Below are 288,358 nucleotides of genomic sequence, written 5' to 3'. Positions count from 1 at the left end.
ACAGAAAAACTGATACCAACACTCTGTGTGTGTGTGTGTGTGTGTGTGTATTGCAATTCCTTACTACTGTACTGCCAAACTCAATGTAATATGAGTGCCATGAATAATTTAAATAAAGCATATTTAAAAAGGAAAGCAGGACATGGGTTTAAAATGTATTTCGAAACTTAATTGTTGTAAATATTGTAGGATGGCATTTTGTACCCACACTTTCTCTCCATAATAAGGACACACGCTCTTACACCAAATGGTAGGGCTGTAACGATTACAAATATAAGTTTATGATTAATTGTCACACATAATTGGGTGCTTGGACATGACTATGAACCCACGCGTCACGCATCACTAACATGTCCTACACATACAAGACAAAGGAAGTGTCCCTCTCTCACACAGCAGTCATCAGTGCTGCTGTACGGTACCTTCTGTATGGGGCCGAGACATGGACACACAGGACAAGGGCCCTGGATGGAGTCAGTCTGCACAAGAATGTACTAACTAGGTGTCACATGGACGGACCACACGAGAAATGTGAACCTCTGTCTACTCTACAGGGACCTACAGTATACCAGGGGTCGGGTCGTGAGGCTACATGCTTGGCAGGACTTAAGAAAAGGCCTACATTGACAGAGGTGTTGACACAAGCCAGCGTCATATGAACCAACCAGAGAGCGAGAGCAAGAAAAGAAAGAAAGGAAGAAAGAATTATGTCCACGGCGGGCTATGAGGAATTGACCAGTACATAGAGATAAGTTTTGCCGTCAAGCCAGTCATTAAACAATAGCCGTCACAACACACAATCTTCAACACACCCACAACACAGCAGCCGCACACTTAGTAACAATAACTAACTATCTACTGTAGTGTAGATGAACATCAGTCTTCATTTTTAAATATTGGCTGTCGTCATGTGAAAGCCCAAAACCTCTAGCTTGAACTTAAAAGGCTAATTGAAGTGGCCAAGATCCACATGATAATACTATTCTCTGTTACAACAACTCAGTTTGTTCAGTGGCACAACACAACACAACACAACACAGACTGCAGCATCCACCCAATCCCAGAGCAGACACAACACAGACTGCAGCATCCACCCAATCCCAGAGCAGACACAACACAGACTGCAGCATCCACCCAATCCCAGAGCAGACACAACACAGACTGCAGCATCCACCCAATCCCAGAGCAGACGCAACACAGACTGCAGTGTCCAATCCCAGAGCAGAAACACAACACAACACAGACTGCAGCATCCAATCCCAGAGACACAAACAGTCACTGACTGAACATGTTTCATTAATTGCCACCCAATCATTGCGTCCTAAAATGACAGCAACAGCTTGAAGTGTACACACAGCTTAATTTGCTTACAACACAAGCAAGCAAAGATGGGGAAAAGGGTTCGTACCTTGAGCGGTCTTCTACTTCAGTTGTAGAAGAAGGGATGGCGGCAAGCAGGGTCAAAGTTTGGAACCCACCAATGGATAGAGAGAGATAAAGCAGTCCTCTTTTAGTTGGTCCTCAGATGAGCCCTCCAGCGGGGTCTCCAGTCTTCTCCATCCTCCATACATCCCGACTGTGGCGACTGTGGCTCAGGAGGTAGAGCAGGTCCTTGGGCAAAATTGCTCCCGATGTACAGGTTGGTACCTTGCATGGCTTCCGCCGCAATCAGTGTATGAATGTGTGTGTGTGTGTGTGTGTGTGAATGTAATGCATATGTAAAGCGCCTTGGATAAAGGCGCTATATAAATGGCACCGTTTACCATTTAATCCCAGTGTCAATGGCACCGACCAGCCTCATTCTCCTCCTCCTGGAGGCCATCTTCTCTCACCCACCCTCGGTATCACTCCATACAGATGCATGTTGGTAACGTGTTCATCCTGGTTGATGTTTAGCACTGCACGTAGCATTCTGGTGTACCACAGTGGGGCCAGGGACGATAGAGCAGGCTTCAGGGTCCAGCATTCACAGCTATATAGGAGAGCGGACATCATGAATGGTAAATGGTGCATTTATATAGCGCCTTTATCCAAGGCGCCTTACATAGATTGTGCATTACATTCACCCATTCACACATACATTCATACACAGATGGCGGCGGAAACCATGCAAGGCACCAACCTGCACATCAGGAGCAATTAGGGGTTCATAAATCATAAATAATAATAACTTGAATTTATATAGCACCTTAAAAAAACAAGGACACTTTACATGAATATAGTAGAGTATATATTTTTTTACATTGTATGGTTTTATTACTGTAAATTGTTTGACATTGACTTATAATAATAATTATAGTTGAAATACTTGTTATTTTAGTATTTAAAGAAAAACATTTGCACATAGCTTGTAGAAATGCCTATTCTCATACTTTAGTGTGACAGTCTTGTATGAAGTATAGGGCATTAAGCCATTTTATAGCAGATCTACAAGCTCATAGCGCGCTATGAACTTGTAAGGCTGCTATTTTTTAAAAAATAGTGAAGATTTGCCTCAAATCTTTGAATATATTCTTTCAGAGTTTCAGTTCAAATCTTTCCTTCTGGGGGGTCCCTGGAACAACATATTTTTAATGGGGGTCGTGGCATATTACATATCATTTTTTGGGGTCCTTGACATGAAATATTGAGAACCACTGATATAGAAACATGAGGTTTTTCAGAAGAAAATAATATTTTTTAAATTTCAGGCCTAAATGGGGGATATGACACAATATTATTCACTTCACAGGCACAGCACACAAACAATGCTTTATATCCTGACTAGTTCTTTCATTTTACTTGTAAATATAATTAGTGACATGACATTACACACAAACAAACAATTCACCTCTATTAACCATGAATGCTAAAGCAGCTAAATAACTGTAGGTAGTAGCTAGGTAAGCTAACGCACCTGGTCTCTTGGGGCATGGTCTGGACTGCCTGGTCTGGATGATAATTAAACTTCTCCTCCTGCTGTCACCTTCATGTCTCTGGGCAGTTTCCACTCCCTGACAACACTGACAACTCTCCTCATCTTCCATGAGGTGGAAGTTGGTACGTTTTAACTTGTTTATTTATTTCACTGTTTTACTAACAAACACGAAGGAGTTGTCAGACAAACACTCGTCAGTGACAGTTTATTTAGAGCGTGTGTGTGTGTGTGTGTGGGGGGGGGGGGGGGGGGGGGCGGGATAACCAAAGCCCTTTAAAGAGCCCGCGCGTGAAGCCTGCTTAGGGAGTGTCTGCCAATAACCTGCATCACAGAATAGAGTGAGCGTCTGCCTTATTACGTTTTTAACTCAAATCTATGCTTCTGGGCCGGGGGTCCCTTGAACAACATATTTTCAGATGGGGGTCGGTGGCCAATTAGTAATTACATATAATTTTTGGGGTTCCTTGACATGAAAATGTTTGAGAACCACTGACATAGAAGGGTTTTTCAGAAAACTGTCATGATTTAGAAGACATTTTGTAGAATCATTCTCACGTCTAAATGGGTTAAGACATTTAGGACTGAGGCTGCCGGTTCTACAAGATGTCTTCTAAATCCTGACACTGGTGCTCAAACTATAGTTCATGTCAAGGACCCCCAAAAAATTATAATGTAAAAATGATCCGCCGACCCCCATCTCAAAATATGTTGTTCCTGACCTGCAGGGACCCTCTTCACCCCAGAAGCAAAGATTTGAGTTAAAAACATTCGCTGTGAAAGAATATAAAATTCAAAGATTTGCGGCACATATTCACAAAAAAAGCTAAAGTTTAAAATAATTGGTTAAAGTGGTTAAGAGCTATAAAGGTGACACAGATGCGTTCCAGGTCTCAATGGGTTAAAGTTCTTCAGCAACATGTAGCTGGATCCAGTCTTGACCACTCCTGTCTCTCTTCATACAGAGTCTTGACCACTCCTGTGTCTCTTCATACAGTCTTGGCCACTCCTGTGTCTCTTCATACAGAGTCTTGACCACTCCTGTGTCTCTTCATACAGTCTTGGCCACTCCTGTGTCTCTTCATACGATTCTGAATCCATCTCGTCCATCTTCCACACCGTCACACTCCCTGTATTTTCCTATTTCCCAAGTGGCCATGTCACTCACCTCATCCTAGTGTATTGGGGGGGGGGGGGGGGGGATCAATGTCTGCCCCACTCCCTCTGCCTGCCAATAAGACATCTGTGTTCATTGAAGGATGGCAGGTGAGGCGAGGGGAGACTGGAGACTGATGTCTCAGACAACGCCCTCACTCCTGTCTGATTGCACCCGCTGGCAGAGACAGAATGGTCTGGTTAATCACTGTAGACTAACTCCCATGCCCGAGACACGATTGCATTTAAGTTGAGCTAATTCTGAGGGACTGTGTGTGTGTGTGCGCGCGCGTGTTCATTTGTAGTCAATAGATACGGTTGGTTGGTTACCTCAGTGCATGTGGGACTCAATTTGGCTCTTAGAGGCACATATAGTGGCTGACCAAAGCTGTTCTCATCTAACCATGCACACATTAAAATGCAATTTATTTGTTGTGGTCCCAAGGGCAAGAACATGTTTGTATTATTATTTTTGGACAGGACTTATCTCGTGGACAGGGATGTTGCCTTTGCCTCATTCAGTTTGTTTTGTTTGTCTGTTAGCAACATAATGATAATGTATGCAAATATTCATTAACATGGTGGGACTGATCAGTAGGTTGCCCTCAAGAGATTAACTTTTGGTTTAACAAGCTCAGACAAAAGGTGAAGGTCACAATCAACAAGAAAATCGAATGGCGAATGAAGAATCGGTGGACTGTCATGAAAATCGGTGGGAATGAGCAGTCCCAAAGTCATGATTAACTTTTGTCTCTGGTGGAAACAGCATATCCTCACAGTTGTATAATGTTGGAGTGCAGTCTTTCAATTTGTGGTAAATGATTTTACACGTCATAAAGGTTCAAGAAACAATTAAATGGATATTCATGAGCCAACTGTGGCATTCTGTCTGACAGACAGAGCAGATGGATGGCCGTTCCTCTCCTAATATTTAACAAGGGCAAGCCTCTCTGACCTGCAGCTAGATCCATTCTAAATTAAAGGAGGAGGAATAGAAATGTCAAGCCCGGAAGCCAGTGAGACAAGAAAATACCAGGGGAATAAAACCAGAACTGATATTCGGGAGCCAATGAAAACAACTTTAAACAGAGCCTTGACAGCTCACTGGGAACAAGAGCAGCGCTCCGAAATTGGTCTAAATTGCAGGTAGATTGATGGCCTCACTTGCAGCAGTGAAAATCAATGTTAGGACATATGAGATAGTGGTTAGCAGAGAAAAATACAGACATCTTTCTGCTCATGGACATAGCGGTTAGCATCACAGAGAAATAGACTGAATTCTACTATAAACCCACCTACATTAATTAGTTCGACAGGACCTCAGCTCATCCAAGGATGGCATTAAACATTCAATATATGCCATTGCCAACATTTGCACAAACCATGTTGAAACAAGGCCCAAGTTCTCAACACACGGTTTTGCACATGAGTTTCTTTTCACACCTTTTAAACCTATCCCTCCCTAAAAAAGATATTTTTTTCCAATTAGTGGGAAGGTCAGGATTGTCAGAGGGAAGCAAATGAAACACAGGCAGGCATGGGTTTGAATGAGGAGCCCCACTATGGAGTCACACTTTAAAACCCAGCGTCTGATTAAACTTTGTTAATGTGCTCAAATTAACTTCAACAGTTGGGGAAAGAATGATTGGAAGTACAGAATGGCAGAGAGGGGAGTCATGCAAGACTCACATGACGGAAGTCAGGTTCAAAGTTTGGTCCTCGACAACATTTAAAATAACCTAATATGGCATGCGCATTTTGCACTAACTGGCAGATACAAACCAGACACAAACCAGACACAACCAGACAACTGGCAGATACAAACCAGACATAGTGTGCTGGTATGTCATAGCTTAATTGAAGCAAGCATGTCAATTTTAGGGTATGTGTACGTAGCTGAAACACCTGAGGTGGCCTGTAGAGAACATACACAGAGGCCAGGGAGGAGTATACAGTACAGTACCACTCATTTCAGACGGGTTCAACCTCTGTCACGCGCGCATTTGCACCGTATGCTATTGCTGCCAACAAGTGGCCATGCGGTCTTGATTCACTGCAGGGAAATGCGTGAATCCCTTGTATGTAGGAGTTAGAGAATTTAAGAGAGGTCCTTAAACTGTAAGATCGTGTTACATTTAACACGGAGGGTGTACAAATGGACCCGTGTACCTTCGTATACCTTTAACAGATTTAACTTCTTCAGGCAAACAGTATACTGTGTTTTTCACTAGTGTTCGAGATCCTTACAATTCCTGAGTAAGCACAACAGGATGCTCTACAGTTGTAAATGTCTCTGCCAGACCTCTTGACACCAATATAAACATCCCAACCATCTGTGGGAATAGGCACATGATAAGGACTCAGCACAGCTTTCATAATGCATCTACAAATCAATAGAGGGCTTAGTGGTCCCTGGCCAGCTGCCAGTGCTCTCTCACAAGGGCTGCATCTGCTGAAGCCTCTAGGAATGTGTGCTTCTGCACCATCTCACTACTAGATAAATTCAGTGAGCAATTCAGCAACACACCGGGAAAAAACTCCTCTACGTACTGTACTGTACGTGTTTTACTTACTTATTTGATTACATGAATAATTGACCTTGCTTTTCATTATTATTTTGGACTTTGGAGGTGGTTACATAATTCTAGCTAGGAAATAAACCTTTTGGGGGAGGAATTAGGCTCTGATGTTTAAGACTTTGTGGACAACATCTGGGAACTCATCAGATTATTATCTCATTAATTAATTAAGTTAATTTAGGAAACAGGATCTTGGCAGAGACAGAGCTCTTCCCGTTTTACTAAACTAATTTATGCTACACTGCACGCCAAAAATAGCAGACCTACAGGCTTACAACGCATCAACAAAGCATGAATTGGGCTTTATAAGCCAGCAGAGACCATGCACCTCCTGTTTGGTCTTCCTCTCAGGCAAGCGTGTCCGGCAGTCAGCAGATTGTGTGGGGATAAGCCACAAGCAGCATCGGGACACAGAGTTGCAAGGGCACGGAAGCAAGAAGAAGCAGAAAACATTAGGAACATGAGGGAAATACAATCCGGCTTTCGCTACAGGCATCTGATGAGTTTATGGAAATTAAAGTTTTATGTAAATCACTGTTGAGTTGACTGCCTGGTCCTGTGCTGTATGTATTTCAGAGGCGGCAACATGCTGCATTCCAATTAGTTGCCTCGGAGGGCTCAGCTGCAACTATACTCAACAGCTCAAAAACGAGTGTGCAGCATTAGTGATTAATAGTCTATTGAAGAAAGAAATAACATTTTCTATTAATTATATCCACACACTTATGAGTCAAACTAAGCCATACACAGTGGCAATCATCACATTCGCTTTATAATGGCAAATTTAGAAGTTACTCTCTCGCATTGATTGCACTGACTGCAATGACACGGTCACATAAATATCAAGTTCAAACATTTATTTCACTTTTACAATGCTTTGAGTACACCTGAAGGTTTGACAAAGTTAAAGAGTAAAAACCCTATGAAGCCGACTGCAGACCACTTACAGTAGTATGGGTGAACTTTCATTCATATCACACACTGACATCTTGTGGCGAACAACAACCATTTCAACAAGAGGGCTGTGTGTGGGATTCTAGTATTGCACGAAAATAAATAACATAATTGTGTTAGTCTTCAACTTTATCCCGCCATTCTCAAATAAATGGATAATGGACAGAAACAAGCCATTTTCCGCTTGAAGATATAGCCCTCTGTACTGTAATAACCAAGGTATTTGCTGGAGTGTTTGTAACACTTTTCCGTTTGCATTTAACTCCCCCACCCCTCGTCTAGTCACATATAAATTCATACAAGCATATAATTTATCACTACAAATAAACACAATCAGAGGTGGCAGTGTGGCTTAGGTGGTAAAGAGGCCGTCTTAGTCATTGAGCAAGACACGTAACCCCTACCTAACACATTAAGCACTTTGTGTGGCAGACTATGTTGTGAAGGTGTGTGTGGTTAATGCTTAATGTGAATTACAATGTAAAACGTTTAGCATGGCCTACGGTTGATGTCTAGAAAGGCACTATATTAATGCAGTCCATTTAATCATGGGCACAGAAACAGAATTTCAAATGCTTCAAAGGCCTGACAGAAACTTCACTCCGATGGCAGTCTGGGCAATAATAACTTAAGTCAGGCCTCTCACATTGTCAGGTAATCAGTAAAGAAGAAAAGGCACAGTAGATGCTGTCCGAAAGTCAGCTTGAGTTCAAATGCTAGCACTTACAGTAAAGGAACACGCCACTGTCAAAGTTGTGGATCGTTTGGTCACCTCATGATATCAACCGTGTCCATTTATGATTAATGACCTAGATTGGCACGCAGATATGCTGCATGGGAAACAAAACAGCTACGGCTCATTCAAAGAGGAATCCACCCGGTCCAAGTACAAGCGGTAGGCTTCTGGCCCTGAGGCAGGCCTAGTCGGCTACAAATACATGCACCATCACCTGAAAACCCATTAGCACTCTGTCCTAGTACGAATGTGGAGCTACCTACCGATTACTCCTACCAAGAAAGACATAGAGATAAGGTCGATAAAACAGTGGAGTATTCCTTTAACCTCCCCAGGGGTGGAAACTATGGCCGCGTCCTATTGGCTGGATGCTATCTTGAGACAGTTGAGCTGGACTGTGATTGGTTAGAGGAGGTGGTGGCAGCACTGAGCATGGAGAAGCCACTGTGACTAGACTCCAGGCTGGTCATGGATCCCCTGGAAGAGAAAGACACAACAACTAGTTATTATGATCCTGTTATCCACAATAAAGTAACAGTTTAAATAAATAAACCCTACAAGCGGATCTACAAGCTCACAGCATGTCACAAATTTGCAACGCAACACCATTGTGAGCCATTTGCCACATTTTCGGCATATGTTCCCCCCATGATGCTAGGCTAAGAAATGCTCGTTCAAGGAAAGGTAGCCAATGACTCACTGTGTAACCAGTCTCTCTAAACAGAAAATGAAAGAAATTATATCTCGCAAACTCCAGCGAGGGACACGGAGTAGAAGTTAAATGTAGGGTAAGTGATTTTCTTTGGTTAAAAATAAGTGTTAAAAAGCTGTATATGGTGATAGTACTCATTGCTATAGAGTGTTCAGTAACAGGAGTCTCCATGTCTCTCCAGCTTTTTATGAAACAGAAAATGCATTGAGGTCGGGATACCAATTTTATCCAATCAGGATAGAGAACACAGTCAGGATACAGATTAAACGTGTGGAATTGTAAGTGATGATACAAAGAAATGAGAACTGGAACACTATAAAAAATTAAGCTGATAAATGCCTACTCTCTCCTGATTGGCTGAAATTTGGTCACCTAACTGAAAATGTATTTTCCGCTTATTAAAGAGCTGGAGAGACAGGGAGACCCCTGTTACTGAATATAGAGATTTAACCCTTTAACAAAAAAAACGTTTTAACCAAAACTTATCCTTTAAGCATAAAGGCCCAATGTATCATGTACTGTATGTGAGAGACCATGCTACACAACACAGTCCAAGACCAGATGCAGGCTGCGGCAGTGAAAGAACTGACCTGAAGTCGTGAGAGGCCAGCACCTCGGTGTAGTACATGACCTTGCACTTATGAGAGGAGACCTGCAAAGAGGCCAACACGTCGTCCACGCGAGGCAGACTGGATGCCGAGCAGGCCGGCAGGTTGTGAAAACGCCACTGGAGGATATAAAAGCCGGGCCAGCGTGTTATGTGAGAGCCCTAGAGAGAGGAGTGTTAAAAGACCATACTGGTGTGTCAATACAACTCACTGACCGTCTATCCACAGCTGCAGCCATGCAGCATACAAAATGGAACATTGATAGCTTTACTTATTTTTTACATTTAAACAACAAGTTCAACAATGTCTTTAATTACGCAGCAGCATCAAAATAATGATGCTGCTGATGTTGCTGCATAATTAAAGACTTCATTTTGTGTGCATAACCTTTGAAGTGAGTTGCCTTTATTTTTAAACTTATTAAAGTTATTACAATGTCACTGAACTCATACATAATTGCATGGTTAATCATTAAGTCATGGTACTTTTTAATTTAGTTAAATAAATTAACCTTCTCCAGGGAGAGAAAATTACTTTTCAACTCACACTTTGTGTGCCATAATGCCACAATACAGTTCACTCTGTTGATTCACCTAGACAATTTCAAGTGGTATGTATAGACATGTGTTGCAACTTAAAAAGGCCTTAAAACAGGAGCAATAAATATGCATATCAAAACAGCTCATATTGGGAAGTTAACTCTTCAATCTATTCCCTCTTGTCCTTACCTGCACACTCTCCCCTTCCTTGCAAGTGAGTGCAGTCTCCACCATGCTGTAGTCCTGTCCCAGCACCCAGCTCTTGTCTATCAGCTGGACATTACTGGTGCCCGGGGACGCGATACCGTGCGCCCCAATGGAGTCTTTCTTCGGTAGCTGGGGGGCCCGCTTGGAGTGGTAGATGTGGTAGATCACGTCTCCCTTGCACACGTCAAAGTCCCAGGTGATGACGGACGAGGCCTCCGTAATCTCTATTAGCAGCTAGAGGAATGTGGCGAACACAGAACAGACCGCCAACCATTAATCATTCCGTTTCAGACAGCTTGTTGCTGTGCTGCCGGCATGCAGTATGGATTTGTACCAGCAGATGGCACCCTAATCCACAGAACAAAGAAACAAGACATACTTGAATGCAGAGTAGGAGTTTGAATAGGGGGGCGGGGCAGTGAAAACCCCAAGGTTCAAAGGTTAATAGAACTTACAGCAATGTACGATATCTGGACAGGTTTTCACTTTTCACACACTCAGCAGAGCCCACCTCAGGGAATACTTGTGGTTAAGACGGTCTGCTAAATCAGGGGTTTTCAACCTTTTTATACTGAATTATACCATGGTAATGTCCCTACCAGGGGGGCAGTCAGACAGATATTTTGTGAAGCCACTAAGGAAATCGGGATTTCCTGAAAATTCATATAATGGCCTGTTGTGGCGCTGTCAACTTCACCTAGACTGCATTACCTTAATAAACATGGTCATGAATACTTTCTGCTTCCAGTCACTAGTTTAAAGTCTCATTTCTAATGTCATAATATTCTTTTTGGAAATTATGGTCCCATTTATTAAAATAATTACCATAAAGTTGCGTATGTTCTGAGGGGGTGGCTACCGTTACAGTCTATGATCGGGATTCCCCACCCACTCGAATCAAAATAAAAACCAACTAAGAAGAAGGGGGGAAGTCCCGCCTCGTTGTCTGGCCAGCTGGGCCAAAACGGATCTAGAAAGATGGCGATTTACAATTCAAGGACTGACAGGCTTCATTTTACGTTCATGTTAGACCCGAAAAACGCTTTGTCCATATTTTTTACAGTCTATGGTCCCTACTCACATCAGTTATTCAAGTTATTCAAAGTATCAATCAGCTGTTTATTCTGAGCAACAGAAATATTGCGATTGATACGTTTATAATCAGTTAAGTTGGTCCTGCGTTCGATTCCCGCTCGGGACGCTGTGGGTGCTGGCGGCGTGTTTCCTCCTCCGCGTCATCAGTGCCCATACCCGAAGGCGGGGTTGGCGAAAGGGCCTTTCTGTGTGGAGTTTGCATGTTCTCCCCGTGTCCCCTAGGGTAGGTACCCTCACAAAAAACATGCAGTAATCCTGGTCACTAAACTGCCTCCCCCTGGCCAGCCGGGGCGCCTGATGGAGGGGAAAGGAACTGGTTGGAATAACGTGTAGGTATTGCCTACAATACCCACATAATTAAGTACATTCAGAATTCTCGCTTTCTCATTAACACTGCAACACTAATCAAACACCATAAGACACACAAAATTAAAAAGGCAGTCATGAACGGATGGCCTGGAAACAACGGTACATCTGTTGTTGTAGCCTGCAATTATGGCTTAGTTTTCTCATTCAGACTATACTTTGGTTGAAATGCTATAATTCATATTTGGGGTCTGCGGTTACAACATGGTAACACGTACACAAGCAGTAATTTCCATTCTGGAGTGTATTGATCTTTTTGTCGTTTGCTTTGTATTCTATCTAGGACTGGGGCGGTATGGATTTTTTATTATCGCGGTAATAAATCACTGTTTACAGATGTATGGCGGTTTCGAATGAAATAAAAAAGTATATATGATAATCATTATAATAATAATATAAGGAGCACAGTGGCGCAGTAAGCAGCATGCTCACTCCTCATGCATCGAAGGAAGCATGAGCTCAGTTCGGAACTCACCCCAGGTTGGCAGAGGAAGAGTAGCACCCAGGATTACAGCTTAAGCAATTGCCACCGAGTGCAAACGAGTTGATACATTTTTTATTTTTCAGCTAATCTCACTTAGTTACACCAACATGTGTCTTGTCAACAATGTCCACATAGTTTTGTTGTCATTGGGGACATTTCAAAACACTGCAACGACGTCTCTTCCACCCACAGTGCAATAGTACTGACGCATACATGGAGAAAGCAACAGAGAGAGAAATGCAGTTTGTTTGATGTTTCGTCATCAGACGGTATTATTTGGGCAGCCAGTCTGGCAGACCAGACCTGCACTCTCTTCAGCACGTAGACCTGAACACTGCACAATCATACTCACCAGCTATTTGCGTACTTTAGAAGGACAAATCATACGAGCGTACTTTGATGTTGACAACATTACCAAGCAGCAGGTTAATAGCATACTAGCTAACAGATACGAGCCAAGATTATGATGAGGTAGAACATCAGACAAACATCCATTCTGACGAGTTGTGCGAGTTGTCTCCACATTCTGAGCAGTGGTGAAACATACCTCATATGGAGCTCCTTTGAAGATACTGGCACTCTTGTAGATGGATTCGGTCCACAGGCGGTTCTCGTCACTCTCCTGCTCCTCGGCTGTCCTGTACAGAGACTTGGGGACAGTGCCGCCTTCGGGGACCTCACACTGAACGGAGACAAACCGTGAGCTCATCAGCAACATTGCACTGACATTTATGACACAAGTAAAACTGCTGAGGGGAAAGGAACTGGTTGGAATAACGTGTTCCTTCCACGCACTACGTCCAACCAGGGAAACTCCCCACTGTCAGGTGTAAAGGAGCAACTTGGACACTCAGGCATGAAGGAAGCATGAGTTCAAGTCCGTTGCTCTCCCCTTGTCCCCCATATAAGGGGACTAGGTTGGTGGAGTGTGTGTAGAGCCCAGGATCACATTAGATGATTGACACAGGGGATAAAAAATATATAACTGCTGAAAAGCCCTCTCTAGAAAACAGAATGTACACAAGAGAGACTGACCTTTGTATAGATGGCTAGACGGCTGCAGAGCCACGCCATTAACAAGCCTTATATTAAATGTACTGATTAAAGTGTTGCAAAATATAAGAGACTGCAGCGAAGGCTGATGCATATCAAATTAATGAACTACTTGGAATGTAATCCCCTTTTATTGTCTGTACAGTACATTTGCAGTACATATACTAGTCTTTTGTGACACTTTGACACAGACTGGACGGACGGGCGGGCGGACAGGGGGGGGGGGACCGCTGACCTTTCAATTCTCAGGCGGCGTCTCTACCAACTGTCCGTTAGAAAACATAATGCACCAATGAGTTGCAGCTTGACTTGCCTTCATCTGGGTCACCCTGAATTTACATTTTCAAAGTGTTATGCATCTAGCATGTTGATTCATGCGGTTTGACGCCTAGCGTGCGACAATGTTGTACAACAAAGTATATAAATCTGTCGCACATTGCATGTTATAAAATAATGTTAAAGTTCAGGACTCACCATGCAGTCACCGCCCAGGAAGTCGGGAAGGATCTCCCTGTCAATGTAGTCCACCAAGCCTCCTGAATCCTGGTAATCATTACCGGCATAAACCAGGAACTTTTTGCGGGTGTTCTCATCAATGAAGGGACTCACCTGGAAATGAGGCATAAAAAACAACAGTCAGCAGCCTGCATGTCATTAAAGACAATGATAGGACAAGTCACACAGTACACCATATAAAACGAAAAACATTTTTGAGTGGGAGGGAGAGAGTGCTGCAGCCAGCAGCACATTTCTTCTCATACCATACACATTAGACCGTTTACAGTACATTAGACCGTGTAAGCTGACAACGAGTCTAGACGGCCCACTAGCTAGCTGAGTGAATCGACTGAAACTGACATAGTAAGTAGTGGACGAACAAATGGACAGAACAATCGACACAGCCGTTTCAACCAAGGTTCATGTTTTAGGTTATTAGAGAAAGTAAAAGATGAGTGTTCATTTCTTTTCATTTGCTGCTTTCTTTCGTTTTAGGGATTTTAGCTGTTTTTGACAGGGGACGGGGGCATTCGAGCATGGGGCTAAATATGTAAGTTTTATAGCGATTTATTTTTATTATTATTTACTATAGTCCTACTAGACCCAGAGAAATTACATCTGGACTATACTACATTTTATAGCGATTTATTTTTGTATGATTTAATAAACACATTTAGCCCCACGTTCAAATGCCCCCGCCCGTGTCAAAAACAGCTAAAATCCCTAAAACGAAAGCAATCAGCAAATGAAAAAGAAAAGTCATCTTTTACTTTCTCTAATAACCTAAAACATGAACCTTGGTTGAAAAAAACAACTAAAGTTGTCTTTTATAGGACACAGACCTGCCACTAGCTGTGCTAGAAATGCATTTACTTCAGTTTGTTTTAATCACACAATAATCCACTTTCGACCTAGCGTCCTTAGGCATGTCATTATAGGCAAAAAACATTCAAAGAATTTCAAAAATTTAGACTTAAAAGAGCCTTTCATTCCTAAAATGCCTGCTGTGAGCACAAAGGGAACTGTGTGTTGCTGCTCACCAGCGTCCAGAGCACAGGGAACACTCTGGGAGCCCTCAGGATGAGCAGACGGCCCAGCGTCTCAGGGTAGTTGGCCTCCACCACCTCTATGAGCCTCAGCAGGGCCTTCACGCCTGGCCTCCACAGGTGACGCATGTTCAGACCCTCCAGGTCCACCAGGCATGTCCAACAGCTACAGGAGAGAGGGGTTCAAGGAGAGGGACGTGCTTGAAGTTACACTTAGTCGCGCAAGGGTGTCACAAATCAGAAATAGGGCAATCTACAAACTAGCAGCCAGTCGTGCTGCGATGCATTTTGAGCTTATAGATGTGCTATTTTGTGCATGACACCAGCACACAATATACATCAAGCCTTGGGTTCAGTAAAATGAAGAGATTCATTCATATTAGTGTACCTGATTGGTCGGCCAAAAACTCTGGTGTTTTCTTCACAGCGCCTCAGGCCCTCCTCGTTGATGGACAGCACCTGAATCCAATTCATAATGTTAGTGTTGAAAAGGTAGTTTTGTATTTCTTTTTAATCACACCCGTGTGAAGTGAGGGGCGCTCTTATCATCACGAAAAACAAACATTAAACCTGTATATAGTGCTGTGTTGAGTCTGGATTTAGAGTAAAGGTGTTGCGTTTTAAACCATGTCCTTTGGGACGTGCAACATGAACCTGAGCCCTTGCATACAGGATTGGGAGAATGAGGTCAGGAGGATGATTATCTAACTTGTTATGCCCAAACAATAGGCCTGTGTTCCGTTTGTAGGTTTTTATGCATTTAATTTTTTCAGACTCCAAATTATGGAGACAGAACTGCGTCTTCTGACTGGGGCAGTCTCTTCTCCTGTTAGTACCAATACTGGGCCTCCAAAAGGAAGCACCATTTCCCCAGTTTAATTTAGTCTACACAAATGAATGCAGAAGCAACATCTGATTCTATTACGTTTGCTGATGACACGGCAGTGTCATCAGCAAACGTAATAGAATCAGAAATCAGAAAAATTAAGCCATCAAGTGGCTTAAAAGTACAAGACAATCTGTGAGTCCAGAATTGTGAAGAAATGGGAGGTGATTATTAGAGATAGTATACCAGCTGTCATAAGAGAGAAGGTAGGTTATAGGGTGTCATCTCACAGATCATTTGTGTCTACCAGTATTGCTAAATTAATTGAACCTGTGTCGTGTGTCGGGATGCAGCACCTTATGAGTTGTATAAGACTGATTCTGTTCATTATGACTGTGATATATTGATATACGACTATAACTGCTGTGTTGGTGATATAGGACTGTGATGATGTTGAAGTTTTGTCTATTGTAGTCTGTCTGTACCAATAAACATCCACCCATCTTAAACTCACCTGTCTCAGCAGAGCTTCTTCTCCCAAGGCCCGTACCAAGCCCTTTGTGTCCATTTGACCCAAGCGTAATATATATAGAGGGCGGCCATCTAAACACAACAGAACACATGCACACACATTTAAATCAACAGAGACTAGTCACATTCTATTCATTTAAACTAAACCATAGACCGGTGCTATGGTAGTGCCCCTCAAAAAAAAGAAAAAAAAAGAAGAAAAAAAAGTCTGCTCTTCAATCACAGTTGCATCTCAAACACCCCTTAAATGTTACATCATTCTAGCCACTAATCCAGTACCACTAAGCAGCTGGGCTATTAGAAGTACTAACTAATGAGAAATATTTCCCCTCGCTGGTGATAAAGGGGACTGCTCCATAATCAATCATTAACAGACATTTCAGCCTATCAAGACCATACAGATAGATACTGCACAATGATCCCAGGTCATCCCTATCTACACAGTATTGGCTCTGTGAGACTGTAGACACGTGGTAACGAGGACCTTCAATTTGATATGCATTTGATTTGTATTCACGGGACCCCAATCTACACTGTACAATCCTGAGAGTTAGACAACTGAATGAGCTCAGCTCTGTAAATGTATATAAATATTGATTCATGCGTCCACCACTGCAGAGTATACTCTGTAAAAAAAAATCAGTGTTAACTGAATAAACAACATCTAAAATGGACCCCTAATGCACAATTAACGCTTCGAATAGGAATCAGGCTTAAGGGTTGTCAGGTGTGTTGTCAGTACCTCTGTCGTGGTGGTGCCATCCTCCAGTGTAATAGTCCTGTAGCAGCTGCGGTCGCTCCCAGGAGTCAAGCAGGAAGTCCACTTGGTGCTGTTTCCTCCAGGTGAGCGACTGGCACAGTATCTCCCTGGACTTCTCCAGGTTGAAGTCTCTCGCCCGGAGGAACCGCAGCACATGTTGGTCCTTTGGAATCTGAATACACAGGAGACGTACCGAAGGGCATCTATGGCACTGTTTCCCAAACAGTGGGTCAGGGACCCATTTGTGAGAGATATAGATACCGGTAGAACCACTGAACTATACAGTTTCATCCGTTTCTGGAAGGCATAGATACATTATTCAAGCACATATCTAATTCCCTTGGCTGGACATAGTGATTTGCCACAAGATAAATTTGATCAATCTGGTCATATCACTTGCCAGGGAGAACTTTTGCCACAAAGGCACTCAATTCCCCTTTTCTGGCATTACTCAGGTGTATGATGAGTTTCGTATTGACTGGATTCGTTTTTATTCTAGGACATTGTATATTCTATGCTTTTATGAGACTACTGGTTGCCAAAAACAAATGGTGTTTTGGAACCACTGGCTGCTGAAAGGAAATGGTTTCAATCACAAGTTAGTGGTGTGTGTGAGAGAGCCAATTTATGCATTTGTTCATTTTTGTATGAGTGCAAGAACTGGGCTGTATATAACTTATGTTATTACATAAGGGGGCGAATGAAGAAGAAAGAAAGAGCTTAAAGGGACACTTCACCCTTTTTGCAAAAAAATATATGTTAATGACGTTTAGAAACTTTAGATCACTTTCCTGGCGGTATTTATGTGTGTAATATGTGGTTTTAGATATTTTAGATTGTAGCAGTGAGCCTCTTGTCTCTGATGTCATGGACACTGGTCTCACTACCTTCCTGGACTACAATTCCCATAATTTTTTGATGCACTGCTCCTCCTTGTGGATAGGGGGGAGAGCTGTCTTACTGAGACAACATTGTAAAGAGGAGCGAGAGAGAGGAATATAGAGAGGGAGAGATCCGAGAGAGAAGGGAGGAGAGAGAGAGATCCGAGAGGGAAAGGAGGGGAGGACAGAGGGAGATCCGAGAGAGAAGGGGGGAGAGAGGGACATCCGAGAGAGAAGGGGGGAGAGAGGGGGGCAAGCCCCCAGGTAGGCTCTCCAACGTTGAAGCGCTCGGCCCTACTAGTCAGAGGTGGGACTGTAGGCAGAGCCGTGGATTTATGACTAGGAAACCCCCGTGCAGCTGGGCTTTAAAGGGATTGAGACATTAAAAAAGGTTTTGGAATTGTTCTTATTTTTTTTAGGTTTTCTAATCTCAATTGCACCCAAGAAAACGTGAACTTTTAACATTCAGTAGATTTTCTGATCTGGGGTTTTCTGGCTCAAACAGGTGCTCTGATTTTCCTGCCGTTTGTGATGTAAAATCCTGCAAATCCCATATATGTCAATGGGATTTGCCAGCAGATGTCACTGTTTTCACTGTTTTGCCTGTTTTCATTGTAGCTCAAAAGGCTTCCAAACCCCAAATAAAACTTCAGACCACAGAAAATCCACTGAATGTTCAAAGTTCAGGTTTTTTGGGTGTAATTGAGGTCATAAAACCTAAAAGCAAAAAATAAATAAGAAAAATAAATGAAAATGAATGTCATAAAACCTTTAACATTGAGCACTCGTTTGCACTTCCGCATTTTGGGTACCAAAATGTGGAAGTAGAGCGTTCTTCCGGATGCTTCAAAACGCCACTGAGCAACTTCCATTGAAATGAATAGCAGGGGGGCGGGGCTGTCGGTCTCTATCCTTTTATTACTCTATAGAGCGCCGCAGTCCCGCCCCCTTTCAGAAAAGCGAGTGAATTCGGATCGTGACGAATCATGACAATGAACACAATATTTTGGGCCGATCAAATAATTTATAAGACGAAAAATAAAACAAATAGTGTTGTCTCCTGACTTTCTTTTCTTCTTTCTAATGATTTGATCGTCCCAAAATATTGTGTTCATTGTCATGATTCGTCACGATCCGAATTGGCTTTGTCCGCGGCGTAACAGTCTTTAAATAAATTATATTAAAAGTGCCGATGGGAGAATGCATGGGGCTTCCACTTCCTGGGCCACTCGCTTTTCTGAAAGGGGGCGGGGACTGCGGCGCTCTATTGGGGGGGGGGGGGGGGGGATCCGAGAGAGAGGGAGAGAGAGAAGGAGAGAGAGAAGGGGGAGATCCGAGAGAGAGAGATGAGAGAGGCAGCATTACCTTCCCCTTGTGGGTCTCCTGAAGCCAGTGGCGCAGTCGAATAAGACAACTTTCCTGCAGAGGTGTTAGGTCTCCTAGGTAACGTTTGATGTAATCTGCATCCAGCTTGTCTGCAAGTCAAATATTTATAGTGTTAGCTTGCTTGCACTGTTTTGAGATACACCAGACAGCTGTATATATTTTGGAGGATGGAAAGATAGTCTGGCTTTTTACAGCTGAATACAGACAAGACCGAGATACTCGTCAGACAGAAAATGGATTCACACTTTGACATCACTGTTTGACATACATTGTGCTATTCAAACTGATATATTATGCTGGATACTGATATATTATGAGCAAATGGTTCATGAATTCAAGCAGGTTAGACTACTTTAACACTGCAAACAAACAGTAGGACAGCTCCAGGTTCCAGTCCTAACACGTACACACATTATGCACTGACGATAGTACCTGAAACGTGACATACTCTATCCAAACCCAGGATCGTTAAATTAAGGCTTTATATGTAAACTGTACATTTACAGTGGTCCTGCTCTCATGTCCAGTGAATGTGCCTTCATTTACAGTGGTCCTGCTCTCATGTCCAGTGAATGTGCCTTCATTTACAGTGGTCCTGCTCTCAGGTCCAGTGAATGTGCCTTCATTTACAGTGGTCCTGCTCTCAGGTCCAGTGAATGTGCCTTCATTTACAGTGGTCCTGCTCTCAGGTCCAGTGAATGTGCCTTCATTTACAGTGGTCCTGCTCTCAGGTCCAGTGAATGTGCCTTCATTTACAGTGGTCCTGCTCTCAGGAACAAGCGGGCGGCTGAACTGAGGACCTTCACACGTGCATGCGTGTTCACACAGTTTGCTTCTTGTACAGTTGCTAAATGTTAATGCTATGTGATAGGGCAGGGGCTTCAGTCTGAGTGTGCTGATGTTTTTAACTGCTGTGTGGGAAGTTAAATTAATGTCAGGGTGTATGAATCATTGATTTGGATTCTGTGGCTCAGGAGGTAGAGCAGGTCGTCCAAATTGCTCCCGATGTGCTGGTTGGTACCTTGCATGGCTTCCGCCGCAATCGGTGTGTGTGAATGGGTGAATGTAATGCACAATCTATGTAAAGCGCCTTGGATAAAGGCACTATATAAATGCACCATTTGCCATTTTACACAGACTTATCTTATACGTACGTTGCTGAAGTTACCCATGTTCTCATGACATGCTATTTCTGAAACAGATTTCCTCAACTCCAAGACAGTATGTCAGGGAAATTAGCTCTTGCTTAGTGAGTGACCTCTCTGGCAGAACACAACAAGTTATTCTCAATGGCAGTTTTAAGGCACTGACCGTCAGGAGAGCCAGCCGGTAACTCGGCAGCGCTGATAGACTCCTTCCTGGCCTGCCCGTTGGCAATGGGCACTGGGATGGCTTTGGAAGTGGAGTGGAGCAGCTGGGGCATGGCAATGGCAACTGGAGAGACCAGAGGAGGAGGAGCAGCCCAGCGCTGGACGGAAGTGATCCCCTCATTCTCCAACTCTTTCAGGTAGTATTCTATGATCTCTTTACCCTTCAGGAGGACAGACATGTGAGCAGCACAGTTTGTTTACATATGTAAGCACATATGAAATTATGGCTGCATGGTGCCACAGGCAGAGGAGGATACATGATACACAAACTCATTAACAGACCTGAAACAGGTCGGGCGTGTTAAAAGAAAGCGGAGTAAACATGATCAGAAATGACTTCAGGGTCAGTATGGACTCATCTCATATCTTTCATATCCTTCTTCGAAGCAAAACACTGTGGGTCTCACAGAACATCCTCCTACACACAAACATACATACTGTGAGTCACAGGTTCACACCTTTTTAATACTACTGGCATACTGTTTCATGGCAAGCCTCTCTGCTGTGCTCTCAAAACCAAAGAAGGACTTGATGTCCAGACTGGCTGTCTGCTCAAAACACGTCCATTCCTCATTCTCTGGATGGACCTGTGGAGGAGAAGATCACAATAAAGACCAGCCTGGAAGACATGAAATTTTGGGTGACTTACGTACACATACAAGGAAACACTGTTCATATATTGAAAGATGCACATAGTTCTATTCATCAACGCACATCCTATTTTGAAGTCTGCCTACAATCTACATAGTCAGATTTTTACTGAAGCTCGATGTCAAGAGAACACAACAAAAGGGTGGATAAAAAGCAAGATTTTTGCAATTTTTTTTGCTAAAGTGCCTTCTCTTTCTATGTCTCCATCGCAGTAGAGGACAGGTGTTGACTCATTTTATCTCCTGTGCACGGTGAAAAATGCCTCAGACCCCTTCAAGTCCCGGGGACTTGGTGTCGACACAGGACTATGCACCATGTAAATACACAACAACGAACACCTGCTCTCGTGACATGATGTGTTTCACGATGATCATTTTCTACAGTCCCATGACTGTCCCCAACTCTGTGGAATGGAGCCCTGCTGTCTGTGTGTCTGTGTGTTAAGTGGTAGTTAGGTTGAGAGGCGGACCGTATAGTTGCAGATCTCGTGGACAATAACTCTGTTGGAGAAAGTCTCGTTGGTCACCACGATGTGGAGCGATCTCTCTCTGCGGTTCAGCGTGTTCTTCTGGATGAAGTAGAGAAAGTCCACGCCAGCCAGCTACAACACACACACGTGTTAGGAATGACTGGGGCAGATACAGAACACTTTGATTCAATTATAGAATAACGGAGTAAGCTAGAACAGAAACATGCCTTCCATTTGAATCTGTAATTATAACATCTTAGAATTTGATATCTCATTTTATCTAAACGAAATTACACAAAATTACAATCACATGGTCATGTTGCTTTTAAAAGCTGTTCCTGGAACTGGGGCAGTGGGGCATAGAAGTCTCTGCATGTGCACAGTCATGGCCTTGGCCTTCATGTGGCCTGGATAGAATTTCTTGCATGTACTTTTGAACTATAGTCACACTGGAACTGCATGAATGACTGTACAGTATATTACAGCCTAAATTTACCCTAAATTGTTTTTTGGAACTCCAATATGATTATTTAGAAACACCTACTCTTACACACTGTACACATTTTATTATTCCCGTCAAGTTTTACTTGTATTTATACCTTTTTTTTAAAGCTGTAATTGGAAAAGGGGTGCCTTCTTTGCATAGCCTACATGTGCACGATCATCGCCTGCCCGGGAGTGGCCCAGGCCACCTGTTAGCCATATGCTAGTTCAGACAAAAGGTCAGAGGGTGAGCGACATACCCTTTTGAGCAACCGTGGCGCGTCCACGCTCACCATACAGCGCCGCTCAGTGACCAGAGTGCAACCATCCTCACTCTCAGTCTCACTGATGAGCTCGCTGTCCACAAATATAGGGATTAGATGACACTTGGGGAACCTCCTCACATACGCCTGAGAGAGAAATAGAGAGAGAGAGAGAGAGAGAGAGAAAGAGGGGATTGTGTCAATATAATTTGTGGTGCGACAAATAGATAATAGCCAAAAGTAGCAGATCTACAGGCTCACAGTGATGTGACACATTGTGAACTGCTGCTTTTGCCATTTGAGAAATTGAAAAAATTAAAGGGAAGCTCCGCACACTCAGATCTGCGCACAAAGTATTTACTTTTGCAAGCTTTCGGTCTACTGACCTTCTTCAGGCATTTGAGAAATGAAAAAGATATATATATTACATTGTTTTAACATTTTTGAAGATTTGCCCAAAATAGGTTGTGGGTCAATTTTAACCAAGTGGTTAAAAGTACACAGACACTTTTGTTGTACCATGCTTTAGCAACAGCCTGCACTTGTTTCACCATTTCCCAGCTCTCTGATCATAGCCTAAGATCTGTATACTTCATACACTGACAACAAAGACAACCATGCAAGGCATTACAGTAGGTCACTAGAAACTGGGATGTGTGACCATCATCTGCTTCTTCACAAAGCCTCATTAGCCTTCAACTGTTTGAGGTTGGTACTGAACTAACAAATATATGCGTGGCACAGCACAGTTATAAGATGTCAGATGACCTACAAATGGCCACAGCAACACAAATTCAAGACTTACTCCTGAGTGTGGAGGCTTACCTGACCTGTCTGACCAGGTCTTTCTAAAACTTGAGAATGAGCAATCAGGTCAAAATGAGATTATTTCCTGTTCAAATAATGGTGCAAGCACCCAAGTCTGTCTGTCAGTCAGTCAGTCAGTCAGTCAGTCAGTCAGTCAGTCACACACACACACACACACACACACACACCATTGTAATTTATTCCATTAACTGTTACATGGGCCCTTGTGAGAATTGACCTAAATAAATTAAATGGAGCACTCAGGTTGGATAAACAGAATTAAGTAACATTCAAACATTGTGTAACTGAAAGCATACAGTACACAAATAGCTGTGCCTCTTAGGCATACTGAAGCCACTTCCCACTCAACCCCTCTATCTAAACTACACACAAAGGAAGTACAGAGTGTATAAAACAAGTAGACTATAGTTAGATGGCTGGCTGGACGTACTGTCCTTTGTTTAAAATGTCAATGGCTCCCTTCACAAGACAAAATGAAAACGGTTCACATTCCAGCCTCCAAATTCAAATGCATACTGCAAGTCCAACTTCCAGAATAATTAATGTAATTGCAGTTTGCACCATGCTACATTTTATCATGTGTTATGGCTTTGCCATCAAACTCCTTATATAACTTGAAGTGTTAATTTCCTGCAGTTAGTTGTGTAGTTTTAAAATCTACTGCGCATGCTAACTTTCATAAATTCAAAAGGGAAGTCATTTGGATATGCCTTCCAGGAGATCATTTGCCAACAATAGTGCAGCATTCACCAACACTCCTGGTGTGTTGGTGGCTAGAATACCACCTGTAAAGTCGAGGGAACTCAAGAGAATACTGGGTGGGGACAGATGAGGCCTGGCCTCTGCAATTAACACACTATATTACCGTTTCTAAAATGTGTTATTCACAATTGGCTGCAATAGAAATTCCAGTGACTTCAACTGAGTCAACGCATAAAGATTTTACTTTTCTGATACATGTAAATGGAATATAATCGTGTCCTGTTGTGTGGGAAGCTATGTGGCCTGCGTGGTTTAAAGACACTCAGCTGCAGTCTGCGATACAATCTACTTAAACAGCAACACTACACTCTATGCCTTGCTCAGAGGACATTGCATAACTGATTGGCTTAATAGATAACCATAGAGGAGGACAAATAACAATTTCAGCAGACTAGGAGGGGGAGGGTGTGTGTGTGTGTGTGTGTATCTCAAGACTGTTGGTCCTGGATAAACAAAATGACCTATAGTAAAAGTGCAGTGTCGTTTCCCCTAGAACAGGTTGTTCACCTCAGTGACACCTCAGTGACAACTGGGTGAACCACCACAGGCGGTCTTCGGTCACTTTTCGAGTGGTTGCCAGCCGTGCCTAGCCTACAAATCAGTTTGTACAAAATGCCGCAAAACATGAACGCAGCGTCTGATTGCGGCGACACTGTGCACGCATATTCCCACTACTAGGCTGAGGAAGAAATGCCACTTGACTTTTTGTTTTGTCTCCGACTCTCCACCAATCCTGTTGTGGAGACCTGTTCCCCGAGTGGCACTTTTTCTAGTTTCTTTATTCTTTTAACCAAACAAAATTGTGGGGATGTGCATATCCTATTCCGTTTTAGTGTCACACCTCTTGAGGCACTGCCAGGCAGCTTCTGTATATTTTTACAATGTCTCAGGCACTAGACTACATGGAGGTGAAAGAAAGCTCGGGCTGTCTGCACAGCCTCCCTTGCTGCAGAAGCATAATGGACCATTACTGGAGGGAGGGTCGGTATGCGTTGCTTAACAGGTCGGGGGTGGAAGTTCTTTCACACTTTGTCGAATAAATCCTCAAACCTTGAGTGATCATCAACTTTGGGGGGAAATGCACAATGGATGATACTATAAAATATATTGTGTATATCCAATTAGTGGTAGTATGCGGTGTGTGCTGATGGTCTTTGATACACCGCTCTCTGTGTGTCTCTAAATTGAGTGCAAAGACTGTGTGCGCGAACACAGAACAAGTTAAAACACATTCCACATTCCTAACATGAGTAGGAAAGAACAGATTCCCTGCGATTCAAGCAATGATTATTTTTTATCATTCTGGTGTGAATGTACCAAAGACAAACCCATTAAACAAAAAAAGCCACAATTAAAAACAATTATCATTAATACTTATTTGGATTAATAATGGGGCTTGTAATATCCGTTTTTATCCTGCCTTTAGAGGCGAGCAGGCGACTATGCAGGACAAGCGGTCTCTGTCGGTGCAACCGTAAAAGGCAATAAGCCTTGTGCTACCCTATTTTTGAGAAATCTATGCAAAAATGTCTATTATGCTTAAGTAAATAAAAGCCCAATTGACAAAATTAATAATAATTTATACAATGAAAGGAGGGAAGGGAGTGAGTAGAGGGGTGTGGAATTTCACATGCACACACACACCATGATTTGTTGCAAATGACAGATTCTATTAACTGGGCAACAAGAATACATGTTATTAAATTCTTATCATTTTGGTGCTGGTGGTTTTCCATTGGGGTGGCTAAAACCTCTTTGGGGGCTTAAACAAATTCCTTTACGCTGGAAAAATCCTGCAGGTTTAAAAAATAATCTGGATTATCATTTTAGCCATAATCGTGCAGCTGCCTTATACAGCACATCTAAAAGAAATGTCAGGAAAAAGTGGGTCAAACCAGTTCTGCCTGATTTGTCAAATGTTATTTTACCAAATGCTGTAAATGCATGTATTTTTTCATTTGAGTCTGCTCCATAACTTACACATAACAGGCAGACAGGAGCCAGGTAAATATTTAATGTTAAACATTCTAGTTGTTGGGTAAGACCTCAGGTTAGAACTTTGCTGGAAGTGACTTAGTCCAGTGACTTAATCAAATCATGTGATCGACACCTGATTATCTTTAAGAGTGATTTACAGAGTGCAAAAATCATGTGTTTTAATTAATACATTTTAATTCCAACCACCACACAGAAAAGTAGTTGTGCACATGCAGCACATCCACAACTCAAATGAGGCAGATGTGATTCTTCACACTGTAGCACCTTTAATGAAAATGTATTGGCACATCCAAACAAAAAATTACGTTTTGAGACAATGCTCTTGTTAAATCTGAAGAGCACAAACAACGTGCTAATATTTGCATGCAAGAGAGTTACAGTGTGCAGATCTGCTTCTTTGTTACTTGTTCATTACAACCATGAGTACCAGAGTGGACGCCAAATTCTCGGACAACAGAAGTTAACAGCTGTTCATGAGTCTGTTGAAACTTGAATTGTTATCTAAATCTCTTCAGAGGAAAGAGACTCATCGGCTACTCATGTCCAATGTTTTTCTGTGGTTCAGGCCAGCAAAATACACTGTAGGCCTACCTGTCAACAAGCCATGTTTGTGCACCATCTGTACCATAAGTCTTCCAAGTTATGTTCTATTTTCTTCTGTTAATGACACAATGTATGGTACATGTACTGTGCATAACAGTGACCTCACCACATAAAAACTTGGGACAGTTGCATAACCCACAGCTACAGTATGATATCACCATAACCTATATGCCTCCCTCGCCAGGGCCACACACCATCTTTTGTCTCTGCAGCACAATAAAGAGTCATCTTTTGCAACGGCAGCAACAAAATCAGAAGGCAGATATACACATACAGTACAAGCCTTAAAGCCCATGCCATAACTCACCGCCATAATTAATTCAAAGGGATGTTTGTAGACCCTCACGGGTGACTGGTATTCTTGCACCATGGTTAGTTAATCCAGCAGCCACCTGAGAGAGACAATGTCACGCAGAAATGATACAGCTGAGAGAGCATATGACAACAAGCAGCATAGTATACACAATACTGTACCCACTGTGAGTCTGCCAAAACAAGTTCACATGACATCAATTGAACAAAGGTCAGATGTAGGCCAACAGACAAAAAGACTTGCTGCATCATCAGATGCGAACAAATGAGACAAATTTAATTATGTTTGGGGATGCATTCTAAATGAATAAGCATTAATAATAATTTACAGTCACTACAATATTACTACTAACAGGATAATGGACTAAATCCCGGGAAAACTGACCTTGCTTTACCAAGTATTATAGAACAGCCAGTTCACCAATATCATTTGCGTTATACGTCCGGGACATTATGACACAATTATGATGTCAACCATGACCCCGAACGGCTTTAGGCAACGGAGTAGCAAAATGCAAACCTATGCTACTTGAAACAGACTTCCAAGTTTGAGACGCGGAAATTGTATCAAAGTCAATGCATCGTAAGCACAAACACAGAACCACGTTCATTATTTTTGCTTGAAGGACGTGCCGACGGGGTCTGAATTGTAATGTGACATTTTAAAACCGGTATTTCGATGCGATTGTCGTTAGGCCTAGCCTGGCATGCAGCGACAAGAAGATACAAACATGGACTTACCACAACAAGATTCACGGTAAAAGTAAAGCAAGCGTCACTTTGTCTGTGTTTCCTATCTGGCCTTAACTCATTCTTTCCGACATTAACCTTTGACAGAAGATAATTAAATGAGATATTGCGATTCCCCTTTTAACAATAAGAAGCAGAGCGTAGTAGCTTCCTTCCCACTGTCCCACTGCCACACACAATCAGACAGACAGATACATTACACACACACACAGTGGAGAGACTGGGTTAACTCCGCCCACAACCCTGCTGTGGGTTGTAACGTCTTCTGCACAAATAATATAGCCTGCCCCTGCAATAGCAGGTTGTTATGCATATAGTTTAGTTAGCATGCATTGTAACATAACTTGTGTTTATATAGTGGTTTACGTGCCACTGATGTAAACGAGTTTGCAGACCATTAAGATTATTGAATGATTATTAAGATAGATCATCTTGTGAGTGAGCCTCAAGGGGCGCTATTGGACAAAACTTTATAGAACAGGAAACCTAGCAACAAGACGATCATACCGTCTGCATCTAGCAGATACATTTCAACTTTATTGTCACATCAAAAAAAAGTGGAGAGAAATAAAAATTTTCATATATACCATTTGTAGTGAGTGTTCAGGAAAGAACAAGGAAAACAGGTCAGATATTCAAATAGCCTATCCCTGATATGAGAAGAGTGAAATATATAAAGCAGGTCAGATATCCCTGATATGAGTAGAGAAGAATATAGGCTACTATGCGCGCGCACACGCACGCACAGTCGCGCGCGCGCACACACACACACGAGTGGTTAGAATAAATGGCAATGGAATGAGGCAGCTAAAATAGCAGCATATATAGAAGCAGATCTGTGCATGAGGTGCAGCAATACAATAGTAAGTAGTAACATAATAACATCCATCCCATGCTGGTGTGTACGCATGTGACTGCAGTCACTGTACAGAGGTGTGACATATCCTGTTTCGGGCATGTCAATGTAAATTGATTTGCAAGGCTTCTCCAGATAGGTCAGTGCTGCTGGTGTACAGTGGCGTGGGTAGGCCTACTGGTCAAGTATAGTTCTCTGACAATGACAAAACATGAGGATTAAATGGTAACATAAAGGTAAGAGCTAGGGGAGCCACACTGTATGTCATAGAGCCAAGCTGTCGACTCATAACAATAATTACCAGGCCAGCATACTGCGGCAGACACTTGGTTCTATAATTATCAGATTGTTAGAACGTAACACCAAAAAAATCATGTTTTTCATAAGACAGCACACAGCCTCCTACACATGATAATACACTATGGCCTAAAATACCTAACAGTGAAAAGATTATTTTAATTTAATTATTCCACACACATCACTGTCACATACTGAAAAGATACTTTGTGTAGGCCTACACTATTTTGGATCAATGGGGAACAATCAGAGATGGAACAAAGGAGATCCACACACTGTAGCTCCCTTTGGGAGTTCTACTGTGTGCTCCAACCATTGCCACCAGTAATGATGAGCACCAGGCAGGGTTGAAGCCAAAGTGCTTAGACAAGGGAAGTAACAGCTGTTCGTTTTTCTGTTGAATCATTATAGACCTATTCACTGCGAAACAGGACTCATCAGTCAGTTATGTGCAAATGTAGTTCTGTGGTCTTTATTGTATTTGATTGTGTCATTTTGTTTAAATGTTTTATTGTTGTGAAAATAAGTGGCACATGATGCACATCAGTTTCATGCTCTGCATCAGAAATATGTTACATTAAAAGCAGATCCTCAGTCTTATTTTAAGTTATTTTGTTAGGGTTGAAAAAGATTATTTGCATGCAGCCTGGTTTGTTGAAAGTTCCAGCAAGAACATGTTCCCAAGACCAAGCATATGATATGTGTCTGTCAGCAGTGCAGCACGTTGTATCTCTGGAGAATATAGCACCACAGTGGTGCCCGCACTCATTGTATGGGAGGCACTGCTTTTGTTGACAAATTCCCTGTCCTTTCATCAGCTCCATCGTTCACTGTCCTGGTTGCATATTCATCCAAGCTACATTCTACAGCTAGTACACAATGGACTGTAATTTTTTCTTTTACAGTGAATGGTGACTCTTTCAGCTTGTCCCAAATGGCCTGCTGAGCTTTTCAGCGCAATCTGCAGGTTGTCAACTGTTGCTCTGCTATCAATGGACAATCTGGAGGTGGTTGTGGAGGATGAAAACTAAAGGAAAATGGATACCATCCTGATGAACCACTCCCATCCTTTCCATGATGAGCATGTGGGGATGAGGACATTGAGGAGTACAGTCACAGACTCGTCCCCCCCCAGCTGGTACAAAGCGACTTGTTCAGTTACAATGTGCCACTATAGGCATCAAGCTCCACAACAAAGCCCCCATATGTTCTGTTAAATTCTTGGATTAAATCATGCTTGTCTCTGGCACATTCATACATGGACTACTGGAAAGTACACCATACCAGATGCCTGAAAACTGTAACTAATATTTTAATGTGTATACTGTAGATTGTATACTCATTACTGTTAATACTCCTGTACATATATTATCCATATACTGTACCCACTGTTGTAGGCTGGCTGACACTGTACGCATATCAGCATCAAATCTGTACTGTATCCATTCATATTTACTGGTGATAGATTATTGCACATTATACTTATAGCTATGGATATGGATTACAGGCTCCTCCTGTCTACATGTCGAAGTGACCTTGGACAAGACACTGAACCCTACATTGCCTCCAATGAGTTGGTCGGTGTGAGCTTGCCATCATTGGTGTGGGAAGTGAGGACGCTGGCATGTTCGCAGCTTCTCCTCCCAATGTATGAATGAATGAACCATTGTATAAGCGTTTTGAGCACTTAGAAAAGCGCTATAAAATGCCATTCATATTCAGATTCAGATACCTTTATTTGCCATTGTGTAAAACACATTTGACATGTGTGCATTTCTTATTCCTTTTTTCACATATAACGAGAAAACAACAACAACACAAATACAACACCGTGCAGGAAGTATAAATATAAAGTGTTTTTGGAATAGTGCAAAACATGTCCGGTGACACTCCCTATAGGGGGCAGGGGTGGGAGGGAAACCAGAGTCATTTAGCAGCCTGGCGGCTGAGGGGAAGAAGCTCAGTCTGTGGCAGACTTTTGTAGCCTTCAGCTCAGCAGCCACAACCGTCTCCCAGAGGGGAGCAGGGTGAGGAGGCCGTGGCCAGGGTGGGAGGGGTCGGCCATGATCTTTCTCCCTCTCTTCAATGCCCTGGAATCGTGCAGGGACTTGAGGGAGGGCAGAGGACGGCCAATCACCCTCTCTGCAGAGCGTATCACCCGTTGCAGCTTGGCGAGATCTTTTGCAGCTGAAGCGGGGAACCAGGTGATGATGGAGTGTGTGAGGATGGACTCAATGATGGCTGTGTAAAACTGAGCCATCATGGTCCTTGAAAGTCTGAACTTCCTCAGCTGCCTGAGGAAGTACAGCCTCTTCTGGGCCTTCTTCAGGAGGGCCATGATGTTTAGTTCCCACTTCAGGTCCCGAGAGAGAATCATGCCTAGGAACCGACATGACTCTACTGGGGTCACCTGGGTGCCTCCCAGCATGATGGGAGGGGGCGGGGCTGCGGTCCTCCTGAAGTCCACCACCATCTCCACTGTCTTTAGAGTGTTAAGCTCTAAGTTGTTGTTGCTGCACCAACTCCGCAGCCGCTCGATCTCCCTCCTGTAGGCCGACTCATCTCCTTTGGAGATGAGGCCCACCAGGGTGGTGTCATCCGCAAACTTCAGGAGCTTGACGGATGGTTGGAGGGAAACACAGCTGTTGGTGTACAGGGAGAACAGGAGTGGGGACAGAACACAGCCCTGCGGGGAACCGGTGTTGGTGGACCTAGAGCTGGAAATGCTCTTCCCCAGCTTCACCCGCTGCGACCTGTTGGTGAGGAAGCTCGTAATCCACCTCCGAGTGGAGTCCGGCACTTGCAGCAGGGACAGCTGGTGCTCCAGGATGGATGGTAGGATGGTGTTGAAGGCTGAGCTGAAGTCCACGAACAGGATCCTGGCGTAGTCGCCTGCAGTGTCCAGATGTTGTGTGTAGTGCAGAGCCATGTTCACGGCATCCTCCGTGGATCTGTTGGCTCTGTACGCGAACTGCAGTGGGTCCAGTACAGGATCTGTGATGCTCTTCAGGTGAGCCAGGACAAGGCGCTCCAGGACCTTCATGACCACAGAGGTCAGGGCGACGGGTCTGTAGTCATTAAGGCCCGACACCTTGGCCTTCTTGGGGACGGGGATGATGGTCAAGGCCTTGAAGCATGCTGGGACGTGACACTGCTCCAGCGAGGCATTGAAGATGTTGGTGAACACCGGGGCGAGCTGGTCAGCGCAGTGCTTCAGGACGGAGGGAGAGACAGAATCCGGGCCGGCTGCCTTACGGGGATTCTGGCTCCTCAGCAGCAGTTTAACCTCTCTTTCCGTGACAGAGAGGGGGGGGGGGGGGGGATGGTGGTTGTGGCAGGGGGGGGTGGAGGAAGAGGGTGGGGGGGAACGACTCCTTCTCAAACCTATACAGTAGAACTCATTGAGCTCGTTTGCAAGGGGGATAATAATAATTATGTGTTGTAGCTAACACACCCCGAGACAAAGCGCAAATGTCCCATGTTGTCTTGCGGGATGTGGCAGATGAGATGATTGACTTACATTGGAGGGGTTGGCTCACAGAAAGAATACTACAAGCAAAATGGCTGCCGTGCCAAGTGGGATTCTTTCCTATGGATTGATATCGTTCACCAATAATGAACTCCAATCCTCACACATTTTGGTCTGGTCTTAACACACTTATAAGCCGTCAACGCGCTGCAGCCCTTTGCACATGAAGAAGTCATGTGTAACCATGCCCTTAGCCTGGCTTATAGAGGCCTGCCTGGCAACTTCAGGCAGTGGACCTGAAGTAGAACACAGATGGATTTGATAGACTGCCAACACATTAAGAGCCCTGTAGAGGCTGCCAGCCCGAGAAGACTCCCTATCTGCTTCACATTTACTGAACAACCCACTAATGGCACAGCTGTTAAGGCTGTAGTGGTGTGTTGGCCTCAGGGAACAAGACACACACACACACGCACGCATGCACATGCACGCGCGCGCACTTGCACACGCACACAGACACAGACACACACAAAGCTGCTGCACTATAGAAACACGTACCTGAGTGTTAAGTTATCTCAGAGTGTCTCAAAATTAATGGACACGTATGTACCGTACAATCCTTCCGCAGTGGTCTTTTCACCTCCCCTCTACCTATCTCTCTCTGATTCATTGATGAATGAGAGAGAGATGAGAGGAAGAGACCAATAGTCTAATTTCACAACCTTTTCATGGCACTGGCAGCCATACTGACATGAAATAGTAGGGTAAACATGGGTCTTACAAATGATAGTAATTAAGGTTCTGTTCCATGTAGTGTGGCAGAGCCTTTCTAGTGAGTCATCACACACAATAGCAGCACCCTAACACTGTTGGACCTGAATGGAAGTGATCCTTAATCCTGCTACCCTAATAGACAGGGGTACATAAGCACATGGCCGTTTATCCAACAGCTTTCTCCGACCCAACCACACTTTCACCACACATCTCTATATGCAAAATAAATTCGGCACACTCCCAGAATACATATAGGCTACATTTCATTGAAAGAAATGTCTTAATTACTGAATAAATATTACTTTTGTCAACCACGCCATTGTTGCTCAACATCAACAGCCTACGTCAGAATCGTCATGTTGGCGTCTACTACGCCAACTACGTTCACTTAATGGGGCCAGTCCTTCACAGTGACACACGCGTTAGATGAACCACGCGACCGGGATGGTTTCTACCCCTCAATGTCGTGCATTTGCTGCGCCCTTCTAATGCTGCGCCACGCCTACTCTATACTGCTCCATGCGACTCGAACAGCGTCAGCAGCAGCAGCTCCGAGCCTCCGTCAGAAAGGCTGCCCACAGCACTGCACAGCCCCACACCCAAATGAATCGAATGAATGAATAAGGCGCTTATATCGCTTTTGCTCAGTGGATGGGACATTTACATTAAAAGCAATCGGATGGACGCGTGGATAATGGCATGGTTGTGTGCAATCGGAGGGAAAGCTTCCATAATCCATATAGCTTCCATGCTAGCTGCTTCAGACACAGGGGAGGGGAGGGAGAAATAGTGCGAAATAGCGCTTATGCAACAATTACCCTAAAACACAATCACCTCAACTCGATGTCATTGTGAATAAGAATTTCGAGCGCAATAACAATTTTTGGAAGGACACTTTCACCCAGTATCAAGCTAAATGTGGAAGCCGTGTGTGTCACACCAAAACGGGTGTCCTATAGAATCCTGTAACCAGCCTCTCGCACTGCCTGCGAGTTGGCTCCGTCTAAGGCTCCGTCTTATGAGCAAATTTAGAACTTCCGGTCTGAGAGCTAGCAGATTTAAGACATCCGGTTGCTTTCAGAATAAAATAAAGTTATTTAATTCGTTAATTAAATAATTTTTACATTACATTATTAGTATTATTATTACATTACAGTTATTGTAAAGACACACATTATGTTTCTGTGTAAAAATAAGTAATTAAATAACATAAAAAAGTTATCTAAATGGATAAATGCTATTCACTGGAGTGCATGGACTTTATAAAGTGGACACTGGACAAAACACGGCTCCGCCAGGCAACTATCTGGACATACCCACGCGTTTGGGAAGATGTCCTCTACCACCCCACAGTCTCCGCTAAGCGGGAGAGGTGTAAAATTCACAGCAGCAGAGCTTCTACTGGGGTCAATGCAAAAAAATGTACCGTTTCCGGACCCAGAATGGACACTGGACAAAGAGGCCTCCGCGAGGCAACTATCTGGACATACCCACGCGTCCGGGGAGATGTCCTCTACCACCCCACAGTCTCCGCTAAGCGGGAGAGGTGTAAAATTCAGAGCAGCAGACCTTCTATTGGGGTCAACACTCAAAAAAGTGCCGTTTCCAGACCCAGAATGGACACTGGACAAAGAGGCCTCCGCCAGGCAACTATCTGGACATACCCACGCGTCCGGGGAGATGTCCTCTACCACCCCACAGTCTCCGCTAAGCGAGTAAATGGGTGCTTATATTTCTATGTGAAATGTGGTGATGCTGGCATCACAATAGATGCCAGCATCACGCTGCCTCCGTCTAATAAGCACATTTACAACTTCCTGTTTGGAAACCCAAACAGATGCTTCTGACATTTGCCTGTGCGTGCTTAATCGTTGTACTTCTGAACACATTTCCCAAATCTCAGTGATTTATCCACACATCGCTCTGTGTGTGTGTGTGTGTGTGTGTGTCGCGTCGCCCTCCAGCTGCAATTGTGAGTGTGCGCAGGGCACACTACTGAGTTTAAAACCACAGCTGAAACATGAAGTGGAGTCTCCTTCTTCCCATATTGCGCTGCAACGACACTAGGATTGAGCCCCCCGAAGGGGGGCGAAATTCTAGTTAATATAATTGATAACACCTGTGTTTACCATACTATTTCATGTTATAGTCTTCATCATATAGTCTCATTCCAAAATCCAAATGCTGAGGCAAGACACCAGTCACACCAATAGCATATTAAAAAGTGCATAAATGAAAAACGAAATAGATTGTTTACTGAAATGTTAAAATTCAAATATTTATTGTGGAATCACCAAAACCTTGACTAAACAGACCAACCTTTCTTCAAACAGCATTGGAAATGCGCTGCTGCATGGAGACCAAAACACTGTCCCAGCAAAATGCTTATTTATTTATTTCAGTTTTCCCAGCTCTGCTGTTGCCTGCCAACAAGAATAATAGCCTACAGGCAGACCACGGCTGTGAAAACGCCAGAGTTAAGGGTTCACACCATTGTGGTATTTTCCAAACCGGCTGCAGAGCAACATATTTTGAAACAAAAAATAATCACTGTATTTATCAGGTTGTTTTTTTCTAAGTTACAGTACGCCTTACATTTGCAGCCATTGAAAGGGGGTCATCCATTCATCCCTATGTTCCCCAACATAAGTACGGTCCCTAATTGATTCCTAAAGATCTTTGCACACCAAGGGCATGACAAATAAATTACACAAAAATGTTGTCGAGCTTACTGTAAATCTAGGCCAATGTTTTGTACACACACAAAGCCTCATTTAGGCTATACGTATTTGCATACCAGTGTCACACACCGAAACCTACTACTGTTGTGAGCTTGTAGATCAGCTATTTTTGGTGTAATCAGGCATTAGTGTGACTTTGATCAGCTGTAACCTACTGAATGTCTGAGCCTAATTGAATGTTTTCTTCCCCTGCAGCTGTGCTGAAGGCTCAATCTATATTTTGTCGCACTGGCATGACAATTACTCTGGGACCCCCTTTCCACCGATTCAGTATTATTTTTGGTTCTTAGTCCATGAGCCTCTGAGGGCTGTATTTTGCGTGTCTTAAGTACCAGGTCTTTTTACTTAACTTAAGACCTGGAGGCGTGGTCAATGCTCTTTGGCCACTCAGAATAGCCAAATGGCATTGATCATGCCTCCAAATCTTAAGTTAAGTAATAAGACCTGGAACTTAAGACACGCAAAATACAGCCCCTAGAGCTCCAAATTTGGTGGGAAAAACTAGCCTGGTGAAACCACTCCCCCTGCTGGACAACATTTGCATTCTGCCAGCAGGGAGAGTCTGGGAACTCTCAGGCAGAGATGATGTACTCCGGTCCAATTCTGGCCGGAGCGATATGCGGCTGTATGAGGCCGCTAGAGGCGGGATCAACTTATGACATATTGAAGACTACAACTCAAAATTATTATGGAGATATCAAATGTTTGTCCCGCTGCTTGTCCAGATGCAGGCAGGAGGAGGGAACTGGTGAACTCAATACTGCCGCAATCTGGCGGACTCAGGTTAGGGAAAAACTAGACCTATATTACATTTTTTATAGGATCAATACAAGTAAATTAATACATGATAACCCCAGTAGTAGCTTTTTCTATTATTTTGCATATTTTCCTACATAATGCCTCATTTGCATATTTAAAAAGGTAAAATTTGTAATAAAATAAATCATTCGTGTAAACTAATCAATGGGGAAGTTTCATGGTGATAACAATCTAATATAGGTATAATTTTTCCCACTCAATTCATAATTAACGTTCCAATTTTGGAGCTCTGGCTCATGGACTAAGAACCAAAAAGAACTGAATCGGTTCCCATTGGGAACCAACCGGTGGAAAAGGGGCCTGCAGAGAGCAACCCTTGGGGAATTAATCTCACTGGTGCTCATGTAATCAAATAACCTGTCAGTGCATTGCTAATTTATTTCTCTTTGTCCATTGTAATGCTAAGAGTTTGTGATAGATTACATACATTTTATATTGCACGTGCACGCGTTAGACTTTTGGCTGATGGTGTTATCGGGAATGACTTAAAACAAGCTTAGCCTCCAAGATGATAAATAATACAAGCACACATAACAACAGTAGGGTGGGATAGAGGCCCAGCAATACAGGTAACACATATTCCCAATCATAATAATGTGATAGAATGCAGAGTAGACTAGCCTGAATATTTACAGTGTAGTAATCTGCTGCAGAACCCAGTTTCACTGGTTTAACTGATTATCAACTTCTTTGGAAGCTTGAAATTATCTAAAATAAATAGGTTGTCTTGCCTCCACCCACTTACGCCTGTGCAATCTCTTAAATAACTCCTACTGGAAACCAAATTAGTCAACGCCTAGTTAGCCAGCTTCTTTGTAGAAATCACATTCCGTGGATTTAACTGATTCTCAACTTATCTGGAAGCTCTGGAAATTAGCTAAAATAAATGGGTTGTCTCGCCTCCACCCACTTACGCCTGTGCAATCTCTTAAATAACTCCTACTGGAAACCAAATTAGTCAACGCCAAGTTAACCAGCTTCTTTGTAGAAATCACATTCCATGGTACACACAAACACACACAGCTGGGCATAGGAAAATACAGTATATTTTAAAGATAGTTTACAATGTACATTTTTGTCAACACCGTGTCATGATTGGTCGAATACCCTTCCGGTCTGAAGAGACGACAGCTTCCTGTTCTCAACTTTAACCTGCAGAACTACAGACTCTCGTATCATTTGAAAATTATGGAAAATATTGAGAGGCTAAAGCTGACATCATCAAGTCAGTTATTTTCGATGAGGGACACCGTCCCTAAGAAGAGAAAGAAGAGAAAAGTAAGAAGAGAAAAGTAATGAATTAGCTTGCAGAAACTGTCTAAAAGTAGAGGTCATAATACAACATTGTTTAATTTCTGCAGTATATTATTTTTGAGGGATGATAGCCCCTCCTATGTCCAGCTTATAAACACAAACTTTGACCTAACACAAACATGAAATGCCATTGACAATGAATGGACGGGTTTGTTTGTGTTGCATAACACAAACATTGAAGATGAAGGTGAGGACGCAAATACTCATTGGCCGGAATCAGATGATGTGCGATGATAAGAGCGCCCCTCACTTCACACGGGTGTGATTTTTTAATTAGCTATGGATGATATTACAGACAATGTTGGGAATTCAGCTCAGATGATTCTGCTTTGAAGTGGTTATTGCAACTTTGCCATTTACTCTCTCTATTGTTCCAAGGAAGGCAGCTGAGGGACGGAGTCCATTTCAATTATAAATTAATGGAAGCCCTTGCAGAAAGGGATTAATAACACTATGCTTTGAGGAATGTGAACTGACTTCTCAACCAACAGTGATCCTGTCCAAAAGCCTGGGACTTGAATTGGATCATTAAAAATTCAATTAAAACAACCATCATCCATTCTCCTCAACACACAACCTGCTGCACTTGTTTGAAGTGTGTGTGTGTGTGTGTGTGTGTGTGTGTGTGTGTGTGTGTGTGTGTGTGTGTGTGTGTGTGTGTGTGTGTGTGTGTGCGTGTGTGCGCACGTGCATGCGTGCGCGTGTGCGCAAATATGTTTATTCTGTGCATTATTATACTCATAGGTTTGCACTACCACTATACCTCACCAAAGAGTCTGCCCAACTTCTTTTCGAAGTCTCAGGTTTGACTATTTCAACTCCCTCCTTGCTGGCCTGCCAGCCCTGCCTGCATATCTGCGTATATCTCCCCACTTCTGTACTCCCTTCTCTGGCTTACATTTGCTCCCCCAATTCAAATAATTCTAAGCTAAGGTGACCAATGGCATGACAGTAGCAAACCTGCAGGATGTGATCATTGATCAAGCCCCCCTTTTCTGCACGCCTCAATCAGCAAATACACGGCATCATCAGACCAAGGTCATTTAACTGTCCCTCAAACTAAGCTCTATTGTGATGTGACAACAAGGATGATTCTGATAAATAATAATTTTCATTGCAGTCTAATAATTTCCTTTGGTGTAAACTTGTGATGTGACAATAAAGTTGAGTCCGAGTTTGAGGTGTATTGTGCTTTGTCGCATAGAGGCTTCTCACACTTTGTTAGACATGACTCCATGTGGCAATTAAGAAAAAAATAATTCAAAAGTCTTCTGGCACAAATTAGATTACTGCCCTCAGAAGACTCAACCTCCAGAGAGAGGGAATAGCTATCATACAGACACACAGTGAATATTATAAATATTTTCACTATATCATTAAATGTAGTCCAAACCATGGTGGGTTAATTCACATTGAAAGGAGAGAGGAGATCTGCATACCGTTTTAAAAGCTCCCAAAAAATTATTGACAAATTGGAAAGACAATACAACGTTTAGGCCTCAGGGGCCTTCGGAATCGTCACGTATACGCACATTAACTCACATAATTCACATTAACTACAGTGGAAGTCGAAGGAAGTCATTTCATCCACAGCAATTCACATTTGAACTGAAGGCGGACCAGGCACATCAGAGGAAAGAAACACAGTGTTGGCATTGTTGGCAGTAAAGGTCAACTGATACAAATAATTAGTGTAGGCTATACTTATGAGTGGTTCACACTCCTTCAGCTATTTCTCTGCACTAGTGACAACTGACAAGGTTACATCATGGTACAAAGGATGACCATGGCAGTCTTAGCCTGGGGAAATAGCATGTACACCATGGCCATGTCGATGTGTCTGACTAGTCTAGTGACTTGTGTCTTTCTGATGTGCTTCAATTATGTTTGCCTACCTCCCACTAGAGGTCCTCGGTTCACCACCAATGTCTGGAAGCAGAAAAATCCCAATTCAATCACAATTCACAAACATATTTTTTGCTCATAAGTGAAAAGTCATCACCAAGTCAACTGAAAGTTGAGTACTCAGATTTATATTTTGTAGCAATACCACAATATAGAAAGGCAGTCAGAGGGTAGGTACCCTCACAAAAACATGCAGTAATCCTGGTCTCTAAACTGCCTCCCCCTGGCCAGCCGGGGCGCCTGATGGAGGGGAAAGGAACTGGTTGGAATAACGTGTTCCTTCCACGCGCTACGTCCAACCAGGGAAACTCCCCCCTGTCAGGTGTAAAGGAGCAACTTGGACACTCAGGCATGAAGGGAGAATGAGTTAAGTCCGTTGCTCTCCCCAGGTTGGCGGAGGGTGTGTAGAGCCCAGGATCACAGTAGATGATTGGCACAGGGGTGAAAATGGGTTACAAAATCGTGGGATAAAAAATATATTAGAAAAAAAAGAAATGCAGTCAGTGTTAATTAAAAGTCCTGTGTAAAATGTTTTACTTGAGTCACACAAAAATATTACACTAAACACTAAAATATTCCATTCATTATGCAGAATGGAATTATAGGAATGCATATCATCAATATGATGCTGTTTGATAGCTTAACCCATAATAATACATCATCATTTTCCAGTTGATGTATGGTTTATATATGACATATTGGTATAGTATTGAAAACAAAAAAGGCCTAAAAAGTTATGGAATAATCCAGGAATAAATAATGCCATTGACTTGGATGCCACATGACGTTACAGAGGGTCACACACAAAGCCACACGTTGGAGGCGTGGCGCGATTAGCGGCACTTCCTGCATTTAAAGAGCTATTACACTTTTGGGGTCATTTCTCCATTTTCGTGTCTACTCTGGCTTGCCTTTTGGTGCACCCCAGACACATTTAAGTTGCTTGATTCGATATTTGGATATTATATTCACTTGATCGATGACCTCAGAAGTGTTAAAAGCATGTTTTTTATTATTGTTGTTTGTATTTAAAGTCAAGATGTCAGGGCTCTGCAGTTGGGTGCTGCCTGGTCCCCACAGGGATGAATTGTATGATGGAATAAAAACACAAAGAGCACTTGAAGGTTACCCAAGCTAGTGTAACTTCCTTATCTCTGCTTCTAATCTCCTCTGCTCTCCTCTAGTGCTGTGATCGCACACAACTAAAAGATTAGATGTGTGCCTATAGGGGTGCAAGTCTGTGCATGTACGTACTGTTACTGGTTGTGTGGAGGAGCAAAAATTATATGCAGGCTCATGGCTCTATAGCCTCCAAGGAAAAGGTTTGGGAAGGACAGCTGATTCCAGAGTGATTTAGAATGAGTGTACAACAGATTAACAACTTAAACCCTCTGTAGCTGGTAAACGAATACTTAATTGACCGGGATCGTCTCTGTACTTTGTCTTGTTCTTTTTTAATACACCAAATCTAGCAAAAATAGCTCATCTACAACCTCAAAAGACATCCCAACAGCGAACAAAGTAGGGATGCACGAGGGTTCAAAATTAAAATGGTTGAAACACAACAGGGACAACTAATAATGTGAGTGACCTGTTGTGATGTGCACAGGTTCGGAGGGATTTACTATTATTGGCCTTTTTATTGGGATGGGAATAAAGTGGGGGGAAAGGTGAGCTTTGTTTCTGTTAAATTGAACTGGTGTAATATAAATCCATGGCTGCCTGTGATAATCCACTTGGTTTCTAGAGTGAAAATCTTCCATCCCTTGGTCTTAACCACCTCTGCAGATCGACTAACCTGCAGTGTTCTAGCAGTGTGCTCACAGCCTCACACTTTCGTCTCAAAGCAAGGTGGTAAGGAAAACCATTTCTGAGAAGAGAGATATGGTGAGCGAGTAAAGGAATAAGAATTAATCAATATGAATTATAATTTAGTTATTGCTGCAATTACAAACAATTCCCATGTCTGGGTTGACTTTAATAGCCTTTAGCCATGGAGGCCATGGGCTTAAAGATGAACCAATTTATTAATTGTCCCCTTCCACTGAAGGCCCCTTCCCTTCCAGTCTGTTTGCCTGCCTGCCTGCCTGCCTGTACCGGTCTGTGTGTGACTGTCTGTTATCCATGCAAAGCCTCTTTCCGATTGTATTAAAGATCAATGTTGAGATAAGTGAACAAGGCACATTCTGTACCAGCTGTGTACTGCAGTGCCCACACAGGCAGATACAGTATTGTCCATTCTGGGGTGTGCCCACTCATCTGGGCAGGACTTCCAAGCATGCCTCAGGCTGGCTGCACACACCACCATTATTGTACTATTGTCATGTAGAGCAGGGGTTCTAAAAATCTAGGTTGCGATCCCTCTGAGGTCACCAAATTAATCCAGAAGTTCGCCTGATTATTTTCTGAACTGAATGTGTAAAAAAACTAAAAAAGCTTTTTTACTGAGTTAAATAGGCCTTATTTATACCTTCCTCCCATAAAGCCTGCAGGACAGCTGGCCTGGTAGCTCGAAACGGTCCAGGGGTATAATTTCGAAGTCCACCTCCAAGTATGCATAGGTCTCTGATGAAAGATAGACCCCTGAGGTGGGGGCTGTCTGTATAACATGTGTTGCCGGACTGCCAGTTCAACTGGGCAGGACTTCCCAGCAGCATGAATCAAGGCACACACGTTGTTCTATTATTGTGCTCATTATTAAAGTTAGGGACTGGGCAATCTGGGAACCCATTCGGTAGAAATAAATTATTTCTTTTTGGGATGTGTCTTGAGAGTTGAGGGACTGAGATCCATATTCATGATGTGTTCATTATTTTTACATACTTTACTTTTTCTCTCCCTCTCTCTGTTACAGTACTGCTGATGATCTCAGAATGGCATAATAAATCCATAATGAACTGGTCATCGCATACAAGATGGATTGCATTACTCTGGACTGTGAGGCAACCGAAAGACAAATGACTCTCCCAGCGATCGGCTCAGAATCAATCATTATGATGTATGCTTCCGATGCCCTTTCATATTTAAATGAGATGGAGATGGAGCCCTCCCAGTCAGGACATAAGGGAAGGCATCAGCATGGCACATCAGTAATCTACTCAAGTCCGTTTCTCTCTCGTCTGTCTGAGTCTGACGTATGGTGATGTTGCGTTTATCAAAGGTTGTCTATTCACAGCTTTGACCATTAGTGATGCGTGGGTCGACCAAGAAGCTGTTGGTTTCGGGTAAGCTTGACACAATTATCGTGAACTTAAAAAAATATATATATATGGGGTCGGTGCCTAACCGCTCCATTACGCAGCAATGTGTATGTATGTCTGTCTGTATGTCTGAGCATGGACAGCTGCAACACCTAAAGTGGCCAGTACTGGACCGTTCCTGGGGCTCTGGATGTTCCAGGGACCCCCGGGGACCCCTCGGTGACCCCCACACAGTACACCACAATACAGTACATGCAGAGCACAGTACACTAACCCTAACAATAAATGCATAGTCGCTTATTTCACACAGGTGTTTTTTTTCCTTTCATGTTGGGTATATGGACGTTGATTGAATGCCTTTGAAGGCCTTTTGACAGGACACAATGCCTGCGTTCTAGCTTGGATCCAAGAGGTTGCCCCGATGTTCTTTGTGCTAAACGCATTTAAATGCATCACGTCGGATAAAACACATTTCAACTCGTCGCGGGCGGGCATGTGCGAGGAACAAGCATGGGAGTGCACTGCGCACGCGCCTCCTGATTTACTTTGTTGCTATGTGACAATTGCTTTCCCCCTGCTGCAGCTGGGATTACTGCATGGTTTATCACAGATAGGAGCTGCATTCATTAGGATCTTTAGCCAGATAAGCAAGTCAGCAAATATAGCCTCAAAGCTAGGTTGGAAATATAATCATCACACAGAATGGTTTCCTATAAGCCTTTATGTCTTTGAGAACAAGTTAATTTAGGAAGTGTTCCCTGTGGGCCATAGTGCTAGACACAAATGGAGCATAGCGGCTGATGTTAGGCCTACTTCACTGGATCCTCTATGTCATTTGTACCGTGCGTGTGCGAGTGTGTGTGTGTGTGTGTGTGTGTGTGTGTGTGTGTGTGTGTGTATGGGTGTTGTTAGTACTTGTTAGTATGTTTCTGTGTGCCTGTGTAACATTATGTAACTGTGTTTGTGTTCATACTTCATGGCAGGAGGAGCTAGTCCTAAAGTCCTACAGGTCCATTCAGGATAAACAAATAAAAGCAATTAAAAGCAAATAGCCTAAGGTTGCTGCAAGCATTTGTGTGCATACAGTATACTTGTGTGCGAAGCAGGAGGGCATTCATCGCTTGCTGTCTGGGTGTCATTGGTGTCGCACATGAATACATTCAGCGACATGACTGCCACAGAATCTACATCTTTGATCTCTCCTAATTGATCTCGTTTGAGCCCCTTGTGCAGTGGCAGACACAGCTGTCGGGCAGTTTGTCACAGCGCGTTAATTATATGCCACCAGAAATGCATGACACAGAGTCAAGGCTGTCAATGCTGTATGATCTGAAATTAAATAATTCTAAGTGACAGAGATGTTATTATAATTTGGCTATAACTGTGACCTGTCAGGCTTGGAGACTCAAGGGCTGTATTTTGCGTGTCTTAAGTACCAGGTCTTATTACCTAACTTGAGTAAACTAAAGACCTGGAGGCGTGATCAATGCTCTTTGGCTATTCTGAGTGGCCAAAGAGCATTGATCACGCCTCCAGGTCTTTAGAGCGTCCCTCCCCTGCCGTGTGTTTCTTTCCCCTCCCGAGATGAACAGCACTGACCTGTGGTCAGTATTGGGCTTCCAGTGTTGGAACCTCCAGAAGTTTGTTTCTTTGAGAGCTGCTCTGAGATCAGAGTACCCTGGAAGGCTGAGGTCTCGTCAGCAGCAGCAGTATCCAAGGTGCACATACAGAGCAGGCATTTATCAGTGCTGTCAGCTGCAGGACATTTCTGAGGGGGGCACACTGTCTGAAGTTTCTCACCAGTCCTGTAGATGGTGCTGACAGTCGAGGGGAAATCTGCTTGAAGTTTAGTGACAAAGATCTCTGTAAGACGCTGGCCTTGTCTTTCATCTTAGTGTCCAGGCTGGGTATGAAGACAAATGGAACATTAAACATGTGGTTGAATAAGGAGATTTCTTTAGCTGAATAGTCCCTCATCGGCCTCACTGTTACTGTATCACCGTACCTGTGGTCTGAGAACCCTGTATCCATTCCCAACTGTGCTCCTCTGCCCAATGCTATACCGGCAAGCAATCTGACAGCCTGTCTGGTACAGTTGTCTCCTACCATAAGCTTGCTGTAGCCTTGACTTCGAGCTGTATGGACCAGTAGGTGCTGTCTGAGTGTGTGCAGAAGGTCTTCTTTGGCTGTTAGTGTCTTCACTGAGGCGACAGTCTCTGCAAAGCCTGGGTATTAGGCATCTGGTAATCAAGTCTACCCTCCTGGGCACTATATTCATCAGGTCTACCCACCTCCTCGATGCTGACCTGTGACAACTCATACCGTTTCTCCGGGTTGGCATGCTTCCGATGACTGTTGTGAATGAAGTGGTCTACTACAGCAGTTTTGTTGCTGTCGGTCGCTGCTGGTTGGTCTGGGGCTGAGGAAACCAGTTCCAGAACTGAACTAGGAAGATTAAAAACCTGTTCCAGAGGTACAATGTGATAGGGGAAGCCAGTGGCTTTGAAAGCAGCCTGCAACTCAGCTACTGTCCTCTGTCTCTCCTCAGCAGACAGCCCGAGAACGCCACCTTCATCAATAAAAACAATGCCAGGTGTGAATCTCAACTTCTTGTGAGCATTTTGACTCAGACCCTCTTGAACCTGATAGAGCATGGAACAGGAAGAAGGGCCTCCCGACACAGCCAGTAGCACCTTCTCTCCAGGGGAAATTAGTCTGTTCTTGCCAAGCATGGCCCTGAACTTATGTGTGAAGTACTCCTTAAAACAGCCCCTGCAGAAAGCATCTCCTGCCCTGATAGCCAGAGCTGCTGTGTTTTCTTTGCATTTGACGCATATCTTGACGACACCTGGAACCTCCCGTAGTTCCAGCTGACCAATGTATTCTTCATCCATGTCACACATTCTGCGACCAGATTTCCACAGGTACCTCTTCAGTTTGACACTTTGTTGTCAGGGATTGATGCAACATGCATCACCCTCGTTCTCTGGACAAGTTACAGTCTTAAAGGTGCTACTGTCACACCTCCTTTTTGTCCCTTGAGCTTCTTCCTGTGCCACCACTATCTGTCCAGAAGAAGTCACTCTCCCCTCATGATATGCTCTCACCACACCGGTGGCATGATACACCTTAAATGCTGAAACGTTATAGTTGACCGGGTTCCGGGTCCCTCGGGGACCATGTCATCTTGACATATGACATCAGTCATCTCCATATTTGGAACCCTCCACTGCCACGCCCTTAAATAATAGTGCTGGGATTATCCATATAGCACCACCATCCCACTGACCTGAATAAAAATGAGAAATTAAATCTTCAGCCTTTTATTTAAAAATTAGAAAGCCAGCAATGTAAATATAATATACTAGTATACCACTAACTAGTGAGTAACAATTATAATAGGCCAATATATCCACCCACACACGCGCACACACACACACACACACACACACACACACACACACACACACACACACACACACACACACACACACACACACACACAATACCTCAGTTATCCTGGGGGTCAGGTTAGAAGTGCTCTCCATCCCTTTTGTGTGGGGCTATAAAAACTGCAGCATGGGTCAGAATCCTTTGCTGCCTTCCAGTCCTTTTTGCTCCACAATTCCACAACTGAGGGTGCAAGTCTCTTGCACCAGGACGTATTGGATTAGCAGAGATTCTCACCCTGTGTTGAGCTGTTTCTCAATAATATCTTGTACAAAACACAAGATATTATTTGGTCTACTCTAAACAATAAGCAAGATATTTCCAGAAATATAGTGAACGCTGTGGGCTGGAACCAGTGTCATTAGCTCATATGTTCTGGAGTTGCCAGAGGATATCGTTATCCAAGTTATTGGAGCGATATTTATCAGACCATATCAATCTTGCCTTAGACTTAGATCCATTGATGGCGGTTCTGAATAATACAATCCAACAGAAACAGCATGGAACATGCATGGTCATTTGTCAGCCTACTGCCAGAAGATTAATCTTACTCAAATGGAAACAGAACTGCAATATAAATCTAATGAAGGATGTAATGAAACACTGAACTAGAGAAAAACATTTTCCCCTCTGGACAACCTTTTTTTGAATATCAAATCTGAGATGAAAGCATCTAGGAAGTACATCAACAAAAGAATGAAGGAACAGAGCTCTCAAACATCCATTAACATTCCCTCTTCTTTTCTCAAATATTACTAAATTAAGTTTATTACACATTATGTCTGTGTCCCTTTTATGCCCATATGTATATGAGCATAAAAGGGACACAGACATAATATCTGGTTGGGGCATGCATTTCCAACTTGCATCGTTCCAAGTAGGCCAGTGCCCAACCGCTGAACCCTTACGTATAGTGCACAACACACGCACACGCACACGCACACACACACACACACACACACACACACACACACACACACACACACACACACGCGCGCACACACACACACACACACACACACAGTGTCACGGTCCACTGTCAGATTAACAAAGAATTCACTCTTAGAAAAACAATAGTGACTTTTGTTAGAAATGGTGCAAGATGTTAAAAAGTGTTCCTTGCCTATAGCGGTCCGATCCGGTGTTCTGTCTTGTCCAGACCTGTCCTGCTCCACCAGGCTTGCGTTGTTCAGTGCAGGATCTTGAACTTCAAGAGATGAGGTGGTACTGTCACTGCTCCTGCCCATTCCTCCAGCCTCCTCCTCTGTTACCCCTACCTGTCCAGCAGATGTCAATATCCCCACATGATCTGTCCCCTCATTTACGTCATTGTGTGTTAGACCTGTGTTCATTGTGTGTGTGTGTGTGTGTGTGTGTGTGTGTCCACAGACCTTTGGCTAGTCATGTCCGATGTTACTGTAAGGAACATCGGACATGACTAACCAAAGGTCTGTGGACACACACGCGCGCACACACACACACACACACACACACACACACACACACACACACACACACACACACACACACACACACACACACAAGGTAGTATAGTAGTATAAGGCTTATACTACTGTTCATTTCCCTGAAAATACCGGTAAGCCTGTGATTATATAGCATGTATCATGCCTGTGTGTTTCTACCTACTCTTTTCTAAACTGTCTCTAACGCCTGGCCATCTCATTATAGAGAAATCAAAGGAGACCAGACACTATGAGTGGCTTCTTGAAGTCATCCCTATAATCAGTGGCAAGACATCCATGGGACTACTTATCATCTGCACGTGCTAGGACGCTCGCTCACTCAGTCACTCAGTCACTCACTCACTCCCACACACACACACACACACACGAAAGTATGTGCACATTTCCCATTACTTAAGCCTCAATTAAGCCGTGGCTCAATCCCCGGCAACAAGCGGAAAGTCAGGGGAAGTGATTAGCAAATTATTGAATCTGACCTCCCAAATCGATCTGAGATACTGATGTAAAGCAACGGTGGGATAGAGAACATCTTTAATGGTGGGTAAACATCTTAATGATTTACCACAAAGCATGAGCATCTGGCACAAGGCCCAAGGCCCTGCCTGTTTATTGTTTAGGCATTCAGCTGTGACAGGTTGCGTGCCAAATAACTTAAGCTAAAGAGAAGATGGAGACAAAGTTCCCTTTTACAGTGCTGCAAATGTTACCATAAGCCAATAGCCTGATTTATACGTGATTGTATGACCGTTTGCGGCTAGCCACAGTTTGTACAACACAGTATTATACTGTGTCGTTAAGCAGTATGTCCTTTATCACATACTCAAGACATTACGATTCCATTAATCGTATTGCATTTATTATAAACTGCAGTGCAGTACCCATTGTACTTGACATCAGTGCTACAACATCATATTGATTGCATCAGAGGATCTCAATATATTGGCATAAAAGGGACAAAAACAGACAGACAGATAGAGATCTGAGATCTCCAAATATATGGGCATACATGGGAGGGACAGACAGACACAGACAGACACAGCACTGCCTTGGGTCCTCTGTGATATACACGCCAAGTTTGAAGTCAATCAGTCAGACAGTTCTCTGAAAAAGGATTCACAAAAGGTTCACATCTACACAAGTTTAAAACGCATGCACGCACACGCACACGCGCGCACACACACACACACACACACACACACACACACACACACACACACACACACACACACACACACACACACACACACACACACACACACACACACACACACAAAAACTGTTTGAAATGCTCTTGATTCTGGCCGTGGCCATGACAGTTCTGCATACTTTGATCTAAATGTTTCAATTCATCACCCATGGGTTCAACTATGAGCCTCCAGTCTGGAGTTCAGGGGCAGGCTGGACACTTTTTAGGAGGAGGTCCATGGCTTACTGTAATACGTATCAATATTTCATTGACATTGAATGTGTGAATGTGTGAGAACCATATATGCACTAAATAACTCATAAGAATCAATCCACGACTCAGTCAATAACGATGTTTTGGGAGTTTGCTGGCCGTAATGCTCATTAGGGAATTGATCTCTGCTAAAAAGTAGGCTAATGACCACGTAATTTCAATGATTCCAGATAAATAAATCAAAAACACACACTCTGCCAGAGTTGCAATTAAAATAGCCTTTAGTAATTGGCATGTTCAAGGTCAAACATAAAAGCCTGATTCATAACTTCGGCGCACAATGGTGTCACTAGCCGACCAAGAAGCTCTATTTCAGAACATAAATTAGGCTTAAAACGGATGTATTTCAGCTATGTAGTTCTCACAGCTGCAAATCAGTGCTAATGAATACGTGAAAGGATGCCTTTAATTAACCATGATTAGTCGGTATACTGTTTGGAGAACTCTTGCTCCTTTAATTACTTCAGCAGTGGTGGACAGCAATGAAGTACATTGACTTGAATACTTTACTTGAACATTTGTATTTTTGCATGAAAGGGACACATCAGTATTTGAGGATCGAACAGAAAAATAAAGTTGTTCAACTTTGTTTCCCTTCTACCCTCAATCTGCCTCTTCTTCTCCTATTTCAATCTTTCTCTTGAGTCTGGGTTCCACTTTTTCTTTTTCCCCACAATTTTGTAACCCATTTTTCACCCGTGTCAATTATCTAATGTGATCCTGGGCTCTACACACCCTCCGCCAACCTAGTCCCCATATGGGTTCCACTTTTCTTTTTTTTCAATTTACTTTTTATTGAATTTTAATCAGACAAACATGAAAACTAAACGACTGACTATTGACAATACAAAACAAGACAATATACATACAATACACACAAGGGGGGAAATCTGTCTCTCTTCTCTATTGATGATCAAAAGTACCTCAAAAAGGTGTATCTGCTTCTACAGGTTAAACAAAATAATTTAAACAAAATCAGGTCTCATTGTCGAGATATGAGCAATCCATCTAAACCAGTTATCTGTGAAGACTTCAACCTGGCCTCTAAAGCTGAATGTAATTCTTTCCATAATAAATATAACATAGATTAAATCAATCCATTCATTTATAGTTGGTATAACATTTGTAAGCCGCTTTTTTGGATGCTACCAGCAATACCCTCATTAGATACTGATCCTGCTTTGCAAAGTGAAGTCCTCCCAGATCTGCAAGATACATGGTTTTAAAATCAAAAGGAATGTCAACACCAAAGACTGCTTCCAGGACACTGTGGACACTTCTCCAAAATGGAACAACAGAAGGGCAACTCCAGAATACATGAAAATGATTCGCCAATGTTTCCCCACAGAGTCTCCAACAGTCCGACTGATGCGCTTTTTTTTCTGAGCTGGAGTGCAAAAGAAACGACTCACATTTTTCCAGCTGAATTCTCTCCATGTGGGGGAACTACTCATTTTACACTGATGTTCACATATTCTTTGGGTTCCACTTTTCAATCGCACTTTAATATCTCCTGCTGATTTCCTCTCTTGTGCACTCCGTTTTTGGCTTCCTTTTTGTCCATTTATTCCTCCTCTCTGTCCATTCTCAATCTATTCTTTTTAGTGTCAGGCAGCTTGACGGGCCACTCAGACAACAGGGTCAGCAGGGTGCTGGAACTGTCTCTCCCTCTCTGGGCTTTTCTCTCTCCATCTCTTTTCTCTCTTTGCTGTTTCTCTCTGACCTTCTCTCAACGTTGCTCATCTCAGCTTCTCTCTCGCTCTCTCCCTCTTCCTATCCTTCTCTAAACCTCCAATTCCCTTCTGTTCTGGCAGGCAGGAGTCAGGCAGGAGCCACTCTAACTAAAACCCCAGGCTATTTTCCTCTGCGCTCCGTCTGTCTCTGTGATCTGAAAAGAAGAAAAAACGTTCACACCCTAGAAGATTTGTTCAAGGTGCCGAACTGCATAGTCTCTTTAGCTTCTAAACTTTGTAATGGAGTGACCTTTTCCAATAACACAGAGGCTGTGTCCGTCAGATTTAGTGCAATGCATATAGCCCAGATGACCGTGGACCCCCAAGGTGGTGGTACCAGGAGATGTGGACCACAGCAATTCACTTGCTTAATAGCATGGCCACTGAATGACCTCTTGACTTTTCAGTGCTGCTTACATCCACTCGGTACATTCTATTACTGCAGAGCAGTACAATGATAGATGTAATATAGTATTTTACCATCACTCTAAATGGACACACTTTCTTGCAGAATGAGGTATTGCCCAGGATTACATTACCAATTGCCCTCAGGTCTTATAAATAATGCCAACTGGGACCTGCATGCTTAGAAGTGGTGTGGGAGGCCCGGCCTGGAGGTTTTGAGGGAAAATATATACAGTATGTTCTTCAAGTTCATAAGCTATTGAATCCCCTTTTGTTCCGACTGAATTCACAAGCAGCTGGCAAACTACCTGACCTAGCTTGATTTAAAACAAGACAGGGATACAACTATAACCCTGTGGCACACAGATCTTTATCTCAGAATATGAGTACAGAGACATAGACCTCTTTAGTCTTCCTCTTCTCCTCTTGCCTGGCATCTCCATCTTCAGCATCCTTCTCCCAATATATACCCCTCATCCCTCCTCTGCACATGTCAAGCCATATCAACCTCGCTCGCCTCTATTCCAACCTGGGCTGACCCTCTAATGTAGTCGCTAGTAATCTCGTCACTCCGAATGAGAATCATAGCTGCGCCTCCTGTCTTTCCAAGCTGTATGTACAGCATAATCGGTGCCATGTAATTATTCTGACTGGCCCCATTATAACCCTATCCCTAACCTCACACCGATCATACCTACTGTATGGTCGTAATAATGGGATGTCGGAATTATGAGGGAACCCCACTGGTCTCGTTACCGCCTGGTCTTATCCGTTATCCCGATCATCGTTCTTGCCGGTACCTATCTATCACAATTACACAAATCACTTTCAAAGACACTTTCATCCATCTGTTTCACACTGTCTGCACTCTCTTCTTTGCCTCTTTTCTGTTATAACTAGACCTGTACGTGCCCGTCGCAGTCGCCACCGGCCTACTTGGGAACGATGCAACTTGGGAACCTAATGATATACGTTGTCATAGCACCCGTTTTAACTGTCAGCCAGTGTCCCACATGGAGATCTGTGTATGTGCCTGTGTGTGAAGACTGCAAACTGAAAAGTGTACTTGGCAATCAATTCGGCCCACTGGCAGAGCCTGATTGGTTGAGCCTCAATTGGCTGAGGCAGAGGCTGGAAAATGCACAGGTGAAAGGAGTTGGCCTCATTAGGCCCATTTATAGTAGGATGTAATTACATTTCCCCCTTTTTTATCCCTTAAAATCCATTCCAATCACGAGATATCTCGTGGTAAGCTGTTAAACCCGATCCTTTGCCAAACACGAGAACATGAGATTTGATAAAAGAGCATTAATCCAGAATTATAATAATATTTCTTTCCTTATTTTAGCTTCCGTCACTAGCCACTGCTTGCTTCCATGGTAGAAGTAGCCGAAGTCCCAAAACGTTAGGGCTCAGAATGAGGTAAAGGACAATGTTTGGAGCTTAATAAAACATTAATTCGACAACCTGGTTATCATATTAATGGTTCTGAGACTGTCGCAAGAACACGGCCGCCACCCAGGCTCTAAAATAGCCCTTGAGGAAAATAAATTGGGGAACCCTGACGTAGGCGCTAATGCTATCTAGCAGCCTGGGCAGCACGGAAGGTTAGTGTTGAGCTTCGGCTGCTTTACAACCCGCCATCTGATGGGTCCGGCGACCTCCAGGGTTAAATCTTAACCCGTCATCCGACGGGTTGTGAGGCGTTTTGGTGTCCATCGAGTTAGCCATAATTTCAAACACAGGCCTATCCTTCAACTGAACTCTAGAATAGCTACCCCACCTTCAAGTGCACGTCAACTAGTATAGGCCTTCTCTTTACACTCACAGGCAGTGCAGAAGTCCGCCAGTGATGACCAAATACTTCTAATAAATGCATACCAACAAATATCATTCAATAACAAAATGTGTGCTGTTATTTATTTAATGCATAACTTCTTAAAAGTGCTGATGATGTGCAAACTACATGCTTCGCAAATAGCTGTGGGCTATTCAAATTGCTATTAAAGAGTCTGTGTTTGGGGCTCTTCGTTATAAGTATGTTTACCAGCTTTTGTAACCATTTACTAAGGATGACTATATGACTCGGCAAAAGACAGCTGATTTGGGTTGACAGCAGAGAAGCGGTGAAAATATGTTTTGGAATCTTGTGTGTTTATAGCCTACCCCTTGTGCCTACCTGTTTTGCCTGCTTTGGTTTAAAATGATGCTGATTTAACTCTCAGAGACAGCTAGGAGAGACTTAATTATCACGCACCAACAGAGTTCAGTTCTCTCACTGAAGCGTAGCGTGTATTTCCTCTAGTGGAATTGCACTGCACATCTTAGATGAGCACAAGCAGAAGGTGGTCATAAAACATTTCACACGTGTTGCATAAATTCCTCCAAGTAACAAACAAGGTTCTATGAATAGTTACTACTGAACATTCAGTATTTAGAAACAATTGTTTCACAAGGGTATAAAATTGAACTAAAATAATGAATTAAACATAATATAAAATTGCTTCATTATAGTTAAAGGGATAGTTCAGATTTTTTTAACTTAAGCTGTATGAAATACTTGCCATTATATAGTGGTTGCAACTGTATTAATTGATTGCCCGAGTCCCGTGGTGGGAGTTCTGCTCTGGTTTTGGTGAAAAAGTAATCGTAGTTCCGGTCATTTTGTGGGGGGCACAAGGGGCCACGCATTCAAAGTAAATTAATTAATTAAAAGTATTTCATACAGCTTAAGTTTAAAAAATCTGAACTATCCCTTTAAAGCTGCTCTTGCCTTCCTTCCTTTTTTTTTTAATTTATTTATTTTTACTATTTAGCCATCCTGGCCTGACTGGAGAGTTTTGTACTTGCCAAAAAGCATTTCAGAATTATAACCAGTTGCATGCCACAGTCAAATTACGAGGGATTGCAAACAGTCTCCCCAACTCCCAAATACTCACACAATCCAATTAATTTCCATAATCAGCATGAAATTGCAATTTCTGAATGCACAACACAATTTGCGGTACAAAATCTGGATTAATCACCTCCTTTGGAGCCAGGCGAATGAGTCCAGGAGAAAGGCTCACTTTTCTAACAGGATAAAGGTCTTGGGTTAAATAGGACAACAACAGCAATTACTTATCTATTATGGTAAAGGAAGAAGAACGACTTATTTGATTGATGATGCCAGAGTCTGAACTAAGTCAAGGGAATGAAAGACAGAGAGAGAGTAGGAGAGAATGCTATCATTTCTTCCATCACGTTTAGTGCCTTTCGCATTTTCTCTGCTGCCTCAAGCCCCATCTATACCGTAATCCAATCTCCCCCACGTCGTCCCACTCCCACACACTTGGATATTCACAATCTACTTCCCCTGTTGCCCATCACTTAAGAGTGCTGTACCAGCCGTGCCCCACGCAAAAGCGGTCGCTTAAATGGCTTACTATTTATGCCTTTCTGCATCTACTTTAGACATTATCAGAAATTAAGTAAAGGCTTATAGAGAGTTAGAGATCACAGATATATACAACACCTTTGGTCTTACAGTATGTGTTGTGTGTGAAGGCATGTGTGTGGCTGCCTGCAGGTAAATAAAACAGACTCCAATGAGATGGACTTTTGGGACAGGAAATATATACAATGCATTAATCTATAGGATGCGGTGGTCTCTGCTCTCCATCACCCACAGAAAAGCAGCTAGGATGCTGTGGTAAACTAAAGTTGATCTCAAGTGGGCAGTTGCATCGACCTGTGCAGTGCAAAGTACTCTATCAATAGGAATGGATCCTATGGGTCATTTTAGCTTGCTGGGGCTTTAAATCTGGACCCTAGCATATGCTGGGGGGAACATTTGCTCGAAAATAGCAGATGTGCTTGGCATTTCTTTTTTCTACCCAAGAGCAGACTTGTACACTCCTCAGAGTTAAACTAACAATAGATTTCATGTGTAGCTTTTGGTCCCAGAGGTAAACCATTGCATGAGGAACCCACACTGGGGACATCTATTGGATCTGGGCATGCATGAGACACTCACCCAGACTGACAGGACTAGCACACCCACCCACCCACCAACAGACAAGACTAAGGCATGACAGGTGACAGACATCATGAGTCTCAGAATGTACAATAGTGGGCAGATTGAAATGAAACTTCAATGAATGCTGATGTTTACCATTTCAATGTCTTATACGACCTTTCCTTCAATTTATCATACGTAGATTTTTTAGTTAATATAGAATAATCCCCCACTACCTCAATTCTGGCACTAACAACATAGCATTTTTCATTTAGTTTTGCTTTTCTGATCTGTACTAGCAACAGTCTCTAAGGATGGTAATGTCTGTCAGTTCAATCAACTTTGGGTTTATCTAGCAAAGCTTGTAGGTTCTTAGCTCTTAACTGTGCAGCCAGATTTTTCTCTAGTCCCTCCTATAAACAGTTTTTGTTCCCACACGTCTCAAGATTTGCCATTACACAGCAAAACATTACACGCCATTGATAATGAAGGAAAAATTCACACCATATGTAGACGAGCAAATCGGCTAACCAATCACAGGCAACAGGCATTCTGATTGGCCAGTATGAGATGATGCATGATGATGTACGATGATAAGAGCGCCCCTCACTTCACACGGGTGTGATTTTTATGGAGGACCTGAAATTAACAAAATCAACTTAAAGGGGAATACCACTCATTTTCAACATTGAACTATGTAATTAAAATACCTCAGAGTTGTTTTTGTAAATAATTAAAAAAAAAAAGAGTACACCAACGTGATGTCACTGACCACATGACCCTGAGTTCTAGACCTCCAGTTCTAGGCTAAACAGAAGGGGGGGGGGTACATTTTGTATTATTTCCACACAACAACTCTAAGATAATCACATTCACACGTTCAATGTTGAAAATGAGTGGTATTCCTTTTTTGCATGCAGAGTTTTTTGCATGCAGAGTGTTAAGTGTGTAATCTCCTTTATGATTCGGGACAGACACATCGCGACTACACAACGACCAAAAAAGAGGTGGAGAAGGCACAGGAACACAGTGAACGAACTCCTGGGTACTGGGAAAGAACCGGAACTAAAATAACGAAGAGGGGAAGGGGAGGGAAACGAACACACAGGGGAAGAGAACAGATAAGGAGAGTCAAGAGGGCATCAAGGAGGCCCGGGGGGGTGGGAGGGTGGGAGGGGTCGAAGGGCACAAGAGAGCGGCGCCCTGGCCCCAGCGGTGTGGAGAGAAGGGGTGATTATAATCCTAGTCAGCATGACCTCTCTTTCTGCTCCACCATGAATCATGCTGCGTCACGTCCACCGTCTGTACTTCATTCTCACTGCTGCAGAGAATGCACACGACCACAGTGCTGCAATGCTGCATGGTACTGTACACTGCAACTACTCTACTGTATGTATAGACACACATGCATGCAGTTTGCACGTCCACACATGTACACACATAAGCACACACACACACACACACACACACTGATTGAGAGAGAGAGAGAGAGAGAGAGAGAGAGAGAGAGAGAGAGTCACTCGAGATGGGTAGGTTAGGACACTGTGAGACTGTGCTGTGTAATCCCGTTATCTCCTGGCCAGCAGAGATGCTCTGCAGTTTATGAGATAAATCAGATCCGTAATAGACTTCTCTTCCACCTTAGCTCACTTTGTTACCCAACAGCATCACATCTGAGACACTGAGACCTCAGGCAGTCCCTGGACTAAGTGCAGGTGAGATAAGAAACCCATAAAGGGCTTATACTGTACATGGTTCTCACCTAAGATAATAAACAAATAGTAAGTTAGACAAAGTAATCAAACATGTATGACAAACAACAACAAATACACTTGTATTTGTGTGGAGCAAGTGGAGATTCATATTTGCAAAGTTCACACGGCTATAGAATCTCTCGATTCTAGACTCATAGAACCATCGGCTGCCATCTGAGCCAGCTGCTTACTTAAGACATGAGAAACTAAACTTTGTAGAGTTGTAGGCTACTAATCCCCTAGCCTAGCCTAACCTAATGTGATAATCCTTTTCTGGCAGGAATGTGGTGCATGATTTTACATTCAAAGTAGTTGAAGATGAGCGTCAATCTCATTTTGTATAGAATTGTAATATAATTGTTTCATTCTGGGCACATCACTGTAGCTTAACCAAAACGAGAAGCAAAAAGCATGATGAAATCAATAGGCTACTATACATTCATATCAGGACCTTGCTGATTACTATGCAACTTTTTTCCATCTGACTGCTCAACATAAAAAATGAGACCTGTGGACCAAAAATGTTCAAAGCCTCCTTTCAATATCGTCTGAAAGATTAAAAAGAGAATATAAATGGGCTCATCTCAAAACCACAGTCTAGTTTCTATCAGTCTTACTCTTAGGTGACAATGGAATAGGCGATCCCATTGTCACCATCATTAAATGAGACTGGAAAGGTTCCATTTCTGCCTTTTGAGGATGTCTCATTAAGAACCTATCATAATGCAGGGTTTCACCTTCAGTGGAGCAGCAGCCACGAGGATAATGACTAAAGTGACACAGCAACCATTCTGGGCATATCCCAGACAAGTCAATCTGGTGGTCCAAAAAATAGCTCTGAATATTCTAATTCAAAATCCTGATAATAGTTTGCATTCCATGAAGTCCACGCATATTTCTTTGTTAAATAGTTACTGTATCAATTTAAAATCATTGAATCATACTGTATCATATCGCCATGATTCATCATGAATGAACAAATCATCCATAACACTTTTACAAGTGAGACCTGGCCAAGACAGGCCAGAGTAGTAATAATAAATGAAGGCATACATTCACTCATGAGAGGCATAGTATAAATCTTTGATAGCTCCTTCTGCCATCAAAACGTCCCCATGATGCAAACAGAGGACCATCAAATTGGCCTTATGGTATTGTGATAGATATCTAATGTAACTTCAATCTACAATGCAGCACATATTTCGATGAATTCATCTTTATTTTATCTGTAATGTTAATACAATATAACCAACACATTTGCTGTGCAGGTCTCCCTACTCTTCCATCGAGAAATTCCTACCGGTTGACAATGTTAATGAATGTATTTGAGTAATTGAGTTTCAGAAACGCGTCCGTTTCTCTAGATAGACTGCTGCTGTGTGTTTCATAAGAAACTACTCAAGAGTGCGGATATTCCTTTCTCTATGTATCTTCAAGAATCTGCACCCAGCTATTGACACTATACTCCATTCTGATGATACCACTATCACACTGTACGTTCCCTCGAATCTGTCGAACAGCACCTGATAGCTGCATGTACTGTAGTCACATGGCTGGAAACGTTATTGTACCGATCCATTCATCGCGATAGATGCTGGATACTCAAAATGACACTATTCATTCTGCAACACACACACACACACACACACACACACACACACACACACACACACACACACACACAGTTTCACAATAACTAAGCCACTGAGGTCCATCAGAATGTGTGCAGGGTGGTTTTGGTTGTGTTGCTCTCTGTGGGGTGAACTTACCATTTGAATAAATGGAGCTGAGAGACGTTGCAACTCCTGCTGGTAGACATCCACACCGTCTCAGGCCCTTAGGCTCAGCTTTTCATTTCTCTTTCCCTCTCTGTCATCGCGATACTGAAGCTCTCCTTTGCCTGCTGGGGGAAACGCATACAGGCCAAAGGCTACACAACATGCCACTGAAGTCTGAATTTAGAACACCCGCTGACCAGAGGGGAAAGAAGAGTCAGTCGGGAAGAGAGAAAGAAAAGTTTGGATGAACTCGCCCGTCATCGAGTTTGTTTTTAATGGTTTGAACTCGGAATAAACCTCACGTGCTTGTCTAACGAACGGAGGGATGTGCTGGGGCCTTTGCTGGATTAATATACTGTAGTGGAGTATTGAAAACGTCTACATCCACTACTGTTTACACAGCTGCTGCCGTAATGATGGTCTCATTCTTTGGTTGTGTTCAATACAACAGTCCTTTAAAGCACCGTTTCCCAACATCGGGTGTACCAGTGGAACCATTACACGTACATTTGGTTCCATTTGTACACTCTCAAAGTTAAATTAGCAGTAATGATTGGGGTCCCATAGATAAAACATGCTTTATCAAATGGGGCTCCATGGTATCCCTAATACATATCAAACTGGTCCAAAACACATGAACATACTAGTTACACAAGAGAAAGAAAAACATTATAACATTTCCATTACAAAACAGTACAGGCCTCAATGCAGTAAAATATCTCTTCCGATATAACAATGTGAATAATTTTTGTGCTTTTTCCCACCAGGCAAAACCATCTCTCATCTCTCACACAACAAAATAATATTTGAGATTGTGAATCTGTGATTGTGACCAGTCCTGTGTCAGTTCAGGACACTACCAGGCCAGAGTAAAGCACACTGCAGGGTTTTATCTGGCTAGACGCAATGTTAGCAAATATTATGCTATTGAACTAAGCCAGAAGAGACTTGTTCTCCGCAACCGCAAGTTAAGGGTTTTCATTTATAATTTATAAAAAATTAAATCACAACTGTCATCGGGGTATTTAAATACTGATTAATGAACTAAATTAATCAGCGCCGGCAGTTGCTGCAGATTAATCACCAACTGCGATAAAAAGTAATTAGAATATTTCCTTCAATTTGGCTTTGTGAAATTGACCGAAAAAAAGATGGATCGCAGCCTACAATTTAATTGTCTTTTTCTACTTTTTGAAGATAAGCCATAGCGATCTCATAACGATCTCTGTAATAAATGTCATAATACGAAGAGTACTATAACATGCTGTGTTTTGTTAGTATTTTATTAAAACAACACTTATGTACAAATATATTCAATACAGGACATGGAAAATAGTACATCTCTACATACAGTAAATGGCTTTGGGTGCATCTAGTACCAATATCCAACTGCACAATGATCTATGTATATACACAACACTGAGTTATCACACCAGTATAAGCATGAAACTTGGGAGTTTCAGTCAAGCATTGCAATTTTTTTTATCAAGGCTGTCATTTTTGAATACTCTGATTTTCATTAATAAATGATCCATCAAATGATGCATTTTGCCTTTATGCTTTATGTTTATAAAGACAGATAGTCCTATGCACCCATGTAAACCTTTATTAGCCGAAAAGCAGCTTCAAACCCACAAAAAGAAGATGTATCATGCATTTCCCTGAGATGCATCACCACATTAAACATTTTGGCAGCCAGTTTATGTGGACATTTTGCATCGCTGCAACTGAGGCTTAGCTCAGCGTTCAGGAAGCAGAGTTTCCAAGTTTCTGAGTTACTTTAATTTCCCTTGAGCAAATTCTACCTGCATGGTGATAACCTTTTCTCCCCGGTGATAACTTATTCTACATCCGTGATACCACGGATCCGTTCTCTGTCTACCCTTCAGGGCATTTCGATTTTTGCACCACAGGTTTCTCTGCTTCTCTGACTGCTGCTTCCAACAGGGACCACTGCATTCCTTACAGCCCCTCATCCAGGAGAGGCTCTGGGAGAGAACTAAGCCAGCTCTGGCCACAGACTGGAGAGAGTGTCTCCTCTTACCAGGACATGCGGTGGTCATAAGCAGTCCCCACACAAGGCCACCTGGCCCTTGCGATAGTCCCTACAGGGGCAGAGTCGTTGGTACTTGGCACTGGCTCCAGCACAGCTGAACAGCAAGGGGTCCTTCTGCAGGCTACATTCAGCATGTTCTGCTGAGAAGGCTGGGAAGAGGTGGTTCATCTCGGACTCTACTCCCTCGCACTGCAGCTCGAGCCTGACAAATAAATAAGAGAGGACAAGGAGGGAAAGAGACTTATTCTAGAAAAAACTATACTCTAACTGTAATTTACTACTATATCTTTCAAAGTAAAGAGGCTATCTTACGTGCTAAAGACTTCCTTAACGTTGATGAAGCGATATAAGGCTGGCTCACAGATCAGGCCTCCACTCTGGCATGCCTCCACGCATGACTGGCCCGCCAGTGAGGTGAGCAGCCGCAGAGCACTGAGGGGTGGCCAGGAAGGCGGTGTGGTAGCGTTGGATGCCCAGGCCAGGATGCTGGAATTGGGCAGGAGGGAGTAAGGGTTTGGGGGACTGCCTGACCAAGTCCTGGAGGTGTTGACTGGAGGAAAGGGGACTTCGGGAGAACAAAAGTCCTGCACGTAAAAACAAAAACAAAACATTTCATAAAAAAATAATTTGTTGACTAAGAAACTAATGGTTAGTCAAAAGACTAAGACTAAATCAGAATTTGATTAAAAATGAACACGGTAAAGACTTAAGGTCATTACACACTGGCGAATTGGCGACGCGATAGAGTCGTGATTAGACTAAAAGATTTTGATAGTCGACTAAGACTAGACTAAGACTAAACCATTTCAGATGACTAAAATAGGACTAAAACTAAATGTGTGTTATTCAAAAGACTAATACTAAGACTAAATCAGAATTTGTCAAAATCTAAATTAACACTATATGAATTGCACCTTGGTCCAATTAAGGTTGAGTACCCGGGGCATCGTCAAATGTCATTTGTTTATCATATCATATATCGTTTATCATATATCACCTATTGGCTCATATGAATTCCACTGGCTCCTCAGCTGTTAATTCTACCACAATATATGCAGCTGTGGTGTGTTTGCTGGAATGCAGAGTTCCATCCCCAGGGAGGTCACTCAGCGTGCGGTAGCACTTTAGCTTGTGCTGATTAGTCAGCTAGCCATATCAGCCGTGGGGCTGGTCACTCTTATACCCTAGGTTTGATAACAGTCATTACCCTCCTGGTGATTTTGTCACTCCCCTCGCCAAGGCCACACGGAATTCCAACATTCAGCTATAAGCGACACACAGACTTGCAGCATACATCAGCGGCTGATATATGAAATCATAAAAAGCGCCATTACTATAGCAGGGTGCTTATTGAGACGGACAAGTCCTCGTCGATCTTGCCGGGGAAATGACACGAATGCTGTTATGAATGCTGTTATGCCACATAGTATCAAAATGAGGTTTAGGGGAAGAATTAGGCCTGGCAAGAGCGCTGATTAGATTTGTCCCCCAGCTGGGCCTATTCATAAGACCCAGGTAATAACATTTCTCTGACATCTCCCTCTGGCCTCTGAGACCCGTTTATTAAGCAGGCTCCCAACGCCCGGAAGCAATAACGAGGCTTCCAATTTCATCGTCACTCCATCTCTCTCTCTCTCTCTCTCCCTACACCACCACCTCCGCGGAACACACACACACACACACACACACACACACACACACACACACACACACACACACACACACACACACACACACACACACACACACACACACACACACACACACACACACACACACACACACACACACACACACACACACACACACACGAGGGGGTACAGAGGCAAAGCAAGAGAGAAAGTATGATAAACACTGAAATGATGAAGAGAGAGGGATGTTGTGATAGGCAGCGGAAGGGGCCAGAATGGTTCCAGAACTGTGTCTGTAGAGAGGAGAGGAGGTCACAGGAAGAGATAGAATATGTCAGGTGAAGGAAGGACATAGAACACAGACAGAAGGCAGATAGACAGGAAAGGTTTAGAGAGAGAAAGTAAGATGGAGTCAAGGAATAGAGTGTGTTGTGTGTTGTGAACTTCTGCTATTTGCACTTTTTTGGTAATGTTGTGGCGTTTTTAAATTTGTTGGGACTAAAATAAGGGTTTAAAGTGGTTACGGATTTAACCACACCACAGCCAACGTGGCTACTGGACACCATAACATCATACCGTTCCCAAAAAGCAGTTATAGAGGCTTGCTAATTGGGAGTCAGTGCTCACACAGGTCAGACCAGCAGCCACAGTCTCAGTCATGGTACGCTGATCACTGCAAGTGCTGACAAGCGACATACTAATTCCTACACGGGTTGTGCTTATACGTTTACTGAGGTTGTGGTTCTGGTTTAAGGACTTCAGTGTTTTGTACCATACTATTGTATGTATAAAATAATGTTTGCTTTCGAAATCTTTGTTGAAGAAGAGTCTGGGCAATTATGTTTTAGACTTACTAGAAACACTAAAAGTTAGAAACTTTCTAGTAAGACTAAAGCATCTTATATTTAGATTTAGTCTGGCTTAATCTAGTTACCTCAATGCTTAAAGTGTGATTACCTTTGAGGGGATTAAGTATGTTTACCTACACCCATTACCTACAGTCTATCACCCATTAGGGTTAGGTTTAGGTATAGTTTTACTGAGGTTAGGTTTAGGGTTAGGTTTAGGCTGACTGGCTAATCACAGCGCATCCTTGCACAACCCGTGTAGGCTTTGGTACGTATGACGCTGCTGACAGTGGTGCTGGCGCTGTCCCTGGTGCTGAAATGGTACAACAACTGAACAGAACAGCAAGTCTATGTGTAGAGCAAGGAATGGGTTCCCATTAAACATTGAAATACGCCATTAATATACCTTAGAGTTGTTGTGTGGAAATAATAAAAAGTCCCCCTTCTGTTTAGCCTAGAACTGCAGTACTAGAACTTGGGGTCATGTGATCAGTGACATCACGCCGGTGTACTCTTTGGCCTGTAGAGACATTAAAAACACTTGACCTCAACCGTTACCACCATTGCCATATAGTTGGCAAATTATAAGTACAAATTATTTAATTTTGACCTTTAAACACTGCATGATGCTCGTCTCACATTTAAGATCTCCTCCTAAGAGCACCTCCACCACTGAAACAGTTTATAGATCAAAGGGTGGAAGTGCAAACCAAATGGACCCGCACGGGTCTTCACGTAGAGACAGGGTAAGAGTAGAGAGTCTAGAGACTGTGTATGTGTGCCCCTGGCTGGACAGTGGTACAGAGAGAGAGACAGACACCATCAGGGCGGTGCCCCTGGCTGGACAGTGGTACACAGAGAGAAGACACCATTAGGGTGACCTCACAGCATGATGCTGGGGAAAAGAGAGAGAGAGAGTGTGTGTGTGTAATCAGTAATTACCTGGTTTTGAATGTAAGCATTTACTCTTTCCAGCATTCCCTCACAAGTGTATTCATAGGGCAAGAATGGCTCCACCTGCAAGCGCGCACACACACACACACACACACACACACACACACACACACACACACACACACACACACACAATATATATATATATCCCTAACTCTTATAGACTCAGTCCTTATGTTCCAACTCATGTCTGCCTTTTAGTCATTGTGAAAACAAACTGCAGCATTATTCATAATAAGTAGTTGAATGGTGTATGAAAACAAATTACAAATGTGGAATGCTTGCGCAAACAGAAGATGATCAGCAGGAGATTAGCAGAAAAAACATTTAGAATAGAAAGAATAATAATGCTCGCACTCTATATTGCAAGATGGCAGATAAGCCCTCTGATCGCCAAATAATCTTTAACATGATGCAATATGATGACAAAAAGACACTGGAAGGTGAATTTTGGCTATAAAATGTAAAGACTATAAAAAATAAAGTGAGAGAATGAGAGAGAGAAAAGGCAAAGTCCCTCAATCATTCAGTTATAACAATAACCAGACATGTGATTGTTTATCAAGAGTGACATATTCATTAGCGCACCTATGAGCGGCTTCATTACAGACATATACCGTGCTCTAGCCTCACATTAAAATCAATGAACTCATACATCACAGGTGACAGCTTCTAATTGATTTGAATATTTTTAGCAGCAACGGTGTCGATATTGCAAACAGCACATCAGAGTGGCGACAGATCGCAAATAAACCAATACTGACAAAGCTATATAGGCTTGAGAACTAGCCTATGTTCTACTGTCTGCTTGGTTTTCTACTTCAGTCTCATTGCTGTGGATGTTGACCACATCACATATTCAACGTTCAACATGGAGTCAACACCACCAGGGGTCCATATGGACCCTTACTAATCTGTAACTCTCTTTTACAGTGTAGATTGGCGGTCTCAGAGACTTTAAAAAAAAGAATATCAAACTGGGGATCCTTGAAACTAAAAAGGTTGAGAGAATCACTGAACTAAACTATACTGTAAAGCAATCTACACTGTAAAATCTTTAGTGCTCATCTCACTCAGAGAAAGTGCAAAAATGGAACCTTTACAGTTCCTTACCGGTCCATTTGGACCGTTTTGGTGGTCCCCCATTTGGACCGCTAGTGGTCCCCGGACCCGACGTTGAGAACCAGTGAAGCAACTACAGTACATGAAGCCTAGCATATATTCTGGAGGCGAACATTGATCCTCACGGGGTATGGGATTCAGCAATGTGAAGCCACGCTCCATCATTGATGCCATAGAAAGCATAGTTTATGACTGTGAAATAACAGATTCCACCCGCGTCCTTGCATTCTAAATAGACCATTGTGAAAGCATTGCATCCATAACTTTGAGACATGTCATGTTGAGACACATTGATTGCGCATACAGAGAGTTTACACCTCTCGTGCCTCCCACCACAGTTAAAATGAGATCTCATTGTTTACCGTGCGGCCACAAAAGCACTCTGGCTTTTAAATTGATGAATGGTTCCCTTTAGCCCTCGGTTCTTTTTAGCGTTCCCTTATTAGTTTATTTCATCTGAGTTTAATGAAATGTATCTGGCATCTCATCAGCTATTCCACAACGCAATTTGCCTTTTGGGCATCTTTATATAATAGAAAGAGAGAGTGGAGAGGAGGACTAGAGCTCTCTCTCTCCATTAAGGATGTGCATTTTTGGCATTTTTTGCATGGCGGATAAAGTTAAAGCCAATATCAGCTTGTGGCTCTAGTCTAGACCGAATAGTGACGTTCAACCATCACCATTAGTGGATCACGTCGGCACCCCACTGTGACAGAAAAAGAAGAATGCATCCCATATTAGAACCAAGCACCTCTAATTGTTTCTAATGTGTCAAATCCATTCACTGGTACATGGTTAAATGTGGACTGCCCCCCATTGCTTAGTACTCGTCATAGAGGCCGGTTTCAAATCAGTGGTGGAATCTCTCTAAAAGTATAGTTCTATTTACATATCTAAACTCACTGGATCTCTTGTCTGCTAGAAATACCACAGCACCTGACAGGCAGTAATTATAAGCCGTATTTATTAACCGGTGGTATTGAATATTGACTAAAGAACAGAAACAGACTGTATAGAAAACAAGGCCAGACACCTTTTTTGATCCACTGCTACTGCAGCAAATACAGGCAGGTAAATGTGCCTATAACAGAGAACCTGTCTGCTCTTTGAGTTCTTGTTCATGCAGAAACCTTGTATCGCTATGTTGCATATTTTTATGTTTTTTTTCATAAAAAAAGGAGAAAAAACAGTACTTTGTCGTATGACAGTGTCGCACAAATAATGTACGCCAGGTTTAAAGTGGGTTTTATTATAATTAACGACTAAACTACACTGATCATAGTAACTGTAGCCTACTGTATGCACTGTATTGGACATACAAGGTTGCCACCTGACAGTGACAATCTTTTTTTAATCCGAGCCACTCAGTCAGCGGCCTTGGCTTTTTTACTGCCCCTCTCTCTGATGATTGACAATAATGTTGCCGCCAGGGGGAATGCACTCCATTTTCCTTCCATCAGCGGTAAAACATAAGGTCTATTTAACATACCTGGCATGCAGGAGCAAACGTGCATCTCGCCGAGGCATGGGAGCCAGTTGGCCACAGCTTGCCGTGTTGCTCTAATGGCAGATTGAGCGCAGCGTGATTGATTAACATGATCTGCTGTAGACAATGCCTGGGGGTAGGCTGCCTCATGAAATAGCCCAGGTGTGGGCACGGCTTACTGACCGAGCCACTCAATCTCTTAACCAATTAGTAGTGCAGGGAGTGGTGAGGCATAGCCAGTGAAGCGGTTTGCTGTGGCATCAGACAACGTGATTTAGAGCTCTATCAAGGGCTCTAAAAGTGGTTCAAACCAGGGTACTGGGTCTGAGGGAGCAAATTATGCCTTTCGACTAGAGTCACTAGACGACATCATTTTTCTGCTGTATTTCTTAGAAAGGAGAATGTAGAGAAACAAATCCAATAAGGGCAAGAGAGTACCGACATTCAAGATGAGAACAGGAATCGGATTCTTTCACACAGCACATGCTGAGTTCACTGGCTGAGTCATCAGGTGCCCCTGAGGGTATTTAACAGTCACATGCTGTCAGTGACAATATGTGAACTGCACTATACATAAAAAGGATGTTCAAGCCATGGCCAAACTCTACACTGTACTTGCCTTAGTCATCATGATTTTGCGGATGGTGCTGTCAAACTCATAGGAGTTGTTGAAGTCAACGGTGACAACATGTGGCCTGCCGATGTACTGTTCTGCATATGGATGCTGAGAGGACACCTGAGGAGAATGAATGGGATACAGTTTATACACACATAATAGCAGATCTACAAGCTCAGAACATGTCGAGCCTTGTACGCCTGTTATTCTTCGGCGCGAGACACTGTCACAAGGTACAAATCGGGCACCACGTGTCGCCCCTAAAAGAGACCGAAACAGAGCATGAAGGACGGGTGGATTTTGAAGCCTGCAAATAGCTGCCTGTTTTTTTTAACGAAAATAAATTACTTATTATTTTCTATCAATTACACACCCCATGAATCCTTGAATTCGAATTTTTGTCGTGAATTCATATTAATGTATTCATGTATTATTGGTGTTTTGTAAAGAAGAAATTGGTCTAGACTTGCTGAATGTGTATTTAAAGCACACACACACACACACACACACACACACAAACACACACACACACACACACACACACACGTAAGAATTGTGAGGAAGCTGTAAGCCATTATGGTCAACCTCTCTCACCTCCTCCACGAGGTGGTAATGGGACAATAGGGACAATAACAAAATCAATAAGCTATTGTTACTCCATCGAGGAAGATGAATCCTTCCCCCAATGGAGTAAAAATAGATAAACTTGTACAATGAGACTCACAGTCGCTCTGTAACACTGTAACATCCACTCTGAGCACAATACCATACTAATACCGAGTATGACGTTATATATACACAGTACACACGCACATGATTAAGTAACATGTGTTATGTTCCGATGGGGCATTGTGACACAGCACAATGCATGATGCTCCCGGTATTGTAAAATAAATTATATGTAATATGCGTTTCCGTCATTCAAGTATCTCTGTAATCTGTTTTTATCATCAGCCAATCAGCGTGCATGATAGTTTTAATTTGCTAGTCAAGTTTGTCAATGTTTTATTATTTAACAGAATTCTTTCCCTCGCATTTCCCACGTACTCTCACGAATCCCCCGTAGTGCCTATGCATAAACCTAGGGGTTCAACAAACAGCACTACCCAATGTGCCCATGGTTCTGAAAAGATTGGCGTGAAACTTTGCAGGCACATTCCAAGTAAGGAAGGCAGAAACAAATCCTTGAAATCTGAAAAAGGTTTCAAAGATTTAAAAAATGAATTCTCCAAATATAGTACATTGCTAATTTCATGTATAACATAGATAGAGCATTAATATATGAAATAATAATAATAAATAGATGATATATGGAGATTTTTTACACCCAACAGCGATGCTGCATTCACACATCAAAGCTGAGGGCACACTTTAACAGAAAGGCAACACAGCTGTTCTTCCCCAGAGAAAAGTTCTCCATGACTTGATGAAGTCACGTAGGTGCTGAATTGGCTGGTTTTCGATGGACAGCATGGCCAATGCATTGAGTCGCAGCTGTCCCCTGGTATTGCAGCCGCACCTCTTCAAGATGGAAAAGTTCCTCTCTGCCTGAGATATTCTTATATGAATTATGATAATCTTCAGCGTCAGTGGCGTTCTCAGCAAAAGCCTCATCTAAGTTGTTCTTGGATGTTAACAGAGACAGGACTGTCTTGCCAATATGAAGCTCAGCGTAGCGATACAGAGGTCAGCTCAGACTTAAACTTTTACACATTTCCTACAGGCCAATAGTGTCACAGCAAAGTCACGCTCAGATGCAGGATGTGACAGGACAAATTGCTGGGAAGAGCAAGCCGTCAACCAGCTTTGGAGGGATCAGATGGTCACTCTTGAGAAAACGTCTGTTCCACCTGGGGGATGATTGTGATGACTGTGTGTGCCACATTCCTCCTGCACTACTGCCGTGGTGTTTACTTCGGCTCGTCTTCTCCGTCAGGAGAAAATTAATCAGTTTAACACATTATTCTGGACATTCTCATTGAAACAGGTGAGCGTACTGCTGATCCCAGGTGCATGGATGCAATGTTTTTGCAGTGTTTGCAGTATAAAACATTCATGGCTGGCATATACAGTAAGCAAGGAAAGGAACTCCAGCAGCTGCAGGAAGGCTTTGTCCCCGAGTTTCTTTGACAGGGTGTACAGTATACGCTTCACTTACGTGGCCTCCTCCCATCCTGGTTGTGTGTGTATGACCTCTACGCTGGAGCAGTGCAGCACAGTTTTCCCAAAACTGCACGGACAACTCTACCTTTAAAGTCCCATCGCACAGGGATGGCCATGGAATGCATTTGTGTTGCCTCTGCAATGTACCCTAACTGTGCCTAACATGTTGTGCACGGATAAAGGTGGCAAAACAATTCAATCTAAAGAAAACAACACCAGGAAGACACTCATCCTTTCTGAACAAAGTTGCTGCACGTTCAGTTTCAGCTGCTGGGTGTGTAGCAGTGAACAATGAGGGAATGAGGATATGTCTCTTTCATTAGTGTCTGTACCCCACGGACATTCACACTCATTAGCTTGTCTCCTGGCTTCAATGGTTCCAGCACAGCCTTGATGCTATTACAGAGGCTGAGTCTAGTTTTATCTTTGACTTCAACAAATTCCAAAAACCTCTCCGTCATTGAATTGCCAGGCAACATGTATTGCAGCACAACCAACCACCATTTTGATTTAAACAAGCCTGTTTGTTACAGTATCTACAGTGCTGGATGTCCCTTTGAAGACAGGCTGAGTGTCATAGTGCCTCTGAAGCCTCAAATCGCCCTCACACATAAAGTAGATGCATCTGAATGTTTACATTACTATTCTTCAGAGAGTCTGCTGACTCGTTGTTGCCCTACGGTGCTGTTTCACATTTTCCACTCAGTTGAATATACATAATTCTCCAGGTGACTCTGACTGCTCTCATGCTTTGCATTCCTCTCAGATGTTTTCAAGTCTTTGGAATCACTCCTGGACCGCGAGAACCATCTCCATCAAATTGTAGACATGGAAGAGTGCCTTCTTTTAAATGCTAACCACTTTTCCTTTGGAAACCAGACCACGCACTGTATTCATCTACTCTGACTGTTCGAAGATTTACCGATTTAAGAGCACTCTATGATGTCAAACCCAGAGTGCTATTATTTCTGTATTTCTGAACGCACCAAGTATGTAAACACACACATGTTAATTGCAGTATAATCTTAAGCACTTGACCCTACAGTATGTGGTTGACCGGAGTCCCTCAGGGCCCTATACTACGGTCATTTCCATTATTGTGGGGAAAGCTTTCGTTGAAAACAAGCCGGTCCACAAGCATTGAGAACTTGTTGATCTGCTATTTTCTGCTATACAGATGCTAGGGTTTAAGACTGCTACGGTTTGGGGTGGTTAAGGTCACGATGAGGATCTGGGAGGGGCAATACGATTGCGTGACCGCAAACTTCCATATTCGGGGCTTTTAGAAATGAAGTACGGGTTTTACTGGTTTTGGAGCCACAACCTATACTGTAAATGATGGGTTGCTACTGTATATTACTTTGTACAAACCAAAATTATGTATATGCAAGCATTCAGCTGAGGACGGGCAGACAAATGGATCAATCAAACTACCGGTAGTACATCAAATGGCAATGAATGAGTACATAATTGGTCGTTGACTCCCAAGAACACCATGCCTGAGGCTTCCATGATCAAACATGATGCGACCCACTGTGAATATACAATAACAAACTGCAGAAAGGGCCCTGCCTCCAGAGTGATCGGTACCTTTCTGGAGGTGGGCTTCCCCCTGAAGAAGTCATGGTTGAGAGAGCTGTGGGAAGGGTTGAACTTGGGCTGAAGGAAGATGCAGCCGTTGGCTATGGCCTCTAGAGGCGCAGGGCCTTCGTATGGGAAGCCAAATCCGATGAAGAGCTGTAAGAGGAAAAGGTAGTTTGCAATTAACTCATGCTGCTGATATCCAGATACAATCTTGTATACAGAAACATCATCCAATACATTATTACCATAATGTTGCTAAAAATGAATAGTATTCCTAATTCATGTACAGTAGCAAAGTGCTACTGTAGGTAACAATCTGCAACGTCTGAGCGAGTGCTGGGTTGGAATATGATCCTTGAGGACTTTCTTTACAGCATTAGATCATTGCTGTTGGTGGAAACCTTGAACAGTATATGTCTGAAACATTCCTTTTATATACGTTTTAAAACAAAGAGTGAAAATAGCCGATCTGCTTTGGGGGTTTGTAGATCTGTATTTTCACTACTTTTGCATGACACTCTTGTATGATAAAGTAGGGCATTGATCGGGAAAATAAATAAATAAATATGGACATACAAAGTTTCTGTCTGATGGGAATGACATTGTAGTTGCATTGAGTGTAGCAACACAACATCTTTAATATCAGCAGGCACTACATAAGTTTAGACTTAATGTTTAACTTGAAATGCTTGCATGAGCAGAATAATTTACAATCTAATAATCTGACACCATATGTGAAATTATCAGCAATCCAGCTGCTAAACCAGGGGTATTCAACTAGATTCGGCCGGGTGCCACTGCTGTAGAATGATTGTGTGGGGGGCTGAAAATTGTGGGTTCTCAAAATGCATTTTGTGCTCAAACACAAAGATTTATGTAGCAGGATAATATATGTCTATACAGGTATGATACCTTAGAATAGATGTAGACCTATTTGACAGTGCATAAACATAATTGTATTGACATTAACGAGTGTCAGCTGGACACACACACACACACACACACACACACACACACACACACACACACACACACACACACACACACACACACACACACACACACACACCCTCTGCAGTGCTCTAGTCTAAAGTGACTGGAGTCTGTCTCATGTCTCTCCAAAAGCCCTTGAATGTGATGGAATATGATTAAGAATAACTGTCATAATGGTAATCTCACACCTCATATCGCACACACCATACCTCATACCTGTAACTTTCATTAGTCCTTTTATTTTAAATTGTTCCAGGGACCACAAGGGGGCGACACGCAGGGAAGTTTGACAGCAGTGGAACTGGCAGTGACTGTGAAGCACTAAAATAACCCACCAGAAGAACACTGGTTTTTATGCATTTCATATATTTCTGTGTCTGCGCCTACAGTGTATGTGATTCTCCAAATAAAGGGGAGGGATGACTTATATTTGTCTGTCATTAATCAAACTCAGTGGAGTATTGCAGACACACCCACATACTGTACGGAACACCACATTGACAATAATGTTTTAGCTCATAATAAATACAGTAACCCTACTCTTGGCGCTGATTGTGATCATGTTATGATTACATTGCCTGCATGAAACTCAGGAGTAAACACTGCACTGGGATGAGTGCGTCAGTTTACCGTCCTAAATATATTATGGCACAGTCAGTTTACCGTCCTAAATATATTATGGCACAGTCAGTTTACCGTCCTAAATATATTATGGCACAGTCAGTTTACCGTCCTAAATATATTATGGCACAGTTAGTTTACCGTCCTAAATATATTATGGCAGTCAGTTTACCGTCCTAAATATATTATGGCACAGTCAGTTTACCGTCCTAAATATATTATGCCACTTGATTAGATATTAGTCTTGATTTGATCACGATCCCCTTGGACTGGCCAGGTCTCGAGTTACACCAAACAGTAAAAACGGAGTACACAACAAAGCAAAGCATCGTTCTCATTATTACCTTGGCTTTCCTGAGGAGCTGCTGAAGCTCCTGTTGGGGCAGCAGGCCGTGGTTCTTGACAAAAGCAGGCACCTCTGGGGGACGCTGTGCCTCATAATAGACAGTCCCATGGATCTCCATGTAGCGGTGCAGAATGGCCAAGAACTTCTCTTTACCCTGTGAGTGCAGATACAGAAACAGTACTGTCTGATATACTGCTTCTCAACAGACTGACAACAGACCCCTTATCCATAAACTTCTTTGCCTTTTTTTTTTTAGCCGATCTACATCGACACATTGTGAGCTTGTAGATTGAACTATTGAAAAATGTTTTTCAAAAAAGGAAAAAGTAATTTAGGGATAAAGTGTAAGGCACTGGCGAAAACTAGGGGTGGGCAAAAAACGATTCAGGGATATATCGCGATTTCACAATCGAATCGCCAAGTTCAGAATTGATGTATATTGAGGTATTATTACAATATAAGGGGGAAGAACTTTTTCCAAAAAGTGTACAGTATTTGTTAAAATCATGCTTTTATGTGGACACGCCCACCAGTTCATTAAGTATGCCTGGTTTGCCTGGTGGGTGGTGATGGGTGATGATCCACCTGAACTGAAGCCGCACCCACAGCTGTAGTTGTATGATAAAGGGGGAGGGGTTGATAGTGTGGTGTCACTATATTACTGTTTACTTCATTGGCCCGTTTGACTGTCAAGGGTTCAGCCTCCAGGAAGAAACCCTAAATACAAAGTTAATACACCATTGCACATAAAAACAACTCCAGGGTGTCTAATGAAGTACTGTCACCTCATAGACACATGAAAAACTGGAAAAATACAAAAATTGTGGCACTCCATCTTTAAGAATCATAAAATAAATCGAATCGGCACCCTATAGGTATCGATATTGTATCGAATCGGGAGGTAAGTGAATCGTCCCATCCCAAGCGAAATGCATTACCCCCCCGCGCTTTTGAAATGACCATCATGTTTTGGAAAAGGCCTAATCTTCATAACGGCCAGCCCTCTCACCCACCAGAGATTATAGGCTCCAGAGCTGTAGCCATAGCAATAAGTCACTGTCTCTTTCCACAGTGGGATAGCTAGCTGTCCCCTGTCACACGCAGAGAGACAAACCGATGTGACCTGTTAAGAGAAGTGATGCAAGTCATCTATTGTGAACAGCGGTAGAGCATGAATTATTTACTCATGTTAAGACTTCAATGAATAAATGCATAAATGTTCTCTGAACATTGCTCCTTCTTCTCATCTCGGGCCATGTTTTGGTGGAACTTTGAGAGGGAATTACGGTACATAGTTTATAGCTGAACCTTTGAGAAAACGTAGAGAAAACTAATAACAAATAACAGAATTAATAATAGATTTAGCTTCTAGACAATGCCCCTGGCTTAGCACAGTATTTGTATTATATTTTGTTCTATTATTATACTTGAATAACTAACAATTTACATTTGAGTGACTATTCTATGTTGTTCATCATCTTTCATCGTCTTTGAGAACACAAACATTAAAAAGCAAAACATTTATAAAAGATGTACCAACCTAAAGAAAGAACTTTCTGTGTTTTGTTAAAAGCAGAAACTCCTCATGCATTACTCCAGGGGTAACAGTATTATCGATCACAAATGGAACTGGCTCCTGTGTGCAGAGATGCGCCACGCTGTGCAGCCCTGGAGCCTTCTGATGAGAACAGACTGTGCTTTTTGAATAAACCTTACAATATTTATCATGATCGTTCAGGTGGATTCTGGGGGAATAACTATTTCTGCAAGAGAAACTTACAAGAATCTGCACCAACGTTAAGCCTATACACCACTGAAGAGCTATAGATCTATGTAGTTAAAGAAAGGTGTTGTTCCTGTCTAACGGTGAAATGTGATTTACACACTGAATTGGATTCAGGATTCAAGATTCAACAACTTGGCCCAAACAAACTACTTACTTGGAGCTGGGTGGATCCATCAGTGAATGCAGAGTAGGATAGAAGTACATGCAGAGAGGGGGGGAGGGACAGATTAGTCATTCTTTTCTCATAGCAGGCAGTGCAAAACTTAACACTGTATAAGCACTCATAAATAATCATAATCCATACAATGTTTTATATCAATCACGATGTAAATCAGAGAGAGAGATCATGCCAGCTTCCCATTATTATAAACAGTGATTATACTACCGGTATAATGCCAGGGGGCTGGCCCAGTTCCGGTGAGCCGCCCCGCGCCCGAAACGGTTGAGAATTGACAGAGTTACCAACCAAGCTATTTTTGTGCTTGGACAGACAGACCCAGGGACAGACAGACAGACCCAGGGACATACATACAGTAGCTGTGTAATGGAGTGGTTGCAGCACTCAAAAATATTATGTATTTCAACTATGAGAATTATAACATTGTCTGACAACTAAATGAGCAATTATGAAGTATTATGATACTTGACCATGCAAGGCTTTAGTAGCCTACTTATGAGTGCTTAAAATAAATTACACAGTGTGAGATTCATAAAAAGTGTTACCACTTAGGGAACACTTTCTATGAAACCCATTTTATTTAACCTTTAGTAAAAACACATTGAGACAAAGTCAAGTGGGAAAAAGATCTATAATGTCTATAATGCATTACACTCTTAATATCCAGAAACAAGACAGAGGATGGTGACGTGTTCATTCGTAGCCTGGGGAGACCCCAACGCATCTGGGATTTGCATGGACATCTTTCAAGCCTATATAAATGTTCTATTGCACTTAAAGCAGTCTCTGAGAGGAGGGCTTCAATAAAATACAGGCAGTGAAAGAACAAAAGACTCAGATGGGAGTGAAGCAAACCTTGGGGCAGGCTGCCAGACACATCAAAGTTGAGAGGGAGATACCTTGCCAGCTGCTCAGGGGGAAACTTACTGTACTCCAAACAACAAAACAATAGCCGATGCATGACCACACTTATTCCTGCTGGACTGGCATATTTGGCAGGAAATGTGCTATCTAATATTCATATTTCAGTTAAAGCTCTGCTTCAGTATGTGACGGCCAGCAGGTTCCACTTCATCAAACTGTCTCACAAACCACCCAGGAAGTGGGCAAGTGGGTCAAATCCAATATTTTTAACAAGCTGTTGGATATCTCCATACATAGTATTTTAACGTTTAAATGACGTTTTGGAAGAAAAATAAATGGGGGATATATAACCAAGTATCATTATCAAGAAGGAAGACCAGTGGTTCTCAAAAGTGTGGACCGGGGACCTCCAGGGGGCCTTAAGGAGTGGTTCCAGGGGGTCGCCAGCAAAATATGTTAATAATAGAATCAATATCAGTTTAACCTATAATTAAAGGGATAGTTCACCCCCAAAACATGTTATTTTCTATCAAGTACACACCCCATGAAGCCTTGAATTCATGGAGATTGTTGTTTTTGTCGCAATCCTAAGTCAATAATGTGATGACCGGAGGAGAGACAGCAAACCTTTTGTGCATCGGACGACAGGTCTCGATGGGGACGCATTTTCGTCCCGACGACTCTCTTTTCGCTGCGACGTTTCATTTTATCGTTGCGTCGGTCAAGGTCAAAGTCGCGACGACAAATGAAACGTCGCAGCGGAAAGAGAGTTGTCAGGACGAAAACGAGACGTGCCGTCCTTCGCACAAAGAGTTCGCTCCTCTTGGACCGGAGACTCAATGGAGACTGCACTGGTCATCAAATATTGCCTCAGGAATGCGATAAAAATGAACAGACATTTTATTCAAGACTCTATGGAAACCCATGGAGCCTTGAATTGTTTTTTTGTTAATTTTAGCAATCAATAGAAAAAAAGTATTTGTTATCTTGTATAGGGTCCCTGGCACAACATATTTTCAGATGGGATTCTGCGGGCAAAATACACGTGTATACTGTATCAATTTGGAGGTCTTTGACACGTTTGAGAACCACTGACTGCACAAGAGAGGAAAGTCTACATGGAAATGGACTTTTGATGGTGTTGCCAAGCAACAGTAAACTCTAGCCCCTGGAGATATCTAGAAGGTACTACAGTTGACTACAGTTAACATAAAACTGTCAGTAAAGTTCTTAATTCCACTTCTCACTGAAGAACAGAAAACTTGCGATGCCCACTCATATTTGTGTTTGGCACCACAACAGAGCCATTTGTTTGACTTCCATGTTTGTTGACACTGTGAATGGCATCTGCGTGCTCATGATCACGTAGTGGTGCATGCAGACGCTCCCTTTGGCAAGACAGTCATAATAACATTGTGTCGTTTATTTGCTGATCTCATAAAGTGAGTATGTTTGCGATTAGAGAGATAATCTGTGAAATCATGCCTTCTTATGTGTGTTATGCAAGCTGAAATCAGAATCTGTTTAGCATTTTAACCACATGAACGCTAGCATCCATATTCTGGGTATTCAGCGACAACAGGTAAACATTCAGCGAAAATGGCTGATCTACAAGCTCACAGCTCGTCGCAAGTCGCTGGATTGTAGATTTGCCTTTTTCCCGGCAAAAACATCTGGTGCAGGGCAATAAACGGCAGGGATCAAATACAGACCCCTGGGTAAAGGCAGTCAACAAAGTATATCCGGGTCGTTAAAACACCTGTGAGTGCAAACTTATCAGATTTGACATTGAATTACTATGTTCCGAGTGTACCGACCTTCCACATGCTGGCTTCCTTGCCGTACACAAGAGCCATGTTGTCCACTTTGTTCCTCTGGATGCTGAGCCGCTCCGTCTCGTTCAGCTCCTCCGCCACAAAGCCCATAAAGGAGTTGTCTGGGGTGTGAGCTGCCAAGGACAAACGGTAAAAGCACTGCCTGGAACATGGCACCTCTAAATCAAGTCATGTCTCGATAAAAGGTGACACGTTGTGGCAGCGTGGCAGGAACCCCGCCATTTGGATCTGCTCTTCAAATTACACCCAAGGGCATTGTGTCACATCTCACTCAGGACATAAACACGCAATGCCACGGTGACAGATGATGATAAGCAAGTCTACCACAGCCGTGGGATGTCAAGTGGAGAAGAGGGAAACAATAAACTGCTTTTCAGCCTGTTCTGAGACCAGAGATAAAAGCTGACATCTCGCAGAGTGTTGGGCTTGTAATAACAATAAGCATTTCCAAAGCAGCGGGGGCTAGCCGCCACAGAGCCTGTGTTCACTGAGTTAATTGGAGGCACAGCTGAAGTTTCCTCTGGCTCCAGTAAACACTGTGGATATCCTGTGATTATCATCCATCACTGGATTTGTCATTTATTTTTGTGTTTGCTCGGTGTGTGCGCACAAGGAGCGTGCACATCAATGTGTGTGCAGCATATAGTGTTGTGTGTTTGCATTCATGTGCATGCGAAACAATGCACGTGATTATGGGCCCCAGTGTGCAGATCGAGGCATCTGTGCATGCACAAGCAGCTGTTCTGAATGTCTCTCAATAACTCTCTCTGTGAGGGGCCTGGGGCACTACTACAGCCACATGCACAGTGCATGCACGCACACACACACACACACACACACACACACACACACACACACACACACACACACAGCTCTCTTCAGCAGGAGACAACGGACATAAAATGGTTATGGTTTGTAGTAAAAAAAAAAAAACCATTAGCCTCGAATTAGGCTTTGAGCTGGCAAACATTCTTTTCAGTCTCTCAGAAAGTAATTTGTCAAACAGCAGAATGGTTAAATCAAAGGTCCACTTACGGAACATAGTCATGTACTGTTTACAGTTGAGATTCCAGTATCCCCAGTTGGTCCTGTAGCCGTGCAGAGTGGCGTACTCCTCGTGGTTATAGGCTGGCTCTGTGCCAAAAGTATCAATCACTCGGATGTGGCACCTGGACGACAGAGGGGAGAGCCACCCAGAGTCACAGCACGTCTTGGGCTATCAACACATTGCATGCAATCCATTCAAATGATGGGCTAGAATCACAGCCAAGACAACACATGTTATCCATTCGAGAGAGAGAGGAACAGTAACGGGGGAAAAAAAATTGCATCTCCTCGATGAACACATACAGTATGCATGCACAAGAACCAGCCAGAAAGACGACGACAACATGGGTAAAAAGAGGCACGAGTCTGCATCAGACAACTGTCACTTTCTCTGTCAGATCCTGTCAAACAAACAATATTGTTATTGTGAGTTATGAAAGCTCAACCCCACCCCCCCACCCCTGCCTGACTCAGAAGCTTTGGCTCGTAAAGCCATCATCGGGTGATAAATATCCTGTTCTGTCTCCACGCCAGTTCGCCCTGAGTGAGCGACACTCAGCCAGGCCTTCAGGTAAGGGGTTTGGCTTTAAACCACAGCCTGATTTAGACTGCTACAGAAACCCCCACCCCTCATCCTTTTTTGTACTGGGTGCAGATCAAGTTATATAAACTATAGAAGAGCGAGCCAGGGCTGTGATCGAGGCAGCTGCATGCTCCTAAACACATGAATCGTATTGGCTTTTACAACAAAAGTAATACAAACTAACCATTTCTCTCAATGAGAGATCTGCCTCATTTGACTTGGAAATGCGACAATTAAGCCTCTCTGATGCTGGCTGTGGAGGCAACTTATCAACAGGGAAGAGGCCATATTGTTCTGTCAACATCAAGGAAAGGGCCTAATAAATTGGTTTATCTTGATGTCACACCAGATTATACTCAGAGTGGTCTTATAAAAGGCTTTTATGGTGAGAAGGGAATGCCATTATATTATGGTCATCACACAGTCTGCATATCAAAGTCTGTGTGTGTGTGTGTGTGTGTGTGTGTGTGTGTGTGTGTGTGTGTGTGTGTGCTATGAGAGAGAGAGTTGGGTAGGGGGGGATCAATGGTTGCAATCTGATTTGTCAATGTCCTGAATCTCTGAGCAGGCTCAGGTCCTGGTGAGGAAATTAAAATATCGGCCTTTTCAACCACTGACAGTTGATAAGTATCGGCCAATCAGCTCACCTTGGACTGACAGTGATGAGAATCAATGCAGGCTTTCAGGCAGCCCGTGCCAGGGCCAGGGTAAGGAGGTTTGGAGGAAGAAAACGATCGATTTCTTGAGAAATGTTTACGGTTGCTGCTTCTGTTTTAACAAGAGGCGTGTGCTCACCTCGTCCTTGTGTGTGTGTGTGTGTGTGTGTGTGTGTGTGTGTGTGTGTGTGTGTGTGTGTGTGTGTGTGTGTGTGTGTGTGTGTGTTTTAGAGGGGAAAAGATGATCCTGCAAAGGAAAGCAGCTCCATGTTGCTGCGCTACACGCTAATTAGCCTCTCTACAGCAAAACATCAAATGTGTTTGTTTTTGTTTTTCATAAGCCTACTGCATCACTTGAAAGATTTGGGTTTATTTTTCTGTTCCTTCTTCATAATTTTCTCTGTTTTACTTATCTTTATCGTTTCAGAGTTTCCATTAACAATCAGGGGACAAGTTCACAACAAATTTTGCTTGTTGCAGCATATACAAGACAACAAAGGGAGTTATATTCTAACCAAGGTAGATATTTCTACATCTACAGTAATCCACTGTGTTGAGAGATGGATTCACTTGTGATAACATTTTGCTGGCGAAGAGGCAGTGTTTGTACAAGTCTACCGACCTGGTCTGACCTAGACCAACCAGCCAATAAACCAATAATCAACTAATACACCAGAACAAAAGACAATTAGCAAATGGATGCAACCGATTATACACTAAGGCCAGAGAAATGGCACAGCATTCTGTATGTCACAAGAGAGAGAGAGAGAGAGAGAGAGAGAGAGTAAGGCAGGAACCGATGTCTGTAGCGGACGAAAGAAGATGGAAACAATAGAGATGGAATGAGAAAATGTGCGAGACAGACATGAGCGTAAAGACTGACTTGTGTTTTCTCAGCGAAAGACCCATCTGCTGTTTCATCTGCTGCATGCCGTGGTAGTCGGTATAGATGAGGTCAAAGGGCAACGGTCCGGTCAGAGGGCAGCTTCCTCTGCCTGGAGGAACTCCCACAAACCTATACAGAGGTTACACACAGTTCACGGAAGTTCAGTCCAGTTATGGAATGTGCAAAACTGTGAAAACCACTGTATACTGTACATGATCAATATCCATATGACAAATCAGTGAACAGGTATATAGAAGCATAAAAGGCTATATACGCATATAGAACAAATCTAATTAAGCAAATATGATGACATTATCAATTAACATTATACATAATACAATAACAACGCTGTATGAACATAATATGAAAAAAGAGCTACATTTGACATGTATACTATAAAGGCAAGTAAGAGAGTGGGAAATAAATAACAAGAAGAGTGAGAGCCGCAGTAGCAATGTAGGTTTCACCCACTCATATCTTTAGTCAAATCTGGCCTGTGGTGCTAGAGGAAAGGTCACAGAGTCACTCAGTCTTGCATGAAGATGCACAGACAAAAATATATCAAGATCATTATCACAGGAATTCTGTCCAATATGTTACACACCCAATGCTTCTTAGACTTCTTAGACAATAAAATGTTACATGATATAATCCAAAATAGTATATACAAAAAATAATAATAATATCTAAAAACAATGATCTGTTTTTAGATATGACTCGGAAGCCAAGTGGCCCAACGGCCTGATTTAGGTGTACACTTAAGACATAATTGTGAAATGTTGTGAGCTTTTACATGTACAAGTATAACTCTTAACACTCCTAGAGTTGTGTGAATAAATGTGTGCAATGTTGGTGAATTTGTGCGTATGTCTGGGTGCGTGCGTGCCTGAGAGGGCAGAACCAGTCAAGCATACAGAATTCAACACTACCTGCCATGGCTGTCTCAAAGTGGGGAGTCTCCCAATTTGTCAGCCCAACTTTTTTTTTTTTTATCCCACGATTTTTTCACCCGTGTCAATTATCTAATGTGATCCAGGGGCTCGACACACCCTCCGCCAACCTAGTCCCCATATATGGGGGACATGGGGAGAGCAACGGACTTTAACTCATGCTTCCTTCATGCCTGAGTGTCCAAGTTGCTCCTTTACACCTGACAGGAGGGAGTTTCCCTGGTTGGACGTAGCGCGTGGAAGGAACACGTTATTCCAACCAGTTCCTTTCCCCTCCATCAGGCTTGCCAGGGGGAGGCAGTTTAGAGACTAGGATTACTGCATGTTTTTTGTGAGGGTACCTACCCTAGCGGACACGGGGAGAACATGCAAACTCCACACAGAAAGGCCCTTTCGCCAACCCTGCCTTGGGTATGGGCACTGATGACGCGGAGGAGGAAACACGCCGCCAGCACCCACAGTGTCCCGAGCGGGAATCGAATCCAGGACCTTCTAGCTGTGAGGCGACAGCCACCACCAACTGTGCCACCGTGTCCAGCCCAACCTTTTTTGCTCACAGACACACTTCAGCGAGCGCGGGCACGCACGCACACACGCACACACCTGTATTACATTTGTGTGGGTACTGTCAACTGAGTTCCATTGGCTACATTCATCCTTCTCATCTTGGTATCCCGTGAAAGCACACACACAAACACACATGCTGTATACATGAATCAGGCATTTGTTGGGATTATGAAAGGTAGCGAGATGAATGGCGGCAGCATTGATTATAATAAAGCTCTTATTGTGTTCCATGTACATAGTCCACACCGGCAAATGCAAGTAACACCTCTCAGCACGCTTGCATACAAAAGTGTCACTGAAATAAAGGTTGATGTCATCATTAAACTACAGCTGTGTGTCCCATTTGGTGTGCTATACAACAGAATGTCTGTTCTATTATATCTTCCTGTCTCCATCATCTTCACACCCGTCTTATGATCAGTAAACAACTGATAACACAGTTCTCTGCTGTGTTGCCAACGAGGCAATCATCAGCCTGCGGTGAGGCAGGACATAAATACAGCACACATTCATTGCTCTGATTTGCCTGCTTTGTTGTCTTCAGAGCTGGGATTCAAGGCAACACTTTGACAAATAGAAAAGAAAGACATAATTATGCAAACACAAACATGTCTTCATTGAAAATCAAAGCGCTTCCGCAATATGAAACACTTATAATTACAAGAGGGGCTTATTTTTCTCTCACTCATATAGGTACGAGCAACACAATCTCCGCAAGACTATGCAACAACAGGAAAATAAATCACAATCATGTGAAGTGAGGGGTGCTCTTATCATCATACATCACATTCCGTGCTTAGCCAATCAGCTGAGCACATTCCGTGCTCATATACACAAACACACAAAGCTGGGCAGTGGGCACAGGAGGGGCTAGTGCCTCTCAAAAGTAAGAATAATAACACTGGACAGTAATGAAATTAACAGAAGGGACAATGAAGTAAGATACATATACATCAAGTACACTTGATGTATATGTGTATATTAGGGATACACGATTATTCGGTAGCATAATCGCAATAATAATAATAATCGCCATAAAGATTCCATATGGGTATCGGAACGGTCTCAAAATAATACAGATTATTTAATCGGTTTTCATCAGCTATGTTTTTTGTAAATGAACAATGTAAAAAATCATCAAAGAGTTCAATATAAATCAAAAGGTATGATGTAAAATATTAAGAAATCGTAAGTAAAAAAAATATTTTTCTACATTTAATTTGTGTACTCAGCTCATTCAGTTGTGAAAACAGACACTTGGAAAAGAGTATCTATCTAGGCTATTTATTGATTTATTGAATCTGCCTCATCTGGTACATTGCTCAAAATTAATAACCATAAAAAAAATTGTTAATATATAAGTATAGTGTGGCACAAGTGGAAAGGCCATGGGGTCACCAAAAGGAATAGTTTATCCCGCAATCTGATAAACTATACATTTTTAGCTTGAGGGTGATGCTAGGGTTCTTACTCCCTGGAGAAAGTTTCATGAAAATCTGCAAATTAGATTTTTAACCTTTGTGCTATAACTTTGATAACTTTTGGTTACGCTAGAGGAAAGGCCATGGAGTCACCAAAACCATTGTGGTGCATAGAAAATTACATCCAGCCAGGAATTTTCCAGATGTTGTTGTGACCTTAATGGTGGGTGCACTGGGTGGAAGGACGGACAGGTGGACAGACCAACATGGCCATCCTGTTTCTCTGCTGCAAGCAAGTCTAATGTAAGTCAGATACAAAGGCAGTGTGGTAGTACAGTATATTAGTCTGCCTCCCATCTGCTACAAATAAAGCCTCAAACTGTGCACAGCTCTACAGCTGCTACTTGTCTGCTACTATCCAGTTGAATTGTCCACTATAGTCCCAAAAAAGGAAATGGGTTCCTCCGTATAGAGCGTCGCAGTCCCACCCCCTTTCAGAACGACGAGTGGACCAGAAATGAATCCCAATGCATTTTTCCCATAGGCTCTTCTTAAAGTATTTATTTAAAGACGGTTACGCCGCGGACAAAGCCAACTCGGATCGTGACAAATCATGACAATGAACACAATATTTTGGGCCCATCAAATCATTAGAAAGAAGAAAATAAAGGCAGGAGACAACACTATTTGTTTTGTTTTTCTTCTTATAAATTATCGGCCCAAAACATTGTGTTCATTGTCATGATTTGTCACGATCCGAGTTGGCTTTGTCCGCGGCGTAACCGTCTTTAAATAAATACTTTAAGAAAAGCCTAAAAAATGCATTGGGATTCATTTCCTGGGCCACTCGTCGTTCTGAAAGATGGAGGGACTGCGACGCTCTATAGGGGAGGCGATCAGCAACTATGACACTGCAATGTGGTTCATGACTTCAAACACATGCTGTTGTCATTTAGGAGGGTAATCTGGGCTCTGGGATTTATGTACATGTATCAGAGAGTAATCCTGTCTGAAGCCCAGAAGCCTAAATTCTCCCTGGGCCATGGGGGATTTCCCTTTGCATGAGCGCTAGGTGTTTGGTTTCCCATATGGAAGACAAAAGTCAGATTCAGAGTGACATTGCCATTTCAGTGAATACACACAATTTAACTTCCCTACATTGATTCTTCAGAGAACCTGACTATTTACAAAGTGAGTGATTATAAAAGTCAAAGTGGTGCCCACAGCCATGTGAAACTGCAAGAGTTAGCAAAGTACCAAAGTAATTGCCTCCATTCCCAGGAGCTTGATGTAGTTAGAAAATAGACCCTACAGCCCTATTGCCTCTCAACAGAATTTCACTTACTGTAGATTCTCCAAACGAAATGTCTGTAGGAGGACATCGTTATTTTTGTATTTATCATCTGTCAACCTCCTTTCACATCAAAGAAAGCAAGACTGGCAACAAAAGCGAGACAAAGTGAAAAAAGTGATTTCGATAGTGCAGGTCAACAGCATGCTGCATACAGTTCTGACCAATCCGTAAGTAGTGATATTAAACCTTGTGAAACCTAAGTGATATTGGACATTTTAAGACACATTTAAAAAGTGTAACAGCTCATAAATCGGTGTGGTGTGAGGTGTTGTGAGATTGTAGACTGCCTATTTTCTAATTGCCATATAAAAGTGTTAACTGGTCAGATGGGTGGGCTCTGGGCTGCAGGCAGCATGTTTATTTTAATGATCAATCGATGTGTGCTCTGGAACTAACAATTAAAGCTGCCATTTATCACAATGAAAACACATTTCTAAAGGTATTAAAGAAAAAAATAGCGCAACATTTTTTATCATTAAAATCTAATTTAATGATACATTATCCTCACTGGCCCCTTGGGAATCGTTGCCTCAAGTGGTTAACACAATATTAAAGTGATCTTCCTACCTACAGTCTAGCCTTGACCTGCCTGGTTACCTGCTGAATATTTCCGCTATGCTGTCTGCATGAGTGCGGTCAATTGGAGGCTCCACTGAACGGCCACAAGATGAAAAAGCGTGTTTGCACTTGGACTTAAGTGCCCATGGTCTCACCCTTCCCCTCTGCTCTTTCCTTTTGTCTCACACAAACACACAATTGTGCACACACTCACAGACGCACACAATCCACCGCAAGAATACCTTTGTTCGTTCAATAAAAGCGTATCGATCTTGTTTGGTCGCTGAGTAGTTGGCACTGCAACAACAAGTTCTGTGGTTGGTTCCTCTACAGTAGATGAGATAATGAGCATGCAGTGTGTGACAGCCAGCGGTTTCATCAGTCAAAAAAGAAAATCACACCTGTGTGAACCAAGTGGTGCAACTCCCCTCTCTAAAAGCTGAATAACTCCTAATCTACGGAGCTCTCCATGGTTTGGTCCATTAGCGCGAGTGCGCACATGCACGGCACTACACACACGGGTGTGGGTGCGTGCGCACACCAGTGGTGCACGCGCACGCATGCGCACACCACTCGTGCTCATTTGACGTACATCACAAACAAACACATGGACATTGCGAGCTGGTTGTAGAAGTGGTTGCACCACTTAAAAAGTACTCACACAGACCAGACCACCACTTCAATGCTTGCACAAACAAAGCGGCTTTTAATTCACCTATGCAATATTTCTCTTCTAGTTCTACAACTCTGCTCTCATGAATAAACAGATGGCACTCGTCAAGAAACCTACAAATGTGCCGTGTGAGAACTTCACATTGGCAATTCAGTGCATTGACAGAAACAGAACATTGTCAGTGAGAAAGGGGCATTGTCAAGGTGTTTGTGATGGCCATGCCATATGATGGCCACACACACCATGGTAAAACATGGTGGTATCAGTTCAAATGAGTACTGGAGTTTAAATGGCTGGTCACAGAAAGAAGGGCCAGCTGCTTCAGATTGGCTTATAAGGAGCTGGGTAATTGGACTTTGCCAAAATGAGACCTGAGGGGAACATATTATGTTCCCCTCATGTCTTATTTTGGTGAGCTCAGTCTTGATGTAATCTTTATTTTGGGCCTAGAATTAATGTTTGTCATACTGTCATGTTTTCACAGAGAAAATAAAAGACAAAGACATTTTTAAGAAAACCATACAAGAATCCTGGTCTCTCTCATTGACGATGAACTCTGGTCCCTGACAGTGTTGTATGTTCATTCTATTCAGATTCAGTGAATATATAGAGTTCCTCTGCTGGACATTTCAGTAGCAAAGCAGTAGAATTAGGCAATTCCCTGCAGTGATTAATACCTGCAGGGAAAACATGCAATTTCAGGAAAAGATCTGTAAAGCACGGAGAGTTGGAATGGCACATCTGTAGGCGTTCCCATAGGTTTGTTGATGAGGCACCAACCAGATGAGTCCAAAAGTGTCACCAACGTAATGTAGGTACACTTGACCGGACTGATGTTAATCTAGCAACGGATGTGGCGATCTCCCGGCCCTACCTTGTGTCCTGGCTGTGAATTGACTACTGGAAATGCCTCACTTTCACCTAGAGTACTGTATGGAATTATTTGGGGAGAAAGTGCCATGCTTTTTCACAGAAATGTGAACATGTCAGGATTAATTTCAAGCATGACTGCTTCAAAATAGAAATAGTTTGCCCCAACTGTGATGGGTTGTGTGGCATTCAAACTAAGGGTGCCTTGTGCATGTGTGGTACTGTTGTATGTGCGTGTGTGTACTGTAATTCTGCCTTTGGTTAGGGTTAGGTTAAGCGGGGTCATGTAGTTGTGATGTTTATGGTTAGGGAATGAATGTACAATGTGTGTGCGTGCGTGTGTGCGTGCACGTGAGTATAAACACCTCGAAGTACTGAATATGAGTGTATTTAATCCTCTCTTTGATGGAAGAGTTAGGTAGAGTCAATCTGCCACAAACATCCTCAAGGGCCAATGAGCCAGGATGCAAGGCTAAGTGATTAACTGAACCTTGTCAAAGCACAGGTCCCACTTGAAATCTCTTCCGGCTTCAGTTCGTACATCATGTATGTACGTGATATGCTGCCGAAATGAACAGCGTATGTTTAAATGCCATGTTCCTGCACGTCCCTGAAACAGTTTTTGCCGGAGCACTTATAGGCTACTTGTGAGTGTATAACAGTGTAGTCTGTAGGGTGTACACGAATGCACAAGACACTGCTCGTACATCCAGACAAGCTGCTGTTCAATGCCTTAATTGGATATGCAAATCCATGAAAACTTTAAGAGGAGCCGAAAATGGATTAAAATTTGCCAGAGCCAAGAAATGTGTCATGAGCAGCGGTAGAGCAAGGCAGCTCACAAGGAAGCACACACACACACACACACACACACACACACACACACACACACACACACACACACACACACACACACACACACACACACACACACACACACACACACACACACACACACACACACACACAGTGTGAAAAGCTCTAGAATAAAAGACACCTGAGGTTGACAGTCTTGCTGAGACAACTGACAAGGCAATGAGAAACATAACAGGCTTGGATAAATTAGCTGGATCCACTACCAGGTACAATAATTGCATCCCACTGGCCACTGCTACTTGCACCATGAAAATAATAATACAATCTTTCATAGAAAACGTGCACCTCACATGCTTTTTCAGTACATTTAAGATGGAACTGTTTAAAAGAAAAAAGTAAACTGAATTAAAACACACAAGGAAGTTAAATAAAATGTAGAACATTTGCCTTAAATTGGTGCTATAGAAAATCTACATACAAATATATATTAGGTGTAGTTTAAAGGTTTCAACAGAGCCTGCATCTATAATATTTTTAGGCATAAGGCATTCCATAATTTGAGAGTATAATTAAAGACGTCTGCACCTCTAATTTATTTTTGGGTAGGGCTATGCATATTTAGCATATTTAGCTAAATCTGCAAATTAAAGCACAGTGAAAGAAAGTGAGAGCATCAGCCAGATTCAAAGAGAGAGACAGAGACAGAGTAAGACAAAGAAAGAGAGATAGATGGAGAGAGTGAGAAAGAATTATTTAGCCAAGTGCATTTGCACGTACCTGGAATTGTCCATGGCAACATTACACATAACTAATAGGAGCAGTGAATGCCATTAACCCAGTGCCCGGGAAGCGGGTTAGGGGTTTTTGCAAAAATATATATATGCTAATGAGGTTTAGAAGATTTAGAACACATTCCTGAGGGTCTTTGTGTGTAATATGTGGTTTTAGATATTTTAGATTTTTGCAGTGAGCCCAGTGTCTCTGATGTCGTCATGGACACTGGGCTCACTTACTGTACTTCCGGGACTACTATTCCCATATTGCTTTAGTGCACATCTCCTCCTTGTGGATAGGGGGAGGGCTGTCTTACTGAGATAACATGTAGTCCAAGGACTGTATAAAGAGGACAAGAAGCGAAGACCGTAAGGGCGCCGCCATGTTGCTCACATGGTGCTCCATGGAAGGAAAGAAACATGCGCAATGGGCTATATGCAGCCAACACTTACGCTTTCAGCTTCCTTGGTCTCAACTGCGCATGTTTCTTTCCTTCCATGGAGCACCATGTGAGCAACATGGCGGCGCCCTTTCAGTCTTCGCTTCTTGTCCTCTTTATACAGTCCTTGATGTAGTCCAGGAAGTAAGTGAGCCCAGTTTCCATGACATCAGAGACACTGGGCTCACTGCTAAAATCTAAAATATCTAAGTCCACATATTACACACAAAGACCCCAAGGAAAGTGTTCTAAATCTTCTAAACGTCATTAACATATATATTTTCCCTTCCTCAGGGACACTTCGACACAGACTTGGCGAGCCAAGGGTCGAACCAGCGACCTTCCGATTCCCAGAAGGTCCCACTCAGTTACAGCCGCCCGCAAAGAAGAGCGATACGGAGAGTCAGAAAGAGAGTGAGGCAGAGTCAGAGAGACAGAGTGACACGGCACAGTTGTACGGCTGTAGAATAAAGCAGTGAGGAGAATTAGCTGCAGCAGATGCAGGGGCACATTATGGAGAGGTTGGGGGCGCTGGAGCCATGAAGCTCACATGAGGGGCTGAAGGTGAAGGCCTCGCGGTGAGAAAGAAATGACACAGGCCTCAAGGAGAGCATTAACGTGCCAGTGTAGAAGATAACGGGCAGGCTGGCAGCGAGAAATGCGACGCCCTGCATGCTAATTGACCACTGAAGACAGCGGCAGAGGGGATGTCTGTTACCAACAAATGCCGGGCTCGCCCCTCACGGGCAGCAAACAGCTGATGCGTTGTTTTGACTTTGCAGTATAGCACTTTGAGCCTCTTTTATATCCTTTCCTTCCTCTGGGCTATATTTTCTTTGTTGTTTTATTTAGCCAAGTGTCATCTGCCTGTTCCTCTGGCTCGATAAGTGGCATTTTGTCGTGGGAAAAGACAGATCAATTAGAGAGAAAGAATAACAGCGAAACAAATTCATGTCATCACGATGGCTGAAGGGCATCAATAAAAATGTCGTTTTTTCTCCCATGCTGCTATTTAATAGCTCATCAAAATTTAAACAACATTACAGAATGAAAAGATAAGACAGTTCCCACGTAAGCCCTAGCCTATATCAAGGGGCGAACCTCCTGCTGGAATTGAAGCTCACGGAACTTCTCGCTCAGCCTGCTGGCCCAGCAGATGTCGCTATTTCACCTTCTACTGGTCGCAATGCATTATAATCTAGTCAATGAGGTTTTGGGCGGACTTTATACTTCATACTGACTTTTTACCTTAGTAAACCTTTTCATGAACACTTTGTTTTCAATCGCTAGTTTAAAATCATTTTTAAATCATCATGATACAGTATGCATTTAGTACATTTTGGTGCCGTTCATTTGGAAATTAATGATAAAATAATGTATGTTTCTAGGGTGTCGACCTGTTCTATCAAGTGCCCTCACTTCGGTTGCAGACAATAGCATTTCTATTTGCATTTCGGATATGGAAAGATTGCGGATTTGAAATGGCTGAAAAACAGGCTTCAAAACGGGTCTGTAGAAACCAATGGCGTCACTTTGTCCATTTATTTTGTACAGTCTCTCTCTATGGCCTATATACTGTGGCACGTTGTGAGCTTGGGGATCTACTATTTTCACTAGTATAGAAAATTGAGAAGTTTGAGAAAATTAATCAAAAATTATAATTATTTTGGTAAATTATTATTTTGCTAAATTAGAAATAGCGAAAAGAGCTATACAGAATGTCACATGGCGGATAAATGGCGCATTCATCTCCCATATCCTGTAAAAATGATCCAATTCAGTGAAACGGAGAAGAAATAGGTTGTTCCACAATCGCAACCTCATTCAGAGACACATTTTAGGTCAATTTTCATCATCTGATTGTCACCTGATGTGATTCAATATTTTGATCACCCCATGCAATCACAATCTACACTTCGTCATTTTGTCAAAGTGCCACGAGCTGCATCACATTGTGAACATTCGGGGGGCGGGCGCTATTTTCAAACCACCGTTTCCACTTTTCACCTCAAAGCAGTGAAACAAAAGCACTTCAATGGAAAGGCTGGAGGGAGAGGGAGAGAGAGCGAGAGAGAGAGAGAGAGAGAAAGTGCATCGTTGCTCGCAGGCAGACAACCTGCAAACTGGCAGCATAATAAGCCTCACACATATTTGTAGAGATCTGAAGGAAAATCAGCAGTGCTTTAAACTTGGTTTTGCTTACAGCCCAGAATGTGTCGAGAGTCTTACATCATCAGAGTACACTGTTCAGGCGAGGTCATGGGATTACAGACTCGTTTGATCACACCTGATACTTGATTCAGGTGTGTGTGTGTGTGTGTGTGTGTGTGTGTGTGTGTGTGTGTGTGTGTGTGTGTGTGTGTGTGCGTTACCGTGCATGTGTGTGTGTTACAGTGCATGTTAGTTGTTGACACATGCACAGTTGCACCCGGTCACTCACAATGTCACAATATTGGCTACAGTCTGTATACTGACAGCTGAATGTTGTGTACTATGGGTGAACCTGAGAGATGTGTGTGTGTGTGTGTGTGTGTGTGTGTGTGTGTGCGTTAGAGAAACTTTATATATGAGAGAGAGAGACAGACAGACAGACAGACAGAGTGAGAGAGAGAGAGAGAGAGCGAGAGAGAGATGGATCTTACGTGCGTGCCTGTGTGTGTTTTGTGTGCATTGCATTCGGTGGGTGGACCAACAGAGATTCCTCTACACAAAGCATTGAAAGAGAAAAGCTGGTTGACGGAGGTAGTTGGATGGCAGGCAGGCAGAGAGAGAGAGCGCGAATGCATGCGAGTGAGCTTGTCGACAGACAGAAGTGGATGGCAAGCAGAGAGAGAGAGAGAGAGAGAGAGAGAGAGAGAGAGAGAGAGAGTGCATGCGTGCGTGCGCCGACAGGACCCTGACAGCCTGCGTCTCCCTTCTCTCTCATTTGCTCATGTTTCTCTCTCTGTCTCCGTGGTGCTGGTGAGCCATGCTGGCTAATTACCCACGTTTCACTGGGAGGAAACCAGGGGAGATCCCCAAGCGGAAGTGACAGCTGTCTGCTGTGCTCCTCTAAGGACAATCTCAACTCCTCTCTCCTCTCCTCTCCTCCTATCAGCACACTATACCAGAGATGGCTTCCCCCTCCCCGAGGCAAACAAACAAAAAATCAAATAAAGGAAGGGGAAAGGACTTTCGCTTTCTGCCAAGTATTAATTCCACTGGTTCTTCCATACCCCATTCAATTCTTCCTAGTCCTGATACAACACACTCATACATGCACAATTGCACATTCCCGGAGATCTCAGTATATATACCTACTGTAAAATCCTGAGTGCCCATTTAACTCGGAGATTGTAAAAAAGAAAAACAACAGTAAGCTCATTGAATGCAGATGAAAAGGTGGTTATCCCTCTTCCATACGGTTTACTGAAACCCACAGCATCAATGTTCCCCTGTACTACAGCAAAACAACCGGTGTTCATAAAGAATATTACCTCGAAAGCACAATATTATATACTTTTCTTTTTCCCTAAAAATATGAATTATTCCAATTACAAGATAAAGATGTTTGGCAACCGACAGAGCCGCGTAACGACTTGTGGAATTAATATTATTGGCAACGTGTGGGAGGAGCAAACAAAGAGCAAGGTGCATGATATACTTCTTCCTCCCCTGTGTACTATATATAAATATGAGCTGAGATAAAGCAGGGGCTGTGTACTGTATATAAATATGAGCTGAGATAAAGCAGGGGCAACATTAGCAGAGTATCTGCAATGTGGGTGTTTTCTTGATGCAAAAGAAAATACATTAATTTATCCATTTGTAACTCTGACAATGTAACATTTGTACACTCTTTATATAAATATAAAATGGAAAGGTGAGAGATCTAGCCACGGGTCTAAGTGACTACTCGATAAAGCCGGCAGAGAGAGCGCATGTGGCAAATTAGCAGTAATTATGTGAAGCGAGCCAAGCGTTTGGCTTTCCAGGGCAGCTGCGCGCGTCGCTGGCTAATCTCTCCATCGGAGCAAAGCACTTAAACAGGGATAGCATGGCATGCAGTCCTCATTGGAACGACGGCATCTATAGGACAAGCAGAGCCGTGTTTCAGAGATTCTGGGCAGGGGAGATAGTAGGAAATGTAAATAGATACAAGCCTGAGGGGAAATCTGTGGAAGTGCAAGACACATAACGATCTGTCAACTTAATAGTGAGTGGGAAACGGCGTGAGTGAGTGAGGGAGAGAGAGAGAGATGGAGAGAAATGCTACCCTCTTCTATTCATTAACCGTCACAGAGAAAAAGGATTTAGGGGTGTTCAGCGTAAGTCATTTACCGGCCAATTTGAGGAGATGGGGTCATAAAAAAGAATGGGATATGTACACTGGGTGCCTTTTTTCTCGTGCTGCCCGCGTATGAGGAGGGGATGGAGTCCAAGTCTGATAAATCCAATTGGCTCCATTATATTTCCTCGGAGGCTGAATACTCCATTTCCTGATGAATGGAGACCGGCACAGGTTTAATGGTGTGCACTGCACATTCATAGACACACGCATGCTCTCACATGCTCTCTCTGCCATGACATATATTCTTAGAATACATGCATGTACCTGTACCTACAGTACACTTGAAGCACGTGCACGCGCACACTGCAGCAACGAGCTTCGGTCCATGTTTCTCTGTAACATCTAATTTACATGTAATGCACATTAATGACGTTCCCAGAGAGAACATGTGGCGCCTCAATGCCGCGTTAAGCCAATTAGCGGGGTAAATAATAGCGTAGGCAGCAGAAACAGTGATCTCCCCTGCCTCCTCTTATCAGAGCAGCCTTTCCTCCCGGCTGAGACATCAGGTCAGAGAGCAGCTCGACTGTCGTCGCTCCGTGGCAGTTGTGAACGCAGGCACTCAATAAGAAGTCAACGGGTTCGCGCTCAGCCACTGGCACGCAATCACCGAAGAATCGTCTGGACATAATGTTTCTGGTCTCAGGTGGCGGCCATGACCAAAAGAGTATGACGGCGACAATGGGATGAGTTACTGTTAGGGTTCCATCCTATCCATTCATGCATGCAGTTTTAGTCTGAGACTGATCGATCTGTTCTCCGAGCAACTGTTGTCACGTCTGGCTAGCGTGGAAAAATCAATAGCCGTATCTTTGTCTGTCCGTCTGAATGACTGGAAGGCACGTTGGGAGCCGTGTGTGCATGTGAGGGCATATCTGCAGGCGTGCGCGCGCGTGCGTGCGTGCGTGTGTGTGTGTGTGTGTGTGTGTGTGTGTGTGTGTGTGCACATACAGTATATTTGTGATGCCTGACCTAAAGCTTGTTATCACTGTGGGCTCAGTGAGCTGAAGCAGGGAGAGAGGGGCTGTCAAGGCCGGAGGCTCCTGTAGAAGCCCCGCCAGGGACAAAGGGATAGCTTATCTGTGTGTGTGGCCAAATGTGACCGCGCGCACAGGCTGAAGCTCTGGGGAGGGAGCTCCCCGGCGCTAGCCGAATAGCCTTTATATGCGTTTGCACATATACTGTTGAGTCGGAGCCCGGAGAAGGAACTGATCTCAGGATATACTGTAAAATCCTGAGTGAACGATATTTCACTTCTTCTACTCAGGCTTTTGTGAACACCCATGGACAGTTTTTAAGTGGCTATAAACTCAGTCTTTCGATATTTTAATTTTATATATATACAAATCCATTATTCTAAATTAATTTTAACCATGATAGATTCATTGAACAAATCCACGTCCTTGTTTCTGATGACTGATATTGTCCTTCTAACGTAACTACGTACTGTAAGGTGCCCGACCCGTGTTTTTCATTTATTGTTAATTCGTTTTATGGATCCTTATTCTTCTTCTTTATTTCCCCCCAAAAATATGAAAAATAAATGAAAAAAGTAATTGAAAAATCACGGGCACATCACATATTAGAAGGACAATATCAGTCACCAAAAACAAGGAAACTCCATTTGTTTGCATTTGTAAACTCCTGGAGACACAAATGGATACATTAATGCTAAGGATTTGACTGTGTATATATACTGTATAATGAAAAATAAACAGCAGTCTAGAGGCCTCATGTGTTCATAATAGAAAAGCCTAAATGATTCCACGGTCATGATATAAAGTAACTCTGAACGCTGTGAAACAGGCTTCTCCATACAGTAGCTGTCCATGGTGCTGAAAGAATACAGTCGCTGTGCTGTTGTCCTTTTATGAAACTCAAGTCAAATCCACTGAGAGCAAAAAAATGTGCAGCGCATTTCTATGGTCGAATCACAACAAACAGCATAACAATATGGTTCACACTCAGAACAAAGACACTTTGAAAACCATTTGTTTGTGTGTGTGGGTGTGTGCGTGTGCGTGTGCGCGTGCGTGCGTGCATGCATACGGTACGTGCGTGCGTAACACTGTTGCCGTGTTCACTGTGTTTCTATTTGGAATTCAGCATCATGGTTAGAGAAACTATCCGAAAGTTAGCCGGTTCAATCCTGTGAATGTGTCTAACAAGACATTGAATCATGCTCAGTCACTCTTGATAACTAATTAGCCAATTGATTTAAACATGTAAATGAATATAAAGACAGCAAGCAATGTGTCAAACAACTACTTTACCCCTGCAGCTCCTTGAGAGAGACGGAGATCTTGAGGTTGTGTCCCAGCACGTGGAGAGTGGTGAGGATGTCAGCCCATTGGACCATCTCACCCAGAGGTCCTCCCTTCAGCACCTTGGGACTGAACACGTCGCCAGACTCCTCCGTGAGAAAACCCACATGGACCAGAATCTGCATGGAAAACACAGCATATCAGCATTGAATAAAAAAATCAGCCAGAGGAGCCAACAGTTCAGGAGCTATGTGGCTCATACTGTTTAGGAGCCTTTCCCTTGTTTCCTTAGCGTGAGGCAGCCTAATGTACCTTCAATCCAACCCTTGACGCTTAGTACCAAGCAGACAGGCATTGCGTAACATTTTTTTGTCTTTTCATGACTCAACTGCGACCTCCCAGACTCGGGGCTGACACTCTTAACCACAAGGGCACTGAGCTGAGCTTGAATGGAGTCACATAGGGGAGAAAGGAGGAGTTGAGCTTGATGTTTGGCTAGGTGTGACGAAAATAAGCAATACTAAAATGTGGAATACTCGCTGACAAATATTTCACATTTCAAACAATTCACAATTCATACAGGTTGATGTATTTATTCACAGCACAGAAGCTCTGAATCTTTTACCTTCTTCCAAATATAAATTACATCACTGTGTAATATTTATGTGTGTGTGTGAACTGTGAATGTACTGTAGTCATGACAGTAGTGATAACACTGAGGAAGAATATATTTACGGTGAATGAATCACACAGGGTGTTTAAAAAAGTGTTTATGGACTTCTAAGATTAGTGTTGTTGACTAGCTAGTGTAGTTTTGTAGAGTACCTGTACAGCACTCCTGCAGGCTTAGAATTGGAGGTTTTAATGAGAACAAGCCATTGTTAACATCAGTCAATGCTTTGATTTCTGAGGTTGAAACAGTCGGTATCCCTTGGTAGATACATTTCTATTTGTGAAGGCAACATTCAGCCGTCCACATAGACCCACATTTAGCTCCATTAGAGTGAGATGTTCCGCAAGGATCAGTGATTGTCACAATTAATGAGGAGTGACTCTGACTCTGATGAGATGAGAATGTAGTCACACCAAAGGAATGCACAAAGATTTTCTTCCTCAAGCAACTCCTGGCATATAGTGGGAAAAATAAATTGACCTGCTGACAGCTAATTGGTATGCATAATGGTACAGGGTGCTTTTAATTGCTGATGGGATGGAATTTCCAGCCAGTTAAATGTATAATGAAATTAGATTGAGCCTCTGCAGAATACAGCCTTTCCCTTTTCCTCACTTTTGCCTTTACTTAGAAAATAAACCTTGATGGTACAAATCTTCTCTGACACACTCCCTCCCAACTATAATACAGTATGCATACTCGCACAATGAGATTCACTATCACGCTAAACAACAGACAAGTGTGCAGTTCTGTTGCAAATTGACTGTAATATCAGTATTATTGGCAATAGACGTGGCCCATCGCTGGATTACTTTGCAATGTGATCCAGCAACAGTTAAAAGTAATCTAAACTTTTTAAGAACAGAAATGCATAGTTTCACTGCTATGCAAGCTTTCTGCTCTGGCAACAGTATAAGGCTCATTGACACACAGACATAGGAAAATATATTTTCTGTATAGCAATCTCAGGGTGAACAGGCCCTACAGTAGCATGCAAAGTGTGTGTGCCCCCGTGTGTGTGTGTGTGTGTGTGTGTGTGTGTGTGTGTGTGTGTGTGTGTGTGTGTGTGTGTGTGTGTGTGTGTGTGTGTGTAGAGAAGTCTCAGTTCAGATCTACTTTGAGATAACGTTGAATCTCTGATATGGCAGTCTCGTACAGCATTATCTAAGGTGTGAAATCACAACAGCGAAATTGTAATATTTATAGAAGGATTTGTACTTCCATATACATGTAATGTAGCTCAGAGTGTTTTACAAGCAAGTGTTTTATTGTTGAACCACAATAATTACAGTGCTGGCACGGTGGACGCCATGCTGAGTGGCATTGCTCTGCAACTAGCATCTCAGGGGACACATAAGACTATAATTACACACCTCATCTCAACTTCAGCGATGACACTTCACCAGGCTCCAGCCTGAAGGCTGATTCATACACACTGACTGAACGCATGACTGCATCGCTCAAACAAAGATGGCGTTATTTTCAACTGAATTAAACTGAACATGCTGGTGATGAAGTCCCCGTCTGTCGGCGGCAGTAAACTGGGCAACAGATAAGACGGTGGTGGAGGGGAGGATGCTTCATGCTTCAGCCACAGACTCATTGTCCCGTGAAAAGTCTAAGCAATTCGATCCTTTTGTGTGGCCATTAACTACTTAAAGCTGCACTCTGTACCTTTCATTGTCTTACCCGATATTCAAACCTGGGTCCTGACATTTTTACCACTAAGCTAATAGAGCATGCCTGCAAGCTCAGGAGATAAAGTACATTTTGACTTTAGCAGTACTACTCGTCAACCAGCAGTGGTTGTACCACAGGATGTAAATGTCACAAATTAGAGCAGGGAGACCAAGTACTGTCCAACCACTGCAGTGGTGTGAGTAATGTTATATTACAGTATATCAAAAACCCTGAAGAAATGTTGGTTTCAATACATCTATATTTCATCAGGGCTACAAGATGTGCAGCGTCCTCCTTTTTTCTGTTATATTGTATTAGAATACTCTACCATACATTCATCCATTTTTTTTCCTTTTCTTTTTATCCCATGATTTTGCAACCCATTTTTTCACCCAGTGTCAATTATCTACACTTCCTCTGCCAACCTGGAGGGGGGGGGGGGGGGCAGCGGACTGAACTCATGCTTCCTTCTATGCATGAGGAGTCCAAGCTGCTTCTTTTCACCTGACAGGGGGTAATTTCCCCGGCCGGACGTAGCACGTGGAAGGAACTTGTTATTCCGACCAGTTCCTTTCCCCTCCATCAGGCGCCCCGGCTGGCCAGGGGGAGGTAGTTTAGAGACCAGGATTACTGCATGTTTTTGTGAGGGTACCTACCTACCCTAGGGGACACGGGGAGAACATGCAAACCACACACAGAAAGGCCCTTTCGCCAACCCCACATCGGGTATGGGCACTGAACCATCCATCCATCTTCAACCGCTTATACGGTAGTCGGGTCACGGGGGCAACAGCTCCACCAGAGAGCTCCAGACTTCCCTCTCCAGAGCAACATTAATAACTTCCTCCTGGGGGATCCCGAGACGTTCCAAGGCCAGTGAGTCGATGTGTTTCCTCCAACTGCACCTTGGTCTGCCCCGGGGTCTCTTCCCAGTGGGACGTGCATCGAGGACCTCCCTAGGGAGACGCTCGAGAGGCATCCTAACCAAATGCCCGAACCACCTAAGCTATCTCCTTTCCAGGCGAAGAAGCAGCGACTCTACTCCGAGTCTCTCCCGTGTGACTGAACTTCTCACCCTATCTCTAAGGGAGATGCCAGCCACCCGTTGAAGGAAACTCATTTCGGCCACTTGTATTCGCGACCTTATTCTTACAGTCATGACCATAGGTGAGAGTAGGAACAAAAATTGCTCGGTATAGACAGAGAGCTTTGCCTTCTGGCTCAACTCCCTTTTCGTGTGGTGCGGTACAGCGACCGCCTTTGCCGCTCCACCTACAGATTTGTCCAAATAATATTTTATTCACACACAGAAAAGTAGGCCTATATAGTGTAGCTGTAAAAGCCCTATTCCACAAATAGAAAGGAAAATTCTGATTTACAAGCTCAAAAATGCATTGCGACAGGTTGCTATTTTTGCCAAGGAAGACATGCCCGAAATAGAGACGCCAGGTTGAAATTTACATAACCAACTGCTGTAAATGTTTCACTGTGGATAGATTGTAAATTGTCTACAATTGATACCGACAATAAGCCACTTTGATCTACTACTGGTTAAAGATGTGCATGACACTTATATTTATATTTATTCATTGTTTATACATTATGCTAATGCCGTCAGTCCAAGTGTAGAGGATCAGGCCAGACTTAAAGTCATCCAATTTACTTTTATATATCCTTATATTTGATTATTGTAACCTTGCTTCTTATTTTGTATCTGCGATTCTTGCCTACTATATGGTCTTTTTCGATCAATGACGTTGCTGGTCTTTTTTACGTTTGCACAGTTCAGGCATTCAAATGCTAATCTGGTGGCTTTTGTTTTAATCTGCCAGGCAGGGTATAAACGATGCATACAGTACTGTACCCTGCTCACAAGAAGTTAACAGCCCTGGCAACAGCGATGCCAGCCTACCGTTGAAACCTGCCACCGACGCAGCGCCAGAACCTGCCGAGGCGATAGCGTCAGTGCCATCACAACGGCTCTTTAAAGCCAATAATTCCTTGATATCTAAAAGTGCCAGCAGTAGCCAGCAGCCAGCAGCAGCAATACAAGTACCCAACGAAAAAAACAAACAACTTATTTTTCCCCGCTGCAGGGGAGGGGGGGTTCTGTCCAGTCTGCCATGAAACATCTGCTCTTACTGAGCCTATTACCGTCAACTGATTATAGTTTTTGCTATTGCTCTCCGCCTATTTTCCAACAGGCATTCAGTCAGTCAGTCTGTCTCAGCATGGAGATGAGTCTACAGAGTGTAGTTAATGGACAGTGACCATTACTGTCAAGCACACCATTACACTGAACACAGTTCTGCTCTCCATTGGGAACGTGAACAAGGAGCTTGGCATTTGGGAAAGGTGTTGTCTCTAGTGACAGATAGCTGGCTTTGATTCAGCAGCGATACTGCGTTGCTCATTTGATAAAGATGGACCGATGACATCAGCGCTGAATCATGTGCATCTTCTGGATGGAGACCAGGGCACTGTTGGCCCAATTCCCAAAAAGAAGCCATAATACAAAATGGACTACTATAACTATAACTCACTTTGTCTCATTTTTATACAAGCCTTTGAAGTGGTGAGACACTTTTCAATTGGAGAGGGGATTTGAGGAGAAGTGTCTGGCCACAAATTGAATTCTGTGGGTGGAAAGGAAGAAGACTGCAATAAATCTAGGCTTCCAAAGGCTGAGCTCTGAGGCTACTGACTGTCAAAGGGAATCCATGAGAGTGCCATCCCATTTCATACAGACACGTGCACACATGCCTTCCAGTGTACGCGCGCACACACACACACACACACACACACACACACACACACACACACACACACACACACACAGAACCTGAAGTGCAGGCCAGTTGAGGGAATGTAGAACCACTACAGAGGCCAGTTCTAGCAACAGCTAAAGTGCACTAAAGTAAATTAATCACAAAATATACCAAGTCTCTTTCATTATCTATACGGAGGGTTTCATGGAAAACTAAAATTGCCAATCTAAATTCCGGCGTTCTGAAGACCAAATATGGTGTGGCAAAAAAATACGCTATGTCGTCTGTGTATTTCTCTGCAAAATGTTGACTCGAAAACATGTGAAACGATGCATTTGACACGAAAGTTTCCCTTCATCCCCGAGACTGTAACCCAATTAACACTGGGGATTTCACTGTGTGCTTAAAGTCATTCAGTCTTGAAACTGCAGCTGAAAAACCTGCACGGTTGAGCGCAGGAGATGTGGCAGCAGTTCTGTGTACTAGCATGGCATCTGGGCATGAATACACAACGTTAATACCATCCTTCCTGCCTGCATGTCTGTTTTTTTTCCTGCTAAAGCTGTGCTTTATCATTTCACTGTTGAGTAAAAAAAAGGCAAAAAAAGGCAAAAGGAAAAAATATACTGTACAGTATGAACGAAATCAAATTTGAATGTTTCCTAGGGTTGGAGGAGACAGTATATCACATTTTACTGTCTGTTGGATCAGCAGAAAACACCTTTACTCCTGGTTGTTTTTCTATTTATTTCCTTTCAACTTCACTACGTGTGACTATGTGTCAGGGGGTGGGCGTTGCCTGTCCCCTTTTACGTTTGCGCAGTTCAGGCATTCAAATGCTAATCTGGTGGCATTTGTTTTAACCTGCCGACGCAGCACCAGAACCTGCCGAGGCGATAGTGTCAGTGCCACCACAACGGCTCTTTAAAGCCAATAATTCCTGGATATCTAAAAGTGGCAGCAGTAGCAGCAGCAGCGATACAAGTACCCAACGAAAAAAAAACAATAACTTATTTTTCCCTGCTGCGGGGGAAAAAGAGTGTTCTGTCCAGTCTGCCATGAAACATCTGGTCTTGCTGAGCCTATTCCGGTCTATACTGATTATAGTTTTTTCATTGCTATTGCTCTATTATAACAGTAAGACTTCAGTCAGTCATTCAGTCAGTCTGTCTCAGCCTGGAGATTAGTCTACAGAGTGTAGTTAATGGACAGTGACTATTACTGTCAAGCTGCTCTCCATTGGGAACGTGAACAAGGAGTGGAGTGAGTGAGTGAGTGAGAGTGCACATTACACATGAGCTGTTCATAACACAAATGTATTGTGACACTACGACACAGTAAAGTCCTCATTGTTAATTTATCCACTGTAACTCAGAGACAGAGTATACGAATGTTATTACTTATTTCATTTTGTTATTTTGATGAATAAAATAATATTTTAACCAATGTGTCCATACACATTGGTTAAATACCTACTACCTACTGTACAGTAGTAGCCTACAATTACAGTGTTTGGAGATGGTCTCCATACACTTGTGTGTTGGGTACTAGTTACTGAATGAAACGTATACGTGCACCATCTCTCCTAGCCAAGCAGAAATGGTGCTTGGTAGAACCTTTGTCACCATCACCCACACAGGTGACCCCGGGCAGAACATAAATCCTAAGGAAGGATTGTAGCTTCAACACTGAGCGTGCGTGTGTGTGTGAGCATGTACTGCACTGACCCTCTTCTGCTCTCTGTGTTGGCTGCGTAGCTTGTCATCCAGCCGCCGGGCAGCCGAGGCCCACTGCGCCGCCATCCTCCGCATTCGTCTCTTCATGAAGCTCAGGGACTCTTTCCCTGTCCCCACCTGCTCCAGCAGAGCCCCGATGTCTGAGCGCAGGGCAGCCTTCAGGAAGAAAACAGCAGGTGGAAGAAAAATCAATGGCACGCACACGGCTGCAAAACTCACCTGTCAGCTGTCAGAGCCATAAATATAAAAGACTTATGATGGCGGCCTGAGCCCAGCGGCGGTCGTTGATGGTCGCTCTTTTTGTGAGACGACCTTTGTCTCTCTCTCGGTTCCTTTCTTCAAGTGGATTTGCAGCACAGCTCTCTGTGTCATACGCTGTCATTTGCAAGGCTGCCTGAGGTCGTGCACATAAAAAGCCTCTCTCTCATTCCACCTCTACTGCTCTCTGATGGTACAATACTGTACAAGCACGTGTTAAGTGTTAATGACTATTGTAACTCTGTCCTTACTGTCCTACCGGCATGTGCACTTAAACCTCTCCAATTGATCCAGAATGCCGCAGCATACAACCAGCCAAAGTTCTCACATGTCTCCCCCCTCCTCCATTGGCTACCGGTTGCTGCCCGCACAGAGTACAAAACAGGTCTGGCATACTAAGGTATGGCACCCCCATATCTTTTTTTTTTTCCATCATGCATGAGTGTCCAAGTCGCTCCTTTACACCTGACAGGGGGGAGTTTCCCTGGTTGGACGTAGCGCGTGGAAGGAACACGTTATTCCAACCCGTTCCTTCCCCTCCATCAGGCGCCCCGGCTGGCCAGGGGGAGGCAGTTTAGTGACCAGGATTACTGCATGTTTTTTGTGAGGGTATCCCTACCCTACGGCACACGGGGAGAACATGCAAACTCCACACAGAAAGGGCCTTTCGCCAACCCCGCCCCCCATATCTTCTAAGTCTGATCAAACCACCACAACAATCAGAACTGCAGACTCACTCCCAACCTTCTGGCGTAGTCTGAAAACTCACCTCTTCAGACTCCTAAACTTATGTACTTTAGAATAGATATCATATTATGTAGAGTTTGTAGACATAGCACTCTATAGTGTATACTCATTTTCATTGTACAGTATTCTACTGTTAGCTTGCTTATGATCCTTGGTGACTATGTATTTGACAGATTACTTGTTTGTTGTTCTTACTTAAATCTCTCTGGATTATGAATAAATGCCTAAATTGTATGCAGAGACGTACACCGTACACGCATGCACGCACGCAGTATATAGCCAACATCTCTACAGTATCTTGCTGGCTCTCTCTCGCTCTCTCTCATATCTATATTTGGCGCCTGTACTTTTCTCCATCATAAACACACAAATCCTGACACTCTCCCACAGACAGAATCAATATGCAGAACTGTACTTTCCCCCGTGCAGGTGAATCATTGTTCGTGAAGGTAGCCACAGTAAAAAAAAAAAGAAGGTATCTCCCCCCCGAGGGAAAGCTGTAGGATTAGTGGAAGTGAATATAGGCAGCTAATTAGAATACACGGCAGAGCAAAGGAACGACTGCACAGCGGGCCGGTTGGTGTTGGGTTTACAGTGCTCCAGGGAGGAGTATGGCTAACTGTGGGGGGATACAGTGAATACATTGAGACTACTGTACACAAAAACAAACAGGGCCAGCGGCATTCAGAGACAATCAGAGGCAGAAGCCGTGTGAGTGACACGTCCTGCATGTGTTCTCCCGGGAGATGGACAGATAAACGAGTGGTAAAACATGGGAGGATGATGAAATAACAGCTATCGCTGCTTTCTGATTGGACAGGAACACCAAAGGAAAGAAAGGAGCTGGAGTGGAACTGAACGGATGCTCCGCTGGCGACGTTCAGACACACTGACTGCATTACGTGACTAAAGCAGCTGTGTCTGTGTGTGCGGTTTTTAACTCAACTCTATCAGCAAATTTCTCAACACACTCAAATCCAAAAAAAAAAAGTATGGAATTCGTTAATTAATTACCGAATTCATACATATACTTTCGGAGTGACAGATAGATAAATTAACATTGAGGATTTTAGTGTGTTCTTAGAGTGAAATGCACTGGCATGGATAGACGAATTCGGTTACATCTTTTTTACACTTTCAGAGTGATAAATAGATACTGTAAATTAACATTGACAGAGTGAAATGCACTGGAATGGATGTGGTTACCCGTCTCTTGGATGGAGGATGAATGTGGTTACCTGTCTCTTGGATGGAGGATGAATGTGGTTACCTGTCTCTTGGATGGAGGATGAATGTGGTTACCTGTCTCTTGGGTGGAGGATGAATGTGGTTACCTGTCTCTTGGGTGGAGGATGAATGTGGTTACCTGTCTCTTGGGTGAAGGTTTGTAGGTGGGCACGGCGGTCTGGTTCCTCCAGGCCAGCGGGGGGCAGAACCACTCCACCTCGCTCAGGTACACGAGGAAAGAGCAGTCTGAGCCGTCCACGCCGTAGAAGGCGTAACAAGGGTCCGAGGTCCAGCGTGCACGCATCCACTGGAAGGCCAGGTTTCCATGCCAACAAATTAACATAGTTTCAGTTTAATCTCTCTCACGAGTGCTGCATACATCACAATTATGTGACTTAAACTGTCGCAGTCGACTGAGGTCGATATCAAGCTCAATAAAAGGTTTCATTGGTGAGGGGTTTATGTGTTCATCCCTTATGACCTCTTGTTAATGTGGTCAAATTGGTTCATAAAAACTAACGTTGCGGCCAGGTGAGTTATTTCTTACCACTACAAGGCTGTGCTGCAAACGCGGCACAGCCATGAAGGTCATGGTAGATAGATACTGTATCGGCCGGCTCTGCTCATTGGAGCGATGCATCAACGCGGCCGCCATTTAAGTCAAACTCTGGATACTCCTATTGTATGTCCGTCTATTAAGGAAGGAGCGCTCTCCGTAATTAAAATCATCATGACTTGCTGAATTTTCAACCAATCTTAATGTGGCTTGGTTTGGTAGTATGATAAAGGATTGGTCAAATAAATTAAATAAGCCCTTTCAAACCAAAACACTTTCTTACTTAGTAACAGTAATGCTCACAAAGCATAACAAGATCTGTCTCCATATTTCTCGCAGTGGAGTTATTATGGCAAGTTGCTCCTACCCATATGGCAGCAACGTTGACGCACACTTGCCATTTGGGGCAAATATTCCGTCGTAGCCCGCAGTTCACCCCCCGATTGTAATGAAGAAAAAATGGACAGTAGATGGCTCAGACCCTCATGACCCTAGTGGCCGACTGGCCGTGCACTTCACACGTAACGATATAAAGCCTGATTTATACTTATTACACTTATTTACGCTGAGCACAGCAAAGTATAAATCGAGGGTGTAAGAGCGCCAAAGGCAAGGACAGTTTGAGGTCTCTACGTCAGGTGATTTGGAAATGATTATGCGGTGTAGACTTACGTCCACCTTGCTGGGGCAGTCTGGGTACCGGGGGTCTTTAGGAATATCACACTGGCCTGATGCTCCATCCCTAACTGACAGAGAGAAAGACAGCATTATGAGTTAAAGTCTCACCCTATAACACTGCACACAGTACTGTACGTTAAAGAATCCACTCATGTATAACAAACAGTAGCTTTAGGATCAGAAAACACGGTAGCCTTCGCTACTTTGTCCTTAAGTGCTGTGGGAAGTGTGAGATATAGTACCACAGATCTTTGACAGGCTTTTTCTTAGCTGCTTTATCCATTTGAGAACTTTAAAATAAGTTCTTCTTCATTATTATTATTATCTTCACTATTTTCAGATTCCATTTGAAAGCAATACGATCTGCACTTTCATAATCTGCAAAATACTGAACAACGAGCGTGCCCTTTCACATTTGCTTAAAGTAATGCTCTACATAATGAGAAGTAAAGTGCAAATAGAAATAGATAATGAATAATATTAACGCATCAGGTTACCTACCCTGCAAATACCTTGACCTGTGTGAATGTACGATATACAATTATACAATTCATCATTATGCAACAATATTAGGATAATTCACCTAAGCTCATTAAGGTCCCCCAGTGTTTTTTGCTCCTCTAGTCTACATATATCTCTTACAGTATAGGTGAACTAAGCTGATCAACTGTTGTTCAGCTTAGCAATCTGTTGTTGCTATCTACAAGCTCACAAGGTTGTGAGCTTGTAGATAGCCAAATGGTTGCCCCAAAATAGGGAACACTAACTTCGATAAGGCTCATGTGGTTAAATGGACATATATGAAAGGAGCCATGAGCACACAATATAAGTACTGTACAGACATGTCATTTAGAATAATTAAAACAATGGGAGGGGGTGTTGTTGTGGTGCATTAGGTTTCACAAGAAAAAGCTGATTCGCTGTGAGCCTTGAACAGCCACTCAACCACAGACTTCAGTTCAGATTTCAAGTGATTTAGAGGACTAATTAAAAACACTCAGATTTCATTTTCGGTTGTTGTTTTACTTTCTGTGTAAATAAATGCCTAAGAAACAGTTTGAACAGGTTAATACTCGTCTGAACCGCCTGCAGGATGTCTTTCTGTTGTTCAGAATTACAGCAGCATTCGGTCGTTAAGGCGGTGGGGGTTCATTAGGTATGTTCTGGGGCCAGTTAACAAGCTCATCTAAAAGCCCGGCCTGCCCTGCGACCCAGCAAGGGTGCTGGATACACAATGCCATATGGGCGTGATTAATGAAATAATCATTAGATTTTTCACTCTACCGTGCTTCCTTCTCTCCACTGATCTCCTGCCCGACTGCTTTCTCTCAATACCTCTGCCACCCTCTTCTTCATACTTTTATCTTTGAACCCCCTGCATCTCCTTTTCTCTCTCTTTCGCCTTCCCTTCGTCCATTCTCCTCACTATCCGGCACTTGGCGGCCTAATTAAAAGGAGCGGCTGCTGTCCCTTCCACTGGCGTGCTGCCAAGCCTCACTGAGCACAATCACAGGCGACAAATTAGCAGCCATTCTGCTCGATTACCATAATAATGACAGCGCTCGCACTAAAGGGCGCCAAAGCTTGACATTGTCAAAACGTAGCCCGGGATTAGTCACGCTGGTAGCAAACATAGGGAATATCTTTCCAACAAAGTTGCTTTATTTGATGATTTCAGGGGGATTATTTCATTGGTGAAAGCGCCTGTGTCTCTCTTGACAAGACATCATGTTCTAAACGTGTCACTGCTTTTAAACGCAGTGCCGCTCAGCAACGCATTGAATATGTCATCTCTGTCTGATGCATAGGATGGACTAAATGGATTGTATTTAATGAATGCAATTTCATACAAGTGCCCAATAAAGACGTTGAGAGCAAAGGCTAATAGATAAAAGCGGACAGGCTCAGATCCTATTAACAAGACAGTAATTCATATACGGTAAGCAGGCATTTAACATCACGCAGTGTAGTGTTTATGATAAGACAGTGACAAAGCACTGTGGTGATGATGCAGCGGAGGAGTGTTGCAATTCCACCACATGACATGAAGGGAGGATTATGTGAATGGTAATATGGCAGAGAGAAACATCCGTCATGTTCTATATGATTAAATAACAAATGCTAAGGCCAAGCATATAACCTCATGTTCAATGTATTCTGGAGTCAGACTAAACAGCCACATACTGTATATGTACTGTACTGTAGTAAGCCCATGGGGACTTGTTTCCATTGTGGTCCAATTCATCAACAGATCATAGAATATTAAAGATGGATTTGTCTATGGAGTTAACATTACTCTAAGGTCATACAGTATTCACACCAGAAAGCTTTACTGCGATTAAAACGAATCTTGCTGCAAATTAAGTGTGCTTTGTTCGGCAGGTGTGAAGTCTCATTCGAATCCTAATGCGCATCAAATAACAGCATTCTACTTCGACCAAAAACAGAGGTTTCACTTCGCTTCCAATCGCACGATTCGGTGCAGGTGTGAATGCAATCCGCAGCAAAGGAAATGAAGCAAACAATGTGACAGGTGAATGATGAGGAAACACAGTTGGAGACGGAGAAGGCATATTTCACTCAGCGCAAAGATGTCCCGTTACCGTGGATATACATGGTCGAATGAGGAGACCGAAGCCCTGATCGAAAAATGAGGACGAGTACCGGTACATTAATCAACACTCTGCAGTGTAGCCTACAGAATATTCTGTCTGTCTGTCTGTCTGTCTGTCTGTCTGTGCGTAAACATGGAGTGCTGTCACTGTCAATGTGTGGGGAGTAGGGACTTTCTTCATCTCGATAAACTTGTAAACATTTTTCGCTGCTGTCTGCACTCAGTGCGCTCAGCATGCCTCTATGCCCAAAAGAACAGTGCGTGCTTAGAGGGAGAGAGAGAGGGGGAGAGGGGGGGAGAGAGAGATAGAGAGAGAGAGGTCCAGTCCCTGACAGCACGACAGCCAAATTTAATTATTTTACTATAATTACGAGTATAATTTATGGGTAAAATCTTAACACCATAGATTTCACTGTGTAGTTTATGAATTGAACACATTGATAAAGGTCCCTGCTGCGTTTCCAATTGCAGCGGATGACAGCACAGTGTGAAGGCAAACGCAGCAAATTAAATATGCAGAATGGGCCATTCGCATCGAGTCTACCAAAGTATATACAGTAGGTGTGAATGTGACCTAGTACACCCCCAGGTTATAATATTCAAATATGTCTTCCCTGTGTATTAATTATTTCTTCCTGAAAGCTGAAAGCCTTTGAGTCAAAAGGCCCAGTCGAAATACACCACTTTTAGTGTCATCATAACCATAAGCCCTCCCCCATTAACAGGGTGAGGCTTAAGTTCAGGTGGGTGTTGCTATGGTGAAAACAAGGTATACGTAATGAACTGGTGGGTGTGGCCACATAACGGCACTCCATCTTTAACACATTAACACATGTCATTAAAAATGTCAATGTCCAGTCATTATTTAGTCACAAGATCTTGTTAATTTAATACTTTTCATTGGTTCAATATAAAACCCACAGACACTCTAGTCTAAAGCTTTCACTTAAAAAAAAAAATAGCAGATCTACAAGCTCTTACATGTTACATGTTGTAGATCGGCTTTTCCTTTGTAGTATGACATAGTGAAAACACAAAAGGTTGATAAATGAAATACAAGGTTTCTGCTCAACAGCAACAGAGTGTGTGTGTGTGTGTGTGTGTGTGTGTGTGTGCGCGCGCGTGTGCGTGCGTGCGTGCACGAGTCTTGAGGCGTAAAATGAGTTTGAAATGGATAGGGCTAAACTAAAGGCCTATCAAGACAAGAAGCACTGAAGCATTGCGACTAAATGGTGTTCTTTGTGTAATCAGGATGTATGCGTGCGTGCGTGTGTTGCTCAAACTCTACCTCTATTACTGGCCATGCTGCGCTGGAGAATCTGCTCCACCCTCATGGCCATATCAGACATGTTCTGTGCTATGGCCTGGATCCTCTCCACTAGACCCATAGGCTGCATCCTGAACGAACACACACCACACACCACACACCACACACACACACACGACATTGAATTTGTGCAGTTTCAAACAGGTAAACTTCACAGAACATTTTGGAACCAAGCCTCTGACAGAACAGCAGACTTTATTTATTCCAGTCTTGGCTTCCCTCCTACAGCGTTTGACCCGTTTTCATTTTGGCTTTGTCGTGTTTTTTCTTCCTGGACACATTGAAGTACATTGAACTAAGTGAAGGAAATGCTAATTGTGTGGAACTCGGTTGGAGCGTGAAATAGAAAAAGCTCTTAAACACCGGCAGACAATTTATGTGTCGAGATAAAGAAAAGTGACTCGGCACACTGAAGCGAATCCCCAAGAGAAATGAGAAGCGAGTGCAATTAGGTTGTTAACTGCATTTGACTTTTGAAGGCCTGAAAGCAAAAGATAGACAGTTGGATGTAGTAGACTTGACATACATTTCAACTGTAACAAAATCGACAAAACATTGCAGCTAAAGGTCATAAAAATGCTTTTAGCCTAAGATCCCCCCCTAAAAATGTTCCCCGTCAGAGCAGACATTGAGTAATGAATTGAGTAATAAATGTGGCTATACCTAGTGCTGCTAATACGAAGTGCAAACACATTGTTTTTAAATGATGCAATGGAAGCAATGGAATGATTGAATGAGCTAATCTTGACGTTAAAATTAAGCTCATTTGCATATAAATCTACAGACAAAAACAGCCTGTCCAGAAGATATGAACATAAACAAAGGGTTGTAGAGGCATGCTGATAATAACTCAGCAAACAACTTCAAAGGCATGTTTTTGGGGACTTAACTTTTTGAAAAGGAGTATTGTATGTGACCTTCAACAGTTTTAAGGCCCTTATATGTAAATTATTTTACTGTAGTCATGCCACCCACAGTAATTCATAATCCACCCTCCTGATCTGTGGTACAGTATAGTACAGCAGTAGTTCTCACACCTTTTCCTACCAAGGACCCCCACATTGATATAAATTAATAATAATAATTTAAATAAATTATGCAAAATATTCCAATATTTTCAAGATATATCTGCTATCTTTGAACAGCCACATTTAACTGGGAACCCCCTGGAAACCCCTCAAGGACCCCTGGGGGTCCCCAGACCCCACTTTGCGAACTTTGCGAAGTTCTTGAGGACTGCCATGCGACTACACCACCTTGGTGTGTCGCTTTCAATTTGCTGCTTCAGCGATACAGAGAGCATTGAGGGACTGATCATTGCTCCTCCTGATAGATGCATGGAGATGAGGTTTAAAAATAATGGAGTATACATTACGTTTAACCCATTAAAACGAGTAAGCATCCATGTCTTACTGTCTAGTAGATATTAGCTATACACCGTATATAGCACGTTGGCTGGGTATTCAAAAATAGCAGATTTACAAGATCGTAGCGTGTCACATGGACATGCAACACGGACTTTCATTGACTCTCACACATTGCTGTGCTCATAATGAATCAACCTGACATTTTTTATTACTGAATTCTGGTCTAGGAGAGGTTATTCATGCATTAAAGAGCAAGAAGCCAACCTAATTACTTTTTAAACAGTATACCAGGTTGGCAAACTTTCTCCTGACTGCTGATCTCAAACTGTCTGTGTCTAGGGTCAGTCCAGCAGCTAGACTTATTAAACGTGTTTTATCACCCAGCGAAGGCAGAATGAAGCCAAGGAATACTGATAGACATTTTATCATCATTACATTTTTGTAATAATGTTTCACATTTAGGTCCTTAATAGGCCCATTGTACCCTTGTTAGACACACAATTTAATGTTATTGCATCCCAGGGGGGTCCCCACAGGTTTTTGAGGGGTCCCCAATGATAGTGAATTGTCAATTTATGGACTTTTAAGACTTTTCAATACCTAAAAAAAGGAAAAAGAAAAAGACCATTACTGCATCAAAAGTAATCAACAAACTTTATTAAAAAAAAAGGTCAAATAATAAGAAAGAGGCAAGAATTGTGAAAATAGCCAATGGTAAACCAATTGGAGGGTCATTATAAAAAAAAAATCTGTCACAAACAGAAGGTTGAGAACCACTTAAATTAAATTCAGTCATACAGTGGAACCATAATGGTAAAAAGTACTGTATCATGTACTGAGCATTTTCAAAGGTAGCTTCTATTGTTCTTAAGAGGAGATTTTTCAGTGAAGTGTGAGGAAGAGGGCCAGAGGTAAGCGTAAAGGAACAGTGATGTCCAAGAGAGCAAAGCACAGAGGTGTCAGAAACAGACTGCTGCAAGAGGGAGACATTCCTCTCAAACCCTGAGCTAGTGTGTGCGTGTGTGTGTGTGTGTGTGTGTGTGCGCGAGAAAAGGGTCTGTTGCCATGGAGACCACAGATCACACTGCACCGGGGTGGTACAGTAGCTTTGACTTGTCCGGCACTGACCGGCAAGAGTGGTACCCACCCCCCCCCTAGCCCCCCTCCCACACACACACACACACACACACACACACACACACACACACACAAATTCCTATCTCCTCCTATAAACTGCTTCATTCAGTAAAGCCTCAGTTATACTTCGTTAATTAAACTAGCCGTTCTACAAGCTCAGAACGAACGTGGCACAGCGTGATTGGCAATTTCCAGCACACAACACTGACGCATCTAAATGAGACGACCGGGCTACACCAAGCACGTTTGTGTGTGCCTGTGTGTGGAATGTATTGCGTGCGTATATGGCGCGTTTGTTAAGATCCAACATATGTCAATGAAACCGGCTACACCTGGATACGCATGCTCTAAAAATAGGATTGGGTCTAAACTTTACGTGCGTACTATGCCCCCACACGCACGTATATTGTCTCCCAAATGCAGACAGTGGAGCAAATCTGTGCACGCCCACAGATTTGGTGTATAGCCAGGAACGTTTTGCACACGCATTATCTTCGCAGACTGCGCATACTGTAAGTCAAACGCACACGCGCTCGGTGTACTGTAGCTTGGCCGTTAAGCTGTCCGAGGAATATGTTTGTGTCAAGGATATATGATTCACACTGGATCAACACTGGATTACATGAAAAGGATTTCTGTCCACAACATTGGCACCTCTCCACAGGGGTGCCCCAGTTATCTGCACACAGCCCCACATGATGTCTATTGGCGCCCGTAAAGGGTAATTCAGAAGGCTGCAATGTTACAATGCTTAAATTGCATTAGATTGCAATAGAATTGCTTACATTTCATTAGAATGCTTAATGCCATTAAGGCTATTTTTGGCTCATGCCACCGCTCTACAATGATCTATAAATCAGGCTTAAAGCAGTTTTGTCTCGTCATAAATCTTTGGTCTTTATAGGCTTTGGGCGAAGGAAATATGTATTCTCTCATCATGGAATCCTGGCTCATTAAAATGTACCATGTATGCGAGGATCCACCAAAACCAATATCTGGGAGGGAACTGGCTCTTGGTGACAAGTTCCAGATTTGGCATGGTGTTAGGTATGGGCATAAGGTTTTTCAAAAACAACACCGCAAACAAGTTGGGTGGTCGGTTTGCCATAACTCCAATACAGCGATATTGAGGGGGCAGAAAACAGCCCGGTCACGTGGTTCATGTACTCGCACGAGCCTATAGACTCCAATGTATTCCGAAAACGTCAGGTTATCCCCGTGCTCAATAGAAGTCTATGTAGAAGAGCCGCCATTGGACTGGCCCCATTAAGTGAACGGAGTTTGTGTAACTCTGTCTTACTCTATGGCTCTGGGTATGGTTTAAAGCAATTGTGGACACCATCTATCTATAAATGCACCACGTCTCTGTCTGTGTGTACACACAGTACCAATAATTCAAATTCGACACACGCAGTGCCCGGTGTCGAGTCGGTCGGACCCACGTCCAGAACCGCCCCAAAAAGGCCTCTGCCCAGTGGCCATATATGGAGCTGGCCTGACATCATTCTGACGTCTGCATAGACTCCATATTTGCATAGGCCAGTGCCCAACGGGCACAGCTGTAGAGGCTCCAACCAGTCTTGAAAATGATGCTTTCCAGAAGTTGTAGTTTTTCCTAAATGTTTTGTAGGTTATTTATATTTAGCCTACCCAATAGTAACACAATCCATTGAAATCTCTATCAATTTTTGGGGGTTTCAATGTACTGACTGATCTAATATTGGATTCATTGCGAATCAACCACTAGGGGGCACGCCTAACTGGTTTCTGTGTTTTTTGAAAACCTTATGCAGTGGTTTTTGCATCGTTCTCAAGTAGACCAGTGGCCGACGAGCACATAAAACTTATTTTCACTGTGTTCCTTTGAGAGGACCACAATGAGGATCCGTGACGCAGGATTATTAATCCCACCACCGTTCTGTTAGATCCACCTAAACATGTGTCTCATGCCTCCCGGACAGGCATATAGTTTTACTGAGGTTAGTGTTAAGCATAGTTCCAAAAAAAGAAAACTGACAATCACAGCAACTACTGTACTGGCCAAACACAGCGGGGCTTTCCTGTGTAGCCTACCTGTCCAGTGCGGAACTGAGCTCGTCCAGCCTGTGGGAGTCTGTGGTGTTGCCGACTTTAGACAGTGCATCCATCCTCTTCATAATCACCTCCAGCATGTCACTGATTTTCCTCAGTACCCCGCGAGACTCTGGCCCACCAAGCACTAAAATAAAAACACACAAGGGTATTACAAAAATACAGTAGTCATCACAATATAGGCCACACGGATAACAAAACGGCAAAGAAGATTTTGCTGTCTGAGAAAAGAAATGTGAAAGGGTAAGAAAATATGTGGAAACCTGTTGAGAAAGCAACTAATCCTTATTTGAAAGGGAAAATGATCCCATTAAATTGTTTTGTTAAATGACAAAACTGCAAAAGGTTGCACCTGAAAACCCTCATCCCCCTCTCTCTAGTATAGTAATCTTTATTTTGAATGTGCACTTTGTCCCCTTGAAAATGTTAAATATATAAACTGCACAAGGTTACATTTGAAAACCACCACCATATTTCAGTTTAGTTTTACTGTAGATATCAACATTGTAGTGTCTCTGATTTCTTGAACTTCATTGCTAAAGTAATGACTCACAGGGTGCCAGTACTCAACACAAACAGGAAAGGGACAAATGAGTACGACAGTGCTGCCGCTTTCATTGTTGCTGCCTTCTCCGCTGGCTCCAATTACTCTAAATGTGCTGGGAGAAATTGTGAATGTACAGTGCTGTTACTAGTGTCCTTTTTTTATTTTATTGATCCCTGTGGGGAAATATTATGAGCAGTGTGCAGCCCGAGGAACAGTTAGGCATTCGGACACTTCAACGGCAGCACTGGGAGAAGCCAGAGATCAAACCTGCAGCTGTACAGTATCTCCTAAACCAACCAATTGCCACCCCACATTAAATTGATCTTTGCCACCTGTACCAACTTATAGGGACAGTGCATAGGGGGGAGTTTTGCTCAGAACGGGTTATTCTGGTTCAGAAACATTCCCAAACACATGTACAGTATGCTCTGCTCTCTACCCGTCCTCAAACGAGCATGACAGTGTAAATAAATAATAATGGTCAGATTGCATACAGACAGATCTGCGTCGTGGTCACGGACACGGTAGACCGTCCATAACACTGCTGTTTATTTATTTACTGCGGAGAGAACACATGTTTGACTCTCCCTGGTTCCATAAGGATATGTCCACATTCTCGTCTTCTCGTCAAATAAGATGTAAACATTGAGAACTGTTTTGACGCGAGGGGAGGGGAGGCGGCTATCAGATCAGAACACCCAAACATTTTCTAACGGCGAAAAATAATAATACCACTGTCGATCCAGAGCCACAGAGTTGTGACAAGTCAAAGATAGGAGAGATGAAAGATGGTGTACTGCAGTTCAGTTTAGTTCAGTTCTTATTGGCTTTTTACACAAAATGAGCGTGTGATGCTTTCTGTGGATGTGATTTCTTTCATGCCGTTTCTTCTGATGGTTCTGGTGACAAAAGACAACAACCGGGACATTGGTGCTGCTAGCTGTGTACGTCTGTATGTCGCCCATGTCTATATTAGACACAAGTATAATGGATTCCATCTTTTTGGCTGTTGAAAGCCAAATCGCCCCTCAGGGACATTATAGGCTTTTCTCTTTTTCACTTCACCAGAGTCATAGTGAATCAGAAAAAGGCTCAATTTATGCTTCATCGCACAACTGTGTTGCTCAACAAAGATTATGCATTTCCAGCTGAATAAATGCCCTTATACAGCTAGGCTGATATTTTTGAGGGGCGATAACCCCTCTTATGTCCAGCTTTTGGTGATTGTGTGGTGAAAATATCAACGGTGCAACCGGTGCAATGCACTGGGGCCCAGCCCCCAAGGGGCACATGAAGGGGGAAGAAGAAAAGAAGAAAAAGTCAAGGCGACGGTGAAAAGTCTGGGTACCGAGGCTACTCGGTCGCATCAAGACTAACACCAAGGATTCATCAATCATCAGTGATGTCACTGACTGACTGGTTTATAAACAGCTTCAAGTCTGTATACTTCTGTATACAGATATACTTCTGCATCATTGGCCAGTCCTTCTTAGTATCTTTACCGTAGCCTTCAGCTTTAAGCACGTGTTTATGATCAGCTGTCACAATGCTCAGCTGTAGACTATTTTGTCACGTTCTGTGTTCGCGCTAATGAAAGACGGGATTCTTATTTCATGTCAAGTACAACTATCAGAAGATGTAACCCAGGTAAAGTAATCTGTCAGTATACAAGTTTAACTAAAGTATGTCATTTTTGTTAGCCTGCAGGCCTGCAATTCTCCATTCATTGTCAATGGCATTTAATGTTTGTATAGGAACAAAAATGGCCGATTTGCTCAGATGTAAATTCTCTATTCATTGTCGATGAGAATTTAACAAAAATTTGCGTATAGAGACCAGGAGATTACTGCATGTTTTTTGTGACCTAGGGTAGGTACCTAGGGGACAGAGGACATGGGGAGAACATGCAAACTCACACAGAGGCCCTTTCGCCATCCCCACCTATAGGTAGGTATATGGGCCCTTTCGCCATCCCCACCTATAGGTAGGTATATGGGCCCTTTCGCCATCCCCACCTATAGGTAGGTATATGGGCCCTTTCGCCATCCCCACCTATAGGTAGGTATATGGGCCCTTTCGCCATCCCCACCTATAGGTAGGTATATGGGTATATGGGCACTGATGACGCAGCATCCCCGGCAGGAATCGAACACAGGACTTTCTACCTGTGAGGTGACAGTGCTACGGACTGCGCCACTGTGCCCACTTCATATAGCCTTTTGATATTAAACAAATACGTTCTATAGAAGTTGTACTGTTTGTTACCGCAAGCAGTGTTTTATGTATACACAGCGCGCGCACACACACACACACACACACACACACACACACACACACACACACACACACACACACACACACACACACACACACACACACACACACACACACACACACACACACACACACCCCCCCCACCCCTTGGAGGAAGTTCTTTGTGGACTGAACAATTGGTAGCAGGCAACAATAGGAACAAAAAATGATGGGGTACTGTGAGTGAAATAAAGCACCGCCTCTGTGTTCCCTCATCAATCACATTAAGCTTTTAGAAACTGCATTGCGCAGACTCACGTTCCTCCCCCTCACAGTCATAGTTCATTTGTCACTGTCTGAGAGAAAGTATCAGAAAAGAAAGACCGAAGAAACGCACAAAAGGGACCAATTCAGAACCTAGTGCTTAATCAAGGGAAAGCATCCATGATTAGGGAAAAATCCATCTGTCTGTGCAGGTGACCAACTCATCCTATTGTGTGTGTGTGTGTGTGTGTGTGTGTGTGTGTGTGTGTGTGTGTGTGTGTGTGTGTGTGTGTGTGTGTGCGTGTAAGGGGTTAGGAGAGGACACGTATACGTTCTCTGCACTGTCTGCAGTGCACACATGGATTATGAATGGTTGGCATACACACTGCATCTCAAAAGCTTACTGCAGACTTGTATATCTCCAAATCACTTTCCTTCATAGCCATGCACCTTTACATTTAATTCTCCCTCACTCCTGAGTCCTGTACCGTCTGTCACCTCAGTCACTGCTGTACCGTCACCTCAGTCACTCCTGTACTGTCACCTCAGTCACTGCTGTACCGTCTGTCACCTCAGTCACTGCTGTACCGTCACCTCAGTCACTCCTGTACTGTCACCTCAGTCACTCCTGTACCGTCTGTCACCTCAGTCACTGCTGTACTGTCACCTCAGTCACTCCTGTACTGTCACCTCAGTCACTGCTGTACCGTCTGTCACCTCAGTCACTGCTGTACTGTCACCTCAGTCACTCCTGTACCGTCTGTCACCTCAGTCACTGCTGTACTGTCACCTCAGTCACTCCTGTACCGTCTGTCACCTCAGTCACTGCTGTACTGTCACCTCAGTCACTCCTGTACTGTCACCTCAGTCACTCCTGTACCGTCTGTCACCTCAGTCACTGCTGTACTGTCACCTCAGTCACTCCTGTACTGTCACCTCAGTCACTCCTGTACCGTCTGTCACCTCAGTCACTGCTGTACTGTCACCTCAGTCACTGCTGTAACGTCACCTCAGTCACTGCTGAACCGTCTGTCACCTCAGTCACTGCTGTACCGTCACCTCAGTCACTGCTGAACCGTCTGTCACCTCAGTCACTGCTGTACCGTCACCTCAGTCACTGCTGAACCGTCACCTCAGTCACTCCTGTACCGTCTGTCACCTCAGTCACTGCTGTACCGTCACCTCAGTCACTCCTGTACCGTCTGTCACCTCAGTCACTGCTGTACCGTCTGTCACCTCAGTCACTCCTGTACCGTCTGTCACCTCAGTCACTGCTGTACCGTCACCTCAGTCATTGCTTGTGTTGTCAATTCAACTGGTCTCCAGAGCACCCATGCCCTCCGTCTGAATAAATCAAACCTATATAAACACCTTCCCCAGTCAGACATAAAGACAGCGGCAAACTGAGCGGGATTATTGAACAATAACGTTGTATAAATTAAAGGACACGCATAAGTAAAACCTACTTTACCTGCACAACCAGTCATTGTGGCCTATGGATATTGTCCAATAAAACCCACCAAAAGTAATCCGTTATTCAAATCCCTCTAAAAACAAAACTATTTACAACTGTATGCGCATCTACCACTATGCGTTCACCATGAGGCATATGGTACAATGGTCCCTTCCACCGGAAAGGGCCCCGCCGTGGTTTAGTCTTGAGAGCGCACTTTGTGCTCCTCTGACGCCTATTGAATAAAATAAAATAAACTATGCGCAAACAATCATTGGCCAGAAAACATGTTTAGGGATTTTGCCAAGATCGCCAGCTTGAAGGAAATGTACTCGGAGTGCCTGCCAAGTTGTGGAGATGCTCGCTCTATTGTATAGTTGCTGCATTGGACAAACACAGCCTCAAGGCATACATGTGGGAAGAAGAACACACATTTCTTCTCAATAACATTTCTCTCGCATGCTGTGCTCATAAATCACCATTACAGGGAGCTAACTTAGTTCCTACACAGCACAATTTCAGAACTGTGCTTTATATATGTTTGCAATCAACCGTTCATCAGCCATTCCCTTGGGACACGTTGGCTAATGCATTTTTCGCAGGCTGGCGGCAGTCCGGCATGCTGACAGTATTGCAGCAAGGGCTGATACTATCTATGTGCTAATGTGGAGCTGCCTATGTGTCATTCCTCATCTGCTGGTTAATAAAGGGCCCATTTAACAACAGCTAATCTCCTTTAACGACGCTCATTCGGAAGTGCCACTGCACAATCGATTTTATGAACAAATTCCAATTAGATGACCATTTGTACTGTAGCCTGCCTGCATGCGTACAGAGCAAAGTGTTACCTAGCTGTCCATAAACAGCTGGCACTGCGAGGGATTCTACTGCAAAGGACGTCACAGTAAAGGCAAAATGACACTCACATTTCTCCATGAATGCACATTTGACTATATATCTCTTACAAACTGTTTTTTATGGCTGGAAATGAAAAGCCCTTCTTTGCAGAGCGAATCCATTTTTCCAACAATCTGTCTAACAACAGCCATACTGCTTTTCATTATTCACTACAGTCAATTCACTCAGTTTGATTCACTCTGACTGATATGATTGACAGAGTATTGTCTTTCAGTGAGTTCACATTCTGTATTCACAGCACATGAGAGAGAGGCTGACTTATGCCATGCTGAGTGACCTCTTCCTAACAGACTAGTTTTGTTGATTCCGTCTCAGAGCCATCAAATTATTCATGAACCCTGCAGGAATGGCTCCTGTACTGTAAGTCAAATGATGATTGCAGCAATAATAGGGACTTTAAGCAACGACTGTGTTCAGGACGGCTCCGCTTGGCGGAAGTACAGGAGCTGTGACGCAATCGGCGTAGCTGTCAGCAAACAGCGGTCGGCGACGGAACATTGGTTCCCATGGTGACGCGTCTATGCAGCATGTGTCAAACTATTTTTTTAAACACCCCGTCACGCATCAGCTAACTTTCCGATATTGCTTAGTTTGTATGCGCTGGACATGATCAGCAGTGGAAAGAGGAAGGTGCTGGAGCAATCTGTGTTATTCTAAAACAGTTTTAATAAACATGGTTAATATGACATGTGGGATTAGTGTTATTTCTTCATTCAGATCAACACATTACACAGCGTGATGGGGTAATCGGTGTAAATGTTTGACAGCTATAATTTCAATAAACATGGTTATGACATGGTGTTGTAGACACTACGTGTAAGTGTAGGTTCTGCCGTAGTAGAAAGGGCTGCGACGGAGAGCAGGTTTATGTATCGAGCACCGATCCATTTCTGGTTGCCGTAGCCGACTGCCGTAGCCGTCGTTGCTTAAAATCGCTAATAAGGTGAGGTAACATTTTTATTTATGTGTCGACAGATTCTGCCCTCCTTAGGGAAAGGGGTAATTCATTCCATAGGGAACGGTACTACAACTGCAAAAGCTCTATCGCCTTTAGTTCTTAGTCTTGTATTAGGAACTTTAAGAAGGTCTTTACCTGAAGACCTCAGTGTTCTCACATTTGCTATGGGGGATAATAGTTCAGTTATATACATGGGAGACAGCCCATGGAGAGCTTTAAAAGTGATTAATACAATTTTAAAAACAATTAAGGCCAACAAGGCAGCTTCATGTAATCAGGCTAATAAAATCTATACCAGTTCTATTGATTATCTTGGTCAGATTTTGCCCATAATAGTAACACAACTGAAGAGTGCCTCTCACCTCGAAGCGCTTCAAGAGGTGATGCAGTAATATTTGTAATCAAAATTATTTGCATTGTATGACATGAAGATAGACAGGCAACCCCTAACACGGGATTAAATGACCCAGGACAAATAAATATTCTCGCGTCGTGAAAATTGGTCATTCAGAATCGACCCTAAAAGAGCACAGAAAAGTGAACTAATCCTCTGATCACAGTGATCCAGACAGACGCCGAGCCCCACACACCACAGCACTGTCACGGATGTGTGACAGGTTGCCTGGCTTTTATTGCCAGGCGGTTCCTGGCACAGCCATGCCACTGCAGAGGCGTGTCCTGCCAGGCTGCCGGGCCACGGCTCCCGCGTGATGTATTTATTACCTGGATGAAGAATCACCCAATTTGTTAAACAGCGGGGGCACGTGCCTCGTACTGATGAAGTGAATCCATTACTTCCATGTGAGACTAAATCAATGTATGCCAAAGGACTGTTCATGTCTGAGAGAGAGAGAGAGAGAGAGAGAGAGAGAGAGAGAGAGAGAGAGCTAGAGCTAGTAGGGGATGAAGGGAGCTACTGTACCATGTCTGTCTGACCCAACAACATTTGGAGACCCAACAGCACTGTTTATTCAGTCATTCAAAACATGCAAAAGAAGCCCATTCCCATCTCCCACGGGTGATGTGCAGTTGTTGAAGAGGACCTGCTGTCTTCACAGCATTGAATCGTTACAGCATAATGGAGCATTTTGTTTGCAGGCAATGCTGGGCTGTGGGATTTTGTTTTGTTTTGTTTGATTGAAATACCTTTAAGGCCATATTTCCTGTTTTGAATTTAAATTTGAATATTACATTATAGGCTTGACAATGAAGAGATGAGTAAGAGCAATAAAGGGTCAGTCTTGGCCTGGGGAGGGAGCGTATTGGTATAACTACTGTACTGTACATCACTATGAAACACATGTAATTTCTTTCACCCTCAATAATAATGTTGTGTTTGTCTGTACTGTACCTGTGCTGTACAGTACATGTGTATTATACACTGCTGAACCGCCTATAATTAAACATGCAAAGCAAATTCCCACGAGGGCAATAAATGAATAAATCGCTCCATGAAGAGGAAGTTATTATGGACTAAAGACTGACTTAATGCATTACACCTGTATGTGAAAATGAGTTGCCCATGACAGTTACAGTTAATCCATTTAAGTTCAGATCGCACAATTACTGATTGGAGGAATATGAAAAGCATGGTTTGGTTTGGGATGTATGTTTTAACCACAAAACATATGCTTTAAAAAAAAAAAAAAATAGGAACACTATGTCGCAAGTGGTCTAAAAATACACCTGAGGGCCATGCAGCTTGATGGTAGCATCTGTCATCTTCCACAATACCATTTACAGCATATGCAGGTCGTTTTCCCAGTGAAGAACACCCTGGGTGTCAGACCTCTCCATCTCACCTGTCACAAGGCTACATCTCCCCCTATCTGTATATCTATACCAGGATTTCACTCCCAATCCAAATATTCATTAAGGGACTGGTTGATTGAGATGGAGTTGCCCTCTCTCCTCCATGGCGCCCATGGGGGAGATGTCAGATACAGACCCTATTAGAGCAGACAACCTCTGTCACGTATATCCCCTTCAAGGCGGCGGCCCCTTATTGTGCCTGACAGCCCGGAAAAGGAGGAAACTATCTGTGCTAATTTTACTATCCGAGCTTCTCGCCAGCTTCAATTAAAGTCTCCGTCTTCCCTCTGGTTGTCTGCCTTTTTCCCTAATCCCATACCGATCCCATGGCCACGCCATAGTGCACACACAGCTTACACACAGAAAAACACAATGGGTTGGTTTCGACTGGACAGCATATACGTGAAACACAGCAGAGACGCAGGATTAATTAAATACTAGAATGAACAGTTGCAAAAGGTACGAGGTACAGTTATATAAACACAAAAAGCACTGATGACTTGTTTCCACTGTGGTCCTATGTATTCAATTCATCAAGACATACTGTATAAAGAATAGTACAAGAAATATAATCAAGGCATGTGACGATATGAAATACGAAAGAAAATACTGGATTTGTGTAAAACAAATTTAAAATATATATTTTTCGGTCATTTGTATGGAAAATAATTTTGTGAAACGTGAAAAATCGTATCATGAACCTAGTATCGTGAACGCCTACTGAGTGCCAAAAAACTACTTTTCTGGCCTTGACAGCCCATACATCCAAACAGAAAAGTCCTATCTGATTGCATTAAACAACGTTAAACGACATTAAACTCACTTTGCCACTCGATTTGCCACTTGATTTCCCATGCACTCTATGCATGCGCATACCCTCTATAGAAAAAACTCCCAGCCATCGGCACAGCGAGGCGAGGAATGGCTGACTCAGGCAGTCTGCTGATGTAGTATATTATATGTGCACGCAATTCCAACTCCAGTCCTAGTATGTGAAAATGTGGTATTGTGGTGAGCACTTTGTTTTTAGAATGACAGCAACCAACAATTTGCCAGGACAGCAGGCTGTCACTTAGATTTAGTCTTTTTTGCAACACTATCCGTTTTGAGAGCACTACAGCATGAAAATATAATGAGCAGAGGGACTGATATATCCCCTTTAAAAACCTCTGCATGCAAAAACATAGTAAGAAAGATTCTACTATGTTAACTTATAGACTTACTTTATGTCTACCTCTACATACTGTAATTGATGACGTTTGATCAATAACATCTCTGCTCTACACAGTGTTTGCAGGGAGAGGTCTTGCATTGCAGTTATAATCATCGGCTAAATCAATCAGGCAACCAGGGCTTTGATAGATACCGCACTATCAGTCATGCTAATCCCCAGTCAAGGCTGTGCCATGATAATGCACAGCAGCAGAATCTCTCAGAAAATTACTCACACCTCCAATAATCTTCACAGTTTTGATTCAGATTTAGATAGCTGATGTGTCAAAGATAAATGTGTGCGTGCGCGCGTGTGTGTGTGTGTGTGCGACTGTGCGTGCAAGAGAGAGAGTATTCATAATGATTAAGCACATCATATAGCAATAGTTCTTTATTGTAACAGACTATGAACAGAAACATTTGCAATTTAAAATGCTGTGCCTAATTTGCCACTGGCTTTCAGACAATTTAATCAATTCAAAGTTATTTGTACTACATAAAAAAGCAATTTACTGTTAATGCAATCCAATATTGGTGATTGTACCCTATAGCATCAAAATAACACAACTTGACCTCAATAAAGGTACTTCCAGATGAATTTGTCATTTCCATAAATTATGGAAATTCACAAGCCCAACTCCTCTCCGTTGTAGCTCGTGTTTTTGTACTTTTCATACAGACCGACTTATCTGAGTCATGCACACTCAAAGGCTGTCCACAAGAAGGACAACTCCATGTGGTTCAATTTGTATACTCGCAGGGTCCTTGAAATTAAAAATGTTTGAGAACCACTGTAGACAAATGCCACTGCCCATCATGGTTGACAGCACAGCATCAATAAAAAGTCTAATGCCTAAATTGTCATACGACAGTGTATAATTTAATTATTAGCGATGGCTGCCACACAATTCAAGAATGTGATCTCTCGCTCCCAGTGCTCGGCGACAGAAACACCAACACATCTGTTTCAATCACACCTCTGCTGTGCTAAGCACATGGCATGTGAAGTCACCATGAGAATCGTCTTAAGCGGTTCCTACCTGCAGGTGAAACTCACTCTCATCTATTCTAGACCAGAGTACCACAGCACAGTTGCTTTGTGTCCGTCGGATTACTTCTCCCATTTTTCATTCAAATGAACTCCTGACAATACGCTCACTGGCGGGCGGGCCTGCCGAAATGTCACATCTTGACTCTTACCGGTGACGTAAATTTCTCTGTTTTATGCATCAGGTAGTGAAGACTGCTGAGCCGTGAAATAAAAAACCTCCATCAGTGTCTGTCAAAAAAAAGCCTTGTGTGCATACAAAGTGGGAGTGCAATGCAAAGTCATTCCCGTCAGTGATGGATTAAAATGAACAGGGTTTTGACTCAGGATAAAAATAACAGACCATCAACTGTCCAGCCATCGAACAAGCAAGTGGTTCCTTCATTCTCAAAAAGTCAGAACAGAAAAGAAAAACACCCTATATATACTGTTCCAGCAATAATAGAACCACTCTGTCAAAAACGATGCATTGTCTGCAGCAATAGAACAATAAGGTCACCAAAGAGCAGAGCAGTGGCTCAAGACAAGTTCATGAATTATTAGCGTACATGTGGCTTGAGGGTCTCATAGGCTCCATGGACTTGATACCAGCACAGCACATGGTTGGTTGTGTATCAACATCCATCAATGGCATTTAACTCAAATGCTGCGTCCTCAGGGCAAACGCAAAGACGGGAGTGCATCGATAGCTGACCAGATAATCTGTCACCCACATAACCACAAGCCCCCACAAGCTCCAAATGTTAAGTCTACAGTCTCTATAGTTATTGTATATTTGTTTATAGTATGGTTAAAACATTGAGAGCTTCTGCTCTGCTGTCTGCACTGCAGACATGACAGTGACGCTGTGTTGTGGTGTGGGGTAGCTGTAGGCCTAACCCCCAATATTTTGCTGTAAAGCTGGCAACTGCATTAGTGCACTATTAGTGGCTTTACTCTTTCTTTATTGCTCATCTCTCTTACTGTGATTTTATAGAGCACATTGTGAAATATTTTGCTGTAAAACTGCATGATTAGTGCACTACTGGCTACTAGTGGCTGCATCCATTCAGCGATATGCACCACGCAGCCCAGGGGGGCCCTGAAAAATTGTCTAGCCCGGGGGCCCTTGGGAGGCTAAATCCGGCCCTGAACGTGTCTAAACTGAGACGAAACTTTGTTGCCCCCCCCCCCCCTCTCCCCGCAAAAAAGGGATCCTACAACAACACAATCTGTTTAGTCAGCTTCTTTTAGAACTGAATCCAATTGTTTTGAATAAGAACAAGTCACCAATCAGCCAAAAAGGCTATAAAATGAAGCAGCAATCTCTCTTGTTTTCAAACGTTAGCCAACAAATCATAAGTAATATGTAATATGTGCTATTTTTTTTACAAAGTAATATGGTATAATATTACTGTTTTGGTAATAGTGTACCTTACTTTACTCGTTACTATGGTAAAGTAATAATATTACAGTAATATATTACTAGTAACTTGTTACTGGTCAACACTGCTGTTGACAGAGGGACACCTCTGTGGAGGTGCTCTTCAAAGGTCTGATTATAAAGCTACTACACTTCTGGAGCCTTGAAGATATTATAGACGATCAAAAGGCTCACCATTTCCAGCTTCAAACACACTCGCTCTCTCTTCCCCACGCCTCTTTCTTCCACCCCACATCATTAGTTTCCTGTACCTTCAAAAGACAGGTAATGAAGTAAATGCATGAATTATAATCATGCTTTATAAAGTATATAATAGTACTATAGACCACTCGTCACCCGAATGTATTAGCAACTAGGAGGACGCCGGTTGTTTGGTGCTAAAGCGCTGAGAATGGGAAACCAAAGTGTGAAAAGAAGTTCCTAAACTGTCTCATAGATAAGAAATCTCCATGTTAAATTCAGCACTGTGCAAAAGTGTGTAAACAAACATTGAAGACAAAAGTGAGGACGCAAATTGTGATTGGCCAGAATGAGATGATGTATGATAGAGCGCCCCTTTTTACCTTTAGTTCGGTGTGCGGGTGCTACTTTTTATTTAGTACACACACACACACACACACACACACACACACACACACACACACAAAGAGGCTGTGAGTTTACAGACGCTGGCTCTCCTTGGTTGGTGTTTAATGAGCTGGAGGGCAGATGCCTTCCCTAGACTGCAGCCTGAGAGTGGTTAATTAATCCGACAGTTCTCCTGACTCCACTCTCTCTCTCTCTCTCTCTCTCTCTCTCTACAGTCAGCCTCTCTCGCTCTCTCTAATCCCTGTCTTCTTCCCTCCAGTCTCTTTTTCCTTCACATCCAGCCACCCTAAAGTCTCCAATCTCCACCACTTCCCTCTACACCTCTCCATATATACACATCACTTATTTGTCTACCTCCAGTACATTTATTGTATTCCCCATATCTCCTTATCTTTCTCTCACTCCATTTACATCTCCATCTCAACAGCAAATGATGCACAGTGAAATGCATTGTATGAACATTATGCTTCACTTATGGATGGTTATCTAGGGGGAGAGACATTGTCTCCATGATGACATTTTGGTATGTACTGTTTTACAGTAGCAGTATGTAGATAAATGTGATCCTAACCTAGAACTGAAGCGCATGTTAGAACACACACATTTGAAATGTGTATTTATGTCCAGGAATACCTTGTACAAAAGGACATAAACACTTTGACAGTGGGAGCCAGTTACAACGTACACACACACACACACTCACACACACACACACACACACACACACAGTCCTACCTGTTCACACGCTGCAGTGAACAGGTACTGTAGGTGGCACATACCTGGTAAAGTGTTCGATGAGGACAGGGCACAGTGTCAACACTCAACACCATGCCAGGCTCTGATAAAAAGGTAAGTGACAACGCTCCACAAGCTAACATTGACTCTTCCAAATGGCTGGAGCTAGCAGGGTTTATGTGCAGAGTCATATAACACAAACACAGAGTGCGTGCCGTGAAAGCTAATAGACCTCTCTTGCCGATCATGGCAATAGAATGGCATTCTTTGTCTGTCCCCGCTTTGGGCAATTTATATTTATTAGTATGTATTGGAATTATTGCTATGAGCCAGGTTTAATTCTACTACAGTACTACAATACTACAACTGATTTGGAACAATTATCAGGCTTTCTGCAATGCAAGTGGAAGCCTCCTGGGACCATGAGGAGAACATTACTTATGGCTAAGGCTTTATGACAAAAAGAAGAAAGAAACATGCCCCACACTCAATATTTAAACACATACTATGCAGTATGCACAACACTTTGCTTATCAACACTACACACACACACACACACACACACACACACACACACACACACACACACACACACACACACACACACACACACACACACACACACACACACACACACACACACACACACACACACACACACACACACACACACACACACACACACACAATTATGCACACTGGGTTGTGCATACAGTTCATGTAAAATAAGTATGTACCGTGTATACACATATACTACTCTGCCGTGTGCACATACATACTGTAGATTGATGATATTTAGAAGTAGGAACCACACTCACAGCACAAATGACTGATGTACATCCTTTTTCCATTGTGTACACGATACAACAATTAATAATATTACAACACCACCACTGAGCCACGACTTTCTACTGATGTTTTAAGTTTTGACACAGAATGCACAGAGACATGCTTCAGGTGCTTCATGACACAGAATGCACAGAGACATGCTTCATGACACAGAATGCACAGAGACATGCTTCATGACACAGAATGCACAGAGACATGCTTCAGGTGCTTCATGACACAGAATGCACAGAGACATGCTTCAGGTGCTTCATGACACAGAATGCACAGAGACATGCTTCAGTTGCTTCATGACACAGAATGCACAGAGACATGCTTCAGGTGCTTCATGACACAGAATGCACTGAGACATGCTTCAGGTGCTTGATTTATTCATATAGCATTTGCACCAGCCCACTAATAGGATCCATCCCTCTGAGCTGACAAGCCCAATAAAAACAACAACTAAAAGGTATTTTACCTACACATCCTTCCACTACCCAGCCGTACCTTGACTCCAATGACTCTGAATCTGTAAGTGTACTTCATGAGAGTTCCATGATGTCAGAGTGACACACTACTCCGTTTCTGGGCAGCGGGAACACACCAGTGGTGCCACAGCAAAGTGCCAATGGACAGGAGGAGAGAGGAAATAGGAGGAGTAGGGCACTGCCAATCCCCCCCACCTCCCCCCGGCCTTAAAGGCACCTTTATAAACCGCTCCTGATGAGCCAACTGAGGGAGTCTGTCAGCCAGCTGACAGCAATCACAGGAACCCCGCCACGCTCCCAGCATGCTCCCTGCCTGTTCATTACCAGTGCAGAGCACAGACGCTGTTGTCGGGCCGCCGCGTGGCACTGACATACAGGGCCACGGCACAGGCTTACCTTCGGCTCGTATGGTGAACGGGGACTCTCCGGGTCGCTTGGCCGAGAACTGGCCCCCCAGGGAGGTCATTAGGAAGCACAGGCTGAAGAAGCCAATCCCTGCCACGAAGATCCTGCAGGGAGGGAGGGTGGTTTGGGGGGACGAGAAAACCAGAGGCAGGGTAAGAACTCATGGGCAGAGAGTGACAGATGAGAGAGGAGCAGCGTACAATTTAGGCATTTAACAGACTCCCTTAATCCAGAGATTTACAGTAAGCAAGGACACAATAATACATCAAATACATAGAAATAGTCATCATGGATCATAAGCAAGCTAAGAACCTAACATCTGTACAATGAAACTAGGAGCAATACACTATAGTCTCATGGCTACATCATTTGCCATCTAAAAAGTGTATGTAAAGCATGAGGAACTAAGACATAAAGAAAGAGTAAAGTGAGACAGAATATGTGCTGAAATGCAACAATGGATAGGATGTGAGATAACTCATTTCACCCTGTGCCTAGTTGTGTATATGCGTACACTACAGTAGTGATGTATTCTTCTGCATGGACATGGTTTATTTTGTGCACCCATCAATCCACACAAATTCACTCTGTGCTCCCGCTTGACTGTGCCATCTTAAATTAACCATTATGTGAATTGAGTTTTTGTGAATGTGTGTGTGTGTGTGTGTTATGTTGTGTTCAGTGAGCAAACAGCCAAAAACAAAAGCATTAAGCCACAGATGAATGGCTATAATTCTTGAGAGTGCTGCGAATGCCTAACAAACCTTCTTTTGTTGGAATGATTTTTTTTTAAATGAATGCTTTGCACAAATTGCACTGATGGGATTGAAAACATGTAGATGGCTCGTCGTTAGTCAGCTCCACATATCCTGCAGAGAACATGCACATGTAAATGTCTGCTTTCAAACCATCCTTCAACACAGCAGAAATGACAGACATGTCATTTTGATACATTTAGACAGACAAGCTAGCTTTGTGTTGAGGAAATGAAAACTTCTCCACCTCGCTATGACTAAAATACCCTGGCCTTTTCAAAAACATATTTATTCTTTGGGAAAACAGTTTGTGCCTGAGAGCACTGTCGCAACATATTACTGTCCAATATCTGGGCTAATGGTGAGAAGTCTGGTTTCGGTGCCCAAGAAAGCATGAAGACTGTCTGTGAGAAAACATTCACCACAGCATGAAGACTGTCTGTGAGAAAACATACACACACACACACACACACACACACACACACACAGACACAGATTTAGTCCCTCTTTTAATTAATTCCCCCCCCCCCCCCCCCAAATGCCTCTCTCACTCACTCTGTGTGTGTGTGTGTGTGTGTGTGTGTGTGTGTGTGTGTGTGTAAGCATAATGTCAGTTCAGGAAATATCAAAGATGAAATGGCTTTGAACTGCCATATAGGGACAAATAACAACACAACTTCAAATAGGTAATTAATTAACTGGCATGGCAGATATCTCAGCGTTTTCACCATAATGTCGACTGAGGTGGTGGTAAAACTTTTTGCTGTGCAAACATTAATGATTGTAACTCATCTAATCAGCACTAACTGGCTGTGTGCTTCTTAGGGCATGATTGAATATAGCGATATTGTATTTTTAAACTCAATTTGATACCTATCCCTGCCCTGCACTTTACAATGAAATGACATGTGCTCTGTTACTGTTAAATATGCGAGTTAAACAAACTCCACGACATTGACGAATTGTGTTCCATGCCTTGTGTTCGTATCTCTGCTTACCTGAACGGTTTTAACGTCAGAAGACACCGTCTCACCATAATGGAAAAGTCGGCGTTCGTTGTGATCATTTCCCACACATAAAGAAAGCACCGCGTCTCCAAGACATTGTGTCACACGCGGCGTTCTGCCAGCCGTGTCCAGAAGACCACAACAACGTCCGAGTCCTCCTGGCTGCGAATGACGGCGGCAGGTGTGTTGAATGAATATCACAACTTGTCAACTTCAGACTATATTGTAGCCTACCGCACAGGCTTCAAAAGAGGGGACCAACTTCTGCGGGAATCCTGCTGCAGTGAAGGGTGGTCGCTCCGAAAGCCCTGACCTTACACTACAGGCGGATGATAAATGATGTTTGTAAGAGTTTTCAGCTTGTTTAGTAGCGCTCAAAGGTCTGAAATGGCGGCATCAGGTGAAGCTGTATGGAATTAATTAATGCAGGGCTGCCTCTGAATGGCGCACGTAGCCTACTTTCCCGAGAATCCCGACCGTAATATTCCCATTGAGCTGAGAAGAATAGTCCGAGCAGTTCCAGACTTCCAGTCAAGCCACAGCTGAAATTTACTCACAGCGCCATCTAATGATCCATTTGGTAAAACATGAGGTAATCAAGTCGATTTTCTTTATTGATTATTAGAACAATGAACTAAGATGACCTTGTGTGCTGTTAAATGGCTTAGCCTTTGATTCATCTGGTCTGGACATGATGTTCTGTATGGGACAGAATTAAATGCATTCGAAGATTAAGATATCACAATGCAGAAATCAGAATAATTGGCTGTTCTAATTCTAAATAAAATAGGTTAAGCTATAACTTAAAATAAAGTCAAGCCGTATAAATATACTGTCTTATCAATAATGCATTGGTGCTAATGTAAAAGTACAGTAGGCTATATTTGGTGCTCATTGTCTACTTGGGAACAGTGGAACAGCACCATGGACAGCGCCCTGAGGAGGATAGCTCAACAGCGCCGCCTATTGACGTTATTCTAGAATGCACCTAGAATGCACCTGCTTAATGGGCCGTTCACACCAGCAAGCACTGCTATAACTACAGTATGTTGTAGTAGTAATAATAATAGTAGTAATAATAATAATAATACATTTAAATTTAAATGAATTAAGTTAATATTAATACTAATCAGTAAACAATAGCTCCCATTTATATAGCCCAAAGTAGGCTTAATAGTATCCAAAGTCGCTTTACATGAAAGAAAATTAAGGAACCAACTGTGACAGGTGCCAGCAAAAAGAGCCTCAACTCGATTTTTACAGATTACAGATTATTACAGATTATTAAAGTACAGAATGTAAGCTTTCATATGATGTATCATTCAATGAAATTGGACAATAATTGAAGGAGATATAACCATTTTAAAATGATTGGGGCCTTTCACCCAAAGCTGAGAAAAGTCCCTTTCAATATTCACAACATTTTTAACACCTTAGAGCTGGATAGAAGTGGGTGTGACAATGGGAGGGACAATAGGTACTTAACTCCACCCACAATGACCACCTTAGAACGTTTTAGCTGTCAACAGTGCAATATAGAAACACTGACATGTTTAAGCCAAAGCCAGTACAACAAACAATGCAATTTGTAAGGTGCCCCAATAAACCCTTTTGAAAGTACGAAGTATTAAATACTAAGTATAAGTATTCAAATATTAAATACTAATTTAAGTGTTCAATTTCACTTATACACTACCTGGTTGTAAATAGCTGCAGTACTAGGCTACACCATTTTATGCAGGTCTACTTTAAGCAATCAAAGTCAGACAATTGACCCAGTATTTTAAATAAATAAAACCGACGCATCAATTTCCATAATTTCCGCAATTTCCATTTCGGCAATTTCCATTTCCGAAATGTTTCTCATCCTCCGCAACATTCCGCAATTTGCTAATGTTTCTCATCCTCCGCAACACTAAATTTTTCCGGTACATACAACACATTGAGCAGGGCACTGCAGGGAGTTGAACCCCGTTCCGGTAAACCAGAAGTACCACACCAGTACTTCACTGTATCACTGTAATGGATGTTGTAGTCTCACATAGTAATAGTACGGCCGATAGCAAGACCACGACAGATCACAGAGAGGATTGAGTGCACATTTTATGCCTGTATTTAGGCCAGCTGCTGGACATCAAGGCATCATGGCAAGAATCAAGGAGAAAAAAGAACACACTTGTTCTCAAGCTCCAAGGACTTACTTTCTTAACTGCATGACGCAACCGATGCAACCTTTTGACCACTTGCGTCTTCATCAGGCCTTGGAGCTAAGTGTGCAGATGTTGTTTTTTCTCCAAGGCCATAACCATCATATCACTAATTGATAATGAAACTGATGTCACTATAACTTTTTTTTATTGTTGTGGTGCATTAATTGCCTTCTGCCTCTGTTTCATTATCATTGTCTTTAAAAATGTACATGGGAGAGATATAGTTTGGAGGGGTGAACAGACAGAGAGAGAGAGAGAGAGATTCTACATTAAACAGAGAGAGGGAGGCAAATGCTCATCTACAAAAATGACAAAGCAATTCAAGCACATGCAATCTACAACTCTAAAATGTGACCTGGAGAGAGGACTTCTTAGGTTATAATACCAGTAAGAAGCCCTAAAGAGTGAGGTCGCGTGCACGCATCCGCCTGGGTGACAGCAGACTGCTGCATGGGCCGGCGAGCTTTGGCATGGGGGGTCAGATCAACATATGGAATGTCAGAACACCAAGGACGGGTGGGGATTGGGGAAGGATCAACATATGGAATCTCAGAACAGGTCAGCTACGGAGATCTATAAGGGTTTGAGGTCAGATGTAGAGTTGCTGGCCGGCTCCATATAGTCTTCTCCATGTACGGTTATCCAGAGTTAGATGAGGTCAGTGTTGTGATCTTCATATTTGGAGATGGCCATATGGTGGCTTGACGTGTCACGAGGCGTGATGTCACGAGGCGTGACCATATATGGAGGCGTGATGTCACGAGGCGTGACCATTTATGGAGGTGTGATATCACGAGGCATGACCATATATGGAGGCGTGATGTGACGAGGCATGACCATATATGGAGACATGTGACGAGGCATGACCATGGAGGCGTGACCTAGGTTTTCATAGTAAATGCGACCTATGGTCGCAATAACATATACTGTATAATATTTGTGTTGAAGTGAGAGACAAAGACAAAAGGAGAGGATTAAGCGTTGAGCCAAAGAACAAATGGTCATCTTGCTGTTCACAGAGAGCAGGTATAGCAGGCAGCATCCTTTGCTGCCATGGCAACAGTTTTTCCCCACTGGGAAGCTGGCTGTGTCTGTCACCTCTGGACTTAACGTTGGCCCCTGCTTGTGAGCCTCAGGCTGTGAGAATAGCATCTCATTGGTTCTAAATACATTCACAAGGCGGATCACATTCACTTAACATGACAACCTCACAGGGCGTTCAGCTGGCTGCCTGACGGAAAACCTTAGCAAGAGTTATCTGTGACAGAAAGGAGATTGGTGGTGTGTGTGTGTGTGTGTGTGTGTGTGTGTGTGTGTGTGTGTGTGTGTGTGTGTGTGTGTGTGTGTGTGTGTGTGTGTGTGTGTGTGTGTGTGTGTGTGTGTGTGTGTGTGTGTGTGTGTGTGTGCGTGCGTGCGTGCGTGCGTGCGTGCGTGCGTGCGTGCGCGCGCGCGCGTGCGTTTGTGTGCGTGTTCGCATGGTGTCAGCAGTCCAAAGCAAATATAATTCGTTTTTATGTGATGCAAGTTGCAACCATATCAACTGATTGCTAAAATTTCTGGCATAGTGTGCAAAGCGATGTCAAGTGATTGGGAAAATAACTAACAAATTATTTTGACAGTTGAACAAGTCAGACATAGAATCTTAGCACTGATCACTGATTTCACAGCTTTTGATGAGGTGAAGGAGAATCATGTCAGCATATACTGTATGCACTCTCAAGGACAGTGGTTTTCAAATCAGGACCATGGGGTCCTTTAGTCCCTTGAAGATAGTCGGTCGGGTCTATACAAGCTCACAACATGTTGGTGAGCATGTATAAAGATCTGCTATTTTAAAAACAAAACCGTGAAAAGAAACAAAACTAATTTGGAATTTTACAAACACAAATCTTGTATGCTGGTCCATATTTTCAGATGGAGGTTCGCAACCCAATACCTATAATTTTGGGGGTCCTTGAGGGGTCCCCACACCTCGTTCTTTGAGGTATTCTTGAGCATCTTATTCTGTTTCCTTTTTCTCATTCCTTTTCATTTTCTTGTTCTTCTACTACTCATTATTTTCTTCTTCTGTTGCTTATTTATCATTTTCTCTCCCCCAGTCCTCTTCTATCTCAATTCCACTTAAATGTGCTTTATTGGGATGAAAGTTAGAACATTATTGCCAAAGCATCAAATGAAAGAAATTGCTTATTTGTTTCTCTGCCTCCAACCTTCCACTGGGATCTCGCTCTCACTATATCTCATTCATTCATTCGCTCACTCGCTCACTATCTTTGACTCTGTTTCTGTATATCTATTACTCACTCAAGTCAGTCTGTCTCTCTCTCTTTGTCTCACTCGCTCAATTTCTCTCACCCTGGTGAATTCACAGAGGAAGACCCCCTTTGGGGAACCAGGGAAGTCTTTAAAGTGGTTATATATTACACTGAGCCTTGGGTCTCTACGTTGAACTGGAAACGATGTCACTGGGGCAAATGGAGAAGTGGAAAAATTAAAGCTCATATGTATGATAAAACTGTTGGCTTTCACTCCGCCATCATTACAAAACGGATGAAAATAATCTCTGATTGCTTTGTGGTGGCAATCACAATAGAAGAGAAGTCAAATGGCGTGTATGCACAGTAAAATCCTCAGTGAGTCTTAGTTCATCCAATCTGTCACTGTTTTTGAAACAAACAAAAAAAACTATAAAACTATAAAATATTGACACAGCAATAAGCAATATAAAATTTCAATGGGATGTTTATATTTCTCTTTTCCAGCCCAGAAGGTGTGCACGTTGTCTTGGGGAAGCAAAACCTGGCTGGTCCAAAGGGAGTGTCCAGAGCTGTTGCTGAAATTGTGCTTCATCCAAGATATGACCCTAAGACTTATGCCAACGACACGGCTCTGCTCCGGCTGGCTTCACCTGTCCCGTTCTCTGACGAGATCAGATCTGTGTGTCTGGCAGCCACTGGCAGCGTGTTCAGCAACGGCACTCCCAGCTGTGTCCTTGGCTGGGGCAAGATCACTGAGGGAGGTGAGAATGACATCACATCACTTGAAATGGAGAAAATGGCACCCTGGTGACCAAGTCGTAAAATGTACGACAGAAGTACAGTAGAATGTTAATACAATGCTCACAATATGGTCACAGACTGCAACCATAGCTATCCAGGATGTATCACAGATGATGTGATCTGTGCTGGTTTGCTGGAAGGAGGCAAAGACTCATGTGAGGTATTAATGGTATTCACAGGTCTAATGGTCTACAAATACGGCTCCGACTGGGTCCAGATTGGAGTTGTTAGCTGGGGTTGTGACTGTGCTCCTCCCTGTCTGCCCAGCGTCTACACCAGAGTGGACCACTGCGAGATGTGGATCGAGTCCGTCGTCAAAACTGACCTGTGCTTCATCCGCTTTGAGGACACTGAGAGCAGTTCTACCCACTCCGGCCTACCAGCTGCTGTTGGCTCAGTGCCAGAAGGTAATACAGTCCTAGACCAGTGGTTCTCAAACTTTTTCATTTCAACGACCGCCATTACTCTGAGAGCGTATACGGAAGGGTCCATTTCATGCTCTCAGAGTTAAAGACCTGATAAAGGTCTATTTCAGTCTTTAATGTACCCTGTCTGTAGTAATCTGACTTTCACCAATATAGTGCGGTTTCTCTGTTTATGGTTTAATGATCAGGTACACGATATGTGAAGGCTGTAATTTGTTTACTGTCTCCCCTTTGTCTCGTCCTCAGACCCAGCTGTCTGAGGACAGGAGTGAATGGTGGGAGGCAAGGTAACGCTTTGCAATCTCATTCACTTTCAGAGTAAGAAAACACTGATGATTTTATGCACACGCAACACACACAAGCGTGCGCACGCATCCTGCTTGTGTTTGTAGACACAAATATTAATAATATGACTATAATAATAGTCAGTTCACTCTTAAATTGCTTAAATTGTTTTTCTGTTTCCAGATCAGGAGAGTCAGGCTTGACTACTGCAATTGTTGAGCTGAGTGCTGAACATGTTGGAATGCTCGCTGGAATGCTTGCTTTATACATGCACCAGCTTCAAAGACCACAACACAGCAGTTCTCCAAGACCATCACTGAGAGCCCTCTCAGTGATGAGAGCCCAATAGCCAATTTCATGTGAAAGTAAATGGTCAAATACTCATTCGTTCATTTATCCATGTGTAAGTCTTTAGACATTACAGGTCCTTTTTGAGGGGCGCTAGCCCCTAATAGGTTTAATGTTTTTTTTTTTAGTTCAATGTTTGTTTTACATCATCATGTTGTGATAAGAGCGTCCCTCACTTCACACAGGTGTGATTTTTTTGGGTTGCATTTCCCTCCTACGATGTATTTCCACACAGAAATGTTTCAAATTATACACCGGGAGATCATTTTACCCGCTTGAGAGACCCAGACCCAGGCCACACGCATGCGTGTGCGTGCACTGTGGCTGAATGGTGGCATGGAGGGAAAGGAGTAGGCTGAAATAATGAGGCAAGCAAAGACAAGTCAGATTATTCACAGCAGATGTAACTATATTTTAACCCTACCGGTTGCCAAGCCTCACTGCAGCCAGCCAAATGACAGATGAATTACATGGTAGAGTGTCAACTATATATCTTCCAGTCATCAGTGCCTCAGGTTGCTCTCATCTCCTAGGTGACTCCATGATTTTGAAATAAAATCGCACACCATGACAAAATGTCACAAACAATTTCTGTACATGTTATCTGTGGAATAGTAGGAGCAGCACAGACTAGGGTAACATTGTGAGAAAGTATGATTTTCCGGGGAAAACATCCGTTCACACGTTTGCATACAATTCAAGCAAGAGAAAAGAGGTAATTGAACTGACAACTATGCACGTGGGTGTGTGTTGGCGGGGAGGAGAAGGCGGGACGGAGAAGAGGAACTTTATGAGAGAGAGAGGCGAGAGAAAGAAAGAGAGAGAGAGAGTGAGTGTTGGGATCTGAACTGACTTGACCTTGCTTGACTTGGCACATTATTTGGCACAACAAATGTTGTCTGTGTGTGTGTGTGTGTGTGTGTGTGTGTGTGTGTGTGTGTGTGTGTGCGTGTGCGTGTGCGCATGTGTGTGTGAATAAATCATGCATTGTATGTGTTCGCCGGTACTGTGGTGGTATGATGGATTGGGCAGATGTCTGAGATGGAATTTCGTAGGGTGGAAGCACACACCAGATAATACTGGTGCTGTGTGCTGTACAGTACCTGTCGCGCTTTGAACTAGAGAAGCATGCAGTCTTTAGTTGTTGTTGATGAGCATTTAACAGCACCCTATATTTTCTTCTGGTGCTGGGATCTAGTTAATAACAATTTGTGTAGATGTCATTGTTGCCATTTTGTCAATGTTCATGTGATCCTCAGTGATCCACTGTACAGGTGAGGTGATTAGCATACTGTATGCCGTTTGACCAGAGCCCTGTTAGTCAGCCTCACCTGCTACCACCTCTCACGACAAGGACGTAGGGTTGGATTTTGAGAGGCATACATGTTTTAGGGCACCGAGTAAGAATGCGTACCATAAATAACACTATAGTCATTCCCGCAGCTGACCCTGTTTGAGATATGACCGGTAGGCCTATGGTACAGTATGATGTGCTCTGACTTCAGTGAGCAACCCCACCTAATTTAAGCAAATGTACTGTATTTTACTACTTTCAGTTTAGTCACCGTCAGGCTTCATCATGTTGGACATTCCATTACTTAACCCATTCAATCCGGGAAAGCATCGGTGGAATTTTAGATATTGCTATATGGTAACCGGAACGCTCGTTTACAGCAATAGTGTATTCATTTATACTGTATACAGCAACTTTTTTTTAGAATCGGCCTCAGGTCTAAATGGTGGTGGTATCACAATAGGTGAAGAAAATGAGAAGATTATGGAATGATTTACTGACTGGATGTTGTAGTCAGATATAGAGTTCGGCTATCTTCTAATTGTTTGACTCTTGAATCTATTCTAAACTATTAAGTGTATATGTATCTTTGTGATATATTTATATTAAAGATTCTCTTGAATGACAAACAAGCAATTACTAAATAAATTTCTCGATTCTAGGAAAAGGTTGTAGATCATTGAGCTCAACAGCCAATTACATTACACCTCTCCCTTCTGTGCTCCTGAAGCAACACTTGATTGGCTGGAAAATGTTATGGCTGAACTGAGCTACTTGAGCTATTTTCAAGAACTCTTGAAAATAATGTAGCATTTGTTCCGTGGTATACACACTTACACAGCCTGTAGTTCTTCCACCATGACCTATCAGTGATGTCAAAATTATGTCAGTGGGGTGGTGTTTTACTGTAGTAAACTATAGGCATGCTCACTACAGCTTTACAGAGAACATACTGTAGACAATAAATATTGTGGAAGTAATAGACAAGCCACCCCTTATGACTTACAAATGGATATAAGAGAAAAATAGTTGGATCCCAGCGTTCCCCTCTATGCCTTATCGTTGCCCCAGGCTGTGCCATGCACAGAAACACATCTCACTGCAAAACCAATACATCACATTATTCACCTACTGAAGTAAAAGAGGAGTTCTTTTAGATGCCTAAAGAAGATCTGAAATAAAAACTTCCTCTGCAAACCTCAGAAGTCCTCCCACAGCCTGGCTTGACAGGTGTGTGTGTGTGTGTGTGTGTGTGTGTGTGTGTGTGTGTGTGTGTGTGTGTGTGTGTGTGTGCGCGCGCTCGTGCGTGCGTGCGTGCGTGATCAGCAACGGGCACTGCATTGCAGCACTGTTTGCAGCGTGTTGCCGCCCAAGGCAGGAGATGAGAGAAAGGTTCCACTAGTTACGATGGAAAGCTCTCCCTTGAGGCATAGAACACCTCCCCCAAATGGTTGCTTCAGGCAAATGTCCAGGGAAAAGCTTCAGTGGGAATACAGTATGTGCAGAACTCTTTGATATGTTTACAACAAACATCCTTTAAATACTGTACACTGCAGGACTACACTATATTACAAGTAGGCTACATCTTAAAATAGTACCAAAGCAAAGAATAGTAACAGGGGGGGAATCAGTATGTCTCCTAACTGATCAGTGTTGCTTCATGTGTTGAAGATTTCATTCATTTTGAACTTCATTCTATTCTATAATGTTCGGTCACTGTTCGGTCACTGACCAATCAGCGGCCAATCAGCGGTGGCATTGCTCCATATTGTACGGTAAAACGTCATCATAAGTATACTGTGAAAAGATTAACAGAGCTTATACCAAGCAAGATGGCTGCAGCATCATACTATTTACACTACAGTACAGTACTGTATCTTCATTCTGTAGCGTTCTGCACTCTGTAAAGATAAAGTAAATTATAGAATACTATGAACAGATTAACAGATAACAGATAAAAAATAAAACATTTAAAGAACTTTTCAAAAATACGGAAAACATCCCATTGACAAGCTCACAAAACATCTGTAGCTATATTTGCCACGTGGCTACAGTATGTCTTACAACAAGGTATAAAATAGGGCTTAAGTAGTTAACAAAGATGCTACCAGGCAAAGTCTAGTGCAAGCTATAGGCTTTGCTCTTCATTCTGAAACGTTCTGTAAAGGTAAAACAAATCCACTAAAGCACTTTCGCCTCCTCCATCTGTCACGCTATGGAGTGCGGCTGGCAACCAGGAAGGATATCTTGTTCTTGTTCTGACACTTCAAACACCAACTGCCTCAGAGGCTCCCAGTATGGGATTCCTCTCGTTCTCCTTCCTCTGAAATCATTCCAATTATACTTGTCCTGGGGGGGGATGGGTGGACGACCCCTATATGTACACCTGTGCACTGACATAGGCCCGGTTTCTTTTCCTGAAGAAAGGAACTGCAGTGCCTTTGTGCCCTAATGTCTTATAGTATATTCTCTCTCTGACAGTAAAGAGAGAATACAGTAAAAGGACTGTGACATCTCTATCTCAGACCCCTTCCCCTCCTAGGTTTTTCTTTTTTCTTTTAGCGCAAATAGCTGTGACTTTCCTCACTTATTTTCTGCCTCTCATTATCAGCTTGTGTGTCTGGCAGGGTGGTGAAGAGGGGTGATGCTCCATGGATCAAAGTGGCATCTGAGGATGTCAGCCTCAGTTCACGTCGGCTTGTAAAATATATTTCCGTTCTGTATTCACAGATAGCTTGAGGGGCCTGACAGTCAAACACTGCCTGTTTTACAAGACCAAAAGCAAAATAAGATATTGTATAGAAACTGTACAGTAAAAGTATTGGATTTTCTGAAATGTATTAGGCCCTTTGAAATGTAAGGTTCCTTTGTGCCCTAATTATGGAGGTACTGTACGGCACGATCTGACATTTCCTGAGTTTATGCTCTTGATGATTCTTATTACTTACCGTAAATATAGTGATGCATGTATGTCAATTACATGATTTAAAGGAGACAATCGGAGTCACTGTCTAAGGGAAGTGAAGTTACTCTTCAGCGATTGATGCCTGTGACAAAAAGTTTAAAATATATTCTAGGCCTGAGGAAATACAGCCTTGGAAATATTGGAAATTCAGTGTTGCCATCTGTTTTCACACAACTTGCTTATTGGCAGCACAGTAAAAAAGCCCATGGCAAACCGCAACACCTCGATCAAATGAAATTAACAAGAAACCAACTAGAAACACTGAATCACAGCAACCAATTTCAGTTTACAGTTTATGAATGTCTGTCCACACTCATGTAGTGAAGACTTTGAAGGAATTTAATAAAAGCTGTTAAGTGAATTCGTTGGTGAAATGTAAGTTATCACAACAGTATATTGACAAGTGACCTTGACCTTTGACCACCAATATATATATGCACAGGTGTTCTTGAAATAATGCGTTCATGAGAATGCGATGGACAGACGCAGACAAAACCAATCAGATGCACAATTCGTGTAATGAACATATTCTCCTGTTTAGCTCATGTTTGAATCAATCGAAAGCACAAGATGTGCACCGACTAACATAAACAATGATCAAAAAGCATATGCAGTAGCTTTATAAGTCGGCAAACCAGACAGTCTATATTAAAGAATAACAGTGTGAGAAAGGCTGATGAGTATAGAGTCTGATACATTTATGATGATTCTGTCCCATCCTATTGGAAGGATGGTGCTGTCATGAATTGCATCTGTGGGGACAAAGACTGGAATAGACTCCACGAGTGTGGGCCAATACATTGTATTTCAGTCAGATAACTCACAAAGAGTTTGAACATCTATTTATAAAACATTAATAGCTGTACCGTACAAGTGATTGATCTTCTTCAGGCCCTTGTTGAAGAATTAGTCTGGTGGTACAGTAGGAATCTTTAGATGCATACGTATGTTGATTAATAGGATAACAAACGAAGCCATGTCCGCAGACACGATTGAAAAACATCCATTACAATCAATACATCTTGCAATAACTGTTTTCCATAACAGTCTGCTACAATAACAGTTATCTCAGAACTGTCTGGAACATTTCATATTGTTATTCTCTTCTCTGGTGACGTAGTGCAAGAGCTATTTCTGCTGTGCGACAGCCACTGATTACTGCGTCACAGTCAAAACATATCAAACGCTTTGGAATCAGAAGGTTCCCAGTTCGAACCTCAGCTCCCCCTGAGTTAGTGTCAACGTGTTCTTGAGCAAGACACTGATAATGCCTAACTGCTCCCAAAGCGCATGTTGCCATGGTGCCTTGCCTTGTTTCCTCTGTCTATGTGTGTATGAATGGGAGAATGTACCGGCAATGCATATTGTAAAGCTCTTTGGACTCAGACACTATGGTATATAAATGCATCATTTACCATCTACCAATAGAAGGTATGATTAATGTATAGGATTGCACCATATACTATATGAATCCGTGCTCAGCACATTAAGGACATCACATCGCCCTACATAACCAAAATCAGAACACAGTACGCAGTTGAACATTGAAAATAAGATGAGAGATGTAAGGTTCGTAAGGAGGCTGAATGAGTATCTCACACTGGAAATTGCACAGGAAATGATGCTAAGGAAATAGGAATGACAGTGTTTTATGTAACTGTCCGCCTGTGGTCAGTCTATCAGCTGTCTTGTTGGACATTACGACACTGGTGTTCTGTGTTCAAAGTAAACCGTTTTTTCCGATTTTCAGTAACAGACACCATTGCAAACATTATTCCCTGTGTGTTTTCCCCACGGCTCAGCCAATAGGCTACATCAAACAGCATTATTCAGGTCAGGCAGGCACTCCTCCGACGGACCGACACTATCTTTAATAGAGCTTGTATGTGAGATGGCCGTGTTGAGATATCAGAGCACATGCATTATATCAATAAAATAACATAAACCAACCTGTACTGATGTTTGTTTCCTTATATGTAATAACAACTATACAGGGAGAATAACAGCCTGGTCTTTTGTTTGCAGGTTGAGGTTACTTTATTCTCCATAATTAATTGCAAACATAAAATGACACCAGAGAAAATAACATAGGCTACCTTATTTCCCTTGTACCAGGGGAAGCAGGTGAAGGTTATTTGCTATAAGCGCCTGGAGAAATGGAGCGTGGTGGCAGGTCGACCGTGCAGCCATGTAAGCAACAGGGACAGGGAAATCACCACAGCCTCCAAAGGGTCTCCGAGGCCGCGTAACGACTTTGGGCCCAGTTCTACTGATTGAACTGTCGACAGGATGTGGAACTACGTATTTTCCCACAAATGCAACTTCTGCACCACCCAAATAGATCTGGGGCTCACAGTCTCCATTACAACAGTACAAAGTGGGGACACTCCTGCCCTGGAGCATGTGGGTCGTCATCCTATCCTAGGGCCCTTTCATGTCACTGGCCATGGAAACCGCTATGTGTTAGTAGCCATGGATTATTTACTTTCAAGCATACTTCACAAAGGGGCCAGAGGCCTACATGGTTCCAGATCTGCTATACCACGGCAGAGCCCACAACTTCAAGGATCAGGTATGCCCAGGAGATCTAACGGTGGCTTGTACTGGAGTAAGAAAGATGAGGACTACCCTTCTACACCTGAGCGGTTTAACTGTCTGCACCAAGACTCCATAGCAAACTATCTCTGACCGCCAGCAGTGATTGTGACCTCCACTTGCCCCATATCCTGTGGGCATGGTATGCTCCAGTGGAGCTGCTTAGTGGCTAACAGTATTTGATTGCTTGTATTGGTCAGCTCCCAGGAATGTGTACATCTGTCAGTGAGTTTCTATGTGCAGGGCGTTGCTGATAATGAGCCATGGTGCTCAGCTACTACCCTGGGTAAATAAAAAACAAAATAATAAAGTGTACCCCAGTGGACCAGTCGGCCACCGTCTGAATCAGACTTATCTCAGCAACAGGAATGAAGTTCCATAGCTAATGGACTGGGTCATACACTGTGCTGGTAAACTCTCTGATGTGGTCTATAGAGTGCAGCTGCATGGTGGGCGGCCATGAGGGAGTCCTCCATCAGGCTGGCATGTTACCAACACCTCACCAGCACAAAAGAGAACGGGGGGGATATGGAGAGACCCCCACAGAGGATAACCCTTCCCCCCGGAACACCAGAACCAGGCCTATAGTATCTGGGTAGCTCAGTCGGTAGAGCTCTTGCCTTTGGACCACAAGTTCATGGGTTCGATCCCGATTCCCGGGCACCACCAACTCGTATGAGTAGCATGGCTTGGGTGCGGCAAGTCGTGCGGGAAGTACTGGAAGCTGATGGTAGGTGTGGCGCTCCACCTCAGCAATACATCTCCCAGGGGTCTAGTGCATTCATTTGTAACTGGGACAGCGTGTTACCGGCTGATAACGACAATAAGCAACTCCCGAACCTAGTGGGAAGCAAAGTAAGGAGGTGTCGGCCTCGGCAGCTTCTGGACTTTGTGTTACTGTAGGTGCATGGCACTAGGTGCGCAGGTTACTGGAGACTATAGGTGCAGGCTGTTAAAGCCCTTCATGGTCTGGCACCTCCCTATATATCACTCCACTAGCAGATGGTCCTGAAGATCCCTCCCACTCATGCAACCTTAGGCTAAACAACACAAGAATCCCAAAGGTCATCGGTAGATATAAAGGACTGGAAAGAAGTCAGGATTTGTAACCTATGTAATGAAGCCAGAATTGGAGATGAGTATCATGTTTTGTTGGAATGCAAGAATACTGGCATTATGAATTTCAGGCAAAAATACCTGCCAATAATTTTTTTTACCCACCCTTCTGTGTTTAAATTGAAAATTGCATTACTAAAATCTGAAAAACTAAAAGTAATCTATAAATTGGGTGCATTTCTGAAAAATGTTCTTCCACTGTACAAATAGGGAAAGCCTTCCGATAATATAATCTGTAATGTATTGTATACTTTCGATTGTATACTTTTATGAATCTGTGCTCCAAACCATGTGATCATGGTCGTGAGTTAAATAAATGATGATGATGATGATGAAATCAAAAGGCGACCGGGCGTTCTCAGTCACTGCACCCAGACTTTGGAACGCCCTGCCACTAGTTGTGAAAGCTGCACCTTCTATGGACATTTTTAAATCTTGTTTAAAAACACACGTTCTCCCTGGCCTTTTAACACCATATGCCCCCCACCCCTCTTTAATCATGTGTTGCTGTGCTCTCCCACTTTATAGTTTTGTTCTGTACTTTCTTTGTGAAAAATGTTTCTACTGTATCTTCTTGTGCATTTTCTCTACTGTATATGTTTGTTGTTAGTCCAGCACTTTGGTCAACCTTGGTTGTTTTAAATGTGCTCTAGAAAAAAAATTGACTTGACTTGACTTGGGGTGTGCCAAAGTGACAATCACAGCATACCTCGGGGCACAGAGTATATTGTTTATTGATGTGTTATTGTACCCGTTATTTGAGTTAGGAAATGGATTGTGTGTTTATTGTTCGGTTTTACTTAGCCGTTATTTTATAAATGTAAAGTACTTGTTATGAAACAATGACGAGGCGGGTGGTTGATACGGGTGGTTGCAGTACACACCTCTTCCGTTTTCTATCGTGTGGGTGAGCTTTCTTTTTATGTGACTTTGAGAAGTTGCTATGGCCTACAGCCCACTGGTCATTACAGTACATTATTTCCACTCAATTGTCATATTAGAGGAATGCTACTACACAGCATTTTCTCCTCTCTCTCCCTGCTCTGTGTGGGGGTGGGGGGGAAGAACACTAATGTCACATAGTAATGTTCTTTTCTTGAAACAACGACAAATCCTACATGCTGTTGGAAGTCCCAGAAAGATGTACAGGTATGCTGATCAAAGCTCACCCTACAAGAGATGAAGTTTCTCCCCAAGGCTATACTTTGTGAGCGACTGAGCAGTCAAGATGATGCAGCTATAGTACTTGAGTGACGAAAGAACAGAATAGAATTGTTAGACCACCTGAAACTCTGGCCATTTTGACACCTAGTGCACCTGAACAATCTTTTTCTTCCCCATGTACCCTCGGGGCTCTGTAAAAATGTCAACAAAAATGTAGATGTGCTACACAAATAAACTTTCCTTTCCTTAACTTTCCCAGATTTCTCAAGACTTACGGTAAACTGCATTCCCTCAGCACTGTTCATTGTTCAATACTCATTCCGGAGTCTCTCACATGACATGTCCATGCATGTTAGAGGCAAACACTAAAAGCCTACCTGAAGAAGCCCATCCTATGTAACCCTTCATTAGTCAGGTTCTCTTGCATGCACGATCATCTTCTTACTTGTATATTTTAAGTTTACATGTGTTCACTCTACTGAGATAGGGCTCTGACTGGACTATAAAAAGGACAAATCGATCAGCATTGCATTAAGAGGACATCATGGTACAGTACAAACAAAATTGGATTACATCATGTTGTGTCTAAATCTTAATGTTTTGCCTTTGATTACTGTTACTTCTATGTTTAAAGTGATAGACAAAGTGTGATGAAATGTCGTCCAAATACAGTGACAATAAACATCTTATCTTATCGAATATTCATTTAGATACAGACCAGACGACCAAGTTTGTCCTGGGGGGTAGGAACAGAGCTTATCCATGGCTGTGTGTCTGTCATCTGGCTGGCTTCACTAGTTAACAGCGCCGACATTGATGGTGAGTGTCACATTACGATCATACGAGGAGGAATGTATGGTCAGAAAAGACAAAATGTGAAAAATGTTATTATTTTTGTGTTGGGTTAAAGGAGTGTAAAACTGGTTGCATGGTGGGGTATTACCTTATTAATCATATGATCTATGCAGATGATTTCGTTGTACTGTCACCATTCACTTCAACTTCAAAGAACTGTATTTTTCCTTTCGGAAACTTCTTTTGTGCAGTACACATACACGGTTACTAAAAAGACACTATATTAAAAATAGTTCTATATATAAGTACTAGAAATCTTGAAATCAACCTATGTGTCCACTATAGTCCAGGTGGAGAAGGGGGGGGGGGGGTATGTTGACAGTCACAAAGCTAGCTGAGCCCCTTTTTGTGAGTTTTGATGCTACTGCACCTACTGGACTACACTATATACAGCTCACTTGTGGTGCTGTTATAGCAGTGCAAAAATAAATAAATACTTCAGGTGGCATATAATGCCTTTAAAAAATCCTGAAACTCCCAAGATGGACCAGTGCACGTGAAATGCTTGTGACTAGTAATCTAACCACCTTTCATGCTGTACTGCGGAATTTTATGTTTAGATTCATGTGTATGTAGACTGAAATAATAAATAATGTATTCATTATGGCCTTAACAACAGGGATGACACAGAGTGATACAAGGTTTTCCTCTTGCTTCTGGAAACACTGGAAGCAATGTTTGTTTATATGTTTGAATTGATCTGGGCCGTATGGAGTGAAAATAGTCTGTTACACATAGGCTATCTCTGTGTTTTTATTGTCTGTCTTGTTTCTTTGTTTTGTATATTATGGACCCATTGTGTCTGAAATAAAGTTTATCATCATCATCATGATTCATGTGCAGTGAGATGAAACTACAATTACAATTTAGGCATTTAGCAGACGCTTTACAGAGCGATTTACAGTAAGCAAGAACGCTCGTGTTGTCTTGTCCTCTGTAAGAGAAAAAAGGAAGACACTTTAGTTAATAACTATTCTGTATAAATAGTTAATAGATTATTCACAAACGACTATTCGTACTACAGTACTTACTACTTACGTTTAGTATTTTGTTAATAGTTTATTAACAACTTTCAGTACAAGAAAACCATCTCTGCTGCCAACTCCCTCCATGTATTCTAACTGACACCATTAGTGCTGCAGGCAGTACCAGATCCTTTCTATAGACTGATTCAGAATCAAGTCCCAATAAGGTCTAAAAACTATTAACATTATTAACAAATGTGTTATTTACTAACCTTTAATACAGATTGTTTTAACTGACTCCTTAAATATGTATTAGGCTAATTTGTTTAGATGGTTCCCTTGGATGGAAGGCCACATGAGGCCAGCTAGGTGCAGGGAAGGTGCTGGGGCCCCCATACTGTAGGGGCCGAAAAAATAGCAGACCTACAAGCTCGTAGCGCGCCACTCTGTGGCCCCGCTATGAGCTTGTAGATCTGCTATTTTTCAATAGCTAAAGCATAGCATATAATGCTAAAACCAAAAGGGGTTCCCGCCCCAAAATGGGTTAAAACACTTCTGGGGTCATTTAAACATCTACTCTGGCTTTTGTGTGTACCCCAGACAGTTTTGATATTGCCTGGTTCAGTGGTTCGATATGTTTTTATGTTAATTTGATCAAATATTAATTTGATATGCCCCCTCCTACTGTATATGAACCCATTGAAACTTCAAGCTCCATTTGAACCATATTAGACTCATTCTTCTGATATTGTCCTACCTTTGTCCTGCAAATTGTGATTGGCCAGAATGAGACAATGTATGACGTATGAGGATAAGAGCGCCCCTCACTTCACACAGGTGTGATTTTTGAGGGGCTCCTATGTCCAGCTTTTAGTGTGTGTAAACACAAACGTCCTAACACAAACATTAAATGCCATTGACAATGAATGGACAATTTTGAGTGACATATTATTCGAAATTAGCAACCTGCATAATGCATATGTGAACATATGCTATACAAGTCTGAGGCATCTATTATATCATATCCACATATATGACATATATGTCCAAATATTCTGCATATCCTTGCCATTTATTGGAAATTTGGCATATATGTTCATATCTTTAAAATAACACCACCACTAGCCTTTTCATGTCATGCACCCCCTAGAAGGCGCTCGCAGACCACAGGGGGTGCACGTACCAGTTTGTAACCGCTGATGTACGATGATGAGAGCGCCGCCGGTGCTGTGGCGTTTTAGTAAACCGTGGCAGGCTGTCTAGAGAAGAAAAATCACACCTGTGTGAAGTCATACTGGCCAATCAGAATGCCTGTTGCCTCAAGTTTACATCATATTTGGCAGACATTTGACCTCATTTCTGCTTTCATTGTCAATGGCAAATATTGAGACGTGTGGGGTCAAAAGCTGTACGTACAATAGGAGCCCCTCAATAATATAGCAGTTATTCCAAAGTGTTACCAGCGAGGAAAGATGAATCATGACAACAGAGAGGATTGGCCAATGATGCTCCCATCGTCTATCAAAGTAAAGAAACAATCGTATTTGTAAGAAGCCATTTGTATTTACTTTATCAAGGTTTCTCTCTCTGTCTCTCACCAGGCACCAGTCCTCACAATGGTACACTGATCCGTGGCCGTGCTGCTGGCACAAGACATGTGCGGCTTCACACCAGTCCTGAGGTAGTGGCTCAGTGTGGTAAACCTCTAACTCTGACGTGTGATGGCAGCTCAGACAGTGAACTCGGCATCAAAGAAATGTCCTGGGTGAAGAACAAGACAACGTTGTGTACATTTCCATTTAAAAATGGCACACTACTTTATCAAGACACTAATGTCACATGTAAAAGCACAGGATCTAAAACTGGACACAACCTGACCATGACTCTCCTGAACGTGATGGCGGGCAGTGAAGGACAATACACCTGCAAAATGTACTCCAGGCATGGAACACCTGTTAACAAAACCAACATAGAACTGCAAGGTGAGATTACTCACTTGTTCAAAACAGGAGAAAATATCTTCTATTGTGTTGAAAACCTTCCGGTGGAGTTAGATTAAACTCTATTGTTTTAATTAATTTGTTTTCTTGAAGTAGCCCAACAAACAAGTTTATTTTTTACTAAAACAAAAAAATCATTACTGGCTGCTGCCTGTCAAATTGCAGTAATATTTTATTGTCTTGTGTCATCTCTCTTTCTAAACCACTCCCTGATTCTTCCAGGATGTGAAGTGGGAACATTGGGAACATTGGGATCGTCATCACCGACATTGGCGGTCAAACGGCTGTGGATCCCTATCATGGTGGGACTCGTTGTGGTTAAATCCATCACTTAAAAATACAGCACCGGAAGACAAAAGTCAAAACATGAAACTAAAGACAATGATATGATGATGATCTGCTCATGTGGAGTGGAACTTACTTCAGCCACACCTACTGTGAGGTTTTTATGAGCTTTGCTGTACAATACTGCCATCAAGCGGAGAGGTTCAAACATGCACTGTGCCAAATGTACCAAATGAACTGGAATAGGTATGGTATGTACACAGACCTCACTCACTGTTGTCATAGTCTAAACAGTTGAGTCTGACAGACTTGCTGAGGTTTCAACATGTTCATGAACTTGCAGCTGTACCATCCCAATATAATCACTTAAATAAATATGGGATATGAATACCTTTAACCATGAAACTGTGATTATGTATGCCTGCTGCTATTTTTATATGCTGGATATGTTTTCCCACCTGCACTATTTCTGCCTTCCATAGTGCCATCTAGCGATTGTATATTTAAATCATGCACATTATGTATATTGGACTTTTTTAATACAATCATAATTAGTATGTGCCTTAACCTTCTTATTGACCTGTTGTGTGTCATGTTCTTTTCCTCTATTCTCTCTTCCTTATTCTAGCTCTTTTTCAATATTCCAAAATGACTTTCATTTATTTAATGTCATAGTGTCCCTTTCAGATTTTTGCAGCTGAGGCTCTTACAAGTACAGTATAATTTAATAATAAAATAATGTATTAGTAGACTGCCCCTCTACCCAAAAAGATACTATACTATACTGTTATAGTATCTGTTATACTATACTGTTGACTAACACAGACACTTCAGGAAACCAATATTGGTCCCAGCACTGTTTAAATGTCCCCTCTGCCTCCATTTCTTTCAGTCAGCCACATGGAGGCACAGTCTCCCCATCAATGACAACAAGCTACTAGCATATTGGTTAGTGAAGTTGTCCTGCCACCAGTAGCTCTGGTATTCTTTTCATATTCTGACCTGCCAATTATTTTAATAAAAGGGAGCAGAATGTTTATTATGATGAGGACAATTGCCTTTATGAATGGTGACAGGGGGGGATGTCTCTTAAATATGGATTGATAGTGTGTTCCATATAGAGGGGAGACAGCTAAAGGTTCAGGGGTTTGCAGGAGGTTTGCATCACCACACCTGAGGCACTGGGGGAGGGAGAACGTTTGCTGTGAGTTTATCCTGTGTTTGAACAACTGGTGTTATGGTGAGCAGATAGGAAGCCGAGTTCTGTACACGGATATATTGTTTTCAAGGACCCCAGTTTCATATGGCCACAGACTCAATTAGGCCATGTTTTTGTACAAATGTTCATTCATCATTGTTTGTACATTTGGTTCCATTTGTACACTCTCAGAGTGTACAGTGAGTAGTGTACATTAAAAACTACCTACAGCTGCTAAAAATGCACTATGGCCAATTAAATTATGCCAGTTGTGAAGACGCCCTCATGTGGAGCAGATAAAAAGATGGATAGCCAAACGTCTGCAAGACACAGAGACAGAAACACGCACCCTTCAAGAAGACCGCGATCCAAGCTCCACTGACACACCCTTGAAGAAGACTTCTGAACCCCAAGCTGACATGCTCCTGATTCTTCAACTCCTATGCTTGCTGGGCCTGGCACTAGGTACACAAAATGAATGGTTCTTACATTGTTCGTTAAAATGCCATACTGTATGGTTCCAAATGGCAGTGGGTCTCAAACCCTTTTTCTTCTTTCAAGGACCCCCAGGTTGATAATACAGTACATTAGCCTGACCTCCATTTCACACAAGCTTTTATTTTTTTAAACTACATTTTTATCCCACGATTTTGTAACACATTTTTCACCCTTGTCAATTATCTAATGTGATCCTGGGCTCTACACACCCTCAGCCAACCCTCTGCCTCCATTTCTTTCAGTCAGCCACAGGGAGGCACAGTCTCCCCATCAATGACAAGCTACATATACTGTAGTATACTGGGTAGTGAAGTTGTCCTGCCACCAGTAGCTCTGGTATTCTTTTCATAGCAGAATGTTTATTAAGATGCGGACAATTGCCTTTATGAATGGTGACAGGGGGGATGTATCTTAAATATGAATAGTGTGTTCCATATAGAGGGGAGACAGCAAAAGGTTCAGGGGTTTGCAGGTGGTTTGCATCACCACACTGAGGCACTGGGGGGGGGGGGATAAAAAAATATCTTAAAAGAAAAAAACAGTAGGCCTATACTATCACTAATCAATATCATTGTTTTGTAATACTTCCTTGTAGAAGGTTTTCTACAGTCTCAGACTGTTTCATAACAACCCCTGTATCGAGTAGAACTCTACTGTACAGAAAAAAGAGAGAAAAAATGCTGCTATTTGTCCCAAAATTACTCAAAAAGCTTTATACCCTTATATAGGATGTATAACGACGCAATGCAGAATATATAATAGCTCAGTGAAAAACGTGTTTGGGTTCTTTACATAGGCCTAACATGATAAACGTCTATATGTAGGCACTGAAAACTATTCTTTTTTATTGTGGTGAAAACTGGGGCAATTTCACAAACACTACCACTGACCATCCCTGATCCCTCAATTTCACACATTGCCCTGCATGCCAGTTCCAGACTACTGCAGGATTGGATGATAGAGAATGTCATGTTAAAAACTGGACCAGATAAACCCACGCCTGCAGTCACAGCTCTCTCTCTCTCTCTCTCTCTCTCTCTCTCTCTCTGAATCTTCCTACCAATCTCATGTGAAAGGCTCTGACAATATCCTTTTCTATATTTTCTCATCCATCCATCGGTGCCTTCATCGATTAGCTAGCTCATCATGTACTGTAGCTCTGGGAAGGAACCTGGCCTGGGAGATTCTAGTCATCAAGTGAACTCACACAGATCATTTCACTTCAGCCAATAGCACGACCCCTGACCCCCCCAATCTATAAGCTAAACATTAAATCAAGTCCACATTCACCATAGAGCATACTATGAACATCATTCAGAGCATATTCATAAACCAACTCCAAAAGGTTCATTTTTAGAGGAAATTAACAAAAACCTTATATTTTGAAAAAAAGCAATACTACCTCATCAATGTTGGTGACTGTATACTCTATATATTGCATGATAAAGAGATGGTGGAGTTATCTGTTTTATCAGATAGTTTGAAGGTCCAATGCAGTTAAGAGGTTTTGTCCAAAGCACTTTTTACTACTTTTCATTGGTTCAATATTATTTTAACCAACACCAGACGTAAAGGGTGTTCAATAGCACTGATTTATAAAATAAAATAAACAAAGAATCAAAAAATTGAGTTAAGTGGTTTCCTCCTGACAGCAACGAATATTATATACACGGGGGAGGGAGAGGGAAAGACAGCCAGAGAGACACAAAGACACAAAGAGAGGGTATCTAAGTATTATTGAGTCGGTGGTGCTGTGGGTGTTTCGAATACCTCTGCCCTCACATAGAGTTAGGTAGTGATGAGGCAGTATTTTATGAGTCATAATGACATGGTATCTAAATATACGTGGCGAGGACCATTGCATATTATAAATGCTTTACATTGACAGAATAATTGATGTTCTACTTCAGGATGACCATTAAAATAAATTCAGGCTTAAAAAAAAATGGACAGTTATATAACCCACCAATTATTTTATATAACAGCCGTTAGTGGTGCTCCACCCTATTTTTGAGTGGTGCAACCACTCCAAGGAACAGCAATGTCCGTGTTCACCTATGTGTTGGTTCACCTATGTGACTATGTGACGTTAATGAGCACCAGTATGACTATGAGTACCAGTAGGGGCGCTGTTGTGCCAGAAACAGAGAGAGAGAGACAGTGCTGCACTGTTGCCTGCTAATGAGAGAGAGAGAGAGAGAGAGAGAGAGAGAGAGAGAGAGGAGGGGGGGAGAGGGTAGTTGCGCCACTCAGTTCACACGGGTGAGTGGTATATCACTTTATATGTCTATGTAATGCCGATTTATCCATTATACTTGCCTCGCCTTGCCAATACAGGGCTCACATAGACCTATAGTAACCTAGAAAAATAATGAAGAGAAGAGGAAAGAAGCGGCTTGTTCCACAACTCCAGGCACAGTGTACAGTAGGTATTGATCATATCATAGGCGAGGTCTGCAGTGAAAATAACCAGTCACAAATGACAAGCTATAAATGGCTGTATTCTCAGCTAACGGGTGACTTTGTGGGCTTTCCCCCAAAAGATAGTTTGTTTTTTATATAGTTGATTAAATCGATTAGTTAATCCATGAACTAACTAACTGTTAAAAGTGTTTAACAGATTTCTATGCCATATTAACGCATTTTCTCCCCGGATCCCACATTGAGAACCACTGCATGGATTCAGTGAATTGTGAAAGCTCACTAACTTCATCACTGTCCATTATCTCGCTGCATTAGACAGCCAAACAGAGGTCCAGGTCAGGTGACTGTGAACCCAAACACAGACTGAAAAGAAACCACCAGGCATGCATGCCCTCTAAATGAAGTTCACCACACTCATGAGTCACCGCACTTCCACTGTGGTGTGTGTGTGTGTGTGTGTGTGTGTGTGTGTGTGTGTGTGTGTGTGTGTGTGTGTGTGTGTGTGTGTCCGTGCGTGCATGCGTGCGCCGTGCGTGCGTGTGTATGTGTGATCCTAGTGTCCATGTCTTTGTATTTGCAGTGCTACGCATGGAAGATAAGCCTGTGCACTGGAAAGTCAGGTGAGTAGTACTCAATAGACTCAGGTGAACTCATTGACTGTAGCACTGACCTGCGTCAACGCTGATTCAACGCAAAAAAAGCTCTGTGTATAAACACTGGGGTATAGCAACCCCTCTCCAGCATTGCCACATGTGATCAGACATTTAGTGCGAACTGAGGAGCCATGGCACGTTACTAAATACTAAACAGTATAAAAATGTGTCAATGACCCACCTACTGTTTTGTTCTACACAGCTCTTTCACACATCCAGCGGGCAGCACCATGACATATCCAGTCGTTCCATCCTATTCCAATTGTTTCCCCAATATGAGCGCAGTCTTCACCTTCACCACCTCTCTGGTTGTTTGGCTCACCCCGCAACCAGAACCTGTAGACGTAGGAAGTGGTGGACAAAGTATATACATTAAAGTAAATACTAAGTAGTAAGTATTCAAGAGTAGAAAATTATGATGATTCTGAATGTTTTTTTCTGAGTTTTTCAGAACAAATAGCCGATGTGTTGTGAATGTGATCTACTAGCTCACAACAGGTTGCAACATGAGGTTACTTTCAGCAAAGACATTTGGTACAGAAACGTTGTGAGCTTGTTGATCGGCTATTTTCTGCTAAAGTCTTCCCCCCCGAGGATGCCAGGGATTAAGTAGTTAAGTGGTTTTATCCTTGGTGTCCATATTTGGGGCATGATAATATATGAATCAAACTATTGTGATAATGACCTTAAAGATGGAGTGTCGTGATTCTCAAAAGGCCCAAACGAAATGACAATATCACAATATCATCCCCTCCCCTAACCCCTCCCCCTCTATCATACAACAACAGATGTGGGCGTGGCTTCAGTTCAGGTGGATCACCTGCACCCATCAAGCAAACCAGCCATACTTAATGAACTGGTGGATGTGGACATATAAAAACACATTAACACTTTCTGTACACTTTATGAAGAAAAATTATCTTTCTCCTAAAAAACAGTACAGTACGTATCACATCGGTGCAGCATGGTGCATGCATGGATACAGTACGTATCACATCGGTGCAGCATGGATACAGTACGTATCACATCGGTGCAGCATGGATACAGTACGTATCACATCGGTGCAGCATGGATACAGTACGTATCACATCGGTGCAGCATGGATACAGTACGTATCACATCGGTGCAGCATGGATACAGTACGTATCACATCGGTGCAGCATGGATACAGTACGTATCACATCAGTGCAGCATGGATACAGTACGTATCACATCGGTGCAGCATGGATACAGTACGTATCACATCGGTGCAGCATGGATACAGTACGTATCACATCAGTGCAGCATGGATACAGTACGTATCACATCAGTGCAGCATGGATACAGTACGTATCACATCGGTGCAGCATGGATACAGTACGTATCACATCGGTGCAGCATGGATACAGTACGTATCACATCGGTGCAGCATGGATACAGTACGTATCACATCGGTGCAGCATGGATACAGTACGTATCACATCGGTGCAGCATGGATACAGTACGTATCACATCAGTGCAGCATGGATACAGTACGTATCACATCAGTGCAGCATGGATACAGTACGTATCACATCGGTGCAGCATGGATACAGTACGTATCACATCGGTGCAGCATGGATACAGTACGTATCACATCGGTGCAGCATGGATACAGTACGTATCACATCGGTGCAGCATGGATACAGTACGTATCACATCAGTGCAGCATGGATACAGTACGTATCACATCGGTGCAGCATGGATACAGTACGTATCACATCGGTGCAGCATGGATACAGTACGTATCACATCAGTGCAGCATGGATACAGTACGTATCACATCGGTGCAGCATGGATACAGTACGTATCACATCAGTGCAGCATGGATACAGTACGTATCACATCAGTGCAGCATGGATACAGTACGTATCACATCGGTGCAGCATGGATACAGTACGTATCACATCGGTGCAGCATGGATACAGTACGTATCACATCGGTGCAGCATGGATACAGTACGTATCACATCGGTGCAGCATGGATACAGTACGTATCACATCAGTGCAGCATGGATACAGTACGTATCACATCGGTGCAGCATGGATACAGTACGTATCACATCAGTGCAGCATGGATACAGTACGTATCACATCGGTGCAGCATGGTGCATGCATGGATACAGTACGTATCACATCAGTGCAGCATGGATACAGTACGTATCACATCGGTGCAGCATGGATACAGTACGTATCACATCGGTGCAGCATGGATACAGTACGTATCACATCGGTGCAGCATGGATACAGTACGTATCACATCGGTGCAGCATGGATACAGTACGTATCACATCGGTGCAGCATGGATACAGTACGTATCACATCAGTGCAGCATGGATACAGTACGTATCACATCAGTGCAGCATGGATACAGTACGTATCACATCGGTGCAGCATGGCGCATGCATGGATACAGTACGTATCAGTCTCTGTTTGTCATTCTGACACTGTGCCTTAGGTCTTGGTTATCCTTGTCTAAGGATAACACCTACACATTGTGCACACCTACACATTGGTCCCTTCACATTTGAAGCAAGGCTGACTTACGGTAGACTCCAGAGACTTTAGAATCATTCATTTGACATTTTATGTAACAAAGATGCCTGAGGGAAATGGTGGTTAATGATACCAATGGGACTTCCATCTCATTCGTTGTCTTCTTGAGGCATATTCTGGCTACCTCTGGATCAACACTGCATCTGCCAATATGAACCCCTGGTTTTGTCCAACTCTCCGTAGACCTCCCTAGACGATGGAGAGGGCCACTATAGTTCCACACTCACTCCAGAGGGCAACATTTCCTGACACCCTGTCATATAGCAAAAAATGCTCAAAACATGTCGCACTGCGACGTGTTTAATTTAGACTGCAGTAATTAAAGCGGCTCATGTTTGCCTGTTTGGAATTGTAACAGCTGAAATCAACAATATATCAGTATTCTGATATTTACCTGCGGGGCCGCATTACCAGTTGCCCATCGCTGCCCTAGAAAATGAAATGTCTGGAGATGTATCTTAAGCAATTCATCAACCTCGTGGAGGAGTGCTATAGTTAATTGTCCTTATTCACACAGAGAGTTTTATCACATTGCTGAATAACATTGTTGTTGGCATTGTTTATATGTTTATATATATGTAGGGCTAATGCTCCATTAGCAGACATACAACTATTCATGCTTCTAAAGGGCCTTGCAAACGGGGAGCGATAAAACGCACCTATAGTTCATTTTCAATGAGACCTGCGTTTTTGCTCAGAGAAGTCGCTGTGCATCAAAGCTAGCGTATTTACGTGAGCGCGGTCACGTGAATTTGTTTTGCTTGTGCTTGTTATGTGCACACGCCTGGCCCCTTTTGTGCCCATATATGGAGCTGAGTGATTTGTTTGTGATTGATGCAACACACTCCATATTTGGACGTCTTGATGCAACACACTCCATATTTGGACGTATAGCGGGACAGACAGACAGACAGACAGACACACACACACACACACACACAGACAGACATGATCTGCTAGGTCTCATAGTAAGTGCTCACTGCGTTCGCAAAAATGCTATCTGTCTGCTATCATAAAGTGCTATCTAAGGTGCTAGGGAAAGGGCATTTATGTACAGATATTTCAACAAACATGAACAGGGAACATGATGAGTGACGTAACTTAAGTAACTCACCAGTAAGACGCGCAAACGCGGGAAGCGAACGCAGCTGAGACCCTGCAGATCATGTCTGTCTGTCTGTGTGTCTGTCCCGCTGTTACTGTATATGTGGACCTGGCCCCTTTTGTGCCCATATATGGAGCTGAGTGATTGCTGATGCAACACACTCCATATTTGGACGTATAGCGGGACAGACACACAGACAGACAGACAGACACACAGACAGACATGATCTGCTAGGTCTCATAGTAAGTGCTCACTGCGTTCGCAATTAAGACTTTAAAAAACAACAGACTGACCTTCTGAGTCATGTCATCAGCACACATAAAATCAGTTTGTCATCATAATCTACATACCCACCAGGCAGGAACAGCCTATAGGGACTTTCCGAGACCTTGATGCCATAAGAACGATAGCTCCCTCCCCCAATTAAAATTTCCCTGATGAAGCTCATCAAAATCAAAGGCCTACCAATAAAACAAGTTCAGGTTTGCCTGGCTATATCTATACCGCTGACATTAAAAGATGCTGACAGCCCAGGGCCTGACGAGCATAAAAGAGCTGGGTCTTCACACACTAAAGTGGCGCTAAAGGGACATGGGTGTCCCAGGACGCAGCGGGGGTTGACCTGTCAAGTTCATTTCCAATTCATGGTCCGGACTGTTCCCGCATAGCAAGCATATCGTATGTGCTTTACCTATGAACACACAGCTATGTAGATCCAAGCAGGAGCAGATAAAACATGGATAAAAGAAAAGACTATGAAAAAATAATATATGCCATTATCTGTGGCCGCGAGGAAGCAGGTCTACAGAACTTGAAGGTTATACGCCTTTCACGGTCTTCAGTTCAGCAAACGTCTCTTACATTACGATACAAAATGGAAATAGACACTTTTTCCTGCCCCAGATATTTTGCTCTTTTGTTGCTGTTTCATTCCAAACAGAAAACAACAACAGAACCAGGGCTAAGCAGGCTTCTATTCTTTCCCTTTCATCCTCTGCTTGCTCTCTGCTTGTCACAGGCTGGAGTATGATGAGTGACACAGAATGATGCAGTTGTTATGCCCATCCATACCTCCATTGGCGTGTGAGAGTGAGAGAGATAAAAAAAATCTGGATAAAAAAAAGATAGATTCATAGATTGTTGCTTTTAGTGTGGCATGTGGTGGTGCACACTGCACAGACCCCCAACTGCTCAGTAAATTCATTCCAGATGAGCAGCATTCTTGGGAAAGAGATGGGCCGCTTCATGGCGTAACTATCCAGGTTCCATCACACGTTGGACAGATCGTATGCTCGCAATGATGAAGACACGGCATGGTGTCTCTGTGAGCTAGCTATAGGCATGGTGTCTCTGTGAGCTACGGGATTAAAAACGTTTCACATTTACCGTAGCAGGGACCAGAGACGTGGCGAGCCATGTTTATCAGCTACGCTCGGCCGGCTACCACCTCATAATGAGTATCATCAGCGATCAGAGGCGAGAGTTGAACTGTTTTTTGAGTGGTGCAACCACTCATGGGAACAGCAATATACGTGTCCTGTGTCCGCCTATGTGTCCGCCGTATGTGGCCATGAGCACCAGAATGACTATTAGTTTGCGCTGTTTGCCAGAAACAGAGCGAGAGATAGTGCTGCATGTGCTGCACTGTTGCCTGCTAATGAGAGAGAGAGAAGTATAGAGAGAGAGAGAGGGGGGGGGGAGAGGGGAGTTGCACCACTCAGTTCACACAGGTGTGATTTTTTTTTATCACGGTCGACGACAAACCGATAAAATGCTTCCGAGCAGGAGAGTATTAGAACATAAAGCAGAGCAGCTTCAACACCGAACACCACATTGTGATTTGTGTGGCTTTGCACACACTGCACACAGTAATAAACTGTCAGCTAATTAATAGAGAGATGAGAGCTTTATAGCGCTTAACTAAACTAAGCCTGGTTTCTATTCCACAGGCGCTCCAGGCGCACAGCCGATGGAACTGATGTTCAGCCTGGAGTTCCTAAAGTAACCTAAGTAAATTATGCTTAAACGGTTAAACCTAACCTTATTCCTAACCTAACCTCAGTAAAACGGCAGTTAGCGTAATATGAGGTCAGCGGAAAGAAACAAGGGCAAAATGGATTATGGGCGACGGTACCCGTTACCATCTGGAGCCTGCTTACTCAAAAACTGAATCCAATAATTTTCTACGCACACCAAAAGCAAACTGATCACAGCTCTATTGTTTAACAGAACACTTTTTCTTTATAAGACACACACACACACACACACACACACACACACACACACACACCCACACGCACACACACCTGTATACTTTGCTCATACACAGACATAAAAGGGCGGCAGGTTTGTTACCGCTTACCGGTATGTCACAAAGCTTAGTAAGATGTTAAAAGTAAAAATATTTAGGACGACCGTTGAGCCGATTCTACTTGGCTCCGAGACATTGGTTGGATGGCACTTACATCCGCCTTCTAATGAGAGCGCTAAATCTGTTTTGGAAGAGCCACCCATCGACAAATCTATATACGGCAACCTTCCCCGTGTTTCTTCACTAGTCCGATCCAGAAGAACACAGTTTGCCGGCCACTGCTACAGAGCTGACAATGAGGTTGTATCTTCCCTTCTTCTCTGGAGTCCTGCCTCAAAGCAGACCAGAGGTAGAAAACACACAGCCACACACCCACACACACACGCTCTCTATGCTAATTTCTTCCTAATCAGCCACCCAGACGCCATAGGCATGTCATATACAGCACATTACATGTGCTCCTCATAAGCAGATCAGCTAGTCTGTAATCAACAGGCTCATCATACAGAAGATAATGAGGGACATATGCAATCCCTGCTGGCATCCTGACCTCTGGGTCTTCTTTCAATCTGTTGTGAGGTTAAAATCTAAATGCATAATTTATGTCTAATATCCATTCCAAACCAACTGTATTTATAGAGCACATTTAAAAACAACAGAGCTGGCGGTCCGGGCACTAAGGCTGCTAATGTAGCCTGACAGCGGGTCGCAGGTTCGACTCCCTTTGCTGCGTGTCACTCCCCATCTCTCTCCCCCCATTTCCTGTCAGCCTACTGTACACTATCCAATGAAGGAAGATGGGGGAAATGTGGTCACACCTTCTGGCAGCTTTGCTCATACACAATGACACAGCGTTCGAAATTGGTTGTATAGTCTGTGAAGAAAGCCCTGGCTAACCCCGATATGAAGTGCATTGCAGTAGTAATATCTAAATGTGTGACCTACCATGTCACTATATACGGACACAGTGACACTGGGCAGGGTGGGGGAGTTGTGTTCCACTTGTGGAAACACATCATTGCTGTCAGGCAGTTTTCGGTCAAAATGGTTAGTTTTCAGGAAATGGGAAAAACTCTGTGTTCCATGGATTAAATGTAGTTATTATTCAGTCACAACTTACAAACTCTTGTTATTAATACTTTATAAAACCCACAGACAGATTGTGGGTTCAACCTGGCATCCTTATGTTTTTCAAAATGGTGAATATAGCAAATAGACAAGCTCAAAATGTGTCAAAAAAGGTTTCTTTCCGACATCAAAAACATCATAGAACCTTGTACATTTTGGCTATCTTGATAAAGAAAAGAAATATGACGAGCCAAAGACAAAAGGTCTAATGCTATTATAACAATTATAGGTGAAGCTGACACACAATTATTGGTGTGTTGCACTTTGCTCTGCCATGCCAGGGTTATTTAGCTCCCCTATAGATGGAATGTGGTGGGTGTAGACAGCAGACTGAATCCATTCAGGCAGGCAGCCTAATGATATGATTTATAATTCTATTCATAACTCCACAAGTAGCCTAATTGCACTGACCCAGTGGGTCACAGAGAGAGAATAAGGCTGCACTGCCAACCTCAGTGCCCGTATATTAGCTTCTACTGGAAAATCGAACTGGAAGTTTTTTTTTAATGAGAGTGCAGCAGATTCATTTTGTATGGATATTTATGAGAGGTTTCAGCACAGAATGTGACTAGAGGATAAGGTCCCTGACTGAAAACCTTCTGGCAGCATCAGCTTCAAAATCACATAAAAACACACAAAGAAAACCATCTGTGATTTACCGTTTTTCAGAATAGATGCATGTGCAGTATATAACAAAAGATGTAGCCTAAGTGAAGGTGGGGGCCGCATGCGGCCGCCGGGCAACCAGTTGCCCATGTACTGTATGCTATAGAGGGTAGAATAATGTGTTTGAGATTCATATACTGTAGTTGGTGACAAACCTCTGTGCAGCCAGCATACAGTACTGCTGATGTGTATAGAATATCACCAAAATCTATTACTGCCATGCGGTTTGCAGAGTCTAATTAGTCGCTTATGTATGGCTACGAATATAATTTATATGAATGTGAATATACTACATTCCCACATATTTGCTGCTCTCTGCAGAGACTTACCGGTAGGTATTTTTTATTCTTTTTTAAAGTGTATAAAATGCATACTTCACATTATTGTTTTGTTATTTGACATTTTAGTTTTGAAACTGACCTTTGTGGAGGCTTGTATATGGAAAATAATTTCACCCACTCTTTTACACCTGTCAACTTATGTAACAATAAAATTCAAGCTAGAATAACAAAAAGAGCACTTTCTGCTTTTGTTGCCATATAATCCATCTGCTCCAGAGGCTAGACTTGATGATACGGTACGTGTGTGAGTGTGAGTGTGAGTGTGAGTGTGAGTGTGAGTGTGTGTGTGTGTGTGTGTGTGTGCGCGCGCGTGCGTGCATGAGCGCGTGCACATGGGTGCGTTTTTTGTGTGTGGGAGTGTGGTTTGGTAATGGTTTGCTAATGTATTAGTCAACGCTGCATAAATCTAAAAACTAACAAAGACTCACCCAACACATTGGCGTTCATCCAGACATTTGTTTCACTCACTGAGAAAATCTGTTACTTGACCCTGCCAAAGTTGAACTTTTGGTCAGATGACTGTAGGCAATTAAAATTCTTTGCAATCTTTTTATTGTTGAGTTATGGTTGTTGTTTTGTTTAGTTTTTGGATTTTATTTTGTGTTTTTGTTGTTATTGTCTCGTTTCTCTTATAAAACCTTATTAGGAATGTAATACTCTTCCTTGTTAAAACCCTCTACAGGGCTCTACTCACCAGAAAACATTATCCACCATTTCTTTTTTAAATGTTTATTGTGGCTTTCGCCTTTATTTTATATTTTTTACAGAGGGAGAGACAGTAGGCTGACAGGAAATGGGGAGAGAGATGGGGGGACATGAGGTAAAGGCCACCGGGATCGGGAGTCGAACCCATGGCACACTGCCAGACTGGATTACCAGAGAAAAACAACATTCAGACAAACGGAAACAAAATAAATCACAGTGTGTTTGTGACAGAAACACTCAATACTGCAACTGATTCCATCCTCTTGAGTATTTAATCTATAATATACTGTATTAACTAAACTCAACATGAATCCTAGATTCGGAAAAGAATTGCAGAAGCTCAGAACGAGTTGCACTACAGTGTTTACACAGGGCAGAGAGAGAACAATCTCTTACAATAAGGTGTAATGAGACTAAACTCCACCTGACACCCCCACCAGTATAGGACATGATGTTCCTCTCCAAGGCTAATGGCAAAGGAATTAGTAGTCAGGGAGGTTGACACACACACACACACACACACACACACACACACACACACACACACACACAGACACACACACACACACACACACACACACACACACTTTCTTGTGAGTGACCCACATGTGCACCTTTGTTCACTCTGTCCACACACATTCAGAGGGGGGGATTAGGAGAGACGATGAGAAACCTGTGGGTCATTTGATGTTTTTCATGTCAACAGGTCTCTTCTTGTTTGCATTCATGTAGGACTATGTTAATGTTAAGTGTGATTTTCATGTTTAAATGGTAAAATGGTAAATGGTGAAATGGTGTGTCACTATTGGAATGATCATTCCAAATTATGATGATTTGGAATGATGGAGTCAAATATCATGCACCATATTTTAACACATTTCATAGCGTAAGGTGTGGCGGGGGGGAACAAATCACATGGGCAACAATGACGTTTAACCAACATTGACTGAATTTGAAATGTTTTAATAACTAGGTAGAAGATTGAAATGTGAAATGCAAAAATAAAGTCATTAACAGGAACATGGTCATATTCATGTACAATATGGTCAATCAAGTGTGCTTGTAGATGGTCCCAGTGTAGTGTATGTCGTAGTATGTTCCCTCAGCCCTGTGTTGCCTCAATCCTAACACCAACCCCAACCACCCCATACTACCGTCCATCTTTCTTGTATGTTATGCTTAAAGGAGGATGGTGGAGCAAGCTGATCAGTCTGACCTCATTTTTTCATGTCAAGGACCCCCAAATTGAAACGAATGGGACTAACGGGTCCATTTGATTCCATCTGTACACTCTCAGAGTTACAGTCCCATAAGGGTCCATTTGGTTCTTAACCATCCAATTAGATGGGGACCCTCTGGATGTCCCCAGACCCCACTTTGGGAACCACTGTACTACAGTATCTAGAGCGGACCCTGGTGATAGGTAGGAGGAGGGAGTTTACTTTGACGGTGGATCAGCACTGAGCTGTGAGGCTGAGAGACGTACTGTAAGCAGTTTTCACTTCTTCAACTGTGTGCTTCAGTGAGCGTTCATGGTGCACGGATAGAGCTCTACAGAAACCATTACATTCACAAACACAGACACAGGCCTTCTATACTCACCAGAACTATATTTGGTACCATTGCCCCTAGTACAGTATACTATACACTGTATACTATACAATGTATACTATAAGTTATAGTATACAGTATATCACTCCACAGCCTAAATAAAGTCAGGAAGAGGAAAGGAGATTAAACTAGAAAAAGTGCCAGGTCTCCACCAGGGCAGGTCAGGTTGTGGAATTGGATGATTTGAGGCATTTTGTTCCAAAATCCAGGCCAATGTGAAAAGGGTGGGATATATTCCTCAGCCTAGTAGGAACGTCTGTGAAAGATTTCACGTAAATTGCACGCTGCGTTCATGTTTTGAGGCTTTTTGTTCAAAACGGGCCAAACCTGTAGACTTTGAAAGCCAATGTTAGCCAATCAGGATGGAATATGAAATATCGGACAGATCTGTCTTGAGCAGTAATATAAAAAAATGTTTTACAAAAGTCGGCCTCCTGGTGGCGCTAAAACAGGCCGTTCTGGAAAATTTGGGGCAGAGGTTCATGCTGCCATCTAGGGAGTGTGTGTGCAAATTTTGGCATCGACCGGGTTAACGGTGCCGGAGATTAGTTGTACACAGACGGACGGACGGACACACAGAGTCCAATACTCTCTCCCCATGCCTTCAGCCTGGTGGAGACAAAAAGGAGACACTGTACAATAAGAAGCCCTGTCAAAGCCAGTGTACTGTACATAGCTATAATGATATCAATAAGACTGTAGCACTGCACTTTACCTCATCTTCCCTATAGTCAAACAAACCATGTAAATATTGTCCCTGATCATACTCTAGTACATCATTAGAGAGCAACAAGGCCATAAATTGCCCACTTAGCTTCACAGTAAAACAAAATGACTTTACAGCATGTCATGTCACTACAGGGTGTATGGGTCAGACTCCATAGTTATACTTGCACACTATAATAGATACAGAATTATGGAATCCAATATGAAAATCCTATATGAATTTATTCTCTTTTAGAACGAATGGTTTTTGGGATGCTACTGGACAGAGTTGATGTGTTTCAGTCCACATGAATACGATTCAGTTAGTAGCATTTGCACAATATTAAATCTTAGTCTTACAGGATACTAACAATACTAAATGTATACTAATACAGTAACTAAAACTGGTGCATTTATCCAAAGCCTTAACATTCACACACGCACACACGCTAGAGGCAGAGGAAACCATGCAAGGAAGGAACCAAGCTGCTCATCATCAGGAGCAGGAGGTTTAGTGTCTTGCTCATGTACACATCGACAGTAACAAAGTTGGAGCCGGGGATTGAACCCTTCTGTTTCTCAATCTGCCTCTCTACTTCCTGAGCCACATTGGGCAACAGTTGGCAGCAGTCACATCAATTCCTGAAGGTTTCTGGATGATTGTAAAAGGACTGGTACAAGAGGAATTAACACATTGTGTGCTGGGGTATTCGGTGAGGCTGAGCTTGGTGATGCTAGGGACTTTACATTGAAGGAAAAAAAGATTTCGGGGCCCACAGCTAAATGTTCTCTTATAGCGAGAATCACACCGCATACATCAAAAGAAAGCCTAACTTGTTCACTTCAATTCTACCATCTTCCATTCTGGAGATATTGACCTTTTTCTAACACCTGCTTTTGCCTGAACTCTGCTCGCTTGAAAAAACAGCAGAGATATGGAAGGTTGAAGTTGACAGACATTGACAGAGATATAAAAATGAACACAAATAATATCATATACTGTACATACTACACACTGAATGAAAGCCCTGAATGACTACTTTTAGGAGGAAAACAATACACATTGATCCCATGTACAGTTTGTCAGTAATTGGCTATTGAATGCAGCTTGCGCCCACCAGAGAGAACTTTAGAGAAGGCATGGACCTGAACAACTATTATTCACAAAATAAGGCCTATAGCGACATGTACATACTATATACCGTATGAAACAGAAGACTCTCTGCTTTCATAAGAAAAATACTAATACTGTAATAATAAGAATCACACCCCTGTGAAGTGAGCAGTGCAACGTTGCACTGCTCACTTCACAGGGGTGTGATTTTTATTATTAAATAAATAAATGTTTCAATCAATATTTTGAAAAACATTTTTGATTAGTTAAAATAGCCAATCTACATCTATAGTTGAACTATTAATTATTATTTTTTCAAAATAGTAAAAAAGAAAAAGGCAAAGACGTTTAGGGATAAGGGGTAAGGGATAAGGGGTTTAGCATGGACGAAAGGTAGGTTCTGACAGAACCTACAGTAGAAAAACAAATGAGACAAACACAGTGAGAACTCACATCACATCATGAACTCACATTATTTGATGTCCTGTGACTGTGTGGGGAGCTACAGTACATTATGGTTTTCAATTGAACAGGGTGGTTGGGCCTCTTCATTGAATGCAGCGATTCCATTATGACAACCAACAATGACCACATGCTTCTTGAGTGTGCCTGGGTGACTCTACATCTCTCTACCGGGTAGTCTACCCCTTTGCTTTTCCACAAAAAAGGAAAGGGGCCATCTGTTAAAGAAAAAATATATATATATTCTTTCTTTCTTGTTAGCTTGTATTTCTACGTTCTTAATATTCTGTTATGGAAAAACGACTGCAGTTAGGTGTGAGTGCAGAGTCACAGACCATTTATATAGTTCAATGAGGGACAATCAAGTGGTCACAGTTTAGAGAACACGCCACCCGTCCCACACAGTAAACACTTGAGGTCGTGAGGAGTGCTGTGAAACTCCTGCCACTTCAGAAATGGACCAGCGATAAGACAGAGACGGACATGAAAGAACCGCTCACCGTTAAGTCCCCTATCCCAAACATGTGAGCAAGGAGGCTCCAGGATTCCATTATGAGCCGATGCTGATGAGATCCCTCTGTGCTCAGTCTGTCACATGATACACTCAAAATCTCCCACTGGGATCTGAGTCTATTACAGCCTGACATCAGCTTGAGTCTGTAATACTACATAAAAAATAATTAGGAGCTCAAAGGTATATCAAGGGCACCTCAGTAAATATGCCTCAGACTGGATATTGTGATTAGCTTTAGCAAGATTTCTGCACACGTTTTAAGCAAGGTTTATTTTACACCTGTGTAAATACTAATTAATTCATTAACATCAAGGGGCAAATTGTGTTTGCAGAATTTCAATCATGGACTCATTGAACTATATAAATGGTCTGCACTCACACCTAACTGCAGTCGTTTTTCCATAACAGAATATAATGACAATGACATTGTATTGGCATAATTCTCCTTTGACTGGACAGTCTTCGGGCAGTCCAGTGAGGACTGCTTTAATGCACTGACCTATGGATGAGGGGCCTCAAATTGCCTGATAGATCTAGAAATGAGGACTATTAGTTTCATGCAAAGACAGTTGTGCCTCGATGGAGGGAGGGACAGAGAAGGTTTGCCTGCTCCTCTCTGGGACATGAGAAGATGCTTTACATAAAGACTGAATCCTGCACGTGACAAGCATGCTGGTGGAACAAAGTGTACTGCAGATAGAACTTGACTTGCTGAAGAGGGTGACCTTGGACCTTGACTGCCTGGCCTCCTCAAAGGAGGCCAGGTGTAACAGGAAGTACAAGGACATCAGGAAGGAGGGAGGTGTAACACTCATACATACATAAAAAGCACAATTTATTGTTAAAGACAACCTTCATGGCCTTTCAAAAGGTAATGAATAAACAGATGACAGATCTATTCATGAAAACCTAAGATCTCAGGAATCTTTGTCAGGGTACTATGGCTCCAAACATCATTCATATCGGTATTACTGGTGGTTATAATGTTGATGATCAAGTAATGGAGGTTTCTTTTGCTATTGCTGCACTTGCCAATCTGATTAAAAGAGGCCAAGCTTAATGGCTCAAATGTAAATGAGGACAATGAGGACAACATACTGTTTGACAAAAACAAAATGTGTTTCTGTCAACAGTGTGGGCGCAAGGACAGCGGCATGCAGCCTAGAATATATTCAAAAACATGACGTATGCTGCTTTACACGATCAGAGCTCACAAACCAGATCGAAGAATTGGCACTCTCAGAGTAAACAAAACAATTTAGTAGATTGACCCATCAAAATGCACCATGAGTCAGTGTGAGATGGGATGACAATAATCACCACTCCTACTCTTTGCACCGACATATAATGGAAAAACAGAACGCCAGTCTCAATTTATGTTCACATATTTGTTTTGCACAACTATCTTATTATTTTTCCTGTTATTTTCTTTAGAAATGCTGTAATTCACCACTATCTCATCCTTCAGGTCACTCATTTATTCATCTTTTAGTTTTCTGTATATTCCATATTCTCTATATTCTACAGCTGAAACATAATACAATTTTCAATTACAATTTAAGCATTTAGCGGATATTCGTATCCAAAGTGAGGTACAATAAGCAAAAGCAACACAATCACAACTGCATAGAATGCAGAGAGACAGTGTAGTGAATCAATAAACTATAGAAAAACCAAGAACCTGGCATCAGTCTAAACAATATACTATGGAAATAATCTGTACAATGAAACTATATGATCAGGATACCAAGTAAACAACAAACAAACAACCTTCTATATAAATTACATTGTTAACATTGTAATTTAAGTTAACATGAGAACGAGTGACCAAGAAATATCTTCAATCCATATAGCACTAACAGTAGGTTTCAGAAAGGGGTACAGCAGGGAAAGTGCTAGAATGGTAATCTGACAGACATACAATATGCTACATCGATGACCAGGGAAGGTGCAAATCTATGTATTATAGTATATCTTCTATCCCAAGAAAGTGCAATCCTAAATTGTACAGTATATACAGTATATAGCCTACTATAGCCTACCCTAGGTGAAGTGAGATTTATCTTACCATAATGTTTACTAGTGATAGAATATGACCTTCTCACATGGTTTGAAAATAAAAAGTGAACTGACCTACTAAGGAATTTGTATTCTTATAACGTGAAACAATATTGAATTCTAAAACCCATTTTTAGAATGTATCAATAGTGAAAGGAATGCAACAATACTTTTGTTCTTAGATCGCTCATTCCAGATAATGAATAATAGTAAGCCTACTGTATCTGGATACAGATGGATTGTTAATACCAGATGTAAGTGGGGCCAGTGACTTAAGCACATCATTGATTCCTATCACCTCTCCTCTTTCAGTTGTATTCCCTGAAATTTGCATGGCGTTCTCCAATTGGCCAAAGAGTTTACTCAGGGAGCTACTTCACAGTCTGATTGGCAGAGAGCCAAGGGTGGGTGTGGAATATCTGTGACAGAGAAAGCCCATAAATACTGAGCGCAGCCAGACTAAAACACACAGATGCGTGCATCATTTCTGTTCGCTCTGCTGCACTCTCCATCGTCTCCAATGCCTGCCTGCACCAGCAGCTAGACTCCACTGATTACCCATCTTATGATACCCCCGTTTCAAATCCATCTCTGTGATTTGTCCAAAAGAAGATTCACAGGCAGAGCTGCAGAGGAAAGGAGGAGATAGTTACTTGGATAGAAAAGGAGAGGGACGAGACAGATCAAGCTCTTGGTGAATGAGAGAGAGAGAGACAACATGTCCCTAGAAGTGAAGGAGAAGACAGAAGTTCGCCTGGTGTTCCTGGGTGCAGCCGGCGTGGGCAAGACAGCCCTGATCCAGCGCTTCCTGCAGAACACCTTCGAGCCCAAGCACCGGCGCACGGTGGAAGAGCTCCACAGCAAGGAGTACGAGGTGGGGGGCGTCAAGGTCACCATCCACATCATGGACACCAGCGGCAGCTACTCCTTCCCCGCCATGCGCAAGCTCTCCATCCAGAACAGCGACGCCTTTGCCCTGGTGTACGCCGTGGACGACCCCGAGTCCCTGGCGGCGGTCAAGAGCCTCCGCGACGAGATCCTGGAGCTCAAGGAGGACAAGTTCACGCCCATCGTGGTGGTGGGCAACAAGATCGACCGGGAGGACGAGCGGCTGGTGTCCAGCGAGGACGCGCTGTCCACGGTTGAGCTGGACTGGAACAACAGCTTCATGGAGGCCTCGGCCAAAGACAACGACAACGTGCTGGAGGTTTTCCGTCGGCTGCTCCAGCAGGCCAACCTGCCCAGCCACCTCAGCCCCGCCCTGAGACGCCGCAGGGAGACCTTCCCCAACGACGGCAACAACCGACCCCCCATGAACAAAACCAACAGCTGCATCATATCTTAATAGAATGGTAGAGAGGACAAGAGAGAGAGAGAGAGAGAGAGAGAGAGAGAGAGAGAGAGAGAGAGAGAGAGAGAGAGAATGATAGGATAGATGATAGGATAGATGATAGGATAGATGATAGGATAGAAAAGAAGGCGAGAATTGTCCAAAAGAAACTCAAAGAGACATTGTTCAGGGAGTGGACTTGCCAGAGTCAAGTCACAGAGAGATGCAGTTGAATTACTACTATGCTACAACTGACCGACTGCGAAGAAAAAACTAAATGGATCAAGAATCTATGATGGCTTCAAAAATAAGTATAAGCCACTGAAGCCAGTATAAGCCATTGTGAGCATTGGCTATGACTGAGGCGGAGAAATACTGTGAAGTGGCACACATCTTGTCCGCACAAGGATGAGAAATCACATTGCTCACCTGTATTGGACACTGCAGTGGGGATTCTAAATGCTAGAATATATGAAAAAAGGGAAAAAAAGATATACTGTACACTGTGTACAGTAGTACAATAGCAAATTGTGACAGACAAATCTTCTGACTCATATCTAACTGTGTACGGTGACTGTTGTGACTGTACTGCCAGTGTTGGGGAAAAGAAAGACGTGAGATCATAGATGAAATGTATGTGCATATGGTGTTTTTTTGTGTTTGTTTTTATGAATCATATAAATGGCAAAGCATATCTATTTGCAACAGCAATTTTCTGAATCCTATCGAGGACCTTAACGCACATTCTGAACTCTTTAGAATTGTATTTTGTATGCACATTGAGTTTACATTGGAATTGTTATTTTGCACTTTTGCACTGTTCTGGATTGTTTGTCTGATTATTTGTTTGAGTGCAAGAAGTGGTTTTGTCACAAAAACGATGTATCATCCTTTTAGAATTGATTTTTCATACTGTAGTGTTCAATTCAAGGTAAATAAAAACACTTTCTCTGAACCATAAAAAGTTGAACTAATCTCTGCCGCTTTATACATTTACTGAGGATATGAAACAGAGTATAGAGAGCAATCATGAAATCAACTATCACCTTCACTGCATAGACACACATTGCACTTAATCCTTATAACAAATAACTGAATTGTCAAAGTAATAATATCCCTTGATCCTCAACCGTTTTCCATCTAAACCAATGGAAATCTATAACGGCTGTAAGAAACGACAGGAGTCTCAAAATTCTATTCTGAAGATCACCTCAGATTTATGGATTTCTGTCCCAGATCATATGAAATTGATTCTGAGATACATATATTAACTTAATTTATTTTACTGTTTTCCATAGCCACCCTCTGAACTGTCTAGACTGCTGGTAGTAACTGTTTATTACATGTTTCATGGTATCTTGTCATTGGCTCATTGATAGCCCAGCCTGTATTTAAGACATGCCCAAATGCTACCACCTTATGACTCTGATGAAGACTGCAAGGTCGAAACGTTAGTCGTTTGTATACTCAGCACCTAAATAAAAGGCTCTAAATGTCCGTGTTGCTCCAGTCTCTTCTCCTTATGCAACTCATGATGTCCTTGCACCTGTGAAGCACCGGCTCAGCCATTTCAGGCTTGAGGCGTGTTGGTAGACTCCCTTTGTTCCTATACATATATTAACCCTGTTAGATAGGTTTATTTTATTGAATTGTATGCCACATGGAACAGGGCATATAGGTGAAACATTGGACTATGATTCCCACCACATTTGTAGACGCTTGACACAAATAGCTATGCTGATTAATATCCCATCCATGCTGAAAATACTTCACATATTTGTATCATGGCTTCAGTATTATCAATCTCAACCTTCACACCGTTTTGTCTTGCACCACCCTCTAGTGGTAGATCACGTACATTACTCAGCTATATTGAACGCTCACTGTCAATGAATGAGGAAGAAAGAGCATTTGAATTGGTGGATCGGAGCAGACATTAGATATCACAGAACCACAGTATGTTTTAGAAAAAAGATGACTATTAGTCGGAAATTAACGGAACACTGTGTTCCTCTATCGAGTACAATTTCAGATAACGAATAGTTGAGAGGGGGAACTGGGTGGCTACTGTAGGTCAGTAAGGTCACTGTTCAGTTTACAGGACATTACATAACCACAAAATAAATAAAACCAGATTCATTCTGAAATGTACATTTAAAGAAGATATTTATATGTATACGTTTATTTCAATTTGGTAGAGACAGCACATACTGATGAACACCACACGTACAATGCAATGTAAATACACCAGATTTAGGAAGAATGCTCATTTCCCCCCATTGTCCCCATACAAAAAACAAGCAACAAGATAAACCGCTGCGCTGTTACTACAGTAGACGTTCAGTTACACAACATGCTTGTGATATATGGACACCTCAGATTTGCCAGTCATTTGTAACTGACAGATCAGAAGAAAGGGAGCATTTCTAGGTCACTATAGGTCTACTCTGATTATAGTGTGTAGCAGCACTGCCTGGATCACAGTTCTATATGGGGGTGGATGGATGCATACAGTGTGCTTCCCAACTGCCAAAGTTCATGGCTGAAGTGCACGTGTGCGCACGCACGCGCACACACACACACACACACACACACACACACACACACACACACACACACACACACACACACACACACACACACACACACACACACACACACGCACACACGCAACAGAGATGTGTTTCCCCTTTCCAGCCACACTAAAGAGACAAGGTGCATTGTTTCTCCTGGCTCAGACGAGGAAGTGAACTGTGATTATCATCTCTCTGGTTCCTCTTTGTGTCCCGTTTAAACTCACACCTGTGTCCATTTGTATCACCCTGACTCACACGGCAACCCATCACCTTCCACACTCGGACCGAGATGCCTGGCAGAGGATACCCCGGTGAAAATTAACGCTTTTCATCACAGCTGCGAGGAACATGCAGGAATCGATAGCTAAGTTTTGCAGACCATACTGTTACAATGTCTGGTGTTTTATAAACAAGTTAGAGAGGATATAAAACTTTTATACCAATTCAAAACAGTAAAGCAGTTTTACAGTTATGAGGCGAATGCGGTAAGCCCAGTCTTTTACAACTGAAAGCACCGGTCATGATGTAAATGTATTAGTATGCAGATCAACAAACTGAATACACAATTATCAGCTGTGTTATAGCAAATTCTTTGTTCTGTGCCATGTCTGTAACCTGTCTCTGACCCTAGACTTGGTCAAAGCTCCTCAGTGTTAGATGGATACCTGAGAAGTTTGGAACGAGTACAGGGTCTCTGACTGTTCCACTCTAGGACTTCTTGCTTGTTTTCAAGTTGATTGATTTAGCCATGTTCATAAATCCAGATTAGATCAATAGTATTGCATTCTCCGACCTCCTACACAGTACATTTGTCAGTGTTAATTTAAATTGCCACTAGGCCTATATACACAACCTCAATTCTACAGTTCCTGCGTCAGCAAGTAATTGTTCTGTGGATCCACTTCACGGAACCGCTGTCATATTTTTACAAACTGTTACCTGTTAATAGCTCACTAGCCTTGCGTTGGACAACTATTCCACAATCTCCGAATGCTATATAGACGCATGTATGACAAAAGCATTTGAAAATTGCATGAGGCAACGCAAAACGAATATGTAGCTCACACATCATGCAAATCCCAGTCAGTCCAAGTGCAGACAACCAGGCCTGCCTGAAAATAGCACATCTACAAGCTCCCAACACATCGCAACACATTGTGAGCCTAGTGTAGATGGCTATTTTCAGTGAAGAGATTTGGTGTAGACTAGGAAAAAAGGAGGCTAGTACAAACCCTTGGTGGAAGAGCTGTAAATGGTTTAAGTGGTTAAATCTCCTTTTTTTCATCTTAGTTCTACTTCATGTACATTACTAACCATTTACTACTTTAAGTTTAGTATTGATCCACTCCCGTCTGTATCTGTCCTGTTTCCTACTGAATTTCCCTCATGCAATCAATAAAGGTCTATACCATCAACTATTCTCCTTTAGCTTAGCAATAGGTTTTGTTAACTTATAACATATTATATAAGTTAATTCCTAGAGATGGTATTCTTCTTGAACTCATTTAACATCAAATACCTTTCATTCAGTAAAATTGAGAATGGATGCAATTTGATGCATAATTATTTAACTTTTTACCAAGGCATGCGTTTCTTCTGGGTTTTAATACTTTCCCAGGGCAATGACTGTTGGCTATTATCATGGTACTACTGTATGTCATCTGATTAATAAATATTTGGATGTGGATCTGATTTTCTTGTTTAGAAAGAAAGGAAAGAAAAATAAATATGATCATATGACATTCAGCATAGAGGTCCTCTGTATAAAGATAGATGCTTCTGTTTCCTTGTGTCTTATCATGCAAAACTCTTCAACTGCAACATGAGAATATTAGAGGTGAGAAGAAAGTACAGCTGCAGTATTATCCACTGTCCTGCAACATCCTATAGATGAAAATGCAAAGCAAAGCCTCAGATAACAGTACAGACATCAAATAAAGTACAGTGCGGATGGCTAAGGTCCCTGGTCAAAGGCCAATATCACTAGATATGTAGAAGAAACATAACTCAAGTAATGTCCAACGGTTTTATTTTTAGTCACATAAACAAATGCTGCAGAGAGCAACAACAGAATAATGCCAATATTCAAATAACTACTTCACCAGCTTTGACATGCCGAGTTAACACGGAGGAGAGGAATAAATCCTTATGCACCAACCAATGTGCTAATAGAGAACATGGATTCAAGTTGGCATACAGTAGGTATAGCAACAGTAATTTTAAGTTAGACATATAGACATCATTCTACTGAATTACTAAATACACTTGCATTTATGAAACAGGCACACATCAGCATAAAGCCTTCTTGGAAAACAAATTTAACTTAAAAAGCTATGTCCCTGAGCTTAAGGCTCAAACAGAATAGGAATACATAATAAAATTCCAGGAGTCATATTCATTGACTTTCAATAAGCAAACACTAAAACATTAAGTACAATTCACCTTCAGGCTGTACATAGAAACCAAATTCAGTGTGCATCATACAATGTCAAATAACCACGTAGTTAACTTCAGTTCAACTTCAAAGCAGCACAGTATTATGCCATAGTACCATACCATACCATAGTGTTCAGTTGATGGCCACAGAGACACAATGTAGACATCAAGCAGAGATTTACATGGGGACATCCGACATACAATTCAATGTCTTCAATTTTGCCATCATGGCAAATGATGCAATCACAAATCAATTTGGGAATTAACCACTAAAGCCCACAGGTTGAAAAGTGGTCAAAAAAAAAAAAAAAAGTGTGTACGTGTGTGTGTACTAGTACCCAAAATCATATGGTTGGTAAATACTACCAATCCCATCTACATGCAAAGCAGTCACAGTGCTCAGCAAACCTGGCCCTGGCTTGGGGCCATATAGCATGGCTTAAAAGGGGAAGGAAGCACTAAGTGCTTGTAAGGAGAGACATCATCAAATGGAGTTGAATATCACAGCGGCCATCAGAACATATGCTACTTTTAGAGCTATGACTGAAACCACATTGTACCATCATGTTTATATACATACTGCTGCGACAAACGCAATTAAAAAAAGATCCAATTTTAGTATATTGCTTCACATTTTCTTTATTTAGTCATGATACCAATTCCCCCACCATGTAGTTTACCCCTACTGGTTAGTCTGAGGGAGGGTGTGATAATCACGTGTCCTACAATAGACATCACATCCTCAACTGCTTCTTTTCCCTCAACAGTGAGTTTCACCTGGAGGGCATAACAACACATTCCTCCCAGTTCCGAGCCATACTTAAAAAGGTGCTCTGACCAACCTATAGGAGTGGCAAATACAGTGACCGTGACAGAAATCGCCCCTCCCCACCCACGAACGAACACTGCCAATTGTGTTCGTTGAAGCGCCCGGCCAAGCCGGAGGCACGTGGCGGAATCGAACCCCAGTCTACAGTACACAGTGTTGGAACTACCCCTGCACATGTGGAATGCCTTTCATGTAATTTGTAACTTATTTCCCCATTGATAAACAATCACAAGCTATACGTCTGACACCAAGCTGCGGAAATCAGTTGGGGCGATGCCGAGGACATGGGACGTCCCAACCTTCTCAATCTGAACTAAGACTGGCGTAATCCTGAATTACAGAGAGCAATGCAGCATGACTACAGCATGTGGTGAACAGTGCTGCACAGGGGAGTGAACCGAGAGAAATAAACTCCCATTCCTCTCACAAAAATTAAACAAACACAAAAAACCTCGCTGCTAGGTTCTCCATCACTTGTCCACCCTCTGTCTTTCTCTCTGTCTCGGTCTAGTCATCCACAGTGATGTTGCGGAACAGGTAGGCCATGGACTCTCCGTTGTGGATGCGGCGGATGGCCTCAGCCAGGATCATGCTGACATCCACCGTCTTGATCTTGGGACACTGGAGCTTCTGCACCTCGTGAGGCACTGTGTTGGTCACCACCACCTGGTGGTGTGTGCCCACGCATTGGGGGGGGGGGGGGGGGGGGGGGGTCAATAGACAGACTTTTTTAGGCTGGGGTACAAATTTGACATGGTGATAATACAGAGGCTAGTCTATACTATAGACAAGGGTGAACCTAAGTGGTGCGCCAGTGCGCATGCGTCGTCAAAATGCATGCTGCACAGCACATCAAATGCATGGAGGCGCTTTTGTGTACCAAGAGCTGGGGCCGCTGCGACAGGAATTTACTTCCTAAGTATCCTGAAACAACATTCCGCTGCATTACAGCCACTGCCAGGCACTCGTCAAAATGTAGATGCAAGCCCCATTACGAGCTCTGGTGTCACGTACTACAAATGTTTATCTACATCCTGTAAGTAGACTTAGAAATAAAACTAGTGTTGACTAATCATTACAAGTGGCTCTTATTTTGAAGAGGAAGTACGTATAGGTTGTAATCAAGCTGCCATGACAAGCCGTTATGATTCCGTTCGGAGCACTAGTCTAACCAAGTAAACAAGAGCCCACGTGGATTCATTAAACACAAGCCTTTAGCCAAAGTTCATATATTTACGATATGAAAACCATGCATCTGTCACTTAAACAATGTACACAATTTGGAATTATGTTAAACATGGAACCTCCGCAGCATTAGCCGAGTACGGTAGTTCATTACTTGCGCAAGCAGAGCGCGCAAGTATTGTGGTCGGCTGGACCAAAAGTGGTATGTATGGTATGCATACCCCTGGCTGTTGATGGTTAACGTAATTAAGATACGTTTCAATATTGGGTGGGTAAAAGGTAACGTATGTATGTCGGTAAGAATGGTTGTCCCTTATTGGCTGTTGACGTAACTAAGGTACATGTATGGCCTACTTGTGTGCAAGGCGCAAGTTGGCACCTCGACAGAGTTAATTTCTAGTTTTATCTGTTTCGGAGCGCCTCAGCAGGCTACGGCTGCAGACTTCATGTGCAATCTCATGCTTGCTAAGGTAATGTTGTGGTAGAGTAGAGACGTCCGCCCACCCCTGCCGTGCGCACCAAGCACCAGGTGCTCCTCTGAGACCTAGCCCAAAAACGTTATGCGCACTCCTGACTATAGATGGAGTCAAACTGTTAATACTAATAATAGTAACAACAATAAGTGGTTGCAGTTGCTGATGCAAATCAGTGTTGTGGACAAGTTTCCTTCTTTTCATGTACCATATGTAAGTGTCATAATTATCATTCGAAAAACTGTAAATGGGCAGAGTATGACACTTCACAAGGCAGTCAGACCTTCCAAAAACGGAAAGTCAGCGTAGACCAAGAAAGATGTGATGTGCCAATCGATGGGATGTTTTCAGTATTTCCGTTGTATAGGATTCCGTACAGAAATATTTAGAGGCCATGCCCGCCACTACACCGTCCTGCATTTTGCCAATTGGCCTGAAATATTAATTTGCTCTTTGTGCCCTTTTTAAATACCGGTATGTCTCTTTTTTTCAAGGTTTTGTGGTGTTACGTGTTCAGAAGTTACATGCCTTTTTGAGATGCATGCCCACCTCTACTACAACCACCTTTGGCAAATGAATGTCAAAAGTTAATTAGTTCAATCGCTGATGACAAACCCTTCCACTAGTCTCATGCAAATCCATTCAAACTCTTTGGGGATATCCTGCCAACAAACAAATAAAAGGAATGGGGCGAAAGTCATGAATAGAATATTCCATATTTGGACTGAAAACTGAATCTGACTATTGTTTTCCGTTATCTATTCTATAACATAAATTATAAAATGTAATTACCATTAAATTATGCCTAGTTTCAGCTGAAGTCATGTGCCAAGGCATTGTAAAAGCTTTGATCATGAGGAAAAGGCCACTTCCTTTTTACGACGATAGGGATTTAAGGATAAAGAACATTCAAAGGCGGACCTCACCTCGTCAATTTTAGACTCCTCTATGAGGCGCGGAGCATCGCCAGACAGCAAGCCGTGTGTCGCCATGATGTAGATCTTATATGCTCCTCTCTCTTTAAGGGTCTCTGCCGCCGCCACAAAGTCCTCCACGTCGTCTATGATGTCATCCTGTGTATACAATCAGTTGATATTTCCATTGGTCAAATATACTGAGATGAACTGAAAATTAACTTGAAATCAGTAACTACTAACCACATTACGTGAGAGAAAGTGTAAAATTGAGACATTTTACATTACATTAAAACATTGACAAACTTGAGTGTGAACCTGATGATCTGTAATGTGTTACACAAATTTAAATGAGAAAAAAACTTGACTAGTGCAACTCATATTGAATAGAAAGCAATACTGATTTGCCATTGCACGGTTTTATTTTGAATATACGGACATCAAAACTGGACTGTTAAGGTCACAGTTGAAAATAATGTACTAATAATGAGCCTTTAGTTTAGAGGGTTGCATTGATTGAGGGAAAGCTTTGAGACATTTCAGTGTCTTTACCACAATAATGGCGATCCTTCCTCCCACGTCTCCAACTACAGTAATAGGAGGTTTCTCTTTGGCCATCATTACTGGAGAGGAACAGAGAGGCAGATTAACTATTGGAGCATCCCAGAGAGAATGCAGAACACAATCCAATCCAACCAAACCAATCAGGAAACATTTTGAGTAGATTGGGTAAGATGGGTTGAAAGAATTAAAGAAAGTCCAAGTTGTCTGTGGATATGCGACCAAAATTACGAAACCAACTAAATAATTCCCATTGAAAGTATTAAAACTTCAAGTAATATATTTTGTTTAATTTAATCTGCCAATCAAAAGGAACAGGTGTGTTTGGGCATGTTTTTTCACCCCCCATTCTACCCCACCTACCCCAAGGAAAGAAAACCAAACGCATTGCATCACATGCCATGCAAAACCAAACGGGTTTCATTTACCCAGCATACCCAATCAGAGGCCTGTGTGTGACTGCCTACACAACACAATCTGTGCCCAGGACTGTTGCAGGCAAATGGTAGCAGTCTGCATACTGTAGGAACCAAAGCCTCGACTTATACTTAAGTTGTGCACCAGTATCACACATCGAAAACAGAAGTCCACAACGCATCGCGATGCGAAGCATTGTGCCACACACCGGCGACACCGCACATCCACAAGTATAAATCGGGCACAATATGCACCATCTTATCTCATGTCAACAAACCCATGAGACAACATCGAAGGCTGACCATTGACCAACACTGATGAGGTTTTTGTCACACATTTACAGGTAACTGGGCTGTGAAAATGGTCAATTACAGTGTTGCCTGTGACTACTTTTACATACACGGTTATCTTGTTTTGGGTTCAGTTATAGCAATTAAATTGATTTGTTTATACATTGTGACAAAGAATGTGGCCTTAAAAAGTTTAGTTTTTTCTCAAAAAGCTTAAAATAAATTGTCTGATGTGAAATTGAATGCAGTTGTGAAAAGTGACAATCTGACATAACAAACGAGTCTACTGTATATAAAGCATGACTAGACATAAAAACGTGACGTTTCTTCAGAGGATGGTGGAGATTCTCAAGCACCTCTGAAAGCAAGCTCATATCGTATTCAAAAGTAATGTCTACCTCAGAATAGAATGATACGATTGAGGAAGTGACCCTTTAAGTCATTGAAGGGGTCTTGCGATAGGCTTACAGGTACTGCATGTCAAATAAGTCTGCCTATAATGCAACTATTATATTCCTTTGGTTTGTTTAATTGCACATTTTATATCTGGCATTCTGTTGTGACCTCATTCAAAGTAACAATTAATTACATTCAAGGTCATTACAATCACCTGTACATTAATGGTGGACTTAGCATTAGGAACAGTGGTGTGCATGTAAACGTTGTCACTGGGTAAGCACACTCAGGAAAAAAGCAATCAGCCAGCAAAGCCGATTGGGAGGGGGATGACTAGCAGAAGCAGAGAACAGCGGTAGAGTATGCCTTGCTGAACATTTTGCTGAATATCGTTGCTTTGCACAGCATTCAAAAGCATGTCGGTCTCACAATTAGGCCAATGGACTGTAGCTAGCAGCATACACGCTTCTCAGAAAAGGTATCCCCACTGCTCGTGTTCTGCTACAAGCCAAGGGGACAATTTGTTTTCACTCAAATTCCAAGAGACACTCGGTTAAAACTAAGAAACTACTTCCTTGGCAACCCTCGCTGACAAAAATGATTGATTGCAGAAAAACATCTGCAACACTGAAATAACTATTAACTATTTTTGGTACTAAGAAAAGAACACAACTATTAGTGAGGAAAGCTAGTGTAGGAGGCTAAAAGCAAAATGCAGCACAGAATGCCTTTGGCAGAGAAGCATAGCTACTGTTCGGCTGTGTGCATTGTCACATAAACAGACCAACCACGGCACACATAGCACTTTCAAAAAATAAGAAAGAAATCAGCCTAACATTAGTATATACATTTCCTCCTCTTAATATTAGATACTAGGTTTAAAAAAAAACATGCTTAATTGTTATGACATGCAATCATTATGAAGACCAATTGTTATTAATTAGGGTACTCTGAGAGCAGGTTATGTACAATAATGGAGAATGATGTGTTTATTGGCAAGATGAGTCCGGACTAAAATGTATTTTGGGAGAATGGTTCCGTTTTGAATGATTTACATATTCTTGAAATAAGAGCAACTTACAGGAGGGCTGTTGCTCATCAGCACAGATACAGTAATGATGGCACAACTTCAGGCCTAATTAATTTGCCGAAATACTGTACAGTTGAATTGTCTTCTGTATTTCAATGGTGTTATCTGTGAATTGGGTGAGGTTTTAACTAGCCCCTTGAGCCCATTTAACTCCAGACTGTATCTGCACTGGATGATCCAAACCCTTACAGTACTACATGCACGCATTGAGGAACCGTTTGGAGAGGAAGTCATTTCATTCATATTCAAGAGGTATATTATGTTTATGGTCGTACTTGGGAGCTCAATGCCAGGGAATGGAGCTTGTTGTTTGCCTGCTATTGCCAACAAATAAACACCACGTTAACACAAATACACAAATACTACATGACAAAGACATGATTGCCAAGACTTGGAAAATCCTCTCTCGTCATCAAAAAAGCAATTGACTTGACTAACCTAATGTAAGTCACTCTGTGGCCGTAAAAAATGTTGCAGTACACCAAGTATAGTTTAATATTTTATAAATGAGAGGATTTTTTAAGTCAAGGGTACCAACCGAAGTAAGAAGAGAAATATTCATGTTATCAAATAATATGGGGGAAAGCAAATATTGAACATAATATATTCTGGAGTCATTTGCCAATGACACAAGCATTTGATCACATGTCTGACTTTAAAATTCAGCCTTACCAGGATTGGAGGTATTATTTTGAAATCCATAAGCCATGGTCATATTAGTATTCCTCACTCAAAATACAAACCTTTACATTCAAGCTGGGCTAATATGTATTTAAGAGATAACTGATTTCATGCCCACTGCATTTGTTTGATAAGTCAAGAGTTGCACAGATTGGCTTGCAGTGTTAGTAGAGGCAGTATTTCTGTGCAGTTACACAACAATCTGAGAGATTTTACTCAAAAAACACTGGGTGTTAAGTGGAAAAACTCCTCCTTGAGAAAAGCTCAAGGAGGTTAGTGCAAATACCCAACCGATAAGAGAGGATTTACAGGAGGAATTAGGACCTATAAGGGAATGTTCAGAAGGGTTAAAAATAACTCATAAACATAAATACAATTCATTTAAAATGGAATCCATTTCAATTAATAACAAAATCTAACTAAGAAGTGCATTTAAACTGCTTTAAACTGGCCACGCATCAACTGTCTGGTACATGTACCAAGCTGTGAGGCAAACCTGACAGCACATCTACAGAGCTCTAGTAAGGATATATGGATGGTCTTACTAGGCAACTCCAAGCCTGGGTGTCCTGAAGAACTGTTACGCACGCAGGGAGGGGAGTGTCTTCCATCAGCCATGTCCGACTCGGAGGAATGGGCCTCGCCGTGCATCACAGCCAGACCCAGACGCAGACGCTCTGCATAAGACTGAGCTCTGTGAATTACAAGAATAAGAAACCCAGAAAGGAAAAGTCATTGCTTCATATCCTCAAACTTTAACAGAATATGTGGTATCATATAATGATGCCTACTTGGTGACGATATTATTAGGAGCCAGTAAAGAATAACAAGAAAGTGGTACTTAACTGATCCTTCCACTCAAAGTCAATCATGGATTGACATATATAAATCCCAGAAGCACTAAGCACTAGGGGGCAGCAGTTGCTCAGTAAAAATATTACCGTAAAGAAGAAATTGTCAAATTATTTTTTTGATAACAGTGTTTTGTCAATGATTTCTTGTGGAATTGTCTTGCTATTTACCACTACAACAGTGTTTCTTGGCCTGATATCTCATTCTCATATATTACTTGGTTCAAAGGACAACAACGTTGCTTGGGGATGGCCGGTTAAACATTCTAGCTGCAGATATTGAGAAGACAATTGTTGCCATTCAGTCAAGTTATGGCACGAAATAATGAATTAAAGAAATGTAACGATTGTCTACTCAATCTCTGCAACTGCCATGTTGTTACCGGCCCTTCCAAACAAGGTTATATTATTGAATTAAAAAGGCATAACACTACATAACGGGGGAAGACAGCGTCTTCCTCTCACCCAAATACAGTATATACCACACACACACACACACACACTCTTATCTTTATTGAAGTAATCTAGTCTCCATAACTTACCTTTTAGCTGCTGAAGGGGACTTTGCCACGATGATGGCATTTCTATAATCAGGAATCTGACAAAATAAAAGCAAAAAACCCCAACATATTTAGAAGATTAAAATACTAAGCATTATAATGACTGTGAGTGTGTGTGTGTGTGTGTGTGTGTGTGTGTGTGTGTGTGTGTGTGTGTGTGTGTGTGTGTGTGTGTGTGTGCGGGTGTATGTGTATGTGTTGTTTTTTTTATTTGCTTTAAACTTTAAAGGCTTTCAAAGAAAAATATTTTTGAAAAGCTGTGGACTAGTAGATACACGAGAGTAGAGACACTAGAATGGGACTGGGACTGGGACGCACCTCTTCTTGGATGTACTGAAGTAAGAATGGTGAGGCTCGCAGATTGTCCACTGGAAAGCTGAAGAAACCCTGGATCTCTTTCTGATGCAGGTCCATGGTGATGATGTGTGTTAAACCTTGCGAAGAAAACACACGGGGACCAATCTCTTAACCCATTTTGACCTGAGATAAGATTCTAAAAATGTCTTCTAAATCCTGACAGTTTTCTGAAAAAGCCATGTTTCTATGTCATTTTTCAAAAATAGCAGACCTACTACAAGCTCATAGCGCAGCACTCTGTGCCGCGCTATGGCCCCAGATCGTGGGCCCCAATCAATCCCTGGTAACGGGATTGATTGATTGATTGAAATATTTAGAAACAGTTTGCAGAATTACAGTACAATTCAAGCACAACTCAATATAAAGACTGTTAACTGTGAGTGGACGACCCAATAAAGCATTACACTTGTTTACAAGAGGGTCCACCTTGTTGTTGGGAGAGAATGTTTAACACAATTTGTAAAGTTACAATGTTTCAGTAATATTGTTCCTGCTGTTCTACATACAGCAAACCAGGTGAAGAAAGCACAGATAGATTTGATGGAAGATGCTCCAATCTTAAAATACCGAAAATAGCTGATCTACAAGCAGACGCATTGAGAGCTAGGCTAATTTCGCTGCGTAGCATTCCATAGAACATATAATAGAACATGCTGGCTTCTACGGAATCCAAATGACTGAAATCAGTCGTGAGTCGTGACGCATGACGACTGAGAAATGTAATCCATGAGATGGTGATGCTGGACATCTTCCAGTTGTGAAGAGAAGTATTACTACACTCAGTTTCCTTGGCCGACCTTTGCATTTCCGATCCTTTTCCAACCCTTCCCAGTGTGCTTCTACACAAACTGCAAAAACCTGTCTGCCTCAAAATGTCTGCCTATGAGAGACGACAAATACTCCTATATGGCTTCACAATCCTTAGTTTATCTTATCTGGACAACTGTTACTGTCTTCCTTCCTTTAACAGTATATAAATGGATATTTTTCCCCATTCAAATACATGACCAGACGGGAAACAGAGATTTGGTGTGGTGTGGTCACGGTGTGGCATAGTCTTTACCTGCTTTGGCCAACATTGAAGCGAGCAGCTTGCACACTATGGAGCCCCTCTTCCTCATCTTACACTGCTTGCTGTAAGGAAAGTAAGGAATGACCCCGATGATGTTCTTTGCACATGCAGTCTTGAGGGCATAGGCCATGACCAACAGTTCCATGATGGCCGTGTTGACATCTCTGGATGGAGACAACACAGTAAAAAAATCATAAAGGCTTTGGTTTATACTTATACTACCATATTGTTATACATGTATGGTATTGTAGGAAGGTTTTCAAACATTATTGAACTGAATACACTTTTCTTCACTCACTTCTGTATGGTTTGTATGATGAAGATAGTTTGGCCACGAACAGATTCCTTTACATCCACTCTAGTCTCTGTCATACATAGGATAATTTATGATCAAATTAGCTTTTTTACATGACATTATGGTGGAGCATAATAATGGTAGTAGTAGTAATAGTACTACTTAATCACATTACAAATGATTAATCACAATACAGAGGATTAATTGGTGCTGGTGACTGATGTGGAGACCATGTTATTTCAATTACTTTTTTAATTTATTTTTAATTTTTGGGGGGAATAAATAAATAAACACAATAATAAGATTATTAAAGTGCAGTATTAGGAGTGCAGTATGAGTCACCAGAACCAATGACAGGTGTTTTAGGTGTAGCCTATATCATGAAATGGAGTTTGTATAATAAAGAAATATATACAGTATATATAATATATATATATACATACATCAAATATCTAAATACTGAATCGAAATTATGTCCTCCTCACCTCTGTTAGATTCTTGATAGACCACAGATTTTCCCAACTCCACACCCAACCGCCTGTGAATGTGATACGACAAAATAAGGAGTGGGTAGAAGACACTGCAGTACTACAGGTGCAGTAGACTAGCTCTGGTCCATAGCTCTAATGCGTTTTAGAGCTATGGATCAGAGCTAGCAGTAGACTACAAACATTGAACAAGTCAGTAGCTCTCATTCTGGTGACTGTAGAGAGTGTAAACAATAAACATTGTGGGCAGCTGGGCAGTGGGCACCTCAATGTTAAAATGGCTATTTTTTCCTAAATTTAAAATAATAATAATTTGGGAAATTGTCTGACTCTGAAGAAAATAATACATGCTTGAAGTTGATGCTTGACGTAAGGCGTAATATTTCTACAAATATACAAACCCTATGGCCAGTCATTGATTGATAGATTGATTGAATATTTATTAACAGTTTGCAGAATTACAGTACATTTCAAGCACAAACTCAATACAAAGACTGTTAACTGTGAGTGGACGACCCAATTAAGCATTACACTTGTTCAATTCATCAAAATATTTAGAGACGTACAAATAGACACTTCTATATAGTCAAAGAACAGAACGGGAATTCATCATATTAAAGGGAGGTAAAAAGGGAAAAGAAACATACAGTGAGGGGGAAAAGGGGTGGGAGGTGGGGGGTTCAGAATTTACGGAGGACAGTTTCGAATTGCAGCCGCCCGTAGGTGCCCTTTGAGAGCGGTTTTGAAGGAGTCAAGGGATTTGCATGTATTAATGACTGTTGGTAGGGCGTTCCACACAAAACAATTGTCCCTTGTTTGTGCCGAATCTGGGTTGTACATGGTTGGTGTATCGAATCTTGTGGACGAGACCCATCGCAAGATGCTGTACTCCGTTTTCGACCCTAAGCCATTCCAGCCTGTCAAAGTGGGCAGGGGTGAGGTGGGTTCGGGGGGTGAGGCCAAGTAGGAGCCTGACCAGTTTGTTTTGGGAAGTCTGGAGCCTAGTTTTAAGGGCCTTTGAGGTGCTGTGGTACCAGGAGGTGCATGCATGCATAGTCAAAGAAACCTTGTACGAGGGCTCCTGTTAAGGTCTTCAAGGTGTTTTTGTTGACCAGTGAGGAGATCCTGTAAAGTCTATGGTTGACTTTTTTGATTACGTTGGTGGCCATTTTATCACCGGAAAGATTAGCCTCCAGGATGGAACCTAGGTAGGTATTTTCATCTTTACGTGTGATAACATTGTCACCCACTCTAACAAGAAGCCATTTGCCTTGCTGAGATTACTATTAGATCCAAAGAGAATGGATTCAGTTTTTCCCAGGTGTAAAGATAGTTTGTTATCAGAGAGCCAGGTGCAGATTCTACAGAGTTCAGAGCTGAGGGCCTTTTCAACCTGCAGTTTATTCCTGTCCGAGACTAGCAGTGCCGAGTCATCTGCGAACAGGAACAAGTTGCAGTTGCAAGCTGACATACATACATATTAGAAACAGTAAAGTCCCTAGTATGCTTCCTTGTGGAACACCACAGCTCACAGGGAGGGGGACAGTGTTCCATTCACCTCCACCATCTGTTCTCTCCCCTCCAGGTAGGATATTGCATCCAGCTCACTGATGTGCTATCGAAACCAATTGCTTTAGCTTGTTAACCAGTATGGAGTGGTTCACGGTCTCAAAAGCCTTTTGGAGGTGCAGCATGACCATGCCGCAGTATATGCCAGCATCCACCTCATGTTTGATGTGGTCGCTCAAATAAAGAAGGCATGTGTCAGTGGAGTGGGATGTTCTGAAGCCAGATTGGAACTCGTACATTAATTTATTTGTGACAAGATACTTTTCAACCTGTTCATAGACTATGTTTTCCATCACTTTTGAGATGGAGATTAGAATAGAAATTGGGTATAAACAATAACTTGAAGGGTAAATTTAGGTCTTACGTGTAATTTAATGTAATGCAATACAATCATGTAACATTACGGTTACGGGTAGGCTACCTTATTTCAGACAAAATATAGCCTAAGCCATGATATAATAATTGACTACAGTCGTTCAAAACCTAAAAATAGGGGCAATTATAGTGCCGCTAACAAGCTTAACATGTGAGCATTTTAATTAGTAGCGGTCTTAAAGCAATCAGAAAACATAACTGTCAAGAATGACAATGATAATGTGTACGTTACTCTGTTATTCTCTTGGCCAATTCTGTGCAGGCTGCCGAGGAATTCGCAGAGAAGACACGATAACCACTTTTAGCGACATTCATTCTGGATCTTGAGTTTGTTGATAATGTCCGAGAGCTTGACAGCAACAGCTGTATGTGTCAATGTTAGCTACGTCGTTAGCACGCTGTGTGTGGCTTAATGTGCCACACGTCACGTGTGACGCTTGCTAGTCTAGAAAGAGAAGATAGGTATTTGTAATGCTTGTATATTGTCCACTTCGTTTGCTGCCCCCTCAAAAAGAAGAGAAATTAAAAACAACAAGCTTCACGACATAATGCGAAACTATAGCTAATCGGCTAGTCTGCTGGAGTGGAGAATCGCAGACGCAGTTGCGGCAGATCTTCTTCTTTTGACTTTCCTGCGGACTAGACGGCCATCGGCGTATTGCTGCCTCCCACTGTTGGTGTCTATAATGTGCATGCATAGTAGGGCAACTGAGCTGCAGGGACTGAGCAACTAAATCTGATGGCCAGATAATTAGCAATGGGGCATTCTGCCTATCAGGGACATGACTAGATTTATTATTATGGGCAGACAATCGGTTCAGCAGTGATTAAGCAGTCAGCTGGGCAGTATACAACACCTGTTCAGTTGAATCAAATGTAGGCAGGCTACTGCACACAGTTCTCAATTCACACTCAACTGTGTTTTTGTTGTAAGTACTGTTTTGTTGTTTAATTTAGTTCAACTATGTCAGGTGTTTGTTTTGGTAACTGATTGTCTTCACTATTTGCATGACCATAAATGGCCAGGCAAACTGTGATTTGTTGTGGACAAGAATCTACCATTACAAATCTATTTGTACGTCTCTAAATGTTACGATGAATTGAACAAGGTGGACCCTCTTGTAAACAAGTGTAGCGCTTTATTGGGTCGTCCACTATCACTGTTAATAGTTTTTGTATTGAGTTGTGCTTGAAATGTACTGTAATTATGCAAACTGTTAATAAATACTTCAATCAAAACCAGGCAAACCAAAGAAATAAGAGGGGCCAGAGTGTTAACAGAACCAGCACACATGTACCACACATCTGTTGTGCCATCAGATGCTGCCTGCTTGAATCGGTAAGATATTCAGAATAATCATTTAGAAAAATCAAACACAAAAACAAATCCAGCTCAATATAATTAATACATGATTGAACCTTACTTTATAGCGACCAGTCCGCAGCACACACTGCTGGTAGGGACAGGATCCAGTCAGCAAGGCTCCCTGGCGGAATGGTCCCACCAGGAGCTGCAGCCAGTACCCCTACCAGCCCACCAGACAGGGGATCCAGTCAGCAGCCAGCAAACATGAGAGCTAGGGGAGAAGAACCCAGAAATGAGGAGCATGAGTCATTTGAACAATTTGTACAAAATGGGTTAATTGTGCTCCCTGGTCTAGATCAGAGGCAGTATGATGTTGACCATTTTGTCCAGTTTGTGGTCGATAGCCTGCGCCGCCTTTCCCCGCAGAAGAGAAGAGAGGTGCAGCTGGCCATAGCCAACATCCTCCATGCCGTTAGAAGTAGAAGTAGTTAGAAGTAGAGGGCGGTTGAACAGCTTTTCCTCTTGTATTTCATTTAGGAGAGATTTTTTAATCATTATTTTGGATCCATTTAATTTGTTTAATTGAATTATCCGACAAAGGCTATTTGCTAAATATTGATTTGAGTTATGTATTGTGGTGTTTCACTTGTATGCGCATGCATAAAATGAATGGGAAATCGAGTGGCAAAGTGAGTTTAATGCTGCTTAATGTCCTTTAATGCAATCACTTCCGGGTATGATGATGATGTCACGCACATATCCTCTATTGCACATTGAAAAATAAACGTTATGGAAAGCAACATTTTCATTGGTCATGTTTTAATTCTATTGTATTTTCTTAATTGCTTTATCTCATATTGTCTTCAGATGTTTCTTGTTGGTGTTAGGCCACATGAAAGTGAGCAATAATGAAAGTGGCACTATGTTAATGGTAGAGTATAGGCCTATGTGAATACAATATAACTTGGTGGTTGTATTTCGTCTCCCTGCTCTTCTATTGACCGCCTTCCCATGTCATTGAATGCTCGCCGAAAGTCAGCCGTCATCCTCTGCCTGGTCCACGTAAGAACTCCCAAGCTCAGAGGAGAAGAACAATGAAATGGAAAAGAGAAATGAAATGAGGCTAATGGGTACTTGGGTAGGTGACAGAAGCGAATCCAACATAGTTCTGCCACTGTGGCATGGGCTGGTGAGTTGAACTTCATGACGGTGCCTCTAACTGACACAATCTCTTCACCCATGTCAAATTGCTCCCAACACTAACTGGGCCAAGAGCATCTGAGGAAGTTGTGGAGGATGATGGTTTGTCTCAAAATCTTCTCTGTATTTGGAGCTGTGCCCTAAAAAAATTTTTTATATGAACTTTCTGGCCAATATTCAGTTATTTGGAATTGGCAAGTTCAAAACATTACCAAACAAATTAAACATTAAACAAAAACTAAGCTTGTTGATTGTTCAATTCTGTTTTTGTAATGTTTCTAGATGTGATTGGTGACTTGATATGTGGAATGCACTCCATGAACTAAAATCTGAAGTATGGGTTAATACCGCGGTGCACAGGGCAGCCTCAAAAGCTGTATATAGACCCACCCAGTGTAGATTGAGAATCATTGACCAAGTCTCCATTCTATCTACAATCCTTCTATATACTGATAAGTGATACGCTTGATAATAAAGATAAAGTCGATGCACAAGCGCTTGATCAAAACATTTGACTACAGTAAATGAGAGACTGCACAGCTTGGCCAATAAGGAATTGCACTCTTGCATCATTTACCGCCTTAAATGTGTGTCAATCAGGCCTATGTCATTAAGATTCTCACCCAGAAATATGACTACCATGTCCAAGAATGTAGGCCTACTGTATTTTCATGTTATATCACTAATTTGATACACATGGTACACTCAGGAAAGAGGGCTGTAAATCTGATAAGGAATAATGGGGATGTTTGCGGTATGGGCTATTTGCAGTAACACATGCCATCCTGCCAACAAAAAGCAGGAAAATGTCGGGAAAGTGCTGGAATTTGCTTCTTTTTGTTCATGCTTGAAATGCAAAGAAGAAAAACAGAATAGAGCAGAATGAAAACAAGCTTATCAATGATGTGGTTTGTGGAACTAGAAGATAAGTCAACTACTATATGTTGTTATCTTGTCATGGATAATCAGGTAGGCTAATTCACTTTAGTTTGAAGATTTTGTTTATACTGCAATCCTGTTATTTGTAAATCTATATATTCATATTTTCTTATTTACAAATTGTGTTCTATAAATGTTTTTAATGTTGTTATATATAGAAGCCTCGTAGGCCTATAAGACCTTTGGGCTTCTTGCCTCCTCTGGCACTTTTATTTTTTATATTCGGTGCTGTTTTTTTGTAGCTATTGTTTTTATATTTTGTCCTAAATAAATCAAATCAATCTGACAAAAAAATAACAGATACTTTGGACACTTCTGATGGTACCTGCAGTGAACTTTAACTTTGTTTGTACATTCATTGCCAGTGTGAATTCAGTGTGACACATTAATTACTATGATTATCTCCTGTCACATCTGGAACAGGTGAATATGAATTAAACAGTCTCCCAAGCTCACAGCATAGGCCTACTACCACATTCCAGATTGGCGTTATTATCATGTCATCGGGCATGGCTAATTACATGATAACAGAGTGGGTGGAGACTGAAGATAAGGAGAGGGGGTGAGGATTGTGAGTTCAGAGACTCCTCCTCAGTCACTGTGAGCCTTTCTCGTGTGTTTGTCTTTCCTCTTCACCCTCATACCTCGATCAGTGGTGGAGAGCTTTGGGTCACACTGGAACAGAGGACATGCACAAACCCACAAAGGTATTTTTTATTCTAAACAATGAAGCAAGAGACGTAATAGTGCTGCTAACAAGGGTATAGACTAGACACACAGTGCCTGGGGTTGGGTGTGCGGCAAGGAGAGGCGTGGGTGGTGGTGGTGGGGGCCACTGTTATCACCCGTGGCTTTTCAGCACGTGCTGAACTCTGCACGTAAAGCGTTGCTGGATGGAGAGCATGCAGGTAGACGGGGCAATTGAGGTCCCGGATCCCCCCGACGCACTGACCGACAAAGAGTTCCAGATCATCATTCTCACCTGGACCGAGGTCTACAAAAATGCCGATAATGTCGGCGTGGCCGTACTTATCAGGTAGGCTATTTCTTTCCTTTCGTCTCTAGGGAATATTTTGACAGCAGCACAGCTAGAGTAGAGACCGAGCAGCGCAATTTGTTTACTCACCTTTCTTTAACCTCCAGGAAAATACAATGGTGAATTGTTCACATGCAGGCGACAAACGAATACATATAGTGCACGCTCTTAACGGGGAGAATGTTTTATTGGATCCTTTTCATGTTTTATCACCTCACCTTTTCATGGTAGTCACTGTCACTAGTCATGTCTACTCATTCATATCCGCAGGATATTGGCTTCCCATCAGCAACAGCTGCCACCACTATACCAGCATGTGAGCAAAAAACAAACAAAAACAAAAAGACGGTCGGGTTCCCTCATTATGTTTAACTCTGCAACTTAAATCATCCTATAATTGCAGTTTCTGCAAGCTGTTTTTCTTTTTTTTCTTTTGTTTTGTTGTTACATAACAAATCCTCATATTCTCACTATGACAACATGATATTAATGTCTTATGAATCTACCACTTGAATGTGCAGAAGGCTTACATAGGCTATCACTTTAATTACTTCTCTATGTACATTTGTGGAAGTAGCTAACGTTATAAGCAACAAGTCTGTATTTGTAGATTAAATGCATGTTTTAGTTGCATTTATTTTTATTTATTTTGTTTTTTGTCCCTGTTCAGAGCATTGGCTGAGTCTTGAGCCCAGGGCTTTGAGGCCTCAATAGAGATCATCATCACAAAATGTATTTTGTCTTTGAAAGTCCAGCCCAAGGTCCACAACCTCTGTCAGTATCCAACTACTGATGCAGATGATGCTTTCTTGATCCCATGAAATTATATGTTCTCACTCTAGCCAAAGGAATGCAGCAACAGCAGCATCATTCTTATTTATCACTCATGTAATTCTCACTGCTCCTCCTTTCCACCCAAGAAGCAGATGCCAAACAATTTAATCCATCTTACTCTTTTCAGGCATATTTGGCACTAAAAGGGGTCTCTCCCTTAAATGGGAGGTCATGTTTCGCATACCTAGAGGACTAGATGACACCAGAGAGAGATATCTCCATTCTCCATACTGGTGAAACCTCAAACCAAACCTCCCCTCTCTTCAGGTTTACTGGACCAAAGACTGAGAGCCCATAGGGACAGCTTTTTAGGGGCGCTCTCCCCTCCTATGTCCTGCGTCTGCGTGTAAACACAAACATTGTCCTAACAACACAAACATTAAATGCCATTGATAATGAATGGCCAGTTTTACATCATTTCCCAACACAAACATTAAATGCCATTGATAATGAATGGCCAGTTTTACGTCATTTCCCAACACAAACATTAAATGCCTTTGATATTGATAATGAATGGCCAATTTCAAGTGTTTGTCCCAACACAAACATTAAATGCCATTGATAATGAATGGCCAGTTTTGATTGAAGACATGTGACATGTGACAATAATTTGGTTTATCCCCCAAAAAGCATGTTTTTAACGTTTAACGTTTAGAAATTCCGCATTTGCGGCGCCCCCTATGGATGAAAAGGGAATTGCTTTAGGCTCTCCGTTGATTAAACCAACCTCGACATGTGAATGAAATTTGGGGTAGATTGGACATTCCGTTGGGGGATTTGTGTCATTCTTTGTAAAACAGGCCGCTCCCACTAATTTTGTACACAGATTACAGCCGAACGATACAGACTATGGAAATTATGCCAGAGATCATGTGTACCGTTTTGAGTGAGATCTGCACAAAAGCTGTAGGTGGAAGAGCAAAACGTTTGTTTTGAAGAAAAGTCAAAATGGCTGAAAATATATCCTGACGCAAATGGGCGTGGCCTATATGGGGAGATGCATCATGACCCAAGGAATCCAGGGAAAGTGAAATTTAGATTTTACGACCTATGGTTCAAGAGTTATAAGGCGAAATGTAAAGTGAGCTGTTATAGCGCCACCATGAAGCCGACTGATGTAATTATTTATTACATTAAGTTTAATAATTATTATGAACCTCCCCTCCAAGTGTTGTGACTGTAGTTTCTGAGAGAAAAATACTTGATATGAGTTTGCGCATTTCCCCATGTAAGTGGATGGGTAAATTTAATGCACTAATAAATTAATTATGAATCAATAATTTGTTAAAGTGAAAAAAGGGCTTTGTTAAGACCTCCGTAAAATTGTGGTCAATGCTTGTGTGAAAAGTCGGAGCGATTGGTGCAGGCAGTGATGAGCTACGACAGTGTTTCAGACACTCAGACATTGAGTGAATTATAGTATGATGATGATGATTATGCACAACTCTTCAGTAAATGATTTGGACATTTGAACACTCCTGTAAAACCAAGAAGCAACTTGGCAGACTGGCAAAAGTCAGTTATCTGAATCAGTAGCTACTTGTAGGGCGTTTTTGGTATGCAAGGTCTTTGGAGTGTGACTGACGTGTACAGCATGATACAGCACATGCCCCCACAATCCAGTCAATTTGTTCAGGTGCTCTTTTATGATTGAGGGGGTGAATGTTGAGATCAAGGTTAACAATAGAAAATAACTTGCACTCTTTACATTCAAAATGTATGACTGTGATAACAGATTGTGAGAGTAGATTTACACCGCCTATTCAGGTTCCTGTGACCGCACAATGAAACGTAGATGCAGTACAGAATGTTATAACTACCGTAAATGTGTCTGCATTAATTTCCTTTGTACTGACTTCTGTGCATTCACATTCTTTCCATGCTGCAGATAATTGAGGTCAATGAATAGGCAGAATCATTACAATAATCAAAGCCTCATCATATCATATCAACCAACGCTGCAACCACAGAAGCGTCTTGTGCAACTTTCTGTGAACTGTGCTCTTGAGCCAGTCTCAAAGAACAGAAATGGGAGGATTAAGAGCCCAATGAATATGTAAAATACTAATGAGGCTATTTATATGCAACCACAAGTCATGCAATTACTGTATGAAAGGAGAGAGATTAAACAACACAGTTCCTCAGTGCTTAGCTGTGAATATTGGAATCCGGCATTGCATTCTTATCTTGATAGCATGACCAATACGTACAGTTTTCCCCGTATCTTTTTGGATTTTAGGACCTTTTTGAGGTGTCCCAACTTATTCAGAAAATGTTCTGTAACATGATCATCATTGATTTTCCCATGTTTTTTGCAGCACTAGCAGCGGGGCTCCAAGGATAGTCATGTCGGTTTTCCTCAGCACTGGTCTCAAACAACATATCTGAAACTACTGGACAGATAACTGTTATTTTCCCCTACTGATTTGGTGATCCCATTGCCTTTCCTCTAATGCCAGAATTCATCTAAAAAATACTGACTGGAATTTGCTGTGCACCTTCATACTCCCCCAGTGACCTGTACTGATTTTGGTGACCCAATATAATGTCCTCTAGTGCCATCATTATGCCAAAACTTCCAACTACACACAATTGGGAGTTAGATTGCCATGAAACTTGCTGCTTGCATTTATACACTGGAGGACAAAACCTACCTTGCATGAAACCATGACTTTCCTCTCTTGTTAAAACTTTTCATTGGTTAAATATTTATAAAACCCACAGACACACTTAACGACTTTCAATTCCAAAATGCTTCAGAAACAACAAGCAACAACACGTTTCAACCCGGCGACTTTTCGCTACTGTTGTTGTGACACTAAATGGGCCATTGATTTTTGGAAAAAAATGGAGATACAAGGTTTCTGACAGACAGCGACAGACAGCGACAATCTGGTGTCAGCAGCTGTGCACACATGAAAGAATGCACATCTTATCAGCCCCACCAATTTCTCTGTTTTTTTATGCCTCTGAGTAACATCACTCTCGGACCAAAACCACAAAGAATTTCACAGAACACACAGGAATATAAAAAAAAACACTTGCTGCCCCACACCCTCCATGCACAGACCACCCGCCACCAAAGTTAAGAGGAGAAGACCACCTTGTTCCACACTCTTTTCTGACGTAAACTGACAGATGAAGCTTTAACAGGAGGCAATCTTCACCTTAAAGAGATGACTCAGGCCATGTGCTCTAGGGCTAATGTAAACATATTGACTTATTTCATGCAAGTTTTTCTACTGGTGAGACAGAAACAAGACATCTGGAGTAGATAAAAAGCAGCTCATTGCATTGGCTCTGTCTCTGTTTGCACTCTCTGCTGACTATTAGGATTCCTCTATGTTCATTCTGTTCATTCTTTACATCTGTACAACTGTACATATAATCTGAGGGTTAAACAAGGACATCTTCTTGTTATTGTTCCTAGAAAAAGCACACTGTAAACCGGGATGAAAAAAGCAATGTCAATAATATGAACAGTTTAGGGAACAAATACATAATTCCTAATAAGAGTAATATATCTACAGTATATTAAATATAAGTGCCATTCGCAGCTTCTTCAATAAGATTCAGGCATCTGTTGATGTCATAGAAGGCCGACTAAACATAATGTGTTGTTATGACATTGCCAGGGGCACTTTAAGTAGCAGACACACTTCCACCTCCAGTGAAGTGATAGTGAAGGAACCAGTCAGTGAAATAGTTACACAAGAGTTTGTTTTATAGTGTTCCATTCCATATTGTATCTAGAAGCCAACATAATAAAAGCTGTTGCGCTCAGAGATCAACACATTGCCACACATTGCCAGTTCAAACCAACCCTGTACACAATCAAAACTAAATTGCAAATGAGCACTTCTCAGAGGGATCCACCAGACGGGGTTAGTTAGCCAGGGGCTATAGGCTGTGTAAGCCGTGGGTTGTGGCAAAATGGTTGGAAATCTAGCTCTTCTGAAATCGGCGTGGCTTTTGGAATGTTTTGTTTAGCCGCATGTGTCCTACCCCTGCCCATACCCCCCGTAAGTGTGTTTGTACATGCAGCTGCATGCACCAGGTGTGGGCCCAATGACAGGGCTGTATTTTGCATGTCTTAAGTACCAGGTCTTATTACTTAACTTAAGACCTGGAGGCGTGATCAATGCCATTTGGCATTCTGAGTAGCCAAAGAGCATTGACCACACCTCCAGGTCTTAAGTTAAGTAATAAGACCTGGTACTTAAGACACGCAAAATACAGCCCACTATATACTAAAATTGTGCGTGCGTGCGTGACACTATGAAGGTAGGGACACTATATGGTTCTACCATAAGTTAAGTTGTAGAAACGCAGTTTCCTCACACACTTTCATGGTTCTTGGCAGCTCCAACCCCACCCAGCCTGGCCGAGGCATGCACTATGCGGAGCACGTCTTTCTAGTTTGTCACATTTCTGGCTGTTGGAGAAGATTTTATCTCATGTTGAACTTGAAATGTATTGCAGTGGCATAAATCTGCAATGGCTACTTTAATGTTTAATGATTTTTGCGAAGTAAATCATGAAAACCTTTGGCAACATATCTCTTTGATTGTTGTTTATTAGAAATGATCTGAAGAATTAGTATAAAACAAAATTTTAGCACTGCAGTTAACATTGATTTGCTTTGCTGCTCTACTGCAAATGATTCAAATGATTATCATAATTTTAACTTATTTACATGCACAAGTTAAATAGTCATGGTTGTACCATTTTCAACATAGTGTGCATGATATGTCATGACATTTTCACTGCAACACCATGGTACGGAGAAATATGAATGTTACACCTGAAATTAGTAAAACATTGGTTCCAGGGGAAGTGCTGGAAGATGCTAGAGTGGCTGTCATAGTCTCCTGACTTGGACACCATTGAAAATCTCTCATGGAATTTGAAGATGGTTACTGCAAAAGGCCATTAAAAAAAGTGGCATTTTGTGTTGAATTTGGAGAAACCATTTGTAATATTAGCTGTGGTGAGCTATTTAAATAGTTCTTGTTTGATTTGTTTATTTCAAACAGTGTCACAATTTTGAGAATTAATCTGATTTGCAGTGGAGGCTGATGGATAATTAAATGTTTTCAGGGGGGAGTGGTTAACCAGGCAAGATGGATCAATACTAGACCAATTATTTGTTTACAAACATTGGGACTGGGCGCACGGGTGACTGTTTTATGTAATCAATTCCCAACAGATCTCCAAATCTGCTGTTTTGAGGAGTGCTGGTTTCAGTTCATTCAACCTCCTCTTGTGTGTTGGCTAGTGAGGTGCACCCTAGGAGACATTTGTACTTCATTGCGCAACAGTATTGCATGCAGAGAACAGCTGATATACAAGCTCACATCGCATCGTGGATGCGACTGTTGTGAGCGTAGAGGTCTGCGTGCGCGACACCATCACGGGACGAAGCATAAATTATACTTGATGGGCTGCAGGTGCGCGTGCAGCCGTGCACAAACAGGCTCTGCTGCCGTGGTCATGAGCGCACCTCCCGCTCTTATGACAGCGGCTGGAGGTGTGGTTTTGAGGACAATTGCTTTGAATTGTTATTATTGTTCAAACACAACAGAAACCAATGATTATATATTTCAAGGGCGATAGATCAAAATAAAAATCCTAATCATTCTTCCTCCACACTGGGAGAAAAACAGCATCTGAAAGTTTGATGGTGCATTTTTTACACGTGAGTGCAGTGAGAACTTTTCCATTGCATCTTATGAGAGGCAGGGTTCTTGTGCTGCCGGTATGCATGCGCATGCTGTTGCTTATCAGTGTGATATTTCACGGCACACACGCACACACACTACACAAGGGGAAGAAATGCAGCATTCTCATGTCAATGCCTATGTTTACTTACGATATCTCATCAGCATAAAGGACCTTGCAAAAGTGAAGCGAGGAACGCAGGCGTTGTTGCCTGGATCAACACAGGTCTCCTCCAGGTCTGTTGAAGAGGGGTACAACAACGCAAGCGTAAAAAAATAATCACACCCGTGTGAACCGAGTGGTGCAACTCCCCCCCCTCCTCTCTCTCTCTCTCTCAGTAGCAGGCAACAGTGCACTGTTTCTCTCTCTCTCTGTTTCTGGCGCCCCCTACTGGCCCCTACTGGTACATACTGTGCTCATGAACACATACATACATACATAGGTGAACACGGACATTGCTGGTTGTAGGAGTGGTTGCACCACTCAAAAAGCTAAAGAGAATCCAGGTCTGGTGAGTCGAGGGCGTGTGCATGTAATGAGCACGCGCGCAACAAATTCACGGGACCGTGCTCACGTAAATACGCTTGCGTTGTCGCACCGCGACTTCTCTGAGCAAAAACGCAGGTCTCATTGAAAATGAACTATAGGCGCGTTTTATCACTCCCCGTTTGCAAGGCTCTTAAGAAGTCTGTATAGTGGAGCTCAGCTGGTGGAGCATTGAGGCTTCATGTATTCACTTCTCCCACTTGTCGTCCTCTGCCTGCAGGCTCTTCCAGAACTATCCCTCTTCCAAGCAGTACTTCAGTAAATTTAAGCACGTAGAGGACATTGAAGAGATGAAGCAGAATGACCAGCTCAGGAAGCATGCTCGTAGGGTGATGACCAGCCTCAACACACTGGTGGAGAATCTCGGCGACACAGAGAAACTGCTCTCAATTCTCAAGATGTTGGGCAAGGCCCACGCACTCCGACACAAGGTGGACCCTGTGTACTTCAAGGTAGAAAGCAGCACACGTGCGCATGCGCGCACGCACTCACGCATGCACATACACACACACACACTAGTGCTGGACGATTCTTGCTCAAATGCGAATCTCGATTTTCCTCCACAAGAATGAGATCACGATTCTCACACGATTCAGCCAACTAGTGCTGCATGATTCTTCACAAAATGAGATTGCATACTGTAGGTGTCTGAATCTAGATCTCGATCTTTTTTCAATGAATTGTGCAGCACTAACACAGACACACACACACACACACACACACACACACACACACATATTATATTATTAGGCATGATATTTACATTGTTGTACAATGGAGTATTGTTTTGGTACAACAATAAAGTTCTACTAAAACATGGGACATGTTCCAAGCTGTTACATCATTAAGCATTCAACGCTCTGTCTCTCTCTCTCTCTCCCCCTCCCTCCATTTATCCATCTTTATCCAGTATCTGGGTGGCGTGATACTGGAGGTCCTGGCAGAAGCGTACCCTGATGTTGTGACTGCAGAAGTCGGTACTGCATGGAGCAAACTTCTGGGTGCGATCTACTATCATCTCTCATGTGTCTACAGGGAAGTGGGTTATACGCGACCGCCCAGCTCAGCCAAGTGAAGCAGCCTTCAGTCTGTTCCTCAAGGAGCCAGGCTCAGCTCCATGATGAGATGAAATGACTGAGGGGGCAGACATCATTTTTATATAGTTAAACAATATGTACATAAAACATAAACTTAGGGGATAGACATTTCTGAGGGTGCCAGCTAGGCGCCCACTGGCACCCCTGTGGTGCCGGGCCTGCAAGGAGCCACATTGAGAACTGCGCAGACCAAGACACGGCTACTGTTTTGGCCTTCTAGCTTCATAGGGAGGGCCTGATGTACCCACTGCCAGAGGGACACATGATATACCTGTATGTCCTCGTTTACACTCAGGATCTGACCTATGCCCCATCTAGACAGTGTTCCACATGTGCTTAACCCAAGGAGGTGGTTTGTGTGAGTGCGTGCACGTGCGTGTGTGTGTGTGTGTGTGTGTGTGCATGTTCATGTGTCTATGTAAGCCCAAGGTGTGTGTACGGTATGCGATGTGCATGCGCGTGCGTGCGTGTGTGTGTGTGTGTGTGTGCGTGCGGATGTACGATGTGCATACGTTTGTGCGTGCGTGTTTAAATACAATGAATTTAGTTACTGAGTAATTTACGTATTCCTGAGATTATACTGATAATGGACTACATATCATTAGAAGGCTAAACAAACAGTAGTTATATTCCTTTAGCTTTCACTTTTATGATACCCCACAAAAGAGGAAACATTACCAAGGAGATGGACAAATCCAAAGAACATGCAAACATCATTAACCTAACTGGACTCGACTTGTTGGACTATAACATTTAACTGGGTTGTGCCTTTTACAGATATAATGTTGAATCTGATAACACATGGCCTTTATTTCATTGTTATTCATTTCATGTGATGTTTTGTTGTGTTACTTATGGCCAAACATGCCCTGTTCTTTTTTTTCTACATCTTACATTTTACATCCACCTCTTCCTCAGTCACCACAGAATGAAATCATAAGCATAAATACCTTGTCTTGTGAGGTAGAATAAAACATATATATGTTTTAGGTTTCATTAGGTTTAATCGTGCCATAAAAACAAATTTGTTGAAGTATGTAAGTGTTGTAAATAGATAATGTTGCCATTCATTTACAATGTTGACATTTAGCAGATACCGGTACTCTCATAGTGACTTATAACGTGCAATATCAGAGTAAATGGAAGGAACTTAAAGCGCCACTATATAACTTTTTTTAGTGAATACATTTTAATTTAGTCCAATCTGTATGATAGAGTTCAGTATGTTAATACAATATAACTTAAACAATTGGGATGGTTGTATTTTGTCTCCCTGCTCTACTGATGAGACTGTTCGATCGTGTCAAAGGTCATGCATGCCTCACCTAGACAGGATCTGATACGAAGTTTGACCTAATTGTCAAGATTCAATTTATCCCCCGAGCAAACAGGCAGGATCAACGGTAAAAATGTCAGCACTTACGCTGGAAACTGGGTTCAAATCCGGGGTAGAAGAGGCAAGTTACATATTGCATGTATCTTCAGTGATTTCACTTAATTCAAATATCACTTTTCTTTTTATTTTTTTGTGATAATCCTCCCTACTATAGAGTGTGCTGACCATATAAGGATTCCTCCCCGTCCCCAGTTCACCTCTGGGGTCAAAAAAGCGTAGGTTTCGTTTTTGGCTAGAGGGCCTATCCTTCATCCAATCAGGATAAAGAGGGGCATTCAATTAAATTCGCCATTATTGTCTCCGAGGAGAAATTTGTCTTGGCCACCAAGAGACAGCGTTTTACATTACATACATACATACATACATACATACACACAGTTCATAGTACAAAAAATACAGTTCATAGTACAAAATAAATAATTATCCTACCCACACTGCAAATATATCAAGGTTCAAGTATCGCAGTATTGCACTCTCCCATCATAAGGTCTTCCCCGTTCCCCCCAGTAGTTAGTTATCTGATAACTGATATCTGAAAATCAATTAATGAAAATAAACTGCTTTACATGGTGATATTTTCAATCCCTTAGCTGGAGCGGTGGGGCGTTGCCATACCAACCGGACCAATGTTAAAAGATGCTGTGGGACTCAACCATTATTATAGACAGTATACATTGGGGTCCGTATATATACGGACCTGGGATATAGTGTCCCCTAGTGGCGGGGTACGTATACATAATAAATAAATAAATAAATAATTAAGAAGAAGGTGTAAACAGTCCAGTAAAAAAAACTCCAAGTGATCAAAGGTAACTAGGACTCCAGTTAATCTGTCTAAAAAAACACCTGATATACTGGTACTAAGAGGTGAGTTTTCAGACTGCAGCGAGACTGAAAACTGCTTGGGAGCCAGGAGGGAGAATTGTCCAGGACACTGGCGTGTTGGCCAGGGTATGGTATGGGAGGAAGGGCCAGACGTACTGTGTTGGTCTAAAGTGTGGGAAGGCCGGGGTGTAGGGTTGGATCAAGTCCTGAAGTTAAGGTGTGCCATGTAATTGATTGCCTTGTAAGTCATCACTAGTGTATTGAATTGCATGAGGGATGCAACCAGGAGTCACTGAAGGGAACTCAGAAGGGGGAGGGAGAAAATGAAAATTAAATTATCCCTACATTTTTTGTCAGGTGAAACCACCTGACTAATGAACACAACGGAGCGAGGTTGTGACACAAACATACACGTTACTAAAATAATAATCACACTATGGGGGGGAAGAACAGAACGGAGACAGCTCTTCTTTAACCTGACAAATATCACTATGTGATCATTTCTTGTTTTAGAGAGGTTGAAGACAGCATTCTGGATCAGTTGAAGGGTTTTGAGGCGGGAAGATCAGCAAGGAGAGAGGGAGTTACAGTAGTCAAACTTGGAGATGCCTGAGGCTTGGAAAAGGACCCGGGCAGACTCGGAGAGGAATGCAAGGCAAGGAGGGCATGTTTATTTGTATAACATTTAAGAAACAAAGCGATTCATTGATTCAAAGTGCCCATATACAAAACATTAAGACGCTTAGTTTAAACACATATTTGAACACAATAAATAAAGTTGAGATAAAACGGAAATATAATTATTGCGGCAGATTACTAAGAAAAACAGTCTGTCGTTCCATCCGTCAAGCCACCATATATGGCCGTCAGTCTGTCACGCCTCGTGAAACGTCACGCCACCATATATGGCCGTCAGTCCGCTACGCCTTGTGACACGTCACGCTCCATATATGGCCGTCTCCATATTTATGAAGATCACAACACTGACCTTATCAACCCCTGGATAGCCATACATGGAGAAGGCTGGATCATCACCTAGATCTGAATATATGGAGCCGGCCAGCAACTCTACATCCTCTACACCTCAAACCCTTAGATCTCCATATATGGAACAGACCTGTTCTGACATTCCATATGTTGATCCTATCCCACCCATCCTTACTCTACGATGTCTCCCTTTTGACTGATAACTGTCCATTCAAACTCTAGACGGGCACACCCCAAACTTATTAGTGCAGCTGCGCCACTACCTGGGTCCTCATCAAACCCTGTACACTCAAGACACTCCATATATGGCCAGTACAGAATTAATTCCATGTTGATCTGACCCCCCATGCCAAAGCACCAGCGCTCGCCCAGCAGTCTGCCGTCACCCAGGCGGATGTGTGCACGCAACCTCACTCTTTAGGGCTTCTTACGCAGTATTACGTATTATATAAAGAGAATACAATTATTTAGTATTCAATTATAATATCAGGAGAATTCAGTGGCACAAAAGATGTTTATTAGGTTTATTCAATATTTTATTTGTTTGATTTATTTACTATTTCTTTACTGAATAATTACAAATCATGGACATTTGAATTTATTTTAAATCAATTGCCAGGGACCTTTTTTAATTTTTGCTAGACCTTTAAAGTCAGTCTGCACATTCAAATGCACTAAAATACAACAATAATGTGACTTTGACAAAGCCAAGTAAGTAATGTGCACCAGCACCACAAAGGGCAGCTACTTAACGTGGCCATGGTTGGAGTTATCATCTGATAAGGACAACTTAACGTGGCCATGGTTGGAGTTATCATCTGATAAGGACAACTTAACGTGGCCATGGTTGGAGTCATCCACTGATAAGGACAACTTAACGTGGCCATGGTTGGAGTCATCATCTGATAAGGACAACTTAACGTGGCCATGGTTGGAGTCATCATCTGATAAGGACAACTTAACGTGGCCATGGTTGGAGTCATCCACTGATAAGGACAACTACAACTACAACAATGTCCAGATCTCTCTTCACCAGTGGTGGAAAGTAACTAACTGTATGTTCTCAAGTGCTGTACTAACATTTTTAGGTATTTATACTTTGATGGATACTTGGATACTATTTTACTTCTACGCCACTACATCTCACAAGGCAAACTGTACTTTTACTCCACCATAATTATTAGAAAAACTTGAGTTAGTTTTTAGATTATTATTACCTATTATGTATACTTTGGCAAGGATTGTTTTTATAGATTTAGGCAACATTTGAAAACTTGTGAAATGGGACCGTCTGCATAATGATTACTTTTGTAGTATAAGTATATATTCATGTCTATACTTTTGTACTTTTACCCATTTTGAAAACCAAATGTGTATAACATGAGGTATTGATACTGTGACTTAAGTAAAAATGTGAATAGTGGTTTCAGTTTCAGTTTATTTTTATTTATAGTGCAACATCACCCCAAGGGGTCTCTGTGAGCAAAAAAAACAATAGCACAATAACACAATAACAAGCATAATACGATGTGTCAGTACACATGGCTGACATAAGTACCAGGACACATGGTTAAAGAGGTACAAATGCGTTCAAAATATCCATTAATATAGCGTAGGGTTTTAAAACCACAGGGCAAAGCACGGTGAATATAGTGATTTCAGTTAAGGGGAACTGAAACCATAATGTATGGAAAAAAGATGGGTTTTAAGTCTAAATAAAAAAATGTCTAGTGAGTTGGCATCTCTAACTGTTTGTGGGAGAGCATTCCAGAGACAGGGGGCACGATGTGTGAATGCTCTGCCCCCAACCGTTATTTTATTGTGGTGTGTGACTGAGTTTTCCAGCATCTTGGGAGCGTAGAGGTCATGGGGGGGATGTATGCTTTTATTAGGCTGGACATGTAGGGTGGAGCAAGTCCATTTAGGGCTTTACAGGTCAGGAGGAGCACCTTGAAATCGGCTCTGGCCTGTATGGGTAACCATGGTGAAGACGCATACCATATAGGCTGAGGCTCTAATCTCTCAAAACAGATTCAGAGCTCTGCAGCTGAATATGTCGAAAACTCCCATTGCAACGTGTAGAGTTGTTGTTAGGAATGAAAACATGGTAGCACCACCGGAAGAGGAGGGCTGAAGGAGAGTGAACGGGACGACATCCAGTCTCTACATGGAGAATTGGGCGATGCCCCCAGAGGCAAATTCAAAGGATTTCTTTACTCAATTTTTGCCTATGGGTTCCCAGATTTTATATAGGCTCTAATGCAGAGATTTGCGGGATACACGCTGAGAGGAGAGGGTGGGGGGTAAGGGGGTAAGGTCAAGAATCAAGAGGATTTATTTCTCACTACAAATACAGTAATCTCTCTAGACCGCTAGGGAAAGGGAACGCATAAGCAAGGAGACGTGTCAAAATATGACCAGATAGAATTTAGAGGGGCTTTAGTGAGGCCAATAAGGAGAGAGTTGAAATAGTAAAGGACTAAATAGATTACTGATGCCTGGATAAGGAGCTGAGCATGCATACCTCTTGGTGAGGAATATAGCCAGAATGCTCACCTCAAAACACGCTCACCCCAGTGGTTCTTGTATTCTTCTATTCGTTTTACTGTGGTTAAGATTAGGAATACGTTTTAGGTTAGGCATAGTTTTATTTGCTCTTGGCAAATGGAACAAGAGCCCTGTTGTTGATGGAAATGGGAAGATGTTGCAGTGTACCGACTTTCATGGGAAGAAGAGAAGCTAAATCTTCTGTGTTGAGCTTGAGGTGCATATGGTAAGACATCCATCTGTGGTTTGGAATGAGAAAAGCATTTTAGTATCATCAGCATAGCAGTGATAGGAGAGCTGGTGAGTAGAGATTACAGAGCCAAGAGATTTAGTGTAGAGGGCAAAAAGAGGGACCCCAGTCAAGAGGGTTCAGGATGAAAGCAAACCTTTTCAAGAAAGTTCATAAAGCTGTCACCTCACAGCTAGAAGGTCCTGGGTTCGATTCGCGCTGGGGACGCTGGAGGCATGTTCTCCCCTCTGCATCATCAGTGCCCATACCCGAGGCGGGGTTGGAGAAAGGGCCTTTCTGTGTGGAGTTTGCATGTTCTCCCCGTGTCCCCTAGGGTATGTACCCTCACAAAAACATGTAGTATTCCTGGTCTCTAAACTACCTCCCTCTAGCCAGCCGGGGCGCCTGATGGAGGGGAAAGGAACTGGTCTGAATAATGTGTTCCTTCCACGCAGTACGTCCGGCCGGGGAAAATCTCCCCTTTCAGGTGAAAAGAAGCAGCTTGGACTCTGATGCATAGAAGGAAGCATGAGGATAATTGACACTGGGTGAAAAAATGGGTTGCAGAATTGTTGGATAATCTTTGGAAAATAAATAAATAAATAAAGCTGGTCCAGCCAGCTATTGACTTCAACGCGTTCCATCAAACTGGCTGGATCCAATTTGCCTCCCAGGTGCGTCAATGGCGTACGCCAAGAAGAACGTTCTGTTCCGATCTTTCTTTCTTGCAGTAGAACAGGAAGTAAATATAGATCCTGTTATTCTCTCCCACGATAGCAGAACAGGAAACGAATGAACATCCTGTCATATTTCACACATTTTATTTAAGAAAGGAAAATTATGGTGAGAGCATATACTGTACGTTATACAGATCTCAGTGAGACATTACAGAAGGATTATGAATATCGTCAAACACTGTTTACCCAGCTATAGTCTGGTCTATCATTGTAACTCAAGGTAAAAATGGCAGTGTCGAGAGTGAAGTTGATCAGATTCAGAACCGATCCATTACAAAGTAGAAGTAAAGCTTATGACTACTAGTAGTGACCAGTGGTGGAAAGTAAGTAAGTACGTTTTCTTAAGTACTTTACTTAAGCACAATCACTTAAGCACAATTATTTTTTCTTTTTTTTTAACTTTACTTTACTTGCATCGCGATGTGACGCATTGTGAGCTTTCAAAAGATTAATATACTATATTTGCAAACTTGAAATGGGATTATTCACAATTAGTAGTTTTGGTACTTTATTTATCAGGTAAATGTTGAATTCCGGACTTTTACTTGTAACAGAGTATTTCTATATTGCAATAAAACTACTTTTTCCACCACGGCAGTTGTTTTAGGGAGCATTTGTTCATTTTGGTTCACTCAGCGTGTGTAAGGTTTTACAACAAAACGCCTGAGCGAGTCGCGAGGTGAGCAAGTGCCCTATATGTCGACAAGGTCAAGTCATCATTGACTCATTGATTTGTTTACCAGGTGTGTCAATGGCACATGCCAAGAAGGAACGTTCCGTTCCTTTTTGCAGTAGAACAGGAAGCAAGTGAACATCCTCGTATTATTTCCCACGATGAAATAAATGGTTTTGTGCATTAACAAGTGTACCGTTAAAGTAGGTCATGGTGGACGGAATAAGTAATCATTGGGACCAATGCGATCGCTCCCTCTTTGATCCCTCCATGTGTCTTAGCCAATCATAACAATTGGGTATCAAGGATGAGGAATCGCATACACACCGACTGGACAGTAGAACATGAAGCGATAAACATCCTGTTATTCTCGATAGCAGAATAGGAAGCAGATGAACATCCTGTCATGTTTCACACATTTTATTTTAGAAGGAACATTCCCGATCCCACACTGTGGCAAATTTATTGGCTTGTTAAAAGAAAGATGTTTCGCTTCGATTCGATGCTCTCCTTCAGGCTCAAAATGTCATTCTTTTTGTTTGAATGTGACTGAAATAAGGACTTGAGTAACAAGCAGCGTTCTGAATCAACTAACAGTAACGTAAAGACGCAGTTAGTTAAGTCTACTGAAGATGAATGCATGTGCTTTTCCATATCTTGCTGAGAAATATGTCCTTTTTTAGCGTCCTTTCAAGCGTCTTTGCTCAGACAAAGGAAACTATACAGAGAGTCAGAGACACACCTTCAAATACCTACTGGGCCTCATGGTCACTTGACAGATGACCTGACCTTAGATCTTGACTCACAATGAATTGATGAATCACAGATAAATGCATCTAAGATTACACCAATGCAAACAAAACACACCCCGATAATGAAATGAAATAAAATATAACAATCACATAAGTAACCTTGGAACAGTATATTGAAATACCATACAATGTGCCAGTGTTTGTGAAATACAGGTTCAAAGTCCCTGCCATGTGGTTAATACTGGATTATGGATTATATAAAGTTACGTCTCAAATCAGATACTCTAGATGTGTTATTTTCAAAACAGTCTTTTCTCAGTAGACTGCACTTAGGGAATATGCATAAGAAATACAAATGCAACGGAATGCGACTGAACTAGGATAATGGCAGACTATCTTGTGTGGAATAGACTTGTGTTTATCTCAGTAGTTTACGGTGTCTGTTTGAATCACTATATAAAAGGACTATGGTGTTGATAAAGTTATGAAACCTCTTCGCTTGGGTTTCAGACGCTTTCCAGACAAAGAAAATTATGTCACTATCTCTTCCAGTTGGAAATTAGTATAATTTGTAAACCACAGTACAAAGAGGCAAAACTGGATGCCATTTTAGCCCTATGCATGCTTGTGCCTGGAGGTAAAAATCAGAACCAAACTAATAAATTAGATGCTTTTACTTTACTTAATTCATATGATACAGTTTCAATTAATCATATATATATTAATCATACATGATACATGGAGTTAAGCTGTGGAACAGCTTGCCCGAGCCTATAAAGCAAAGCATTAACCTAAAGCAATATCCCCATTACGCCTCCACTTGCATCTGTCTTTGGCCATCTTCTTTATGGTCCCCAGCTGAGCCCTGATGTTGTTGCTGGGTCGTCCTACGCTATGTCATTTTAGGCCTCCCTTTCTTCCTCTTGCCTTCTGGGGTCCAGTGTAATGCGACTCTTGGGATCGCGTTGATGTCCATTCTGAGGACATGGCCAAACCAGGTCCACCTACGCTTATCGATTATACTGTGCAAACATGCTGTCTTATTGGTAGATGTTGAGGAGGATATTGTTTGAGATGGTCTTGGGTTGGAATATACACAGGATTTTGCGCAGGCATGAAGTATGTAAAGTGTAGTACGCAGCTTTGGTAGATCCGGAGTTTTGGTGCTGTATTGATTTGATTTCCATATTTGCTTAAGTCTTATGAAGGTTTTGCAGGTTTTCATAGTAATGTCACAACAAATACAAATACTATACTATACAACTATACAAGTTTCCTCTTGAGGTCAGTGCTATCATGTGGCCAATTTAATCAACTTAACATTGACTCAGTATCACCATGATAAGATTGACTTGGGCTAATCACAAGAATGAAAAGGGAAGTCGGGACACACCAACTTTGCGCTTAGTGCAAGTTTGAACAACGGCTTTCATCATCCAAGATTATTAAAAACAGATTCAGATACGAGACCACACCTTCGCTCACCTGCGGCACACTGCCAGACTGGATTACCAGCCAAGGTGCCTGGACCGCTGAGCCACGGCCCAGGCAGAGGGCGAAACTTTTGTGTGGATCAAGAACATTCTATCCCCCCTGTTTGAGTCCCTGCTGAACTGCAAACATGACCACTGATTCAACCCTGGCTCCTCTTGGTAGCATGAACTTTTATCCCCGTGCAACCCAAGTCGGGACACACCAACTTTGAAACAAACGAATTCAGTGTTCTCACTCAGAATTAAAGTAAACTGATAAGGTAATGTCTACCTTACCTGGTATCAAAATGTATCAAAAGAGAAACATTACATAATAAGGAAAACAACACTGTCAATTTAAACTGGCATTTGACAGTATTCCACTTCACCGTGCACTTAGTGCAAGTTTGAACAACGCCTTTCATCATCCAAGATTATTAAAAACAGAACAAAATACGAGGTACATTTTATCCTAAAAACATGGTTAGCAAAGAATCTGGAGAGGTTTCAATATAAACATACAGTATACTATATGTTCTACTGCCCCTGGGAAAAGCCAATGAGCTCTAACTTCGTGATCTGAGATAATCCTCCCAGCTAATCTGCCCAACAGAGAGGCCAGAGAGAGGCCAAAGCAGAGACAGGAATAGTCTGATTGTTACGCCCCTCAGCCTGTCTCTCCCATTCAACACATCCAATGGGAAAAGGGGTCTCTGGGCTCTAATTCACCAGCAGGCCCAGGGCGAGGGACCCCTGGAATCCTTGGCACAGGATCATGTGCACCACTATGATGGTCCTCACCACCTTCGCTCTCTTCCTGCATCAGATGTTCAAATCCAAGAAAACCTATCCGTGAGTACACCTTGTGATTCGTCAATGTCTGATTATTGCTATTTAAGAATCAAAACCAAAGTCTCAGTCTTTGTAAATTGCTCGAGTGTTTATTTTGACATATTATGCAACTGTACTACGTACTGTATGCAGTTCAAAGCTTGATATAAGAGGCAACGTTTCAGTTTATACACCACAACTTCATATTCATGAGCATAGGATTATGTATAGGCCTACCCCTTATTTTGAGCCACTTATCCACAGGCAAGAACACTCTCACATAAAGAACCACAGATAAAGTGTGTCTGCACAGAGGGAGACGTATCTGCATCATTGATTTGAAATTGCAACTATTTTAGGGCTTGCCTTGAGCAGCCGTGTGTGGATTAAGTGGATTGGTACATAACGACAGCGTATCGCAAGTTTGAATTTGTGGACATGAACGGAGGCAGACGCATCATTCTGAGCTCTCGAGTCCTGCAGGGCTGCTAATTGACTCAAAGTGCAATCATCTCAGCCCCATGCACCGTCAGGGCACAGCAATGGCAAACAATGCCCAAAGTAGTCAATGTGAAGCCTGGCAACAGATTTCTCACACACTTTTTAAAATAATTGGAAAATGGAAATGTCTGTTAGTTGGTCAAACTGTTTAGTTGTGCCAACCCCTATATTGTTTGGTCTTGGGGAGAGTGTGTAGACAACCACGTCTCCTCCAATCCAGCAATCGCCAACCGTTTATTTTCACCTGACAGTGAGGCATTTCACTGGAAGGGCGTAACTTTTTTTAGTGTTTTTTTGTGGCTTTTGCCTTTATTTTATATTTTTTATGGAGGGATAGAAAGTAGGCTGACCGGAAATGGGGAGAGAGATGGGGGGGGGTGACATGCAGTAAAGGCCGTCGGGATCGGGAGTCGACCCTGCGGCACACTGCCAGACTGGATTACCAGCCAAGGTGCCTGGACCGCTGAGCCACGGCCCAGGCAGAGGGTGAAACTTTTGTGTGGATCAAGAACATTCTATGCCCCCTGTTTGAGTCCCTGCTGAACAGGTGCCCTGACCAACCTGTAGGAGTGCAGCAACAGAGAACACAAAATCCCCCTGTTGGCACCCCAACTGCAAACATGACCACTTGTGTTCACTGGAACAACCAGGTTCAACCCTGGCACGTCTTGGTAGCATGAACTTTATCCCCGTGCCACCCAGACGCCCCGTGCCCTGGATATTTTCTGTGGGCCAGTTGAAGACATTTATTATAAAATAGACGGGCAACTTCAAAACCAAAGCCTTCAAAGGGATATTTTATGAAAACCCAGTTGACCCTTTTGAAGCAGAGGTCGCCCAACACCAAACCAGCTGGAAGAACTTCACGAATGACCTATGCTCCCCAAAGGGCAACAGGGTTCAAGTAAGTCAGTTGAGACTTGAAGAAAGAGATGAAAGGGGAGTTTTATATTGAGGATTAACCTACAGTTTCTGTCACAGGCAAAAGGAGGATGTTGAGAGAGAGGTTCCCAACAAGAAGAAGAGTGGAACAGTGGACAGCTAACAGGTTAAGGACACCACACCATTCACTTTATAGACCTTGTATGAACCATACAACTAGCCAGAAAAGGAAAAAAACTAAAAACGAATTTGAAACCACATCTGAAAGAAAACTGAAACCACTCTCTAGATGAATTAAACTGAAATATACAACTAGACATAAAAATAGACATTTGAAAGTTAACTGCATCTCTGCAGATGATTAACTGAAATTTCTCGAGTCCTGTACGTGGGACTAATAATGTAATAAAAAACTAAAAACGAAATGAGAAACAAAACGGAATGAAAAAAATTGTTCTGATGATGAAGCAATCATAGCATCACCTATAGACCTGAGAGAGGAAGAGAAAGAAAGGGAGAGGGAAAGAGACAGATGGAGGGGGGGGAGACAGGAGTGCACAGGAGGTGCTCCTGACAGCGAGTGTAAGTGGAGCAGTGGAGCATGTCAGAGAAGGCCGTTAAGATGCCTGCCTGCCCCACATTTAGCTTTTAAAGTACTCACCAGTACGCTGCAAACGCTGAATGATTTAGAGACAGAACAACAATCCATCAGCTCTTTGGAAGGTTATTATAAATACATTACCACCACACTGCCTCACCGTCGATGGAGCTGCGAACTCATAAAGATGAAAACAGCCTAACCACACATTATGCTGTATGTGGTGTGTGTGCATGCATTGATACCTTGGGTTTTATAGACATGTTAATTATTCCTGTTTTCCAATTCCCTTTGGATCCGTTTTCCTGGTTCTGCTCATGAACTCATAAAGATGCATGCAGATGAAGCAATAATGTGTCTAACCACACGTTATGCAATATGTGGTGTCAATGCAGTACGTACGTACGTAAGGCTTTTAAATATTCCCCTACGTTTTGGTTTTGGATCCATTTTTGTCAAACGCAGGATGGTTTATTTATCTGAATCAGGATGATTGATCCGCTGATTGCAGATTATTTCCTTGATTGATGTCTATGCGTGTCAGATTTTATATGCTCCCATTTCTTCTTTTCTCACAGGAACGAAGCGAGACCTGAGGGATCCCTCCTTAGTCTCCTTCTGAGGATGCACATCTGGTGAGCTGTCTCACTGGCTTCATTCAATGCCATTTCACACTTTTTCCACACTATGTCAGTTCTTGTTGTGTTCACACAGAATGCTAATCACTAAACGCAGTTGTCATAGTGTGTGATGCAATTCTTTTTTCCGCTCTGCCAATTTAGTCAAAGCAATTACATGCGTATTGACACAGTTCTTCATTGGGTAAATCATTGCATGCAAAATACTAGCCTGGCATGGCCAGACTAATATCATTGCTTATACATATTAGTCTGGAGTCTCTGTGTGCAACTTGCATTTCCAAGGGGAAAATAAAAAAGCCTCTGGTGATAAACAGGCCCCATATTTGCATTCTGGGCCTCGATTAGTACCCCACAACTTAAAAGGCAGGGAAATCAATCACAACCGAATGGACCAGACCATATCTGCTGAGGGCAGATATGTCTGGTTTCCAGGCTATAGCAAACAACTATGTACATTGAGTATTGTGTTGTGTGTACAAAGGACAAAGCCAACATGTTGAACAGTATTGAAGATTAAAGGAGAACACATTCCGTAAGGGTTCCAGTGCACAGTTTCTACATAAAGATGTACATGTCAATCAGGGTCAAGGAAGAGATGTCCGAGTGCATGGGGGTGAGGAAGGAGAGAGGGGCACACAGAGGATGGGTAGGCAGGGAGGAGAGAATGGAGGCCCAATGAGAGTCAAAGGGAACTTGAGTGTCAGGGTTTACACAACGATCAGTAGGTGCTATAAATTTTCTGTAGCGATTGCCAGGCTTAGTGTATTTTAACGCATGTGGTTATCATTTTACTATTTTTATTTTTACGATATAACTATTTTGGGGATTACACTCACAGCTTTTGAGACTGAGGTTAGAATTACAGGAAATGCTTTCAAGCGATTGAGAAATACAACAGATGCCAGATGATTAAGAAATTATGGTTTATTGCTTTGCCAACTTTAAATGAATCCCCCTTACCTCATGTTTGTGTTCTCTTTGTGTGTCTTTCCGGCAGAGCAGACCCCTGCAAGCATCCTTAGTTCCAAGTAACCAGAGACTCTGTGAACAAGAATGCACATGAATGTCCAGACTAGAGGGCCTTATTTGTCCAGTTCTAGTAGTCACAACAAAAGAGCAATCCAGTGGAGGCATATTAGATACAAAGATGAACCACTGAAACACTTTCCAGCACTGCTTATTGATAAACGCATTACCTTTATACAGTATTTTGTTGTTAATCATAGAAATCCCTTAAGGGCTTAATATGAGGGTTTAAAATAAATTGATTTGTGCCTACCAATTAAGCAGCCCCAATTATTTTTGGTTCACTATAGTCTAGTTAATTTTTTTCAAGGCTGTGTAAAGATTCATATCTGATGGATGCTTTCAAAAAAGAAAAAAATCAAATAGTATTGGGTATGGTTGTTTGTTTCTTTAATCTCACATAGTGGCTTAAGTCTTTCTTGTCCCACATGTAGGGACGAAAGGCAAACTAAGTACAGTATATGCAGAGAATGTGTATGACTGTCTATTATGTTTTGAGTTTACAATAGGAACATTAAGACAGTGATTTTTGTAACCCATTTTTGTGTGTCAATTATCTAATGTAATCAGGGGCGCTATACTCCTCTGCCAACCTGGGGAGAGCAACGGGCTGACCTCATGTTTCCCTTAATGCATGAGGAGTCCAAGCCGCTTCTTTTCACCTGACAGGGGGGGATTTCCCTGGTTGGACGTAGCGCGGAAGGAACACATTATTCCAACCAGTTCCTTTCCCCTCCATCAGGTGGCCAGGGGAAGGCAGTAGCCTATAGAGACCAGGGTTACTGCATGTTGTTGTGAGGGTATCTACCCTTCCTAGGGGACACAGGGAGAACATGCAAACTCCACACAGAAAGGCCCTTTTGCCAACCCCACGTGTATGAGCACTGATGGCACGGAGGAGAGAACATGCCCACAGCAGGAATTGAATTTGAACCCAGGACCTTCTAGCTGTGAGGCCTGAGGCGACAGTGCTACCAACTGTGCCACGGTGCCTGATATTATGTGAAGTAATGCATTACATATCGAGTGTGCCATGGCTCCTGAACAGGTCCTTTGCTGGAATGCACAGAGAATAAGTAATATCTGTTGCATCTTAAGACCTATATAGACTTTGTTGTAAGCAAACAATTGCCGAACTGCATGGTCACAATGAATCGCACCACATCGTGTTGTAAGCTTGTAGGCTATATTGACTATTTTCCTTATTTATAAAAACATTGAAAATATTTGTCTATATTGGCATGTCCAAAATAGGGATGCCAGGTTGAAAGTGATAATGATTCATTGTTTATGGTGCAGTTAACTGATTGGCTTGCATTCTTAGCCAATTTGTTCTCCCTCAATAAATATAAACAGTCACGATGCAGTCAAAATGTCTGATGAGTTAACAGCTTAATGTTGGCCCTAGACACAGAGAGAGAGAGAGAGAGAGAGAGAGAGAGAGAGAGAGAGAGAGAGAGAGAGAGAGAGAGAGAGAGAGAGGGGCGTGTTAATTGGCTCCCACAATTTTCTTCTGCCGAACATTGAAAGACTGTAGAAGAGATACAGTAGCTGGCTTTAGATACTACTTTCTTACCAGAGTTGACACAAAAAACCTGGCAGGTGCAGCTGGTTTCTTTTCTATCCATGATGAATTCCTGCTCTGTTCTTTAGCTATATAGAAGTGTCTATTTGTACGTCTCTAAATGTTTTGATGAATTGAACATGGTGGACCCTCTTGTAAGCAAGTGTAATGCTTAATTGGGTCGTCCACTCACAGTTAACAGTCTTTGTATTGAGTTTGTGCTTGAAATGTACTGTAATTCTGCAAACTGTTAATAAATATTTCAATCAATCAAAGCACAAACCTTTACTGTAGCCCTACCTAGTTTAGGCAATTTGAAACTGGCCCCGTAAAATCTGAATCCCCCCCCCACCCACCCTTTTTTACCCTGACTGTATATGTTTCTTTTCCCTTTTGACCTCCTTTATGATGAAATCTGTTCTTTGGATAAATAGAAGTGTATATTTGTACGTCTCAGTTTTTGTATCGAGTTGTGCCGAGTTGTGCAAACTGTTAATAAATACTTATTATATTTCTCCTGTGTCCTTGCTCCTTTCACATTCCCCGTCTGAATAAATACATAAAAGGATGACAGTGTTCTGTGTCCATTGTTGTTATATAGTCTATATATTATAGACTATAATATACACTATATTGACCACTGTGATCTTCTTCATATTCAGAGGGTTGTTTGGGAAACTCATTAAGGACAAAATGACCATGGGCAAAGCCTTCAATGAAATCAGATCACCATTCAGCAGTCACAGGCTCACAATATTACAACATAAGTAAAAGACAAATGGATCTGCTAAAGAATATCTGTGGGGCAGAGAGTGTAGTACTGCACAGCATTACACAAAACATAATCGTATTAAGATCAGGCGGTGAATAATTGTGTTACATGTGTGTTATTTAGTTATTTAGTGACGTAGTACTCAAATCCAGCCGCATCGGTTCCGTCTCTGCGTCGCCTGCAGTTTTACTCAGTCTTGCCTCCGTCTCGAACCAAGAGGAATTTGGTTTTTCCTTGTTTCTCAAAGGTTGCCCACAGCAGCTTTACTTTCAATATAAGGGTGCTATTTAGAGTATGGTTCATTCAACAGAGTGTATCTAGATACCCTATAGCTAGTAGCTACACCAGACTGTGCTAAAGCTGAGTAAAAGCTGACCTATAGGAAACTAGACATGGGTTGTTTGCACTGGACATTGTAACATTGGCTTGTGGGTGTATGTATGAGTTGTGGAGTTAGGGGTCATAAATGCATTATTATTATTATTATTCTTAATTTACATCATTGACTTTATTTGCTTAAAAGGCCAGATGTTTTAACATGGAAAAAAACTGCCATTCTCATCCCCACTGTTTCATGAATCATGATATAATATGTTTTACATGAACAGGCCTACCTGTTTTAGATTCCCTAGTTTCTCAAATATCAAAAATGCTTCTAAAAATTTTGACATTGTTTAATTGACTAATGTCTCAAATCAATTCTAAGTTGTTCTGGTCAGAAGCCTCTCCACTCCAGCGCTCGCAGCATTGCTCTGAAAAGTCTGCAAAGCCTGTTGAGTGGTCATGAAGTGCAGGATAAACAGAGAAACTCACTTAGCTAGGATTTCTGTGGATTTGTTTTTATTCATGGCAGGTTGGTTTACTTTATCTGAATCCAGGTGATATATGCACTGATTGCCAATTATTTCCTTACATGATTGATTTCTATGCATATACCTTCCCATTTCTCCCTTTCTCACGGGAATAAAGTGAGACCTGAGTAATCCCTCTTCATCTCCGAAGATACACATCTGGTGAGCTGTCTCACTGGCTTCATTCGATGCCATATTATTAAGCAGATGCCAGATGATTAAAAAATATTGTTTATTGCTTTGCCAACATTCTCTTTCTGTGTCTTTCCCACAAACCTCTGCCAGAATTATCTGTGCTTTTTGGGTGAAGACTCTGTCCTGCAAAGAACGAATATAGGGCCCTGAGCCCTCAGAACCCCCATCTTCAATATCAAAGGAGTGAACAGGGCCTCTAGAAATTAGGGTTGTTAAAACGACTAAACGTCTCAAATAAACTCTCTAAATGTTGCAGTTTAGAGGCTCTACCACTCTGCAGCTAGAGCTAGGTCTGACTCTAAAGACTAAAACGTCTGCAAAGCCTGTTAAGTGGTCCTGAAGAGGGGGATGAATTGAAGGAGAAGCGGAGCTGTGATATGTCTTGTTTAGGACTACCCTAGCCTAGACTCTTGTCTAGGATAAACTCTATTCATGAAAGAAATAAGCAAACTGAGATGCCACCCTGTGGCGGGTTTGAAAACAAATGACCAATAACTCAAGTCTCAACATTGTTTTTGAAAAATAAATAATAAACGAGCAGTTAAAAAAAAAATACATTTAAATAGCCTAACTTGTCTGTGCTGTGAGAGTGGAAATGTGGAATTCTCAAGCAAAGGTCTCGAGTGAAGTCTGGTAATCCGGTCTGCCCAGATTCTTAGAACTACGTGACCCAGAATGCAACAGAAAATTGTAAACAAGGAACAAGGAACACCACGGTCGACGTGAGGCTTGCGCCAAATGCGTGAATCTATTGTACGTCCGAGGCCAAATCACGCTAATTACACAAACTTGTGTAATTAGCGTGGAATAAGGAGGTGGTAAACATCAACCTGAAACTTACCGCGGGCGCTTATAATTTATCACAAACTATTGGACGTAACAACTGTGCAGTGTGAGGTTTAATGTAACAGCCACCGTTAGCTAGCATTAATTTAAAGCCGGTTTTAAGACTTGTGTTAAAACCCATCAATGGATAAAACACCAGAAGATGACACTGATCGCCCAATCTACTCGGAAACGAGACTAACGTCATAATAAGGAATCTGGACGCCCTATGGCCGCAGGAGTGCGGTTACCAAGGGGACGGGGGACGCTGAATCTGATTTGAATGCTTGCAGCAGAGATTCAGCATGGTAAATCGTCAAGTCATACTTTATTAAACAGCTAATGTCTCTTTGATGTGTATTTTTTTTATCATGATCCGTTTAATTGGCATTATTATTATATTAGAGTTTTACATCCGTTTGCTGTACTTTATTCTTAACTTATGATTAATTGAAAATGGTGGATGATCTTGTAAACCCTCCTGTGTTGCTTTATGGATGTCGTCCACTCACAGTTAACAGTTTTTGTATCGAGTTGTGCTTGAAATGTACTGCAATTCTGCAAACTGTTAATAAATACTTCAATCAATCAAACTGTGGATGACTGCATATTTGTCGATATCCTCAATATTCTTTTCCTTTTTTCACATTATTTGCAGGCTTCAAAGCAGAACAGCAAACCCTTCAAGGGTAAGTTTGAGTGTTAATTTATACCTTCACATGAAGATAATCATGTGACCACAGCACAGAAAATATAATATATATATGACCATGTGTCCCCCAGGTTCAGAAGATGACCTTTTATTTGATGACCTGATTGTGGATAGTAGTAAGTAAACACAGTGCTGCATATTCAGTTATTGACTTACCAGTATGTCTTAGAAATACCATGTTTGTCAGTGTTGTCATACTACACTACATCTATCTATGTCATGGATTACTATATGCCATCTTCTTTCAATTATTCATTAATCAGAATCGAGGGAAAATCCAACCCGTAGAGGACCAATAAACCAGTAAGTAAAAGAAAATAAAGTACCACAGTATTGTGCACAACCAATTGCCATTACTGTCCCAGTCTGACTTGAAAGGTATTTCGTTCTCTAGGAGGTCATCTGTCAACTTCTTCAGTGAATTAGCCGAGGAAGCAGCAAGGGATACTGGCGATTTTGAGGTAACACTGGGAATGGGTTCTTCTTTCCATTAGGAAAGTGTGGACCTCAGAGCTGTATTTTAGGCCTGCAAGCAACTATTGCTTATTTTTTTAGCGATTATTCTATGAAATAGTTTTTTATAATTAATCGAATAATCGAGAAGTGTGTTATTTGTTGCAGAGCTAATCATGCATTTTAGAAATGGTTTGCCTATAATAGGGATCAGCTATTAATTGATTATTTTATTCAATGAACAATTATCAATTTATTTTTTATTCGATTAAGTTAGCTGTTGCACCCCTACTATGTTTCAGGTTGAATTCTTATTGAGTCTTGATTTGTGTTCATGTCCAATTCAATGAAAAACACAGGACTTCAACAAGAAATATGTATTATACTGTACACATTATGCATAATGACAATTTCTGCTTCATTCTCACATTTTCCTGCCAGGACTCTGATGTCTCGGAGGCAGATCCAAATGATATACTGAAGACCCTAAAGGTAATCATGAAACTTTAGGTGACTATTAATTGTCGGACAAATGATTGCGATTATCATTGGCATTGAACATTGGAACAAATAAATAGAAACAATATCTTTGTTTACCATTTAGGCTTTATAAACAAATATTGGACAGAACAGACGAATGACTGACAATGATCGGAACCAATCATCAAAATGAATAATGTTCTATGGGCAAAACAAACTATGCATTAAATTATTTTGTAATCTCACAATACGCTGCCTCGCAACAAGTTGTGAACTTCTAGATCAGCTACTGCTACTGTTTTTTATTTATTTAATTTGTACAGATGGATCAGATTATCCCAAATAATTGCGATGATGTAATATTTGTGATAGGACTAACTGCTCTTCAGTGGCCTACACATGTTCACCCACATGCACTGATGTGTTTGTCTTTGTGCAGGACCTGGATGAGATGGATGCTGATTTGTTTGGCCCAAAGAAAAAGCCTAGTTCAGCCCCTGCAAAGTCCCTAGGGAATGGTGGACCTAAAATTGATCTGCCCAAATTTGACAGTAAGTTCAAACCCAGAGGAACAAGTTTCACTCTGCAATACTATGTTCTACCAGACCCAATTTTTTTACCATAATAGCGTAACTATTTTCCAGTGACTCTGAGCTGTGTTGTGCCTCTACTCTTTAACCACTTAGACCCGGCATAATTAGTTGTCCCCTATAGGGCTCTGTAGCAGGTCCGCTCATTATTTCCCCCTACACCAAATCTCTGCACGGAAAATAGCCAAAAGCAAATGTTGCTAAATGTTGAATTTTCAATATTCTGTTGTTCTATACATATTCTATCTACAATGCAAACTACCAAGTGGCTAGAAAGGTGTACAGAATAGTTTGGGAACTTTTATGTGTTCCAGTATGACAGATTCAAGTCAACTTCACGGAAGTTAAGTTGACTAGAGATCTCCATGTCTTGAAGCTATTGAGCTCATCCATACCAGGGCTGGCTGTTTTTCTTAGTAACAGTTAAAAAACTGAGCTGTGTTTCCCTTCACCCAGATGAAACCACATTGAAAGAGAACAAGCCGAGTTCTGTGGCCACATCACCAGCACGGGGCTACAAGAAGTTCACCTTTAACGGTGAGTGAACTGGGGCTGTAATGAGCAATTCAACTCTCAACAGAAAATGTATCGAATTACATTTTAGTAATAAAAGTAGTGCTGTAAATATTACATCTACAGCAAAATGTGAATGTTTGTCGTTGTGCTGGATAAAATGTAAGATATTACAAGATGTCTGTTTCGGTTCAGATAACTTGTGCTGAGCCCAATATTTTCACATGGTACTTACTTACTTTTAGAGTTAGACTATATTTACATACTGTATGTTTTACCAGAACTAGCATAATGATTACCGGAAAACACGTAAATATCAGTTTTGAAAGTTATTTATTATCAGGCTATAAGAAAAGTAATGGTGGGCACAATTAAAGATTTAAATTATCTGCCAGCCTGTGGACGCAGGCAAACAGATTATCATAACATACTTAAGTTCCTGACCTGTACACAGAACTAGATGACCCCTTGGTTGACCCGCTTGCTGACCTACCGGATGAAACCAAGACTGAACCTAAAATCAGAATGCAGAAGACTCCACTTGAGAAATCCATATTATCTCCTTCATTATCCCCTACCATAAAGAATGAGGAAATAGGTGGGTCCTGTATATTTGGTGTATTTCAAGAGGAACCATCTTCGGTGCTGAAACGTAGCCTCTGACATAACATTATGTCCGCATTGTAGCTCCTGGACCTCCGGCGAACACGGCAAAGAAACGAGAGGAGCTTACGTTTGACGACGATGACATAATGAGTCAACTGGGGTTTGACCACACAAAAGACGGTCCCAAAAAGGAGGAGGCTGCACCTAGTCCTAGGCCCATCCGGGAAAGGTAACATTTAATTTCATTGGATGGATGGATAAAACCACCATTAGACAGCCATTGGGAACAATAACATGAGAGAGATAATAATTCCTCATGTCTGTCTATAGTGGTGAGCGCGTGCAGAGAGCTCGCACCAGGCTTGATGAGATTCTGGAACGTGGGACGTCTCCTCGCCACCTTGACCGGCCACCCACGGCAGAGAGAAAAGAATTGCCTCAGCCTCTGGAGAAGAAGGAGCAGGAGAGAACCTCCAATACTAAAGCTGATGGAAAACCTACAGAGCCATTTGTAGAAGACGACCTCACATTTGGTTCCTATCAACCCACTTTGGGATCCACTCCAGAGGGACGCCGCTCGCGCAGGCAGTCTGTCAGGTTGGTTGTGAAGTCAAGCTTCAGGTCTTTATATATATATATATATATATATATATATATATATATATATATATATATATATATATATATATACATACACACACACACACACATACATACACTCACCGGCCACTATATTAGGTCTGCCTGTCCAGCTGCACATTTATGTAAAGTTGTACTGCCAATTACATCGCATCAACTCTCATTTAGGCATGCACGCATCATGAATGGGGAAGAAAGATAACTGACTGATTAGAAATTGCATTCCTAATAATAAAGTGGCCGGTAAGTGAGATTGCAGATATTTAAGTAGAGCACATCTTACCTCCTCATTGTATAATAACAAGTGAACAGTGTATGTGTGTGTTTTGAGTGAAAGGTTCACAACATGTAATGATTCTCTCAGGTTCTCCACAGAAGATGTCAGTGTCTCTGCTCCAGAGAAGAACCCCAAACCTTCCACCCCTGCATCGGCCACCAACCCTACCCCAACCCATCCACGCTCTGCAGCTGACTGGCTCAGTCTCAAAGCAAGCGACGATGATGACTTTAAATATCCAGAGGAAGACGTCAAAGAGCCAAAGAACGTACTGGAGTTGCCAAAACCGCCATCCTCTCCTTTCGAAGAACGGGTAGCTTCCGTGTCTGGTATTTGCACCACAGCAGCAGTGAAAATGGCAGTAGCAACCGCAGCTGAACCCAACGCCTCCAAACCCAGCCAGCCGGAGGTTCCCATGGGTCAGAAGACAGACGACCAAGAGGTTGAAGATGACTGGCTAACCAGAGCACGGATGAGCAGGAAGAAGGCTGTTGTGGCCTCAAGCTCAGAGGTCCGACAGCCAAAGCAGGAAGACTCCCCGAGCCTCAGTGAAGAGGTAGAAATGACATTCTCAAAATGAGAGCATCCATTCGATGTTGTTCAATTCTTGACTTATTTCTTCTTTCCACCAAAGTTGCTGCAGTCGTCATCCCTAGGGGGCGCTGTGGACAGAGACTACCTGCAGAGACGAAAGGAGAAGGAGCAGCAATCTGGAGATGTGCAGGCTCGCATCATCCAGCTGGAGGGACAGGTGTGTACATGGCCAGACCGGGACAGCAAACATGCTTCAATGCCTGTCCATTATTCATAGCAATCTCAATAATTTTCATTAGTGATGAATCTTTCATGGATTAAAGTTCTCAGTCACCACGAATGTCTATGGGAGCATGTTGCACAGTGAAAATCGGCAATTTCTGTTTAAGTAAACAAAACACTGAGGAGCAATGCTGTTGTGCAGACTTGTATTCTTTTAAACTGACATTCAGTTTCAAGCACCAGCAACAAACTGGTTGTGCACAACCCACTGTTTTGACCATTGAAAATAGCCTGTCAGTTGTTATTATTGTGGTTGCTATAGGCAACACACTATTGTTCTCTGTCCGAGATTTTTTGAACCTGCTTTTTGTTCACTTTTGCACAACAGACAAGTGAAGCTTTTGGTCATGCTTCAGCTTCACACACTGTTGTCACTGTTCCATAAAATCCTAATGGTCTCGGATTGTGAGCTCTTCACCTGGTTTGCAGTATGTAGAACAGCAGGAACAACATTAATAATATAGTAATAATAATAGTACATATTTTGCTAATTGTTTAGGAAATAGCACTAGTGTGTGCGCGTTACACACAAATTACGCACATTAGGACTTGCAATGGGCATACAATATTTCAGTTGTGAGATTTGCTTTAATCTTGTCTATTGGGAATATTCGTCACAAAGACACTGACATAGAATGTGTTTATTGTGCAGTCCTCGACCTCAACTGAGTGGACCTCTTTTTTCCTCTGAAAATGTCATGTACTGTTGTATCAGATGCTAGCCTCACTAGGGACATCATGTACATCTGTTGTTTATCTTGTCCAGGTGAAAACGCTACAGCTGGAGCGAGAACAGAGCCAGATGCTGCTGGAAAGCGTTCAGAAGAGACACAAACAGGACACGGAACTCATGGAGAACGCGCATAAGTATGAGTTCACTGCTGGACTCGGTTTAGATTAGAACTTAACGCTTAACCATTTATGCCCCGTTCAAAATGTTCAAAATAGCCAATTACCGGTACTACGCATTGTGAGCTTATAGACTGCCTATTTTTTAAATCATAAGTGCCGTGTTTAACAATACTTAATTACTGGTTCTAGTCAAACCACACAGTTTGTGTGTGTTTCTATGCATGCGTGTTCGCCCACATGCAGAAAAAACACACGCGGGTACTTCATGAACATTCTTAACATATATAATAATTATGCAAATGTCCCCCATGCTGGCTCGCATTGCATACAAGCTTGAAGCATAAATATTTCTCTGTGTTTCAAGGGCTCGCGCAAAGCTGCTCGAGGAAAAGGCTGCCCAGCGGGAGGAGCTGGCGCACCAGGAGTGTGAGGACCTAATGGAACGCCTGGCCATGGTCACACAGCTGTCCGAGCAGGAGCGCTCGGAGCTGCAGGCTCAGCACCAGCGCAGACTGGCCCAGGCTCAACAGGACAGAGACTGTGAGGTGGAGAGACTCAGGGACCTACAGAGGTACATTGCGGACAACTGTACTGTCCATTTTACTGACATACACTCTTCTTTTAGGGCTGCAACTAAAGATTATTTTCATAATCATGTAAGCTGTTGATAATGTTTTGTTTATTTGGTTCAGCTGCACAATTAATTTAGAGTAGACCATAATGTGACAGTGAAATAATAATAAATTACAAAAAGATGGTGAATGCTCTTACACGTTATCTGAATCTAGACATTTGAAAATGGTTTGATGCTGGGGTGCCTAGTGGCTCAGACAGTTAGTGAACCAACCATATGGTCACTGTAGGCCAGAAACCTTGTATCTTCATATTCAACTTAGTTTTTTTCCCCAGTAAATGAATGCATGCCCTACTTCTGTGTGTCACGCAAAAGTAGCAACAAATAGCTGACCTACAAAAAGGAATCCAACTGTTTTTGAAACATTTAGAAAGTTTAAGCGGTTGTGCGTATGCGTGTGTCTGTCTCTCTGTAATATTGAACAAAGACACCAACTACATATTGGTGTAGTTGTAAATAGCAAATATTAGAAATATTTACATTGAACCGTCAATTCGATTACCATTTTATTTGATTAATTTTCTGTCAGTCAATGAATGTGCCATATGGTTGCTATATAAATTCAGTTTAATGCTTCAGAAAGTCAATACTACAGTGTATGTAAACCATAAATACATTTTGTGAACATGGACTTAATTTGTGTTGTATTTGTATTATTCTCCTTGTTTGTCTGACAGGAAGTCCATCTTGGAGATGAAGAAGGACTATGCAGAGCAAGTTCAGAGACTGAAGAGGTTGAAGGATGAGGAGATTGATGCAGTCACCAGTGCAACATCACAGACCAGGTTAGAGGTTAAGTCCAGGCTTTTAGAGAGGCTTTATTGAAATATCAGTACGTGGATGAAAACAGATGGGGGCGCCAAAGTCACCATAATCACGCTATGCATGCATACAAAGCAGGCACCTATAACCTAATTTAACCATGTACATGGCATGGGTGAATCCTGTTATATCTTCTAATCAATTATTTTCTGTCCAAATGTAAAATCAAATAATCCTTTAAGTTTCAAACATCAAATGAAAATAACCAAAATCCAACAAAACACTTCAAACATTTCAAACAATAAACTCACCAATTCAGTTCAAGTTCTACAGCTCATCCAGCTCATCAGTTCTGTTCACCAGTGTGTATTTGGAGGTCTAAAACCATTAATATAAAAGCATTAATATAATGCTTTGTAATGAAGAGTAAAATGGTAAAAAATGTTTGTAGAAGAAGGGCTACAGACCTGCCACAGGCAGTGACATGCACCTCACTGACTGAGACAAAAGTGCTGTGCTTTATACTAGGGTGTGGTGATGATTGCTGATTCTAAACTGGTGTGACTGAGTGAGTGATCGGTGTGATGAGCTGTGAACTGATGCAGACGGTACCATGACCATACAAATGCATGTGTACTGATGCAGATGGTACCGTGACCATACTGTACAAATAAATACAGAGATACAATTATAAACCTGGGTTACACAACCCCAACTCAACGAGCTGCTAATGCATTACTCTTCCTATTACACTGCATGCTTTAATATCAGTCATTCCAAATAAAATTACAGACTAGCAAGTTATGTTTATCCTTTTAAGACATTTGCCTGGCTTGTATTAATTTCATATGGGGTTATATTGTTTGTATATGTTTGTTTGCTTATGTTAAAGTTTTATTCATATATAAAAGTTATTAATTTTGTATATAATAGAGATTCTATTGTGACTGCAATTATGTTGATTATGAGATTTGTGTAACATTGCTACATACTACATGCACTTTGGCATCAGGTCTCTGGTGGTGGTGATAGAGCAGATGGAGCAGTTCTCCCAGCGATTGGGGCACATATCTTCTCGAGTGGAGAGCACTCACGAGCACACTGCCCAAGGCCTGGAGCAGGGTGCACGGCAGAGGGACGAGCAACTTCGAGGTGCGCGCACACACACACACACACACACACACAGTTGTAATGGACAGCGTGTCGTGTGTTTGAGGTTTGACAACCTTTGCTGCATGTCTCTCACCTTCTCTCCACTTCTCTGGTCAGTAAAGGCAGAAAAGCTAAAAAAACGAATCTTTAAAAAAGAAAAGAAAGTTGTATTGGACAATGGACATACACAATAGGATCACACCACTGGCAGAACAAGTCAACACCGGGCCGGGAAGGCAGCGTGCACAATTGGCTCCCTGAACCAACCCAATTTCACCAGCACAAGACAAATACAACTAGATGTTGTGAGCAGTTAGCACACTATTTACTCTACCACTTACTGGTCAATGTCATTCATGTGAGAGTCTGCTAAATGCTTAAATGAACATGAGCCTCGGTCATGTCAACTCCCTCCTTATTGGCCTCCTGGTATGCACTTAAGCCCATCCAACTGTTCCAGAATACCGCATGCCTGTGGTCTTCAAATTCCCAACATTTTCACGTCTCCCCCTTTTAAGTTCCCTTCATTGGCTTTCACCTGTTGCCCACAAACAGTATAAAACACTGGTGTTTTATACTGAAACCAAGAATCAGAAGAATCCATTCATTGCCAAACCAAATATGTGCATTGCTCATTTTATATTAATTTAAATATTTTGAGTGTCCCGACTGAAATTCCAAACTGTATATGTCTCGATGTGTGTTTTTAGTAATGCAGGACCGCCTTGACCAGCAGCAAAGAGCCATGGTGGAGGAGAGATCCCGACTCAAAGAGCTCATAGCCAGGATGGACACTCAACTGGCAGAGCAGCAGCGGCAACTGGAGAAGGTCAGGTTCTGAGAAGAAGTTAATGAAAAGTCTAAGTAATCCTGTTGTGGTAGAAGGCGCTGTAATGGGTGTCCATCTTTAAAACAACTCCTCACATGGTTTTGCCTTTCTTTTAGCATTGTTTACCTGTGCTTTTTCTACCTGAACCAAATGTCAAGAAAAGGTGAATAACATCCAATCAGAACCACAATACGTCATTATAGTTTGTGTCAGTTAGCAATACATTATAGTACGGCACACTATGGCACGCCGTTTTTCATCATTTTTGAGGATTTGAAAAAATGAAAAAAACGATGGGTTATAGCCCATGTTTTTTGAAATTTTGAAAAAAAAAGTTAGCCTTGTTTCTCATCATTTTGGACCGTGGGCTATAGCCCATATCGTACGGCATACTATGGCACGCCGTTTTTCATCATTTTTCATCATAAATGTAGACGTCTAAATGTAGACGTCTAAATGTGTACGTCTAAATGTAGACGTCTAAATGTGTACGTCTTCTCTTATGGGGGTCCCTGGCATATCTTTTCAAATGGGGGTCCACGGGCTAAGTAGTGTCAATTTGGGGGTCCTTGACATGAAAAAGTTTGGGAACCACTGCTTTAAACACTTTAGCACTTTATGAACATGAACAAAATAGATGGGTCCCCCCTGGAACTCCCTCAGGTACCCCTGGGGGTCCCCGGACCCCACTTTGGGAACCACTGCATTATATACCAGTACTAACACATTTACTTTAATGAAATAAAAGATGTAGACCACATACAGGCACATTCACATGTACGCATGTGCGTGCGTGCGCACACACAATCACTGAACCTTACATATTTGTTTTTCAGGAACGCTGGAGGGTCACATCAGAGCAAGCCAAGGCGGAGTCTGCACTTAGAGGCCTGGAAGAGGAGAAGCGTTCCATGACTTCGCACATAAACATGGAACGGGAGGAGCTGGAACGAGCTAAGGTTAACCTCTTAAACCTTGCTGACAAAATGTTTTTAAATTGTCAAAGGTTTTCAAAAATAGCTATCAAATCTACAATCTCACAATGCATCACATCATGACGTGTTGTCAGCTTGTATATTTGCTATTTGTAACAATGTATGACCTGTAATGACATTCCCAAAATGGGGATGCCAAGTTGAAAGTGGTTATGGAGGACTACAGACAGTAGTCAGTAGTCGCTAATGCCTTTACATTGTTTACTTGTCACAATGACCCTTTCAACATTGGAAAATAGCACATTTTCGACTGAACGTGCAGACATGGTCAAGCGAAAGGGTTATGTGATGCAACATTTTTGCTTTTGTAAATGTCTGTATGAACACAATACATACATGTCTAAGCGTTTGCACTCATCAATTTACCCTCATTTCACTTCCATCCGTCAGAGTGCATTGCTGGAGGAACAGCAGTCAGTGATGCAGCACTGCGCAGAGGAGAGGAGGAAGCTGACCACCGAGTGGAGTCACTTCCATGCCCAGGAGAAGCAGAGGCTGGAGAGAGTTGAGCGGGAGGCCAGCAGGGCCATGGAGAGAGACGCCCACAGAGAGGGCAACATTATCAGCTTGGCACAGGTCTGTTTCGCTGCAGAAGTAACCCGAGCCAATTCAGCAGAATGGTTTTATACCACTGCCTCAAATGCTGCAATCATTAACGGTCACTCTCTTCCTCCAGGAACAAGCAGACCTGAGACTTCGTGCCATTGAGCTCAAACCGAAAGAGGAGGCTGCGTTGCGGGAGCGAGAGACCCTGGACAAACAGAGGGAGGAACTGGAGAGAGAGAAAGAGAGATTAAGCGGTACAGCTCTGAGACTCAAGACACGTGCACATGAGGTGGAGGCCTTCAGCAAGGTAAAACCCCAACATGTAATGAGTTAGGAAATGAATTGTGTATATCTAGGAATGTCATATTCCTGCACTTATAAGGCCTATTCATAGTCTGGATTTTTGGTGGGGAGGTGACCACCGGAGCTGTAATAACGTGGAGCGGTGGTGAGTAAAAACAGAGAGAAGGGCTGGGGTGACGTCATGTTGTAGTTGCAGAGGTCACCTCACCACCGATAAATCAGACTATAAATAACGCTTTTTAGATACAGTAGACCAGTGTTATCGCTAAACACATTATTTGTGTTTGTAGCTAGCTGCAGAAAAGTATGAGGAGGGTGAGCAGGCCTTGCAGGAGGCAAGGCGTGTGGAGACTGAACACCAGGCCAGGCTTAAAAGTATCCACACCCAAATCGAGAGGCTGAGGCAACAGGAGCAGCAACTTCATCAGGTCTGTATTGTATGTTATATAATTGATACACTGGATCCATTTTGCACTGTAGTACTAGCATCCTGTTTCTTTTTGCAGGAGCGATTAAGGATGACTGATATCCGGAGGGAAAAGTTGAGACAGACTGTTCCTCTCACCTCACTGCCACAACCAATTCCACCCTTGTTCACAGGTGAAGGAAATTCATAGCAACTCTGCTTCCAGGGGTCTCAAAGTGCCCATTTCCAGACCCCTGAATTGCTACTTATTTTCAAATTTGAACTATGAAATAGCCTGTGGGTTTGTATATCAGGCAAGTAGCCAATACTTTATTTGTATCACCAGACTTCAGTCTAGTGCTGCCAAATCCTCTGCTGACATCTACTGTGAATGATCCCAACACCAACTCCATCCCTGGATCCCCGGAGTTTCAGGCTAGACTGGCTCTGCTCAGGCACACTGCAGAGAAGGTGACTATTTGAGCTTACAGAAAAACATTCAAACATCTTTACTTCATAATATATGTCCTAACGCCGTTTCTTTCTGTAGGACCGTGACTACCTGCAGGACGAACAGTTCTTCTTGGACACGCTTAAGAGCACATCTTACAGTTCAGATTTCCACACAGCATGACTAAAGGATCTCCACTATAACCCATTTTACTTGAACATGAAATCAAAGTGTAATTAATTTGTATATACCATAACTGTCCAATAATTTGAAAACATTTTTGAAGAGATATTTTTATTTATGTATTAAGAGTGGCCAATAATTTTTTTTCTTCCCCACACACATTTCTGTAATCACTGCCGTTAGCCTACTGACTCACCTGCCAGTGAGGAGACCCCACCAGGTAGACATAGACTAGAGCCTTCGTACTATTCCTCCCGTCCAACACTACTGTACCTGTACCTTTACATAGAACCACTGCCATGTCCGAAGCAGCAACTGGTACAGATTGCCGCCACAATGCTTTAACTTTCAACGATGCATGGAATCTGTGCAATACAAAGTATTAAACTTGCCTATGATGATTAAACACATTTTGTTACAGTAACAAACAAAAGGGTTTGAATCTTTATATAACCTGCTTCATTTCAATTGAAATATGACCATCGTAAATTTGTAATTTGAGTGTTCCACATGCAATCACCCTGACCTTTTCAAACACCATTTTCTCTTTTTGCAAATTAGATAAACCGATGTTTCCTGAATCAGAAACTCTTTCAGTCTATTGAAAGCATCCAAATGGCCTTCTACATTAAATGCAGTCTTGCACTTTGCCAGGAGAGGTCACTAGCGTCAAATTAACCCATTTGACAAAGTAACTTCATAACACGCTTCATTATTTGCCATCACTTCAAGTCTAGCTGAAAAAAATATAGCTTTGCCTTCTGGCCTATAGGGCTGTCCTGATCAAGCTCGATTGTCATACAAATGTAAAACACTGGGCAGACTAACAAAACCAGTAACCATCAGAACTGTCCAGGGGCTAAACAGGCCAATTAATTTACTTTCAAGGTAAACCATTTTAATAAAATAAATATTAAAATGACTCAGATTGTGGCAGGCCTACCCTTAGCCACTTTAGATTTACAGGCTTGCAACCATTTTAGAAAAAGAAATTCAGGTGAATTATGGAAAATCAGTTAAGTTGCAATCAGTAACCTACTTACAATAACATGTTTTACCCAACATAATAAATTCCATCAAAAATATGTACATGGCATAGGAGGTCCCAGGCATTGAGACAGGCTATAAGCACACCCTCTCAACAAGGATGAATTTAAAAAGCCTAGAACACTAAACCAGAGTAGGCCTATATTTCACCCGATATTCTGTAAACGATCAAAATGTATTAAAGAACAACAATACATGGCAACTTGAGTTACTACCCTTTAATATTTCAACACACCTCAGACATCAGCAACATAATGAAAATCACAAAAACAATTGTCGGGTGGAAATCCCCCACGTTTAGTGTTACAGGTCTATTACATGTTAACTATAACACCGACGGTGAAGAAAGCAATTTGAGGTACAAAAGAAAAGCACAAATGCCATCGCTTGCCACATCCAGTCATCTGCTCTTCTCAAACTTGTGCAGTCACACCTGCAAAAGAAAATATACTGATAGTTTAGTCCAAAAAAGAAAAAGGCCAGGTTGAGTGCCAAACACAAGGATAGCATTTCTCCATTGGCAGTTATTGCATAAGACGGCATTTCATCATTGAAACTACTGAAAACAGCCATTGAGTGATAAATACTGTACCTGTGAATAACTCCTTCAGCCCATAAAGAACCTGTTAAAAACACATTTGATTAGATGGTTCTACACAACCATTAGACAGATATCAGGCTGTAGTAGCAAAGCCATCAGTTCAGCGGGGGTATCGACATTCTTCTTCAGATGGATATAATGACTCATCATTGACTTCTCCAGCAGCATAATCTTAAAACAGCACTTCACATTTCATCATTGCAACCACGGAAAACTGAAAAATTGAGTGTCAAATACCTCTGAATAATTCCTTCTGTCCATGTCATTCTGTAGAGTAGGATGGGAAGCGTTGACCTGTAAACAGTAAACACCACATTTGATTAGATGTTCCACGCAACCAAAAGACACCAGATAGATCTCAGGTTGTAGCAAAGCCTTCAGTTCAGCGGGGGTTATCGACATTCTTCTTCAGACAGATATAATTACTCCTCATCGGCTTCTCAGGCATCAGCTACATCCAGAGACTCAACAGATAAACTTTACCTCCATCCGTAAGCAGTCCATCAACTCCACTCTCTGCCTTTAGTCGATTCTGTAGTCTTCAGCAATGGCATCCTGTTAGGAACACACTTCATTAAATATTTGATCATTTTTCAATGTAGATTCAGGATCTAGTCACACCAAAGTCATCAGGTACCATTAACTTCCACACAAATTCTTCAGACAGGGATAACAAACTCATCATTGACTTGAGTATAAAGCATGGTTCTTGTAATGCTTAAAACCTCACCTCCAGCCCTCATCACGTGTAGATTTGTTAAAGAGTCCTCATGTCATGGAGGCCTGAAACAAATGCATATTGGCACATTTATTTTAACGTAAAACGACTCCTGTAATTATTGGTTTAAGAAAACCAGATTCAGTGGCAAAGACAATTTGAGACAAAATGGCAACGATGTGGTTTCAGACAAAATTGGCTTATTTTTCAGTTACTCAGCATGGTCGATAAGACGGGGAAAGAAATGGATCATCATTAACCACATCCAAGAAGCCACTGCCAACCCTATACTACTCGTTTGAGCAAGATCAGTGGCCTTGACCCATTTTAGGCAGAAACCCCCTTTTAAACATTATGTTATAATTTAGTTGTTGAAAAATAGCATCATTGAAACTACTGAAAACTGAGGTAAATACTGTACCTGTGAATAACTCCTTCAGCCCATTTCATTCCATAGAGTAGGAACTAGGAAGTGTTGACCTGTTAACGACACATTTGATTAGATGGTTCTACACAACCATTAGACACCAGGCTGTAGTAGCAAAGCCATCAGTTCAGCGGGGGGTATCGACATTGTTCTTCAGATAGATATAATGACTCATCATTGACTTCAGGCATCAGATACATCCAGAGACTCAAATAATATTTACCTCCATTGGTAAGCAGAGTCCATCACCCATATCAGTGTAGCTTTAAATAGGACAGGACTGTGGCCCTACATACAACACTCGACGTGTACCTGAGATTGAAAAGCAAAAAACATTTCATTATTGAGGAGGGATTTCCTTCTTCCATGTGCTCCTAACTTTAAAGCACTCAGACGAATCATGTCTATTTCATAGAACTATAACGATATTTTAATACACTGGTCACACATTTTAAGGGTCACGTAAAAATCTCAAAAACTGTGTGTACTGGGAGGTCTCAGATACAATGGTTAAGTTATACATCACATTTTCAGCGTGGTGCATGAGTTATCATCATAGACCAGACACAACTCACCATCATTACTAGCTTTGCTTTAATTACAAAACGTATGAGGTACAGGAAAGGCTTTCAGTAACACAAATTCATCATTGACTGAAGTATAAAGCATGGTTCTTGTAATGCTTAAAACCTCACCTCCAGCCCTCATGACGTGTAGATTTGTTAAAGAGTCCTCATGTCATGGAGGCCTGAAACAAATGCATATTGGCACATTTATTTTAACGTAAAACGACTCCTGTAATTATTGGTTTAAGAAAACCAGATTCAGTGGCAAAGACAATTTGAGACAAAATGGCAAAGATGTGGTTTCAGACAAAATTGGCTTATTTTTCAGTTACTCAGCATGGTCGATAAGACGGGGAAAGAAATGGATCATCATTAACCACATCCAAGAAGCCACTGCCAACCCTATACTACTCGTTTGAGCAAGATCAGTGGCCTTGATCCATTTTAGGCAGAAACCCCCTTTTAAACATTATGTTATAATTTAGTTGTTGAAAAATAGCATCATTGAAACTACTGAAAACTGAGGTAAATACTGTACCTGTGAATAACTCCTTCAGCCCATTTCATTCCATAGAGTAGGAAGTGTTGACCTGTTAACGACACATTTGATTAGATGGTTCTACACAAACATTAGGTACCAGGCTGCAGTAGCAAAGCCATCAGTTCAGCGGGGGGTATCGACATTCTTCTTCAGATAGATATAATGACTCATCATTGACTTTTCAGGCATCAGATACATCCAGAGACTCAGATAATCCTTACCGCCATCGGTAAGCAGAGTCCGTCCACTACCCTCAGCATTACACATCCACGTCATGGTGGGAAGGTCTGTCGTCTTCAGCATCCTGTATGGATCACACTTCATTCAATAGTAGCTCATTTTACGGACCTAGATCTGGAACTAGTCACACTAGTCATCAGATGGTATATGTATCTTCTACACAAATTATTCGGACTAATAGGGAAAACAAATCATCATTGACTATTCAGGCATCAGATACATCCAGAGACTCAGATAATATTTACCTCTATTGGTAAGCAGAGTCCATCACCCATATCACTGTAGCTTTAAATATGACAGGACTGTGGTCTTACATACAACTAGACACTCGACGTGTACCTGAGATTGAAAAGCAAAAAACATTTCATTATTGAGGGATTTCCTTCTTCCATGTGCTCCTAACTTTAAAGCGCTCAGACGAAGCAAGTCTATTTCATAGAACTATAAAGATAATTTAATACACTGATGGTCACATGCACATGTTTTAGGTTTCATGTAAAAACTTTGTGTACTGGGAGGTCTCAGATACAATGGTTAAGTTATACATCACATTTTCAGCGTGGTGCATGAGTTATCATCATAGACCAGACACAACTCACCATCATTACTAGCTTTGCTTTCATTACAAAACGTATGAGGTACAGGAAAGGCTTTCAGTAACACAAATTCATCATTGACTGAAGTATAAAGCATGGTTCTTGTAATGCTTAAAACCTCACCTCCAGCCCTCATGACGTGTAGATTTGTTAGAGTCCTCATGTCAGTAGAGTAGGAAGTGTTGACCTGTTAACGACACATTTGATTAGATGGTTCTACACAACCATTAGACACCAGGCTGCAGTAGCAAAGCCATCAGTTCAGCGGGGGGTATCGACATTGTTCTTTAGATAAAATATAATGACTCATCATTGACTTTTCAGGCATCAGATACATCCAAAGACTCAGATAATCCTTACCGCCATCAGTAAGCGGAGTCCGTCCACTACCCTCAGCATTACACATCATGGTGGGAAGGTCTGTCTGTAGTCTTCAGCATCCTGTATGGACCACACTTCATTAAATAATAGCTCATTTTACGGTGCAGATCTGGAGCTAGTCACACTAGTCATCAGATGCTATATGTATCTTCTACACAATTTTTTCAGACAGGGATAACAAATCATCATTGACTCTTCAGGCATCAGATACATCCAGAGACAAATATACATTTACCTCCATCGGTAAGCAGAGTCCGTCCACTACCCTCAGCATTACACATCCACGTCATGGTGGGAAGGTCTGTCGTCTTCAGCATCCTGTATGGATCACACTTCATTCAATAGTAGCTCATTTTACGGACCTAGATCTGGAACTAGTCACACTAGTCATCAGATGGTATATGTATCTTCTACACAAATTATTCGGACTAATAGGGAAAACAAATCATCATTGACTATTCAGGCATCAGATACATCCAGAGACTCAGATAATATTTACCTCTATTGGTAAGCAGAGTCCATCACCCATATCACTGTAGCTTTAAATATGACAGGACTGTGGTCTTACATACAACTAGACACTCGACGTGTACCTGAGATTGAAAAGCAAAAAACATTTCATTATTGAGGGATTTCCTTCTTCCATGTGCTCCTAACTTTAAAGCGCTCAGACGAAGCAAGTCTATTTCATAGAACTATAAAGATAATTTAATACACTGATGGTCACATGCACATGTTTTAAGTTTCATGTAAAAATTGCAAAAACTGTGTGTACTGGGAGGTCTCAGATACAATGGTTAAGTTATACATCACATTTTCAGCGTGGTGCATGAGTTATCATCATAGACCAGACACAACTCACCATCATTACTAGCTTTGCTTTCATTACAAAACGTATGAGGTACAGGAAAGGCTTTCAGTAACACAAATTCATCATTGACTGAAGTATAAAGCATGGTTCTTGTAATGCTTAAAACCTCACCTCCAGCCCTCATGACGTGTAGATTTGTTCGAGTCCTCATGTCAGTAGAGTAGGAAGTGTTGACCTGTTAACGACACATTTGATTAGATGGTTCTACACAACCATTAGACACCAGGCTGCAATAGCAAAGCCATCAGTTCAGCGGGGGGTATCGACATTGTTCTTCAGATAAAATATAATGACTCATCATTGACTCTTCAGGCATCAGATACATCCAGAGACTCAGATAATCCTTACCGCCATCAGTAAGCGGAGTCCGTCCACTACCCTCAGCATTACACATCCACGTCATGGTGGGAAGGTCTGTCTGTAGTCTTCAGCATCCTGTATGGACCACACTTCATTAAATAATAGCTCATTTTACGGTGCAGATCTGGAGCTAGTCACACTAGTCATCAGATGCTATATGTATCTTCTACACAATTTTTTCAGACAGGGATAACAAATCATCATTGACTCTTCAGGCATCAGATACATCCAGAGACAAATATACATTTACCTCCATTGGTAAGCAGAGTCCATCCACTCCCCTCAGCATTACACGTCTAAGTTACCATGACAGTGGGAAGATCTGTAGAACATTCACAAGTAGTATGAGCAATATCCAAAACAGGTTGCATATACAGTATGAAGCTATCCAAACCATTGGATTTAATATAATGTATTAATTTTACTAGTTGTGATCAATTTAATCATGTTTCACAATTTCTTTAATAAAAAAAAGACATACCTTCACATTTGTCTTTGAGACAGTAGGCGATTCTATAATTACAATTCCAATTTTTCACTTCAGCATCCTGTATGGACCACACTTCATTAAATAATAGCTCATTTTACGATGCAGATCTGGAGCTAGTCACACTAGTCATCAGTCTACATGTATCTTCTACACAATTTTTTCAGACAGGGATAACAACTCATCATTGACTAGTAGAGTATAAACACTCATGGTTATTTTTGTAATGCTGCTTAAAACCTCACCTTCTGCAGCCCATTTCAGACAGGTGGATTCGTCCAAGAGTCTCCATGTAGGCCTGAAAAATTGTGAAATGGCACCTTTAAAACATGCACCTAATGATCAACCAAGCAAACTCACGTTGTAACCAGGATAAATTATGATTAAGTATACCGATAGATAACACATTTGTATTCCTTCCAAGTCATGGCTATAAAGTGTGCTTACTGCTTGGCCACCCATGACACTGCAAAAAAGGGCCACAGCCAGAGGTACTGGTAGAAAACACCATCAGCCATCAACAGTGATTATAAAAGCCAGGTAACCTGGTTTCTAACATTTTGACAGATAGGCAACTACTTAAGGGGAAATCACATTAATAATGGGCGTTTCATTTAGGCATTGTGTACAAGCATGGACACAGACAAATAAAATCACCCACAATTAAGATTAACATTTTTCTGTACCTGTAATTGCATTTAGCAATCAAAATGTTGGCTGTGAAAAGGTCCATTAGGCCTACCCTTACAGCAGATTTGAGACAAAATGGCAAAGATGTGGTTTCAGACAAAATTGGCTTATTTTTCAGTTACTCAGCATGGTCGATAAGACGGGGAAAGAAATGGATCATCATTAACCACATCCAAGAAGCCACTTCCAACCCTATACTACTGGTTTGAGCAAACGTCAACAATTCTAGAAAATATTCACCGCTCACTTGCATGATAGATGTCACTAATCATAGATCAGTGGCCTTAAGATCCATGTATTAAAGTGGTTTTCCTGCATTATACTTTTCTTCTCACCATTGACATTTTAGTTCAGCCTCCTGATTCTGATGATCTGGTCCTCCTCGTTGCCAGCATCTCCGCCCTCCACAAAGTGTGTGGTCTTCTTGTTCATACCACCACAGGGAGATGACAGCATGAAAGGCCACAGGAAGTTGTTGGTGTACTGAAGTTCTTTCCGACTGTAGATCTGATGGATGAGATCCTCAATGCAGATCATGCCGCATTTACCTGCAGAGGTCACAAAAAATGAAATGTAATCAAGTGATAGAATGACAGTTTGTGCAAAAATAATTATTTAATTACTTGTAAAGGAATATGCCCAAACGTTGCAATTTTTGCCATTAAATAAAGTAAGTCTCTCATGGAGCTCTAAAACAAGTTACACCTTCCTCTTCAAAGGAAGATCTTACCATTTACAAAAGTCAACATTAGTTTAAACCAGTTTGAAGCTCCAGATTGAGCGATATAATCGTCCTGTACATTTGTATGCACACAAAGCCCTTACACCTGATAAACCTGTGTTAAGTGCTTTATAGCCTTAAACAGTCTTAGGACAATGCAAACTACCACGTTGTCAATGTCATACTATGTTGACTTTAGACTACTTGCCCACTTGTATTATTGCTATGCTTTGGCAAACCTAACGAATCTGGCACTGCAGACTAAATATATACTATAAAATGCTTTACTGAGATGTGGTTTCAGACAAAATTGGCTTTTCGTTTTAGTTCTCTCACCATAGTCGATATGACGGGGAAAGAAATGTATCATCATTAACCACTCAGCAGTCAATCACAATGAATGGTATGTCAGATAGTAAATCAATTAGATTGTAAACATAATTTAGTGAAGTTCAGGGAAAATAGGTTAAACTATTTTAAACATGCACCCAAACCTGTAGAATATTAGTTTATTTTCTAAGAAGAAAACCCTCATCCAAATATGTGCCAAATATGAAGGCTTTTCTCAGATAAGAATCCCCATCTGCATAATCTTGAGCACTTCCCATGCAGCCAGTCATCATTGGAACCATGGAAAACTGAAGAACCAGCGAGTGGCAAATACCTGAATAACTCCTGTCCATGTCATTCTGTAGAGTAGGATGGGAAGTGTTGACCTGTTAATGAAACATCGGATTAGATGGTTCTATGCAACCAAAAGACACCAGGCTACAGGTAGTAGCAACGCCATCAGTTCAGCGGGGGGTATCGACATTCTTCTTCAGATAGATATAATGACTCATCATTGACTTTTCAGGCATCAGATAAATCCAGAGACTCCGATAATCCTTACCGCCATCAGTAAGCAGTCCGTCCACTACCCTCAGCATTACACATCATGGTGGGAAGGTCTGTCTGTAGTCTTCAGCATCCTGTATGGACCACACGTCATTAAATAATAGCTTATTTTACGGTGCAGATCTGGAGCTAGTCACACTAGTCATCAGATGCTATATGTATCTTCTACACAAATTCTTCAGGCTAATAGGGAAACAAATCATCATTGACTCTTCAGGCATCATATACATCCAGAGACTCAAATATTATTTACCTCCATTGGTAAGCAGAGTCCATCAACCATATCAGTGTAGCTTTAAATATGACAGGACTGTGGCCTTACATACAACTAGACACTCGACGTGTACCTGAGATTGAAAAGCAAAAAACATTTCATTATTGAGGGATTTCCTTCTTCCATGTGCTCCTAAATTTAAAGCGCTCAGATGAATCAAGTCTATTTCAGAGAAATAAAGATATTAAAGATGGTCACAAGCACACGTTTTAAGGTTTCACGTAAAAATCTCAAAAACTGTGTGTACTGGGAGGTCTCAGATACAATGGTTAAGTTATACATCACATTTTCAGCGTGGTGCATGATTTCTCATCATAGACCAGACACAACTCACTATCATTACTAGCTTTGCTTTCATTATAATAAAAAAAAACACATTGGTAATTCTGCAGACAGGGATAACAACTCATCATTGACTGCATCAGATACATCCAGAGACTCAAATTATATTTACCTCCATTGGTAAGCAGAGTCCATCCACTTCCCTCAGCATTACATGTCGTTACCATGACAGTGGGAAGATCTGTAGAACATTCACAAGTAGTCTGAGCAAGATCCAAAACGGGCTGCATACATGAAGCATTGAAGATATCCAGACCCTTTGATTTATTACAATGTATTAATTTGACTAGTCATGTGATCAATTTAATTATGTTTCACAATTTATTTAATAAAAAAAAGACATACCTTAACATGTCTTTTAGACAGTAGCCGATTCTGTAGGTAGTCTATTACAATTCCAAGTTCTCACTTCAGCATCCTGTATGGACCACACTTCATTAAATAATAGCTAATTTTACGATGCAGATCTGGAGCTAGTCACACTAGTCATCAGTCTACATGTATCTTCTACATATTTTTTTCAGACAGGGATAACAACTCATCATTGACTAGAGTATAAACGCTCATGGTAATTTTTGTAATGCTGCTTAAAACCTCACCTTCTGCAGCCCATTTCAGACGTGGAGGTGGATTCGTCCAAGAGTCTCCATGTAGGCCTGAAAAATATGGTGAAATGGCATTTTTTAAACATCTAACGATTAACCAAGCAAACTTTGTACCCAGGATATAAGTTATGAATAAGTATATTACTGACATATTCATAACGTTACATATACTATTAGTATTCCTTCCAAGTCATGGCTATAAAGTGTACTTACTGCTTAGCCACACTACACCCATGAGTCATGACACTGCAAAGTTAGTTAAATTAGAATGTAAACATAACTTAGAGATGTCCAGGGAAATTAAGTTAGTTCAACTCGATATGAAACCTAGTAACGTTACGAGATAATTTCGAATGGTAAAATTATTAACCACATTCTGATTCCAAGTGATAAGACCTCATGGTGATAGAGCGCAGGCACCACACGTGTTTAGCATCAGCTAATAGCATTAGCTCGAGTCATGGTAGGCACTCGCACGCATACAATCTCGCATGTAGTGTGGCCATCACATTGTGATGTACTAGTCTACTACTTACTACTCACGTTATTATTCCACTTGGTGAGAGATGCAGTAAAATTACAGTCCGTGTTTCGACGTGGACTGGATAGAGCATAGTGACACATTGTGCCTTGCGTTGCAGTCATCTTCCAGCCAGACGACTGGATACAGAAAGAATGTGTCTGTTATCGCGGAAGCGTTTTTATATGCATAAATTCTCGCGTGACTTTGCGGACCAATGATCGAGTACAGAGTACTCTCTCTCTCTGTGTCTCTCACTCACACACACACACACACACACACACACACACACACACACACACTGTGTATAGGAGGGTAAATACAATGGTTTTCTTATTTTTCTATAATCTTTAAATGTTCTGATGAATTGAAAATGGAGGACCCTGATGTAAACAAGTCTTTATAGTGCTTGTCATGGTTTCGTCAACAAAGTAGCAGTTTTTGTATTGACTTTGAAATGTAGGCCCCGCCCTACTCACATGCATAGCCTACTGGGAAATGAAAATTTCAATCAAGCAATCAAATCAGCCTACTGCATAAGTAACCTAAACCTATACCAAGTTTTTATGGTCTGTCTTTATGCCATTCCACTTTCGGTCACTAGGGAGAGACTCTCCACTACGAATACGAACACATCTGTCTCTCTCACAGTGTCCCACACACAGCACAGCAGGCCAGGCGGACAGCAGCAGCAGCCCAACTGTCTGTCAGCCGCAGTCACAGAGTCTGCACCGCACCATCATCCGCGCACCGGCCTGCAGCGGAACCCCCTCTCTCTGTACGGGATGGAGAAAGATGCCGCTGAACCGGACTCATCCCGCCAGCGGAACGGGGCCGTGGTGGGCGGCACGCTGTACGGAGAATTCACGGACACACTGAACGACAGGGTCAGGTATTCGGTGAGCCTGACGGAGAGTGCCCTCACCATCCAAAAGATCTCGGCGTCACCTGGACGGACCAAGGTGGTTTTTAACTTGACTGACTGCGTGGGGTGCCGGGCGCACAGAGCAGATGACGGCGCGGACGTCGGGGCTTACGTTACAGCCTATTTCTACCAGTTCAAACGGCGCTGGATGAGCACCGGCACGGCCCGCCAGAAAGTAGAGCAGTGTTTTCGGGTCGCCTTGGTCCAGGACCCGCTCGTCAACCTCCAGGAGGCTGAGCGATGGGCGAGTGCCATCAGAGACTTCTCCATACGACAAATACCCCGGCGAGATGGTGAGACCCCCAAAAACAGAATCGGGACTGACTTACTTGGTAGTGTGGTAGTGGTGGGGGGGGGGGGGGGGGGGGGGGTAAGCTAAGCTTAACAAATAAAGTAAACATCTTAACATGTGCATGGCTCAAATATCTTATAATAACTCATCCTTGCTAACTCCCCTCCTGGGCATTTTAGGCTAATGTCTGTCTTATTGTCAGACTGAAACACAAGGAAGTGACCTATTAGTAGCCTATTAATGACACATTCCATCTGGAATCTATCAGGTTCTAGGAACCTGCTCAACCTGCTGTGGAAGATGAAGGTGAACCACGTCCCAATACCACCAATGGTGTGGAAACCTCCCCAGCCCAGTGGCAGATTAGATTAACCATGCAGAAATCACATTCATTTACCCAAATAACCACTTTCTCTGATAATACTGTTAGCAAAGCTGTAAAACATTAATATGAGAAAGAGAGTACTCTTTTGCTAGATCAGCCTGTGTTTACAGAACCGTATTCATTTGCATAGGTTTTCACCTTCTCTACAGACCACGATAGCTGATGGGGAATTATGCTGTTGCCCATAATTCCCACAAGGCAAAATATTGTTGACGGGTGGACTTTTTTTTTAAAAAAGCACGTTTTTCATCTCCTGCTGCTAGAGCTATGTCTAATTAGGTCTTCTGTTGTTTGAAATGCATAACGGTAGGCTACTGAGCTTATACTCATATCCCCATCTCATCAACCTCTCCTCATTCTTTCGGAGTCATTAATAACACAAACCTATAGGTGGTGTTGATTCAGCTCATTAACCCCATCATTCAGTAGTGGGGAAATGCTGATAGTGCTATAAAAGGCTGATGATGATGACATGGATTCAAACTGAAATGATGATGAGATCCAGTGGGGGTTGGCCCCCGCCAGGGCTGCGCACTGTCACTGTCACCTATCCTGTTTGTGATTTTCATGGACAGGATCTCGAGGCGAAGTCGTGGCGCTAAGGGTTGCATCACTGCTTTTTGCAGATGATGTGGTCCTGATGGCACCATCGGTCCAAGACCTTCAGCTCTCACTGGACCGGTTCGCAGCCGAGTGTACAGCAGCTGGGATGAGGATCAGCGTCTCCAAAAATGAGGCCATGGTTCTCAGCAGGAAACCCGTGGATTGTGCAGTCCGGGTAGGGAATGAGGCATTACCCCAGGTGAAGGAGTTCAAGTATCTTGGGGTCTTGTTCATGGAGAAGGCGATCAGCCGGAGAATCGGAGCGGCAGGTGCGGTATTGCAGTCGCTGTACCGCACTGTTGTGACGAAAAGAGAGTTGAGCCAGAAGGCAAACTCTCTGTCTACCAAGCAATCTTCGTTACTACTCTCACCTATGGTCATGAAGTGTGGGTCATGAGCGAAAGAATAAGGTCGCGAATACAAGCGAGAGACTCGTAGTAGAGTCGCTGCTTCTTCGCCTGGAAAGGAGCCAGTTTAGGTGGTTCGGGCATCTGTTTAAGATGCCTCTCGGGCGTCTCCCTAGGGAGGTCCTTGAGGCATGTCGACCCTGGGGCAGACCAAGGCGCAGTTGGAGGAAACACATCGACTCACTGGCCTTGGAATGTCTCGGGAACCCCCAGGAGGAAGGCACTAATGGAGAGGGAAGTCTGGAACAGTCTGGTGGAGTTGTTGCCCCCACGACCCGACTAAGGATAAGCGGTTGAAGATGGATGGATGGATGGATGATGAGGTACTGAGCCTCACACCAAAACTAACTATGCCTTCAAGCATATTCATGCTGGGCAATATCTTTTTTATTTTATGTTTTACAATATGAGTACATATATGTGATATGAGGTATACGAGAGTATAATGAATGGCACTTTTGAAGTGCTCAAAGCGCTTTACAAATTGGGAGGTGAAGCAGCGAACAGTCGAAGACAGCATCCTCACTTCCCACACCAAAGGTGGCAAGCCTACACTGACCGACTCACTGGAGGCAGTGTAGGGTTCAGTGTCTTGCCCAAGGACACTTCGACATGTAGACAGGAGGAGCCGGAATTCGAACCACCGACCCACAGATTTAATTCGATTTTTGTATGTGTTTAAAATATAAACCAGAGCTCACATGCCTAACACAGGAGTCCTACTGAGCCTCCAATATATAGGCCTAGTTCAAAGTGGAAAACATATATTTGACCTGGCAGGGACTCATTTGGAACATTGGTTGTCAGAAGAAGAGTCAGGTGGGATGAGAAATGAGGTCGCCATCCTGGCTGTAGCCCCCAGGTGTACACACAGCAAACACAGAGAGAGAGAGAGAGAGAGAGAAAGTGGTCTCTTTGTGTGATGAGGAGGACCCAGCCTTCCTCTGGTGTGCAGCCAGCAGCAGTTAGAGCCTCTCAGTCCTCTGTCAGGCAGGCAGATGGTAACCTGAGAGATAATTGCGTGGCCTTGTTATTGTCCTTCTGCTGGACTCATCAAAGGAGTCCAGAAAGGAAGCCTTTTAAAGGTCAGTTCACACGTATATTGATGAACTGGCTATCAATGGTCACTGGTGTGCCTGCTGTGCCATTCAATGGCTAACTCACAGATGATGAACTGCAACATCCATGCAACTCTTCACTGGTGATTTTGTTGTGGATAACGATAACGTGGCATCTCACCCTGGCTTGTTTTGCTCCCATGCTCCTTTGTAACATTGCCTTATCATTAATTTATTAGGTTGTTTTAACATTCCAGATCCAGGGCAGCCAATAATACAGTATTTAACAGAATGTATCGTATATGTTTTAATGTGAATAATGTCATAGATGCAGTACTGTCAGCATTGTGGTTTTGAATACACTGTTGTAAAGGGTGTATGAAAGTCAGTGTGGTTTGCTAATCCCTCGTAGAGTTAATTACATGCCATCTCATCTGGTATTGCAGATGGAAATGTTGGATTAAGTGCAGCTAGGGGCAATGCCAGGCTTGTATTTACAGAGACAGACATAGTATATCATCATCCTGCTGGCTACAAAATTTTATATGCTGTAGAGTAAAAAAGAAATCACACACGTGGGAAGTGCAGGGGCGCTCATATCATCGTACATCATCATATATCATCCCATTCCGGCCAATCAGAATTAGTGTTTATGTTTACACAAACACTCAAAGATGGCCATTCATTTTCAATGGCATTTAATGTTTGTGTTAGGACAGTGTTTGTGTTTACACACACCCTCAAAGCTGGAGGGGCTAAAAATAAACACAGTAGGGAGCTGCAGCCATTCTTCTTTTGAAGTAGTTGGCAGCAATGGTAACGAGATTGCAAACTGCATGTAGTATTATCTCTGCTGTCGGGAAAAAACCACCTAACTCCAAAATGTAAAGTTTTCAGAAAAGGAAAAATATAAATATATATTTTCATTTACTGCCTCATCAAAATTGGTGACTTTATATATTGTCAATTACTTCCATGAGAGGGGGAGAGGTGGTGGAGTTAGTTGGTTTAGCGGCAGACAGTTGGAGGGAGTTAAGAGGTTTTGTCCGAAGCGTTTTTTTTATTACTTTTCATTGGTTTCATATTTTCGAAAACAACACAAAGGGTGTTCAATAGCACTGATTTATGCCTTAAAAAAAATTTGGTTTCCTCCCAACAGCAACAAATTTCCCATAGATAAAGAAGTCCATAATGCAGTCCTACACAAGTCGACAGCCAACTATTTCCCGCATTGCACACAAAGGCAACTTGATGAAGGTTACTTGTTTTGACTGTTGTTACTAGCGGTTGCCTTGTAGGAACTTGAATGTGTGTATTCCCTGCCGGCTGTAGCCTATTTCTAGCCCTCTCTCCTCTAATGCTTGGTAGGGTGCGAGTCGCACTCTTCGCAGTTCACACATTGTCACATCGCGGGCATGCCTTATTACATTCATATAATGTGATTGCGCAGTGTTGATTTCTCGTGTTTGCTCCCTATGCAACTGAATCAAAGTCCCCTCGAATTAGAAGCATCCAGTTATTCCTGTGCTGCTGTTGCTTTTGTTGTTGAATGTTGGGTCAGTGTCTTTGTGTTTTGTATACAAGAAAAAACTACAGAAACTAGTTTGGGAGGAGGAGAGAGGGCAACATAAAACATCAATTAGAGACGCCTCGGGGGCACGTTCCCTTCACTGTGTTCAGCCCCAGGGCCAGGTGTGCATCCCTGCTGTCTGTCACCATGCAATCTGTCACCTCCCTATGGCTCTGCCCGTCACAACCACCGCAGCGCTTCCAGTGCCGGAGATGACCCCCGGCCTTGCCAGTCTCTTCCCAATTCACCAGGGAGCCCCTCGCCTTCTGTCTCCTGACAACGGGCTGAGGAGGCCTGTCAGCGAGGCCCCCCACCACCACACCCTGCCATTCCTCACCACGACCTTGGAATAAAGCCTTCTTTCGGATCCGTCAGTACAGTCTAAGCTATTGTTGAGAAAGCGTTACACCAGAGAGACCAGGATAGCTTTTGCTGAAAGATATCCGCACTGCACTGGTGTTTGTTGGTGTTGGTGTCTTGGTTGCGATACCAGCCTTTTCGTACAACTTGTGATGATTTTTTTGTAGAGGTTGTAGGTGCCACCCCATAATAATAAAGTCGGAGGTCTGAATCCCGCATCAGCCATGTGTCCTCCTGTGAAAGGGTCCTTGGAATAAGACATTGATCTCCTCATCCCTCCTCCTCGTTGCATGTCTTAGTGAAGATTTTAATTTAACGGATGTCACCTGTCACGGCGCAACTCAAGATGTGGAACCCAAATGTAGAACAGGAGTAGCAGGAGTAGAGCAGATCATATGCAAGGTATTTATTATACTGAAAACACTGGACAGAACACCATAACATAAACTATAATCAAGCAGGTAACACAAGGGACTGAGGGTTTAAGTAGACACAGGGATCACAATACACAGGTGAACAGAACAAACAATCAACACTGGGATTGGCTGGGAGACTAACAGGACACAGGTGGAGAAAACTAGTAATCACAGGGAGGTGAGACAAGACAGGCAAACACAACTAGGCAGAACAGGAAACACTAGGGCAACACTACATAATAAAAGTGTGCAACAGACTGATATCGTGACAGTCACCTGCGGTCTAGACGGCTGTGTGGGATTTGCATGGTGATAATGTCTAATCATTTGGATGGTTAAGAAATGCATATTTTATTCACAAGCCAGATGCTCGTGAGTGATGCCATCACATCACTGCTTCTGTCTGGACAACTTCCTTGTCTTATAACTGTGAAAAAAACTGGCCCACAGGCATCTGACCAACTCACACACACACACACACACGCGCACGCACTCACGCACACACACACACACACACACATGCGTGTGACGCGTGTCTGATAAAATTAATATCAAATATCTAAATACAGAATCAACGTTTGCAAGTAAACTATGCCTTTTTACAGTGTGTAATCCATCTCTTCGAGTAATCGACCTCGCTCACACATTTTTGTCATAAACATGAATTCAAAGAAGAGATAAAAAAAAGAAGGAAGCATAACAGGTGTTATTAGACAGGAGTACATTCATTGCAGGAGGACTCCAGCCTTTGGCATTGACCTCTGCCTGGTCTTTATTGGGGGATGTTGTTCAACACAGTACCTCTAGGGCATTTATTGAGCATGTTCTACCACCCTTGAGTGTAAAACCCAACTCTAAAGCTCTTCCTTTGACAAAGCTAGCTTCCAGTGTTGTACCCGATATTCTGGAATTGTAGACAGAGCCTTTTGTGTCCGAAAGCCTCATTGTACTCCAATACAAACAAACAACAATGGCAAACCCAATGCTGGTGAATAGAGGGAAACAGAGTTTGCCATATTGGCCTCTGTGTTTTCACAGTCCGTCGACAGGTTCACACCTCTTTCTCTGAGATATTTTGAGACCTCTGCCGATTTATCTCACCAGCTTAACAAGGCTAAGTGACCCGATGACAGCAGCATTGGTATAGTAATGTCCCTGTGTTATAAACTAGTTATTTTTGGGACGCGGGGAGGAAAGGAAAATCAAATAACCCAGACTGCATACTAGAGAAAGAAAAGGCTTTGTTTGAAAAAGCACAAAATGACCTGTGATACATTTGGTGTGTACTGTAGTGTATTGCTTGTCTCATGAATTCGTATGACGGAGGGACAGCTACGAAATGATGAAAAGAAAGGTCATACTATACCTTTTGAACAGGGAAGATGTTCTGGTATTATATGCAAACTGTCTCACAAATCAGGGTCTCTCTTTTTGTTAGTTGATCAAATTGCAGGCAGCCAAACTTATTGAGTGCAATTTGATACAAATGTTTTTGTCCCTCTAGCCTATATGTATATATTCATTTCATATATTTCAACTCATTTGATATGGCCTATGGGGAGGGAGTGTTTTCCCGTTGGGAGACAGTCTGCGGTAACCGGTAACATGCACCTTCAGGATGGAAGAAGTTTGACACTTTGTATCACATCACTTACTGTACTCACCTAAACACGTTTGTCCTGCTTCTCTGGTGGTTGTCACCTAATCATGCACAACCAAAGAGCAGAACTTCAATAAACAGGAATTCCTACTGTCAACTGCTGAAATTCATTAGACAAAGGAGAGAGAGACTGACTTTGCTTAGATTATTGCATAGAAATTAGGTCAGGCGCCACCTGTCTGAATAGTGGCATTACGGTTTAATGTTGTCTCTTTAAAACTTTCTGTATAAGCTGTTTAAGACAATAGTTAGATCTGTTTCTCTGCTTTTAAGAACTGTCCACACCAAGAAGGATAACAACAACAATGAACATATCGGCCATAGCTGAATGGTTAGGGAGCTGGCCTAAGATTCTGGAGGTCCCCGCCTCCCAGGTACGATTCCAGCTCTCAGCAATGTGTCTCAGTGTCTCAGATTCCGTATAGGTGCCAGGCAGATGTAGTTACGTTCTTTCTATGGTGTGCAGGGTGCTTATATGTCAGGGTTTTATTTATTTTTATTTTTTCTACTGCGGTTCTTGTGTCTTGTATTTTAAAATAGGAAAAAATCAATACAAAAATAAGTAAAATATTGTGGTAACTCAATTGTCCACACGACACAGACAACTATAACGAAGATAGGATTGAGCGATATCGTTGGGATTGATTTTCTGAACTGCCTGTCTCTCTCTCTCTCTCAGGTGTGCTGTATGGTGAGGTGCGCCGGCCCTGCAGGGTTATGGTGCTGGTGAATCCTCACAGTGGTCGGGGTCAGGCACTCCAGCTCTTCACCACTCATGTACAGGGCATGCTGACCGAGGCCGCTGTGCCCTACACACTGGTCATCACTGGTTAGTACCATGCGTCACACACACACGTACATGTATATACACACACACACACGCACTGCGCCAGGGGCGGTTAGGAAATTGTCGCCCTAGGCCACCGCATCCCATGGATGCGCCCTTCCCGACACAAAACAAACCAGCAATGATGATGCGTGCAGCGGAGGCGGGTCACGGGGGAGCTGGCACGAGAATAACTGAGTCGTTGGGAGTGCACAGGAACTGGTAGGGGAATAACTGAGTCGTTGGGAGCGCACAGGAACTGGTAGGGGAATGACTGAGTCGTTGGGAGTGCACAGGAACTGGTAGGGGAATGACTGAGTCGTTGGGAGTGCACAGGAACTGGTAGGGGAATAACTGAGTCGTGGGGAGCGCACAGGAACTGGTAGGGGAATGACTGAGTCGTGGGGAGCGCACAGAAACTGGTAGGGGAATAACTGAGTTGTGAGGAGCGCTCAGGAACTGGTAGGGGAATAACTGAGTTGTGAGGAGCGCACAGGAACTGGTAGGGGAATAACTGAGTTGTGAGGAGCGCACAGGAACTGGTAGGGGAATAACTGAGTTGTGAGGAGCGCACAGGAACTGGTAGGGGAATAACTGAGTTGTGAGGAGCGCACAGGAACTGGTAGGGACTGAGTCGTGTTTGTGCCGCCTCTACTAACTGCCGCCCTAGGCAATGGCCTATGTGTCACGCACAAACACACACACACACACACACACACACACACACACACACACACACACACACACACACACACACGTGAGCTCTAATCCAGCAGTTTATAGGCCACCTTCATACAAATTGCACGTACGCTATCTCAAAATGTAATGGGTGGTTTGCTCTGAAATAGCTGTGTGAAGGAGGAATGAAATATACATATTTGAGTGACCCCGTGACCTTTCCTATGGCAGCTACATCAGAATGTCAAACTTTGCACGCGAGATATCACCTAATCCTCCCGGGGGATAGCAGGATGAACCATACTCATTTTGCTGAGCCATGGCCTTTCCTCTAGCTAGCGTCACCCTCCAGCCAGCGTTTCCATGTGGGTGTAAGGAGCAGCACAGCCTCTGGGCTAATGGGTTTTTAGACTGACTCTTTATTCTAAACGAGTGGTTCTCAACCTTTTTAATTTCAAGGACTCACAGTTTGATATGCATTAGGGCCACAGGCCCATATTTGATATTGTTTTTCCTTCTCTCCCGATAGTGTATACAATTTCTTTTTTTTAAGTTTTCACTTCAATTCATTGATATTTATATGATTAATGGCAGATCTACAACCTCACAACGCTTCACGAAGCAACATGTTGGCAACCTGTACAGTATATTGTCTATTTAAAAAAGAAATTACTGCACCATTGTACAACAAAATATAACACACAGGGCTAAGGGGTTAATGAGACTAATTGATTTAGTAAATTATAATAAATCTTGATTATTCAGTTATAAATTGGTTATTAGTCCTAAATATCAGTTTCAAACTTTCAGTATATTTTCGGTTCATTGCCCAGCCCCAGTTGCAGCCCTACAAGCAACTGTTCAACAGTGTTGTTTTTGGCAGCACATTTCTATTTTTGTTTAGTCACAGTCTTTGGAATGAAACTTCCTTTAAACTTCAACGCGTCAAGCTGTCAGCTTGTAGATCTGCTATTTTCAGCATGCAACCAATTGTAAAATGACTTATACTGGATCTCTTGTCCACTAGTCCCCTTCCTGACATTTTAGTCTAGTTTTTATTTGTTGACGAAAGTGTCAATATATTTAGTCTTAGTTTTAGTCATCATAGCTTAGTTTTAATTTGGTTTCCATTTAGTTTTTGTCTGTGAAAAAAGGTAGCCGACGAACATTTTTCGTCTTAGTTTTAGTCGACGAAAACAACACTGCTATCTATATGCTCTGTCAAATGCTATATGCTCTGCCATCAGCATGTGCTGCTCACTGTGAACTCTAGGTGACCTTTCTCAGAATAGTCAGGAAAGACAGGAAAAGGTTTTAAATAAAAGGTAATGCATAAATTCATGCACACATTGCTGTCACCCACACCTAGGTGTTGGAGTCATATGTGACGGAGCAGTGGTCTGCTGTGCCGGCCCGGCTGCCTGCCCACCTACTAGACAATTTAAATATAGGTTAAAAAAAGGCTTTTCGTTTCCTGAAAAGTAACGGTTTTAGACATGCAAGGTTTCCACTAGGGATGCACCGAAAGGCAAAAATGCATTATTTTATATCGAATATCGGTATTCGGTTCGGTTGAATTTAGTGCCCAAACCGAATAGTCAAAGAACCAGGGTTACGTGACCTACTGTTTTGTTGTGATGACGTGATCAAAATGTAAACATGGATTTTTCCATTATCATATAGTTCTACAACAAAGCTATGGCCATGACAGCAATGGTACAAAAACTGGTAAAAAAAAAAAGCATAATATTATGTATTGGGTTATTCCGGTCAACTGTTTCCTATATTCGGTATTCGGTTTTGGCCAAGAAACACGCGCACAAACACGCGCACACGCCAAAAAACACGCGCACATGCATGCGTCATGAAGAAGCTGCGCACCTGCTCAGTGCCGGTTCCCCCCTTGGGGAACTTCAGCAGCTGGACAGTGATGAAAAAAGACAAAGAGTAATTACAGACGCTCGTCGTAGTACTGCCTCGCAGCTCGGAGCAGCAGCGGGAGAGAATATAGGTCACTGAGAAGCAACGTTTGGCCGTCGCGGTAGCTGGTCAGGCAAGGATGTCTGAGTGCATTGGCCTGCTTCCATTTACCCAGCGGCGAGCAAGCTTGACGACCGAACGTGAATAGAGCCCAGCGACACAAAGCGCAGGATCGTGTGTTAGACAGTATGTTATGTGTCACATACATGGACAATGGCTCATCTTCACGTGAGCAGCAGAAAGTGAGATGATGGGAGGTTATGGTATGTGTATCACCTTAATTTACTTTTCATGTAATGTATCAACAGAGCAGAAATATTACCCGCCATATTACCTCAGCCCTGTGCAGCCTAAAACACTATGGTGACGAGCCAACCAGATTAGTCTGGAACCAGGCTAACAAACCGGGGCCCATGCAGTGTTTCAAATATAGGGTGGGACATATTGTGAAAAAATCAAATACTGAGAGGGACGAGACTAATATCCACGCGAGGCTAGGGTTCCTTGGCATGCAAAGGTTTGGGAAAAGGTCCAGAACGTGAAGGGAACTGGGGAGGTATCCTATGCCACAGAAACGTTGGCACCAGTCATATATTTGCCCTTGTCCGTGTCGTGTGTGCGTGTGTACGCGTGTGCGTGCGTGCCTGTGCTCGTGTTTGGCAAGTGACCCTGCGAGTAAGGAAATGCCATGGAAGTGCAGCCTCAGCCCGAGCACCCAACAGGCTCAAAGTGCTGAGTCAGCTGTTGTGTGTAACAGCACAGGACTGCATTACCCATCCCATACTTACATAATTAACGGACACTACGGCTGGTACAGTACAGTACAGTACAGTACAGTACAGTACAGTACAGTACAGTACAGTACAGTACAGTACAGTACAGTACAGTACAGTACAGTACAGTACAGTAGGAGGTGGAGCTTAGAGGACAATTTTCATTCCAACCTGTAGTCCCTATTTGGTAAGCAGAAGGCTCGCCCCAAAACACACTCGCCCCCATTTCTTTTGGAATAAAGTTAGGTTTTGGCATAGCTTTACTCATAGACGTACGTCTTTGCGTACGTGCAAAAGTGAGGGCAAGCTTCCGCGTTGGTGCTACAAGCTCACAATGCTATACACGATGTAGATGTGCTGCTTTTGCTATTCGATGAATGTGGTTATGAATATACAACGAATACAGTATATACACGTATAAGTTGTTAACTTAAGCTGATGTGGGGAAAATATTGCCCTTGTGATGACAAGACTTCAACTCTCACTTGAAAAACACACTTCTCTCTGTCTCTCTCGCCCTCTCTCTCCCCTTTTGCTCTCACTTTCTCTCGCACAAACGCTCCATCCACACTACACACACACACACGCACACACACACACACACACACACACACACACACACACACACACACACACACACACACACACACACACACACACACAGAGTTGGTAAGTCTCCGCTGACAGGATCGTGGAGTGTTTAGTGCCGTAGGAGCGATGTCAGAGAATCTCCCTGCAGAGGGAAGCTCTCAAGGATGTTGCCAGTAAAATCCAGGCTGAACAAACCGCTCAACAGTCAATTTGAAGCATTTAACCAATACTCAACTTGCACACACAGACACTCGTGGACACACTGTGTGTGCGTACAGACATCAACCAGTTGCAGATGTTTGCATAGTGAGGCTGAGCTGCCTCAGAGATGTCAAGTAGCCTCTGGATGGGCTAACGTGAAACTCTGTGTGATACGTCTGGCCTGATGAAGCGAAAGTTCAAATCTTTAAAAAAAAAAGTTTCTGTCCCTCTGTCGTCCAGAGCATCAGAACCACGCACGGGAGCTGGTGAGGAAGGCTGACCTGTCGAAGTGGGATGCCCTGGTCATCATGTCAGGAGATGGACTGCTGTTTGAGGTGAGCTGACTCTCTTTGTTGTGTTCTCACAGGATAACTGCATTCTTGCAGGCGACGTAAGGAGTCCACTGTTACAGCCTGTACTGTTATTCATAGTGCAAACACAGCTTCAGTGTTGAACATTCAGTTCCCAATGCACTCTTTTTTCCAGTTTGAGCTGCCAAACAGAGAAAAAAAACACAACGGGGGAGGGTGATAAATGTCATTGCACATACTCCTACGGGTTGGGGCAGCAAGTGTTGGGCAGGAGGAGGACTGTATGCCCTCCCGATTGGGGGATCCTTGCTGGCTGGTGAGTCACTAGGATGCAACACACAAATGTGTGTGAGGAGGAATAGTTGGCACAATGGCTAAATTGGGGAGAAAAAGGTGGAAAAAAGCACAAAAACAAAACATAAGTCAAAAAACTACAATGACCTTAATGTAGTTTTAGTCATGGTATGACAGCATACTAATGACAATGAGTTAATAGTAAGTTAATAGTTATGGCATGTTAGGATGAGATGTACACTGTTTATATACTACTGTATACATGCAAAGCGGTAGACCATGCAGACTCTTAAACCTGTTTTGGAATGATAAAAATAGCCTGAGGAAAAAGACCTGTGAGCGCATGCCAATATCCATGAGATAGAGAGAGAGAGAGAGAGAGAGAGAGAGAGAGAGATTGAGATTAGTCTCACAGTGAATCCAGGACCTCCATTGGCTGCCCAAGATCAACAGAGAAGTTCCAGCAGGCGCCGTGGTGGCCTACTTCTACTCTGTGGTTCTGAATAACATGTTTATGCCAAGGACCCCCACATTGATGCAAATGTTGAATGAGACTGAATTAATAAGCAGATCACAAATAGCATCATTTAACCAGACAGACAGACGGATAGAGAGGAAAGGTCAAATATAAATGGGAAAATGGACTGAAAGGTTATTTTTGTTTTCACTCTTACCATTTATTTATTTTTTGCGGCTTTCGACTTTTTTTATTATTGTAAAAGAAAAAGTCTTGCTAAAGTGTCACTCATTTTGACAGTGTGTTTGAAATCACCTTTATTATTTTATCAAAGATACTGTCCAGCCAAAGACAACAGATATATTATTATTATGTTTGGCAAATGAACGCCCTACTTTGACGTACAAGAGTGTCACTTGAAAGTTGAAAGTAGCAAAAATAGGAGACCTACAAGCACATGTGTCGTGACTTGTGATGCAACGCATTGTGAGCTTGTAGATCTGCTATTGTCAATAAATTTGATCTGCTAATTTCAGTATTTGAAATAGGGCTTAAGTCAAAAGTACCGATACTCAAATAAATGCACTTCATTGCTGTGCATGACTGTACAGTTTGATTTGGTGCATGCTTCATCAGCAATCTACTACTGCAACATCTGAATAGAGTCAAAAGATGAGAATGAGGTGCAGGGCAACATTTTAGCTGTTGCTAAACAGTACACACATTTCACTCACTGTCACACAAGTTGTGGATAATGTCTATGTATACAACGTGTGTATTTTATCCAGTTATTTACCTGAATGTAATCAACCATATGATAATATCTAATTGAGTGTCTGTCTATGGCTCAGAATGACTGTAGTCTTCTATGAATAGTTGTTGTTGATTCGAAAATGCATTTGTTGTGTAGTCTCAACTGTATGAACTGCATGTTCAGACATGCATTTGGAGCAGCCTTTTGTTTAAGAGTGCTTTTCCCACTGCACGGCCTAAAACCAATAATTCAATACCTATCATTAACCGTTCCCACAAGATCGGTTTGGCTGCGCTGAGCACGGTTATGCGCAGACTATGCCGACTGGACACATTTTAAAGGCTTCTGCACAAAATTAAAATACAATTGGAGCAGTTACTAACCATTCTCAGAACAGTTACATGGTTGCAGTGGAAGAGCTCCAATTGTGTAATGTAATATTAGGATAATAATGAGTGAAGGGAAGCTAAGAGGAGTGTGGGAAAGTGTAAAAAGTCGAACAAGTCGAGTTGGGTTTTATCCTGTGCAGACCCTCTTGCATTTATTTCTATTCATAGGATGTTTTTACATTGGGCCTGTGAAAATGTAATTGCCTTATGGGTGGGGGTGGAGAGAGGGGGGATAGAAGCATTTAATGAGCTCTATCAAGCTAGTGCCCCAAAATCCCTGCAGTCACTTATTCTTATTCATAGCCATAGCTTTGTCGTCCGTACAGGGATTCAACTACATTCTGCTTTCATTCATAGAACACTTGTCATTATCAGACAGTGAAGTGAAATAAACCTTCAGGTGTACCTCTCTTTTGTGTCTGTCGTGTCCAGGTGATAAATGGCCTGATGGAGAGAGAGGACTGGGAGCAGGCCCTCCAGACTCCCCTGGGCATCCTGCCAGGTGGTTCAGGCAACGCCCTGGCTGCCTCTGTCCACCACTACACCCAGTAAGTCAGTCCTTTCTTTGCTCTATATTCTAATGAGTTATTTAAATGCATGGACTACCTGTACAATACACTGCCAGGCAAAAACCTGATTTATCTCCCTTCGGCGGGTGTAATTATCCCAACGGCTGACGGGGCAGAGCGTACGCTCAGCCCTCGGGAGGTAGGAGAGAGAGCGGAGCCAGTCTGGCTGACCGGCTGTGCAGAAAGGAGGTTGTTCCAGGCTGACGATAACCCTCAGAGGAATGATGTAATGGGCAGAAAAACTCAGCGCATTATGAGTGATTATGTAGCGGTAAAACCTATTGACCCACTCTCTGACTGCAGGTGGCCATTAACCCCCCCCTGCTGGTTTCTTGTTATAAAACAGCTGTAACAGCCCCAATGGAGCTCAGAAGGACTCTATTGATTCAGTGAACACATTTATTTTTTTGCATCACTGTTACTCTTGAAACACTAAACCCATGATTGTGTAGTTTTCGTTTCAATATTGTTCTGAAGCACCCCAAAGAAAATAGTTAGAATCTATAGATTCCCATATCACTATGTCACTTCACTTATTATACTATTACTAATATACTATTATATGTTATTTTATTTAATAATTATTTTCCTAGCATGTCATGCCCTCTTCTTTTGAAGAACACAGTAAATGTAATGATGTAATAATAAAACAGGGTGTATGTTACCTTGTGTAGCAGCCCTTGATTATGAATGAGTGGGATGGTCTCAACGGGTGGCGGACTGGCGGTGCATTTATTTTCTCTTCAACACAGATGAAGCATCCTTCCAACACCATGAAAACTATAAAAAAATTAATAAATACACTTTCAATGGTACAATTGAACAATAAAATAGTTAATTTATAGAACGAAATACCATAAACAAATTACGATTAATCAGATCCCAATATAAATCATGAATGAAAAACCCAAACGAAAAACAAACAAATAAACAATCCTGTACCAACTATTATTTAGCAATCAGAAGCAACACATTTGACAACTACTACACTTGGTCCATAATACACAATGCTAAGGGCCACCTTGAACCTCAGGTACTATACACCAAACAGTCACAGGATAACATTCACTGCAAAGCAGGCACTGTTGACAATATGAACTGCTTCACTCAACTGTCTACTAAAGCTGCAAACGTCTTACACTCCTACAGGCTTCAACATTGAATATAATCATGAATGTCGCATATAAACAGTCAAACATTTCATACCGTGTCATGCTGTGATTCAAACACACGCTGGTGTGTAACTCTCCCACTCTCACTCTGGCTCAGCAGTGTGTGAATGAGTGTGAGGGAAGTTTCAAAATAAAATAAACCTTCCTCAGGCATGCCTGAGGAAGGTCGAAAGACCGAAACGTTGCTTATTGTGGACATTAAATAAAAAGCTATCAGCAAGTGGCAAGCAGCAGACTACGTGTCTGCAGTCTGCTGCGGTGTGCGGAAGTCTCTCCTCAAAAATAAAGTAAACCAAAATAAAAACGTAAATACAAATTAACTTAAAACTGAAGAAAATACAAGGTGTAAGTGTCACAAACGCTTACACCTTGTATTTATCATGTCTTCATGCCATGTCTTACCTGTTCCCTGTGGTGTTGCTTCCCTCAGGTGTCCTCCAGCGTGGAACGAGGAGCTCCTGTTGAGCTGTGGTTTCCTGCTGTGTAAGGGCCTGGTAGTCTGTCTGGACCTGGTGTCTGTCCACCTGGCGTCTCGGCAGCGCCTCTTCTCCTTCCTGTCGCTGGCGTGGGGCTTCGTGGCCGACGTGGACATCGAGAGTGAGAAATACCGCCATGTCGGCGCCATCCGCTTCCTCATGGGCACCCTGGTGCGCCTCGCCTCCCTCAGGGTGTACCAGGGGCGGCTGGCGTACCTCCCCGTGAAGGAGGCGCCGAGGCCGGGCAGAGGGGCCGCCAAGCCCCACCCTCCGCCATCCACGCCTCAGTGCCATCCTCTCTGCTCCTCTATCTCCGGCCAGCCCCTCCCCCAAACCTCCCCCAATCAGAACTCTCGCCACGGCCAGAACGGTGACCCAAACTCCAACCACAACACCATCCAGAACTCCTCCAACAACACCATCACCGCCAAGAGGACCGCAGAGGCCCCGGAGAGCCAGACTAGGGGGCCGCCGGACTCCCTGCTGCCCGGCTTGGACCAGCCTGTGCCAGAGAGCTGGACGCTGGTCCAGGAGGAGGACTTTGTCCTGGTGCTGGCCATCTACCAGTCCCACCTGGCCGAGGATCTGTGGACGGCACCGGGGGCGGGGCCAGACGACGGCCTGATTCACCTGTTCTACGTGACGGCGGGCATCTCCCGGCCCGCCCTCCTGCGCCTGTTCCTGGCCATGGAGAAAGGAGCGCACCTGGCCTGTGGCTGTCCTCACCTGGTCTACCAGAAGGTGAGGGCCCTGCGGCTGGAGCCGCTCTCTCCCCAAGGCGTGATCACCGTGGACGGGGAGACGGTGGAGTATGGGCCCGTGCAGGCCCAGATCCACCCGCGGCTGGCAAGACTCATATGTGGATGAACTGAGTGGTCGTTCTCCCTACATCTGACTGGTTCTTCTGAACAATGAGCTCATTTTCTAGGATCACTGTGGTTTTCTTTTATCGACATTATATCAGCCTTTGGAAATGCCCCCTTTATATTTTTCTACAGATACACAGCTTGTCCTATTTTTGATAGACCCCTCCCCTTTTCTCTCTCCCCCTTTGATTCAGGGTCAAAGCCATGGGTGGTCGTACATGCTGCCCAGTGTGTGTGTGTGTGTGTGTGTGTGTGTGTGTGTGCGCGAGCGTATGCAAATGTGTGCATGTGACACAGAGAGGGCAAGAAGAGAATATGCACGCCTGCCAATGTTAATATGTGCATTGTGCATGCATTTGCTACTGCACACATGGCCCTGTGTGAACCGTGCTTGTGTGTGTGAGCCTGTGAGGTGTCTGTGAAGCATTAGCTTACGGCAGGTTGCTGCGGCGGGGCGCGCTCCGCTGTCTGTCTTGATTAGCGTGATGCGCGTAAAGAGTAGCACATTTTCTTGTCCCCCGAGAAAGCCCCAACTGTATACAACCAGGCCAGCAGCTCCCAACCCAACCCCCCACCGCCACCAACCACTGCTGTCACGGAGTCGGCACAGGCCGGATTGCAGCACTCAGCACTCCTTGACTCGTTGAACCGGGACCATCGCATTTGATGTGGACTTCAAACTCTCTTCTCATTAGTACAGTGGTTAAACCTCCCATCTCAGGGTCTCAGGTCACACCGTAAAATCCGAAGTTGTCATTTCAAAATAAAGCGATTGTCACTCTGAGAGATAACAAACGGAACCGAATGGAGTCTGGACCCATTTAGAGTCTGTTTGGTTCCATTTGTATGGTCTTGGAGTTATATTAGGATTTGACTGTGTAGGAGACACCCGTGCGTAATGTAAGCAGCTGACACAAGCGGCCCTGCACGTGCAGTCACCTCCCGTGGCACCTCTGTGCTCTGCAAGACAGGGACGGTTTCGTTTAGTTGGTGGTGATAAATAGGAAAATACGGTGTGGGGGTGAAAAGTGTGTGGAGTGCTGGTGCGGAAACCCCGACCAGCTGAGGTTATAACTCTTGTTTACCTCCACAAACCCCCCTACCTGCATCCATCCACCACCATCATCACACACATACTCACACTCTCACACAAGCGCATGCACACTCCTACAATCTCTCTTCCTTTTTTCTTTTGCACCCCCAGCACACACACACACACACACACACACACACACACACACACAGAGATCCTCACACATTCCCTTGCATTTCTGCAGCACTTAGCAGGAGGGGGAGGGGTACGCAACACAGCTGTGTGTACATATGATCCTTCTCTCTCTTGCTGGCTGAAGATTGTATACGGTATATGCTCTCCATATGTTCTCGAGGTTTCTGAGCTGTCAGCACCCGAGGTGTCCTTAAAAGAGAGCTTCACACTGGAGCAAGGCGATGTTATAATAGACAGATTTTGACATTTTGTTTTAACATTTTTTTGTTACGAATGCTTTTAAGTGAGTCAAGTTGTTAGTGCTTCCTTAAGACACTGGCTCACTAGACAATATTGAGATTTTACTCTTGGGTTCAAGCACATTATCGGGGAGGGGTGGCGTGCAGTGTTGCACATTTGACACAATGCGATCAATGTGAGCTGGAGACATGCAAGTGGTTTGCCCAGATGTCAGTGATCATGAGCAGCGTTAAGTATAGCGTCATAATTATGCCGTGCGACGGTGTCGCTTGCTGAAAAGTGCAGATCTACAAACTCACTCCGTGACACGGTTGTACGTTAGAGTATAAAATAAGCATCCGGATACGGGAGAAGAGGAGAGTGCAAATGGGAGGATTCCAAATACTCCAGTGAAGTAAAAGTACAGTACTTGAGTACTTCATTACTTTCCATCCATCCATGACCCCCCTCTCTCGGTCTCTTTCACCTGTGTTGCTTCAGTTCAGTCCAGGTCATGAAATTATTTCTCTCCATCCCTCCATTTCTGTTACAGGAATACAGTGGCTAGTTATATAGATTTTGAAGGGGACGATCCTTCAACCTGTGTACAGTACTGTACTGAGAAATGGAATGTTAACAGGGTAATGGCGATTAAATGATGTAGTGAATGCTGATTCGTCTGCTGAGATAACGTTTTGAGGCGGTCAAATTATATGCTCCAAGTGAACAAATAGGATAACAGATAAGTGCTGATTTATCAGATTGTTTGAGTTATAAATTGATGCTGTTGTGGAGTACAATCAATGAAAAGAGGCTTGATGAACTCACATTCTGCGACATACACGAAATGTAGGCTACTTGAAGTTCATCACTCTCATTTTGGGATTCCATCTTATCATTGCTGTGTGGGTTTCTGTATGCAAATATTTACATACACATGAACATGCAATAATGTAAATTAACGACTGAAACAGTTTGCATCCTCATTTATGTTATTCAGGTGATGACATTTATTTTCCAGCTGCGTTGTTATTAGTGGTTAAAGAAGCAAATTGGTGCCTTGCCTTAGCTGCAGTCAGTCAAGTATCAAGAGCGTTAGCTCCCTCTGGTGGACTGTCTCTAAACTGCAAGTAATTCATTCAAGAGAACGACGTTAGGAACACGGATAGAAAGATTTATGATACAAGAAGTTTGGTAGATATAGACCTACACAAGTACCGGTAGGCTATAACTGCAAAACGTTGACAAGACATGTACAGCGTTATAAACTACTGTTATGGTACTGTACTGTTATCCATTTCAGCAGCTGCTTTTTTGGTGTAGCCTAGGCTACCAGTTTTCTCTGTATTTGACGTCAATTTCTGTTCATATTGATACTTCTTTGTCATCAATGTCACGCCATTTTATAAACAAGTCATTCCTGTATGTTAGAGAGAGGTATAAGCTGTCTATATTTTCCAGAGTTACATTTGTATGAACCAAACTGAATATACAACTTTCTGCTGTAACCTCCTCGACTGCCTGAATGGTAATATATTTACTATAATAAATCAAAATTTGCCAAATGTGTTTCTTGTCACCAAATGATTAGCTAATAAAAGGGCTGTGTGCATTTCCAGAACTGAGGCCCGATTCTAAAAACGCCTTCAGAAGAAGAAGAAAAAAACTTTAATTTGAAAATAAACAGCTAAATGTTGCCTGCAGGCAGCTATTGTGATGATGGTGTGACAGAGACAGGTGTTCCCGGATTGAAAGGTAGCCTATAGGTCTCTCAATAATCCCTGATCACGTGACTCATTGTAATCATCAGTAGACTATAGGCAGAACACAGGAGTCTTTGCAACAGTCATTCACCTATGGAGCCTCACCATACACAAGGAACAGGCGCAAAACTTGAGACAATGTTTTGATCTTCTACTGGTATGTAGCCTATATAACTGCAGATTGAATTGAGCTTTGGTGTGGTGCAGGACAAGGCTGCGTGTGTGAGTGAGTTGACAACACAGGACAGCTGGTGTTCACTGATCCTATTCCTGTACATCAGTAATCACTCAGAGACAACACTAATGGCCATAATAGATTCGGTTAATGGTAGGGTTTGGTAAATTGCCTTTCAAACACGTAGGCTACGCTCATTCTTTCAATCACTTACCCTTACCCACCATATGTGACGTGAAAAAATGCAAATAGGCTATGAATGATGAATCATATCCTGGAGCAAACCTGTCACATAAATACGGCTTCTAACAGTCTCTCCTCCTGACAGGACTTCAAGAGACCGTGAAAACTGCCCGTTGTGCGAATGGTCGTGGTGGTTTGAAGAGGCGGTTAGGTAGGACACTCAACGTCTTTTAAAAGCAGTTTATCGACAGAATGTCCGTCATCGGCCCAGAGCCTTTCAACTCGCCTGGCATGCAGACGAGGAGGCACACGCTGCCAGCGAGCGAAGTTCGACCGCTCAACACGCAAGATGCTACAAGCGTCTTTGAAATCGAGAGGGAGGGTATGTGTGTACGTTGTGTACTTGTTGTCGTCAACTCGTCGACACCGAAGTTTTACGAGAAATGTATAAGTTCTGAAGAGTTAAAATGGGCATTGCATCACCATGCGTAATATGCGTAAACGCGTTCCCATTCTCACAATTTGCGCGCTCCAAATCGTTTGAAATGCCAAACCATTATTTACGCAGTGAAATATCACCCACCGATTCTTCCCCTCTCTCTCTATCTCTCTCTCTCTCTCTCTCTCTCTTCTCCCAGCCTTTATTTCCGTAACAGGAGACTGTCCCCTTCACTTGGATGAAGTGCGACATTTTTTGACCCTGTGTCCAGAGCTGTCCATGGGTTGGTTTGAGGAAGGGAGACTTGTGGCCTTCATCATTGGCTCTTTATGGGACCAGGACAGGCTCACAACAGTAAGACTAATTTAATGTCGCCAAGGTTTTTGATTGGATCAGATCCTCAATTAAAAGTAGATTATGTTGCAAGAACTTGCAACACCTGTAAGTAGCTCTAGCTGATTCTGCTTGTAGCAAAGCATCTTCAATGTTTACGTCACCTTAATGTCTAGGTTTTGTTGCTGTGTCTTATTTTATTGGTACATTATTTTTTTAATGTGATGTCTTGTTTTATTCTATCATTCTATTGTACAGAACCTTGTAACAATTGTTTTGAAAGGCGCTTTCAAAACAATTATACCTTGCATTTATTTGCAAAGACATTTAAAATTTCTTGTAATTTATGAATTATAGCACCGTTTGAATTGTATTGGAAATTTGACATGATCAATCTCTGCCTCCAGGAAGCATTGACACTTCACAAGCCCCACGGTTCCACAGTCCACATCCACGTGCTTGCAGTCCATCGCACCTTCAGGCAGCAAGGCAAAGGCCCCATTCTGATGTGGCGCTACCTTCAGTATCTTCGCGTCCTGCCAAATGTGCGCCGAGCCATGCTGATGTGCGAGGACTTTCTCATTCCTTTCTACCGAAAGTCAGGCTTTAAGGTGTTGGGGCGCTGTTCCATCACCGTGGCCAACCTCATCTTCACAGAAATGTGGTACCCGATTAGTGGCCACGCCTACATGCGCCGCAACAGCGAAGCCATCCGATTCCCTCAGCATCCCTTAACTTTGGGAGTAAAAAAGACTGACAAATCAGTTGATATATGATGGAGAAGCACAAAGCGCTACTATAAAGAATCAAAAGTGGTCATTTTGATTATCACCTTTGAGATTATTTGAGTTATTGTATTGAAAAGTTATTTTCGGGGGGCACTTACATTATGCTGAAACCTCGTATTTGTATGAATTTCTCGGCTGATTGTATTGCATTGTACATGACACTGTAGCCTACTTGGCACACAGAAGAAATCACAGTTAAATTAGCTTTTGTTAGAATCTGTGTTGTTCTTAAGGCCCGTAAAGGGTATTATGTCTCACAGTGGACACAGCTAAGCCCTGTTTATACTTTGTGTTATGACGGTGTAGCGAGCCAAAGATAGCTAATCCACACACTTGTAGATTGAGATCTGCTATTTGCGGCATGCGGCACAGTCGTATGACAGAGCATAAATTGGGCATTAGAAGTGTGAATATGTGGGTCATAAGCCGTCCAGTGCTGAACAGCTCCCCAAGCCTCCCATAACGACGGCCTGACGTCACTGATGAGTGGAGCATTATAGACAGCTCAATAGACACTGTAAAGCCCTAACCACACCAAAGGGTCGAGTCCCATGCAGCGGTGTGATATGTCCTGTTTGACACACGTCGTCCCGAGTGATTTAACTGGTTGAATTCAATGGCCCAAACCACATCAGTTGCATAGCGACCTTTTGGTGTGGTTTGGGCTTAAGGGGGCTTTAACTTCTGCAAATGTGTCAGGATTTACAGTAAGAGAGGAGTCACAGGTGGATATCCATGGTCCACTAACCTCACCTACATATACGTATATACATTGTCAATGAAGACTTGTTTTTATTGTGTTCCTTTTATTAAATCAAATGTTTTTATTTTTATACTTTTTATACTTTTTTTAAACTTGTGAAATACATACGTGTTAAAGTTGTTGAGTTTATTTCCGTAAATGTATCCTTGGCTAATAAGCAAAACATGCCTTAATAGCCTACATTATAATTGCTCTCTATAACTAAAAAATAAAAACTTAAATATTGTATTTATTTTAGAAATAATTATCTTTTACTCAAGGGGGACAAGTTGATGGTGTCATTTATCCATTTGTGTGGTCCAGCCTTATGGAATGCACTATGAAATGCATGTGCGCTAACTAAAAAACAACTTTAACGGTTAATATCACATAGCACATCACCCCAAACGTAGTAGATTTAGAAAATATATAGGCCATGCTTTTTATTACTGACACCTGTACAAACAAAACAAAACCCTAGAGCTAAACTAAAGTAAGAGACACATGGTAATGAAGGTAAAGCTTTCTTGAATGAAGACTTAAGTAGCCTAATCCACCAACGCTAACCCTAACATGCCAGGGTGAGCAGCTTCTGGACTGAAAGGCAAACCTGTGTTATGACCTATGGTTATGACCCTGGCCTGGCCTGGGTGTGTGTGTGTATGTGTGTGTGTGTGTGTGTGTGTGTGTGGCTGCGCAACAGTGACACTTGGTTGACCAACCAAGTGTGAATTGTTTTGTATGTTTTAAAACATTCTGAGTTGATTTCTTAAACTAAACACTAAAAGTGGTCAGAAGAATTTTTTTGACTTTTGGTAGGGGTGTTTCACTGTTTCCTCACCTGGGACTTCCCGGACTGACCCCTGGGCCTATTCCAGTTCTCATTACATTCCTCGCTCTGCTCCTGCTCCAGAATATTGTCAAATTAGATCATTCACTAGTTGGAAAAAACACACCATTGTGGAAGGTTTAATTGAATGAAAGAATGAAATGATGAGGAGGAGAGTGGGGGTCGCGGGGCGTGGGTTCCGGGGGGCGGGGGTCGCCGACCCTGAAGTCTTTGGGGAGGGGGTCGTGTGGCGGTCAGCCCGCGGTACACGTGGAGGCGTGATCGTGTGGCGGTACACTTGGAGGCGTGATCCCCCGTGGGAACTGTGAGGAAGGGAGGAGGTGAGGAGATGGAGCAGTGGAGATGCTGCTGCATGGTCTTGAGGTGGTGATGGGGATGGTGGCGGGATACGAAAAGCATAGAGGATGCTGGGTTGTCTGGGGCGGGTATAAGTAGGCTCAGGTAGATTGTCATGGAGGGCGGAGGATGGCGTGAAGGTATGGTCAAGGTGTGTTCCTCCGCCTCCTGAACATCTGTTGTTCCAACTCCATTAAATGAAGCATAAAATAAATAAAATATTTGTAGCTGGGCTCTGATATCAAAAAGTAGTAGTAGCCAATACCAGGGGTCTTCCACAGGGGGCCCATGACCCCTAGGGGGTCCTCAGAGTAACTACAGGGGCCCACCAAATCATTGTGGGATAGGAACTTTTTTTCTTTTTTTACAGTAAACCACTTGAACCATAGCATCCCTTTTCCAAGGAGAACTTTAGCCAACAATAGCTGATCTACAAGGTTGTAGTTTGAGCTTGTAGATCAGCTATTTTCAAAGTAAGGTGCCTTACAAGTGTAGCAAATATTGCTGCTAAATAAAGATCAGCCAGGCTGCTGCTCTTTGTCTTTCTGTTGTCGGTCAGGTGACTGGGAGGGCTACTTCCTTAAAGGAACTAATCAAGTATTTCTTTGCTCGTGATCTCCTTAAATATGCTCGACTGATGCCAGTCTATCTTGCCCAAAGGGTGCTGACTGGGGAGGACATTTTGTTGGAATCTCCAAGAAGACATGGGTCAATGCCTATACTTGAGGCTTGATGATGATGATCCTGCCATTAATTGCTTCAAGACCTTGGAATGGGTTCCATTCCTCCTGAGCTTGTTAACGGCAAGCTTCCATCACCATTGGAGTCATTGGAGCATTTTGCATGCCGTGTTTACAGTCCAAAAGGTCCAACAACCTTGCCATTACTCAGATGGGAACTATTTCGGTCAAAGAACTTGGAGGGTGAGATGCTACCTCCAACTCGTGCTGCACTGCTACCACATATCCGTGCAAACTACGTCACAATGCGGGATAAGTCATTCATACCTGACAAATTGCCCTGAGCTTCCACCAATCGAACAAAATGGATGGAATTCAGATAGTGGAGGGTATGTTCCAGTCAGGTGTCTTTGCCCTCCCTGCTCCAAAGGCAGTACTTGAGCTCAGCAAATGTGGTTGCAAAGCAGGTTGCAAGGGACCGTGCAGCTGCTCAAACAATAACCTGCCTTGCACTCCTCTCTGCAAATGCTATGGTGGAGACTGTGTCAACACTATTAGGGAGGACATTCAAGATGATGATGACGAAGATGAATAGATCCTGCAAATAATGTATTGTAGGCTTTAAGAGGATAGGTGTGTGTGTGTGTGTGTGTGTGTGTGTGTGTGTGTGTGTGTGTGTGTGTGTGTGTGTGTGTGTGTGTGTGTGTTGTGTTAGTGTGAGTGCAGTGTGTGAAATAAAGTGAGAAGTTGCAATACCTTTATTCCCTGCAGTAACATCTGTCAACAATAATGGTAGAATACTAATAAACTATCAAAGTACTTTACATAAAAGATATTCTAATACTATTCGAAATACTTGCAAATCACATACATGGGTGCAAGAATAGGGCCAAAACTATAGTCCCGGACCCCCTGTGGAAGACCCCTGGTATTAACTACTACTCATTTTTGTAATCAGTGCCCAGCTACAAAATCTTTTAATGCTTACATTTTTATCTAATTTGACATTGTTCTGGAACAGGAGCAGAGCGAGGAATGTAAAAGTACTGAGATGAGTCCAGCGGGTCCCGGGTGAAGAAAGACCCCAACCAAAAGTCAGAAAATATTATTCTGGCTACTTTCAAAGTGTAAGAAATCAACTCCCTATGTCCCTATGAAAGCCAAAAAAGCATAAAAATCACTTTTAGCAAAGTGTGTGTGTGTGTGTGTGTGTGTGTGTGTGTGTGTGTGTGTGTGTGTGCGTGTGCTACGGATTGACAGCATGATGACAGCAGTCATTTTAAACACCAACTGACATATGCCCTCTCTCCCCACCTCAAACAATGAGCTAGCATTTAGTCCTATGACAAATGTTGTTTTGGAATCCAATGCTATATAATGTCAGCTACTTCCGTTTGTAATCAGTAAAAGGCTGTGTTGTCTGGGGTCACACACGTTAACCCCCCTTGCCGTAAGTGCTAGTTTATGTGTTGTTGAAATGATTACAGGTTAGATGTGAAGGATACACTGTTACTAGGGGGAGAGAAAGAGAGAGGCAGAAAAACATACACTTATATTAAACAGCGCAAATGTCAATTGCGTTTTTTGCCATGTATAGAAATATTCACACTGCAACACAAAGGTGACCTGCAATTACCATTAATGTCCCTTACGTAAATTGTGCATTCGGTGCAAACACAAAATTACAAATCCTTGAACAAATATTATTATTTTAACCCTGGTCCCTACTCCCTATGTTGTTGTTTTTTTTTTTTTTTTTAAACCTACCAACCCCATTCTAGCCTACTTAGGTTCATCTTACGGTGGACATGTTTGCCTGAAAAGGAATCTTTGAAAGGTGTCATAGTTTTAGTGCTTTCAAATTTGAGACTTTTATAATGGGGCTCAATGGCAGATTTTGGCACGTCAAAAAAATCACTTTCACCAAGAAACTCCATTCACACTTTTTATTATTCAGCTTACTGTGGATACACATGCTGGAACCTGTCATTTTCTTTTGGGACTTTGAATATTTAGCGTAATAATGGGTGTCGATCTCGCCTATACTTGCTGCTTTCAGGCATCGTTTTAATTAATTCCTTTTAATACAGTTTAATACAGTAACATGAAACGTATAATAAGGTGAGTGAGGAATTGGACCGAAACGCAGATGAGGACTTCAACAGTACTGTACTACAAGGGTTTTATTGTGCCAATAAAAGTCAATCAAGCTTTATTTTTATATAGCACAATTCAGACAATTAGAGTTCAAAGTGTCATTCAAAGTAGTATCTAATTTACATATGATTATAGACATAGCACTATATAGTGTGTATGCATAGTTTCATTATAGGCCTATAGATATTCCACTGTTTATAGCTTATATGAAGACTTTTTATGTATATGTATTAGGCCTACCATGTTTTTTGTTCTTGCTACTGTAAATCGCTCTGGATTAAGAGCGTCTGCTAAATGCCTAAATTGTAAATTGTAAAGTGCTTCACAGGAAGAAGAAATCACAGAAATAAGAAATATTGTGATTAATTTGCCCCCATAAGTTACTTTGCTTTTTTAAATTATGTTTTACTCTATAGGCCTAATTTAACACTAACATTTTAAAACAATTTAATATATATTTAATATTAATATATAGCTCATTGAGAGCAGAGTGTAGTGTTGTTTACTACACGCGCTGGACATGGATGGACAGGAACGGGGGGGGGGGGTTTCCCGTGGGGATTGCGAGGCGACGCCGTTTCCGCCCGCGACCCATGCTTTTTTGGGGGTCGAGGTGAGGGTCGAGGAGCTGGAGGATGAGTTCTGAATGGGACCAGGTCGTTATACAGCGTGGGATGGTTAATCCCACGCTGTATAACCAGCTCTTTCTCTGGTGCAAATATTTTAGATCTCCTCCCCCACATTCCAATCATGCTCAAGCAGCACCCCTCCATCCACAGTGTCATCCTAAGTGCAGGCACTAATGACACAAGGTACAGGCAGTCATTGAAAATGTTAAATGACTATGAGGTGAGGCCCTGGCAAATTCTGTTAGAATCCAGGGAAGATTCTGCATTTTCTCTGGCATAATCCACACTCTCAACGACGTCGAGTCTGTGGGGGCTACGGGGCTGTAGCCCCCCATGAAGAATTAAATAGCCCCTTTTAGCCCCCATGAAGATTTTCGTGGACATTTTATATTAACATTACAGATTTTCTGGGAATTATTGACCCTCTGTGACTCTGTCGCAAAATTCCGAAAATGTGAACCTCTCTGCCGGCTGTTCAGGTGTTAAAAGTACTCAAATGCTAATCAGGTTTCTTTTGTTTTCACCTAGCCAGGTATTATATGCCTATAGTACAGTGCCCATAGGCGGCGGGTGTGTAAGGCTAGGGAAGGCTTAGCCTTCCCAAAAATTATGCTGGGTATTTTTTTAAATATATATAATATATGTGCGCAGCATTATATAGAAGGCTATTGTGTGTGTGTGTGTGTGTGTTGTTGCTCCCTGGTGATCGGGTAGGTATAGGCTATACAGCAACTGGCCTAATCAGCATATGATTGGCTACTATTGGTATGTCTGTAAACCTCGTCCGCTTCCAGTCGCTTTGTAGCAAACAGTAGCGCGCGCTGGTTTGTTTTGGGAAACAGCAAAACGCAAAATGTATTTTCCAAGGCAAAGTAATTCAGAAGAAGCAGTGACTCGGCTGTCAGAACTCAGCACCACCACCAGTGCCCGCACGGTTCACACCACTGCAGCAACACCGACACGTTCAGCGGAGTGACTGCTGTCTCTGTGCCTTCTGTGAAGAGCCATGAGCCGGGACTCCCGGGAGGGGCAGCAACACCGCCGGGTAATCTACACAGACTATAGTGAGACTAAACACACTGACTCGAGAAAAGACCCATATCGTCCAAAATAGGCTAATCAGTCGTTGTCTGTGTATAGGCTAATTCATTGGTAAAAGTATGCTAAATAACTCATTTTTAGACCATTTGGGAAATAAATAAATCCGCGGCGGCGCGATCTAAGGGTAATGGACACATAACGGACACCCGGGTATAAATGCAATAATTTATTAAGAAAATAATGAATATTTACAGATATATGGCATCATGCATAAAATACAATCAACATGAAACATATTACTTTTATTACAATTTTTTTTGACTATGGCGTCTTCTCTCGCGTATCATCAGATGTCCGGCTCCATGCTCGCCTCTCCTTGGAGGCCAGTTGGGTCAAAACAAAGTATACCACATTGTGACAGCTGTAGTGAGTCTACAGTCCACCTGCCTGCTGGCAATATAGCCTGGTTGTGATATGTAGATGTGATTGATATTTTGTGTTTGTTTTTTTAAGTCATTCTATAACAACGACACAAAGTAATTGAATTTATTTTATGTATTAATTGTATTTTATATATTACTATGTTATTACTAATTTTATGTATAACTATATTAATAATTGTATTTATTTGATGCATTACTATGTTATTACTAATTTTACTTCATGCATTAAAAATTGTATTTGTTTTATGTATTACTGTTATTACTAATTTTATTTTTTATGCATTTATTTATTTTATGTATTACTGTTATTACTAATTTTATGCATTACTATATTGATAATTTAATTTATTTTATGTATTATTGTCTATATTACTAATTATATTTATTTTATCCATTACTACGCTACTAATTTTATTTTATGTATTACTAATTTTAATTTACTTTAATTTTACTATTTTAATTTACTTTTATTTTACTATAATCTATTTTTTTATCGTTCGTTTTATCCATTTATTTATATTATTATCTAGTTATTTATATTGGTTTATTATTTTATTGTTTAGAGCCCTGATTGATCACATCTACATATCACCACTACCAGTCAGGATCTGAGTGACTCAGAACCCTGGTGACCTCCAGATGGAGCCACACAGGAGACCAGCAACGTCCTAAAGAAAAGAAAGAAATGCTCATTACTACTTTGTTCATTAAACAATATTGATTGAAATATTTATTAACAGTTTGCAGAATTACAGTACATGTCAAGCACAAACTCAATACAAAGACTGTTAACTGTAAGTGGACGACCTAATTAAGCATTACACTTGTTTACAAGAGGGTCCACCATGTTCAATTCATCAAAACATTTAGAGACGTACAAATAAGACACTTATTATAGTCAAAGAACAGAACAGGAATTCATCATAAAGGAGGTAAAAAGGGAAAATAAACTTATACAGTGAGGGGAAAAAGGGAGTCAAGGGATTCACATGTCTTAATGACTGTTGGTAGGGCGTTCCACATTTTGGTGGCATAGGAGTGAAAATAACTTAGTCCCTTGTTTGTGCCGAATCTGGGTTGTACATGGTTCGTTGCACTCCCTCTGGTGTTGTGGGTGTGGACTTCGTTAACATAAAGGAAGTATCTAGACAGGTACATGGGTATCTTGGTGGTGTATCGAATCTTGTGGACCAGACCCATTGCAAGATGCTGTACTCTGTCGTCGACCCTAAGCCATTCCAGCCTGTCAAAGTGGGCAGGAGTGTGGTGTTCGGGGGGTGAGGCCAAGTAGGAGCCTGACCAGTTTGTTTTGAGAGGTCTGGAGCCTAGTTTTAAGGGCCTTTGAGGTGCTGTGGTACCAGGAGGTGCATGCATAGTCAAAGAAACCTTGTACGAGGGCTCCTGTTAAGGTCTTCAAGGTGTTTTTGTTGACCAGTGAGGAGATCCTGTAAAGGAATCTTGTTCTTTGGTTGACTTTTTTGATTACGTTGGTGGCCATTTTATCACCGCTATATAAATGCACCATTTACCATAACAATGTCACCAACTCTAACCAAGAAGCCATTTGCCTTGCTGAGATTACTATTAAATCCAAAGAGAATGGATTCAATTTTTCCCAGGTGTAAAGATAGTTTGTTATCAGCGAGCCAGGTGCAGATTCTACCGATTTCAGACCTGCAGTTTGTTCCTGTCCGAGACTAGCAGTGCCGAGTCATCTGCGAACAGGAACAAGTTGCAGTCACAAGCTGATGTCATGTCATGATCATAGTGTGTGTGCGTTTGTTGTATAGTTACCTTGCTGTGATGTAACTCCAAAGGTGATCAGAAATAGTTGCTCCATCGGCTAGAAACGTGCTCTTCACCGGCATGATGATCTTGTTCCTAAAAAAAGTCTATAGTCAACCCTAACTGATTACAGAACATGATATAAAAAAACACAACTAGAAGGATTTAGGCCTGTCACAATTACCTAATCGCCAAGTATTTGAGATACGTTTAGAGTCATAATCGTCTCCATGTTGAAAATGTTCATATATTGTCAAACATTTTAAAGAAATAATGCAAGCAACCGATCTACAAGCTCTAAATGTGTCACTTTGTAATTTACCTCTTTTTTTAGTGTATCAATTATTTTATTGAATTATTACATTTATTAGTTATTGAATTATGCCATGTGCAGCTTTTTGTTTACAAAGACTACAAAAGCCAAAGTTTTATTTAGAATGTTAGTATGACGCAATTAAATTGTTACTTGTAATTTATTTGAGCGACAATTAAAATCGGCCATTATAAAACCTTAAATTCTGACAGGCCTAAACAGGTTCCAGTGGCGTCTACCGAACCTTCTAGCTCCGTCCGAGCCTCCCAGCGACCCAGAAGTCCTCAGCGGAATCACCCGGGGAAAGCTTCGGATCTCGGGCATCGGCTGAGATCTCCATTCTAACAAAGAACGAAAGACACACCCAAATTAGCTTTGCTGTGTGCGTGCGTGTCCTGTCACAACATACACATGCACTTACAGTAACGTTTAAGAATAGGGATCGACCAATTATCGGCAACGGACGATTATTGGCTTTTTACGAAGCCTAGAAAAGCCCTAACCCTAAAGCGGTTCGTACCGTTGAGTTCCTCACTGAGAAGGCCCAGGTCCGACCCAGATCTCCGTCCTCCCATCCATCCAGGCCCAGGTCCAAAGTCCTCCAGCGTCTACCCAGATCTCCGTCCTCCGTCCTCCGTCCTCCCATCCATCCAGGCCCAGGTCCGAAGTCCTCCAGCGTCTTCCCAGATCTCCGTCCTCCGTCCTCCCATCCATCCAGGCCCAGGTCCGAAGTCCTCCAGCGTCTACCCAGATCTCCGTCCTCCCATCCATCCATCCAGGCCCAGGTCCGAAGTCCTCCAGCGTCTACCCAGATCTCCGTCCTCCCATCCATGGACAGACCTGCAGATCTCCGTCTCTAGAGGCTCCAGCCTCCAGCTGTGTCTATGATCTCCATCCTGAGAGAGAAAGAAAGAAACCATTAGCTCTACAAGCTCACAACACGTTGCAGTGTGAGCTTGTAGATCTGCTATTTTTGCTGAACGGAATAGGGATGCTGGGGTTGAAGTGGTTAACAAAAGTGTCAAAGACTTTGATTAGCTTGGAAAGCTGACAGACATTCAACCAGAGTGCCACTAGGAGGCATCAACACATGTACAGTCCTCAACATCTTTTGTAATTTGTATTCAAGTTGTTACAAAGACCAAGAGGTACGCTAATGATATGAGATATTGACTCTCAAACTATTGTCTTTTTTTTGTTATCAAATGTTTTTTTTATTAAAGACAAAAAATCACAATAAGATACGTTAACATCATGAATGACTAAAGAAAATCAAACTATTGTCTTGAGTAATTTAGATTTATCCTAAAATATTTAAAACATTTGGATTAATGTAAATGATGCCATTCTTCGTACCATAACAGTACAAAAGCAGTTATCCATCCTCGGAAACAAGCAAGAACTATTCCTACTCACAGCTCATCAGAGTCCTCTGAGGAAGCCCTCGGGGGGGGGGGGAGCTTTGGAACGGATCTCTGTCCAGGAAACATCAGATCGTCTATCGATATCTCCATTCTAACAACAAAAAAAAAACACACAACAAATTAGCCTTTGTGTGTGTGTGTGTGTGTGTGTGCACTCCCTGTCCAGCAGCCGCGTTCCAGCGACGTCTACCGCGATCTTCATCCTAACAAAGAAAGATTGATTAGAGTGACCAAGAGCCAGATATATATTATATCCTGTCACAACATATATATACATAAAACTTTTATTTATAGAGAACATTTAAACAGAAGCTAAACATATCACTTACAGTAATAAACGTTTCAGTTAGGGTTCTTTTTGACAGGCCTAACAGGGTCTTACTTTGAGTCGTCTTCAGAGGAATGCAGATTCCTGGAGAGACCTGCAGTACATCTGGAAGAAAGACATGGCCGTTATCGTCTATGAATGGCTTCATAGAAAAGAGCTTCGCACATCACTCCCTTGTTGTTGCTGCCAATAGTCTGGATAGTCTATACTTCTTATTCTTGATGACAATTGTTTATGAATTTGATGCATTACTATGTGTTGTTGCTTACTGTAAGTCACTCTGGATGTGAGAACTGCCTAAATTGTTGAAATTCCTAGACGTGATCAATTAGGGTCATAGGGTGTGCTCTTCGGTGATAGCAGTGGTGTCATTTGTATATTTTTACAGTCCCACTCCTCCCCATGATATCTTGCGGTGAAGCTGGACAGAACACTGTCCTTTAAACAACACCTGACAGCGTCAAGAGAAAGACCACCGCCTGTGCCGCACCGATACGGCGTCCAGCCGGTACCGAGGCTCTGGTGTTCCCCACCGCTGAGTACTGTGCCCCAGTCTGGAGCAGTAGCCCTCATGTTGGTTTTGGGGCTTTTTATGCCTTTACTGATAGTGAACAGTATATAGACAGGAAAGGGGGAAGAGATGGGGAGTGACACGCGGCAAAGGCCGTCGGGAGTCGAACCCGCAGCACGCCGTCCGGCTGGCTTGGCAGCATAGGTGCCCAGACAGTTGAGCTAACCATCCGGGCCACACTTAAATATTTAATTGCAATTTATTTGAGCGACAATAATCGTCCAGTAAAAAGAAACCTCATAATCGTGAAAGGCCTAGAGCGGTTCTTACTGTGCGGTTCCTCACCGGGCAGGCCCAGGTCCGAAGTCCTCCGGCATCTACACAGATCTCCGTCCTAAGAAAGAAAGAAATAAGGACCAAATTAGCTTTTGTTGAGCTGCATATTCAGAACCACTTAAACCCTCTATAGATTTGATAAAACAGACCTTTAAAGAGAGCATTTGGTATATGCTCTGATTTCACTCTACACAAATTGATTTGCCAAACATAGCAGATCTACAAGCTCACAACACGTTGCAATGCGGTGTGAGCTTGTAGATCTGCTAATTTGGCTGAACGCTCCCCCCAGAATAGAGATGCTGGGGTTGAAGTGGTTTAAAAAAAAGTGTCATTAAGACTTTGATTAGCTTGGAGAGCTGACAGACATTCAACCAGTGCCACTAGGAGGAATCATACTGCCATGCTATACTTCGTACCATAACAGTACAACAGATATCCATCCCAACAAGAAATATTCCTACTCACAGCTCATCAGAATTCCTCGGATCTCCGTCCTTCCACGACGTCTACCACGACCCATCCACCCTAAGAAAGAAAGAACGAAAGATGAATTTAAGTGACCAAGAGCCAGATATACGTACATTGTGTCCTTTCACATCATACACAAAATGTATAGAGAACATTTAAAACAGAAGCCAACCATACCACTCACAGTAATAGAAAAGTCTAAGTGGTTTCTTACTTTGAGCCGCCTTCAGAGCCCCCCCATGCAGATTCATCCATGGACAGCGAGAACTGCAGATGTCCACCTGTAGGGGCTCCGGTTGAGCCTCGCAGCATCTGGAATGAAAACATGGTAGTTATAGTCTATGAATGGCTTTGCACTCAACTCACTTGTTGCTGCTGCCAATAGGAATTTGTGATGTCTGTGTGGCGACAACTGCTGTGCGTCTGTTTTTTTATAATACATACAATTTATATAGCACCCAAAGTTGCTTCACAAAACAGTAAAAACTAATTTATTTGAAAATAAACTAGATTAAAAAGGTTCAAAACTAGAATTTTTTTTTGGCATGTTTGTGTGAAGCTTTTCGGTTCCACACCAGTAACTGCTGTTCAACACTAACAGCTACATCCATGACCTCCCTGCAACAACATCAATGAAGTATGGCTATGCAGACGACCCGAGTACTGTGTCCCAGTCTGGAGCCGTAGCTCTCATGTCAAGAAGCTGGATGCTGCCCTCAACACCGGATGGGCCACGCCAAACAAACTGCCTGCCTGTTCTCGCTGGAATCACTCCAGAGGTCAGACGAGAAGCAGCCACGCTGGCCCTCACCGGGAAGGCACAGCTGAGTGAATCCCAGCCATCTCCTCCACAAGGTCGTCAGAGACACCACAGCACACGTGCCTCAAGTCACGGTGCCCTTTGCCACAACACACACACACACACACACACACACCAAGTCACGGCGACCTTTGCCACAGCACACGTGCCTCAAGTCACTGTGCCCCTTTGCCACACAGGCCCAGGAACTGCTCCACACAACACCAGCTGACACCTCCAAGGCATCCTGGGTGAAGGCAAGACAGAGGGACCAGTGGAATACATCGAGGACCCCAAATATGTTCTTTGCCAGCACCTCCCCTGCAAGGAGTGGACAACCCTCAAAGCAGAAGTGGGACATCTCGGACAGTGCCCACTGTGAATGCGAGGATCCACTACAGACTGTGGAACACGTAATGACCATTTGCCCCAAATACCGGCCACCGAATGGTGATCGTGGCTTAGGTGACCTAGACAATGACACATTGTACTGGCTTTCTGCAACAGAGCTGAAGTTCTATGGACATACGGCAGAAGATGTTTAAGAAACTTATTTTTTGTAATTTCTTCATTTTTTCGGCAAACCTTTGTGGCATATAATTTATCGAACATGTGGATGTTTCTTTATTTATTGGTGAAGTTTTAGTGCCACTTGTGGCATTCTTTGAAATGTATTGACACGTTTGATATATGTTTTTGTTAGGGATGTCCGATATTATCGGCCGATAAAGGCATTACAAATTATTAACCCTAACCCTTAATTTTACTTTATTTATTCTTTTACATTAAACACATCTACAAGCTCACAATACAATAAGACACATGTGAGCTTGTAGATCTGCTATTTTCAAAATATTTTTATACATTTGAAAACTTGAGATGAGAGATTAGATAATTTTAGAAGAGACATTTTGCATAATGAGTAATTATTAATAATTACTTTTGGTATTTTAAGTACATTTTATACCAAAACCTTTGTACCTTTACTCGAGTACATGTTGAATTGTAACAGAATATTTCTATATTGCAGTATTGCCTACTTTTATTTAAGTAAAAAGTTTGAGTTATGTTTCCACCACTGGAAAAAGCCTGCATATAATATATATATATATATCTGTTGATATCGGCAATTAGGAGTTGGACAAGATCCAACACCGACTGTAGGACATCCCTTGATTTGTGTGATTTTTGAGCAGCTTTTAGTGAGTTTGTGGCATTTTGTGCAGTTTTGTGAACGACCAAAGAGCACACCCAGTATGTATCACAAGGCTATTCCACCAGTCAGGTGTACTTATATCTACATCTCATAAGCGGCCATGAACTAAACACTACAGATATCACAATTTTACTTTGGCAGCAGCAAGAAACGACTGATATGCAAGGCTCTTCAGCCATGCTTCTCTCTATACAAACACTCATAATGTCCACATGGACATCTTAGCAGCCATGATGGGGTCGTTCACACAGGAGACCAGGTTCAGTGTTCCAGCAGCATCTACGGTCATCTCCATCTACGTCTAGAAAAAAAAGACATCAGAAGCTGACCATATCACTCACAGTAATAGAAACATTTTAAAAGGATCTCTGGCTAATAAGACAAATATTCCTTAACATTATACTTGCCATCTATAACTAAAATATAAATCAGTTAAATATTTTATTTCTTTCATATATGGAATGCACTTGCTAATAAAAAGTACTTAAAATATTGCTTTGATGCTTATATCAATTAAGCTGTTTTTGTATTAGCAAACACACGGACAGGCCTCTTTCATACTGGAGTAATTCATCCGCTTCATTTACAGACATCAGTAAAACGTGACGTCCGTATTTAGAATACAACAGCAGCGCTTATTTTCCAGATCCAAACTTAGCGTTGCACAAAGCTTGCTTAATAGCGACATCAATTAATTCCAATCCACATTAAATGTCGCGCTCTGCGCGTTCATTCATCCGTATGGTATCGCTCATTTCATTAGCTTCAATAGCGTGACACATCCATTATGGTTAGATCCTTCCAATCGATCCAATTTCAATACTTGTGTCCGTATCAGAGTAAAGATTTCAACTTGAATGTAGGGCCAATATGCCTTTCTTTCTCTTATCACCAGAGATATACGGTTTAACAACATGCTCACACTTTGGGACTTGGGCGTCTTGTTGTTTACTCACTTGTAGTCGTTTGTCGATGGTGATTGATGATGACTGCAACAGGTTGATATTATGGTAGGAGTTTGTGTTGTGTGTGTAGCGAACCAGGCTGGACAAAGAGGTTGAAGGCCGACTGATGATGTGAAGTTTCTTTAATGGATCAACGTGAAAACTAAAAACAAGACACAAACATAATCAATACAGGCAGACATATCCAATAATGTGAGGCATTCATATAAACAAATAAGTTTACAAATAACCAATCAAAGTTTCATATCAAACCATAATACCATATAAACAAACCAATAAAACAAGATCTCACAACAATATGACACAAACCAATAACCATAAAAATGACATTCACCTTGTTCCCTCTCCAGCTAGGTGCTAACGGGTGTCCCAATACCATGATGTCACTCAACCATGTAATTCTCCAGGAAAGTCACTAAAACCAATAAATCATATAATTAAAATCAAGCAGTTCCATTTCCATTCCATTTGTTATTTTGTTGGTCTGCACTCACTTGATCTGTTTGGTGTTCCATTTCATCCTGTTGGTTTAGGCTTGGCTTTCAAAGATCATGGTGGAGCCCCCCTTTTAATACTCTATGGGTGGCGCACATGAGGAACAAACATTGCGGGGAGGCGGGGCTGCGGGAGGCGGGGCTGCGGGGAGCCCCCATGAGGATCATCAGAACTCTTCGGCTCTGCCCACTCTCCATCGCAGCACGGATAAATTCAGCCGCCTCCTTAGTGCAGACGAATGGCTGTTTAATTTCTGTCAGAGAAAGGGATATGGCTTTATTCCCAATTTTAATGACTTCTGGAAATCTCCTGAACTCTACAGAGACCTCCTGCATCCTAACAAAGCAGGCTTAAATGTTCTGGCCAAAAGCATATCCCACCATCTCGCCAACAGCGACTCCTCAGGCAGGAAGTGACCATTACCCACATCAGTCAGCCATCATCATCTTGACAATCATCACACAGGGACATTTTTCTCTATATCCACTATTCCCACAGCCAAAAGAACATAGCCTATCGCTCTCCCATCTAGCCGTGGTGTGTTTAGTGGCAACCTTTTACAGGTTGCTTTTAATCATTGTCCTACTGTTAACAGCCAGTCCCCACCTGACCCCCCCCACAAGGTTTGCTTTAATCAATGCCAGAACATTTCAAACTACTTTACCCTTTAAGCTTGGATAAATTATTAAAGTTAAGTAAACATCTAGCATTTGAACTTGAATAAGTGAAGAAAAATAGCTGAACTTTAAGCTTGTAGAGCAGCTCTAATTGAACAAGGCATTTTAAACCTTTAACATGAATTGTCCACATTTTTAGCAGTCTTTCAAATTGACAAGGCATTTTAAACCTTTAACATGAATTGTCCACATTTTTAGCAGTCTTTCAAATTCTCAAATCATTTTATTTTGTAAAGTTATACTTTTAAACTTGTCAATAGAAATGAAGGCAATACTGCAGTGTTAATGTGTTCCTTCCTCACTTCAAATGGAAACAGTTTAACCTACTATTCATAACTAGCCTGATTTTAACCACAACTAACAGTACTGCAGTGCATACACAAGTGTAAATAAAACAAAACATCACCGACCATTGGCATCTTTGGAGGTAGAGCTCTTGAGTAGTCTTGCGGTTTGCATTAGTTTGTTTTTTGAGAATGACTGAACCTCCATTCCTTTTAAGGTGCTCCTAATCAAGTAACGAGCAGCCATCTTGCTGCTGCATTATGGGAGATGTAGTTTCTGAGGTCTGAGTTGTCATGCTGACCAGATTTGTGGTCCATTTCTGAGTTTTGACTCAACAATAGCCAATAAGACTTTTATACTAAATTATTTTTTTCTCCTCAAATGAGTTAGACTTTCTCTTTGTGACCGAAACTTGGGTTAGTGATGGTGCAGTGATGCAAGCTCATTCTCTGAATTATTACCTCACAACTGCACCTATTTTAATTCTCCTAGATAGAACTACAGGCCAAGTAGGAGGTGGCGTAGCAACAGTTTTTAAGAACAGTTTTAAGTGTAAACAACTTTTATCCATTTCATTTAACAGCTTTGAACTAAACATGTTTGAGCTGGGTCACTCACACCCAATTTTATGTGCTGTCGTATATCGGCCTCCCCAATACAATAAGGACTTCATACATGATTTCTCTGAGCTCCTAGCTGAAGTTATGCCAAAGTATGACCAGGTCCTGATTGTTAGCGACATGAACAAACACATCTGTTGTCCCACTATGCCACAAGTCAAAGACTTAAACTTTATTGAGGCTTTTAATCTTGTACAGATCTGTATCTGGTCACTCATGAACGTGGTCACACACTTGACCTTGTTTTATGTTGTGGTTTAGTTGTCTTAAATGTTAACATTTATGATGCTACTTTCTCGGATCACATGCCTATTTCATTTGAATTATCTCTCTCGCCAATCTCTAAAACAGCGCCTTCCTGCTCGCCTTGGCCGTATGCTAAAACCTGGCACTGCTGCTCAATTTTCAGATGCCTTCACTAGGGCCATGGATGCGGGCTCCATCTGTACCACAGAGTGGTGGGGACTCCTCCTCCTCCTGTTGTGCTGAGGATTTAACATCTTCTTTTCTCTCCACCTGTCAAATCATCCTCGACACAGTGCTCCAAAGAAAGGTGGAAGAGAGACAAACGGCAAATCTCCTTCACTACCTTAAGGGAAAGCTGGAACTGCTACCAGAAAATTGTTAAGGCTGAAAAAACGAAGCACTTTTTTGTAAATAAAATCACTACAATTAGAGCCCATACTTCCACTGCCACTTTTACTCACTTTGAAGCCGTCTCCCTTCCCTCCCTTGCGACCATCGTTTCTAAACTAAAACCTTCATCCTGTCCCACAGATATTATGGACATTAGCTGGGACAATTACGTATATAGAGTTCATTCAATAAGACATAACATGCACCTTATTGTGCAGAAGTACTAAACCAGATAGGAAGGAGTTACTGAAATGGCATACATTTGCCACAAGAAGAACTATACAAGGTTTAAGACTTTCATTAACAACTGCCATAATTGAGGACATTAAAGCATAATTTAAGGCTTGTATAGTTTATTGAGTGCCTATCATGAAAAAGTATTTAATGTGCATTTCCATCAAAATGCTGAAAAAGCAATAAACACTTCAAATCAACATAAAAAGGTTTGCACAACTCCTGGCCACAGACTGAGACAGAATAGATGAACATTTACAGTGTAACCAAAACAAGTAAATCTCTTCAAGGATATATATAGGCCTATATGTAAACATTTGTCAAGATTTCTTTGTCACAGATTCATCTTTTAACACCTTGGTATTAAACTGCACTGTGAGAGGCGTTGAAGCGAAAGTTGGAGTAAGACGGAGCATCCGTGGCATCAGTGGAGGCTACGGGGAGCAGCAAGAGCCCCGTTGTGACATCCCTCTTACAGCGATTCATCGCCTGTTTGTAGGACATCTTCTCTTTAGTGATGGGGTCCACCAGGTCTTGTGTGTGCCTCGACTGATCTTGGAGCTCTTCAGCTGTTGTGCTGTCAATCACCTTGGTGATGACAGCTTCTTGGACACTCAGGCGGCCGGCTCTAGAGGGATCGACCATCCCACCAGTCAGGTACTGGGCTTCTATTAACCTTTTGGCACTGTCAAGAGGGATCCAGCCTTTTTCTGCAGCCTGCCCCACAGAGAGACGCTCCTTAGTGACAGGATCCTCCACTCCTGTGAAAGCTTTCTGGGCGTTCAGGAGCTTATACAAGTGGCTCGCATCAATGAGACCATACTCTGCTGCCTTGTGTACAGACAGTTTGTCCTTTTTGGCAAGATCAACAATGCCTCCCGTGGCCGCCTGTGCCTCTAGGAGCTTTAGGGCTGTGTCGAGGTCTATGAGTTTGCGGGTGAGGGCACTTCTTACAGACATGCGGCTGTCTGTGGTGGTGTCATAAACACCAGAGATTGGGAAGAATTCATCACTTGCAGAGACAGTCAAGGTGGTCAGACTGCCACTATTGAGACGATTGAGGTTAGTCAAACTGCCACTATTGAGACGATTGAGGCTGGGGTATGAGGACCTCAGTGACGAGGGCATTGAGCTCAGAGGTGAGGTTGGGGAGGTTCTGGTGGGTGACATTGCTCTGATGGGTGACATTGGAGTGGCCATGGTGGGTGACAGTGGAGTGGCTCTGGTGGGTGACATTGGACTCCTGAGTGGAGGAAGGTGGGGCTTCGGTCTGGAATCCCCAGCAACCAGGAGAGCTAATTCAGAGATGGGCATTTTCCCCTCCTTGTAGCACTGCAAGTCATACCGAGTCAGGCGACCTGACTTTAGAGCGTCGTTGACAGAGAACTGTCTCCCGCTCTTGCGATCCTGCAGAATGGAGGTCTCTCCATCTGGTCCCATTGAAGAAATCTCCTCCCAGTCACACTCCAACTGCTGAAGGTGAATGTACTGTTTGCGGTCAATCAAGCCCTGTAGGTAGGCGTCATAGGGAGACATGTCCTTACCAGTCTCTGGGTCCAGGATTGTGATCTTTGTGGAGAGGTTGGTCTCTCTGGTCTGAGTCTCAGAGTGGTCTTCCTTATGCAAGCTACTTTGTAGTTCAGCAATGAGGATCTCCTTTTGGTGTATTTTGTCTTTTTCACTCAAGATTTGTTTCTCCAAACCCTGCGTCTCTGACCCGATCTTGACACTCTTCTGACGGTTCAGTTGGTTCCTCTCACTCATCAGCTTAGACTGTTGCTGGAATGTTATATTGATGTTCTGCCTCTCAGCCTCCTGTGTTTTAAACTCTTGAAGGAGATTTCCCTTTTCTTTCTGAAGGGCATCTCGATGGGATGTAATTGAGGTCTCCTCTTGAGATGTCGAGGCCTGGGATGTCCGCAGGTGGATGAATTTAGTGTTGACGTTAGCAATTTCATCTTCCTGGTCCCTTCTGAGATTTTTCTCATGCATCACTTGTTCTCTGAGATGGTCCCTCTCCGCCTCGACTTCTGGGTCTTTTTCCACACGAACTACTTCTTTGTAAATAACTTTCTCACCAGACTTTTCTTTTAGCAAAATATCTAGTTTGATCTTCAGGTTGCGAATTTCTCTTTCCAAGCGATGAATATTGGTGCCCTCAGTCTCCATGCCAGTGCGTAATTCTTCTGTTAGTTTCTCCAGCTTGGGGTCCCTCTCTATTTTGAGGATCTCCTCAATCACAATCTTCTCTTCAATCGGCGGTGGTGCATTTTCCAATTCAAGTATACGAGACTTGATCTGCCTGAGCTCTACCTCTACTTGAATCTTTTTGTGGCGGTCATCTATCTGTGCTAGGGTTCTCTCTTTCTCCTCAACCACACCTCTGAGCTGCCTCACTTCTAAGTCCAGCTTTCGACGGGCTTTAAGTTCATCATCCATACTCTTGTTCAACTTATCATGCTCCAGGAACTGCTGTGGGTCCTTCTCAAGGCGTACTACTTCTTGGATTACAATTTTCTCTTCTGGTTTCTGCCTCTCAAGGAGGATGTACTGATTCTGAAGGTCAAAGACAGCTTCCTCCACAACGCGCCTTTCCTGAACCTCCTCTCTCACATTTCTCCTAAGTCTGTCAGCCTCTTTTTCCAGCAAGGGGTCATTCTCATATTTGATCAGCTCTTTGGTTACCAGCTTCATCTCCACCTTGGATTTTTCAGCCTTCAACT

At 42.4% G+C, this 288,358-nt stretch overlaps 10 protein-coding genes, 2 long non-coding RNA genes and 1 pseudogene across 22 annotated transcripts in view; 6 read left to right on the top strand and 7 right to left on the bottom strand.

Moving 5' to 3' along the window:
* Nucleotides 1-7,484: 7,484 nt before the first annotated feature.
* LOC308323690 (SEC14-like protein 1) lies at nt 7,485-27,988 on the bottom strand. Its single transcript, XM_080775474.1, has 16 exons — nt 27,811-27,988; nt 27,065-27,149; nt 22,564-22,713; nt 21,821-21,952; nt 21,159-21,287; nt 20,642-20,861; nt 19,310-19,419; nt 17,046-17,235; nt 16,287-16,375; nt 15,335-15,405; nt 14,941-15,112; nt 13,877-14,011; nt 12,897-13,031; nt 10,387-10,638; nt 9,641-9,819; nt 7,485-8,815 (listed from the first exon to the last, which is right to left on the bottom strand). Exons 2-16 carry the CDS (start codon nt 27,125-27,127, stop codon nt 8,710-8,712), a joined length of 2,133 nt encoding a protein of 710 aa, XP_080631600.1. The 5' UTR covers nt 27,128-27,149; nt 27,811-27,988; the 3' UTR covers nt 7,485-8,709.
* Nucleotides 27,989-29,680: 1,692 nt separating this feature from the next.
* LOC308323289 (cytoplasmic tRNA 2-thiolation protein 2-B-like) lies at nt 29,681-46,097 on the bottom strand (annotated as a pseudogene). The gene is made up of 4 exons: nt 44,794-46,097; nt 32,685-32,737; nt 31,110-32,183; nt 29,681-29,704 (listed from the first exon to the last, which is right to left on the bottom strand). The product of its transcript is annotated as a cytoplasmic tRNA 2-thiolation protein 2-B-like (transcript).
* A 6,071-nt stretch (nt 46,098-52,168) lies between these two features.
* On the bottom strand, nt 52,169-244,665 carry LOC308323678 (large ribosomal subunit protein uL30-like). 8 transcript variants are annotated; one of them, XM_080775454.1, is made up of 28 exons: nt 244,545-244,665; nt 243,996-244,052; nt 243,742-243,814; nt 243,509-243,577; nt 243,034-243,127; nt 242,776-242,854; nt 242,548-242,599; nt 241,498-241,710; nt 240,718-240,770; nt 240,467-240,533; nt 240,236-240,307; nt 239,974-240,060; nt 239,737-239,800; nt 239,254-239,347; nt 238,990-239,072; nt 238,734-238,814; nt 238,497-238,560; nt 238,023-238,116; nt 237,759-237,841; nt 237,535-237,586; nt 237,126-237,178; nt 236,654-236,742; nt 236,425-236,483; nt 236,016-236,068; nt 235,769-235,840; nt 235,523-235,579; nt 235,277-235,307; nt 234,888-235,117 (listed from the first exon to the last, which is right to left on the bottom strand). In XM_080775454.1, exons 6-8 carry the CDS (start codon nt 242,779-242,781, stop codon nt 241,508-241,510), a joined length of 261 nt encoding a protein of 86 aa, XP_080631580.1. In that variant the 5' UTR covers nt 242,782-242,854; nt 243,034-243,127; nt 243,509-243,577; nt 243,742-243,814; nt 243,996-244,052; nt 244,545-244,665; the 3' UTR covers nt 234,888-235,117; nt 235,277-235,307; nt 235,523-235,579; nt 235,769-235,840; nt 236,016-236,068; nt 236,425-236,483; nt 236,654-236,742; nt 237,126-237,178; nt 237,535-237,586; nt 237,759-237,841; nt 238,023-238,116; nt 238,497-238,560; nt 238,734-238,814; nt 238,990-239,072; nt 239,254-239,347; nt 239,737-239,800; nt 239,974-240,060; nt 240,236-240,307; nt 240,467-240,533; nt 240,718-240,770; nt 241,498-241,507. The 8 variants fall into 8 exon arrangements, with proteins under 8 accessions (XP_080631581.1, XP_080631580.1, XP_080631578.1 ...); XM_080775452.1 differs by lacking the exon at nt 238,734-238,814; XM_080775453.1 differs by lacking the exon at nt 238,990-239,072.
* Nucleotides 61,314-132,137, bottom strand: mgat5b (alpha-1,6-mannosylglycoprotein 6-beta-N-acetylglucosaminyltransferase B; the record flags this gene model as incomplete). The annotated part of the gene is made up of 17 exons (XM_080775432.1): nt 61,314-61,512; nt 61,623-61,894; nt 64,732-64,806; nt 67,971-68,087; nt 71,721-71,867; nt 73,673-73,828; nt 78,320-78,450; nt 79,373-79,506; nt 81,507-81,638; nt 96,535-96,704; nt 103,374-103,538; nt 105,754-105,921; nt 106,843-106,916; nt 110,751-110,860; nt 115,367-115,511; nt 130,308-130,420; nt 132,070-132,137. 17 exons carry the CDS (start codon nt 132,135-132,137, stop codon nt 61,314-61,316), a joined length of 2,376 nt encoding a protein of 791 aa, XP_080631558.1.
* LOC308324683 lies at nt 147,960-151,336 on the top strand. Its single transcript, XR_013964954.1, has 3 exons — nt 147,960-148,086; nt 148,250-148,358; nt 150,961-151,336. It is a non-coding gene; the product is annotated as an uncharacterized lncRNA (long non-coding RNA).
* On the top strand, nt 172,429-173,055 carry LOC308323869 (ras-related protein Rap-1b-like; the record flags this gene model as incomplete). Its single annotated transcript, XM_080775725.1, has 1 exon — nt 172,429-173,055. The coding sequence occupies one exon, from the start codon at nt 172,429-172,431 to the stop codon at nt 173,053-173,055; it is 627 nt and encodes a 208-aa protein (XP_080631851.1).
* On the bottom strand, nt 177,629-191,154 carry LOC308324632 (phosphoribosyl pyrophosphate synthase-associated protein 1). Of its 3 annotated transcripts, XM_080776825.1 has the most exons (12): nt 190,688-191,154; nt 188,509-188,561; nt 188,027-188,093; nt 187,720-187,892; nt 186,618-186,733; nt 186,282-186,337; nt 185,434-185,582; nt 185,198-185,212; nt 184,483-184,524; nt 182,006-182,076; nt 181,466-181,612; nt 177,629-179,547 (listed from the first exon to the last, which is right to left on the bottom strand). In XM_080776825.1, the coding sequence occupies exons 1-12, from the start codon at nt 190,768-190,770 to the stop codon at nt 179,389-179,391; spliced, it is 1,131 nt and encodes a 376-aa protein (XP_080632951.1). In that variant the 5' UTR covers nt 190,771-191,154; the 3' UTR covers nt 177,629-179,388. The 3 variants fall into 3 exon arrangements, with proteins under 3 accessions (XP_080632951.1, XP_080632952.1, XP_080632953.1); XM_080776826.1 differs by lacking the exon at nt 184,483-184,524 and having other exon boundaries at nt 190,688-191,144; XM_080776827.1 differs by lacking the exons at nt 184,483-184,524; nt 185,198-185,212 and having other exon boundaries at nt 190,688-191,144.
* Nucleotides 194,563-205,174, top strand: LOC308324840 (cytoglobin-1-like). Its single transcript, XM_080777151.1, has 3 exons — nt 194,563-194,936; nt 202,258-202,489; nt 202,948-205,174. Exons 1-3 carry the CDS (start codon nt 194,794-194,796, stop codon nt 203,110-203,112), a joined length of 540 nt encoding a protein of 179 aa, XP_080633277.1. The 5' UTR covers nt 194,563-194,793; the 3' UTR covers nt 203,113-205,174.
* Nucleotides 221,350-234,027, top strand: fbf1 (Fas binding factor 1). Its single transcript, XM_080775719.1, has 25 exons — nt 221,350-221,746; nt 222,097-222,127; nt 222,222-222,266; nt 222,414-222,453; nt 222,545-222,611; nt 223,045-223,095; nt 223,523-223,634; nt 224,130-224,210; nt 224,641-224,784; nt 224,874-225,021; nt 225,123-225,389; nt 225,796-226,264; nt 226,343-226,459; nt 227,291-227,391; nt 227,741-227,947; nt 228,688-228,795; nt 229,785-229,924; nt 230,635-230,753; nt 231,590-231,712; nt 232,139-232,324; nt 232,425-232,601; nt 232,888-233,025; nt 233,104-233,197; nt 233,350-233,474; nt 233,554-234,027. Exons 1-25 carry the CDS (start codon nt 221,744-221,746, stop codon nt 233,635-233,637), a joined length of 3,177 nt encoding a protein of 1,058 aa, XP_080631845.1. The 5' UTR covers nt 221,350-221,743; the 3' UTR covers nt 233,638-234,027.
* A 641-nt stretch (nt 244,666-245,306) lies between the features above and the next one.
* LOC308323817 (sphingosine kinase 1-like) lies at nt 245,307-265,485 on the top strand (the record flags this gene model as incomplete). The annotated part of the gene is made up of 5 exons (XM_080775666.1): nt 245,307-245,739; nt 252,877-253,026; nt 257,487-257,581; nt 259,884-259,999; nt 261,623-265,485. 5 exons carry the CDS (start codon nt 245,307-245,309, stop codon nt 262,533-262,535), a joined length of 1,707 nt encoding a protein of 568 aa, XP_080631792.1. The 3' UTR covers nt 262,536-265,485.
* An 869-nt stretch (nt 265,486-266,354) lies between these two features.
* LOC308323708 (serotonin N-acetyltransferase-like) lies at nt 266,355-267,666 on the top strand (the record flags this gene model as incomplete). The annotated part of the gene is made up of 3 exons (XM_080775498.1): nt 266,355-266,484; nt 266,741-266,895; nt 267,282-267,666. 3 exons carry the CDS (start codon nt 266,355-266,357, stop codon nt 267,648-267,650), a joined length of 654 nt encoding a protein of 217 aa, XP_080631624.1. The 3' UTR covers nt 267,651-267,666.
* Nucleotides 267,667-274,969: 7,303 nt separating this feature from the next.
* On the bottom strand, nt 274,970-277,269 carry LOC308323652. Its single transcript, XR_013964832.1, has 4 exons — nt 277,159-277,269; nt 276,883-276,979; nt 276,335-276,421; nt 274,970-275,208 (listed from the first exon to the last, which is right to left on the bottom strand). It is a non-coding gene; the product is annotated as an uncharacterized lncRNA (long non-coding RNA).
* Nucleotides 277,270-285,737: 8,468 nt separating this feature from the next.
* The window catches only part of evplb (envoplakin b), an 18,179-nt gene continuing 15,558 nt past the window's right edge, over nt 285,738-288,358 (bottom strand). Inside the window, exon 22 of the mRNA XM_080777094.1 lies at nt 285,738-288,358. This exon is cut by the window's right edge and continues 1,234 nt beyond it. Coding sequence (XP_080633220.1) covers nt 285,999-288,358 — 2,360 coding nt within the window. The 3' untranslated portion in view covers nt 285,738-285,998.

This window comes from Protomyctophum bolini, assembly GCF_963924005.1.
Source record: "Protomyctophum bolini genome assembly, chromosome: 11".
Taxonomy (NCBI): Eukaryota; Metazoa; Chordata; class Actinopteri; order Myctophiformes; family Myctophidae; genus Protomyctophum; species Protomyctophum bolini.
This window is presented reverse-complemented; position numbering and strand designations above follow the sequence as displayed.

Excerpts from the sequence above, each read along its gene's own strand:
- LOC308323690 (XM_080775474.1), bottom strand. The coding sequence starts at position 27,127 with ATGGTGCAAGAATACCAGTCACCCGTGAGGGTCTACAAACATCCCTTT. Across the intron at positions 22,714-27,064 it reads CCTTTGAATTAATTATGGCG|GCGTATGTGAGGAGGTTCCC; the intron begins GTGAGTTATGGC and ends TTTCTCTCTCAG. Across the intron at positions 20,862-21,158 it reads ATGCCAGTAGTATTAAAAAG|GGTAAAGAGATCATAGAATA; the intron begins GTGTGAACCTGT and ends GTCCTCCTGAAG.
- LOC308324632 (XM_080776825.1), bottom strand. The coding sequence starts at position 190,770 with ATGAATGTCGCTAAAAGTGGTTATCGTGTCTTCTCTGCGAATTCCTCG. Across the intron at positions 188,094-188,508 it reads CTATCAAGAATCTAACAGAG|AGACTAGAGTGGATGTAAAG; the intron begins GTGAGGAGGACA and ends TATGTATGACAG. Across the intron at positions 186,734-187,719 it reads TTCAATGTTGGCCAAAGCAG|GTTTAACACACATCATCACC; the intron begins GTAAAGACTATG and ends TTTCTTCGCAAG.
- LOC308324840 (XM_080777151.1), top strand. The coding sequence starts at position 194,794 with ATGGAGAGCATGCAGGTAGACGGGGCAATTGAGGTCCCGGATCCCCCC. Across the intron at positions 194,937-202,257 it reads GGCGTGGCCGTACTTATCAG|GCTCTTCCAGAACTATCCCT; the intron begins GTAGGCTATTTC and ends CTCTGCCTGCAG. Across the intron at positions 202,490-202,947 it reads TGGACCCTGTGTACTTCAAG|TATCTGGGTGGCGTGATACT; the intron begins GTAGAAAGCAGC and ends ATCTTTATCCAG.
- fbf1 (XM_080775719.1), top strand. Across the intron at positions 222,612-223,044 it reads GGGATACTGGCGATTTTGAG|GACTCTGATGTCTCGGAGGC; the intron begins GTAACACTGGGA and ends TTTTCCTGCCAG. Across the intron at positions 231,713-232,138 it reads AGGAGCTGGAACGAGCTAAG|AGTGCATTGCTGGAGGAACA; the intron begins GTTAACCTCTTA and ends TCCATCCGTCAG.
- LOC308323678 (XM_080775455.1), bottom strand. Across the intron at positions 241,711-242,547 it reads CATGGACAGGAGTTATTCAG|GTAAATGCGGCATGATCTGC; the intron begins GTATTTGCCACT and ends TGACCTCTGCAG.